At 42.9% G+C, this 288,358-nt stretch overlaps 1 protein-coding gene across 1 annotated transcript; it reads right to left on the bottom strand.

Moving 5' to 3' along the window:
- Positions 1-64,289: 64,289 nt before the first annotated feature.
- Positions 64,290-257,440, bottom strand: LOC146867929 (protein Wnt-4). The gene is made up of 5 exons (XM_085608653.1): positions 257,223-257,440; positions 151,866-152,101; positions 125,313-125,444; positions 94,498-94,640; positions 64,290-69,110 (listed from the first exon to the last, which is right to left on the bottom strand). The coding sequence occupies exons 1-5, from the start codon at positions 257,297-257,299 to the stop codon at positions 68,643-68,645; spliced, it is 1,056 nt and encodes a 351-aa protein (XP_085464779.1). The 5' UTR covers positions 257,300-257,440; the 3' UTR covers positions 64,290-68,642.
- Between the last annotated feature and the right edge of the window lie 30,918 nt (positions 257,441-288,358).

Here is a 288,358-nt window from a genome sequence, read left to right as displayed (position 1 = left end):
CGTGTAGAGCACCGAAATCATCCATGAACCGCCTTTGAAAAAGAAGCTCATCTGCTTTGAAACGCGTCAGGCACTAAGAATTTTCGGAATGCAACTGCCGGATTTTGGAAATAAAAGGTTCTGAGAACCATCTGTTGTGGAGTGCGCTCTTGCAGCCGAGCACCTTGATGAAAAACATTATCACGACGGCATCGGTCGTGAAGAACTGCACCACCCTTTCACTACTGTATGGGGACGGAGGAGTTGGGAACTTCACAATACCTCATCGGCACAACAGAGTCCTGTAAGAAAAACCGGAGTGCTGGCTGAACCTCACTTAGGGTTTAATAAATGCAAAAATTGAAAGTATTTTCGGACTTACTGGAAAGACGCACCACAATAACCATAATGCATTATGCTAATCTAATTACTGTGAGGACTACTAAAGCAAATCAGTGACGTAGTGCGTCTAGAGCACCAAAATCTTCCATGCACCGCCTTTGAAAAAGAAGCTCATCTGCTTTGAAACGCGTCAGGCACTAAGAATTTTCAAAATGTAACTGCCGGTTTTTGGAAATAAAAGGTCCTGAGAACCATCTGTTGTGGAGTGCGTTCCTGCAGCAGAGCACCTTGATGAAAAACATTATCACGACGGCATCAGTCGTGAAGAACTGCACCACCCTTTCACTACCTGTATGGGGCCGGAGGAGTTGGGAACTTCACAATACCTCATCGGCACAAATGATTCCTGTCAGAACAACCGGAGTGCTGTTTGAACCCCATTTAGGGTTTAATAAATGCAAAATTTGTAAGTATTTTCGGACTTACTGGAAAGACGCACCACAATAACCATAATGCATTATGCTAATCTAATTACTGTGAGGACTACTAAAGCCTATCAGTGACGTAGTGCGTCTAGAGCACCGAAATCTTCCATGCATGGCCTTTGAAAAAGAGGCTCATCGGGTTTGAAACGCGTCAGGCACTAACATTTATCGGAATGCAACTGTCGGTTTTTGGAAATAAAAGGTCCTGAGAACCATCTGCTGTGGAGTGCGTTCTTGCACCAGAGCACCTTGATGAAAAACATTATCACGACGGCATCGGTCGTGAAGAACTGCACCACCCTTTCACTACGGTATGGGGCCGGAGGAGTTGGGAACTTCACAATACCTCATCGGCACAACAGATTCCTGTAAGAACAACCGGAGTGCTGCCTGAACCCCACTTAGGGTTTAATAAATGCAAAATTTGAAAGTATTTTCGGACTTACTGGAAAGATGCACCACAATAACCATAATGCATTATGCTAATCTAATTACTTTGAAGACTACTAAAGCCAATCAGTGACGTAGTGCGTCTAGAGCACCGAAATCTTCCATGTACCGCCTTTGAAAAAGAAGCTTGTCTGCTTTGAAACAGGTTAGGCACTAAGAATTTTCGGAATGCAACTGCCGGTTCTTGGAAATAAAAGGTCCTAAGAACCATCTGTTGTGGAGTGCGTTCTTGCAGCAGAGCACCTTGATGAAAAACATTATCACGACGGCATCGGTCGTGAAGAACTGCAGCATCCTTTCACTACGGTATGGGGCCGGAGGAGTTGGGAACTTCACAATACCTCATCAGCACAACAGATTCCTGTAAGAACAACCGGAGTGCTGCCTGATCCCCACTTAGGGTTTAATAAATGCAAAATTTGAAAGTATTTTCAGACTTACTGGAAAGACGCACCACAATAACCATAATGCATTATGCTAATCTAATTACTGTGAGGACTACTACAGCCAATCAATGACGTCGTGCGTCTAGAGCACCGAAATCTTCCATGCACCGCCTTTGAAAAAGAAGCTCATCTGCATTGAAACACGTCAGGCACTAAGAATTTTCGGAATGCAACTGCTGGTTTTTGGAAATAAAAGCTCCTGAGAACCATCTGCTGTGGAGTGCGTTCTTGCAGCAGAGCACCTTGATGAAAACCATCATCATGACGGCATCGGTCCTGAAGAACTGCACCACCCTTTCACTACGGTATGGGGCTGGAGGAGTTGGGAACTTCACAATACCTCATCGGCACAACAGATTCCTGTAAGAACAACCGGAGTGCTGCCTGAACCCCACTTAGGGTTTAATAAATGCTAAATTTGAAAGTATTTTCGGACTTACTGGAAAGATGCACCACAATAACCATAATGCATTATGCTAATCTAATTACTTTGAGGACTGCTAAAGCCAATCAGTGACGTAGTGCGTCTAGAGCACCGAAATCTTCCATGCACCGCCTTTGAAAAAGAAGCTCATCTGCTTTGAAACACGTTAGGCACTAAAAATTTTGGGAATGCAACTGCCAGTTCTTGGAAATAAAAGGTCCTAAGAACCATCTGTTGTGGAGTGCGTTCTTGCAGCAGAGCACCTTGATGAAAAACATTATCACAACGGCATCGGTGGTGAAGAACTGCACCATCCTTTCACTACGGTATTGGGCCGGAGGAGTTGGGAACTTCACAATACCTCAGCGGCACAACAGATTCCTGTAAGAACAACCGGAGTGCTGCCTGATCCCCACTTAGGGTTTACTAAATGCAAAATTTGAAAGTATTTTCAGACTTACTGGAAAGACGCACCACAATAACCATAATGCATTATGGTAATCTAATTACTGTGAGGACTACTAAAGCCAATCAATGACGTAGTGCGTCTAGAGCACCGAAATCTTCCATGCACCGCCTTTGAAAAAGAAGCTCATCTGCTTTGAAACGCGTCAGGCCCTAAGAATTTTCGGAATGCAACTGCCGGTTTTTGGAAATAAAAGGTCCTGGAGAACCATCTGTTGTGGAGTGCGATCTTGCAGTAGAGCACCTTGATGAAAAACATTATCACAACGGCATCGGTCGTGAAGAACTGCACCACCCTTTCACTACGGGATGGGGCCGGAGGAGTTGGGAACTTCACAATACCTCATCGCCACAATTGGTTCCTGTAAGAACAACAGGAGTGCTGCCTGAACCCCAGTTAGGGTTTAATAGATGCAAAATTTGAATGTATTTTTGGACTTACTGGAAAGACTCACCACAATACCATAATGCATTATGCTAATCTAAGTACTGTGAGGACTACTAAAGCCAATCAATGACGTAGTGCGTCTAGAGCACCGAAATCTTCCATGCACCGCCTTTGAAAAAGAAGCTCATCTGCTTTGAAAGGCGTTAGGCACTAAGAATTTTCAGAATTCAGCTGCTGGAAATAAAAGGTCCTGAGAACCATCTGTTGTGGAGTGCGTTCTTGCAGCAGAGCACCTTGATGAAAACCATTATCACGACCCCCAAACATAGAATAATTGGGGGTCATTATGATGGCGGACGGACTTCAGTCCGTCTGCCACCGTATCATATTTAGGACCGCCGGCCTACAAGGCGGCAGTCCCAAAGGGCAAATTACGATGTGACTTCCACCGTGGTGGTCTCATTGCCCATGTTTTTAATTGCAGCGGGTGCTGCGCTCTGCAGCACCCGCTGCAAGACAAAACAGACACCCCACACATATCCCTGCACTACGTGGCAGGCACCATGCGGTGCCTACCACATGGTGTAATGATATGTAGGGAGACACCATAGTGCCCCCCAGTGCCTATATCCCTGGCCCACGAGGTTAAGGGGGCCCGCCTTGGGCCCTTAAATCAGTTTGCGCTTGCCGGTTTGCGGTGGGTTGACCGACGTAGAACGACCAGCAGAAAGGGATATTGTAATCCCTTCAGCAGGGCCTGTCAGACACCACCGCCATTCTAGGACTACAGGGAGGTCCCACAGGCTTAAGTTTCTCTCTAATACTCTAATGGTAATGGCCTGTGCTCCATTGTGATTGACCTGAACGTGTGACTTTCCCCCTGTTTAGCAAGACGAGATGACCACTTTTGGTGCTTTGTGCTTTTAGGCACTATAGCTACCTAAAAGTTTAAAATTGAATATCTCCCATTCAAACTGATTTCGTTTGTTGTGAGCTGCGAAAATACTTTACACAGTGCCTCTAAGTTAAGCCTGCCTGCTTTGTGCTAAGCAACCAGAGGGTTAAGCACAGGTTAATTTAGTGACTTTTGTGGTTCACCATAACAAGGATTGTGGTTATTGTTTGAGTGGGGCTTCTACCACCTTAACCAATTACCCAATTTCCTACATAGAGAATATATATGAATTAAATTATACCCCATTGATTAAAAAAGTTAAAAGTCTATTAACGCTTTGGTATTGTCTTCCCATATTGTGCACAGTAGCATTAATACAAATGCTGGTGTTACCTCTTTTTAACTTTTTGTTTTATGTAGCCTCATTAATATGAAACAATCTTTAAGACAATATAACATGTCTTCTCTTTTATTTGGGAGAATCAGGCACCAAGATTGGCTCTCAGTACTTTATATTTACCCACTTGCAGGGGTGGTCACATGTGTCCTAATTTGAGAACATATTATTTTGAGACCTTTGCACGTTTTCGCTCTTGATTTAAAAATTGCACCTTATTCATAAATGTTTTGATAATTGTTTGATCATTGATATGCTTAGAAAGTCTGATGTTGGTAATATTCTAAAGTTAACCAACTCCACTAAAAACTTTGTTACAAAACCATATGGTGCTTTTTAAGAAAAAGGAACAATCTTTTTAATAGGTTCTCCATTGCACATATCAATTTGGCTACAGCTTTAGAGGATTTGAGAATGAAAGACCAGTACCTCTTAACAAACAATGAAATTGCAAGGTGCCACAACTGTGGATTTGTTAAATTAACTACTTTTTAATTAAAAATGATTAGAAACCCTTAAACTTAATATTAAAGGTCATACAAAATGGAACGAATGGTCTTAATATTCCGTTTAGCATTTTCACTCTGTGTGCATCTCACAAATGTAATGAATTCTGAAGATCTGGCATTCGAGGTAATGGAAAATAAAGGTATAAGATCTGTGGCTCAGTGGAAAAATATTATTGCTAAGATAAAGAGTAGAGAATAAGGGCTGTAGCTCCAAGCACGGAAATGTAAATCACTTTACTCCCTTTACTAGAGAGATCCACAGATTCAGAAATATATCTCAATAATTCTATCATGGGATCTCTCTGGAGAAATATATTTAGATTATTTTCATAGTGCTAAAATATCCTTCCAAAAGATGGCTAATAGATTACATGTTCCCATTTTCACAAAAGTGCATCTAAACATTGTGGACTAATACTCTCATATATTTGAAGTAGGAAGACAGAAGATCTGCATGTCAACTATAAGGCACAGAATTGCATCCCACTATAATTTGTCTCATGCTATATAGAGAAAATCATCTAATGTATCTTTTTCAAAATATCCTTTGATATTTTAGTATTTAATACATTTTTCCATTTTTGTGCAACCTTAGAAAAGACATTTTGCACAATTGAAAATCACATCTGCCACTCAAATTGGATTGACTAAAAGATGTAATAGGTTATTGCAGTAATGTGAACGTCATAATTAAGGCTCCCTGTTTTCCGTTTTTACTGATTTTTACAGATAAATACAGACAGAAAACATACATTTTTTTTGCCTGTATTTATTTTTAAATGTGGAAAAAACCGGAAATTGGGTAGCTTTTTGAGTAATTCCAAATACTGTCTGCCATGACTGCCAAGCCAATAGATGTGTGGATTGATAGGTAAGGGGATTAAAAAAGAAAGGAAGTTTAGTAAAGAGGCTTTAACAGCAGTAGATATGCACAAGGTTGATACTAACATTTGCATATTTTCATATAAGTACATTGATTTATCTTCTGCGGGTGTTCACGGCACTGAAACCTGGCAGACATTCAAGTACGAGTGCATATTTATCGGTTAAATAAATGTGGAAATATTCTAATTTCAGCTTGAATATTCCACTAAGCCCAAAATAAATATGGATAAATACAGATGGAAATGGCAAAATAATAAATGCCATAAAATCGGGAGCCCTAGTTATAATAGATAGTTTTAAAGGTTATTTATTGTATTTTTCATGGCAACCTATGGATGTTTAACGATTTTTTCCACGCAAAAAGAAGAATGGATGTTTATACTATGCCTGTCAATCAAAATAAATACAATTTAAAACCAAAACTGTCAATTATTCCCTCAGCCTATGAATCCTCTGGAAGCTGTGAAGAAAGGACAATTTCTCTCCTCTTGACTCTTGCCAGCTTCAGCTTCCCTACCTACGAACCCTTCATAAGAAAACAATTAAGAAAGCAGTCTCCATCCAGGTAAAAGAGTTCAGCATCATATTAACAAGAGCAATCTTCTGTGGGGCTATAATCTGTCTTCAAACCATACTGCATCATGGAATCAGCTACCCTCCAAGCAGTACCCTTAATGTATTTGATGATGCTCAACTTAACAATGAGAGAAACTGCTGCTCCTTTCCACCGACTTTCAACAGTTGACTAGGAAGCACTAATTCACACTGTGGAAACACGCAAGAGTTTCTCCTACACAGACCTGCAAGGATTTATCTCCTAGCTCTTCACTCGCCAACGGATTATGGCGATAGGAACAACAAGTTCCCAGAATCTCCCCATCTCCTGCAGATTACTCAAGTAATCCATTCACTTTCCTGTAACCTTCATCAAGGAACCTCTAATGATAACAACCTCAAGATCCTCAAATAGATTACGGCAAACAATTCTACTTTAAAATCTTGTCAACCACTGACATTCAACAATGACTCAAAATCTACCCCACGTGCATCCCGCAATGGGCGACAAGAACATGCCTAAAGTTCAACACATCAAAGGAAGAGTTTCTTTTGTTCACCATTTGCTCAAAACAACCTGTAGTAATCCACTCCAATGATGAGATTAAATTGATTTATTTCAGAGTAGCTACATCTACAGCCACCTTCAGCTTGCACTTCCAATACTGGTTAAGTGTAGAATTCTACCACAGCTTTGGTTCCATTACATCACAGAATTCTACACTTTACCACATATCTTCCCCCTTATACAAATTAACAAACATTTGAAAGCATTTGAAAACATTTCAACATTGAAAACCATTTACGCACTAAAATAAGGATCTAAAACTAATATACAAATTATACATGGATTATTCATACACTACCATAACATCCATTACAAAGATTTTTGTAACATTTATAAATGAGATACCTTACACAGATCTCCAACACTCCATTTCTTCCCATTATCCAACAAAGACACAGATCCATTTACAGATATCACCTTGTGAGGTTGAGAAAATTTGCTCTCTCCTTTCTTCACGAACCCAAACCTTCTTATCACGACCCAATCACCTTTCTGAAACATTATCTCCTTAACAGCTTTCCTTTGATCAAACCCTAACTTACTACGCAACTGACATTCCTGCGCTCTTAATTTCATACCCTCTCTATCCACCCAGACCTGTTATTTTTCTTTCAACCACATCGGAGACTCCTTAGTACCCGGTTCTCTTCCCTTCAAGGCGATAAAAGGTGAAATCCCCGTCACAGAATGAGGTGTAATTCTATGACCCCACATCATTCTTCTCAACTCATCCCTTCATGACAATCCATTTGCCAACGAAAGTTGGATACATTCCATCACAATACGGTTCACCCTTTCCACAAGTCCATTGGCCTGTGGATGGAATAAGGCAACCCTAGTATGAGATATCCCAAAACTACTAAAAAAACTACTCATTTCTGATGATACCAATTGAACACCATTGTCTGTCACTAATGTTTTAGGCACTCCCTCTTCTACAAAAACTTCCTTCAAAAATTTGATTACACTAGTAGTGGTGACTTCACCCATAGACTTACAAATAAACCACTTGCTATGGTAATCTACCAATACTACCAAATAGCGATTATTGCTCCCTAATTTCTCAATTGGACCCGATATGTCCAATGCTAATTTTTCCCATGGTCTTTCCGGCAATTCCACACACTTCAAAGGAGGTTTTCTTGTAATCCTTGTTTTGTCACTATTGCGACATGCATGACATTCTTTCACTAATTCTTCCACATCCTTATCCATTTCTGGCCACCAAAAAGATTCCCTTAGTCTCCGCTTTGTCAAACTTCTACCAAGATGTCCTTCATGCACAATTCCTAACAGTCTCGATCTCAACAAAGCCGGTGGAACAATTCTATTTCTTCTCAACACCTTATCTCCTTGTAAGCTTAGCTCTTCCTTCACTGACAAATATTGTTTATGTAACACCGTCTCATCTGAATCGTTCCCACTATTAATAATAAATTCTTTCAACCTCTTGTACTCATTGTCTGTCTCCATCGCCTCTTTCCATTCTCCTTGACTAATGGCAAACTCAGCCTCCACATCAACAACTAAATCATCAAAAATGTCCATACACAAATCATCCTCAATCGGCATCCTGGATAGACAATCAGCGATAACATTTCTGTTCCCACGCACATACTCAACAACAAAATTGTAGTCCAAAACAGATAATAACCACCTTGTAATTCGAGGAGTCACACTGCCATCTAAACCTCGACCACCCTTGAATATGTGAACTAAAGGCTTATGGTCAGTCTTCACAACAAAAGGTATTCCCCACAAGTAAAACCTAAAATGCGCCATCCCCCAACAACACGCAAGTGCCTCCTTTTCTATAGTCGAATAAAACCTCTCTGCTCCTTGCAACCTACGAGAAGCAAAACCAATAATCCTTTCACTCCCCTCTGATACCTGCAACAAAACAGCTCCAATTCCAACATTGCTTGCATCACTGACCAAAATTGACTTTTTCTTAGGATCAAAATGTCCTAACGATGGTGCACTTGAAAGACGAGCCTTCACATCGTCAAACGCCTTCTCACATTCTAAATTCCATTCAAACACAACACCCTTCTTCAACAAAAGTCTCATAGGTTCCATCAAATCTGTGAACTTTGGAATGAATTTTGAGCAGCATTCCGCAAGCCCAGAAAAGATTTCAACTGCTCCTTATTAGTGGGACAAGGAGCTTCCCTAACAGCCCTCACAATGCTACTTTTCAGTTTTATTCCTTCAGCGGAAATTTCATGACCAAGATAATTGACTACACCTAACCTTATTTGGCATTTTTCTTTCTTTATTGTTAACCCCCACTTGGAGATCCTTCGTAAAACTTCTTCCATAAGTTCGTCATGTTCACCAAATGACCTTCCAACAATCATTATGTCATCTTGAAAACAGAGTACCCTTTCCATACCCTTGAATATGTTTTGCATTATACGCTGAAAAACAGCAGACGCTGATGCCAGCCCAAATGGCATCCTACAATAACGAAACGCTCCTAAAGGTGTAACAAACGAAGTTAACGGTCGAGACTCAGGATGTAAATTCACTTGATGATAGGCTGAGGACATATCTAACACACTAAAGACATGCCCCCCACCCATCATGCTTAACATTTCCCCAATGTTTGGTAGAGGTTGTCTATCTACCCAAATATTCCTATTTAGGTCTCTCAAGTCAATGCATAACCGAATCTTGTTACCATCCTTCGGTGCGACGACTATTGGAGACAACCACTCAGATGATTCAATCGGTTCAATCACCCTGGCCTCTAACAGCTTGTCTAATTCTTTCTGAAGTGGTTCCTTCATCATATGAGGTATCGTTCTCACTTTGTGTACAATCGGTCTCGCATTACTCTTCAAAATAATGCGATGTGTGAACCTTTTCAACATTCCTAATTTATCAGAAAACACATGACAATATTTCTTCATCAACATTTCTCCCCATTCATTGCTCATATCAACCTTGGAAGGTACATTTCCTACATTAGATTCAATGGCCATTACAGGTTCCACTGCGTTCGGATCAAGTTTAATGTTTAAGTCTCTTTGATGTCTCCATCCCAACAAATTCGATCCTTCATCAGTGACGTAGACCCTTCCATAAACACCATTTTTCTTGAAGATGATACTCATCCATTTCATTCCTAAAATATTGATCTTTGAACCTCCATACCCTACGGCCTTTACGTCAGAAGACAAGAGTTCATTCATCTTCCCATTCAATTTCTCTTGGAAAGCTTCCTTTGAAATGAGAGTGAAAAGACTACCAGAGTCAGCCAATAGTCTTACTGTTCCACTTCCTAAAGAGATCTCGCAATGTGGTTTTTCCAAACTTTCAGTACTTTCTTTTCTTAAATTCAAATAATTATTATCAATGTTTGAAATGACATCTAGTCCATTCTTATCTCTTCGTTCTACGTTTTGGAGTTTACCCAACTCTACTCCATCTATGGCAGAAATAATTCTTCATTTTCATCTTCCTTCCTTTCAACTTCCTTTACACTTGTCATCCGCACACCACTGTTTGACCTGCAAGCTTTTGCCAAATGCCCCCTTTTACCGCATACCCTGCATGTAGCATTCCTTGCACCACATGCTAGGCTGGAGCTTACATGCCCTGGGCATCCACATCTATAACAAATTATGGGCCTCCTTTCTCCAGTTTTAACTGCACAAAGTCCCATAACCCTTGTTAATTGTTTTTTGGAATTCTTTCTTAACATCTTTTACTTCTTCTGCTGTATCCTTCTCACTCACCAATACTGTATTTTCAGTTATATTATTTCCTTTATCAATTTCCTTTATCCAGTGGTCAGTATCCTCCATACTCCTAGCGATTTGGATTGCTTGCTCCAAAGTTGGGTTCTTTGACAATAATTTTTCTTTCACCCTTTTGTTGTTCGTACATCTGACTATCTGGTCTCTTATCAAAGAATCGCAAAGAGCTTAGAACTCACATGTCACAGCTAAACCTCTCAAAGATGCCACATACGACACAATACTTTCATCAGCTTTTTTCATTCTACAAAAGAATTTGTGTCTTTCAAAAACAACATTAATTTTCGGTGTAAAATGTTTTTCTAACATTTGAAGTGACATCTCATATATGTTTACCGGTTGACCATCTCCCATACCTAAGGAAATCATATATTCTTCTACCTTCCTCACCTAGATGATGTAAAAGTATTGCTTGTCTTCTTACAGGCCCGTATTTATCTCCCCCAATCGCTAATAAATACGTTAAAAAAATATTTTTCCATCTTTTCCACGGTATGGTAGGATCTCCCGGAACTGGCAAAAACTTTGGAGGTGCGGACATGGATTCATCTGACATTCTTGTAGCCTAAATTAATTAAAGGTCAATCAATAACTTAAATAATTAACTAAAATAATCAATTAAAACAATTGACCAAAATAATTAACCAAAATAATCAATTAAAACAATTGACTAAAATAATTAACTAAAATAATCAATTAAAACAATTGACTAAAATAATCAACTAAAATAATTGAGTTAAATAATTAATACATATCATCCTCAATGAAGTAGTTGAAACTCTCTGTTAATTAGTTTTTTCCTTTCTGCTCACAAGGTCTTGTAGTAGTCCCTTTTTTCTTTTGCTTAAGGTTTAGGATAGTCCTTCCTTTCTGCTCACAAGATTTTGTAGTAGTCCCTCCTTACTTTTACTTAAGGTCTAGGATAGTCCTTCCTTTATTTTGAGCCTCATTCACTGAGACCCCTCCAGAAGCTTCAGCCCTCCGTTACAAACTCTTTTCCACATGTACATTTCATAAGAACTGCAATCCGCTTTCTTTTTCTTTTTCCTAAATAAACGCGTGCTTGTTTATTTAAGGTGATAATTGCGAAGTGAACGCGAGATTGTTTACTTTGACAATCGTTCTCATCCGATTACACGTACAGTGATCCACGCGCTAGTCAACCACGCGCTGTTGTTTATTTTTGGTAATTCTATGCATCCAGCTACACGCGCAGCTTCTACGCTCTAGTCAGCACGAGCATGGTTCGATGTTGTAACTCGCATGTTTATTTATGAAAATTCAGGCATATCGCAAGGCAGTTACGCGAGCAATGATTGTAATCTTAAAATAGGTTCCTCAGTTTTGTTTAATTTTGACATACACTCCGTTCGTCCTGCGCTTCACCGAATGCCCCAAAGTTTGTTCACAACACCAAACAAGCACTTCCTGATGTAAATGAATACGCCTTGCTTTCAGTCAAAAACTATTGCAGTAGCAACACGTATCTGCATTAGATGATCAAAAACTATCGCAGTAGCAACACGTATTTGCATTAGATGATTAAAAAGAAATCAGATGTTCTTCTTTTACTTTTTCTTTAGATCAAAACTCCAATATTGTCTCTTCAATCTGCTCAATTGAATATAAATATATAATTTAAGTTAAATTATTTAAGAGCTTTGAAAATTGTAAGTTCATTTAGTTGGCTTCTTCTTTCTGGGGTTATTTTAGAAATCCTTAATGACAAAAGAGGTTGACTTACAGTTGGATGAGGATGGAAAAGAATCCTTCAATAGCACTAATTTCAATTAGTGGCGTTCCAGAGGTGAAGGTTAGGCCAGTTGTCCTCTGCACAAGATCACTCGTCGCCAAACTTGTAGTAATCCACTCCAATGATGAGATTAAATTGATTTATTTCAGAGTAGATACATATACAGCCACCTTCAGCTTGCACTTCCAATACTGGTTAAGTGTAGAATTCTACCACAGCTTTGGTTCCATTACATCACAGAATTCTACACTTTACCACACAACCACAGATCCATACTTGTCTATCTAGATTGCTTCACCCTCTTGTTGACAGACAAAGTGAAATCACTTGGATTAACCCTCAGCACAGACGTAATCAACATAGAACACATCACCAGGAAACCCACAACAACATGGTACTTCTGCGTCCTTCTTTAAAAAGTGAAAATATTCCTTCAAAAACACATTTCAGAACAACATTCCAAGCTTGTCTCCTCACACATAAAGGGAGGAAGCTCTTTTGCCAATGGTCCAGCCAACACCACTCTGACTTTATTGAAGCATGTGTCATCAAAGCCTAGAAGAAAATCAGTTGAACCACCCAAAATGTTGAATAAACTACAGTAGCTCTCCCTCCATACCCCCATCACATCAAAACCAACTGCATCACCTACTAGGCCATCAGAAGAAATCCCTCGACTTACCTGGCCAAGACTCTAGCCACCTAACCTGAACACTGTCTGAGGAACCAGGACTTTTAAACCAGAGAGGAAAATGTGCATGAAAGAGAAAACAGTAGACAGGCTTTTTGTTCTGCACTCCCAAAATGTAGAATAGCATCCAATTCCCATTGTTCAGGGCTCCAAAGGAGATTTCCTTGGTCTGCGCTGCTCAAATACCCATAAATACAAATATGCTTTTATACATGTATACATACATACATGTTTCAATGCGATTTTGTTTGTATCAAGATGCCGAAAGACTTACGTTTGATAGAATGTAAATTTCGGGGAGGCTAATATTAATAATAATAACAATATTAATAATAATGATAATTGTTTAATAGTGGTTGGCTTTCCTTGTCACTCTCATTTGCCTGCTTCTTATTCATGTCCCAGCTTGTCAATCTTGTGTTTGTCCCTACCATGGAGGCATGGAACTTTACAATGTCTTTGATTCACTGCTCCCAGTGCTTGCTTTTCAAGCAAAGTTTTTAACTTTTTTGTGAAGCACTCCATTAGTGTGCATGTGTTTTCGAGCCATCTCACACATATACGTCTCTGCCCCTGCACTCCATATTGCTCTCTGTTCCCCGACTGCTTCTCCCTCGCCACCTGCCTCCTGCACCCACCTAAGTGCTTTTCCCCTATTCTTTCCCCATTCGTTCCCACCATGTTACTTCCCAAGAACCCCTGAGTTGCTTCCGTTGCCGGCCTCCCTCTCTGTTGCATTTGTATCCCACCTGTTGCTTTCAAGTCCCCTGCAGTTTTGCATTGGAGTTCCACCTCTATCCTCCCCATGTTGCTTTGCCATTCACACCTCACCCTCCTGCGGTTTTGCTTCACATTTCCCTCAACCCTCCCGAGTAGCTCTCCCTGCCCAGCTGTTTTATTTAATTGGGAAACAGCCTTCACAATGAGGTTTTTACCACGTTGTACCTTTACCACCCATTTTTTTTACTATGCTTGTTGTTAGAACACATATGCTTTTACAACATATGCCTTTACCACGCATTTATGGTAAGTTCGGGTGTGTGGGGGTCTCCCCCCACAAATACATTGTTTATATATATAATTCTATATAGAAACAATGCATTGTAAAGGCATACATTTAAAAGCATTTGTGTGCTAAAAAAATGCGGGTAAGAATTGCGTGGTAAAGGCATGCAGAGTATTTCCCTGTATTGTTCTGTCATACAACAATTTATTTTCGGGTACAAATCCAACTCAGATCGGTAACCAGAAAGAAAACAAAAGTAGCGATGCCATTTTGTAGGAGCGCATGCGTGGTGTGCTCGCCTACAAAATGACATGACGGCGTGTCAAATGCTTTTGCTTTTTTTTAAAAAGAAACATTTGTGATGCTGCACACAATACTGTGAAGCGTAGCTAAAATACACTGGCAAAGTTGATAGATCACAAAGGAGCTTTGCCAATAATTGTTTTCTGTTGTGTCATGACCCTAGAGAACTCTGCTTTAACAAAAACGTGTGTGTTTTTAAAACCCACATTGTAAATACACATAGATCTGAAACCTAAGCTTAATCTTTTGCTTAGATGCATGCCTTCTTTCTTTATGGCATTAAATGGGGCATAGCCAACAACAAATCTGCTTGCGACTGGTGACTGACTGGCTGCTGCTGGTGTGTCAATGGGGGCTGCTTGAGAGCACAACTCTACACCATCTTTCGACCATTCGCCCCTCTTTAGTCACCACTTGTCAGCATGGGGCTTTGGAAAAGTACTATTTTAACACTGTGCACTGGAAAAATACGTGGCATGAGCCATTTTTTACTCTTTGACAGACATGTTGGTCTGGCAACTTCTAAGCATAAGCCACAACACAGGTCCAGTGACGGCAGAAATTCAGACAGCGAATATCATAACTCTTTGAGATCTAAAGACAAGGGTTTTACAAAGTTGATCAACCAAAGAATCTTACAAAAAGCGCGATAAGGAACAACGAGTGTTTTTGGTTGTTTTACAAGGTACATAAGGTAACTTCCGGTTTTACATACAAGCTGATGACATCTGCTTAACCGAGGATGATGGGAAATGTGTTGTGGAGATGCTTATCGCCTCAGCGTTCCAACTTGTGTGGCTTTGTGAAGTAACAATATATCCCCACACCTCCTTGTTCTATTTGTTGGCTCGCTGAGAAAGGCCTGAAGCTGTCCTAACTGAAAGTCAATCATCGCGAGATCTAAATAAATGGGAAATGCATATTATTTATTGTTTTTATGATGGTCTACTCCCTGAATAAGTGAAAGCAGTGGGGGGCTCCAAACAGCGTTTAAAAAATGTTAATACCACTGAAGTAATTCAGCTTTTCTATTTTTCGACTTTAAGAAAGCAAAATATAACAGCGTTTTATTTTTTTTAATCTTACTGAAGTAATTCAGTTAAACCTATTTTTCGACTTTAAGAAAGCAAAATATTCTACATGCGTGCAGACTGTGCGTTATACAGATACAAATCTAAAAGGTACTAGTAACCATTTAAAAATATGAAGTGTTAACATGTTAAACATAAATAAAGCATTTGTTGACGTTAATGAGCCTAAACCAGAAAAAAAAATGTAATGTTGTTTAGAGTTCTTAGTTATGGAAATGTGGGAAGCCAATGGACAACTTAACATGCAAATTTCTTTTTTCTTATGTTATAGGAGACAATACTTTCTGTATAATTGGGCTCGGGGACCCACAATCTAATTTCCTGTAGTTTTTAATTGAAAATGGGAGGGAGATTTGATGGTGGGTTTAACGCATCATGAGGCAAAGTGGAATGAAATAACTTTCAGCAGTTTTCTAATGAAAAATAAATGTGGCACTGAGGGGTGATGAGTTGAAAGAAAATCAGTAAAAGTAGCCTATGTATTGATCTATGCTCATATGTATGTGAACATGCTTAGCACGAGCCAAGGTATATATCTACAGAGTGGTGTACAAAGAACAGGACGTCACAATGGGTCAGAATGGATAGAAGAGGTTGGTTCGTTATCCGAATGACAGTTAAAGGAAGTAGGGATGGTGAGGGAGATACAGGGATGCTGGGGCTGCAGCTTGGCTAACAGCGATGGTGGGAAGCGGTATGTCAAATAGAAGGGAGCGGAATGAATGACAGGTGTGATTTCTTTCATGGGTTGACTCTTCGGATGTGTCTTGTAGCCAGCAGTACACACTGCCTGGTACAGAAGCATCCTGATTTTTTTTAACACATGAGGGATTGTGCCTGTTGGATTGTAACAGTTAGAGTGTTTCATATTCTTGCAGCATAGCAAGAGAAGACCTGGCTTGTGGTCTTTTACTTCCTGAATGTTCTCGAGATCAGTCTGGTAATGCTGCTGCCCTTCTTGAAAGCCCATCAGACTTTGTTTCTTCATAGACAATGCAGAAACCTAGAAGGTGGTGCAGGCAGATGGTGCCAGTAGATTTTTTCTGAGGGTCAAAGTTATCCTGTTAGATTTCTGAATACCATTGATTATGCAGGCTTCTGCAAGGCAGATATTGTTCAAGGTTGTCAAATGGGCACCGGAGATGCTGGCCCGCAGAGCATTGCCAGCATTGAGACAAGCTATAACCTGTGCCTGAATAGTTGTTCTGAAATCATCTTATGGTAGAAATAGCTTCACTCTGTAGTGCAAGATAACTTAAATTCAGGTTCAGCGTAGGCCCCCAAGGATTGTCAGTATTGATGAGTTGTAGTGTGAAGACTTCAAAATTATTTTCATCCAACAAGTTCCATACTTGCTGTTTACCTGTTAACAGGTGGTGACTATGAGAACAATATCCATGGGGTAGGGTTCAGTTAGAGATAGTCACTAAACATTCAGTCTTGAATGGTTGCAAGGCTGCTGTTTAGCAGGACGAGTTTGTGCCCAGGTGAGATCGTAGAGCAATGGCTTATTTGTGTTCGGGTGCATGCTGATTTCATTGTCAGCCAATAGGTCCCAAGTTGGAAATCGCTGGAAAGAGGATGGCGCTTTGCAATATTTCACATGTTATGGGGAGGGCCTCTGATTTGGAGGATACGATGATTTTGATCAGTTGAGGTTGATTATTCATATAAAACACAAATCCCTGCACAACAATGCCATGCAAGGCCATTAACAATGTGAGGGTTTTTAGAAGATGGCATGGTAGTCAACAGTATTGGAGGTGCAGAGTTATCAAGCAGAACATAAAGGCAAGGGTTTATTTATGTGTTCTTAAAAGGAATGTCCTCAACCACTCAGATGGTCACGGTCTTCATGCTGCAACATGATATAAATCCAGACAGGTAGTGCTGACGGAGAGCACTGCCCTTGATATTGGACCTAGTTTATGACAGCATTCTTAATGACTGTGCCCAAAATTAGCAGGTGTGAAACTGGATGGTATTTTTCAGGATCATGGGGATACAGGTAGGGCTTCTTAAGAAGAGACATTATTTGGGGACATGCCTTACTGGTGCCTGTGCTTCTCCAGGTATGACTGATTATATCAGAATGAATGAATGATCGGTCTGTGAGGGACCGGACTAGGCTCACTAGGTGTTCTGTGGTAGAGATATGGAAGGTTGGCCATTTGGGAGCACGGCATGGCAGAATTGTCATGAGGCACGTTGTGAATGAGTGTACTGTCTCTATGTGACCACTCTTGACTGTCCTGAGTTGTTGACTGAAAATAATTCATTGAAATAGGTAGTCGACATTTATGCATGCATGCAGAACCTACATTGGACAGAAGTGTTTTCTCTCGATGATACACCACTGCGAGCAGGATGCTGGTGATGTGGGAACCGCTGATATTTAGACAAGAGATGAATGGACCTGTAAATCTTTTTCTGGGACATCTGCTATGGAAACACAATGCTTCCTCAACAAACCCTTAACGCTATCTTGTTAGTCCACCAATCCACACACACATTAATTTCAAGCAAAAATGAAAAACTTGAGGAAATCACAATATTGTCAAAAATTTAAAACATCAATGTGCCAAAGTATATTCCCAATCTTGGCTCAGAGGATTAGGATTGATGGAGTTTTACTCAAGCAAGTGACATTTGTGAATGTGGAAATTCTACCAGAATGACAACGTTTCTGCAATGCAAATATAGGGTTAGGGTGTGTTTTGGTTTCCTTTGAAGCACCTACCAGAAAAGGTAGATAATCATCCATAAACCTGAAGGTGTGTGATTATTGTATACCGCCTGCAGGTAGCGTCCAACCAAGCCAACGGAAATGTGCTCCCCAGGAGCAAAGCTAAAAGTGTTTTCAGGGTGTGAATGTGAAGGGAACACCCATATATTTAAAGAGTGTTTAGGGGAGTGGGTTTCTTGGTGGGAACCTTGTTTTGTCCAAGGAAAAACAAATAAAACGGTTTAATATGCAAGTTCCCATTTGCCTCACATTTTTGTAAGCAGAATTTTTCACTTGGTTTAAAATTCAGATGTTAAGTTCATATTTGCAGTTCACTAGTACTCGTTACTTATTTACAAATCCCTTAAAAATCAGAATTGTGGTCCAAATTTAGGAATAACTCATTGAGATCAAAACTACTATTTTAAAGGTTTGTTTGTTTGTTGAAGAATTAACTCGACCCTTCCATCAGAAGTGCCTTACATGAGTCTGATACATTGTCTTAGATGCATAATACAGTTAGGTGGATACATAGTCTTCGGTTGATGTGCTTTTTATTTTTTCATCTAACGTATTGTACTTGTCATGTAGCATATATATGATGTCCTTAGTGGCTCGTGTCTAAGGTGTATGAGCAATCTACATTTGAAGATTCAGATGGAAGAGTCAAATTGAATATTGATGCCATTTGTATGGCACATTTTTTTTCCTCTGAGTTTTATATAGCGCGAACTTGACCCAAAGGTATCAGACCACTTTAGATGAGCACCAGTTGCATTACACAGGGACACATTCATTTTTCTAGGCACGGGGAGATTACGTGATTTGCCCAGAATCACAGGAATGTGGAATGTCACTGCTGAGACTCTTACCCGCTTTCCCAGATTTGAGATCGACCATTTTCCAGTGCAAATGCACAGCGTGTAGTGCTTGACACCTTCATATGAAAAATAAACATTATTTCAATATTGGTAGATCTTCAATAAAAATTGTGCAAGCAGATAAACACCTGAAAATAATGCTGAAATATTCCTCTGATTCAATTGAGTCCAATTCAGACAACTTTGCATTTAAGAAGCCACATACGTTTCATGCTTCCTAATGGTATAGAGGACGTTCTATGATGCATGAAGATTTCTCACTGTACAGAATGATTAACCCCTTCCCTGCTCATGACGGAACCGTTCCGTCATGAGCCACGGTTGCCGTGTGCTCATGACGGAACGGTTCCGTCATGACAATCCTGTCGGCGGCCGCTCCGCCTGCGCGGCGCTGTTTCCCCGCCTGTGCGGGGCGACAACGCAAATGGGCGGAGTCATGACGGAACCGTTCCGTCATGAGCACAGCTCAACTGTGGCTCATGACGGAGCGGCTCCGTCATGAGCACAGGCCCGCCGCGCTGCCCCCCTGCCCCCCCCAGCGCTGCAGCGGAATGTCCGCAGCAGCGAAGGGGTTAACACTGAACAGAAAAAAACATGGGTTCACTAAAATGGTCGATATTTGTTCAGAAATAGGACTTATAGTTAATGCAGATTCTACTGATAAAGGTACATCCAGTTACTCACTTCTCAAGATGGACTTTAATGTTCCAATTTACCTCTGTAAGTAGATGTATGTGTCTTTCAACGATACATTTCTCTAAAATCGCATCCTCTATACCAGTGCTTTGGTGTAGAGGTACCTGATAAGGTGTCTGACGTTGACACAATGTGGTCCGAACTAGAGAAAAAACACAAATAAATAAATATATAGAGATCTTAGCTTGAATCATGAACGTCGAGTCACCAAAAAGCCACAGGCAGAGGAAGTGACATCAAACACCCTTTGACCCCTGAAGACAACCCAGTGTTGACCACTTGTCTCACCATTGCCACCCTCCCTCAAGAGCCCCTGTTTGCTGCTGAAGGGTTTGGGAATGGATGGCCAAGGATTAGAAACTACATAAAGTCAACAGGGGTCTTAGATTGTTGTTTTCTTCTAACCCTGTCGCTTTCTTCATGATCCCAAAGATTCTGCGAACCGCATGCGAGTAAAAGCCTGGGGTAGGAGGTGGTACCCGTGGCGAACCGTAATTATCGTCCTTGGCATGTGGATATTTTACTCGACGATCCAGAATAAAAACATTGTTGCATCCTCGTGATCTGGCCCAGGAGGTCAAAGGTGAGGGAAGGAAGGCTGAATATCTTTCCTTAACTCAGAAGGGCAGTGCCAATACACAAAATGACAACTCACACTATTAATATTTTCAGAAGCCAAATCCATAAGTCGTGATTGGTTTTGCTGGACAGCAATATTAAAAAGAGATTAGTGCGAATTTTGGAATCCAGTGACTAAACAAGTCAGTCCAATGTCGCCCTTGTACAATCCAGTCCAGTCCAAACAAGCTTTATTCGACATATAGTCATAAAAGCACAAAAATAATTATTTGATTATTACAATAAAAATGTCGAACATAATTTATGAAATGAACCTGCTTGGAAGTGTAAGATTACATGCTACTTATGTGTCAACATTAAAAACTAATACATTTCTCAAGAAAACGATCTCTTTTTTAACAAATAACCAAACCTAACATAAAACTCTCAGTCAAAGGAACACAGTAGATACAAATTCATATTGGCTAGCTGAGCCCAGAACTATAGAGAGCACTCGATCGGTTTGGATGAATATAAGTATTTAAATCACTGAACCGGGGAACTATATTGTCACAGTTTGCATGCACATTTCAAACAGATATAAATTTTGACCTAATTACCCACACCCACCCAAGATATTTTGCAACTGCTATAAAAATGGGGGATGAAGTATTAGTATGTATAATTCTTTCTGTTTCCAGGCTTCTTCTAGTGCCTAATAATTTACATATAGGCCTCAACCACACCCGTCGAGCGGGCTGGGCAGGCAAATAGTATGTGCGCAACTGATTCAATGCAAGCTGTGCAAGTGGGACACTTACTATCACATGTTTTAGTCCACCTTGACGTAAAAGACATTAGGGGCAACAAACCTGCCCTCAACTGAAAATACAGTTTCCTATCAAGTGGTTTGGTTACAGTGTCCCAATATGGTTCTATGCTCGGAATGTGTTTGGATTCCAAGAAAATTCCTGCCAATGAGGATGATTTGCTAGATCTTAAAGCATTGTGTGCAACCATATCCCAATACTTTTCTTTTATAACCTTTTTTGAGGGAAAACAAGCTGTGGTAGGGTCCTCCCATAGCATTGTCATGCCAATATCTGCTAACACATCTCTAATAACGCGTAACCAACTAATTTTGTGGAAGGTGTCAGATTTTATTACGTCCATAAAACCCACGGCATATGGCGCCAATTCTTGTGTTGTCCACAACCTGCGCCAATATAACACTGGGCGTAGTTTTGCAATGTCTAGTAAGGGTTTTCTCCCAAGATCATAAAATTTAGGTCGCAATGGTGTACTTCATGGGAGATTGGTGATCCCACGAAGGAACTTGTTTTCTGATGCACTAAGTTTAGATGTTCTCAAACCCCCATAGTTCTACACCATATAGGGCTGAGCTTACCACTTTTATATCATATACTTGGAGCACCGGTCTAATTGGTTTCGTAAGGGACTTTTTGTGCTCCAGGCATAACGCTCCCCTTGTACAATAAATTTGCGACTAACAACACCAAAGACGCATGGATGTGATTGGCTGTTTTAACAAATGCCGGTAACCAATCCAGCCATGCCTTCCACAAGACTGTCATCTATGAATGTACTCTGTATCTGGAGCATTGAAAACAGGAGATATTCGTCTAAAAATGGAAAAGCTTGAGTATAAAGAAAACAGTAAGTGAGAAAATTAAATACCCCTCATCTTGAAAATGTTCATAGCTTTGAAATGCACACACAGAAAAATGGGAAGGGTTACACGTATGTCATACAGTGTTTGTATAGCGCCACATTCACTAATTACTATGCCTCTTGCTACTATTGGGGGTCTCAGTTGCGGACGCTGAGTGTTGGAGGTGCATTGATATATTAACTTATTGCATTTATGTAGTGCTTCCACACCTTAAGGTTTTAATGTGATTTAGTGAGCAAAAAAAATGAGTTGAGAGAATGACAATAACAAACCGTTGAACAGTAAAATGAAGATTGCATGGATTAGACCCTATAGTCCGTGGGAAGCGTGGTCATTCAGACACATCTGGAAGTGATGAGTTTTACCTCATTTCCTGAATGACAGAAGCGTAAATTCAATTCTTATGTCTGCTGGGAGGGAGTTCAAGAAGATGGAGGCAGCCCCAGAGGAATACTGGCTCCATGCTTAAGAGGTCCTAAATATCATTGTTTCCACATTTACAGAAAGCTTGCACCCAAAACATTTTGGCCACGTGAGATTTTGAGAATATCCTCCAGATAAGGGGTTGCCTTAGATGGATGGCTTTATAAAAAAGGTAGCATTTATTTTATTTAATTTTCACTAGGTAGATAGCGTAGTGGTTTTAGTATTGGGTTCAGTCTTTATAGTACATAACTGATATCTTACCATTGAATGGATGGCTGCCTTTATGGGGGAGAGTGAGAATTGAGAAACCCCCAGCAGAGATGGGATTTATGAAGTGTACCTACCCATTGGAGTGGAGTTCAGAGGCATTCATTCTCTTAGTCATTGTCTTCCTAGCATCTGTCTGGTCCACGTCGCAGTGTCTCTAGTTCCAAGTGGCAGGGGCTGCACAAAGGGAATGGGGCAAGGTAATAGGGAATGGTGCAAGATATTCTACCTGATAATATATTCACAAGACTGTTCTGGGGCAAGAAGACCTGTCCATTTTTTCAAAGGTCAGTCTTCAAGAGATGAGAATGGAAGTCCACAGATCACCGTGTTTTCTTCTTTTTCCTCAGTTTCTGCATTCAATTGCACCCTCAGGACTGCAGCCAAAGATATTGCAGCAAAATTCTAATTTACAGCATGTAAATGCTTATTTAAACTATTTGGAAACGTTTTAAAATTGTCTAGGATTTGAGTTAGAACAGAAAATTAAAATACTTGACTATTTTGAAGAAAGTCCCGATATCCTAGGACTGGTGTAAAAACAAAAAGTAAACTAGCCTTTCCCAGAGTCTGTCGACCTGAAGGCAAAGCTAAAGGTAAATAACACTTATTTCTGGGCCCCAATCCTGACTTCTGTCTGACCACAGGGACATCCCTCTGAAGAGTCTCTTCAAACCTGGCCATCTCATGAACAAAGCTCTTCTGAGGGTCTTGCAGGTTAGGTATAGGACACAAAGGCATGCTGAAGATGGCTGGGAGTTACTAGAGTGTGGTGCAAGTCTAAAGTGGTAGTCGCATGCATCCAAGGCTGGAACAGTCCAACTATTGATGACCTAACCAGTCCAGAAAACTGTATTGGTCTGGGCACGTAACACTAGAAGCCTACTTCCAACCTACATAATTATATGATAGAGATGACGCTAAAAAATGGTTGGTATGCGTGAGTGTGTCTATTTCCACCCTCTCTCCAATATCCCATGCTGATACAGAGTGACGAATGCAGCACCATGTTTAAAGTACATCTTTGAACCTCACATACTTCACTGATTAATCCCCACATGTAGACCAACCTAGGTCCAAACCATGCACATCAAAAGGGTGTACAAGAACGCTACGTGAAATCAAACAGAGTTGTGGCCTAGTCACCGGTATGAAGCGCTATATAACTTCTTAAACGCAAATAAAAGCATTTTGTTTAAAGTTTCCTAGTTCATTTATTCCTCTAGGCATCAGCTGAAGTGTTCAAGGCTCTCATAAGTTCTGGGATGGTAGGATGAAACATCTGGATATATTTAAATATAGAAGGGCAGTGCATCAAAGTAACAAGTGCTAAAGAGACGAGACCCAGAGAGAAAAAGAAATGCACATCTGGTCCTGGTAGGTGGGGGGGGGGAGATCTCTGAAACTGCTGCTCCAGTTTAGAGAGAGACTCTCGTAAAAAAGAGTTGAGAGCTTCCCAGAGGCAGTGTGTAATGGGCTACATCTGAAGAGGGTTGACGTTAAGGCTAAGTGAATGCTGCAACGAAAGGCCTACCAGGTTGGGGAGATCACGCTTTTTTGCCAGCCTCTAAAAGGTGGTAAACACTCAGATGAAAGCAATTTTAACCACAGAAAAACCATATTAAAGGCGCAAAGAGGATGTTATATTTTTTTTATTTAAACAGAAACAATGTGTTTAAAGAAAAACATATATTTCGAATCAGTCTGTGTGCAGGCCATTAAAATGCGCTTGGTATCCATGCACTTCATTGAAGGTTGGTCCTCTGAGGCGGCTGGTGTCCCGCGCACGTGGCCGCGCGACCCCCGACAGGTCCACGAGCAAAGCGCGCAGGTGCAGGCTCTGGAAGATTCCTCGTTTGCTTGAATAAAGCATACATCTTATTAGAGGGAACGAGGTTAGCTTTACCAAGAGCAATTGTTATTGGGCTGGCTTAAGGTAAACAAACAAACATGCGCTTTGGATGGCGCTGAAATGATGAAGGCAACCAGACAGCGCGCAGCCTTTTGATGTCTGGATAGCAATAACTCGGATCAGCTTTCCGCCACATTTTTCAAAACATTTTCAACAGAAACTGGCGGCGCTTTCATCTGGATCGTTTTATGCAGCGTTGGCCCTCATCCTAGTTTGACAATAGACAGGAAACGTAGCCTAGGGCAGTGCCCCCAAAAAATGAACTGGTGAGGATGAAGGCGCTTGCATGCCCTTGAAAGAATTTGTGTTTGATTCCACGAAATGAAGTCTTAGAAGTTGAAATTCAGCAGAGGTTTTAGAGAAGCAAACCTTTATTTGAACACGAGACTGAGGTCAGGATATACCTTTTTCAGGTCTCAGAACATTTTCTGTATTTTCACAGGGACTAGTTGTGGCCTGAGAGTATTTTTGCGTTGTGATAGAGCTGCTTACCCGTCACAGTGTGAAAATGATAACTTTGTAGGGTTCCCAGAAACCTGTACCCAGAAATAATAATGAGGTGAGATTCTGATTGCAAATCTTAGTGACCGGGCTAGGGATAGAGAAATGAGAGGGACAGATAACCTCTGTCTACTGCATGGTGTGCCGTCATGTCCCCTTCCAACCTGTGATCTTGTTTTTTTGATTTTTGGTCATGCCACACACTAATCCCGTGTTCGTGCCAGGGCCGGATTGGGAACGGAAATCGGCCCTGGCAAACTGCTCGGCTGGCCCCCCTGGGGGGCGGAGGATGCGGCCGAGCTGTTTGCTAGGGCCGTTTCAGCCGATTTAGTTACAGGGGGGCGATCTTGCCGACCCCCTGTCACAAAAACGGCTCCCTAGGGGCCCAAAACCGGCCCCTGGTGGCCCACTGGGCTGGAGGAAACGCCCGGTGCCCGCTAGGGCCAGTCCGGCCCTGGTTGGTGCATTGACCTACATTCGTTCTTTTGACGATGATAGGTTGAGGAACAAGTTCTGAACTGGAAAAGCGCACCAAGCGCACCCTTATAGTGACAGGGAACTACAGACCCTGCTGCGGGTTTCTTGATCAAGTGCGGTGGTGGCACCATAAGGCTTTTATCTGTGAGATATGAATGCACGCTTACAGGCTCATTCATATAAGGTTACACTGCTCACGTTGAACAGTGGCGGTTCCTCCACTAAGGCAAAGGAGCGTAGCAGAAAAATAAAATGATAATAATGTAACATCATTATCATTTTATTTTTCCCATTGCGAGCAGTAGCAAGGCTGGCCAGAGCAGAGGGAGGAGTCATTTGCACCTTTTGGGCCGGCCAAACAGTCATGCGCACTTTGCATGTTCCCCACCAGGCTGCATTACACAGCCTGGTGAGGAACATGCACAGGCTCCCTGTTCCCGTCCGAGGGAGGAACCACTGCGCTCAGACCAATCACAATACTGCACTGCAGCGTTGTGATTGTTTCTAGGGGAGCCTGTGTGCCCAGGTGGTTCCTGCTGCCGGCTGAGACTGGAGACAGGAAGAGTACGGGGACGGATGAGAGGCGGCAGCCGGCCCTTCCAGCTAAGATTTTTCCTTTTTTTTTTTTTCATTCTTCCATCCCACCCCTGTGCTGCACTACTATCCCCATCCGGTAGCAGCCGCCACTGACACTGAACCCAGAATCCTGAACGCGACATCCCATGCGTCATATGTGTGCATGTGTGCTAGATGTAATAGTGTGCCATGCACAAGTGATAATGGTCTGTGTGTTCCATTTTGAAAGCATACAGCCTGGACCTAGGTACAACATGGAAGAAAGGCTGCTTTCTCCAGAGAGTACATGTGTATTGCTGGCATCTCTTGGCTGGAATGGAGGAGCCCAGTCGCTTTGGTGAAGAAAGAGGAGAACGGCTTTCCTTAGAAGTTCCAGGGCCCTTCCTGAAACACTGGCTGTAAATGACTCTGACTGCATTTGTCATTACTAGATGGCAGGTTGTACAGGGCGAGGCCTGCATTCTGTGGTATTATGGAAATGAACCCATTGAAGGGACACCGATTCATGTTTCTCTTCCTGATATCTGTGAGGAGGGGTCATAAACAGCTATGTGCAGCCTGCTCTCGCCTCTTTGTACTTCTGTCATGGGCACTCCACCGCGAGGCTGTCCTGCTCAGCAGAAGCTATTAAACTTTCCATCAAAAAGAAGGGGATAGCCCGAAAAACCCTATGCGACCCTGGGCATAAGCAAAACAGAACATTATAAGGGGTTCTCAATAGGGAACTTTTCAATGTACCGCTAATGGAATTCCACAATAGTGACACTGCTCGCTATTGGAATAATCATTGTTTGTTTGTGCAACTCAATTAGCATTTATTTTGCAGATCGTAATATCATACCATTTCAAATCATTTATCACAATTCGTTGAGTCTATTTACATAAACAAAAATAGAAAAAGCCATACACAGCATTTTTCTGTGCAAACAATATCAGTCTCATGTATTAATAGTCCTTGTTGGTTACTTTAGTTTGTAGGTGTCTCCTGGTTAGTTATAGAAAAGGAGTCCACCTTGCGGAAATTCCATCAAGGCATTAATCTCTACCCATGCGGTAGATGTAACTAAATCCCAAAGGCTTGTGGTTAAAGGTATTCTTTGCTTTGTTCTTATGAAAAAATTGTGGAACTGTATGTAATATATGGTCGAGGTGTTTTGGCCCCTGTATTTTGGGCCTCCTCAAGACATGGAACAAGGCCATAGGACATTACAAAGTTTCCAATAAGACACAAGGGTTGTGAAATGCCTTAGCCTGTACACAGTTACCAGCATAAATCCGAGCCATTGCTTATTGGCAAAAGGCTTGGCCAGTTCATTGTTTATGTTCTATCTTTTTTATGTAAAGAGACTTGTGACAAATGATCTGAAACCATTGAGATTTCTGTGGACTAGAAAGGTTTTCAGCGGAAAAGATTTGGATTACACTTTAATCCTGTATCCATACTTAGAAGTTAGGTAGGGTTCGCTCCTGGAGAAAATTGTAAAAACCCTTGAGCCATAATACGCTGCATATGAACCAAGGATGACCAGACCTAACCCCTAAATCACTCTTAAATAACCTGATTCATTCATTCTTATTTCCTCACCTTACTTTCCCTTTTTGTGCCCCCCTTTAAGGTTCACCTGTCTTTAGTCATTTCTTTGTTTCTAATATCATGGGTGCATTCTACACTAAATTCCAACATAGGCCCACATCTTTAATCCCTCAGTAATCCCAATTCGGATGAATGTACTAAATTGCACCTGAACTGGGATTACAAGCAGTGCACACATTTGGATTTTTTACCCTGTACCAATTTCGCCAGTTAATAGCTCATTGAATTTTAATTTCCAAATCCTTTCTTTCTTTAGTGACAATAGAATAGAAAGCCTTGTGAAGAGGGATGGCATCTGAAACCATCAGCAGACTATTAGTTTACAAAATCCTCAGGTTCAGATGCATCAAAGCCCAATCAACCCCTCTTATGAGCTGGGTCGGACTGAGAACCCAGAGCTGCCTTGGCAATTTTGTCCGACCAGCCCAGAGGGGGTGTGCAAGTGTGCACTGCTCCTTTCATTACTGGAGGCCGATATTGCAGCACCACTGCAAAACCGGCCTCCAGTAACAATATCGGACCTCACTGCTGAAAAACCAGCCCCAACCCTTCCAGCCTCCCAGTGAAACATCCAATGCCTGCTACAGCCAGGCTGGCCCTGGGTGTGAGCACTCATGTCCTTCAATTGAGAGACCTGAACGTATTTTCCTTTAAGTAAAGGGCTCATTTTGTTCTCCGAGTCCCGGTGTTTCAGCAGTGCATAGCAAGGGGGGTTGGGGTGGTCCGTCCCGGGCGGCACAAGCTGTTGGGGAGGTGGCCTCAGCCCTCTCCCCTGCGCATCAGTCGCCAGCACCCCCGCTCTTATATGTAGCTGCAGCAAACACAAGGACTGCGAGTGGGCACTAGGTATAGTTACTCCACTGTGTTCCAATCTGCCTCTTTTCATGGAAACCAGAGCAGAAATGAGTATTGGACAGTGTGACGAGTGAATACTCAGATTCTGACTCCCACTCCATATTGTGACAGTTCTCTGTTGTCCTTTCAAAGTGACATTGTGTACTGCATCAAGAATCAACAACCAGCCAGCTGACATTGCTGGACAAAAAACAGGTGCCACCTTGTTCTCATGTGAATGTCCACTATGATTAGGCTAGGATGAGCGTTAGACCTGGCATCATTGTCATGGGTTTCCCCTGCATTTTGTGCCTTGACCTCCTGTGTTTTTGCTGTGTGTTGTACTCCGTTTTGCTGGTCTAGATGCTTTGGGCACTTTGCCATTGTTGTTCAGTGCGAAAGTGCAAGTGCTCCCTTTGTAAATTATTATTATGGATTGGTGTTTCCATGATTGGCACATTTGATTTACTAGTCAGTCCCTAGTACAGCGCAGTGTGTGTGCCCAGGGCCTGCACACCAAATGCTGCTGGTGGGCCTGCAGCTCCCATTGTGCCACCCACATAAGCAACTTGTAAATGTGACTCAGATCTGCCATTGCAGAGCCTGTGGGCAGTCTAGAGCTGCCATGTCGACTTAGCAAGTGCACTCACTTGCCAGGCCCTAACCTTCCCTTTTCTTACATGTTAGTCACCCCTATGGTAGGTCCAAGGTACCCCTGTGGGCAGGGTGCAGTGTATGTGAATGGTAGGACATGCCCTGATGTGTGTGGCATGTCCGGATAGTGAAATACTGCCAATTTTGTTTTTCACTATTGTAAGACTATCTGTTCCCATAGGATTGAATGGGGAGTTTGCTGATAACATCTTATAAGCCTAACTACCCCTGAGAACAAGGTAGGAAAATAGAGTTTAGTATGCCTGAACTCAGAATTTTAAACTGCATCTTTGAGTGAGGGTGACTTTTACGTTCTGTGTTTGAAAATACCACTTGTAAAAAGTAGGTATTTTTTTGCTTAGCCATCCAGTCTGCCTCTGCTGGGATGTGGATTGACTGTCTGGGTTTGGAGTGTCAGTGGCTGTGGCTGGGGATGTGCAGTGGCTCCAGGGAGTCTGATTAGTCAGAGCTGGGCTGAATAGATCTTGGCTGCATTTAAAATAGGGGATGAGATTTCCTTTCACCTGAATGGGCCTGGTCTGCCTTCCACAATGCGGTCTCCACCTCCTGCCAGGAAGCTGCACCAGAGAGGACAGAACTGGTTTTGACTGAGCACAGGGCTTCTCTGTCACCAGAGAACAAAGGAGTTTGTAGTATAAATATTGGGGCCCAGACCCCAAACTTTAGATCACTTCCGGGAATCAAGAGGAACCTTTGCCAAGGAGAAGAGCCGGAGAATCTGAGGAGGAATACTGCCGCTGTGCTGTTTTGCTGTCTGTGGTTGGCCTACAGTGGCTACTTGCTGCCAAGGAAAGAAGGATTTTGCTGTTTGCTTTGTCCCCTGCTTGAGGAAGATCTCCAAGGGCTTGAAATAGAGCTTACCCCCTGTTCTGAAGTCTCAGGGACACAAAAACATAATTTCTTCTGTCTTTCTGCATCTGGAACTGATGTTTTAGCTGCCACAGAAGGAAATTGCCACACCGACCCTGGCGAGCGATGCCGTAACCTGCAACGAAGCCTTGGGCACCGCTCGTGAAGAGCATGACGCACCTCCCCAACTTACACCGTAGGCCCGACACCTGCTGACGCCATGCCACGTCGACTCTGAAGCCACCACCAAGGCCGCTGCCTGCACTGGAGGACACCGCTCTTGACATCTGTGACGCATCGTCCCGACTCGCACCGCAGTCCCAACTTCACCAATGCCGGTGCTTCATCAACACAGAGCTGATACTCGACGTGGGTGACTCCTGAATCCATTGACACCGCACAGTCATAAGGAACCGCCGCCACCGTGACCTCACCTCCCCGACACAGTAAGGAACCAATGTCTCACCTCCCCTGCATCGCAGTAAGCAACCAAGGCTTCACCTCTCCTGGGGTCGTAAGGACAGACACCGCCCGAAGCATCACCTCCCTGACCGCCATGCACCGTCTTTGCTTTCATCGTTTCCAAGGTTCTGTTCTTTAGGGGTCTGCTTGACTGCGCCTGAAGCTGCGCACTTTGCGGTCAGCACCGTACTTTGGGATTTTCATCTGTCACGACGTCATAATAACCCCTGGTGGAGTTATTTGTTGCTACAAACTTTATTTGAGTGAATAACCTATTTCTAAGAATATCTGAATAGCTATATTGTGGATTTTTGTCGTTTGGTCTTCTTCTGGTTTAGATAAAGATTACTTACTTTTCTAAACTGGTGCGGTGTCCATTTGTAGTGTTTTCACTGTATTACTGTATGTGTTCACAAATGCTTTACACACTGCCTCTGAGATAAGCCTGTCTGTTCATGCCAAGCTACCAAGGGAGTGATCAGGGGTTATTTTCAAAGTGTATCTCCCTTACCCTGACTAGGAAGAAAGGCCCCTACTTGGACAAAGGTACCTACCTCTGCCAACTATATACCCCCATTTCTAACAATGAGGCTACCCAACCTACTCAGATCTGCCCTCCCAAATGCTGACCCCCAGATGAGAACATATCCAGATGCGCATGAATTAGCAAATACAGCTTCATTATCAAATCTGCTCAAATAAGCCCTTTGGGTTGCAAAAAGTAGGAAAACAAATGACTGATTGAGCAGGACACCCACCGGCCTGCCCCAGCCCAGCAAACGTTCACTCTTTCAGAATCTTAGCTGCAGAGCAAAAAGAAAGTAAATGAAAAAACCTCTTTCTCAGTCAACGACAGACAACAATATTAGAGTACCAAAGAAAATATGGAAGGTACATTGGACCTTCAACACTGTACCCCTTTTAGTTTGGCCAATTACCTCTAACCTGAGAAGTACAGGATAAAACAGGAAGGGATGTTGCCTGGAGTAAGATGAAATGGACGTATAAGGGCTAAAGTTTAATATAAAAATGGACAAAACGAAAATGAAAAAAATAATAATAATTAGAAAAAACAAAAGTTAGAAAAACCAAAGGTTGGAAAACAATGATTGGCAATACCAATAGGTCTTGCTATTTTTAAGAAGTAATAGTTTTCAGATTTGCATGCCCTTCAAAAGCAGCCATCACCACACTTCCGATGCTGGCTGCATTACCTTGGCTGTTATCAGAGGTACCACGAGTCAAACAAAAGTCTTTGCTGTAGTAGGTTACAGTACCTCCTTAGGTAGGTATGGTACTTTAGGTATGGTAGGCTAGGTGGAGTAGCTTAGCTATAGGTGGTATCTAAGTAGTTAATATATGGCAGGGATTATTTTGTAGGTATGGTAGGAAGCTAAGGTATTGTAGAATCTAGTAGGTAGATAAAATAGGTATAGTGGGCTTAAGGTAGGTAGGAATGGCTGGTGTGGAGGATATGTATGGTAGCTAACTAGGTATGGTAGACAGGTATCTTTGGTTAAGTACATTAGGTAAGTTAAGGTATGGTAGAATGTCATGGTAAGGAGCTAGGTTAGGTTAATTCCAGTACGTACGTAGGTAGATATTGCAGGTGGTTTGGTAGGCTATGATAGGTAGGCATGTATGGTACATTATGTATAAAACTCCCTGTTTTCTGTTTGTATGGATTTTTACGGATATATACAGACAGAAAACATTGAGTTTTCTGTCTGCATTTATTTTTAAAAGTGGCTAAATACAGAAAATGGTGCTTCTTTCAAGCGACTCTCCGTGCTATCTTTCATGAATTGTAGCCCAACAGATGAGCAGATGTACAGCATGGGAAATTAAAAACGCAGGATGACATTTCTTTAAATAATGGCATGTCATCAAACATTTGTGGTATAATGCTAATATTTAGTGGATGTATAGTTATGTAATATTTTGTCAGCCTAAATAGCTAAATCACGACAGAGACCAAGTATGAGTACGCGTCTATCAGCTAAATAAATATGGAAATGTACAGTTTTACAACTTCATTTACACACAAAACACAAAATAAATAGGGATAAATACAGATAAAATGGCCAAAAACTAAATATGGATAAATAGAGACAGAAATTTTAAATAAATAAATAAATACCATAAACCAGGAGCCCTAATTATGTATGTTAGATTAGGTGTCTTGTTTATCTGTTTCATTATTTAACAGTTTCATACAGTGTTTAGGCACCGGCACAATATACATGCGCTTTACATTTTAACGAGTACAGCATAGCTAAGAAGCAAAAATACATTGTCCAATGTAGAAACTTAATGGAAGTAGTGGAAAATGAATGTGTGTTATAGAACAAGTAGTCAGCACAATTGTCAAAAATAGGCTTCGAAAAGGCAGGTCATTCGAGGTCGACAGCAGGAAACAATGATAAACTGGTTCTTAAGTATTCTGGTAGCAAGTTCAATTTGTAGGTGACTATTCTGGAGAAGGACTGACGCTGTTTATGTGTCAATTTGAAAAGCAGACATTTCAAATAAAGGATGACTTGCTTCTGAGACATATTTGTACACACAATAAGTTTAGGAGACTGGAGAGAAGAGGAAGTGTGTTAAAGTGCAGGGTTTTGTAGGCGAGACAACTTAGTTTAAATTTTATACTAGCCTCGATGAGTAGCCAATGCAACAACAGTAGTCTAATGGGCGAATGTAGGTTAGCTTGAAGAGTGTTGAGTGAGGAGTTTGACAAGTCAGCAAAATTGACATTGCTAAAGTCTAAGGGCCAGATTTACTAATAAGTGGCACACCATAGCACAGCAAGCAAAGTTGCTGCTCTGTGTTGCATCACCTGGAGAGAGCAGCACTGTGTCCTATCTTCAAAGAACAGATGCAGTTCTGCTCACTCCATGCACTTGTGCACTTAGTGCTGCCTATCTCCAAAGGCATAATTGTCTCATAGTGCAAGGCTGTCTGCATTGTGATCAGTATAGTTTTGGTGCAGGAAAGGTTTCACTTCAGGCAGGTTCCAGGTGCAGGGTTCAAGTTGGAACTTTGTGTGTCCCTGTAGCTCAGAAAAGGGGGCCAGCCAACTAGCCCTAGGAGTCACTCTGGTAGTCCTGGGATCAAGAAGAAAGGTAGGCCTCAAGCATCAGTGTAGTCCTTTAACAGTACAATGCAGGTTTCAAGCAGCAGGGTTGTTCTCTGAGGTGCAAAGCAGGCCTCAAGCAGGGCAGCACTCAGAAGTACAAGACAGTCCTTCTGGGGTCCTAGTCAGGTCCTGAAGTGAACTGAAGATTTGTTCTGAGGGTCCAACATTTATACTTGGTTCCATTCTTTGAAGTGGAAGACATGTCTAGACTTCCCCCACATCTGGTTCTGGAACATTCCTTCCTCTCCTGCTTAGGCTCCAAAACGTTTAGGGTGACAATAGACTGGTGTCAAGTTAATTGTGAGTGTGCTGAGGAAGTCCATTTGAAATGTAATTTGGGCAGGGAACAGCTCCTTCCCTCCCATCCTAACGGGATGGCCCATCCTGCCAACATCTAGTCCCCCTTTGTCTCACTGTCTGAGAGCAATAAACAAAGGCTAGCTGCCAACTATTTACAGTCATGTATCTCAGGACACAGGCTGCAGGTAGGAAAGGGTTAGGACAAGAACAATAAAAAACAATTCTACCCTTGGTAAAATGACTCAAACATGCATACCTCCATTTTTTCATTCACAGATACATACCACATTGACATAAATTATGCACAGACCTTTTTTTCAATTAAATCAAAGGTAACATGCAGCAATCCATTTGCAAATTACTCTTGTCAATAAACTTTTCATAAATTAAAAATATGCAATATTAAAAATGGAGGCTCTAAAATTACAGATATTAATTAAACATAGAGCAACTCCTAACCCCACAATACGGTGCAATAATTAATTTGACAATATAAAATCCTTTACAGCAATATATTTCAAAATGTGAGAAAACACACAATACAGTACACCTAATTCAATTCCAGCCTTGTTGGCCTGCTATAGACTCAAACAAGTAATATGTTGTGTTTATCACTACAAATCATCTACCACATATTACGAGTGGCGGATACTGCATAGTATAAAAATACGTTGATGCGTTTCGGTGGTTCTTGCAAATTTCCACCTTTTTGAGGACAGAACAAATATATACAAACTCCCACAAAGATTCACAGCTAGATGAGTAAAAACCTGCCTGAAAGAGTGCTAACAATTACTCCACTATACATTTCCAACAATTCAAAAGTCACAGTGCAGACAGTGACTCAGTGGTACTCAAAACTTAACCATACATGTCCAACTTTATTAATATACTGCAGCCTGAGAGGGAGAAGAACAAGAGATGAAAGAAGTAGAGTGAGAGAATGGATGGATGGAAAAAGTGAGTTTGCGTAAGGAGATGAAGCTTGCAGGGCTGGTTTCAGCATTTTTGCTAGGAATTCTTTTGGTTCCACAGTCCAGCCGTGCTTCAGACCCCAGTGTTCTTAGCTTGTTAAACTTCAAACTCAGTGAGAGTGGCCTGGTAATTAGTGTGATATTTATTGCACCTGACACAATCTGACTCTGCTGAGCAAGAATTTATCAGGTGTGATAAATACCACCTAGTCACGAGTTTTGAGGGAATAAAATTCAGAATTTGGGGCTCACTGCAACAAAATCCTCATATTCTGAAAAATACAAGGCATAAATATTGGCAAGGTTGACCTGAACCAGAACTCATAGGTCCCAATTGGGGTTGGCTCACTTAATTGTGTTATGAATGGTAGACCTTTTTACAGCACGTATTGCCATTGTAATATGCCTCACACGCCACACATAAAATTAAGCATGTAAAACCTGCTGAAATTACAAGGGAAAAAAAGCCTGAGAAAAAAATGAATGTGCAGATTTTGATGCAGTAAGCACCAAAATCTGCATGTTATGTCTCATTTCTCGGGCACTAATCATGATTGGGATTTATTTACGTAGTAGTAGTATAAGTGAAGCGAGCACTGTGAGTGATGTGAATGAAATGAGTGATGCAAGCTGTGTGAATTGTATGAGTGATTGGAGTCATGTGAATGCCATAAGTGATGTCAGTGATTTGAGTGATGTGGATGATATGATTTATGCCAGTGGCATTGCTGGAGCAGGGTTTTCTATTTAAACTCAAACTTCAGTTTATATTTTATATGTCATAATTAAAATTACTAAGAATTAATTATTAAGTATTAATTTTTGTCGAGTGTTCTAATTAATCAACCTTACTAATGAAAGAATTACACGTGGGAATGCAATTACATGGCTTAATTAATAAGTGAACTAAGTTGGTGAGCAAATTAATTAAATAAGTGTGGCTAATGCGCTATTTGTTATGTGTTTGCGCTTTAAAATAATATGCTTTAATGTTTTTTTTATGTCGCAAATGGCTAGATAAATACATACACATAAGGGTATTAGTGGGAATTAACACTGTATAATTAGTACGATGTAGTAACGTTGTTTTGTGTTTCTTTTTAATTAAGTTGTCCATTCTGGCGTGTTGAGAAATGGCCGACATCTACAGCCTGCATTTGAGTAGATGAAATATGAAGAGAGGCCTCGCTGAATAAGGTTGAAAACATGACATCGGCCTCTGTCTGAGCTAAAAGTTACGAAAGGACAGCAGCTCTGGGCTGGTCGCCAGATATCCTTGGAGGAGAACAATTGCCACAAATGAACATTTTGATAAACTTGCGGTGGCTTCACTATAATTCCGAAGAAGAGCATCCATGGATGTTGCATATTTAGTTTGACTTCCTTTTTCCGTGTTTTTATTTTTGAGATATCCGAGAGCGAAGATTTTTCTAATGTTGCGAGTTAACATCCTTTTCTGCTCGCTCTGCTCAACGGACGCTTAGAGCTTGTTTGTAACTTTTAATGTGTAAGTTTTGGTATAAATATTGTTAGACTAGAGAGGGTCTAAGGCCACTTCTTCCTGAACTTATGCTCAAGAGGATCGATGCTGATTGAGAGGACGGCGACTCGAGAGACTTTGATTCTTTACTGAGAGACCTGTCCTGACCTAAAATACGACATTTAGCTAGAATAGGTAACTATGAGAATAATGATTTTGCTATTGAATGACTTTTCATTTGAACTAATTTAGATAAAATAACCTTTGTTTGAATTTTAGTGTCAGGTGGTTATTTCTTTGTCATTTATTGAGATCTCAAATGTGTTCTTAATGTTTAAATCATGACTCGAGACAATTCAATTAGGTTGCATTGACCTCAAATTAGATGCAGATTGATTTAGGAGTTCTCTTGTATATTCAGTGTGGATAGAGTAATAGAATGAATGTTGGTGTGATGGGCGGTGGGAGGTGAGTGTATGTGCGTATGACTGTGAAATTACTCGTGGTAGTAGGGGGAATTTATAAGCTCTGATCTGCAGCAGTTTCCTGGTAGCAGTATGATGGTTTTGATTATTGTCTTGATCTGATGAATTGCTTGTACATAGGCTTTGGATTTATTGATTTATTAATTGATGTTGATACATGTACTAACACTAAATGTTGAAGTTGTCGTATTGAGTTATATGTAGTGTGTACAGCTTCTGGGACGTAGGGAGTCGGTGATGGTTCCGTAGTAGGGCAGAGGGAAGTGAGTGCTGCTCTCGGGAAAGACGGGATTGTTGGCCCTGTACGAATGCAGGGAAAAGCGTGTGACAATTGAAGTTGCACGTCGCATTGTTTGGGTTCGATTCGGTGACATCGTCGTGTGTTACTATTAGAGACATATTTTCTGTATAAGAGAGGTGTGTATGGTAGCAAAGGTTATCTGTGAAACTCTGGTCTTAAGTCCCAGGGATCCGTAAGGTTCGCCGTTAAAGCTTACCGCTGGAGAAGTAATAGGTATTCTCTGAGCTTGTTTGAAGGACTGAGCAGAGGTAAGCGCTGCTTGGTTAACGTGTGCTATAATTCTGTAGCAGGACAGATTGTTCGCTGTTCTCGGGAAAGGCAGGATTCTGTGTAAATGTGCTACATTTTCTGGTGTGAAAGTGCGTGAATGTATGGGCATTTAGTTAATTGTGAGGCTCTTTGGAACATTCCGGGAGGAAACAGTTAATGAATGCATGTTAGAAGGGCAGAGTAGAGGGATGTGCTACTGTGTCAACGAAAGTAATAATTCCGTAGTGGAGCAGAGGTAAGCGCTGTTCTAGAGAGAAGCGGGATTCTCGTGGGAAAGGTCTTTACTATTCTGTGGTTAGCGAAGCAGACAATGGAGATGTTTATATGTTGTAACTAATAGATTTGTAGAATCTGAAACAGAGTCTACCAAGAAGGCTTTGTAAAGGAGGGGTAGACGAGTGACAGGAGACAGGAGTAGAAGCGACTGCAGCGACTACTGACGTCAGAAAGACCGCGCTGTGATTGGACAGTGGGTTAGAACAGCGAAAGCGCTGTGATTGGTGCGTTGGTGTGAGCCGTGCAGGGATTGGAAGAAGTACAGGGTGACGTAGACGCTCCGGGATTGGTGCGTTAGTGTGAGTCGCGCTGTTATTGGACAAAAGATCGTACAGTTGCGGAAAGGACTAGAGGATTGTGGTAAACGCAAAAATGTATTACCAAACGGAGGAAAAGAAAAAGAAATCCTTGTTCAGTAAAATTAAAAGGTGGTTTGACAAGGATAAGGACATAATAACTAGAGAAGGTGAATTACTACCTCCGACAAGAACCCCTGCATCCTTCATGGTTGCGAAATATGGGTATCATACCTGTATTTGGTTAGACAATTGGGCAAAGTACACTAAAGAAGATGGTGTTTTAGCGTTCCCGGAACATGGTTCATTTAATCTGGCCGTGTTGAGAAACTTACGGGAAAAAATGATGTGTCTAGAGCCTAGACCAAGGCCGACACAGTTCGAGGCATTGGTAGAATGGGAAGATGAGGTGCATGAGCGAGAAAAGCAGAGGAGTGGAGGTAACTATAGGTACATTTTTGGGAGGAAATATGATCGTGAGACTCATCATGATCGAATGAGGAGATGGCGAGATGCTAGTATGTCAGAGGGATTATATCCAATGAGAACTGTTGAGGAAACAGAAGGGAGGAAAGGTATGGAAAAGGTACATGATGCAGAATTGAGAAGGTATGGGGCTAATGAATATGAGGATGAAGTCTTGGATGACATGATTTACAAAAGACCACCTCCATATAGACCAGAACCAGAAGTGAGAACACCAGTTGCTACTCCAATAAGAGATACTTTGAAAATCATTAAAACAGAAGTTGTGACCCCTGATCTGAAAAGTGGTAGCTCTTTCGCTGAAAGGGAAAAAGAGAGAGAGCGAGAGAGAGAGAGAGAGAATGCGATCGGAGATGAAAAAACAAGAGAATTAGCAAGAACCACATCCGAGTTGACAGAGAAAATTAGGGAATTGACAAAGAATCTAGAAGCTGTTACAGTGCCTGTAACCATAGGTCCTGTTATGCCTATTTTTGATAAGCAAAGAATGGGTGAAAATGGTTTGACAGTTCCATATGTAGGAAACGGACTAGTTGGTTCTTCGGGAGAGTCAGGAATAAGGACGGGAGAAAATCATTTGAGGCAGTTGAGATATGATACATGTGATGAAGAGTCAAATGTACAGCCTAATTCAGGATTGAATACTGGTTGTGTGGGAGGATCAATTTTGGAACCACAGAGGATGGCAGAGCAAGTGAGTACAGGGAAAAAGTCTACAGAAATAACGGCTGAGGATTTGAGTGATTGGTTGAAAGTTCTCCAAAAGAAGGATAAAGATTCTCAGGCAATTGATGTAGCCAGGTTGCGCATAGAACTGGAGGAGCTTATAGCGGGAACAATTCCTACAGAAATGCTAAAAAATCATCATGATGGAGAGTTGTTATTCATGTGCAAGAGTATCACCTGGAGGGCTAAGAGTACACATGATAGGTTAAAAGGAATAGCGAGTGAAATGGGAGTTGACATGGACAAGGTGAAAGCTATGCAGAAGCCTTACCGAGTGGATTTTTCTGACAAGGATATTGAGAATCTAAATAATGTTGGCAGAACAGGGCAGATTAAGGAAATGATTTCTTTATTGCGAAAATGGGGTGATGTGGAAAAGTGGAAGGATAGGTGGTACAAGAAAAGAGAAGATTCAGTGGACAGGACTTACTCAGCATTTCCCATGAGAGAAAAGGAAAAAACAGTGGATGCTTATCCTATGAGAGAGATTCCTGGAGGAAGATATGTACATGTCCCATGGACTAGACAGGATATTTTGTAATTTACGAATGATTTCCCTCGACTGAGAGAAAAGCCCGTCGAGTGGTATAGGCAGGTAGACAGGTTTGTGAAATTGTCAAAAGTGCTGTGGATTGACCTGAATAGTCTGTTTGATATAATTGTTCCAGCAGACTTGTGGGCAGAGTGTAAAATAGTTGTAGATTGGCCTGCTAAAGAATACCCGAGAGATCAGAGAACAGGAGCTCCAGACCCGGAGGTAATGAAGAAGTATGAGCAGGTTATTGTGTTCCTGAAGAATAAGGTACCCCCTAAAGAGACAGATTGGGTTAAGATAGATCGAACACATCAGGAAGCAAAAGAATCAGTTCATGCTTTTTATGAAAGGTTGATACTGGCTTTTGAACAGTTCAGTGGAGATGAACACCTGGGTGATAAGGATTTGAGTCACTTTGTATACAGATTTGTATATGGCTTGAGACCTGAAATCAGTGAAATGATTCGTGAGCACACAGTTGATTGGCAGAGTAAGAAGATTGATGAGATCTTGAGACATGCGAAGTACTTCAGTGATGAAATTGAGGCGAAACAAAGAAAGCTGAAAGAAAAAGCAATGTGGGCACAGGTGAAAGTTGCAGAAAGACAAGAAGCACAGCTGGTCGAACAAGCAAATAATCCAGGAAATAGGCCCAGATATGGTACAGGAAAAGGAAAGGGGAACATAGAAGAGGCGAAGAAAACATTTCCGTGCCACAACTGCGGACAATTGGGGCACTGGAGATCTGAGTGTACGAATCCACCATTAGTGAGTAATGAGAATAAATCCTTGAATCAACAGGTGCAGAACGACGGGTGTAATCATCAGCAGCAACAGCAGAAGGTTGTCAAGCAGCAGAATCAAGAGCCAAAACCGCCCTTGCCGCAGAATAGAGGGTCCCAGAAATATGATAAGGACTCAGGATTCTACAATGATGAACAGGTAAACAAATCGAGACGTACAAACCCGGTACAACAGTACTGGTTAAACAATGAGGGGAGTGAGTCTGAAGGGGACTACTGACGGTGCCGAAGAGAGGAGGAAGAGTGAATACTTGGAGCAACTCTAGAAATAGACCAGGCAGGACCATTTGTAGATGGGAAAATAAATGGGGAAAGTGTTACTTTTTTAGTAGACACAGGAGCGACGAGATCAACTGTCAGGTCAGCAGATATAAGAAATCTTCCTCTCTCGGACGAAGCAATCCAAGTGGTTGGTGTGTCTAATACACAGATTAAGACTCGTCTTACTGAACCAGTAAGGGTAAGGATAGGGAAATTTTCAGATATGCACAGATTTGTGGTGTGCGATACTAGTCCAGTGAATTTGTTAGGTAGGGACTTATTGTGTAAAATGAATTGCACAATTTTTTGTACTCCGGATGGAATAGCCTTTGAGACACCGGATGAGGATGTCTTATACAGGATGACTCTGGATAATAGAGAAAGTGAGATTGTTGAAACATATGCTGTATTTAATCCAGATGACTTGCCTCAAGAGTTGAGAAACACAGTAAAAGCAGCAGTTTGGGATTTTACTGGAGAGGATGTGGGATTGATGAATAATGTAGATCCAGTAAAGATTACAGTGAAAGAGGGAATCACTTACCCTAATATCCCACAATACAGATTGACACCAGAGATAATTGAAGGAATAACACCTATAATTGATAAAATGATTCAGCAAGGTGTTTTGAGAGAGTTACTGAGTAGCCCATGTAATTCACCAATAATGGGGCTGAAGAAACCTAATGAGAAGGTCAGGATTGTACAAGATTTGAGAAAAGTTAACAAAATTGTGGTATCATGCTGTCCCATTGTGCCAAATCCATCAGTGATTTTGTATCAGATTCCTCATGATGCTGAATGGTACACAGTAATTGATTTGTGCCATGCTTTCTTTTCAATTCCATTGCATCATGACAGCCAGCCGATTTTTGCATTTCGGTTTGGACAGCGTATTTTGGCATGGTGCCGAATCCCACAGGGGTATACAGAGAGTCCTTCAATATTCAATCAGTTGCTGAAGAAGTCTTTGGAGAGTTTGACAATGCCTGAAAGTTCAGTATTAGTACAGTATATTGATGACCTACTTGCGGCATCAAAGACACGTGAAGCTTGTGAAGTAGATACCATAGCTTTACTGAATCATCTGGCAGATGGAGGGTTAAAGGTATCTCCAGCCAAATTGCTATTTTGCAAGAAAGAAGTGCATTATCTTGGTCACAATATTGAAAAAGGTCTGAGAAAAGTGACCATTGACGGGATTAAAATTATCAGAGGAATGAGAGCCCCAATGACCCAGAGAGAAGTGAGAATGTTTCTGGGAATGGTGGGTTATTGTCGTCAGTGGATAAGTAATTTTTCCCTGATAGCAAAGCCACTGATTAAATTGACTAAAAGTGAAGTGAAAGATCCATTGGAATTGAATGCAGAACAAATGGCAGCATTTGAAGAATTAAAGAACAGATTATGTGATGCTCCTGCTCTAGGAATGCCAGACTATGAGAAGGAGTTTGAACTGTACTGTAGTGAGAGGAATGGATGTGCACTTTCAGTGTTAATCCAGAAACATGGACGTCTGAGGAGGCTAATTGCGTACTTTTCATCAACACTTGACCCAGTAGCTGTGGGTTTGCCAGGTTGCCTGAAAGCAGTAGCTGCCACATGCAGAAGCTTGGAACAGAGTGAGGGTATAATAATGGGATATCCTGTAAGGGTGTTCGTACCTCATGATGTGGCAATTCTTTTGACAGGAAGCAGGACTCAATACATGTCACATAGTCGGCTGACTAAATATGAGAAAATCATTCTGGGAGCATCAAATGTGACTCTTGAAAGATGTGTGAATGTGAATCCAGCGACACTGTTGCCAGATGCTGAAAATGTGAGTGTGAGAGATGATGTTGATCATGATTGCTTGGATGTGCTTGATTACTGTACAAAACTGAGACCAGACATAAGAGATCTACCACTACCTGAGAGTGATCATGTGTTGTTTGTGGATGGATCATGTCTGAGAACAGAAGAAGGTGTGCTGAATGCAGCATATGCGGTGTGTAAAGTTTCAGAAGTTATGGAAGCTTCACCTTTGAAAGGAATTAAGTCTGCTCAAGTAGCAGAATTGGTGGCACTGACAAAAGCTTGCAAGATTGGGAAAAATGTGAGAGTGACTGTAATGACTGATAGTCAGTACGGATGTGGAGTGGTTCATGATTTTGGCCAGCTTTGGCTACAAAGAGGTTTCTTGACTTCGAGTGGAACTCCTATAAAGAATGCTGAAGTGATTGGGAAATTGCTTGAGGCGATACAGCTGCCTAAAGAACTAGCAGTTGTAAAATGTGCTGCTCATGGACAGGGAAATGATTTTGTTACTCTTGGTAATCGGTTTGCAAATGACATAGCACAGTATTGTGCAAAGAACAATCATTCCATTAACCGGGGAAAGGAGAAGGAGATGTCTTTTTGTTCTGTGATGTTTACTAATGTACTGGAAACATGGGATGAGGTGAGGCAGTTGCAGGATGAAGCAGGAGATGAGGAAATGAGAGATTGGATTAAAGCAGGTTGTGCACCAAGAGAAAAAGATCATGTTTGGATCTATAGAGATGGAAGACCAGTCATGCCAAATTCTATGTTGTCAACAATGGCAAGAATGTATCATGGCCAGGGACACCTGGGGAGGGATGCTATGATTAGGTCCTTTAAACAGACCTGGTACAATGCAAATTTCAGACTGATTGCAGAGAGCATCTGTCAAAGATGTTTGATTTGTCAGCAATTCAATACTGGAAAAAAGACAGTGGTGAGCCTAGGAACAATAGGCAGAGAAGGAGGTCCTTTTACCAGAATGCAAATTGATTTCATTGAAATGCCCCAAGTCAATAGATTGAGGTATGTTCTAGTGGTAGTCTGTTTGTTTTCAAGGTGGGTGGAAGCATATCCGACTAGGAGAAATGATGGAATAACAGTGGCCAAGTTGCTGTTAAGAGAGTTGATTCCTAGGTACGGGTTCCCAGTGACAATTGAGTCAGACAGAGGGGGACACTTCTACAATGAGCTCATGAGTTTAATTTGTGAAGCATTGAGCATACAGCAGAAGCTACATTGTGCATACAGGCCAGAGGCTTCTGGCGTTGTAGAGCAGATGAATGGCACAATCAAAAACAGAATTGGCAAGATGTGCTTAGCCACTGGAATGAAATGGCCTGATGTCTTGCCTCTAGTGCTAATGACTATTAGATCTACTCCAGACAGAACTACGGGGTTGAGTTCACATGAAAGAGAGTCAGAAAGAGAGTCAGGTGATTCTTTTTTCTTACCAAGAGAGGCTTCAAGAGGAACATTGCGGACCTCAGAAGAGAGTGCAGATTCTGGAAAAGTGCCTGAAGTTCTAACGAGCAGTGAAAAAGAAAAAGAGAAAGAAAGAAAAGAAAAGAGCAATTCCACAGAGACTACACCTGAGTCAGATGAAGAGATTGAGAGAAATCCACCTGAGATTACTTCTGAAGAAGTAGGGTCAGAAGAAGATAGAGAGGGACAGATTGTGGAAGACCCCCGAGGAGGTGTAGGGAACATTCCTGATAAGCTAGGTGAAGGGACAAGTAGACAGCAAGAAGATTGCGTGTCGGAGACCCGAGGAGGGACAGTAGTAGGGAAATCTCAATCGGTGGAGAAGAAGACTGTGGGAGAAGAGAAAATTGTTGATGAACAAGAGGCAAATGAGACAGAATCGGATGAGAGTGAGAATGAGATACCAGAGGGTCGAGTTCTGAGAAAGAGAACTTGGATTGGAGAAAGAAACAACAGAGAAGTGAAACAGAAAAGAAGTGTAAAAGGAGATCTTTGGCCTAACAAGATAAAGAGGCTGAGATATCGACTGACACGAGTGAATCCATCGAAAGCTGAACAGGTGAACGAGGTGTCAAGTCAAAATCAAGCAAAAGAAGAAGAACGGAAAGAACCAAAAGAACCAGAGGAGATCAAGAGAATCAGAAAACCCAACCAGAAGTATAGGTCACCGGAATGGACGTATGTGGCACTGTCTGAAGAAGAAGAAGAGGCAGAAAGTCAAGGAAATCCAGAGGGGACCTTACGGAGAGTGGTTGAGGAGGAGAAAACTGTTGGAATCCTGAAAGTTATCTTGACTGACATTGGAGAAGAGACAGATGTTCAGGATATTCAGGATCTGATACAATTTGATGTTGCTGAAGAAGAAGTGAAAAGTGATGAAAATCCAAATTGAGTGAACTAAAGGAGTCACTTGGAGAAGAGTGAAGAAGAAGAAATGTAAAAATTAATAGATTAAAACGATCTAGTGTTCTAGAGATTTAGTAGTGGAGTAGTAGAGGCTAAGTCAAAAGACACAGTCAAAGTAGTAAAATGGCTAACACAGAAAATAATCAAAGTAGATGTACCTTCTTGAAAAGATGGTGTAGAATGTGCTGCTGCTGTACAGGACTATTAATGCTACTATGGAGTGTACTTGCTTTATTAGTTACTTTTAGAGTTACAATAGACACTTTGGGAATGCATACTGAGAATATGTCTAACATAGAGAAGAGTTCACAAAAAGTAGTACCAACTAGAATTAGTAATATATATATACACAAGGATAGATCAATTAATGATTTTTCTAGCAATGTTTTTTCAAAATTATTGTATGAATACGTAAAGACAATGGAGGTAAGGGATTGCTACGTCTGTATGCAATTGCCTGTATCCGTTTCAGAGGGAGTTACTTATCATCATCTTCCAGCTACGTATGGGATTTCATGTAGTGTGTTGAGTAGTATTTTTTATTTGTTAGGGAAAATAGATTATGATATGTCTAATAAGGATAACATTTTTGGGCAATTGCCTATGAATAAAAAACTGAACCCTGCTAAAGAAGCTAACATTTTTGGTGAGATTTTTATTGAAACAGAAGAATTAACATTAGATTACATTTTTAGAAACAACTTAACTTGTAGTTTGAAGGAAGAAGAAAAAGCTTTCCTAAACATGGCAGAGAAAAGGAGAATGAGCATGCATGAAAAGGCAGGAGGATATCAAATGAGTGAGACAGTGTGGGACATTGAGATGGGAAAGGAGTTGAAGAATGGGGCCAGTCCAACTTTGGCTTTAGATGCACCACAGAAGGGTAAACTATGCATTACCAGAAGGAAATCCCAATATGATAATCATTTTGTTGGGACTAGTGAGTGTTATGATACATACTTTATTGCAACAGGATGGGGATTCAAGGGAGGAGAAGATCCGGTTTTCCCGGGAGTGTATTATATTTGTGGGAATAAGGCTTATTATAGGTTGCCTGACCATTGGTATGGCACATGTTATGTTGGCCTGGTCTTTCCAAAGATTTTTCATATGGATAGAATAGAAGTTGCAGAACCAATTAATCTACTAACACGCTTTAAAAGAGAAACTTGGTCAGAAATTGTAGGAGATATTTTTGGAGCTTTGATTCCAGCAGTGGGAATTTCATTAAATGCATATGGAATTCGGAAGCTGTCAACAGTGGTGGATCGCTTATCGACAAGCACCGCTGGAGGGTTTCTATTGGTGAATACAGAGATGGTTGCCTTACGTGCCATGTCTATGCAAAATCGACTTGCCCTTGATATTTTATTGGCAAAGGAGGGTGGAGTCTGTGGCATGCTGAAAGTTCAACATTGTTGCACTTACATTCCTGACGAAAGCAAAGATCTGAAGGTTTATATCAAAAATATTACTGATTTGCATGAAGAATTAGTACCACTGGAAGCTGAAAGTATCTGGACTAAAATGGCTAATAAGATGATTGCTGTTAAGAATTTTATTGCTAAGATAGGTAGTACCATTTTCGGTAAGATATTATTTCCATTGACATGTGTGATTGTTGCCTTATTGATTCTTAGATTAGGGTGTTTATGTTGTAGATATAGGAGGAGTAAAAAGAAAATTGTAAAAGAAAATGCTGAAAAGAGACAAAAGAGGTCAAAAAGAGACCCACAAGAAATAGAATTGGAAGAATTTAGAGAGAGCATGTACTTAGAAACGAAAAGAGATGATGAAAGAGAAACTGGGGTTTAATGTAAATGCAAAAAGACATTTGAATTTCTCCTCAGAAAAGGGAACTACATTTTTGGGTTGGATTTTTGTGGTGATGATATATCACCAAAGGGGGGATTGCTGGAGCAGGGTTTTCTATTTAAACTCAAACTTCAGTTTATATTTTATATGTCATAATTAAAATTACTAAGAATTAATTATTAAGTATTAATTTTTGTCGAGTGTTCTAATTAATCAACCTTACTAATGAAAGAATTACACGTGGGAATGCAATTGCATGGCTTAATTAATAAGTGAACTAAGTTGGTGAGCAAATTAATTAAATAAGTGTGGCTAATGCGCTATTTGTTATGTGTTTGCGCTTTAAAATAATATGCTTTAATGTTTTTTTTATGTCGCAAATGGCTAGATAAATACATACACATAAGGGTATTAGTGGGAATTAACACTGTATAATTAGTACGATGTAGTAACGTTGTTTTGTGTTTCTTTTTAATTAAGTTGTCCATTCTGGCCTGTTGAGAAATGGCCGACATCTACAGCCTGCATTTGAGTAGATGAAATATGAAGAGAGGTCTCGCTGAATATGGTTGAAAACATGACCTCGGCCTCTGTCTGAGCTAAAAGTTACGAAAGGACAGCAGCTCTGGGCTGGTCGCCAGATATCCTTGGAGGAGAACAATTGTCACAAATGAACATTTTGATAAACTTGCGGTGGCTTCACTATAATTCCGGAGAAGAGCATCCATGGATGTTGCATATTTAGTTTGACTTCCTTTTTCCGTGTTTTTATTTTTGAGATATCCGAGAGCGAAGATTTTTCTAATGTTGCGAGTTAACATCCTTTTCTGCTTGCTCTGCTCAACGGACGCTTAGAGCTTGTTTGTAACTTTTAATGTGTAAGTTTTGGTATAAATATTGTTAGACTAGAGAGGGTCTAAGGCCACTTCTTCCTGAACTTATGCTCAAGAGGATCGATGCTGATTGAGAGGACGACGACTCGAGAGACTCTGATTCTTTACTGAGAGACCTGTCCTGACCTAAAATACGACATTTAGCTAGAATAGGTAACTATGAGAATAATGATTTTGCTATTGAATGACTTTTCATTTGAACTAATTTAGATAAAATAACTTTTGTTTGAATTTTAGTGTCGGGTGGTTATTTCTTTGTCATTTATTGAGATCTCAAATGTGTTCTTAATGTTTAAATCATGACTCGAGACAATTCAATTAGGTTGCATTGACCTCAAATTAGATGCAGATTGATTTAGAAGTTCTCTCGTATATTTAGTGTGGATAGAGTAATAGAATGAATGTTGGTGTGATGGGCCCTAGCGTATGGTGAGTGTATGTGCGTATGACTGTGAAATTACTCTGTCCGTGGTAGTAGGGGGAATTTATAAGCTCTGATCTGCAGCAGTATCAGTGATGTTAATGGTATTAGTGATGTGAATGGTATGACTGAAGCGAGTGATGTGAATGGAATGAGTGATTTGAGGGATGTGAGTGATGTGAATGGTATGAGTGGCATGAGTTATGTGAATGCATGAGTGATATGAATGATATTAGTGATGGGAGTTGAAATTTAAGTTTTAGTTTATTATAAATTTAAGAACTTGTAGGAGGTCCACTTAACATAATACACACAATTGATGCAATTCAATACAAATTCATAAAACCCTTAAAAAATATATATTTTAAAACAATTAAATGAATTTACTGGAAAGAGAAATAGTTGTCATGCTTCGTCTACTGAATGAGCATTAAAAGGTCTAAAACTATGCTTTAAAAACGACGATGGTTCAAATCTTGGCTACCATTCTTGTGTAGCTCACACATTTTTTCTTCAGTAGGAAGTTTTTCCCAAGCGTGAGTTACACATTTCAAGGGTAAAATATTTATTCTTATTAAGAGAATGAATCAACAAATTTTATATTCAAGATTCTAAGCCACAAAAGGGTTGGGGTCTTTTCAAAGTACAGGAAGAAACAATTAAATTATATTTTTCCTCTTTTTGAGCAGGCAACAATGTCAAGGCTTGCACTAATAGTGCACTTGTGTTCTTTTAGGAGACTTTTTAACTGGAACATTGACATCTCTTCTAATGTATCCTTCTAATGAGTGATAGGAGTGATGTGAATGGTATAAAGGATGCTAATGGCGCGAGTGATGTGAATGGTATTAGTAATGCGAGTTGTGTGAATGATATGAACAGCATGAGTGGACGTGATGTGAATGGTATGAGTGAAGCAAATCATGTGAATGGCATGAATGATGCAAGCGGTTTGAGTGATGCGAATGGTATGAGTGATGCGAGTGGTGTTAGTGATGTGAATGATATGAGATTTGGGAGCAAGGTGTATTTTATGAGTGATGCCAGTGAATGTTTTGAGTGATACCCAGTGGTGTGAGTGATATAAATGATGTGAATGATGGCAGTGAAATGAATGCTATGAGTGATGCGAGTGATGTGAGCGTGAATGGTATGAATGATGAGTGATGTGAACGTGAATGGTATGAATGATGCAAGCAGTATGAGTGTCATGTATGAGTGATGCAAGCGTTTGAAAGTGATGTGAAGGGAATGGTATAATTAAAGCAAGCAGTGTAACTGTAAATGGCATGAGTGACACAAGCAAAGTGAGTGACATGAATGGTATGAGTGAAGAACGCAGTGTGAGTGACGTGAATGGTATTAGTGATGATTGGCACGAGTGATGCAACTGCTGTGAGCAATAAATAGTATGAGTGATGTAAGTGCTGTACATCATGTGTGTGGTGTGAGTGGTCAATGATGTGAGTGATATGAGTGATGTGATTTATGTACATGTGAGGGATGAGAATGACATGAGTAGTGTTAAAGAGGTAATTGGTGTGAACAATGTCAATAGTATGTGCAATGTGAATGATGTAAGTGTTGTGAGAGATATGCCTGGTGTCAGATGTGAATGGTTGAAGTTGTGTGCCTGTGAGGAGTAGTCAGTGATATGCTTGATGTGGGGCATGATAGTAAATGATGTGACTGGTGCGAGTTACATGAATGGTGTGGCTGATGTAAATGGTGGGCAATAGTGTGAGTTCTATGTGTTGTCAGTGGTGTTAACTGCGTGAGTTGTATGCACAATGTAAAGAGAATAGGTATTACAAATTGCTGACCTGTATGAGCCAGCTGGTTCTCCTCGGCCCTCCAAGAGTCCATGCGCACCTGCAGACAGCTTAAGAAAAAAAGGAGGAGCAGCAAGATATTGGCACACCACACTGCCTTCAGAACCACTGCCACCGCACACCACCACGTCTTCAGAAAAACAAAGAAAACAGCCGTACAGGAACGCATCAACGACAACGCACACAACAGCAAATAACTCTTCACCGTGGTAAAAGAATACGCCAAACCCAGCACGGAGACAGCAGACATTCCCCCCTCTCAAGCCCTCTGCGACAACCTCGACATCTTCTTCCACCGGTAGATGAAGGAAAACTGCGACACCTTCGCAACCCAAGACCCACTTACCCCACCCACAACCAAAGCACCCAATGGCTCTAGACCACAGCAGACCCTGCTCAACTGGATCACCCTCACATCTGACCACACTTGCCCTCACCACATCTTCAACAGAGCCTGCACCTCCATCGCACCTGAACTCTGCCGCACCATACACCGCTCCATCAAGTCTGCCACCTTCCCTGAAGACTGGAAACACACAGAGATCAACCCCCTGCTGATGAAACCTTCTCCCTACTCGATGAACCTCAAAAACTACAGATCCATCTCTCTGCTCCCTTCCCCAGCCAAAGTCCTCGAGAATTCCATCAATGACCAACTCTTCGAGTTCATCTCCAACGCCCAACTCTCTGAGTTCATCGAAACTAACAAAATCCTGGACCTCTCCCAATTTGGATTCAGAAGCAGCCACAGCACAGAGTACGCTTTCATCATAGCTTCAGACAACCTCTGCACCCTACTCGACTGAGGCAAAACTGCAGCCCTCATTCTCCTGGACCTCTCGGCCGCCTTCAACACCGCCACCTACTCAACCCTCTGAGCAATACTCCATGAGGCTGGCAAATTATATAATGGGATGAAGGCAGTTGGCACCTGGATAAGGGACAGCTGCCTCAAGCTTAACTCAGACAAGACCAATCTCCTCATCCTGGACTCCTCCCCCTCTGCTTGGATGACTCCTAGTGGTCTGCAGCGCTCGGAACCCCCCTTCACATCCTTGGACCATGCACAAAATCTTGGCATCATCCTGGACTCCTCGCTCTCAATGAACCACCAGATCAATGCCATTTCATCCTCCTGCTTCCACACACTTCCACATTGAATCTGATTCGGAGCCTCTGTTTCCGACCAACTCATTCCCAGTTCCGAACTACCAAGTACGATGCCTGGAAATCGTTAGGGCTGACCGAATCAGTTTGGAAATGCATTCGGACAGGTCGAGCTTTTCCGGAGCCGATTGGTACAGCTCTATGGGCTTGGTTTCCGAATGAGTGAGTACGATGACTGATTCAGACAGCATTTACGAATCGGTTTGCCCAGAACTAAACGGCTACCGGAATCGGACTTTGGGGGCCCGTAGCAGGTCCCCTTCACCCAGGGCTCTCCGAATCGAGCATGTGGGGGTACACATGGGTCCCCTCTTTCCAACAATGCACAGTGTGGCAGGCACCATGGGGTGCCCGCCACAGAGTGCAAGGTTTTCCCCACCCACTCCTTTCTGCAATGGGAGCCTGTGTTAACGTTCGTAACATAGACTCCCTTTGAAGTCAATGGGAGTCCGACCGAATCGTATCCGGATACATACGGATGCATCATACTCATTCGGTTGGACTCCCCCAATCCAAGTCGTACGGAAAGCATTGCTGAACCGATTCCGTTTGGTATGCTTTCCGAATGATATCGGAATCGGGCCTAGAGTATTTTTGCAATAGATAATGTTTCTTTCTCCTTAGCGTAGTTCATTGTGTACGCAGTGAAACAATTATTTTAGAAGGCCAACTTGTGATTGATGCCTATGGGAACTGAGGCTTATGTTTCCAGAACTTAATCATGTTAGTAGTTATCTTGTGATAAGGCTTTACAATCCACATGTATTTGTGTGGGAAAAGAAGAAAGGAACTTGCTCACAGAGGAAAGCTGCCTTTTGATTGTTCCAGAGAGGAAGAAACTTGATACAATATCTGCATCATTTATTCATGTCTTTTATATTAGTGCATGCCCTTTTTCCATGATTATCCTGATGCCTTTCTCCATCCCTTACCTGCCTTCTTGTCCTAGACTGACGGTTGTGGCTGCTGCTACTTCTGTTCTTCCTATTTCATTTTTGAGGCTATATTTCTACAGATTGCTACTGCATCTGCAGGGTCACTTACCCGATTACTGAGATTCGGCTGAGTTTCATGAACAACTCTTTATGGGGAGTTCTGCTGCCTAAAGTTGGCTTTGAGCTTTATGCTCCTTTTATCTTACTCTTTTCCTTTGAACTCTAACTCTTCATGGGTTCTACTAATTCGGAAATTCTGGTCTAAACTTAGGAATAGGGTTTATTCCTTTATGGAACATGCTTGATGCATTATTTTGTCTATTTGATTCTAAACAAACCTTTATATGAGATTTCTGTAAACTTACTAAAGATTTCTTAACCAATAAGAATAAAGAAAAAGAATAAAAAGACAAATACTAATCACCTAATGAGAAAAAAGTTTTAAAAACGTATTCAAACGCTCCTCATTGACAGAACTCTGAATTGTATTTGGAATTTGCTTGTGATGCCGAAATAGCTCTCTGAATCATGATACAGTGGCCAAGATCCGTCCGCCAGAGGAGAAGAGACCAACGCTGGAACGGGCCTCAACCCTGTAAGTGACAGTAATTAAAACAGTGAACCATATTATTTAATTTTGGTCCCAATCCGCGCTATCACTGGTAGGCATCCTTCAAATCCAGAGGTACCATGAAATGATTATTTTGACTGAAAGGAATGATCCTTTCCTATTCCATCTTGAACTTTACATACTTATTCAGGTTCTTTAATTCAATGACTATTCTATAGCAACCATTCAGCTTGGGAGCAAGGAACATGATTGAATAAACTTCCTTCCCTTTCTGGTCGACTGGAACAGGGACAATTACTTTCTTCATCAGCAGTGCTTGTATTGCCTCCTTCAAGACCACTTTTTTCTCTCTATTCCTTAGGTAGGGTGTAGGAAGCATCCCAGTATCTATTGGGAGAGAGGTGAACTATACCTTATATTCTATCATGACCATGTTCATGACCCATTAATCTGTGGTGGACCTACTCCAAACTTCCAGGGAGTGAGTGTTCCTTCCTCCGGTTTGAAAATTCTGGCCAGCTACTTCCTGGAGAGTAGCATAGACAAGATTGCTGTTCTCTGTTGCCACTATCCAGCCTTTTATTTCCTCTTGGACTTATGAGGAAAAGAATTGGGTTGCCTCGAAAAACCTTCAATGTTCTGTTTTCTAGGCAGCTGTCTGAAAGAGCCCTCATGTTTAAACGAGAAACCTGAAGACTTGGATTACTGTTACTAAAAGAAAGAGAATGCTTTCTATCTTTAAAAATCCTGTGTAAATTGTCCTCCAGGTCTGTGGTGAAAAGTCTTGTTCTCGGAAATTGCATTCTTAGAGCAGTTGACCTTTGTGCTGAATCTGTATTCCAGCCCTTTAGGAAGAGATTTTGAAAAGCAACAATTAAAGCACTACAAGCCAGGGCAGATGCTCTTACACTGTCAAAGAATATATCAGAAAGAAATTCCGCATAACATTCAACACCTCCCTGCGCAGTCTTGACTTTCTTGAACAGCTGTAAATAGGTTTATAAAGTCAGCTAGCAATGATTGGGATCTGTAGGCTCCATATACCCATTCACACAAAGCCAAACAGGATCAACAATAAACTTTCTTAAGTATCGCACCAACCTTCTTCTCAACAGGATCTTTCTAAAGGTTTTCCTCTACCAACAAGGCCCGAAACCACAGAATTGACGTGTGGAGTCAGGCTATTCCTCATTCATTTTATCCAAAGGATACAATTTGGACGTAAATCTGCAGAGGTTAATTTTATCCAGGCCCATACACACATAAAATCACCTCCATAAAATAGACATGCACTGGCATTCCAATACTAGGCAACCTTTTAAATTGTCTCAAAATAATGTTAGTTGAAGAACCAGGATTTTTCACAATAGGAAATCCCAGATTATCTTTAATATAATTTAACGTCTCTGGCAGTAAATATTCTGAAATGTATCTCATGAACTGTTCAGGTGGGAGAGAGGAACCATCAGAGTCTTCTGACACAGATAAATCCGAAATAAAAACTGCCCTCCATCACTTCTTTCCAAACTTTCTTTTTATGTTTTAGGAAAGCAAGGGTATCCAAAATAACCCCCTTGATTTCACCTTTATAATTGGCAACACTTTTACTCCTTTTGGGACAGGGCGGTAAAGAGCTGTGGAGCTAGATGATGATTAGGTAGAATGTGGAGACACATGGCCCCACTTGAAGTATGTTTGCCCTATACACAATTCCTGCCAAGAGCCTTGCCAATCTGCCACACAGCCAAAATCCAAATTGTCGACCAATATCACATTAAACCCCTTTGGTGAAAATAGCACAACACTGTAAGCTTAACCTAGAAATACCAACCTGGCCAACTAATGTAAGCTAGAAATCAGTTCACAAAATGATTCCCTTGCTAATCCCATGTAGGAATCAAGCACCACAAGCCCTGCAGGGAGGAATGCTTGACTCATTGAAGGAGATTCCAGCTAAGCTAGAACATCAGCTCTCCCTCGTCCTTGTTCTCAAGACAGGATACAACACAGGAAGTGCTGGGGAGTACTTAGTGTATTTATAGCTTCCAGCTGAGGATGGGTGAGCTTAATTAAGAGCATTCCTGTTTTGTTTCATGTTTTAAAAATTGAGTCAGACCTCATGAAGTAATTACTGGGAAGCGGCTATGGGATGAAGAGGTATTGAAGTTGTCTTGCCGGGCTTCTTCAATTAAAGATGGTTTTGAATAGAAACCAGTGATGTCCCTGCCTGTTCAGATAGATGATAGGAAATGCAGTGCTGCCACTTGCAGTGCCAATAGATGATGGGGGAATGAAGTCCTATTGCCTCACTTCTTTTTTGGAGATGCTTTTCATGGGAAACTAGTGATATCATTTCTTGTGCAGAAGGATGATGGGAAGTGCAGTGGTGTCACTTCCTGAGCAAATGGGTGATTGGAAATGAAGTGATGTCATGGATGATCATGGATGATGGCAAATGAAGTCCTCTTGTGTGGCTCCATCTTTTCGTTGAGGTATTGGGGTCCGGTGTTGTGGAGGGATTTGTAGGCCTGGGTGAGTAGTTGAATGTTACTCTCTTCTCGATGGGCAGCCAGTGGAGGTCTCGTAAGTGCTGGGTGATGTGTTCATGTAGTGGGACGCAGTGGACGAGTCTGGCAGAGGTGTTCTGGATGGTCTGGAGTTTTCGGAGCAGAGATTTGTTGATTCTGGCATAGATGGCGATTCCGTAGTCCATTCTGCTTGTTATAAGTGTGTGGGGGATGGTCTTTCTGGATTTGGGGGATCCACTAAAAGGTCTTGCTTAGGATGTTGAAACACGTGGAGGAGACGGTGTTGATCTGTCGGGTCATGGTGAGGGAGGAGTTGAGTATGATGCTGAGGTTCCGGGCATGGTCCGTGGGAGTGACGGGGGTTGCCGAGGGAGGTGGGCCACCAGGTGTTGTCCCATGCTGAGGGGGTGGGTCCGAGGACGAGTACTTTTGCCTTCTCCGAGTTCAGCTTCAGGCAGCTGCTGCTCGCTCAAGATGCAACGTCTTTCAAAATAGACTTCAAGTATATAAGACCGATGTGTGGACTGTATGACACTGTGGACGTAAATGCTGCCAAATATTACAGGAGCTTATGGAAATGTGCAACCGATACATCGGAACCACCGCATTGCCGCCGCTGCAGGGGAGTCGATCAACGCATCACCTCAACTGCATTGAGAAACCCGGCGCATCACACTTGGAACCAATGCATCTGGGAACCGATGCTTCGTCTTCGGAACCAGTGCATCACCATAGTAACATGGAGAAAATCGACAAATCACCTCGACTGCGGGATCTACACCGACACATCGCTTGGCTGCACCCCACATCTTGCTGTTGCGACCAGGATCATGGTACTTTTGTTTAGCATGCTTAGCTTGGCTCCTGTCCTTGGCCTGCGCTCCATCACGGTCGGCCTGAACTCTTGACGTTGCCCCGGTCTAGCATGACTAGATAACCCCCAAAGGCACTTATTGTTCTAAGCACAATTTTAATTTCAATCTTTAAATATTCGACTTCCACTTATTGGATTTTTGTTGATTCAGCTTTGTTTTATTTTTAACATCATGATCAATTTTTCTAAACTGGTGTGGAGTCTTTTTGTAATGTTTTCATTGTGTTACTGTTTGCAGTGTTTCACAAATACTTTACACATTGCCTCTTAAGTTAAACCTGCCTGCTCTGTGCCAAACTACCACAGGGTGAGCACAGGTTAATTTATGTTGTGTATCTGACGGATTGTGGTTCCTGCTCGGACAGGATGCATACCTCTGCCAACCAGAAACCCAGGGGCATATTTACTAGAAAATGACGCAGTAGTGCAAGCCATCTAGCGCACAATTGGCTGCCTAGTGCCAAGGCAGAGTAATGCATGAAAGGGGTCCATATTTACAATGCCATGCACAGCCACGCAGGGTAGCGTAAAAAAAAAGTGACTCTCCAGTGGTGCAGTGGCCTTGTAAATATGCCCCTTAATTTCTAATACTGGTGATCAGCGGTGAGGATATTGATGAGAACCTTGCGTCACGTTTGCAACCACACAAATTATACATGCGTGATGCAAGGACTTTGAGTCAGATTTATGAAGCTAAGCAAAGCCACCTTGCTTGACTTTGAGAGGCCTTTTTAATCTCGAGTAAGGCAACGCAGAGCAAATCACTGGGTCGCCTTACTCTCGCAAAAGAGTCGTCCCATGGGCATTGGGCTGGGTGTTCCCACACAACTCCCATGTTTTTTAGCACATTCCCAGGTTTACAAAGACTTGTACACCTGGAAATGCGTGAAAATCATACGCCTCCTGAGGTGAGGCGTAAGAAGGAGAAATACCTCTATTTCTCTTCGTTTTTTCCTCTTTCTATGTTTGCTACACCACTCAGAATTGTTTTTGTGCAGGACGGTGTGCCTTCTTGCAGAAAAACAATTCTGCATGCAACACAGACACCCTTGCACCTGGTTGGCACTAAGCTGCTGAAATGACACCAATGCAGGGGGAAAGGACAGGAATGAACCGTATTAGATAAATATGGTGCATTCCTACCCTTTCACTTTGGTGTAGGGAAGCACAGCAAGGTGACTTGCTGCACTGAGCTATGCCAAATCCCAATAAATGAGGGCCTTCTGTACACTACTACTCCATATCTAGACACATTTGAATCAATTCTCCCTGATTGACATTTTTAGAATTTTCCAAAGTTTTCCCAATTCTCATTTTTACTGTTGTGTATGTGACCTCATCTGACAAGATGGAGTTTGAGCTGGCCAACTAGGAGAGCTACACTGTGGCCCAGCTCAATGGATTCTACCAAAAAAGGTTATTTACCAAAGGCACTGCTAAGAAAGAAGAGCTCCAAACAGCTGTAAGAGCATGTGCCCCCCGAGACCCACACAATGAGGAGTAAGGTCAGGATCTGAGGAAGAGTTGGAAGCAGACCTGCTATCATATCTTGACATGTGACCTGTTGGTGAGGGAGGTAACATCCTCCCAGGACTAGAAATCCATCTAAGTGCTGGGAGCAGTGTGTCATCTAGGAACCTGTGCCCAGAGGAGCTGGAGGACGGGAGGGAGGAGAGAAAGTTGAAACAAGAGCATAACAAATTAAAAATTGAGAAAGATCAAGCTCTGGAAGAAAAGAGACATGGAGTAGAAGAGAATGGCCCATGAGCTATGCCTTAGAGACCTGGACATTAGAGCCATATAAGTGGAGTCCAGTAGTAGAGGTGGCATTGTATCTGCAGTGTCCGCTGGAGAAGGGAGCGTTCACATCCCAAAGGATTTGGTACCCAGTTTTGTTGTGGGGGATGACACCTTCGAAGGCACCCAGAGGGTTCTCTGACTCTGGGGCCACGGACGAGCTGATCACTTGCCCCTACTTGGAGTCACTGTTCGCTTCTCTGCGTGAGGACCTTTACTCTTTCAGGAAGACTCCTCAACTGAGAAAAATCCTAACTTTAAGACTTTCGGTATTCACAGAAGGCATTTAGAAGTCCTAAAGTTAGGAGTCCTAACTTTACTACTCCTAAACTGAGAAAAACCCTAACTTTAAGACTTACTGTATTCACAGAAGGCATTTAGGAGTCCTAAAGTTAGGAGTCCTAACTTTACTACTCCTAAACTGAGAAAAATCCTGACTTTAAGACTTTCGGTACTCACAGAAGGCATTTAGGAGTCCTAAAGTTAGGAGCCCTAACTTTACTTCTCCTAAACTGAGAAAAATCCTAACTTTAAGACTTTCAATATTCACAGAAGGCATTTAGGAGTCCTAAAGTTTGGAGTCCTAAACTTACTACTCCTAAACGGAGAAAAATCCTAACTTTAAGACTTTCGGTATTCACAGAAGGTATTTAGGAGTCCTAAAGTTAGGACTCCTAACTTCTGTGAATACCAAAATGAGTAAGTGCCTTCTGTAAATACCAAAATGAATAAGTGCCTTCTGTGAATACCAAAATGTTAGTAAGTTTCGGATTTTGTCTTAAGTTAGTTCTGTGAATCAGGCCCTAAGAAGGGCAGTCAAATAATGCGCGTGCTGAAAAGAATGCGTCTTATGCAGATCATAGAACTGTATTTATGTGGCTAGCTCAGTGGGTTACTGCTTTTGTCACAGAGACTTTTTTTGTTACTTGCAGTTCATGTCTTACATTCCTAATACAGACCAATGATCTATGAACTGTCATCAAGAAGCTGCATACAAACTGCACGGTATAGGTACAATGTTATGTTTGTTCCGCAGTTTTTCATTATCATAATCAGTAGTGGCCAATCCCCAGCCAAAGTGATGAGGCGGGCTGGAAGAGGGAGGTAAGGAGGGGTGGAGGGTTTGGAGGATGAAAAAAAATAAAAAATTAATTTAAAAAAATCTTACCTGAACACTGCTGTCACCAGCTGCATTGTGCTCCTCCAGGCTTCTTTTCTTCTTTTTCTGGGCACAGTCTCCCAGACTGCACTGGGGCCAATCAAGACGCTGCATGAAAGCAGCATTGGGATTGGCCTAAGCGTTGGCAACATGCCCTCCCAGGCAGACTGGGAGCCTGTGCCTGCTCACTCCAGCCCCAGAAACACAGTTGGGGCTGGAGAGAGATTCACTGCTCATGAGGGTTTGGCCGGCCTGAGACAGCCGGCCAAACCCTCATGAGCAGTGAAAGGATTGCCCATCACTCCCCCACCAGCAGTGTCATCCTCTGGACCCACCCCCTACAATCATCAGAGTCCTGGGGTGAGTCCAGGGTATTAAAATAAAACAATAATAAACCAGGTTTAGGACCTGTTTTATGAATGTTTTATTTGCAGGTGGTGGCGGGGGGTGCTCTCCGCTCTAATGGAGCAGCCGCCACTCATCATAATGTTGCTGAAAAGGGTTCGTTTGTAAGAAATTGGCTGAGGAGAGATGAGGAGCACTGTTGGAGGGTGGTAGAGATGGAATCCCTGGCGAAGGAGGTCATTGGCACAATGCCGAAAACGTTAATCGCAATGGACATCACCAGCGCTAAAGTCAGCCGAGTGTTCTTTAGAGTCCAGTGTACAGAATCACCACAGATGTTTATGCATTTCCACTTTGAGATTCACTGAGGCATGGTAGGTAGAGTGCACCTGTGCAGGGATTGTGTACAACAAGATATTCTGCTGCTAATATACGCTTAGAAAGTCAAAAGGATTGGTCAGGTTATTGTGGGTACATAGATTAACTGCTTTATGTTATGCATTTATTCCCCAAGATCTTTTTAATGTAGTAATTTTTTCACAGGATTCAGCCTTATCATTCCATCTCAACCTGTATCAATATGGATAATGATGATAGCTTTTGGAGTTGTTTCACTATCATATTAAATATTTTATGCAACTATTGTCAGCTGGAAGAGCAACACATATGCTGGGTGACTTTCAAATTAAAAAAAATAATGAAATAACAAATAAAGTAGGATGTGTTTGGGAAGGAGGAGCAACACGCAGAGAGAAATGAGCAATGGTGGAGGAGTAGAGCGATACAGAGCGTACAGGGGGACATTTTTGTGATGAAGAAGCACATAAGGGTGGCAGTAAGAAAATACCTGCACATCCCCACACTACAAAAAGAACAGTAAAAAGTAGCTACCTTAATCAAAGGATACAAGTCATTCAATCAAAACGATGGTAAATAATCAATGCTTGTGGGGAGGGACTCACACACGAAGAGAATGGAACATTGAATATGAAGCAAGCAAATGAGATTGACAAGAAAGCAAACAAATGGTAAGAAATGCACGTACGTATTCATTTCGACCACAATTAAAGCTTAACTCTGTCTGTAGGGGAGACCTAAGAATGGCCAGAGAAGGCCAGTATATATGCTTACTGTTATTTTATTAAATCAATCACTGTTAAAAAAGTTTTATTTCAAATGCACTTTTGATTCACTTGTTCAAAGGTGCTCTAGGAATGGCGTACATAGGTGAATATCGATCCTCATGAAGTTGTAGCTAGCAGCTGTAAGAGTAGTATCTCTCTTTAGACCCATGCACTAGATCAGCAGTGTTGAGCTTAACTCCTGGAGGGCTGAATCCGGGTTTTTAGATAACCAAGTAAAATAAATTGACACCAATTGAATTTGAAGTTACAAATGATAGATTTGAATTAAACTCATTTACATAGTCAGTGGCTAACCTGAGAACCTGAAATGTGACACCCTTGCATTACAACCTTCTCAACTCCCAGGTGCACATTTGTCTGTCACTCATTCTGGAACCAACAAGTAAATTACCATAAAAGACCACACACCACGACATGACACCTTACCAAGTACAAAAAAATACAGTAAAAGAAATACTCCGAATGGTAGATGACATTTTAGTAGTTGTTTACATTTTAATATAAAAGCTTTTAGTACAATAAATTATCATTTTTTCACTGCATTTGGAGGGTATTTTTTCAAAGCTCTAGTGGGTGAACAACCTTGCTCTTGGGATATAAATTATAGTGGTGCTGAAAGAAATAACAACAGGTGCAAGAAGGAGTGTGCGTAGTACATATGGAGTATTGTCTTACAGGTATTTACAGTGGTATCTGCCAATATTTACCACAATCCCTTTAGGATGATTCTATAAACACTGCTTCTATAAAAGCTTGGGGCAGTGGAATCAATTGTATCCAACCCTTATGTTACTCTGATTACAACATTTAGCTGAAACATAGTGGTGGCAGTAGCGAAGTCGTTCCTTTGAGACAACTGTTGCTTGGTGTAGATGAATACAAAAAAACAGAGTACCATGGATGGCAAATACAACCTCACTCTTTATCCTCACCACAGTACTTCTGAAAAATAGATTTTGGCAATTGACACCCTCTAGGGTGCTCTATGAGTATGAAAGACAGGCACATGCCTTGTAATATATATAGTGTCTCTATACCTTCCCATAGACAGAGCCCCCAGATACCTGTATCTTCCCCAAGTACGTTTGTACCCTATTTTGCTTTCTTCCAGTGGCTTTGCCATGGCATGGTATTTTGGGATGCTTTTGACCTAAGTTATTCTGTCTTCCAGTAGGGTAGATGTCTTTGAGGATTGGGATACGGACTGATAAAGCTTATGGGGACATGACGATTTAAAGGCTGTCTTGCAACTCTATGTTCAGCCTAGACACTACTGTGAGAATTAGAGCTACCCTAATTGGGCAATTCTGGCAGCTTGCTGGTGCAAGGTCTCTAGGAGGGTGGTGGGGATACTAAATTATTGGACTAGAGCTACGTCTGGAGTTTTTTTATTGCTCTACAAAAAATGTAGAGCCTTATTTTGTACAAAATGATGCAGCGCAGCTCCCCAAGCCATTTTCCTGTTCCGAACAGCATCCTTTTAAAAGCACAGGGATGCGTCATATTAACAACAATACCACGCATCCATGTGCTTTCCCCTGCACTGCTGCACAATTGGCAGCCAGGCGCCACTGCAGGCAGCCTTCCGTCATGTTGCAAGTGTATGTGCTTACCATAACTGTATGGTGGTAGTCAATACTGTTTAGTTAATATATATGCAGGCCAATATTATGGACCTCAGTATTGTGGCACTCACCTGTCAAAGCTGGGAAGCACTATTGTTGAAGAAAAGTGTGCATCTTAGCCATTTAGACAGATGTCCACAAGGATGCAAATCTAAAAATTTTGGGATGATCTACTCAGCTTAAAAGTATACAGACTGTATTTCTAGGATTTTTGAGGTCATCAAGCCCTCTCTGCCATTTTGTTAAGTTTCAGCTTATGTTATCTGGTGCATGTCCATGTGCTGTCTGCTCTCTTTCATTGTATGCTTTATAGTAATGAGCTGTACTGAACAACGTAAACGTACTTTGAGGATGTCTACAGTGAGTGGTTTATTCAGTTTCTGCTAGCATTCTGGGATTACAGCAACCAATTCCTATCTGCAGTTTGTGGAATCCTGATCCTAGGTCTTTGTTAGATAATGTGTCTCTTCTTGTCTTCATGCTGCTTTGATGGGAATAACATGAGATAGCAATCATGTGTGTAGACCAGGAAGGTCTCTCATTGCTATTCACAGATAATAGATTATGTTGTAACCTATCTCTGTGATACTCATTTTATCAGCCTCAAGAGGATGAAAACTTGAATGAATCCACGGGGATTCACATCTGTGACCAAGGGGGTCAAACACAGGTTCCTTGTGTGGATGCATCAGTTTACTGAGCTACCAGACCCGGCATAACGATATATGTTTGTAAGTGGGTTGTCAGTTCTGTGCCTTTTTGTCTACTTTTTATGATGTATTTGTATGTTTTGTAATCTAGGGCAGTCGTGGGGCCTCCTATTAGTGGTTGAACTAACTGCAGCAGTCTGTGTGGGCAAGAACTCCTTTATGTAGTTTGCTGCAGTTTTTCTCCCTATGCCTAGACACATTTCAGAAGGCTCTCATGCACTGGATGTGCTCTGTGCATCAGTACACATGCAATCCGTGTTTTTTTTTTGAGAAATGAAAATATTTCTCCTTGTTTGTACCTGCTTCAAGGAGGCATTTGCTTCTGACGCAAAGCCTTGTCAGGCTTAACTAGGAAATTGGGCTTTTTGCCAAAGAACATTGGGTGTTTGCACTGATGCATCCATATAACAACCCCAATAACACCCCCATGACACAAATCAATGTAAAGGGGTATTTGCATTGAAAAAAGGGCACCTTTCCATTGCAAAATAACTTTTGGACTGGAAAGTAAATATCATAGCACTGCTTTGCTTTGGATCACTTTGCATTGGTGCAAAGCTGTAGTAAATCAGGACCATTGAATCATCAAATGTGTTTGGTGATAAAGAAAGATGGGTCTTGTCTTGGGAGGGATAGGACTGTACTGGTGATGCCAGAATAAATGTTGGCTTTTTTCTTTATTTTTCCAGCTTAATAGATGAGCTGCTCTTTATGTGACACTGTCCCAAGTTCAGGGCCACATCATTGTGGAAGTAGCCATGCTTTGAATTAGTGCATGCAGACAACTGCTACCTAATTGTGTTTTGCTCAGTATGGTTCCAAAAGGCAAGCTTGATTTGATACCTGAGAGGACATAGGTTCCCAATGTCCTTTTCCAAGCATCAATTCCCATCCAGCAGCTACTTAGCACACAGCTGGTTCTATGTTGCTTCCCTTAGAGAAGGAATCACTGGGTTTTTCTATCTTTGATTACATGTTGAGTTTTCGACTTGCTATGGACCACAACTATCCGGCTGCAGTATTTGTTTATTTATTTTTTCGTTTTATAAAGCACTGCATGTCCCTTTTGGTTACTTCAGAGTGCTGAAAGGTATCATAAATATTGCTGAGGTCACAAAGGCATGGACTGTCCCTGTGTCCTGCCAGGTACCATCAAAGAAGTTAAATTTGGATGGATAAATATTGAATGATTTCAAACAAGAAGCTTATTGGGGGCTTGACGCCATCACTGAAAACCCAAGTATGCACGTGATGCATAGTATCTAGGTTCATCTTGGGTTTCTTGCTGCATTCATCATTTACTCTGTGTCTGGCTACATCTAGTCTTACAGCGTTTGCCATATTACTGTAATTTTCTTATGTCTCACTTTTGCTAGACAGGGGTTCTTAACATTTTAACCTCTGCGGACCCACACTGTTTCATTGTTGGGAGAGTGGGACCCCAGCCCATGAAATGTCTACGATTTAAATCTTAAATAAATACAAAAAACTATAGAGACAAGTATACATCGAACAAATACACAGGTTATGAACTATTTTCTTTAATTCCATAAAACAATTACAAAAATCAAAATTTTACATTTAATGGGAAGGTTGGAGATTTTAGATTCTTTTTTATTTCTAAAGGACAATGCCATATGCTAGACTTTAACTTATTACTTTATCTTTTTTTGGGGGCTAATGCATCCTCTCTTTTTGTGGGTGAATACTAGTATTTTAGTTAGGGCCATCAATCATCATTGTTTGCTGTATGTGTGGCGCCCCGACAAATCAAACTAAGGATGCAAACTTAACTTGTAGTCCCCAATTTCAAATTCCTTCACATCTAGAGGGTAGTTTAAATTTTAAAATTTTATCTTTTGCTTTTTAGGTTTAAATATTTACGTATTCTGATAATATTTCAAATTTCTATAGAATCACAGACCCCGAGATGGCATTGTGAACCCCCGTTGGTCTGCAGATCACAGGATAAGAGCTATGTTGCTAGAGTATTTATTTCTTTTCTCTTGCAATACCTGTGCAATAACCTATAGAATGTATAGAAAGTGTTCAACAGTATTGTCAGGGAATTGGTCTAACTACTTGAGTTTTGGTTCAATTTCTACCCCAATTATGGTAAATTCTCTGGTTAACTCAGTGAATATGGCATGGAGTCTGTTGAGTACTGGTGGCGTGTGCCGAGAGGTTCATGACTCTTTTGTAGTTTTGGACTTCTACTTGGCACTGGGATTAATGGTTTCTCTGTGGCTTCCCTTCTTGGGATCATGCGTTCAACTAGCCTGGAGCCACTGGATATGTTAATTGAATTGGGGTCTCCTGGTTTGTTGGGAGTTTAAGTTGTTTTCATGGCTTTTCTATATTTGCAGCAGGTAAGGATTTTTTTTCATTAATTTGGCGTCATTTTAGTCTTTTGGCTTCTTTGTCTTCTGATAGTTATTCTTCCATGGTAACTTGATGAAACTTTGATTATTTTCTAATGATAAATCTTTGACTGGCTCCTGCTTCATTCATTTTCTATATGAATGGTGCTTCTCTACTGAGTATGTAAGAACATGGTAGTAATGACTCAGTTATCAATTAAGTCCATTATGCTGAGTCTGACTATTTATTGTCACTGTATTTATTGTCCTTACTCCTCTAGGTAGGTCTTCCTTCAAAATCCAGCATAAGTCAGTCTTTCTAGAGTTGGCTATATTGTTGTTTATAAAGTGTAGATTGTCACTGGTCACATCAATATGGCGACTGGGTTTGAGGGGCAAGTTAAAAAGGAAATCTGAGTTAACGTAAGAAAGGTGCCCGTTTAAACAATGCTTGACACCTCACTGAATAAGATTAGTAGAACTCAGCAACAAAAAGATGAATGGTAAGAAAGCAAGTTATTTCCAGCCAGTCAGATCATAAATCACCAACATTTAAGGTCGTTTTTCAGATCATATCCTTGCTGAACAGGATGCCATTTTAATGAAGCTTCTGGTAGTTTTATGGCTACCACTATGGAGTATGCTACAGTTCTTACAAGTTTGTGATACAGAGTTAAATGCTTGGATTTAACTGAAAGCCGTACGAAGTAATCCCCACCTTCTGAATTAGTTTATTTTCCTTCAGAGAGAAAGTTCACCTAGTCCTTCCAAATAGTGATCAGATTACCTATACTTTGAGGCCCATTCACAAAGGCACTGATGTGTGGCAGTACTGCTGGAATACTTTTTTAGATGCCATTTTTTAATCCACCCTTAAACAACCAAATGGGAATTAGTAAAAACGCAAATTTGTACTAAAATGAATGTTCCCCAAATTTTCCAATTTCAGATGTTAGGGGCCAATTGGAAAAGGCATGTAAGAGTAAGTAAAAGAGAAGTGCTCTAGTATTACTTTATGTACTCCTAAATGCTTTTACGTCCCTGACCCCATATGTGCAAAAGAAAGGACTCAATGAATTACTCCTGAAATAATGTCTAAACTTTGAACAGTCTAAATCAGTTGTGTCAAATATTAGCAGATCAAATCTATGTCAGATTTGTATGCTATCTATCTGGGGAAAATGAGCATTTAACACATATAAATATTCATATAGATATACATAGTCAGGGACCATATTGAAAATAGGGCAGGGATTCAGCCCTCCTGGACTAACATTGGCACCTTTGGTCTAAATCCACGGGGTTTTCTTTGTATTGATTTGAGCTGCTATAGAAGCACATTTTATCGAGACATGATTTCAATGTATGAGCCTTAGGTATAAGCAAACGTCAGGGTCTTAGACTGCTAAGATGTAGCATTAACACACTGCTGGGCCTAGTATAAACATGGTGTTATAAGTACAGTTTATTTTGTTCAGTGACTGACACAGAGGTGCACCTCTCCTATAATTTAATAGTCTTAGGTAAAATGATGGCAGATGTTCAGGTTGCTCCTAGCTACCTAAATTATGTGTGTCCACTTGAACTCCAGGGATAGTGCAGAATGAACTGGGTATATCATGACGGGCTTTGCTGACTCTGTACACAGCTAAAGATGGGAATAGGTCTGCAGCACTGCCATGAAATAAATCAACTACAAAGTGATACATAGTGCTTGGGAAGGGAGGCAACTCAAATAGAAACAAATTTATCCGAGAAGTACCAAAATACACATAGAACTTGTTTTCAAAATACAGCACAACTAACTTCACGTGTGAATTGGGTCTACGATAACACACCTGAACATGTTGTAAAACACTCCTCAACTCTACCAAACATTGGGAAAGAGCCCGTTTGGGATCCACATGTTAACTACCACCCATTTTAGGCCACATCTCAACTGAAGAGCAATGCCAGCTTTTTCTGTACATGCTTCCCTGAAAACCTTTTCTGCTGAAGGAACATAAAAATACATTCTAAATCTCAGAAGAAAGCAATAACAATCTGGAAGTGGTGGAGTGGTGTTTACACAGAATACCGGAACCAAAAATATTGCGGGAAAAATATTGTGTCAAAAACATCACAGACAAAAATATTGTGAAGGGAAGTTTCTACAGGCAAGTAAAGTTTTACTATATATAACACTACATATATGTACCTTGACGATGTAGCTCTTCAAAGTACGTAGATGTGGAGTAAAGAATAGTAAATCTATAATTACCTATTTGCACTTAACTCATCGATATTTTGGTCATCGTTATTTTTGACACAATATTCTGCCCACATGATATTTGTGGCTCAAATAATCTGTCAGTGATCCGGTGGAGTTGAGCCCAGTTCACATACTCCCAGCCTCTCCAAACAGAATAGAAAAAAACCAGAGTAGAGGAGGGAGAAAGACTGATCTGGAGCTGTTCATGGGCATTATTTCTCTGCCTCTACTGCGGAAAACCCTTTCTCTATTTAAATTCTGTAACCTTTTGGTCTATTGGACCATTGGGCCTCTATCAGACAGAGGCATATAGAAAAAACAAAAAAGTACAAAGGAGGAAATGTGAAAAACAAAAAAACTGTATCTGACTCGTTGACATGTTTTGCTTCACAGCAAAGACTTTTGTTTTGGAAATGCCATACTAATTATTTTGTGAAATGCCTGCAGCATCGGGCAGGCAAGCTCCTGGAGTACTGGATGTGGCTTTTTGCATTGCTGGAGTAGGGGTGAAAGTGTCTATCTTCAATCAAGCACAGCACAGGGTCTCCTAAAGCAAGGAATGAACAGATAATAGACCAACATTTCTAACCCCTAGACTTGGCCTATACAATTTTCTTCCCTCCTGATGGATTTATGATATACAATAACAATATAAAACAATGCCTATGCTATCTTTTTTCCAGTAAAAAATATATCAAGATTTACACAGTCTCTTTTGGTCAACCTGTGGGTGCTAAGCCTCACTGAAAGGGCACGGTGGATAGTGGGTTTGCATTTCTCGGTCAGTCATGTCCCTTTTCAGTGTTCTGCAAGTTCCATAACTCCAGGATTTCTGAGGCCCTCACCTCTCTTTCTGTCCCCAGAGAAGCAGCAGCAGCAACACCACGAGTGAGTTTCCACCACTCACAGCTCCACCGAACTGTTCCTCACATAATTGTTCCTTAGCAATAAATAATGACGCAGACAAGAAAAATACAACAATGATCTCTTGAGACTTAAATATTTTCTTCTCTTTCAAAGTGTTTTTCCTCCACTTTCCCTTCTTGTTGTTTCCTCTTACAGTCTCTGACCTCATCTGGTCCTCGGGGCAGGCACTGGGAGCCAACAGGAGGAACTGTTGTACTGTCCACGAGAGTCAATGACTCCTGGGGATCCAGAATCCCTAATCACCGGCAAGTGTGCATTTCTACTACTTTGTGGCATTGTTTACATTTGACGTAGCAGCACCAGTGGAATTTGCAACTGCACCTTTCCACTATTTCCACTTCTTCTGTGTGAAACCCCCTTCCGCAGCACATCAACTCACAACCATCAATGGCCTTTGAAGTCTTGTTGCACTGTCGGCCCGCTGTACCCAGCACCCCATTCTTTAAGTCGTGGTCACAGAAATCTGGGCTTGAATCCAGATAGACAAGGTCCTCGTCTGTATGTGGCTTGAACTGTGAATTTTTTGGTACAAGAACTTTTGCAGAGCCAATCTTCTTCTGCTCTACCTCAGTGGCCCCATCAAATTTCTCTTTTAGCACATTGCCAACTTTGCGAAATGGTGGCATTGCTTTCCAGCAAGTCTTCACCTCACAGGATCCCGACACACCGTGGCACTTGCACTCAACTCTCATGTGGCTTAGGATTGCCTGAAAAGAATACAGAAAAACATGTGAAATTATGTTTTCCCAATAGTTTACCTATCATGAAATGAGAAAAAACTTGAAACTCAAGCGTACTATAAATATAGGAACAATCATAAAAGAAACAAATATAAAATCCCAAAAGAAATATCTTTGCTCCACTTGGTCCTCCTACGTAATATAAATTATCAAAAATCATGCAAATCAAACAAATATGGGAATAAGGACCTACACGGTAAGCTTTTACATTTCACAGTAAAGATAACATTTGGACAAACAATACCTTGCGATTACAATCACACCTCAAAAGAAAATGAATATAGCTTTTCACTCCTTAAGCATATTTATGGAGTGGCCCATTCCACACTACACACCTCATCGAGGTCTTCTGAAATCATTTCGATGCTACCGAGAATATAAAGCCAATGATTGATTGACAACGTTCTATGTCCCAAATAATGTATTGGGGCTTCTGTAGAAATGGTGGCAGAATCACAACACTGCAACCACTGCCCATCCGCACAGCCCCAGCTCATCCTTTAGAAACACAATAAAGAGTACCTTAATTTTTTAATTTCATTGTCTAAGTTGAATTGTGTTATTGTAAACATATACTAAAATTTCTGAAAATGGTTCAGAACGCCAAGCATCACTTGGGCTAAAAAAGGGTCTGTAAATATAATGGCAGGTCTTAGACACATAAAAACGGTTTTATTGAGGTGAAGGTCAAACCCTTGGGGTTCAGGGTGGTTTCAAATTGCCATGGCCATGTCTCAGTAGCTACATCTTAAAAAAAACAGAACAAAGTTCTATTTTTGTTGTGGACAATTTTCTCTGGAAATGGCATCACCATGTTATTCTTTGAAATAAATCCCCAATTTGGAGGTCTATTTCAGGAATAACTATTGTCTCTCATCTGCCTGGTGTTGTCTAACAGCAAAAGGAACAAATGATTAACGGAATGCTGAAACGTTTCAACCACTCACCCCCAGCCAAGAGATCTGGGTATATCCATCATTCTTTTGCTCACTATGTCACTGTGCATATGGCTGGGTCCAAACTGGGGTGGCATTGTGAGAAAAAAGAACAATGGATTAAACCCCGATATCTTGACTGGGAGTGAGAAGTTGAAAAGTGTCAGCACTCTGTCTATCATCTTGTTGTGTGTGCTATGTTCGCTCTAAGTGGCCAAGAGTATGTCCAGACATTGGTCCCTTGCTCTCTGTGCCACTGGATTCAAGCTAGCCTGGCTGATGAGGGGTGATACCCCAAAACTGGTTCCAGGATGTTTGTTTCTGGTCCAGGTAGACCCTGGCCTGGCAGGTCGGGCTGGACTGTTAACATGAGGAGCAGAGTCAAGGCTGATTTGCACATGGAGGGGTCCAAACTGGGGTGGCATAGTGAGCAAAAGAACAATGGATTAAACCCAGATTTCTTGACAGGGGGTGAGTGGTTGAAAAGTTTCAGCATTCTGTCCATCATCTTGTTGTGTTTGGAGCTGTCTAACAGAGTGTTGGGACATTTAGACTTTTTCTTTATAAGATATCTTTAAATGGCAGCTTCACGCACGCTGATGACAGAGATGATGACATCACTGCCAGTCGTAGCAGTGATTTTTCTGCGCTCATAAGTCCACAGCTCTTGTGAACAAGTGATCCCACAACCTATTTACTCTCAGGGTGGCATCAAGAACAATCTTAATTTGGGCAGTTTGGCGGTAGTTGGTGTTGTGGCTGTCCTGCTTTCTCTGCAACAGATGTCTGGAGATTAGGCCATTTATTTTAAAAAGCATACCCTTTATAGATCTTATCGCTCATTACCAAAAACTCTAGGTCTACTGAGTGAACTCAGTTTTCTCTCCACTCATTGTTACATTGCCTCAAAAATCATTGCAAGTACTGACAGTTTTTCTTTAAATTCCTTGTCTTAGGCGTTGTTCACACTCCTATCAGAACATTGATTTTGAAGAAAAGTTCATTAAGTTGTTGTGCAACCTTAATTTACATTTTATTACCTGTGCATTTTATGTATATTTTGCCAAACCAACAAACAAGTGATTAAATCAAGCATCTACAACAGCTATGCTGTTTATATGTGTTTAGATCAATATAATGTGCATGTTTACACAGCGGGGGATTGACTACGAATGCCTAAAGAGAGTGGAGACAACATTCAGCGAAAGAGCAGTACGTTTATATAATTGTGTGCCTTTTGTGGTGATATGAGGAGAGTAAACGACTACAAACACCAACTTTAAGACAGATAAACTGTTTCATCAGTTTGAGTAAAAGATTATTGAATGCTCTAAATCTTACTGGGCACATGGAAATGATAAAGAAATGAGTTACTAAACACAAGTTCAAGCACATTTGGGTAAAGGAATTTATGAATTAAAGAGACCTTAAAGCATTAGTTTAAGATATATGTCGGTCTCATAGAAGGAGGATGCATTGAAGAACAATATCACTACATAAACACTAGATCATCTTAAAGGAGACAATAATCCTGCGATTGAGGGATATGCTGCCTCCATATATGTTCTTATCCATACCAAGAGCACAATTAATGTTACTAAGCTATTTGTCTACAAAGTTACTTGGGATCAAACAGGTTGGTTCAGATCCATAAATTAATTAAAATCTGTAATTTTTCTTGAGATATAAGAAAAACATTGGAGCGTGTGATAAAAGTTGGCCCAATGCACAGACATCTAAAACACGTTCTAATAATTAGAAAGGGCTTAAAAGGAAAGTCAAAATCACATGTATATTCTTTCTTAATATTTGTGAAGAATATAAAGCATGCAATGCTACTAAGCTTTGAACATATATATATACACGAGGCAGTTTTGCATTACTGATTCCCTAGCTAACAGCACACTCCAGATGCTGTCTTTGAGGACACTTTGGGAGGCCTTTAACATAAGGATTTGCGATCCAATCCACAGATGTTCAGTAAAAGATGGCAGCTCTGAATTTACTTGAAAATTTGGGGGAGATTAGGCATGCAAAGCACAATTTTAGGAAGGGGCTAACATTTGGTTTTCTATTCAACATTCCATAGGAGAGACTAATGACTCTATCAAATTTGGGTAATGGTCAGAGTTTTTGTCCTTTAGCTATTTGATCAGACACCATCTAAAGTAACTCATCAGTTAAAAAGTGATAGATTGCTTTGAAGCAATACTTCGGATGTTTTAAATTGCTCAACCCTACCTCATCCTCTAAAGATATCAACTTCAGATTCACTAGTTCTGAATAATTTTAGGCCCACTGCAGGTGGGCTGCTCTGACTACCTAACGTAATGGAAAAAGTGGTGGCAGTGAGACAAAATGCTTGACAATGGTTCCTTTTTTGCTGATTCGTTTAGGCTTTTCAGCAGCCTTCCACAGTGAGGACTACATTCAGTTGCTGCCCACCTGTAATCATTTTTTTTTTGTTGCTATTTTTTATATTGCAAACCTAGCTCCGAGTCATTGGAGTGCCTTTCAGCAGAAATCGACTATGCTGCACATTTTGTTTAGGCACAGGGAGATTAAGGGGTATATTCATAAGAACGTGTGATAACTACCGCAAGAGTAGCTTAACGCAACTCTCAACATCGTAGCCTATCACGGGAAAATTACGCCGTGCCAACCAAGTATTCACAACGCGGCGGTAGCATGCAATAGTCACCAGATAATGCGTCAAATGGCCGTGCAAAAATCAACGCCATGCCGCAAAAATGCGAAACGTGAATGCAAAAAATCATGCGATGAGGCCAATCGCGGTACAAAAAGTAGCGAAAACCAGCCATAGGCTTGCATATACCACGCGTCGGGCGGGAAAATGTACCATATAAACCACAGAAACAACACACCAGAAACAAGCCAAAGCACGTAGCAACATTGATGCACCCTGACCCAGCGCAGAGGCCAACCCCACAACCCCCACAGACTGCCAGCAAGGAACAACAGGGACGGGGACGGCCGAGGAGAAGAGGGAGAGGAAGACGGGGTGCAATCCGCAGCAAAACCAGATCAGCATCACGGAGGTGACAGAACACTACCAGCAACTGACCCACAAGTAGACCACCTGGAATGCAGTCGGAGTGCCGAGGAGGCCAATCGAGGAGGCCAAGAGGCGCTGGTATGATGTGACAACCTAAACCAGGCACAAACCCGCTGCCAACAGGAATACTGCAACGGCGACAGGAGGTGGCAGTCCTGCGCCAATGGAGGAGCTGGAGGAAACCGAGGCCACAGTCATCAGTGTGGAGACGGTGCAAGGAGTAGGGAGTACGGACACAGCCTGAGAGGACCTGACACAACATCAACAGGGTGAGCAACGACCAGGGACTGGGGGACGGGGGGAGATGGGCACAATGGCACACATTCACAATGAGGTGTAGCACACTACACACCCACAATCACCCAGGATCATGTCCCTGATCCCCTTGGCACACTGCAGCACACACACATAGCAAGAACAACACACCCACATTGACGTGGTACAAACAGAGGACACAACCGGCTCCGCACATGAACAGAAACATGTGTACTACATCTGACTACATCTGACAGAGCTGGAAACTGCGAAATGGAAATGTACGCGTACGACCTCACGTCCGTCATGTAGTCCAAATGTACACTGTCCCACAGAAGAATCCAGCACCTCCCAAACAGTCACAATGGTCATTGTCATACAGTCTGCATGTAAACCAGTACAATGCGCCAACATACATGTCAACACAATGTCAACATGCATCTCCCCTTCACATTGCCGAGGGGCACACAACACCTCCACCAGAGCACAGAAGACAACACATCTGTGATGCCGGAGAGGACCACCACACCTTCAACACCGACGCCCTACAACAGCCCATGGATATCCCACGCAACCCACCACCAGGACCCGGGCAGCCAAGCTACTTAAAGGAGAACACAGAGCCTGCAACAGACCACACAGAAGGAAGCACCCGCAAGCACAGCTGGCTCACAACACTTAACCCACCCACAACATGGCACCCCAAAGCCTTGTGTCAGCACGCTAAAAGGAGGTGGCCCAACAGGTGTGGGTGGGCTCCGAACCCATGGAAGGTGAACTAGACCACATACTTTGGTGTCTCTTACCCTTCAGGGACCACCCACACCCCACAAAGGAGAGCCACACTGCCATAGAGACACATGCAGATCCACATTCACAGTACACAACCACGCCCAGGGGCCCGCACATATCAGTCACACACCCACGTTGGGTCTGCGTACTACGGCCCAGGCCACTCCACTTATGAATTGAGTGGGTGACGACAAAGCTACATGTCCAAGCTCAAACCCGATGCCTGCAGTGACATGCCTGCATCCGCTGTACACAGCACAAGGTAATGTCGTAGGGCCCTGGGCCTCCATGCATATAACAAGACCATAGGGACACACGCAGACAGGATGTTGAACTGGCTACTGGCACGTGTGCCCGGCCCCTTTATTGGCAGGGCCAAATGTACAGTGATGCCTGTGCTGGATGTCTGTGGAGTGGGTGCAAGCCAACCCTCAGGGAGTTGTTGGTGCTGGCAACAAATACAACAGTTAACACAAAGAATACGTAAACAGACAACACCAGCATCACAGGGACAACTGCAGAGCATCATGGAGGTAGCCTGAGAAAGTCCAGAGGGCACACAATGAGCAAACAGCAGTGTCCTTGAGTTGCAGCGCACTGAGGTCTGGGCACTAAAGCTGAGCGTGCCCACGTGAAGAAAAAGTCTCGGATTGTGTCCCTTCGAGATATTCCTGATGCAGATGCAGTGGGGTGTGTTACACCTGCATCATCTACCTCATCAACGTCCCAGGTCTCCCACACTTCTTGAGGTGACATCGCTGCGCAACCTCTCCACAGCACAAAACTCAATCAGTAACGGACGATGGCTTGCGGTGCACTGAGTCAGTGGCACCTGGAGTGCCTAGCAGGGTATCAGTCTGATGATGGCATCCACGACAGGTGTGAGCAACTCCTCAAGTCTGTCAGGACCACCGTTTCGACTCTGGCAGATGGCGGTTGGAGGTGGTTCTGGCGGTGGTGGTTTGTGTGCCTCCTGCGGTGATGTGACGTCCGGGCCGGTCAAGACTCAATTTGGTGTGTGGGCCCTGGTGGCCCGCAGTTGAGGCCAGAGGCAGTGGACAGCGCAGGGCCACAGGCACCTGGCATCGATGACCCTAAGGCCATCCAATATCTCAGACGAAGGAGTCCCGGACCTGACCAGCACAGAGTTAGTGGCCCCGGATGCACTGAGGTGCACTGAGGTAGGTCCACGCGCAGTGAGCGGATCCTCATCGATGACGAGGGTGAATGTGGTGGAGCCTTCCGGGGGACAGAGGAAGGAGTCCTCCAGAGAATAATGCGGAAGGTCTGATGTTATCCAGAAGCAGCAAATGGTGGAGTGGAAAGGGACTGCCTCGTTTTCACCTCCAATTCGGTATCAGCTACATGAGGATGAAAACTAGCACCTAGTCCATAGACTCAGATGCCACAAATGTACAAACAGAGTGTCCATGAATGTAGGAGAACAGACTTAGTGGCACCGGTGCTGAGAGGGGATGCAGTCTGCAATGATGCCAGTACACTGATATGAATTCTGCCATCGCTAAATCAAGACTCTGTGACCTACTGGACCACAGCGTAGGCCGGAGGCAGTGGTCAGCAGTGGCCCACACCCACCTGTCGTTGGCTCGCGATGCACAGAGTTAGTGACCTCAGGGCAGTTGTCAGTAGTGTTCGATCACCTCCATAACGATGATCCAATTCCCTCTGGACTGCAACGTGTCATCCTCTTATGCCTCGCCTTGCGTGCGATGATATGTATTCTGCCTTTGAATAATTGATGTTCAGTTCCAATTCTGTGACCTACTCTTGTGCAGCGTTGGCCAAGAGCAGTAGTCCGCGTAGGCCCACAGACATGTGTGGTTGTAATGCTATGCACAGACTTGGTGGCACCACATCGAAGGGAGTATAGTGAAATGAACTCTACCATAAATAATGTTCACTGCCATGGTGAAATCAAGACTCAGTTCCAAATGTTTGACCTACTTGACCGTGGTGTAGTCCGGAGTCGGCAGTAGAGTACATCAACGAGAAAGGAGTAAAGCGGGCCTGTGTCGTGGAGGCCGTGATGGTCTGAGAGGCTGTCAAGGTCGCAGGCCTCGGGCTTGGAGCTTGCGCCGGCACGTGGTGGGCCCTCCTTGACACATGCCAGTGTCGGAAGGTGATCAGTGTGGCCTGGCTGCGCAGGGGCAGGCCTGTTGTGTTCGGGGTCCAGCGGCGCACAGGATCACAGGCAACTCCGCTCAGGAGGACGTCGTCTGCCTCGTGGCATGGTGAGAGGCGCCGCACTAGCAGAGATGTCGGGCTTTCCGGAAGAGGACCACGCCCAGGGCTACATGCTTTTTATTCACAGCCCTACGCTGGCCTGGCATATGACGGGCCATCCCACTCCGCTAACGCTTATGGGGGGGACATAATAGGCAACTTTTCCACGAACTCCCCCACTGGCTGGGGTGACAAGGGTGCGTCCACTGTCCACTACACTCCATACACCAGAGGTGTATGTCGCCATGGATATGGGTGTGTTCGGCATACTTTGGTCTGTCCAGCACAACTCCGCCACTCTTGCCATTGTGTACTTTCCCAATCATAGTTCTCCTGCATCCTTCACACTTGCCTGGTTGCCACCTCTCCCCCACATTGGGCTAGTGTGTGGCTGAGGTGCCATGCCATTGATGGCTCATGTTCACGGCTTGCCCAGGTTGCCATTGTGAGTTGTTCTGTCGTGTCTGGTGGGAGGGCATGTTGTTTTGCATGTTGGTTGTGATTTTGTGACATGTGCATTGCCAAGGTTGTGAGTTGCATGGTTGTGGAGTTGAGGTGAGTGGGGTGTTCATTTGGAACTTGCCAAGGGGCTGTGCATTTCCCTTGGTGCCATCCTGGAAACGCTGGTTGCTGCTGGACTGTCGGAGGATGAAGGGGCTATGCACAGTGGCAGGGTATTTGGAGGCGACATTGGTGGAGGTTCCATGGTGTTTGATGTTGCCTAGCCATTGATGTGAGACGTGTGCTTTCTGTTGCGGTGATTGTGTGCTGTGTCACCAGGGGGCACAGGTATGACATGTGTGCTGTGGATTGCCCCCAACACGTGCATGCATCCAGCTATGGCATATGGTCCATGCTTGGTCTCCAGCGGATCATATGCATTGTGTTGGGCATATAGGGACTGGGGTACCAGGCTTCACACTTGCCTGGTTGACACTTCTCCCCCACATTGGGCTAGTGTGTGGCTGAGGTGCCATGCCATTGATGGCTCATGTTTACGGCTTGCCCAGGTTGTCATTGTGAGTTGTTCTGTCATGTCTGGTGGGTGGGCATGTTGTTTTGCATGTTGGTTGTGATTTTGTGACGTGTGCATTGCCAAGGTTGTGAGTTGCATGGTTGTGGAGTTGAGGTGAGTGGGGTGTTCATTTGGAACTTGCCAAGGGGCTGTGCATTTCCTGATTGTGTGCTGTGTCACCAGGGGGCACAGGTATGACATGTGTGCTGTGGATTGCCCCCAACACGTGCATGCATCCAGCTATGGCATATGGTCCATGCTTGGTCTCCAGCGGATCATGTGCATTGTGTTGGACGTATAGGGACTGGGGTACCAGGCTGATGGTGATGTTCAGGACAGGTGTGAGGGACTTCGATGTGGCTGGCTGTGAGACTCCTCCGACTCTGGTGAGTGTTGGTTGGGGGGTACCAGGGCCAACAGGTCCAGCATAGCCAGCAGCTTTGTATGGGGTGGGTTGTTGGTTGTCTGCTGTGTTGTTGCCGTCGGCCTGTTGGGCGTTGTTGGTCGGGATGCGTAGGATGGTTGTCCTTTTGAACCTTTAGTGGGCAATGACATTGTCAGGTTTTAGGTCTTTGAGGCTGGTGCGTTTCCTGGGGGTCCACTGTCTTTGTTTATGCAGCCTCTGTGGTGGTCCGGGGGGGGGGGTTCGGTTGGGTGTTGGGGTCCTGGGGTGGTGGCGGTGGGTGTTGTGGCCCTCTTGGGTGTCTGGGCTGCATGTCCAGTGGCTCCGTGGCATCTGTTGCCCTTCCGATGTGGCTGTGGGCTCCCTTTTGTGGTGCAGGCTGTGGTCCGACTTTGCACCAGGTCAGAGCAGGTGTTATTTCCCTGCTGCTAACGTGCCTTATCGCCTGTTTTTTTGTTCTTATCGCAGTTCTGGCTTGTCGTTGTGAAAGTTGTGGAGTGGTGTTGACGCGGCTTTTTGCACGGGAACGCCTACTCTGCATCTCATTAGCGATCGCGGGTAAACTGGTGCTGTGGGCTGTTAACACCAGCATGTGATTGGGGCGATAAGTTTATCGCAACTTTGGCTGCGATAAAGTGCCGTTAACTCGGCAATAGATCCTTGTGAATATCCCCCTAAGTATGTTGCAAATAATCACAGGATCTTGAGCCAAGATCAGGATTAGAGCCTGCGTCCTCATGCCCCAAAGTATTTAGCTGTAGCAAGCAGGCCAGATCTCCTACCCGGTCATCATGAGACCCATTTGAGGGGTTATGATGCACCTGCTTTTTAAAAGGCAGCTAGCAGCATTTACCAATGTGGGACATCGTTATGAGTTCCTTGTTGATTGATTGTGGTGTCCCTCAAGGATCATCTTGATCCTTGCCGTCCTTTATCATCTATTTTAAACCCCCTGTGAGTCACCTTTAAGGCAGGGAACTGACTTTCCACTGTTATGCAGATGGCAAGCAGATATATATGCATGGAAGTCGGCCTCAGCAGAGTTTCACCATGGTATTAGTGAGTTTAGAGCAGCTGAATGACTTTGCTCTGGTGGTCATGCACCTACTACTGTTCAAACAAACATTTTACTCTTGAATCCTCTCTTAATAAGCATTGGCAAAGCTGCTAGGTCTTGCCTGTGACACCTATTGGCTTTGACAGTACTTCTTTATTTTCTCCAGAAAGCCATTGTGCACGCACAAGGAGGTTCGGTGGCCATCTTGGAATAATTTTTCTCAAAGCAAAAAAAAAAAGATTTCAAGATGCCCACCGTGTGTGCATATATGTGTTTGTTAGTGTTCCATGTAAAAAGTGGTGAATAACATGCACCTTTTTTTAAATAAATTCTCTTTATTCAGCTCAATATAACATAGAAACACCACAATAGTGTCCCTGTTACATAGTAAGATTGTATTCGAAAGAGCATGTGTAGCCATATATCACTCACTCTAGATCCAAGCACCAAACCCTTCAAGTTGGAGAAAGACACAGTCGGGTATGGGGTCGGGCCTGTTATCTAATGTACACAAACCACCACGATAGTCATTCCATTTGCCCCATAGTTCTTCCCAATTTTTTGGACACACCCTATTCTTGTAAACTGTTTTTTTCAGCTATCATATTCGTGTCCATATCTTTTTCCAAATCCCTCAGGCTTGGCACTATTTCCGCTCACCAGCATTGGGCTATATTGCTCTTGGCCACTGCAAGGACTAGAATCATCCAGGTCAGTCCCATTTGATTGATATATGAGTCCCAGATGTTAAGTAGGCACCACTTGAGAGTAAGAGGGATTGTCATGTCCCATAAGGCATTCATATAGTTAACAATTGCCTCCCAATAAGACTGTATGGTGGGACAAATAATATGAAAGAAGGTACCTTTCTGAGCACAGTTTCTACAGCAGGTATCATTCGGCACCGACCCATTTTTACCAGCGTGGTACAAGCGAAGTAGGCTCTATGTAGTATCTTAAGTTATAACAAGCAAAAGCCTGCGCTGATTACTATTTCCCTTGGCGAGGCCAGAGCCTCTGGCCACTCGTCATCCTTAATACCCCAAGTTCACAGCCCACTTCTCAAGCAGACATAGAACAGTGTTGGGGATGCTGTTGATGAGTTTCCGGTATGCGAGTGAAATCACTTTACGTTCCATGTGCTTTTCTAATAAGCGATCTTCCAGAGGAGAGGAGTCTGGCAGTTCCTCCCCCATGGGTATTGCTGATTGGATCACATGTCTAACCTGTAGGTATTGGAATATCTCGGCGTTGGCCAGGTTGTAGTCCCTCGGGAGGTCAGCAAAAGGGATAACTGCTCCCTGCATCCAAAGTTCTCCTATTTTAGACAAGCCTATTAGGTGCCGCTCGTCAAAGCCCAGCAATGCCCCCAGCATGCTCAAAGCTGCAGAGTCCCACAATAGCGTGGAGCACGTAAATCCTTTTTCCTCCCCAAAGCATCATGGGCTGCATGCCAGAGGCCGATCGTCACAGCCATCGGGCTCTGTTGCGGTGGCCGCCATGGTGCAGAGTACAGGCTGATAGGTGCATCCATTGATTAATCATATCTTAATGTGCCGTTCAGTAGTCCTTTTGCACATTTGGTAGGGCAATGCCACCATCATACCACCTCCTTGTAAGCCTTATAAAGTGTGATTCTTGCTGATCCCCGGTTCCATAAAAGTATACGCAGTGTAGTTTATTGCTTTAAAAAATGTCATTGGGAAGGGTATAGCTTATTATGGAGGGCATATAAAAAATGGGGCAGTGCCATCATCCTAACGAGTGCCGCTTTCCAGAGGAGGGACAAGGCCGAGGACCTCCAGTTCTGTACATCTTTCTTCAGCATAGCCAATGGGGGAAGGAGGCTTTCCTCATAGAAGAGAGCAGGATCCACTGTTGCAAATATCCCCAAGTATCTCACAGACCCCAGGAAGGGCAGGCGGTTGGCTGTGTAGAATATATTTAATTGATTTCACCCAATTTATCCTGTAGCCCGAATAACGGACAGATATAGCAAGTACATTCATTATTCTGGCAAGGGAACTCTTGGGGTCAGCCATATATAGCAGGACGACATCAGCATATAATGATATTCTGTCTTCCCACTGATCTGACCTAAAGAGACCCCACCCCAGAGCAGGGGGCCCATATAGATCAATTTTTTTATTTTTTTTTAAAGTTTTTTATTGTTTTGACTTGCAATCATCATCATTACATCTGGGCCATATAGATCCATGCAGCCAGGAGTTCCAACATCATGCGAAAAGGAGAGAGGACAGTGGGCATCCCTGATGGGTGGTACGTTGTAGAAGGAAAATGCACAATATTTCTCCGTTGGTCACTACCTGGGCCAGTGGTTCAGTGTAAAGGAGTCGCATCCAGATCAGGAATCTAGGCCCGAAGACAAAGAGATAAGGCTATTCAATGGTATCAAACCCACGCTGGTGTTGAGTGATAAGATAACCGCATCCTCTTGAAAGTATTCTGCCCTACCCAGCACACAATGCAGCCTTCTCAGGTTGAGTGCAGTACTTCTCCCCTGCATAATATTTTAACTTCGGCATTGAGGAGAGAGATAGGCCTATAGGAGGCACAGTGGTTTCCTTTTCTTATGTAAGGTGATGATCGCTGCTATTCTTTGGTCCCTAGGGAGTATCCCTTACTCCCGGCACTCTTCAAACAGCCGTAATAAATGCGGGGCAATTTTCGGTGCTGTGAGTTAGTAGAGCTGTATAGGTATCTCATTGGAGCCCAGTGCTTTGCCTACATTTAAATTGCAAATTGCCTGTACTATTTCCTCTTGGGTTAAGTCTCCTTCGAGGAGGCTCCTACCATCAGCAGAGAGAGTGGGGAGTGGCATGTCAGTCAGGAATTTGCGACATTCCTTAGCAGTTTAAGAGCTAGATGGGGGAGTAGAGGTGTGAGTACTAGGAAGCAAAATTCTCCTCAATGGCCCGCTTATCAGTAATCCACCCTCCCCTTTCGGATTGGAGCCTGAGTACCCATCCTCTCGCCCTCTCCTTTTTGTCCAACCAGGCCAGGAGTTTACCAGCCTTAACATCAGCCTCATAGACACAGTGTAAGGTTGCCCTGTGTTTAGTTTTGGTATTTTCAGTTACCAATTCCCAATATTCTTGTTGCTTGAGCACTAGTTTATGTGGGATGTCGGCCTGGTTCCGGTGTGTCAACTGCGCCTCTAGTCGTGCTAAGTCCCCTTCTATCTCTTCAAAGCCAACCCTTTCATCCCTCCTATGGCCCACAATCAAGGCGAGACCATGCCCCTTAATGACCCATCTTGTACTCCTCCCACAATGTTAGGGCAGAGTCTACCCCCATCTCATTATCGGTAAAGTATTGCTCAGTGGCTATTGTAAGGCCCTCCTGTATCCTAGGGAACTTCCGGTACCAGGGGTTCAGTTTCATCGTTCAGTGGATCCCTGGGTCTACAAGGTCATATACAGCCCATATTGGTGAATGATCGGATATACCTCTGGGCAGATGGGTCAAAGCCAGCACATAGTCAATTCTAGAGAAAGGGTCGTGTGCTCCAGAGTCGAAAGTGAGTGTTGCATTGTGGGGTTGTGGACTCTCAACACATCTACTAGACCTATGGCATTTAAAAAGTCTGCCAGTGGGTCACAGCCCGGAGGCACCTGTCTAGGGGGCCAACAATCAGTGGAGTCATTAAGTGTAAGGGTAAAGTCACCACCCATGAATAGTTCTCCGTCTGGGAGGTTGAGAAGTAGTGCACTCAGGTTGGCTAGCGTGGTCTCATGGCATCTTAGAGGGTTGTAAACACTTACAATATTAATGGGGGTTCCTTCCCAGGTACCCGCGACTGTCACATATCTACTGTCTTTTTCCACCCAGGAGTTGTGTATTTGTATTGCTAACGTCTTTTTGACCATTATGCCTACTTCTCTAGACCCAGATGTATAACCTTCCTGGGCCAGCATTTTGTAGCCTCATCTGTCTAGAGCTCTATACTTGGTGCTAGTCAGATGTGTCTCCTGGAGGAGAACGACATTGGGCGAATGTCTTTTAATAAATTGCAGGACAACTCCTATTTTGACCTTATTGACCATGCCATTGACGTTCCATGACATGAGGAGGCTTATCTATGGGTAGCGTTGTGCCAGGCATCTGGGTATGCATCTAAAACTGGATCCCCCCATTCCATCCAAGCAGTCTGCGCTGTAACCTCTTCTGGGTTGTGTTGTGCCGTATGTGCTGCAGATGTTTCAGTATGAATTCCTCTACAAAGAGATATGTGGCCAGGCCCTCCACCCACTCGGGAAGCCCCAGTATACAGATATTGTTTCATCTTGAGTGACCTTCTCAGTCTTCAAGTTGGGCCTACAGATTGGTCCCGATCATTTTTAAGTCAGTCAGTTGAGTTTTAAGGGAGGATGTTTCTGTTTCCAGGGCTGTCGTCGCACCACGAGCCCAGGAGGCCAGGCGCAGGAAGTCCCAGACCAGTCCCTCTATCTCTGCCTTCTCTGCCCACCCAGGTACTCTGCAGCGGAAATGGGGCAGGTCCGACACCTCCGCACCACACTCTCTCCCAGCAGACGGCTCCTGAGCTCTGCGCCATTCTCCACCACGGCCCCAAGCAGGAGTCAGCAACGCGGTCCAATCGAGTCCTCACAGTTACCTGGGCCGGGCTGTCACCGTAGGGCCGCCACACTCCGTTGGGTCCCTATGCTGCCCCGGCGATGTGGATCGGGGTTGCTGCTTGAGGCATTGCAGCTCTGTCGATCTCCACTGCCCGCAAGTGTCCGGCTTGCCTCTCTTCCAATGTGGTCTAGGCCAGATTGAGTGTTAGGCCCGGACAAAACACTCTGGTTGCTCCACCGAAGAGATCCAGGCCTCAGTCTCAAAATGGCTGAATTGGCGGAGTTCCGCCCCTTGAGGCAACTACGACCGAAGTTCACTAGAACCACACTGTTGCACACTATGTTAGCCTGTGGTTAGGGACAGATTTTTTAACAGATGTTAGGGGATGGAACAGTCAGGGCTCAGAGCATAGGAAGAGGTGTGGTGCAGCGGCCAGGATGGCTGACTCCGGAACACGGGGGCTCATGGTTCGATCCCCGGCGCTGGCGGCAGGTTAGCCCAGCACCTTGTGACTCTGGGCAATAGCTCCCTTAATCTTCCCGATGGCCCACAGCACTGGGACACCTCTCCGGAGGTAGCTGTGCACTTTACAAACACTGACAAATGCTGAGCGCGCGGCCATTTTGCTCAGCGAACGTCCATGCCCCCCAACAAACACATTTTATGCATCCATTCTACAGTGTTTAGCACATTTTTTGTAGTACTTAATTTTACATTTTGATGAAAGCAAATGAAAAACCAACCACAAAACCAGATGGAGCACAATCAGCTCTCTAGTTATAATCAGCATAATACTAAATGTCGGACTCATTTTAATACTGAAATGTCCTTCAACTGTGGCTGTAAGCATAGTTCATGTTGTCCATTATACCTACTTAACCCATACTCTAAAATAGTAACAAAAGTCTTGGCTTTTAGATTTGCAAAGTTACTCTCTGGGTTGGTAGAGCAAAATTAACAAGGAATTGCGGTACTAAAAATCAGATAACTCAAGACACAAATTGGTACTAGCTGGACAAGTTACTTACCTTTGGTAATGCCTTATCTGGTAGAGGCATTATCTAGCCACAGATTCCTTACCTTTGAACTTCCAGGCGTCAGGATTTTACTTAGCAATACCTTTGCGCGCCAGTAGGTGGCGTCGGGTGACTGCGTGACATCGGCACCGTCGTGACATCCGCATCATCAATATAACCGCCACTCCGATGAGCTGACGTCAGTACTTTTCACGACTTTCCACTCCAGAAGCGTGTAGCCATGAAGTGACTGACCACGGTGTGTTAAAAAAGAGACTAGGGCCCTGAAGGGAAACAGCCCTAACACTAAAAAACAATTCCGCAGTGCAGGGAGGATGAGTGGGTCGGTAAGGAATCTGCAGCTAGAAAATGTCCCTACTAGATAAGGCATTACTGAAAGTAAGTAAATTGTCCATCTGATAGAGATATGTAGCCGCAGATTCCTTACCTTTAAACAGATACACAAGCAATACCTTCCCCGGAGGTGGGACCGCGGAAAAGCTTTCAACCAGGAAATGCTGTAAGACAGAGCAGCCAAACAGGCTCTCCCTGCGAACCTGAGAATCCAGGCAATAATGTCTGGCAATCATGTGCAGAGAGGCCCAAGTGGCCGCTTGGCAGATTTCATAAATAAGAACACCACGCTGAAGGGAGGTGGTGGCTGCTTTCGCCCTGCTGGAATGGGTCCTAAGGCCTTAAGGAGGCTGCTTCTTTGCCAAGGCATAACATATTTTGATGCAGAGGATAATCCACCATGATATGGTCCTCTTTTGGACAACACACCCTTTCTTTGCTCTCACATATCCTATAAAGAGTTGGTCATCCACCTTGAACTCTTTTGTGCAATCAAAGTAGAATGATAACGCTCTTTTTGAGTCCAGACGGTTGAGACACTCCTCTTCCTTTGAAGGATGAGTAGGTGCATGGAAAGTGGACAGAGTAACGGACTGTCCCAGTTGAAAGGGAGTTACAACCTTGGGCAAAAAGGATGTCCTAGTTCTCAGTACCATTTAGTCTAGGAAAACTGTCAGGTAAGGAGGCTGTGATGATAGTGCCTTTAGATCGCACACACTCCTGGCAGAGGAAATTGCCACCAAAAAAGCTGTTTTGATAGTGAGCAACCTTAGATGACAGTTGTGCATTGGCTCGAACGGTTCGCACATCAAGAAAGTAAGGACCAAATTAAGGTCCCATTGTGGTATAAGCAAAGAAGAAGGGGGAAACAAGTGGGTTAAACCCTTCAAAAATCTCTGCACCATAGGGGACCTAAAAAGTGAAGGCTGATCTGGCAGCCGCAGAAAAGCTGAGAAGGCCAAAACATAGCCCTTCAAAGTGCCCAAAGCAGAGTCCTGCTGGGCCAGGGAAAGGATAAACGGGAGGATATCTGCCATGGAGGCAGATAAGGGGTCAATGGAACGTTCTGTATAATATTTACAAAATGTATTCCATCGGCAGGCGTATAACTATTTTCTGGAGGGATGCCTGGCTACCAGAATAACCTCGAAGACTTCGGGAGGAAGGTCAAAAGCTGTCAACTGTCACCACTCAATCTCCATGCAAGGAGGGGGCGAGGGGACAGGTTCAGGTGGAGGACTCTCCCCTGCTGCTGCAACTGAAGATCCTCCCGAAGGGGCAGCCTGATCAGAGGATCGATGCTCATATCCAGAAGCTCAGGATACCAAACTCTCCATGTCCAATCCAGAGTCACAAGAATAACATGTGCCCAGTCGCTCCTCATCATCTTGAGCATTCTGGGCAGGAGTGGTATGGGTTGAAAGGCATACAGGAGGCCTGAGCTTCACTCGCGACAAAAAGCTTTGCCGAGTAAAAGCTGCCTTGGAAACTCCAACGTGCACAACTGATGACATTGTGTGTTCTCTTTGGAGGCGAACAGATCTAACCGAGGCTTTCCCCACCGCTAAAAGTGACTTTAAGCCACCATTGGATGGAGATGCCACTCGTGATCCACAAGGCACCTTAGGCTGAACTTGTCTGCTCTGGTGTTCAGAGAACTAACCAGATGTTGAACCACCAGGGAAATGCCCTGTTGTTCCAGCCAGGTCCAGAGGTGCAGAGCCTATTGACAAAGAGTCCACGACCCCAATCCGCCTTGTTTGTTGCAGTACCACATGGCGGTAGTGTTGTCCGTAAACACCTGAACTAGCCTTCCCTTGATGGGTGGTAAAAAGGCTTTCAGTGCCAATCGGATTGCCTGAAGCTCCAACAGGTTGATATGGAGCCTGGCTTCCTCTGGATACCAGAGTCCTCTTATCTACACCTCCCTTAGATGGCCACCCTTCCCAGAAGAGAACCATCCATCACTACAGTGAGATCTGTGTGGGGAAGGGTGAGGGTCCGCCTCAGACCCAATCGTGGTTTGTTAGCCACCACTGCAGGTCTTTCGCAGTACCCTCCAAGATCTGAACCGGGTCGGTGCTCTGCCCATTGGAGCTTCAGGTCCCACTGCGGAGCCCGCATGCGCCACCGTGCATGGTCCACCAGCAGGATGCCATGAGGCCCAACAGTCTCAGAGTCATTCTTACCGAAATCCAGGATGGAGGCTAAACATCAGTATCATAGCCTGATTATACTGGACGCGCCGTTGGGGAGGATAGGCCCGAAATTTCACCGTGCCCAGAACCGCCCCAATAAAAGGGAGCATCTGAGAGGCAGTCAAGTGTGACTTTGGCACGTTCATAGCAAACCCCAGGGAATGCAGGAGGTTCGCTGTAGTCATGAGGAGGGACTGATCTCGTCTTCAACAACCAGTCTACGAGGTAGGGGAAGATTTATACCCCTGATCTCCACAGAAGGGCTGCGACCACCACCGTCACCTTTGTGAACACCCTAGGGGCACTGGTGAAGCTGAAGGGGGAGCACCGCAAATTGAAAGTGCTCATTGCCCACTGTAAACTGCAGGTAGCGGTGATGGGCAGGCTGCACGGTGATAAGAAAATGGGGATCCTCCTTGTCCAGTGCTACCATCCAGTCTCCCGGGTCCAGGGCAGACAGGATCTGAACTAGGGTGAGCATCCTGAACTTCTCCTTTTTGAGGAACGAGTTGAGGACTCTGAGGTCGAGGATAGGACGAAGGCCTCCGTCCTTCTTTGGGACCAGAAAATAGAGGGTGTAACAACCACAGCCTACATCTGGCCTGGGAACCCACTCTATAGCTCCCTTTGGCCATGAGAGTTTTGACTTCCTCGCGGAGAAGAGCAAGGTTATCCTCTGTCAGCCGGTCATACACTGGAAGCATAAATGGAGGGGTAGTCTCGAAGGGGCGGGAGTAGCCCCTTTGGACTATTTGAAACACCCACCTGGCAGAGGTGATGTTTCACAAGTGGAGGAAATGATGGCGTACTCTGCCACCGACTGATCGTGAATGATCCTAGGAGATTGGACTAGAAACGCTTGCGGTGGAGGAGGGGATCATGGCTTGGCTTGACTTCTGATGAACCGCATCCACGGCCCCACAGAGGCTGTTGAACTTGCTGGCCCCTCTGGCAGGAATAGGGTTAGCGCGGTTGGTAGCCCCTTCCATAGCCTTGGAAGGCATGTCCATAAGGTTAGCTTGGACATCCCCTGAAAAACCAGATGCTCTCAGCCAGGCGTGGCGACGTACGGCCACCGTCGTGGAAATCGCTCTGCCCAGCGAGTCTGTTGTTTCCAAGCCACATCAGATGGGAAAATTTGCTACATCTCTCCCATCTGAAATGGCTTGGGAGAGTAGGATCAGGTCCTCCTTAAAGACCCTGGACAGCACCTGCACAACTGTGTCCCATATCGAATGGGAATAATGGCCCAAAAGGCATGCGTGTTCACCGACCACAATTCCAGACTGGCGGAAGATAAAAAAATATTTCCAAAGCTTTCCAGTCTCTTGGATTCCCTGTCCGGAGGTGCGGAAGGGAACACGCCACAGGAAGTGGAAGCTTGAACCACCAAGCTTTGTGGGGTGGGGTGGGGTGGGCGGTGAGGATAACTGGGTCACCCGGTGCAGGGCAATGGGGCGGGCAATCGTCCTATTCACAGGAGCCCCTGTGCTAGGCTTAGACCAGGTGCCCAGAAGGAAGTCCGTTAAGGCCACATTGTAAGGCAGCAGGGGTTCCCAGCTGGAGACACCAGGCTGCGGGATCTCTGTCAAGACGTTAGTCTTGACTGCCACAGTAGGAAGCTGCAGGCCTAAGATCTCTGCAGCCCTACGTACCTCCATAGCAAATGATGCCCCCTCCTCCATAGCCAGGTTTGATGGAGACAGCATGCCAGAATCTGGGGAGGTGTCCAGACCACTGGCATCACCCAGTTCCTCATACCAGCCCATGTCTTGTGGTTGCAGGTTTTCTAAGGGATCCGGCTCCCCCTCTCAACCCTCCTCATCCATTCCTAAACCCTCAGGATAGGGCAGGTAGAGCGACATGGATCCGTATGGCTCTGTCGGCGCCAGTCTCGGTGTCGGAGAATGCCCAACCAGTTCCGTGTCATCGGGAATGAGGATTGGGGAGGCGCTGACGGTAGGCGCCAGTGACGCCAAGGACCTCGGTGGTAGATGCCGCACCGGGGAAGGTCGCTGTGGAGGTGTGGTCTGGACCCAAAAGCGCAAAACCAATGGGGACTTCTCCATCATCTGAGTCGGCGGGGCTCAAAGATGCACTGGCAGAGTCAGGCCACCCACATTTGATGCACATGGCATCAGAAAACTCCTTAAGCTGGGCGGGGGTCGCTCCTGGACCCAGGAAGGCAGGGAAATGCGGAGCTGCCCCAGGCACCCGCTCCGTGGATTGGGGCCTTTAACGCTGAGGGTCCTCCACCTCGTCGTGAGATGGGCAGGGTGCAGTCGAAGCACACTTCAACTTCTTGTGTTTTTTGTGGTGCCTCTTACCTGCCTTCGACTACTTCGATGAAGAGGACTTCGATTCAACTGAGTGGGGCTCAAGACTTCCTTGGCCAAACACCTGGACCGCGATCGAGATTGACGAGGCGACCTCCATGGTGCCACACGCCGGGACACGATCAGCTTTAGGGACCGCTACCTCAATGCCTTTTGCACCATGGCCTTGGAATCGGAGCACGACTTTGTGGTTGTGGTCGCACTCCAGACACCAGAGACACACTAAGTGAGGGTCCCTGACTAACATGGCACGGTGACAGGCGCAGCACAGTTTGAACCCCAAGGTCTTCTTACTAGACATCTTACAAACCAAAAGGAGTTGACAAAAAGTCGAGAAAAGTCTGTCAAAAAATGATAGGGCGTCGCTCGCTTGGACAGATCTGCACTGGCTGGCACGGAAAGAAAAGAACTGATGTCTGCATGTCGGAGTGACGGTTATATTGACGACGCGGACGTCACGACGACGAACACGAAGCCGACAACGTCACGTGGAGTCGACCAATGCCACCTACCAGCGCACAGGGGTACTGCTAAGAACAATCTTCTGGATCCAGGCTGAGGTTTGGAAGTTCAAAGGTAAGAAATCTGTGGCTAGATGTCTCTATCAGATGTTAATAATGATACAGATGAAGTACCGGACCTTGTGGTAAGGAGTGTCACTTGCAAAATGGCAGTCGACATGTTCATGTGGAAATTGTTGAGCGTTTGAATTATTTAAGACAGACTTTTCACTACTTTTTCAAGTTATTGAAGGTCGCAATTCAAATCCCAAGCGTGTAGTGGTAGTTAAATGAAGTCCGTCAGGGAGGAGTTCTATATGTATAGAGGTACAGGGCAATGATGCCTCCTGTTCTTTTCTACTATCGTCTGTGTTTAACCCATAGTGGTTATGCTGACAGAAAATAATCTTGAGGTCCTCTATTCTCTGACAATTTGGTATGCCTTCCTCAAAATGATGGGTGAAAACCTGTTTTTTAAGTAGCTGTAGGATCTTCACTAAGCAGCATAAAAATGGATATGATCAATTAGTAGAAAGTATGGGGGAGGAAGGACTGAAACAATATCCTCATTATATCGTCACTAAAAATGACAAAATTGTATTTGCCCACTTTAAGCGAAATGAAGGCACTTGGGTTAAATTCAGTCATGCTACACTTAAATGTACCCAGCTTTTGAATATTATGTTTTTTCTCCAAGATTATTCTTATTTTTTATAATGTCTACTTTTTTGTGCAGATTGTACCTGAAAATTAAATAGAATTGGTATTCTATAGTTAAGTTACAAAGCCAGTACATACGTTTAATTGATGAAATAACATTATAACAAGAGTTGACCTCACCAATTTGCGGTTGGCAAAAAAATTATGTTGCAAGTTTACTAACCAAAGTATTGGTCTAACTTTTAGGTGATGTAAGGATAGGATTAATTTAAATATGCCAATCACAGGGAGTGCTTTGTTGGTTACGGGTTATGATTGCCTCTGTGGGTCTCAACTTCACCCCAGAAGGGGGTAAGTCACTGAGAAGTGTGCCTTTCATGAACTCCCCTCTGCCCAAGTTAAAGGGAGAAGAGTAATTCCGCACGTGAAAACAGCACTACAATGCCACCTACCAGCATGTCAATCTGCGTGCAATGTGGTCAGCTTCAGTCTTTGAGAAACATACTTCTGTGCCCAGGCATAAGCATACGTTTTCAAACTTAAATATTTGTCTCTCCCTGATATATTTGATTATTACTCACCTGTGCTACTAAAACCATTGTTACAGTTTACCCAGTCTGGGAACATTTTGGGGGTCATGGACGTTTATTTTACTCAGGATCCTTTGCATGATTATATAAAAGTTGCAATTCTGATAATTTGAAATTAATTTGAAGATAGTTGAGTATCATGTTCTAAATTGAAGGCTATTTTTTTCAAAGTCATATTGCTTAGGGTAACATAACATAATTCCAGATATTGCTAATTACTTTTGATCTTTTTTGGGCCGGTCACTTTGGATTAAGATGAAGCTTTAAACAAAAATTGTAACTTTTATAGAAATTCTAGTGGAAGAAAAATTGTTGCATGTCACTGGAAGCTTCAGAGTAAGCACGCTTTACATCTTAATACTTTTTGTAAATTATTTTGCCTCCTAGGTTTGGCACTGGGGGGGGATTAACCTTGTTGATAAATGTAATAGAAAACGAACTACTTTAGATGATTTTTTTAAAAGAAACATGAAGCAGATTTATAAAGATTGGCCTGATAGAATGAGCAGCAGTGATTAATGAAGTAGGTGTTATCAACTAGGCATTTGAGATTGAAGGCTTTAACAATGACATTTTAAAATTAATATTTTAGTGAGTTATTTCCAACTAATGTGATACAGACAGTATTTCCATTTTATTTCAATGATTTTACTGTCTCAGTAAGTTACCTACAATTAGTTTATCATCATCTCAGAAATGCAATAGCAGTAATCAAGATAATTATTTTTTTCACATAATGATGTTGTGCCGTAAGATTCAATAATTTTCAAATACTTGTTGGTTTATTTCACAGATCGTATACTGTGTAATGGTTCAATACAAATCTTTTTCATTGTTTGGTATGACAGGTAAAGCCATTATAAATTATGCATTTGCTTCTTTGCTTTAAGAAAAGCATAATAGACTAGTTCAATTGTATGATGAGCTAGCCCTTGGTTGTATGGTGTAACTTTTACATTTTATATTTCACAATAAAATTCTATACGTGAGTATAGGAATGAATTCAGGCAACAATTTTGAGATATACTGGGGTGGAGTTCATACTTGTAGGACTGTTAAATTATTATGTGATACGCATCCCCTTCTTTTCCTTTCTTTTTTTGGGCGTTCACCATAGTGAAAATGTTTTAATTTGGATTTCATGAGTTTTCTTTATAATTTTGTATAATATACATTTTGTCATGTTTTTCTTGTTAACATTTTAGTAAAAGGAAGATGAAAAATACACCCTTTCATAATAAATTGTTGATAACACTGTTGATGAAAATTGTTATTGGGAGTCCTGGTTTCAGGATGATATCTAAAGTGTGGAATAAATGTACTACACTTATTGAATTATCAACAAATAATAATCTAAAACAGTGAAACAAGTGGACTTTTCCGAAATTGCAAACAGTGATTATCTATTTGTATAATCATTTGGCAATTTGCTTCCTCAGAATTCATATCTTTTTTCTTTCTTTAACACATTTGAAATGAACAGAGTTTATTATAATAATACCAACAGAGAATTCTCCTTCGTTGATAAATATGTGAAAGATTGTAATGTTATTGTGAATTAAACCATACCATTGCTAAACATAAATCATAAGATGTATAGCAGGAGTTACACTGACACGGCATCTTGGCTCCAGCAGTATTACCTGGCTACAAGTTTACTGTTTTTCATCCCAGAAAGCTCCAGTGTAAATTATTAGACTCCACCATATGTTGGAAATGAAATGAATCAGGAAAAATATGCTTGAACTGGACACTTCAATTTCCAAGAAATATACTTAAAGCAAAAGACTAGAGCAATCTTATTCAGCGGTTTGTGAGCAAGTGAGATAACCAACAATTTAAAAAAAACATATGGGTCCAGAAAACTTGAAACATTGAGACGAAAATATTCATGGGTCCTTGAAATGAGCATAAGAAAATACAGTGGAAGAATAGATGAAAGATGTGTACTAAACGGATGTTTCACAATAAAACAACAAATTTGAATTTGAAAGTATTTGAGACAGATACCAGGCCTATTGAGCTGAAAGAATCAGAGATTGAGCTTTATGTAGGAGTTCTTACATTAATCAGCTCATAGAATGTGGATATGGTAAGTGCCTAGCTCTTCTTTGTAGGGAGAAGGGACACAAAGACAATACAGACAGTCATTTCTGCACTGCTTTATATTAGGTGTTTGATTTGATGCATAATTCTAATATGCTATTTTCATCATACAATGACAGGGGAGAGGATATAGCCTTATGGCTAGAGCGGTCAACCTCGAAGCTGGGGAACCGGGTTCGAGTCTCGGCAGGGACACACAACATCCTGTGATTATGGGCAAATCACTTAATTTCCCCGTGCCCTACAAAAATGAATGTGTCCATCTGTAACAAAACTGGTGCTCATGTAAAGCGCTCTGATACCCAAAGTCTTGGGTCTTGTTTGCGCTATATAAAACTGTAAAACAAAAATTACACTGCCATTTACTTATAAAGTACTAACAAATCAAAATGAACAATAAACAAGCTTTTCTCTTTGTGCTGCAAGCATCTCATTGCCATTGAGCCTAAGAAAGTTTTATTGTCGCTCCTAACAGTAAATGCTACCTCGTGCCTCGTGTATTTCTGCATGCAACATGTTTCTCAGGTGTAATGCAGTAGTGTTCATTTTGCTACTCAATAAGGCAAAAATAAATACATCTGTATTGATACTTGAAAAAAATATTGTTGTTGTGGTGCTTTTTGGTGTTTGTGGTACCTGTGAGTGTGCATTCAATAGTGTATGTATGCTGTTTGTGTGGCATGCAATATACACCAAAAAGGGGCATAATTACCTACATATACATAATGACACATTCACAACATATATGTGTAGTAAGATTATGATGCGTAGCACTTACCTGTCTTCACACCACCATGGCCTCACTCCGTCAGGAGACCACCACCAGGACACCATCAACACAATGGGAAGGTCTAAATCTGCTCAGTGCAAACCCGCCAGCATGACAGCGATGGAGTACTGTTAGCCAGCAGAGAAGACCGCAGAGGTCTCCTGTCGATTTCTACAACATCTAAATATGGCAGGCAGACCGCTGTCAGCTTGATGAAGTACTTGGGACCGCCACAGGATGGCGGTAGCACCACCAAGATCTTAATCAGACCCTTAGTTATTTCTTCATGTATTGCATATGTATAGATTCCCTGCCTTTTGTGTTGTAATTTCAAATGCAACGTTTTTCTTTTTACAATGTCAGATCCGATCCTGAGGTTGCTCCCATGCTGCCCACTTAGCCACAAGCTACAGTCAAACCCAGAAAAAGAATGCTTGCGGGTCCATTACCTTTCGCCCAGCTTCATTGTTGTGAAGATTCATGAGTGCCCGGCTAGATGCTGCTCCTTTGCTTCTCTCTCGCACATCAACGAAGGACTGTGAGAAGGCCACACCATAGGCAATATTATCTGAGCAACCAGACCACTGGAAACCTAAAGCACATTGGAAAAATACAAATGGATGTCAATAGAAATTGATAATATCACCTTGCTAAGCCGCTGAGGATTCTGTCTGGAATGCATGAATCCCTTACACATAGATACAAGTCACATTCCTCCAAGACTTGGCTGAACCCAGTAAAGCATAGAGCATAAGAAAGCAATTTTGGCTCAAAGTCTCAGTTGGAGCATGCTTTTGGGCTTTACCCTGTGAAAGTTGTACGAACATGACTAAAAGTATAGCACCTTGATTGCTGAGTTACTCTGCTCATGCAACTTCCTGTGACCTTTTTAGTTTTTAATTTACCTGTAGCAATGGTTTAGTTAGGTCATTTACCCTTTTTTATATCATTATTCATTCATGAAAGGTGCAACGACACAATAACTTACCTTATTTAACAGTACCAATTCAAACAATAATATAAAAATTAAATTTAGGTAAAGTATGAAATAGTCACCCAAAATATGCACACAAATATGCACAATTAAGGTACTAAAAAAAACTTTCCCCACAATTCGCTAAAATATCACCGAGCATCTTTTTTCATTTGAGAGAGTTGAATAAAGTAACCTGTCACAATTTAGGACATCTTATGGTTGAGTGAGTTGTATATATTAATATCATTGGTACAAATATCGTCTGATATAAAAAAAAGTGTGTTCGAAATATCATTTACTAAAATATTATTTCCATTTGGTGTAGATTTTCTAATATTAACTCCCATAGTGTGATATTTTTGTAAATGATATTCATGGACACAATATAAAGGCATGCTTTCATATATTTGTGGGTGTGCTGCTGCCATTTGTGCCAGAAGGAGGAGGAGCAATGCTTGGGGCCTGAGGTTGTTACATCATCAGCCAGTTTGGGTACCAGGTGTGCATGACACTACTCGATTAATTTGTAGAAGGTATTGCTACCACCAGTAGTGCCACTGACTGCTAATCATCACTGGTGATATACTGGGCTTCTACCAGACCTGTAGTATATTCTCCCATCATTTATGTAATGTTAAGTTACATTATTTAAATCTTGTCATGGTATACTATTCTATTTTGTAGTTATGTTATGTTATGCTATGGAAAAGGTTTTTAAAAAGCCACACTGACACCATTGCAGGTCAATAATCGTACTCTATCAGCTCACCACCTATTCTCAAACAATTTAAACCCTCATTATAAGCTGGTGCAAAAGGATGGGGTATTTACCAAATATGATAAAAACCATTACCCCAGTGTGAGGTATTTAGCATGTAAGGTACATACCTCTATTCTGAGTTTTCAAAGTTTAAATGATGCATAACACAACATAAATGTTGCATAACATAAGGAATCAGTATTCCATAAAGCAAATTCTGCATGTTTTGCCTTTTTTACGGGCCTTCCCGCCTGATAAATGTCAGCGTTTGTACCTGCAAGAATTTCTCAGGAGACAGCTAATGTGATGATTACGGCACTACTCGTATTTCCAGTCCTTGTGCAAAGTTTTGTTTGCACAGGGATTGGAATTTAGCCCTTCACTTCTCATGATGGCTTTAGTCATGACTGAAATGTGGGCCACTTCTATTCATGAAGACATTCATTCAGCCGTGGCCCGTGCAGGTAAGAGCGGTGGGGCAGTGGGAGGGATTTCGACAGACAACGTGGGAAAATTATTTATTTATTTAATTTTCCATCTTGGTCATCTCTCGAATCCCCACCCGACCACGCCCCACGGCTCTTACCTGCACAGGCCGCTCCAGCATTCATTCATGTTCTCATGCCCACTGATTTAAGCAGTCATCACATGTCATATCTTAGTGTGGCGTATAATATATGAAACTGATATTTTGAGTTCGATATTAGGAAAGACCATGTTCAGTCGGTGATTATATATAGAGTTATAGGATCTTACAAACGATGGGCCTGGTTTAAACTCTCGCGGGCGGCCGGGCATCCGTCAGGGTGGCACAGGTCGTTCCCACTGCTATCCTGGCCGAACAACTGCATGCCTGCGGCGATCTCTGTATCTTCACTGGAGCCGCAGCAATGGCAGATCCTCTAAAGGCGCTATAAGTTGGGTGTGCAGCCACCGTCTGTTAAGTGGCAGCACATTAAACTTTTTTTTTTTCATAAACAAACTCCTAAAAAACGAATTGCCCCAACACCCTGGGAGTTTACTCCCAGGATGTGAGGGTCATCATTTTACTTTTCTGTCTGTAAATGATAATAAAACAAGCATTTGCAATGCAATAGGTCTCGCATTTACGCGAGTTTAAGCTATTGGCATTGTAAATGACAATGCCTTTTGTTTATGTTTTAAAAAACTAAATATAAATAAAAGGCATTGTCATTTACATTGCCAATAGCTCGAACTCGCGTAAATTCGAGACCTATTTCATTGCAAATGCTTGTGCCCTAAGCAGGCTGGTAATGCAGAGAGACATGCCCTGCAGGTCCAAGCAAATGCAAGACCTTTTGCATTGCAAATGCTTGTTTTGGAATGTTCTCGTTTTTTTTGCTTTCTCTGTAAACTGATGCCGTGACTTGGTACTCTTTACTTTTGGCCCTTATTTCAACCCTGCACAGGTAGTGGCATGGGCCCTCTTACACCTGTGTCAGGGAGAGAGAGAGCACGAAGTACCCTACTACTGCGGAGTCTGTCACACAGGGTAGTAACTGCAGAGAAGCAGTGCAAAGGAAAGTAACAGGGTGAGACAGTGAGGGAGATATGATGGAGGAATAGAAGGAGATGAAGACAGAGAGGGGGAGAGGTGCGCCAGGTGGTAATGGGAAATGATGGGTGGGATAAAGGAGAGAGTGGGCATAACAAAATGCAGGGTTTGCAAGACAGGAAGGATGAGGACAAAGAGAAGGGCTGAGTGAGACGTGGGTGCAACAGTAAGAGATATGGGAGGGGGATACACATCTGGGAGGGAGGGAAGATGAGGGGCAGGAATGTTAAGAGATTAAAGAAACGTTGATGGAGAAACAGGAGAAGAGCGAGAACGGTAGAAAGGGAGGGGTCGAGGGAGACAGAAGGACCATAGAGAGGGGAGATGAGGGAGACGTGAGTCATTCAACGTGACAGGGTTTTCGGTCATGAATATGTTTTACTTTGTCAGTTAATTGGCTCAGGCAAAACATATGAAAACGTCACCAGGGAAGGAAAAATAGACAGAGAGAATTACTTATTAATATAATTCTCTGTGCCTATTTTTCCTTTCCTGGTGACGTTTTCATATTTTTCCTCCTGAACCAATTAACTAAGTAGGTAAAATACATCAAATAACAGATGAATGACTGTAGAACGGGGAAGTTACTGGTAGATTAATGCTCTTGACATGCTTTGCAAAGTTTTTATGTTGGGAGCAATTGTCTCCTAAAAGCCCCGACGGCCCCTTTGAAAAGAATCCTCTGAAGCCATCTGCTTAGTGTCATGAAAGCGCACTTCGTCAGTGAACTACCCGATGACTCTGCATGCATGGGGCAGGGAGCAAATGAAAACAAGCATTGGCCGTGAAAGTGACACGACCGCGCGAATAACAAGCCGAGGTGACAAGGGCTGGGCGAGAAGGGAGGGGGGAATGCCAGCATCAAAGGAGCCTGAAGCTGACGAAAAGGGAGGGGGAGAAGGGAGGAGGGAGTGCGAGCAGCAGCTGTGCACGTGCAAGCCATCGTGCACTCAAGCTTTAGGCCTGCCAAATCATGTGGGTAGCACTTTTGAAAGCCCACTTACAAAATGTCTCAAAGAGACAGCTTGCGCTGTCTCAGCGAGACCTAAAAATGACATCAGATCATCCGCTCTAAATAAGGCACGTGGTCTGGTGCCATTACTCTGTGGCCCCTACTCCATTGGAGTAAGTTTTCTTATGGCAGTTCCAGTGGGGGCACTGCCCTCAGAAAACTGATGGTCTGCCTAACTGAAAATAGAGCTGGTGGACTGAGGGTTTAGAGGACAGTATACTCTGCCATGTTTGGGACAGGCTCAGTCCCCTCTCTGCCAAACTCGAAGTGCCAGATTTACTGAACTTTGACATAACGCAAAGCAGCAAGGGAAGTTGGTACGCTGCTTTGCATCAAAGAGAAAGAGCAGAAACGTGCAATATCTACTAAGATATTGCACAGTTCTGCTCTCTCTGAGCATTGGCATACTTCAGGAAGCCTACTGCCAACCAGGCACTCAAGTGCCATGATGCCAGTGTTGTGCTCAGAAATAGATTTTTGCGGAGGAAGGGATGCCTTTCTGCACAAAAACTTTTCTTAGAGGCTTTGTATGTGTGCTGCAGAATATAACAAATTAAGCTATTTCCTTTTGTTACACCAGCCTCAGCTGTTTGGGATAAAACCCCATGCAATAAAGCCAAGCAAATCTTGATCTGCATGGCTTGATAAGTCTCAGCATGGACTTTGCTCCAGGCTGTGTCACAAAAGTGGTGCAACCCTGATGCAAAATCTTAGTAAATATGTACCTAAATCAGGCCCCATGCCCTCTTTGACATTTATACAAGCTATTTCAGTTAAAATTGTAATAACAGGAGGTTCTCTATTCTTAATGCATTTGCTGCAGTTTTCAGAGGATTGGGAGATGCAAGGCTGTGAATCAATTAACCCCATTCTCTCATTAGACGGATTTGCTAGAGTTGCAGAACAATTTAGTGAGGTTATAAGGCAAAATCTATTTAATAGTGCAAAGCATTACAAGCTGACCTAGCACAAAAGATTTCAAAAACCAGTTGCGGCTCCACCGCTAAGGCGGAGGAGTGTTGCCCTTCTGCGCAAAAAGGAAAGATAAAATGACAATAACTAGTGTTATTGTCATTTTATATTTCCTATTGCATGCAGTCAGTGGCCTGTTTGGGGCGGGGCTGGCCAGAGCAAGGAAGGAGTGCTTGAATTCCAAAAGTGCGCATGAACTGTTTGGCCGGACCTCTTGGGCCGACCAAACAGTGCATGCGTACTTTGCATGTTCCTAGCAGGCTGCATTACACAGCCTGGTCAGGAACATGCACAGGCTCCCTGTCCCAGTCTGAGCGCCGATTCACAGCGCTCAGACCAATCACAACGATGCATTGCAGCATTGTGATTGGCTCAGGGGAGCCTGTGCGTCGGCTGCTTCCTGTTGCTGCCAGACTGCAGAAAGGAAGAGGAGGCAGGGTAGGCAGCGGCCGTCTGGCTGTTCTTAGGTAAGTGTGCTTTTTTACTATTACTTAACCCTCCGCACCCCCGCCCCATCACCCCTGTCCAGTAGCAGCCGCTACTGTCAAAAACCCACACTTCATTCTGATTTATGGAAAAGTACCACTAAAGTAGTGCTTGTTTGTGCCTTAAAATATCTTCATTTCTTCTGCTCAAGATAAACCATCTCCATTAATATTGTGTACAAAAATAACCTCCCCGAACGAGTGAAGGGACCAGAAGCTACATTAAGACTGTTCCCACCCTGACAACTTCCATTACTGAGATGTACTTTCATCCTGTTACCCAGGCTGTCCACATCCATTCATGTGATTAATAAATGTACAGAAAAGCACTCACGGGGCGAGTCCAACGTTTTTATTTCACGGACTCACAACAACTCACTGGTCACTTCACAATTATTACCAACACAAAACGGAGTAGGACTGAGGCAGAAAATAGACCAGCTCACCGAAATAAATAGAAATACCCCCATTAGTGAATCAGATACCTACAAAAGTCGTCCCTGACAAAAAGCCATTTTTATGTGATGGGGTATATGACACCTTAATAAAAGTGAAAATCGATACCATTGAGGGTGTATGATGTCATATTTTATGGTAGGAGTGATGGCACATGTAAAACATCTAAGGAAAAAGCAGATGAGCTCTCTAATGGAGCTGTGTTTGTTCACCTAAGAGCTGAGAATCACATTTACTAATCTTTTCTCACAAAAGGCCTGACTATTTAAGAAAAATAATATATTCATGTTGGCTTACACCTAAGCGTTAAACACATTTCAGAGCTGTTTAGCATTCATATCGCATTCCAGGAGTACTCGGACTCCTGGGAAGTAGTTGGTCTTCCTTTGAATAGACATGGAACTTTGTGTGAATTCCAAGTTACTCCCTTACAAAAGTATTTTTGCTTGCACAAATGTTTGTTTATATTTGGGAAAGTATCAATGTGTCGCCTAAGTGTATCTGTGCTTGCCTACTTTATTATTTTTGGCTTCACTATGGCAAAAGTGTTTTTCCTTAGGGAGAACCCTCATTTTCTCAACTCCCACTAATTATGGAAGTGCCCACCCCTCCTCCCCAACTTCCATTCTGGATGAAGTTGACTTTTGCTTTTCTCAGTAGTAAATCTCTTGCCATATTTGGGGTGGGACTGTATCTTCCAAAGATTTGTGAATACCCGCAAACTAGCAGTTTGCGCTTGTTCACCAAATTAGGCCTGTGCGAATCCATGCCCGGAAACACTGACAACGTGCCCCCGAGAACAGATTTGCTCACACCTAATATTACAATATACCGGTGCATTTTTAATGTGAGTTAATACATTTAGAAGTGTGAAATCATGTTTTGTGAATATCAAACTTTACACTTGTAAATATAGGTGTTTATGTACTTAATTTGAATTTAAGATTCTAAACACCTTTGTGAATCGGCTCTTTCTATTCAAATGTATCATCGTTAATTGGCAGTAAAATACTTCTTTCATTTCAACATAGGATGCAGGAAATGTGACTACAAGTGTAAAGAGTATTATTTTTAGAAGCATACATGCCTGTCTGAGAATATGTTCCATGTTTTTGAAATGTGCGGAATTAATCGAGCTGGGGTTCCTCAAAGCCTCCTAAATTAACATTTCCACAGAGTGAGATCTGTATGATCCGCAGCAATGCATTATAATCAGTTTATTAAAAAAATACTGCAGCTTTAAGCAAACAAGCCTTTTATCCGTGGGGGCGATAAGGTGATTGTTATCCCTGGTGTGGCCAGGAGGGGGAGTATTTTTAGCCATGATTAACGTACTCTCTGAAACAATGTCAGTCAGATGGAATGGGAGTCCTGTAATCACGGGGCAGACGCAGTCTAGTTACTTGATGACAGAAGGCCATTTGTCAGCTGTCCAACCCTGTGCGCTTAATAAAGTCCAAAATAGCCTAAAATGATACTAGATTATAAAATGCAAATGTCGGGCCTTCGGAAGAGGCCTAACCGCCACAGCTGCTGCCTGTGGACTTGGGAAAGAAGGTTTGAGTCTCGATGTCGGCTCGACATCCTGTGCTTCTGTGCGAATCACTTAATATTAAACTTCACGTGCCTTAACATAATCTTACCGTGTGTAATGCAATCTGCTACTCAAGTGAAGCGCTCTAATGACCTTGGACTAAATTCGCGCTATATATAGACGGCAAAAAACGTATATGAGCACAAAACATTCCAACGTCTGAGCTAAGTAAGGCAGGTAACTTTTGTATCTTATCTTAAGTAGGTGAATCACACGTGCCATTTGTGTGTCATTTTCACAAGTATATATTTGGTCGTGGGTTTACAGTGTAATGTAGACACTTGCAGGTTTTTTTTTTTGCGTATGTAGTTTTTCGATTGGTCATGTGATGATTCGCACACTTCTTTGTGACTTGGTGGATTTTATGAACTGGCAAAGTGATAGATGGTGTGCAGCTGTTGAGTAAAAGTTATCTTTTTTATTTTTTTTATTTTTTATTTTAAAGACATTTAATGATAATTCTTTATCTTTGTTTTTTTTACAGAGTAACACCTTCTGATACATACAATCAAGTTTCTCTTCTCACTTATATCACACGGTCTCACTTTTGCAAAGTGTACAGTGCTATGGATGAGTTTGTTATTTTTCTGCCCCGCCTCCCCTTGCACTGATCAAGCCACAGATGCAGCATCTTGGTAAACCTAACACATTTCACAAGAAATCCTCCTTTCTGAACATGCCAGGGTGCTTGGAAAAGGTCTTTTATTTTTTTATTTTTTATTGAGCAGAGCAGAGCAACGACATAGCATCCATATACAGAATACAATTTATATTGAAAAGGTGTTACAATTACAAAAACACAGTTATTGAAATCTCTAAAAAATATTAAATAGCCTTCCCATCTATGTTCCTTCCTTCCTTCCTTTATGTTACTAAAAGTAATAATCAGAGATCTCAACCATGTTTAAGAAGGGACATAATATACTAAACAACAGCAGTAAAGTGCTATAGGGAAAGATATAATATCTGTAATAGTGTGCAGCCATTACATAAAGAAAAGTGCTAGTGCTTCTCAAGTATAGTCATTTAGAAAAAAGTGCTAGTGCATCCATTTACGAAATATTAAATAGCCTTCCCATCTATGTTCCTTCCTTCCATCCTTTGTGTTACTAAAAGTAATAATCAAAGATCTCAACCATGTTTAAGAAGGGGCATAATATACTAAACAACAGCAGTAAAGTGCTATAGGAAAAGATATAATATCTGAAATAGTGAGCAGCAATTACATAAAGGAAAGTGCTAGTGCTTCTCAAGTATAGTAATTTAGAAAAAAGTGCTAGTACATCCATTTTACAAAGACTACTATAATTTACAACGAGATATAATTCAATTTCCTATGCTTTACCCTAAAAATGCCACAGCAATATTGATAAATTCTGTTGAAAATGTGCAAAAATCGCAAAAAACCCCCAAAAAAACACTTGATTGTAAAAGCTACTACAATTTTAACAACTTAACCAAGACATTGTTCAATTTCCTTTATCTTTTTCCAGATCTCTAAAATACTTCCAGTTTTTCTCAAATTTCTTAATGGCACCCACCCGGCTTGCATATGCTTTTTCAAAATTACAGGTTCTTCTTATTTTCATCCACCACTTCAAGTGAGAGGGAGCATCGGTGGACTTCCAATTCTGTAGGATTAAGGAACGGGCAACCATACAAGAAATAAATACAAAGGTCTCTTCAGCCCTGCTGGATATCGTTCTATTTTTAGAGATGCCAAACAAAGCCAATTCGGCCTCGGGCTGTATATTCTTGCCAATTGCCCTTCCCAAATCCACAAAAATTGTATTCCAGAATAATTCTAGTTTCGGGCAAGAGAAGACAATATGGTGCCAGCCACCCTGACCATTAGCAAGACATCTAAAACACTTATTTTCAACTTCCGGGTATCTTTTCCCCAGGGCCTCCGGAGTCAGATAGGCTAACCAACGTGATAGAAAGGCCATCCTTTTAAAGTTAGCCGCTCGCAAAGTTATCCAGGGGTGGCTCCTCCGCTCCTCCCACTGATGTTTGAGCAGGAAAAATAAAATGATAATGACGTAGTTATTATAATTTCTTTTTCGCAGGTTTGGGGCTAAGTTAGGGCGGGGTAGGGCTGGCAGCATAGGGGCAGTTGTTGTTTGCACACTCCAAGTGAGTATGATTGCTTGGCCGGCCATCCTGGCCTGGCCAAACAGTCATGAGCACTTTGCATGTTCTCAGGCCCCCAGTCCACATCTGAACGCTGATCCACGGCGCTCAGACGAATCACAATGCTGAATTGCAGCATTGTGATTGGGTACGGGGAGTCTGGGTGCTTCCTGGTTCCGGAAAAGTGGAGGAGAGACGTGGCCGGCGGATGAGATATGTGGTATTTAAAAAAAATGTTATTGTTTTGTACCCCCCGCCTAACCAACCCTCATTCCCTGCCAGCCGTTACTGGTATGGAGATTATAACTGGCAGAATGATTCTGATTGGCCCAGGTGTCGGACTTGACTGACACGAATTGCGCCCCCTGTCAGAAATGTTAGTCTGAGATGAGTATCAAATTAGATGCAGCAGCCGACTAAGGGATCTCTTACAATATGAATGCACAATTACTAAACTCAGTAGAACTGGAAGATGGAGACACTGCAATGACAACCTCAAGCCAACCCAGTATGACTGTTTTTTCCTTCCCTTGACTCGTATTTATTTGTTTAAAAATGTTGATGGCTCAAAAGTAAGTGAGGGCGGTTGGGAGGTTAAGACCCTGTCAGATAGTGTAGACAATGTCAAACATTTTTCAACTGCAGTTCCTTTCCAAAATGAGTTAATTTGTATGCAACTTTAAATTACTCTTTGTAAGTAGTTGACACTGACAATGCCCTTGTAGAAATGCATTAGAAAGCAAATAAAATAAAGTTTGGCCTCTTATATCATTAATAAACAGGCCTTCTTCCGGATATGTATAACTCAGCACATTTTTATTTTAAATGCCTCATTGACTCTCTCCGCAAATGTGGGAGAGTTGTCCTGGCTGATAAACTAGGAATGTGTGTTGGTTGAGTCTATATACAGTGCAACACGGTCATGGTCATCACAATGGCAATAACGTATTACAACTTGTTGGACCTGGCCCTTGGTGCAGGGTTATCCCCAAACTTTTTGCCTTCTTCCTGCTATTTTTGCTTACCTGTTTTTGTTGGGTTTAGGACTCTGGGCACGTTACCACTGATAACCAGTGCTTAAGTGAATATGATCTCTGTCTAAAAGGTATTGGTGATTTTTTATCCATGATTGACATATTTGAATTACTAGTAAGTCCCCAATAAAGTCAGGTATAGACAGGCCAGTATATCAAATACTACTAGTGGGCCTGCAGCACTGAGTGTGCCACCCACACGAGTAGTCCTACAAAAGGCTCTGACCGGCCACTTCAGTGTCTGTGTGAAGTTTTAAACTGCCATTTCGAACTGACAAGTGCACCCACTTGCCAGGCTTACACCTTCTCTTTTACTACATGCGAGTCACCCCTAAGGTAGGCCCAAGGCAGCCCATGGGTTAGGTGCAGTGTATTTAAAATGTAGGACATGTACTGGTGTGTTTTACATATCATAATAGTAAAATACTGCTACTTTCATTTTTCACTATTGCAAGGCCTATCTCTCCCATACGGTAACATGGGATTGCCTTGAAATATCTTTTAAGGGTAGTTTCCCATTGGGAGAAGATGGACATTTGGAGTTCAGGATCTTTGAACTCACAATTTAAAAATACAACTTTTGGTGAGGCTGGTTTTTAAATTGCATGTTTGACAATGTCACTTTTAGAAAGTGGGCATTTTCTTGCTTAACCATTCTGTGCCTCTGCGTGTCTGTGGAATAAAATGTCAGGGTTGGCTGAAAGTTGGGCTCTTGTGCATTCACTCTTGACAGTCACACAATGGCAGCTGGGGTGTGCCTTGCTTATCCTGATGAGCCATTTCCAGGCTGATGGGCCTTCCTCAGCTAGAGTATTGGGAGGAGTTGACTGACACCTGAATAGGGCTGTGCCTGTCCTTACACAAAGATGTATCGACCCCCCTGTAGTGTGTCTGGAGCCAAGTCAGGGAAAGGCAGGGTTTTGTGCACTACGAAGACTCCTTTGAAGTTTGCCAACTTCAAAGGCAGAAAGGGGTATAAGTATTGGACCTCTGATATCCCAAAATCAGAACACTTCTGGACTGAGGGCATTCTGCCAGAAAGAAGAGCTGGATACTGTAGGAAGGACTGCCACTCTGCCTGTTGCTTTGTTGTGCTGGCCTGCTGCTTCTGCCCTGGGAGTGAAAGGATTGGACTTTGCTTTATGTATGCTGCTTCCAAGGTTGTCCAATGGCTTGTGTGTGCTTGCCTCCTGTTAAGAAGTCTCAGGGCCATCAAAGTCTTCACCTTTCACTACCTGGGTCATTCTGCTTTGAGTTCTGACTTGGCAAGTGGTCCCAAATCCAGTTTCTGGGCCCTTGGAAGTTTAACCTGATGATCTTAAGGAGAAAATCCACGCATCGACTCCCAGTACCTGTTTTCCCAACGCGCCACTGCAAAAGATCGACGCATCGCCACTGCCTGCACCGAAGCATGGCTCCCTCTCAACGCACCGAATGTGGCCTTCACTGCAGGCGCCAGCGTGCTCTGGCTACTTGTCAGAAAAATCACTGTAGCGTGAGCACCATGTTGTCGACGTCCGTGGCACCCTCTCCGAAGCAGCACTTGCTTCATGGCTGTGGAATTGACACAGCGCCTGCTTCGCTACTGTTGCCTCGATACAGCGCATCTGGATTTTCGATGCATAGTCTCTCAATGCTGATTTTTCATCGACACCACACCTCAGTAAGGAACCGAGGCTGCTGTCTGGACACCTACACATTAACTCCCCCGCCATTAAGGAACTGATACATCGCCTCCCCGGCCTAGCAGTACAGAACAGACGCGTCACCTACCCTACCTAGCAGTAAGGAACCAAAGCATCACCTCCCCAGTGTAGTAAGGAACTGGCGCATCGCTTTGCTTTTCCAACACCTCATCTCCCCTGCGCCTTGCACTGTCTTTGTTTTTTGACGCATCTAAGGTACTTTGTGCTAAAACAAATCCATCCAATGATTTCGATGGACTAAACTTGGTTAACCTTTTAAAAATAATATTTTGACTTTTGTAGGTTTAGTATTTTGTCATTTTAGTCTTGTTTTATGCTAATATGTTTCTAAACTGGTGTGAACTACTTTTGCAGTGTATTCACTGTGTTAATGTGTGGGTGTACACATACTTTACACATTGCCTCTGAGATAAACCTGACTGGTCTTGCCAAGCTGCAAGGGGGCGAGCAGGGGTTATCTTCACTGTATGACTCTCTTACCCTGACTAAAGTCAGGGTCCTACTTGGACAGGGTGCAAACCACTGCCAACTAGAGACCCCATTTTTAACACCACTACTTTAACACAAGTTAACCCCTCACAAGCCTCACCTGAGCTCATACTGCTGTGCTCATGAAGCCTTTGTTACACACACAATTATATGTCTTACCATTTTAAACAGGTTACGGATCTAATAATTATAAGAATGCATATAGCACTGCCACTAAGAAGTTAGAGGATTCCCTAGCTCCACATCACCCTTAAACTAGGCTGACATATGTTTTTTCTGTATTTGCCTCAATAATGTCAACACATAATTTTCTAGGGTCCGGAGTTGGATGGTGTAAGTCTGACACCCTATATATATATCAAAAGGCTTCCCTGTTATTTCCATACATATTGACATGTACCTGATTTTCAAATAGAGCTATTTTGGGTTGCATTTTGTGATTTCATCTGTACCAGGTGGAATCCACCCATTTCCCAGTTCTGAATCTTTGATTACTCCCACTTCAGTTGAGGTCCAAAGGAGCTGTGCCATGACTCCTCACTGAGGATAAGCAGGCAGAAGTGAATAATAAAGATTGATTGAACGAAGACAATTTCATCATATGCATTAATTATACGCTGAGTGCTGCTGCACTATGGATATCACTGTCATGTATGGAAAGAAAACCAATGTAGAATCACAAATGTCACTGTGATACAGTTAGAAAATGTGAGTGCTGAACCATTCATAATCATTTGGTTGGAGATTGCTCTCCATTTGATGTATAGAGGTTCTCTGCACCATTGAAAATATACTCTGCTCAATACTGTTGTTGGCTAGTGTGGTTGTTTCATTGCCTCAACCCCTCGTTTTTCTCTTTGCTTTAGAAGTGAACATGTAATCAACTTACATATGAAAAGCATGCACTGCAAGTACTAAATACACGTTAGTGCAAGACAACTCAAGTCAAGTCAAGTCAGGGACATTTGAATAGCACAACACATCACTCAAAAGAGTCTCAGATCAGAGACTGAAGAAGCGAAATGGCTTTACTATTAGTAGTCAATAGAATATACAATGAATAAGGCACAACCACCAGTAAAGGAATGTTGTGCTTCTGGTGTAAGAAGAAGACTTAGGGCCTGATTTAGAGTTTGGTGGATGGTATGCTCTGTTACAAACGTGACGGATATCCAGTCTACCGTATTGCAGGTGCATGATATCCTAGGGCACTTGTAAACAGCAGACTGATTGACTTTACGTTCACTGGCGTAACAAAACTTGAGGGGGCCTCCCTGCAAGGCACGTGGAGGGGCTCAATCAGGAGCTCTGCAGCCAGAGTGCTGTGCTGAGGGGGCCCCCTGAAACCTGGGGCCCCCCACACCGCGGGGGCTGCGGGGGCCTGTGTCACGCCCCTGTTTCTGTCCCTTTGTGAAGAGTATCCCACCAGCAAACTCTAAATTGGCCCTTAGTTGATGTCAAGAAGGACCATCAGATTGTTTTGTTTGGTGTGCCAGAGAGCCATCTGGTGTTGCTCTACTGATCCCCTCTTACCACTTCACCTACTGCCATTAGACACAATATAACAATTGAAATATCAATATACAGACATATCATGACCATAATGTTGAATACCAAAACATTGTCAAGGTAGGTATTGATTTATTAACTTCACTGTGAAAATATTTGGAGTCAATATACTTTTTAATGTGTGGACAAGGAATAGGCTCATCATTGTTTTCCTCCACAAAATGATACACTTTTGTTGTTTGTTGCTGAACCTAATGGCACAAAGGAAGTATCTGAGGAATAGTCAAGGTAGTAGGCACTGAAAGATGCTCCTTGTAACACAGGAGACTCTTATTTCAGACACACTCATGGCCAAAAACTAACATTTCAACTTTTGAAAAAACCAATTTAGGATTCCAAGTTCAATCACTAAATGGTGAGATGATCCACAACATGTCATACAATGTAAGCTTCATTCTGCAAAATGCAAATGTTCTGCTGATGCAGAATTATTAACGAAATAGAGCATTGGGACCTATCAATTTATTTAATTTTCCCATGGTTCATAAACTGCCTTCCCAGCTATTCCTGGTCTTTGCCACTGCTACCCATATTTTGTATGAAACAACAGTGGTCACTAGGTAGAAAAGGTAACACAAAATGCCAAACAACATATGCAAATCCAAACAATGTTTTTATTATATAAAAATCCATCTATGAATAAAATTCCAAAACCAAGTACTACAGTCTGCTGTGAGCTAAGTGTCATGAATAGAGTGAGGGAAGTGCTCAGGAAAAGGTGTAAAATGTGTGAAAAATAACTACACTGTTTGTGTCATAATTGCATTTTCAGAGATACAGCCCATAAGATATATGCTAAATCAATACATGCTGGGTCTGTATATAGTGTCAATGGCATTTCAATCCTTATCCGAATAATATGATTATCACCAGGACAGGTAAAATGTAGGCCCAAGTAATTGCAACACTAAATGGGTTCAAAGGAGGAGTGGAATCATCAAAATCTTAATTAGGAGCTGGAGATATCAGGAATTTATAATCCTGACTGCGGAATCTCCGATCCATGTTAGGCATCAAAAGTAAGGGTTCAGTTTACAAAATAAGTGAGGGTTTCCGCTGTGATGTGGAATTGCTGAGGATCATGATAATTCCAATAGTACTGAGTCTCGGGTAAAAAGCAGAACACACGCTTCCAAGGATAGTGGTGTTGGCATCCTTTATCAGGGTAGGGAGGGCCCTGGGAGTTGAAACCATTGAAATGGCTGTCTATAAAGCACATAGTAGTTCCCAAAACAGGATTTACTTGCACTTTTCCTATTATCAGTCCCGGGATTGCTGTCTGCACCTGTGTGAGGTGGTGGTTATTTACGCTCTCAATATGCATTGTAGACCGCATATGTTGCTGTAGATTGCTACTAGTTAACTTTTCACATACTTAGTCCCTTTTAGAGCTTGCCATTTTACTCCAACTTTAGCTTTGGAAATTTATTTGGGGGGGGCTTTAAATTAATTTTGCATTGAAGTGATAATGCTTTGCATGAAAGACACATTTCTTGGGCTTCGTCTAATTAGCAGTGATTTGGGAAAACAGGTATCCATACCTCTGTGTGAGGCAAGCCTCACTCATTTGTAAATAACACATTTTATGGCTTTCTTCTCCAAATCAACACTTAAATATTTTCTCAATATGTTTCATAACCCAAATAATCAATCAAAAGCGCTGTATGGCCTGTATTGCTATATCACCCAAATTTCTTTATCTGCCTATGACCAGAAAGAGCGCCTGGGAACCATGTCTCCTGTAAACGTGGGTTATATAAGCTCTACACACAATTGAAACAACAAAAATAACCAATGAAAATGCATAACAATAAATGCCAGTTCAGTACGTGCCATCCGGCCATCAAACACATTTTTCAACTTCTCCATGGCTGCTCACTGAATTATCTTGAAAAACTTTTCTCCCCATTGTTAAGCAACAAGAGGTGCCCCACTGAGTGACTACTGTTGACCGGACTGTTTAGGTACAAGAGAAAAAGAGTTGATCTCTCAACATCCCAACGAAACTGGAAAATTGAGAAGATCCTTAAGACTCATCTCTTCACCTTTTTTGGCCAATCATATCCGCTTCATGATTGCCCTCTCGGGTTGCATTTTAAGTTCTGCCCAGTAACTTGCCACCTTAACCAGGGTTTCAGGATACTTGATATTTCACGGCTTTGTCATCATGATTGAGACATATTCAGTGGTGGGTTGTCTCCAGGTACTGCCCATCACTGCTGAGTGATCAACTGGTTCTCCTCCACTGACTCTGGCAAATGTACTATAATGCAACTTTCCACTCCTTCTTACATGCACCCATACCACAATGTACTCAGAAGCCACCAGATGATTGGTAGCACTTTACAAAAATTCTAATAGAATAAACTTCAATTTATCAGTGCTGGAAGAGTTAATGATACTCCACCGGCACAACATGAATTGGACTGGTGGATGTAGATTTACTATCAACTAAAGAATGTCATCTTAAATTCCACATCATTTGAACTAATTAGGTTTGGTCTACAATTAAACTATTCACTTACAGTACATTTACAAATCCTACGCAGCTCCCTTGGGTCAAGCCTTAACTTCGAAAATGAATTCACACACCTACAAACCACAATGAACATGACCTTTAGCAAGAGCAGCTTTGTAGTTGACTTTAACTCATACTGGTAAATATAATCCTCTAAATAAAGCTATCAAAAGCCTTATGCAAATTGTACAACATTAATTCAAATTGCAGAGCACCAGTACACTTTAAAGGAAATTTACTTGATTCCATGCAGGCCTGCGAAAACTCACACAACAGCTGATAATTTCAAATTGGAAATCGCAGTTGACATTATTGTATCGGTTAGACGTGTTTGCATCAAATGTTTGTCATTTAAAAAAACATGCTTGAAAATGAAATTATTCTTTCTAAATCCCATTTTCTGGGATGATAACATGTTTTCAGATACTGAATGAAGGAGCAAAGAATGGTATGCAGACTACATAAATAAAAGCAAAAGGTTATTAAGACATATATAAAGAGAATAAGGCATTCTCAGAAGAACACAAAAACTATTAACACAAATAAAAATATGGAAAATTAAGGATGGAATCAAAACCCATCTGCTGCAAAAAACAATTAAAATATGTGCAAACATCACATGGACCATCCATTTACGGCTGAGAACAGCACAGAAAATATGAGTGTCATTAGTTGCCGCCATCTGATGGTGGGGGTGTTAGGCTACCTTATCATTAATAAAAAGGATTGCTTTAAAATCTACAATTTAATTTTGTAGGAGGAGCTTGGAGCCCAGAAATAGAGCGGGACCTGGGGTGTAATCAGGGGCGGCTCCTCCACTAGGGCAGAGGAGCATCGCTCCACTGCTTTCACGCAGTGCGAGACAGCCAAAACATAAAATGTTAATAACTTTTTGTTATTAGCAATTTATGTTTGCTTTGCGCATTGCAGGTGGGTGGGTGGGTGGGGCTGCTCTGCTCTTTGAGCAGGGGAGGAATGGCTTGCTCACTCCTGAGTGTGCAAAGACTGTTTGGTTGGTCCTCTCAGGCCGCCCAAACCAGTCATGGCATTCTGTCCTTCTCCATGCAGGCTGCATTGTAGTGAAGTACACTTCTACCTTGAGTCTCGACTGTACTGTTTGCATTGGTCTTGAAGTGTGACATTACACATGAATTTTGAAAGCATTAAAGCCGCTTTTTGAACATTCCGTTCAGGTCACAAAACAACTTCTCTTTAGAAATGGTACTAGTTCAAGTAGAATAGTATCTGACAATGGTGTAAAAACATTAGTTAACTTCCAAAAGAAATATACTCACCCTAATAAAAGAATTGCAGTAAAAATTATTAGCAAAACAATATTTTGTCTCTTGTACCAGAAAATATTAATAGAGTGCACTAATTATTGTTGTTACCTTCCTAAAGAAACCCGCTTTTGTAGTGTTGGGATTGAAAGTTCAAAGAAGCCTATATTTTCGCACATAATCTGGTATTTTTTCACATACTTCACATTTGGTGTTTGAGTCTTTTGCAGGGGCGGCTCCTCCGCTAAGGCGGAGGAGTGTTGTCCCCAATGTCCCGAAAAGAGGTGAAAGGAAAAATAAAATGATAATAACGCTGTAATTATCATTTTATTTTTACTACAGGGCTAAGTTAGGGCGGGCGGGATTGGGGTCACACAGGGAGGAGTTGTTTGCACTCCTTAAGTGTGCATGACTGTTTGGCTGGCCCTCTTGGGGGGCCAAACAGTCATGAGCAATTTGCATGTTCCCCACCAGGCTGCATTACACAGCCTGGTGAGGAACATGCCCAGGCTCCCAGTCTGCAACTGAGCGCAGATCCACAGCACTCAAACAATCACAACGCTGCATTGCCGCATTGTGAGTGGCTTAGTGGAGGGAGCCTGTGTGCTTTCTGCTTCCATCTTAGCTGAGTATAAGGCAGTGTAAGGCAGTGTGGGAAGTGGAGGAGAGACGGCGACAGGTAAAAGGAAAGTTATTTTGTCCATCTGTGTGCCCCCTCCCCCCGTTCCCTGCCAGCTGCCACTGGTCTTTTGCTGGTCATATGAAATCCCATTACTTAAGGTCTTGAGCTAGATATAATCCCTTTTTTCAGCTGATTAAAAAACAAACAGAAACATACAGCGAGTATACTATATGTGTCATAAAATCACTATATAGCTTGACCTTCGACCCATTTTATAATGATGCACAATAGACACCAGTACAAACAGCCTCCACTGCACATAGTTTGTTGTATTTCAAAACAATCCGCCCATAGAGCAACGCCCCGTACAATAAAAACTCAATCCCTGGAACAATCTATAGTATGCAAAAATATGCAAAACTTCTCCAGAAACACAGAATCCCCCCATCAAATAGTTAAGGTCGGTTCCAGATAGTTTCTCACCCAACCCACCTTCTCAAGACCCTGATTCAAAAAGCTGCATCATCTTTGTAGGTAAATCAGGAGTTTTTGCTAATAGACCAGTACATCTAAAAGATGGGGAAGAAACAGGTAAAGACAAGCCACATAGACACGGCCTGTGTTTGGGCCTACACTAACCTTTCGGGTTCACCAATATGTCAAGCTATCTCCAGCCTATGCAGGAGATTCATTACCTAATATAAAATGAGCCACTCTAGTAACAAAAAACAAGTCTCTCACTAAATATGGAGCTGCAGACTAGCCTACTGGTTCAGTTGCTGGCTTTACAACAGGGCTGGGCTCCTAAAAGAGTGGAACGTCCGGCCAGGGACGTTTCTTGCCATGCTCCTTTGCTTGAGCTGTGATTGGTCTTGCCCAAGCCCTACCAGCCCTTCAGGGTTCATTGGATGGTTTGGACAACATGCAGATTACAGTGTATTTGTCTAGAAATCCATCTCTCTAAATTAATACCCACCATAAAAACAAGCATAATTCCCTTCTGTACCCAGCCACCCGTCAACAAAACTAGAGGTTAAGTAGGAAAAAGACAAATCTTGAGTTGCACCCACAAGGGCATTCTCTTTGGAAAGCCTACAGGGCTGGGGAAAGTTATATCATTTAAAGTAAAGTCAAGGTAAGTTCTTTCTGGTATATATCTGTAGTAATCCTAACAAGCTTGATCCCCCTGACCCGATGTTCTGCCTAAGCTCAGGTCACTGCATTAGTTGGGTGATTGTGAGAGGAAAAAGATCTCCACTGAAGAGCCCCAGTTCTTGGGAGCACGTTGGGTATTGCAGCGCCCAACCAGCAAGTAACTAGCCCAATGATGAAGCATGCCACCTAGGTGGGTGAGAGCTTTTGCATCCTTCAGCTAAGGATTGCCCATGATATAGAGACATCATTGAACCAGAAGTGAGGTTGACCTCATGGTGGAGCAGCAAAAAAGCACACTGTTTTTGCTTATAGACTATTAGTTTGGTAAGGGTGCTTGCTGGACCATGGTAAATATTTCTGCTCCTTCCCCCTTATTGTGCTACAAACAATTCAGCACAGCGGTGCAGCAGTGGGGACTTACCAAAGGACCTTGCTACTGAGTAACTCTCCATCAGTATATGACTATCAGGTTAGTCGAGATGCAAGGCTGAAGTTATGATGATGAAATAGTTGCAACAATTCTCCAGGCACCATCCCTACTGGGAGGGACTAACAGCATACCATTGTGAGCGCACAGGATGAATGGTTTCTCTCTCTACTCTCAGGCAAAAATCGCTCTACATGGGGCCATCTCCATTGAGTACCTGCATGCTAACTCAGCGCCAATGGTATTAATAGTGAGAAATTAGCCCAGGGTCTTTCTGGAGGATGCCATTTTTGGAAAGAATGTGCACAGGTTGTTTGGAAATGAACACGGGATCTCTGAATACTAATTAAAATACATCAAAAAGATTATCTGAGGCATTGATATCAAAATACAGGTGGCAGAAAGCTCATTAAAAGTCATAGTTCACCCATCCTTTTGTTTTTTTTAATAGTTTTAGAAAATTCACATAGAAAAACATGAAAATAAGGAGTACCTGCCACAACAAAAAATCAACAATCTCCAAAAAGATATCAAATCAGCATTAAGACAATATATCCATTTACAAGGGAAGACTTTGACTTATACCAACGACCACAAAACCATCAAGAATTGATCAAAAGAAGAAACCCCATGGTTCCTTGTGGACATAAAGTTCTGATGAATATAGCAGCGAGGAAGAATCCAAAAAGCCACAACACCACTAAGGATTCTGCCAAGAACCAATGTTTTATCCACCAACACCTTTTATTTGCACCGTCTGATGGAAGCCTACTCCCCCGTTCATGAACTTTCATGATAATATGCCTTTTTTTAGGGTACAGCAATAACAGTGAAAGAGGAAGGAAGAGAAGAAGAAGATCCTAACCACAGGTCCATTGGCTGGGGGAAAACCACATCCAAAACGAAGTAAGAGAAGGAACAACACGATGACAACAATTTAGTAGTTAATCTAATCGAATATTGACAACGTGTGAAGAACAGGTTGTTAACCTAGGGTTGGGATTTGTTCCAACCCCTAAATTTGACAGTTTCCAATTACATTGTCAACTCACAGCCTTTTTCAAGAAAGTAAGACATATAGCTCTCTTTATGAAGAATACAACTGGATCACTGGAAAGTAACAAAGGTATACATACCTCATCCGTATTTAACCCACTGGCCACAGCGATACCAGTTGGAGAACAAACCTTTAAAAAAGCAGTCCTTAAAAAAGTCTCAAATTTAAAAGAGGGAAGGACTTTCCAGAATACAACAAAAGAAGAAATTATTGTTATTAACACCACCTCAAGAGACTGTTCAATTATTATCAAACCAGCGGATATAGGAGGTGCTATTGTTGTCATGAACACAGAAGACTACAGGAGGGAATGTCTCAGGCTCCTACCATATACAACCAACTATAAAAAATATCAAAACAGATCCAACACCAGCTTAGAGCAAAGCATTTACAACCATAGTGTACAAAACTCAAACATTAGGTTGGATCACACTTAAAGAGGCTCAATTCCTTCATAAGCAAAATCACAGCATTCCTTACTTTTATATTCTTCCTACAATTCATACGCCATTATCTGACCTCTAGAGAGACCTACTGTTTCCTGTTTTGATTTGGTATGCAAACCTTTATCAATATTTTGTGACTATTATTTGTGATAAATGGTTCAAGAAATGCCCTTCTTTATAAAGGATACCAAAGAAGTTCTAAACCTATTGAAGGACTTGGCTCTTGATGGAACAACCACCACCCTTATCTACGAGATGTGAAAGCCTTATATACCAGTATCCCCCAAGAAGCCACTCTTCTGGCATTGGAGGACCTCCTTAGGATGAGAACATAGACCTTTATAACACCAATACATTTCATCATGGATGCTGCCTCAGTAGCACTAACGGAAAATGACTTCCAACTTGAAGATGTATTATACCTACAACACCAAGGTATGTTGATAGAAAGTACATTCGCACCAAGCCTGGCACACTTGTACATGCACAATTTTGAGACAGCCCACATCTACAGCAATGTAAATCCCTACAGAGGTGAGATCATGCTATGTAAAAGTTACATAGGTGACATCCTTATAACCTGGAAAGGGGCCATTCCACACAGAGAGGAATTTTTTATATGGATCAATAGGTTAGATCCTTTCTTAAAATTTACACACACAATGTCTCAAGAAGAAACTTCCTTTCTAGATCTCATTATAAACATCAAAGAGAACTCCATTACTACAAAAACTTTCCATTATAAGAAAGTTAGGAATAGCCTTCCGCAGTTCAACACCTAAGCTCTACGCCTGAATCAACCCTTTGGACATTTCATAATACTACGCAGGAACTGCAATAGACTCTGTGATTTTGAATATCGAGCTGACCTACTCTCAAAGAAGCTTCAAACAAAGAGATACTATTCATAAACTATAGAGACACACATAAACGGGCTAGGAACAATAACAGGGAAGACATGTTGGAAACAAAACAAAGGGAAAAGGTGACATGCATTATATCTTACACCCTTCTATCAAATGATGTGATAAGTATTATAATAAATAAATGCCACATTCTCAATGCTGGCAAGATGCAATTGAAAAAAAGCTGTTTGCCTTTAACAGATCTACAACTGATATGACAATAAAGCTGACTCTCCCCTTATTAACACAATTTGGAATCTCCTGAATGTGACGGGTCACTCCCCTTGTTTTGGTTGCAATGTCTGTCAACTAATGACCAAACAGACAGATATTGACCTTGGACTTCCTAAAAATGGTAACTGAAAGACAATACCAATTGTAATACTAAAAATTGCATATATCTGAATCAATGTAAGTGTTATTTACAACAATACTTTGGTATGACAGCATGCCCAATAAAAGTGAAAATCAACAAACAGAGAAGCACAATCAAGTGTCAACATACAGCAACACGATTGACAAATCATTACATGGATTATGGACACTCACCAAATGACATGAATTGGTGTTTTTTTAAATTCTTTTTTATTGCAAATAAAGCAAACATAAGAGCAATGACTTTAAACATTACACATTGTGGCATCAAGACATATGTGTACAGTAACCATCCCTTGTCCGTACCCAGGAACCCGCAGTCTCCCCCCTTCCACCTCCCATCAATTCAAGGGGCTACAGCAAAATCTGAGCACCCCTGATGTAAAACATCATGACTGGTACCTACAATTGGAGAACATATGTCACCCCAATATTAATTCCATTTCCCCCAGATTTTGGTCCATTTATTCGGACAGCCCTACTTTCAAAGACCACTCTCTCCGCCAGCATGAACCAATTCCTCTTCCAATTATTCAGGTGTGGTGCTAACTCCACTCTCTAAATACATGCTATATTGGGTTTGGCCACCATCAACCCCAGTGTCATCCAGAGCTGGTCCGTACGAGTAAGGTCAGCTACATTACAAACATTTAGGAGGCATCACTTTGCGGGTACACCCATATCGCCCCCACAGATATTATTTAAACAGGCAACCACTGATTCACAATCCTGCTGAAGCATTGGGCAACTCAAGATCATGTGAAAAACGTCTCCTCCTGGCCACATTTCTTAAGACGCATTGAGGTCTCTGCCCTGTCCATCTTCGTCATAGTAGTGCATGCATAGTAGCATCTATTTGTATTTGTATTTGTTTATGTAAAGCGCAACATTCATCCTGACGGATATCACGGCGCTGTTTAGTGGAACAAAGGTAGGTTATGACGGGGGACTTCAGCTACTTGTCTTTAAGGCTTTGGAAAAAGGTGTGATTTTAGCTGCTTCCTGAACGATATATAATTTTCGGAAAGGCGTAAGTACAGAGGAAGTTCATTCCAATGTTTGGCTGCCAGGTACGAGAAAGACCGACCACCGGCTCTGACTCTTCTTATACGCTTAGGTCTGGCTAATGCTTGGTGTCTTGATCTAAGGCATCTAGTGGGGACATAGAATTCGATTTTGTTCTGAAGGATTTTAGGTCCGACGTTGTGCAATGCCCTGTGCGCATGGCTCAACAGTTTAAACCGTGCTCTTTGGCGCATGGGTAGCCAGTGGAGTTCTTTCATGCATGCGGACGCAGAGCTGAGTTTACCTTTATTACAGACAAGCTTGGCAGCCGCATTTTGCAGCACCTGTAGGCGTGAGAAGAGGTAGTCTGCCATGCCCACATATAGGGCATTGCCGTAGTCCAATCTGCTGGTAAGCAATGCCTGTGTGACCGTCATTCTGCATTCTAGCGGGATCCAAGGAAACAGCCTTCTTAGAAGTTTTAAAATAGCAAAACCTTTTCCGCACAGGGCCCGCACATGGTCCTGCATGGATAGAGTGTTGTCGATGGTTATGCCTAAGTTTTTAACGCACTGTTTGGGCGCTGGGGCCGCTCCCAGGGATTGTGGCCACCAGGTTGGGTCCCAGATTAGATGTGCTCCACCGACTAGTAGTATCTCTGATTTCCTGCATTTAATTTGAGACAGTGCTTGGTCATCCAATTTGCCATCTCTGAGAGGCAGTTGTTTAACTTGACCTTGTCTGTCATCTATAGTAATCATCAGCTGTGTATCTATGTAGGATTATCAGTTCCACCAGGCAGAACCGTGATCTTTTGACCACCTCCCTAGGGGACGCAAATGCATCGGGCAAATCATCGTCCTCCAACCCCTCAAGATATCGCTCCCACTGCTCCCGCAAAGGAGTCAAGGTATCCAGGGAGTTATTAAGGAGATTGCCTTCCTGTGCATGTGCTCATCCTAATAATCTATCTTCGATGGGGGATGATGACATGAGCTGGTGTTTGGACAAAATAGCAAGTAAAAAATATTGGAAGACACAAATATCAGAAATTAAATATTGTGGCACAAATATCGTGATGCACAAATATCGCTGACAGGAATATCACTTTTTGAGGTAAGAAATCGCGTTTTAAATAATAATGATGTTTTTTAATATCATGTTCACTAATATAGTAATTACAAATATCATTTTAATATTTTAATGTGCTTCATTGTATGTGTTTCTATTGTTGATAGAAATGTTATTAATTGTTTTTAAACTATAGCTTGCAATTTTAAGTGATTTACAATCTTTTATTCAATTTTTAATAATTTATAGTGATGTAGCGGGTTGTTGGGGTTGTAGGGAGATTTTTATGATGTAAATTATATAATACTGATTTCCATTAGCTATGTTATTTGTGGGGTGCTGGATTTGTAAGGCTATAGGGAAAAAATGTAATTAAGTAATAATTTACAATTATTAGCTGTTAATTAATTATATAAGTGATTTTTAATTATGTACTTTATGGAATACTTATTATTTTAGTTTTAGTTACAGGCTGCTAGGATATTATCTAATAGGCTGGAGGCAAATCTTATTAGCTAATAGCTATTCTGTGAGAACCGTGAACACTTGAATTCAAAGACTTACTTTTAAAATGGGCCACCTGAGATTCTGCTATGTTAGGGTGTAGCTTGCCTTTGATCAAGCTTGTTATTTGGCCAATGTTTACTTTCTGTTCAGAAGGCAGCACTCAAAGCCACACAAACCCCAGTACTTTAGGGGAGTTCCTATCTGTTGATGGATTTAGGGGGAGGTAGTGAATGTCTACTCTTTTATGGGGCTGGCTGTTTGCAATGCCAGGGAGTGGAAGGATGGATCTGGGTTTCGAGAGTTTTTTCTAAGTCGTCCTTTTAGGGTGTTGATGGTAAAATGCAATGGCACTGAAGGGGAAGAGCTGATTTATTCTTCAGCCTAATTCCTGCAGTCCCACTTTATGTGTAACCTTAGGTTGTTGTCATATATCTGTCTTTAGGTTTCTGTTTTGTACCTTAAGTGATCTAAGTTGAAAACTAACATAGTGAAGATAGTTTAACAAAACTGCTGAAAAGAACTGTGGAAAATACAGAAGTAAACTAACGAAAGATATGACTTTATTGCGCCAAAGCTCAATGTGCGGCGCCTTATGGCACAGAGATTTGGGGCTTTGTTGACACTCACTTGCTAACCATAGCTGTAAACAATTTTATTAGGAAGCTGCTTTCCGTTCCATCTAGCTCACCCCTTGCCCCAATATACCTTGATGTGGGTTTGAAAAGAATTGCTGACCAGGCTGTTTTAAAAATATTACTGTACTGTATTCGCCTCTGGTCTACACTAGAGTAAGGCTAAATAAAGATTCATTTATAGACTTACTAAAAGTCAGAGGAGCCAGGACTCTCCCTTGGGTTAATTTGTTTGTGCTTGGTTGGGGAAATTGGGGATACAAAGAAATTGGGACGAGCAAACTGCAATTTGCAAAGCAGACCTTAGCATTCTGAAGGCTCGCTATTGGTTTCATATACATGATGGCTACATATCAACTAGCTCTAATGGTTCCTTGGCCATCTTATTTTTAGATGTTAAGCCTTTTCCGGGTATTGAGCAATTTTTAGGCTTAATATCGTCTCCTCTAGGTAGGAACTTGTATATACGATTTCGCCATGGGACCCTCCCTTTAAGATTTTTCAGTCACAAATCGCGCATGGAACAAGACTCTACTATTTGCCCAGAGTGTGGCTTGAGTGATGAGACTGAAATACAAATAATGTTTTTATGTCCTCAGTATTATAATTCCTGTCGCAAATGGATTTGTTCACCGTGACATGGGAACATATAGACATTTGATAGCTTTTAGAATTTTAAAAAGTGGCACTACACCAAAAATAGTATTTGCAGTAAGTATGTTCTTACAGGCAATCTGGTACAAGAGGAGCTAAATTTTAAAGGCAGTAATTCAGTGCTTGTGCCCATTGTACAAGTATATTTTCCTTTATAAATTCTCTTTTCCAATTTTTAAAAGTTACTTAGGATTTTTATATTAATTGATATATTTTATATTGAGAGACCTTACAGGGAAACTGTAATTGACAATCCATTGCTCTTTTGCACACAATTACAAATCGCTATTTGCACTGTCTCCTGTGGGAAGCTTTTTGCACTGATTTACCTTGTTCTCCCTCTGCGGAAATGTTGTTTTAAGAGTTGCTATGATGCTGATGTGGGTGTATTTTTACTTCATGAAATGAAATCAAAGATGTGCCTGCATTGATTTTACTATAACAACACAACAGAATATTTACTATTTCATATACATTTTCTTTTTAAAATTGGTTGAAGTTTTGTATATTTAATGTATATGTTTTATTCTCTCTGTGTTTTTTGTTTGTGCACCCTTTGATGGGTAATCAAAACGAATAAAGTATTATTAATGTTATAATTTTTATATGACTTCAAACATAGGAGCGTCGGATATGGAGAAAAGTTTGTTTTTCTCACTTAACGGAAGTACAGTTAAAGACGATAGAAAAGAATGGTGGAGACAGCTGCACATAGTGTATTAGGGTGTATTTTGTCACATAAGAATTGGAATGCAATCTGTGTTTTTTCACATCAGTAACAAACTAGCTCTCTAAGTAGTTGTTATAAACAATACCCCAACTGATTTTCAAATTAGGTTAATTTGTAACCAGCATTCTGCCCCATTACTCACATATGCTCATTGTAGCCCTTCTATTACTAGCCTTTAATTATTTGCTTAGTATTTCCCAATTATCTAACACCAATTGGCTTGACATGTCTAAAACCCTTATAGGTAGTACAGTTTATATAAAATAAAGGTAGAGTAGAAAATTAAAAACGAAAAAAACAAAACTTAAACTATTCTTAAACTATTCTTAAAAGGGCCATCCAGCTAATCATGTTACATTACATCTCAAAGCCCAGCTGACATCATCAAACATAGCTTTCACTGAAACCCTGCCCCGACTAAGTTTCAGAAGGCTGAAACGTCATCGACACACAAAAAGATGTTTTTAAACATGACTTTTAAAATAGAGTCCAATGCACTTTCCTTACAATGAACTTTACTAATGATGCTGCTCTCTGCAGTTTCTAATTTGTGTATGTTGTCTACTGCTGATCTTTACTTTGATCACACTTTGAAGGTGTTACTTGCAATCTTTAGCACCGTGTGTTCACACTTCACTGAGCACAAATAGTTCTTATGTTGATTTGTTCTATGTCTGACTGCATCTCATACTTTAACTATACGCAAAGAAATTTCCCCTTGGTTATTTCTTTCTACATGGCTGTCATTGTATGTCTTATGTTTTCTAATTTAATGTACATCGTAACATATAAGTATATCACAATGATTACTTTTATCTTTGGTTAAATGATATCAGGTTGATCAGTTGCTTCAGATATCATCAACCAAATCAACATCCTTGAATGCTTACTGCTGAAGATTTTTAGAAACAAAGTACTTTTTCTGTCTGTTTCTTTCCTCTTCCCGCTGTTTCCCTCCTCCCGTCATTTTACCCCTCCTGCCCCTCAGCGCCCCGTCCTCTGGACCTACTTAATGGAGGCCGCAGTGCAACCCGATTGAGCAGGTCCTCATGCCAGTTCCCCCTGCAATAGTTCTCCTGTGCAGCTTGCCCACAGTTCGTTACCCTCTGCTGCCTGTTCACCTGCTTCTCTCTGTTTGTGCCTCCTCTGCTTGTTTCTTTCTCTGTTTGCCTTTTCTACTTGTTTTGTCTGTCCTGTTTTACCTTTTCTTCTGGTTTTTCAGCCCCCTGTTTTGCCTTTTCTGCTTGTTCATTTTTTAACCCACTATGTTTGACTTTTTCTGTTCGTTTCTTCCCTCTCCCTTCCTTTTTCTCACAACCTGGCTTTTCGACGGAGACCTCGCACCCCAGTGCCCTGATAGCCTCAGGGGTGATAATCTACCACTCTACAAATGCTGATTGGTTGACTGATTGATTGATCATATTATGTAAAATGCAGACCCTGTGCAAAACACACTCACTGCCTCTCATGGTGAAGGGTCCACATCAGTAGTACATAATGGAAAGTAATGCCCCGGTAATATTGAATGCATGGGGGTTGTTCAAGAGATCTCCTGCTCTGAATAGATTTTTCCAAGCACATCTGTGAACCTACTCATCTAAAGAGTTTTATATAGCGCTGGCAAGACCCGGGAGTATCAGAGCGCTTTACAGACATGATCGAAACAGTGTTAAGGAAACATGATTTGCGAAATCACTTGTTAAGCGTTGGGTTCCGGAGTGGAGCAAGCCTACATACTCCAGGCTGACACACCACAACCTAGGCAAGTTTGAAAAATGCATTTTAATAATGCTCGATTACATTAAATATTCAACACGCAAGATTGTTGAATACATAATGAGATTTGATAATGCCTAATTTATTTATTTAAAAATACAATGTACATGATCTTGTTACTTTTGGGCATTTTGCTAGGCCTTACATGCTACGCTCTCTGAAAGATTCTGCTCACCTCAAGGTGCTGCACTCGAGGCATTACATATAAAGCCCTTGATTTGAAAGTCAGAAATATGGGCCTGTCTGTAGGACTGCTTACATGTTTGGAGGACATCTCCAACGTTCATGGCATTCAGAAAGAGTCCCTGGAGTACTCATGGTAATATATGCTAGTCGTAGAATTGCTTACATGTGTAAAATATTTGCCTGCAGAATTTCAAAGTCGAAAAAATGCATGTTTAAATGTAATAAACTTTTTCATAATTATCTTTATTTTGTTTCCTCGCCTATAAAATATCTTATCCTTAGGTAAACCCTTTCTCCTACACCCACATTTATTATGAGGGGCGCCTCTATCCTCTAAAACACGCTTACTCTGTTTCTTATTAGGGCAATACTTGCAAGAGGTACGAGAACACCCATAAACCTAAAACTGTGTGGATTGTAATCTACATTTGCAGGTAGACAGAGGTCTATTGTGACCTCACAATAGTACCCAAAAATCCTCTAACTGGGTTTGATTTCCAAAAACCAAAGATGCTTCACCACGGTTACAACAAAAACACAAGTAGTGAAAATAAATGCAACGGAATAACAGGTTCTTAACAAAGAAATGAACATTATGGCATGTCAAGTCAAACAACGTATGTTAAACTGCAAACGAAAAAAGGAAAAATAATTATAAAATGACCACAAAGAAAGTGAAAAATTTACCAGTGAAGGCTGCAAAACATTCTGATACACCATGCATTTTTTTGGATACATTGTTCTATCCATTTTAACTTAGCACATAAAGTACTTTCTTGTTGGTAATAACCCTGTAAGGGACCCACAGATATTTTGTAGCTCCATATCAATCAACAGGGGGATGTTTACTACCTCAAGAATTCGAGCGACGTCATAGACAGCCTTTGCCTTGCTCTTATTGTCCATGATGTCACTTTGACCCCCTGCTTGAAAAACATCCACCTTATTAACAGCCGCCTATTAACAATCCTCTATATTTCGAACACCATACTTAATAAATGCCCTTTCTGACTCTGAGATTTACCTCATGACCAGACAGTACCGATTGTTCAAGTGCAGTATAGCAAATGCCGGTCCACAGTCTGCAATGTTGGTCTCCTATAAGCCTCATTCACTTTCCAAATACTGCTGTGTTTAAACTCACAGTTGTACTTACCCTGTGGACTGACGCCATGAACTGTCCTGTCACATCCACACTTATCCAGCTCGCCACTGCTGCAGGCACGAGTCACAGCAAAGGCGACACCAGCGGAAGAGATGGCGTACACAAAACCAGCCTCCCGGGTGCCTGAAATGACAGGAAATAGAGTTTGTGTCATTCGCTATCTCTATGGTTTGTTACTCAGATCTACTATATACCCAGCTTGTTGGCACCGTCTTCCCATTGGAGAGCCACTGCTCTGTGTTGAATCATGAAACAAAGGTTACGTTATTACAGTAAAGAAAATCCACAAGAAATGCGGAATACAGAGAGCCTCCATTCTGGGGTTTAAGGGCAAGATGTACTAAAATTATGAACAGCAATTTCCTGATTTTGATTATCTCGTAACCACTATTTCTAATGTATGTAACTTAAAAAAAAAATTAGCAATCCTTAGTGGATCGCAAATTGACCTTCCTCATGAATATTAACAAGATAGGTAGCAATTTGCTACCAATTAAGAATGACAGCCATCCCAGGGATTGTGTCCTGCTGGGTTCAGTAGACCACCATGACTTTGATTGATTTTTAATAAAACCATCTTTTTTTTTAATGGGCCTAAAAAACGGGATTTATTAAAAACAAGAAAATGAAACGTTTACATTTTATTTCTTAAGAGTAGACAATGGTCCATGGAACCACTGCCTGATCTTAACAAATATATTTTTTTACATTTTCAAAGGTGAAGAGGTCTTACATGGACCTGTTCCCATTTACGAATGGGCTACCACCACTTTTGAATTTGTGGCAAAGTATTAATTTTTTTCGACCTGATTGTGGTTGCAAAACATTAATACATACTACAGCAAATTGGTATATGGAAGGTTTGCCCTCAAATCACCCCTTCCAAATACCGAATTGCTATTGCAAATTGTGAGTAGGTAACAAGTTTTCTAGCATTGCAAGGTCAAAACACCTTTGTACATTTGGCCCTTAGTTACATTCATGCAGAGAAATCCCTGCAAATATTATATGGGGTAAAATACTGCTACTGTACATAATAAGGATATTTTCAAGGAGAAAGTCTGCGGTCAGAGTTCTATTTTAAAGAGACATGACAGTGAAAAGTCTTGTAATGCTCTTTTTTCACATATGGGGTATACTTTGGTTAGATTTACTTACAAAATAGAGCAACACAGCAAAGCAACCAAAGTTGCTGTGCTGTGTTGGACTAAAGCAAAAAGCAGCAAAGGCCATATACACTAAGTATGATCTGCTGCTGTTGTCTTCTCATGCGGTACATTGAGAAAGTGGTCTCAGTACACGTTTATTTAACCAGAAAAAACAATAGCTAAACAAATTTAGGAAAACATAAACAGAGACAGTCAATCGATACGGTGCACTGTTATTTAATCACAATGAACCCGTAAAATATAGTTTACATATACATTACATTACTTATTAGAATATCGTTTGTGCCCCAACAAGTGAGGGGGAAGGGATTGGGAAGGAGGAAGGATAATGGTGAGTTATTGTGCAGGATAGATGGGTATTGGGAAAAGGGTAGAGTGCTGGTCTCGTGATCCTCTTCAAAATAGAGCCGAAAGGAAGCTAACAATAATTATTTCCTTCTGGCCACTGACTAAATGGCTGAATGGTTTGTCACAGGCTAGGGAGCCTTTCACCTCAAGGTCATCAGTTCAAATCAAGCACAAACCGGTAGTTTTCAAAAGCTCCAGCCATCTGATGCCAATTTCGTGTCTCGTGACGCGAGGGAGTGATATGAATCGCTTTCCGAGGTGGGAACCGTGCAGTGTTTGAGCACGAACTACCGGCACCTTATGGGAATTTCACCGGGTGTAGGGCAGACTTCTGTCAAACATTATTTGAAAACATTGATCAAGAAGTAACGGCAAATAAAACAAGCATTGACCGCGTGGCCGTGAAAGTGACACGGCCGCGCGGCCCGCAAAAGCGAAAGTGATCGCGATCAAAGACAGATGGCGGCTGCGCGCGTGCACGCTCGAGTGAACGCAAGCGCTAGGCCACCAAAAGCCTGTGGCAGCACTTTGAAAACACACACACTAAATTTCTCGCAGAGCAGCGAATGCGTTGGCTCAGCGAGACCTAAAAACTATGACTACTATACTATAGTATACAGTCATAGTATACTACTACAGATTTACTAAGATTGTGCGCCGTTTTGCGCCACAAAAGTGATGCACATCGGCGCAAAATATTTTTTTCCCAATTTAACTTACCAGCGCTAAACTTGTTTAGCGCTGGAAATAACGTAAGTAATGCGAAGCAGGGCATAGCGCTGCTTTGTATTACTTTGCACCATGGGGACGTACCAAGGGTGGTGCAGGGGCGTTCCCATGCAACCACCCAAGGTTTCTCTTGCTAAACCTAATTTACTAAATAAAGTAGATTGGGTTTAGTGTGAGAAAACTGCGACCTTTTTAAGCAGGCGCAAGGAAGGAGAAATGCTTTCATTTCTCCTTCCTTTTCCGACTTTGCATGTATGCTGCTCTTTAAAGCACACATACAAAGTAGGAAAATGGTTAAAGTGAGTCTGTGCATAGTATTTAGTACAAAACCAATGCTATACTTACTGAGACACCCTTGCACCATGGCGCAAAGGTGTCTCCGTGGCGCACGGCAGCTGATTTCAGTGCTGGCGCAAGTTAGAGGGGAGGCCTTATTTTAGTAAATAGGGTGCTCCTCTCCTCTCTCCTTTTCACGTAGCGCAGCATTTGTGGCTGCTACAGTGCACTGTGTGAAACAAGAAAAGAAGGTAAGCCTTGCACTGATATTCTTTGGTATCTTAAAAGGTGAAGGCTCTAAAAAAAACTTGGGAACTCACAGTCACAATTGTTTTTCATATTAATAATAGTTGCAAGGAGAGAAATATGCTTGCAATGTTGTTTCCAATGCCCCACCGAATGGGTCAAATATGCTGAGCGATTTGCTAAATTGGATTGTATAAATGGGTCAAATAAATGGGTTAAGATATGGGAGCCGTTCGTGACAAGATGTAAGCACTAGTTTAGAAGTTCAAGGATTAAAGACAGAAACCAACATGGGAGGAGGACTGAAATGGTTCGGGGAACTCCCAGGACATGTTGAATGAAGTCCTGTTCAAGAGTAAGTGATCTTTGCTAGATGGGCCACGTCACAAAGTGTATATATATGAGGACTATAAAACAAAAAAAAACAAAAAAATCAGCAATATGGTTAAAGAAGAAATGAGCTCCTCTAGTAGACCATATTAAGAATTGTGTCACTCTGAATGTTGTGACTAATATTCAGTCTTCTATGGGGTTAATATATATTTACAAGCTTCAGCAGGATTTTGGTATTACAGAGTAGGAAGTATTTGTTATCCAGCTTGACTACTCCTTCTAAAACTGTCCATTCCTCCATCTTCTGTATCAGGATCCTCTTAGAGTCTCATGTTCTAATAGTTTAGCTTATTTACCACTCTTCAACCCCAAAATGTCTAAATCTCTTCTTTATAAAACATGCACAGGGAATTTTTTTAATTTCCTGTTTGCCTACTAATATCTTCAGTTATCTTGGTATTCATGTTTAGAACAAAGCATTCCAGATGTTTCAGACAGAAGATGGGTTTGAATTCCACCTCTTTATCTAAACATTGTAGTCCTACCTCCACATTCTCCACATTCACTTTTTCAACTGCTGTACTTTAGACTACATCAAAGGATTTGCTCAGATATTTGTTCCCAATATGTGGTACCTCATTCCCTAAAACTTCCACCTCCTACAAGGAAACTGCCTGAGAATATGCTTTATGAGCTGTGTCTCACAATGCTCCATTATCCTTTTAAATATTAACAGAGCACCAATTGTTGGTCCGATGCCTTTTCATAACAGATGGTACGACTGAGCCACGATAAATATGGGACGGGTGTTCGACCGAATCAAATGTTCTTACAAACAAAACTGGAAACATTTCTAAAGAAAACAAATTTCCTCTGGGATACTTTATGGGACCCATCATGAGAGTCCTTGATTTAGGTATCTTAGCACAACATGCAGGGTCATCACAACATGACTCCTAAGCTACCATCAAATATTGTGAATGATTTTTTTTCATCTCCAAAAAGTAAAATAGTACTCATCAGGTCATGCCCAGGTCTTTCACAGTGTTTGAATTTTGCAGAGCTACCGAGGATTCCCAAGTGGTTTGACTGAACCACATGCTAAGTGCTGTTGATCTGAGGTTGAGGTGTAAGGAAATGACAATGATTATATGGTTTTCAGAAAGGTGAGTTATGAGAGTTCAGGGTGGTTGGGACTGAAAGTATATGTAGGTTTAAATTCCCAAGAAATATTCTATGGCTGGATTCTGGACCCTTGGTTGTTATCAAGTCTGTATATTATTTGCTAAGTATTGCCTCATTTCCTAGAGAATGACAGATTAGGTTGGTATAGGGAAGTATTTGCACTAAAGCTTAGTTATTTAACTAATGACACAAATACTGCATAATTTGTTTTGTCTGTTGAGGTGTGAAGTCCAAGGTTTGTTGTAAGAAGTGTATGTGCCGCAAGCTCATTATACTTGCAGCTGAGGAGTAAGGAGGGCAAGATTGTTGATCTTTTGTGGAATGTGGGTACTGTTAGTGTTGTTTGGTTATGTTGTTTGAATGGTTTCTTTTTACAGTTTTTAGGTACAATATTTTGTGGTCTAAGATGGACATTAAACTTGTATTGTTCTACAGGGTGAGGTATGATAATGACCTCATGGATCTATTAACTTACTGGACAGGAAAGATATTGAAAAATAAGCTGAGATTGCATTACATCTATCTCATTTGGTGGACGTTAATTTGGTTGTGGTATGCAGAACAGATTTGGGGCAAGTAGTGATGGATTGGCAACTGTTAGCTGCTGAGGTGTTCATTTTGGGTGCAGTTCAGGAGGGGAGTGAGAACTGAGTACGGTGGTACAGAGAAGGAGTAAGATCAGTTGCTGTACTTTGGTCAGAATGATGTATTGTTGCAATATGCTAAGATAATTTACTATACAGTGATCACTGTGGCTTGCATGACATAATGTTGACTGGCAGAGGCAGCTGTAAAATTGATTGTATGTCACTATATCATGAGCAACAATATACCTACTACATCGCCTAACACTACATTGTCCGAGTAAGTATATATTTACTATTCTTAATTCCACAGCTACTTACCTTGAAAGCATAAATTTACTGTTCCTCACTCCACATCTACTTACTTTGAAAGCATATATTTACTTTTCTTCACTAAACATTACCTCAACAAGTAAGATTTGGCATGAAGGAATGGGGAATTACATGCTAGCAGGGCACATTATTCCCCCTACCCTTCCACGATTTGATCCAGGGTTAACTATCGCAACTCACAGGAGCAATCACCTGCGATTTGTGCCCACAGTGTAATCCTGTTAAGGGAGCAAACAAGAGTCATCACATGTGATTACCAGCCTCATCATAATCAGCAAAAAGAACTATTGATGGACAGAATGCAGAACAATGTCATACATTCACCCCAGTACAGAGATCTGGGCCTAAATCCATCGTTTTTTTGCTCACCATGCCATCCCAGTTTGGACCCAGCCATATGCAAATCAGTCTTGACCCTATGCCCAATGGGAACAGTCCAGCCCGAACTGCCAGGCCAGGTCCTCCCTGGACTGGAAACAAGCATCCTAGGACCGGTTTCGGGGTTTCACCCCTCTTCAGCCAGGATAGCTTGATTCCAGTGGCATGGAGAGCACGGGGCTCACGTCTGAGCATACCCGTCCCACTCGAGGTGACAAATGCAAAAAGAACTATTGATGGACAGAATGCAGAACAATGTCATACATTCACCCCAGTACAGAGATCTGGGCCTAAATCCATCGTTTTTTTGCTCACCATGCCATTCCAGTTTGGACTCAGCCATATGCAAATCAGTCTTGACCCTGTGCCCAATGGGAACAGTCCAGCCCAAACTGCCAGGCCAGGTCCTCCCTGGACTGGAAACAAGCATCCTAGGACCGGTTTCGGGGTTTCACCCCTCTTCAGCCAGGATAGCTTGATTCCAGTGGCATGGAGAGCACGAGGCTCACGCCTGAGCATACCTGTACCACTCGGGGTGACAAATGCAAAAAGAACTATTGATGGACAGAATGCAGAACAATGTCATACATTCACCCCAGTACAGAGATCTGGGCCTAAATCCATCGTTTTTTTGCTCACCATGCCATTCCAGTCTGGACCCAGCCATATGCAAATCAGTCTTGACCCTGTGCCCACTACGCCACTGGAGTCAAGCTATCCTGGCTGAAGAGGGGTGAAACCCCGAAACCGGTCCTAGGTCCAGGGAAGACATGGCTTGGCAGTTCGGGCTAGACTGTCCCCATGAGGCACAGGGTCAAGACTGATTTGCATATGGCCATGTCTGAACTGGGGTGGCGTGGTGAACAAAATAACAATGGATTAAACCCAGATATGTGACTGGGGGTGAATGTTTTGCCAATGTGCAACATTCCATCCATCATCCTGTGTGCTTTGCTGTTCGCCCTATATGGGAAGGGTATGCCCAGACGTGGGTCCCGTGCTCACTCTGCCACTGGAGTCAAGCTATCCTGGCTGGAGAGGGTGAAACCCCGAAACCGGTCCTAGGATGCTTGAATCCGGTCCAGGGAAGACATGGCTTGGCAGTTCGGGCTGGACTGTTCCCATGAGGCACAGGGTCAAGACTGATTTGCATATGGCCATGTCTGAACTGGGGTGGCGTGGTGAGCAAAATACCGATGGATTAAACCCAGATCTGTGACTGGGGGTGAATGTTTTGCCAATGTGTAACATTCCGTCCATCATCTTGTGTGTTTTGCTCATCATAATCGGGGCCTTTGCATTTGCAAAGTCACCACAACTCAGTTATTGAATTCAAGAATGCACAAAAGTGCATTAAAATTCATAATAGGCATTAAGAAGTGCAATGCCAGTAATGCAATCCCTTGCAAATGGAAAAGGGGAAGCCAGCGGGTGTCCTCACCAGTTGTGATTTGCTAAAATATGCACACATGCTTGGTAATTGATTTTTGGTTGCAAGCATGGAATGGTTATTGCCTGTGGTGAGCAGGAGTTAACTATGTGTACAGTGTAAGTATCCACAATTTGAAATCCTACATTGTGTTTGTGCAGGTTGGTGGCATCGGGAGGTGCTCACTTGGGTCCCACACACCACTTCATGCACTCCTTGATGTTGCATTCATATAATGCCACTGTTTGTGGCATTTAGACCATTTAAGGCACAGGTGTGGCACTGCCAACACATTGTGAATTCAAATGCTGGGAATGGGTCTGCTGCCAGCACGTCTTTATTCCTGCATTCACAACTCTTCACAAACAGTTGCTACGCAAACACAATCTTCAATTCAATTCAAGAGTTCGGCGGTTTGCAACTTTTTTTTAAAGACTTTTTGTTGTGCAAGGGTTTTTAGCATCTCTTGCAGAGCAAAGGGAGATGCTGGTCACAGTACAAAACACAAATTGTGCAGCATTCCTTGCACAGCAAAGGGAGATGCTGGTCACAGAGCAAAACAAAAAACTGTGTGCCATTCCTTGCACAGCAAAGGGAGATGCTGGTCACAGTGAAAAACAAAAATTGTGCTGCATTCCTTGCACAGCAAAGGGAGATGCTGGTCACAGTGCAAAACAAAAATTGTGCAGCATTCCTTGCACAGCAAAGGGAGATGCTGGTCACAGGGCAAAACAAAAAAGTGCAGCATTCCTTGCACAGCAAAGGGAGATGCTGGTTACAGTGCAAACAAAAATTGTACAGCATTTCTTGCACAGCAAAGGGGAGATGCTGGTCACAGTGCAAAACAAAAACTGTGCAGCATTCCTTGCACAGCAAAGGGAGATGCTGGTCGCAGTGCAAAACACAAATTGTGCAGCATTTCTTACACAGCAAAGGGAGATGCTGGTAACAGTGCAAACAATAATTGAACCACATTCCTTGCATAGCAAAGGTAGATGCTGGTCACAGTGCAAAACACAAATTGTGCAGCATCCCTTGCACAGCAAAGGGAGATGCTGGTCACAGTGCAAAACACAAATTGTGCAGCATCCCTTGCACAGCAAAGGGAGATGCTGTTCGCAGTGCAAAACAAAAAATTGTGCAGCATTCCTTGCACAGCAAAGGGAGATGCTAGTCACAGTTGAAAACAAATATTGTGCAGCATTCTATGCACAGCAAAGGGAGATGCTGGTCACAGCGCAAAACACAAATTGTGAGCATTACTTGCACAGCAAAGGGAGATGCTGGTCACAGTGCAAAACAAAACTTGTGCAATAGCCAACCCCCTTTGTGTCCCTGGTTGGAATAGTACATGCAGGGAATTCCAAAATATTTGCAGAAGAGAACGTGGTCACAGTATTTACATATCGCTCAATTCAGCTCTGCCTACGTTCTGAGCTGTTCACCTGGGATGTCGGGTTTGGAAATTCATCTCAAATAAGATTCCTCTTACAGAACTGTCCACTGCCGAAGGGATTCCTCTGCAGCGCTATACATGCACAGAGAGGGCCCAGTCTGCCTGCCAGTCACTCGTACCTTGTTTACACGAGATGGGTTAACCAAGCTTGTGTCATACAGTCAACCAAAAATACAGCACACCGCTCTGAGAGAGAACGTTCATTAATGTCGATAGTGTCTGTTTGCTCGTCGGGCTTTGTGCGGTTTCTGAATGAGAGCTGCATGTTTATTTTTAAAGCCAGTTGGGGTTGTACAGTCCCACATTTGTGCCAAGCAAGGAAAATCCTCCATGTTCATCACACCATCAGTGAGCTCATTATCAGGGCGCGCATTGAGTTCGCACTGTGAGGGTTTCGCGCTGGGGCCATGCAAAACCCCTACTAACCACAGACCATCAAACCGACCAATAGTGGAACAGGTCTGGTTGGCAGGAGGGGATTGCTTTGTTTACAGTCTAGGAAAAACCATGTCCTCCATTGTGCTCCTTATGAAAATGATGACTGGTTTCCAGGGATATTAGAAAAAGCTATGGGCTCCGTAGAAATGTATACAGGCTTCCAACACCACAGGCACATCTGTGTTTCTTATTTGAGTCTGGCCTAAAGACAGCTTTAGCTGACTCAGTGCTAAGCTATGGAAAGAGGCGCATGAAGGACAGGCAAGTATGCACTTGCACAGGCAGTAGGCTGAGATGGCCTTGGGTCGTCACGGGTCATTTACAACTGCATAGTCAGTAAGATACGATGCATACTGGTAAGTAGTGGGGTAAATCAAACAGCAGGCATGTTGCAAGTCGGAAGGAACTCATGCTATATTACAGGTAAGATACAGTACAGACTGCTTCTATTTGGTAGAGAATATATGCACAGGCAGAACCAAGTGAGGTAAATCTGGTGCGTGCATTGGGAAGAAAGAGATATTGTAGTAAATGCTGGGCAAGAAAAACAATTAACGAATAAAGAAAAGAGAATGAATAGTCCTAACAAGATACACTGATAATTTTAATTTGGAACACCATATGTGATAAGCAGATAGAAACAGTAACTTTTCCAAATTGAGATAAAGAGCCCTGAGAAAGCGGTTTTACACCTTGCGAAACATATGTTGGCTGTTGTCTTAAATGTCAATAACTTGTTCGATGTGATGTTAAATAAAACTATGGTCGCAACTTCTGTGAGGATAAACAGTTGTCGAACAGAATTAAAATTAAGAAGAAAAATTAATTGCATAGTACGAATTGGACATTTTTGATCACCAATATTCTGATTGCATGTGTTAGAAAGTATACATCTCATTTTCTGTTTGCATTTTAATAAATATACTGGGGGTGGCATCTAGTGTCTCACTGAGGAGCACTGGTTAGCACAAGACCACTATCTCCCTAGCATACTGCAAGTTTAGTTCAGAGATAATAGGATGTTCTTTGGCAGAACTGAATTCAGGCAGAACGTGCAGATGTTTGGGGCATGCAGTATTAAAAAAAACATGCTGGGGAGGACAGGGGTATATGGCAAGTCAGAAGCGTGTCAGGCAATCAGCAGACAAAGATGTTTCGGAAGACTAATGTGGGGATGTTCTTTGGCAGATTGCAGAGTTTTGTATGCTATACTCGAATAACCAGCAACGGCCAGTGCGCTAGAGGTGCGAGGGCGGGAAAGGGGGGGTGAATGGGCCCATGGGGTTGGGGGGATAAAATAAATAAAGAAATAAAAAAAACTTACCTGCAGCTGTCCCCTTGCGCACTTCTGCTCCCCTCACTGCTTCCGGAAGGCACAGGCTCCCAGAATGCCATGTGGTCAATCCTGAAGCTGCTCTCCCGCATGAGAGCAGCTTCAGGATTGGCCTGAGCGCCCTCGATTTGTGCTCCAGAACAGACTGAGAGTATGTGCCTGCTCTGTCCAACCCAGCAGCGTTGCTGGGCTGGAGAGACCTTTCACTGCACATGATGGTTTGGCCGGCCAAACCATCATGCGCAGTGATTGTAGTGCACTACCACTCCCCTCAGTGCCTGTCACCACCAGGCCCGCCCACCAAGACTCAGCAGGAAATGAAAAAAAAACGAGCCTTGTTTTATTTTTCCGTTCCTGACATTTTTGGGAGGGCGACGCTCCTCTGCCATAGTGGAGGAGCTGCTGATGCAAATAACATATATTTTTAGCATGCACACTCAACCCCCTAGGCATCCTCCCACTGAATAACAAATGTTCATTTTCACCCAAGTCAATGGTATGCAAAAGAATATAAAACTAAGTGAACCCACTGGGATTGGAACCTGTGACCGTGAGATCAAATACAGAATCGTGGCATGGAAGCATTAGACCACTGAGCCAATAGACCTGGCCCAAATGGCAAGTTAAAGGAAGCCTGATTGGAAAGAGAGTAGGAAGGTTTTATTCCAGAATAGAGAAGTTGAAAATATAGACTTGCAAGAATATTGACAGGTGAATATAGGCTATTGCTATATCTTTAACCCCTTCAGTGCCCGCCCCTTTCCCCGCCCTGTGCCGGCCGTTTCATTAGCGGGCGGGGTTTGTGACGAGCTGGTCTCGTCATGGGCACAGCGCAACCGCGGCCCATGACGAGACCAGCTCGTCACGGGCATTGAAGAGGTTAAGGCATAGTATGTATAGGTAAGTGTAGATTTACTATTCTTAACTCCATGTCTACTTACCTTGATGATGTATAAGTTGACAAGTTAAGCAGACATGCAGTTAAGAAAAATACATTTGTATTTACCTACATACAGTTACACTGAAGTTGTAGTGGGAGTCAAGATTCTGAAGTCAACATTGTGATGGAGCAAAATATTCAGTGACTGATAACAAGCTCGGGAGGTCGGTGACAGGTAGTGAGCCTGGGCATTCTGTAGCAGGCAGGAGGCAGGAATCTTTGCTGGCAGGCATTAAAATGGGATGTCCCGGGCAGTGAGCAAACCAGGATGTTTGGCAAACAGCCTTGATATTCCGTGGCTGGCAGCAAGTCAGAATGTTCTCTAGATGTCAGTGGGCAGACAAATTAAAAATACTTGGCAGCAGGAAATTATTTTTTCAGTGAGGCACCAGTTTGAGATATCTGTAGCAGTTAAACCAGATGTTTCACTAATATGTCATACCACTCTGTCATTATCCACACAACTATGACTGCCACCAATAAGATGGACAAACTTGCATACAATAGGGGATATGTGTACAGTAACCAGAGGCCATAAATGTGCTCCAATTCGTAGCACAGTTTAAATGACAAATGTCATTAATATTAAGTTAGTGTGAATTGCGTAGATAGCTGTTACTATTTATCTACCGGATACTTAGTGTAGGGTACCAACATCACACCATAAATCCATAAGAACATGCATACACCGCCTTTGAAAAAAGATGAAAATGGATTCTGACAGCTATAAGGCTTGTGAACAGTTCATACACAAATTTGGTAAAGTGAGATTAAAGTAAGGTAAACAGGTGTGAAAGGTCATATTAAAGTAAGCAGTGAAAACCCCCCTACTTTGTGGAGTGACAGATCTTCATTTGGGTGTGTGTATATACAATATTACATATATATATATATATATATATAATATATATATATATATATTTATATTTATATATATTTATATGTAAAAATATATATACATATAGTGCCAATGTGAACAAGGCAGGTATGCCGAAACGCGTCACAGCGAGAGAAACATCGAAATAAATGAAAGGATGAAATAGCGATGCTACTACCCCGTGTCGGTGTCTGATCTGTATAGAGTTCAGAATCGGTGTGAATATATATATATATCTCACCTCCACTCGCCTCACTCTTCCCTTCGTTGGAAAACAAACGAGCGCAGACCCAATCTTATTCGTGCAGTTTATTTAATAGCCATTCTCCGCCATTACGCGTTTCGGGCGATCCCGCCCTTGATCACATGACCCTATATATATATCTATCTATCTATTTATCTATCTATTATATATATATATATATATATATAGTATCCACAACACATCTTGACCTATAGAAACAAACAGTTTGGGGGCAGGGACTTATTTCCATCATCAGACTTTGACCCAGAGAAAGAGAAAGGCAGAAAATAGATAAAGTAGGGAAGAGAGAGAGATAGGAAACGTGACAAATAGAGAAAACAGATGAAGAAGAGCCTTAAGAATGAGTTAAAGAGCCACAACGTGTAAGATATGGAAAAACATAGCCATGAGGTGGAAACAAGACTTACCGGCCTTGATATTCAGCAGCACGTTGGCAGGCTCTCAGGAAAAACTGTGAGGCCCAGCACTTCTTTTTCTCATAAAAACAATTCTCAAATTTGGGACTGGAACTTCAGGACTTATTTTTCAACATCTAGTCCCATAGCCCACCTGAGATCGCGCTACATTACCCTTGCCTCAAGTGAACTGCAAAGATTGTTATTATCTGTTTTGCCCTGTCCTGTTCGGCTGTGATTGTGACTATTGCTCCCTTATTACGAAAGCCAAAAGGTTCTGCTGAAAGAGTCATTGGTGAGACCTTCAGTCTCACCCTAGGGTTTGCTCTCTTACTCTTCCCTCCTTTTGAAATGTGTAACTGTCATGACCGATGTGGTCCTTTTCTGGTCCTTTCTGTGCTACTGTCATTTATTTCTTGTACCCTTGTAACCCTCTGTAAAGCGCTCTGATACCCACTGTCTGGTCCGTGCTACATAAAACTCTTTAAATAAATAAAAAAAATAAAAAAATCCTACATTAACCACAGAGAAAGGGATAAACAGGGAGAAAGAATGAGAACGCTAGGAAAACAGTGACATACAGAGAAAGCTGGGGTGAAAATTTGCATGAATCAGGTAAAAAGTTAGGAGGTGAAGGGTGGCGGTGGAAAAAGGCATGGGGTGGCATCAAGTCTGGGTAATTTGGTATTCAGCAACCACACCCTTGGGCAGCACCAGCAGCAGTTTCCGAAGAAACCATTTTTTTCTGCACTTTTTTCCTTTTCAAATTAAGCATTACCCATCACTAATGTTATTTGCAAAACAGTGTGTTTGCACCTATTTTTATTTAATTGGTCTAACTGACCCCACGATAGAATGCGCTGGAAGAAGCTGAGGAATGTACCTAAAAGAACTAAGAAGATGTAAAGTAAAGAACTATGAGGCTTCAACTGAATGTACTGTAAGGGTGCACAACTAAAAAGGTGCATGTGAAAACATATGTGGAGGTGCCAGAAAAATGTACAAAGACACATTTGAAAAAACAGCGGGGAGGAGCTTAGGGAAACAGGAGCTTGTTTCCTGAAAGCCTAATCGCGCCTCTACGAGAACCATGGGCATAAGTCTAACAAGAACTACGAAAGAACAGGACATAAGTATGAGGGTCACATTGAATCAGTAAGAGGAGAAATCTAAAGACACTCAAAGAATGCATCTTTCAGACATCTAAACTATGATAAATAACTTAAAGAGTAACAATGGTGCATCCTAAAGAACTATGAGTGTATATCTAAAAGAACTATAAGACTACATATGAATGAACTTTGTTGCTGCACCTGAGAAAACTCTGAGGGACTCATTCTGAGAAACCTTTTAATACAATGGGAAAAGTTAGAATTTACCAGCTCTTTCATATGTAAGGAATCCACGGTATGTCCGAGGATGTTATGTTTTTTACACGGTGAATCCACATTGCCAAAAGCAGGTTACGCATGTGGGTGAAATACCAGGAAGAAATGAATAATAACAAAGGGGATTGGAATCTGAAATCCACATTCCCTGGTAATTCTCATTTCTAAGGGAAGCCTCATGGTTTCACAGATAGTTCCTGGCAACTCTGCCCGCCCCTTGGAGTTATTAATATCCATGGGGAGGTGGAGTTACTGGGAAACTCTGGATCTCTCGAAATGAAGCCTAAAAATACAAGACTGAAAATAAAATAACAACAAGGATGGTGCTTAAAGAGCCATGAGTGCGGTTTTCAAAGAACTGTGTGTGCTTCTGAAAGTACCATGAGGGTGTCATGATTACATGTCCAACACTCATATCATGTACATTTAGAGGAGCGTCTTTAAGTTACTTGCCATACCTACAAGTGTAAGTTGAGATACAGCTGCTTTTACATTTCATATAATTCGTAGAAACGTTCCTCTAAATAAAGGTGGCTAAACATTTATGAGTTTCTGCACTGGGCATACAACATACCGCTATACAGACAACATCAAAGCACACAAATGCTGCTGCCTATAGTTTAAGTATTATTGTTCCTATTGATAACTAGGCATGATCTGAAAAGAGCTTTGAAGGCTGAAATCAGGAACTCTCACATGCCTCCAGAAGTAGAACATTTGGTACAGGGTACTGGGCGTTTAATAGTGCTTGTGAATTAGAGATTTGAGGCACCCATTGTGTTCAGAGGGGCTAGTTCATTTCTGATGGATGGCATGATCCATGGCAGCTTTCAGCTGACCAGCAGATATCAAAGTCAGGATTGGGGTAGGAGCGTACTTTTAAAAGTGCCAACCCGCTAGGCAAATATTGGGAATATAAGTGTTGTTTTATGAAAGACATTACACTGTGGCTGCCTAATCTCTACTTAATTAATAAAAGGACGATATGATTGAGATACACAATCAGAATATGAATGCTTCAATAGCGCACCCTCTCAGTAAATATAATTGAGTCCGTACATAGCGTGTTAATTTAGAAAAGTAGGTTTGGTAATCTTGGGAGTAATGATTACCACACTAGCCTTGATGAATTCTATCTTGTCTTTGAAGCACAACTCATCAGGCATTCTGTAAATAGGTAGTATTCCATGTCCAGTTGGCTCATTAGCTAAGTGAGTGCTGGACACCCTCTAAGTCTTGCAGTGCTATAACATATGCAGAACGAAATGGACCACAATTCTGTTAGAACGAATTGTGCAAATTCATAAAATAATACTTATGAGGAAAACTGTGCTAGTGAGCAAGTCTTAGATGTCTCAGGGCTACTTTCAAACCATTCTTTCATTGCATGTCCCAGATCCGTAACTGAGAGCCCTGTCTCAACAATATTGTAAACAATCAAGTACATATGTTTTTCAAAGATGATGCAATGGCATAAGCAGCTAAACAAGTGAATCCTCATATCCACAAAGGTTTCCTCTTTTCACGAAATGTCTACACATGGCATGGAAGTTTATAGAAACTACTCTCACTGTTGACCTGATGTACTAATACCCATTTTCAAACCAGGATGTGTAACTTGCATGTAAACTGGTTTGCATATCGGTGTGCAAATTGCGATACAACAAATGTACTAATAGGTCACACTGTAAATTGTCTTTCGTCTAGGGCTCACAAAACCACATACCTAATGAATATTAATAAGGCGGTCACAATTTACAAACCCCTGTGATTGGGTGTGAATGCAGGGATGGAGGCGCACAAGAGGCAGCAGACTCCCCTCCATGCAATGGCATTTCTAAATGGATTTTTAAAAAAGCTCATGACCTTTAAAGAAGAAGGTGCCACTTTAAAAGAATATGTTTCCCACCTGGAAAAATACTGGGGGATCTTACAGAGGGGAGTGATCCTCTGGACCTCTAAGACCATCTGTTTGACTCCTGAACCAGTTTCCACCCTAGCTCGGAGACTGGTACTTGATCAATGGTTTGTAAGCACAGCTTTGGTCACAAACCATTGATACTCACATTTGCAACTCATAAAACGGTGGGGCTATCCCTTTCATGCCTTCTTATCTATGAAAGGTGGCAACAGGCCTGTTAAGTGTCATAAAGACTTTTCCTACTCATAAAATGATTTTTGTACATTTAAAAAGCTTTCTTCTGGGGTAATTAATTCTTTGATTTTGTGAATTATATGGTTTGCGACTGCAAAAGAGCTTTGCACACTGGGCCTCAGGGTGAGAAGAACTGAAAAGACTATGATCAATGAGAAAACTACAACAAGAATATTGGAGTGGTACTGAAAACGATGAGGTTTGTAAGGGAGCTATTGAAATATCAGCAAGGGCATCTACCAAGCTACAGTCTGCCTCTGTAGGAAGAGCGACGGAGTACCTGTAAGAAGTATTGGTGGGCCCTGCAAGGGCTTCTCAAGTGCTTCTAATGAACTATTCTGCTGCTTGTAAAAAAACATTAAAGTTGTATTTAAAAGACTTTTTTTCAGAATAGTTGAAAATAATTATCAGTGGGTATGTGAAAAATCACAAACAGTGTTTTAGGCGTAAGAACAATGAAGGCTTATCTGAAAGAATATACAAATTTATCAAATACCACTAAGTACACTAGCACCTCTGTTACTGCTATAAATGTGTATCCATAGAAATAAGGAGCAGCAATAAAGGGGTGTTCTTGAGGGGAATAGCAAACAGTTAGTAAGAAGAATACATGATGGTTACTACACAGTGTATGATTGTATCAACCCTAGCCAAGGTGGGAGGAGTCACTACTAGGTCACATCAAGGATGCATATATTTTTCTTGCCATGAAAAAGGAATACAAAACAACATTATAGAAATAAAGAGACATAAAATATGGAATTGACTGCTGAATGTATTTGTATGATATTTCACCATACCGATGATAATACAAAAAAACCTGTAATGCGTTACAGGTAGTTTCAACCATTCTAACCATTTGGGGCAAAAGTGCTAACTGGGCAGCAGGAACTAAAGTGTAAATATGCTCCTCATCCTAGTAGAACATGTTGGAATGTTAAATAAAAGTGAAACAATTTTTGCAAGGAGTAATTTAAATGACCAAAGAAAATAAACTAAATACATCACCCGCTACAGTATCTTTTTTGCAAAGTGCTTATTGTCCCTAAAACTCGAGGCAAATAATTTATATCTGAAAGTATCATTACTACACTTCACATGCTGGAAAAAGTTGAAATATCACTATATGTATTGGTGAGTGGCGTAAAGCAATATTTGTCACTTCCGTCAGAAGTCTTTAAAGTATTTAAAGAACTATTTTCTTCAAAATAAGCATCTGCCTCATCTACCTCTTATCATCGCCTCCCTTGCTCAGTTAGAGTGCCTCTCACAACATCATATGCTACTTTGCTTAACTGAGCAGATGTACAACTCTGTGTCATTCATGCAGCCATTTTTCTATACAGCAATCAGCACAGATGTGCTTTTGCTAATGTACTACACAGTTTAAATTGTAAACCTACTACTGTTTCTATATTCCAGCTCCTTACTTTAGATAGTTTATTGATGCATGTATTCAATGTTCACATTCTGCCTTTTACAAATCAGGTTCAAAAACCTCTACAATCATTCTCAAATGTGTCGAAAAAATGAATGGAAATCATGTTAGTAGTACTGAACTCTTTCCAAGACTTTTTGCATGGTAGTAACTAGCATTGTGCACTTATGGGAATCAATGTTTGAAGTGAACTATTTAAGACGGAGGCTGCAGAACTTTTCCTGACACTTTGCTTTATCATTGCAGAGACCATCTTAGTGTGCCGGAGTATGTTTGCTGTTCTTAGCGTGCTCCTGGGCACCATTTTAGTGTGAATAGGCTAGTGTGTCGTACACATGCTATAAATTCATCACTGAATTAGATTTTGACATATAGATAAATATGATGAATTGAAAACTACTGCAGGATTCTGTTATTACTTTTCCTCAGGCTTAAAAACATTTTGGGTTACCATCTGGTTTTCGACACAGATTCATGCTTTTACAGGATTCGATTTCTCAGGTGTATACTCACTTCAAGTCACTTTCCTCTCCTAATGATACATCGCCTAAACCTCTGGCTGATCTTTTACATGCTCACCCTAAGGCTTCCAATATATACAATCACTTATTTAGTATATCCAATGTCAGACCTAAGTCTAGTACTGAATTAGCATGGGAAAAAGATCTTGGTATCACTCTGCTTATATCTACTTGGAAACAGATTTGGATTAAAATCAAAAAGTCCCCTTGTGCAGCCAACGCTACACAATCAGTTTTCTACTTATACAATAGACTTTTCATGACACCGAAATTCCTTTATAAAATTAACCCAGCTCTCCAGGACACTTGTTGGACGTGTTCAGCACAGTCAGCTTATTTGATACTTTTATTATTCATTTTTCCCTCTGTTGCTGCTTTTCAGTCACAAGTCTGGTGACAAATTAATTTCATTTTTCACTCCATTGCCCCATATTCTGTGTTAAACATGTTTTTGGGCAGTGTCTGTGATGTTTGGACAAGTGCTTCTTTTAATATAAGAAAATTGGACCTCTTATTGACAATTGCTTTACAGCAAACCACTCGTAATTGAAGAATTGTATACAATTATCAGTCAAAGCGTGGTGGTATGCAGTTTATCACAACCACCGTTTAGACTCTGCGTATGTGCAACCCTTATTTCTTGCTTCAATGCGTGAGGACTTATGGTCACCTGTTACACAATTCCTTGACGACTCTTCAAAAGCGCCTTTTGCTCCTTTACCTGACATTCAAGAAGTGCAACCTCCTTGACTTCGTATTGCATTATTTAATCTATTATTTAGTATCCTTTATAATTTATTTCTAGGTTTATTTTGTCCTTTTCTTCACACATAATTTTTTACTTGTGTCCCCTTTCCTTTTTTTCTTCCTCTATCTGTATTTGATTAGTTGTGTTGTAATACTGCTTTTATCTTAATGAACGTACCATTAAAACTTGAATTGAAAACTACTATACTTACAATTTCAAACTGCAAGACTTTGAAAATATAACATTTTTTTTTTTTTTGTCCTCATATTACGTGCTTAGCTCCAATCTATCAAAACCAAAGGACCGCCACAGAGCAAAGGAAAGAGTGGTCGAGTGCAGTGCTGTCTCAGCTTATAGCTGGTAGGAGAAAGTTCATTCGGGAGGGAAGAAGACCGGTTCCCCACAGCAACAATCGCAACAGCCAAACATGATTTTGCTTAGGGAAGTGCCTCCGGAGATAGTGCCCAAGTTATCGAGACCCCCATAGCTCCAAGACTGTTGGTCATGGCAGCGAGGATAAGCAATGTACGTGTTAATCATAGGACCTGGGAAAAAAAAAAAAAAAAAAAAAAAAAACAGGTTTATCGCTGCTATCCGAGCATTGCCCAAAAAGCTCTCCTATTGGGGTTTCCTGCTCTGGCGAGATCGAGTTTGGAAATTTGAAGAAGTGAAACTCGCCATTCATGCTCTGTAGGTGGTTGAGCATCTTTCCAATGCCTACATATCTCCCTACGCGCCGCTAAAATGGAGTAGAATGTTAGATTGGTTGCGGCATTGCGGATTTTACTCTTGAGACCAAATATAACAAGAGCTAGGTCTATGGAGATACGTTCACCCAGAAATTGTGAAAGCTTATTACTAATGGCTTCCCAAAAAGCGGATAAATTTGGACAATCATAAAACATATGAGTGTCTGATGCTGCAGTTAACCCGCATCTTGGGCATAAGACTGGGCCTGTTAAAGAAAACTTAGTCAACCTCTGAGGGGAATAGTATGCCCTATGTATAGTGAATAAGTGGTTTCTACGAAGCCATGCCGGTTTAACTAGGTCCCAAAGCATTGAGCAAGAGGCTATCCAAAGTTCTTCAACATCTACGCCTGGCATTAGTTCAGCCCATAGTGACGTCGGTAGATGAAAGTTAGCATCTATTTCATCGATTATTTTGTTATACCAACATGAAATTTCTTTCTTTGCGGCGGGGCTTTCCATGAGGCAAGTTACCAAGTCACTATTGCCACCTATAGGCAGCTTACTAATCCGTGCTGGCTGCTCTTTATATGACTGTGACCAGCTGGAGATCTGAATATATTTAAATCTCGAGAAACTTGTGCCTACTTTGTTTGTTAAATAGTCCCATGGAAGTAATGTCCCATCCATAAACAGGTCATCCCACCTATTTATACCTGCCTCTATTAGCGGGTTAGTCAGGGCATCTGTTGTCCATGCGGGAGGGACGGGTAGATCCCATATGGGAGCCCTCCCAGAATAGTATCCAACATTTATCGCATGCCTCACTTTATACCAAGTAGATGCAATCCCTTGTAAAACTTTCAATTTTATTTTCTTGAAGAATTTGGGGTCACCAAATTTAAACAAGAATGCAGATTGGTCTACTCCTTCACATTCAAGTAATGTAGAAAAAAGAAGGCCCAGCCCTGTTAAAGTAGGGGTTTTAAGTAGCATACGTGTGTGCGTGAGCTGAAAAGCCCATGCATAAATTTGGAGATCTGGGCCAGCCAACCCTCCCTTCTCCCTCCGTCGCCTGATTTTTTTCCACGAAATTCTTGGGCTCTTACTATTCCAGATAAAGCTGGTTATCGCGCTCTGTAGCTTTACAATCAATTTTGAGTCAAAAAAAAGTGGAATAGAGTTAAACAAAAAAGAGACTTTAGGTAAGATACTCATCTTCACTAAGTTAACCTTTCCCAAAACAGTGAGAGGAAGATGTGACCAGTCTCTCATATGTTTCCGGCACTCTGCAGCTATTTTGTTGAAGTTAAGTGAAGCAATCAAATTAATGTCTTTAACTATATTGATCCCCAGATATCGAAGTTGGGTTTTAGATGTGCCATTGTTGCCAATTGAGTTACTATTCCAGGACATTGACTCTGTCTTTTGGGCATTAATCTCATACCCAGAAACTTTACCGAATTTTAGAGCCTGGTCAATTATCTCTGGGTATGCTTCATCATAATTCGTTGTAAAAATCATAATATCATCTGCATAAAGTGCCACCTTTTTATCCCAACCACCAAAAATAAAAGGTTTAATCAGTATACTGTCTCTTAAGATTTGGGCAAAGGGTTCTATATAGACATCGAAAAGAAGGGGTGACAGGGGACAGCCCTGCCTAGTTCCCCTCGTGACCCTGAAGGTCTCAGTCAAACCCCCGTTTATCAAAAGTGAGGCAGATGGGCACCTATATAACAAATTCAACGTTCTCAAAAATCTGTCCCCCACATTGAACTTCCTCAAGGCCTCCGACAGGTACAACCAGTTCACCCTGTCGAAGGCCTTTGTTGCATCCAACGTGAGGACATCCAGAGGGATAGCCTCCTTTATGGCGATGTCTATAGAGCCTAGTAATTCATACGTGAGCTCACAAAGCTGTCTCCCCTTAATAAACCCTTTTTGGTTATGTGCTATAATGTCTGGCGCCACCCGACCCAACCGTTTGGCCAGTATGGTGGCAAAGATTTTATAGTCGGCATTTAATATAGAAATAGGCCGATATGAGCCGCAGTCTGTGGGGGGTTTGCCGGGCTTCAAAATAAGGGTTATAGAGGCATTGTCCCATGATTCAGGTGGTATTTCGCCATGTCTTAGTATTTGGTTAAAAAGAATCACTAAGATTGGAGAGACCTGAGTGATAAGCTTTTTATATATTTCACTTGGCAAACCGTCAGTGCCTGTAGCCTTTCCTCCCTTTGCTCTCCTTATTGCCTCTTCTACCTCTATAATAGTTATCTCCTCGTCCAAAGAGTGGTTCTGTTCTGGTGTTAGAGATGGTAGAGAGATACCTTCTAGCCAACTCAAGATGTCATTCTGGGTAACGTGTAAGTCATCTTTATAGATGGATTGAAAGAAATTTCTAAAAACTACTCTAATTTCATCATCCCTTGAAAAGGTGCCCTCCGTGGATGTAACAGACGATATGTTGTTTCGAACCCGGTCTGATTTAATTTTCCAGGCAAGCAATTTCCCTGCTCCCTCCCCGTATTGGAAATGCGAAAGCTTACTTGCCTCCCATCTCTGAAGGACACGTTTCTCTAGAACTGCGGATAATGAGTGCTTCAGCCTGTCCAACTCAGCGTGTTTTCCGGCGAGGTCGTTGTCATTGTCAATTACTCCTGTATTATCTATATCGGCCTGTACTAATAAGATATTGTTTTCAATAAGGGTTACTTCCTCTGCATATTGTCTTCTTCTATAGGCCACTTTGTTTTTAATAAGACCTCTCAATGTACATTTAAATGCATCCCATAAAATTCCTATTGGGGTTGTACCGATATTGGTGTTAAAAAAGTGGCGGGTTTCTGACTGTAGAAATTCGATATCCTCTGTTGTTCTGAGTAAAGACCTATCAAAGGACCACATTCTTATTAGAGGTGGCGTGTCCAACTTTAATTCTAACACTATTGCAGAGTGGTCAGAAAGATGCATTGGATTATAGTATATTGAAGTAATATTATCAGCCAGAACTCTACTAGTGAGAATAAAATCTATTCTTGATTTGTGTCTATACTTCGAGTTCCTGAATGAAAAATCCTGCCTTAGACCCTCCCTAAACCGCCAAATGTCGATAAAATCGTACTGGTTCATTAAGCCTACTAAGCAAGATCTAGATTTAGAGGTGGTTTTTTGTCTGCTGTTAGGGGATTTGTCAAGAAGAGGATTTAAAGTGATGTTAAAATCCCCAGCTATAATCACCGGGTCTGGGAAATTTAGCAAATGATTGAAAAGGGTTTTCAATACAGAGGGGTCATCGATATTTGGACCATAATAGCCCACTAATGTTACCTTTGCTTCTCCCAACTCTACTGCTGCAATGACCCAACGCCCTCCAGGATCCACTTTCTGTTGTTTTATCTTAAACCTTACTGATTTTTTGAAGAAGATTGAGACCCCCCGTATGTTAGACCCTTGTGTTGTGGAAATAGAAGATTCTATCCATCTATTCCTTTGGACCAACTCGTGTATCTCACTTTCTGTTAGGTGTGTCTCCTGGAGGATAATGATCCCCGCATCCGTATCACGGAGATATTGCATAATTTTATTCGCTCGGGGCTTGGTGCGGAGACCATTAACATTCCAGGATAGTAAATTAAGTCTACTCATTGTGTTGTAGCTTTAGGTTACTCGGTAAGACTAACTGTAGACCTAATGAAGTATATGGCTGTCTGTATAGATTCATGTTATCTGAGATAAGATGAGTATAAAAACTTATAACTACAAACTTAATTAAACGCAAAGATTGGAGCTCTTTTATGAAAGTGTGCTTATGCCCCACCACCCCCCCACGCCCAACCCTCCCCCCCTGGGAAAACCCTGTGCTCACCACCCGGAAGAGTTTCCGGAAGTAAGTGCCCCTAGCTCTTCCCCGTCTCGACCCTGTGTGCCTCTACTATATTTAGTGTGAACTCGCCATTAAATATTCACACATATTATAGGCAAGTACTATTCTTATGTGTGTTTATTTATTTTGTGTGTTTTCCCCCCCCCTTTTTTTATTTTTTTATTCTTATTCTTTTTATATCCTTCATTCCTTTTTTTTTTTTTTTTTTTTATTCCCTTATCCTTTATGTTTTTTTTTTTTTTTTTTTATATTTTACCATTTTTTTTTTTCCTCTTTCCTTTTCTTTTTCTCTTTCTTTTTCCTTTCCCGTTTTTTCCTAATAGTTCAATATTTAGTAGCGTTCAGGTTTTTTAACAAGACTTTTTTTTTTTTTTGCGCACAGGCATTAGGAACTTAACTGATGGTGCTAAAATTATACGGTTTCAACTCCATTAACTTAATGTAAGTAATGTAAGTGTATTTATGTAGTTATGTAGTTATGTGATCCTTTTTTTTTCCCCTTTATATTTTGGGGGGGGATTTCTCCATATATGAAGATTATGACCTCAATGCATAATGTCACACTCTTTGTTTCTTATTGCCAAGAGACATTAGGAGATCATCTGCAGCTTGCACTGATCTGATGTTGTGCATTTTGTTGTCTATCATGATTTTAAGAGAAGCAGGAAAGCCCATCTGTACTGTTGCGCCTAACTTGCGGAAAGCGTCCATCCTTCGCCCTAGCTCCCATTGTTTATCCAAGGTGAAGCGGGACAGATCAGAGCGGATCTGGAAGTTATATCCCTTGTATGTCTGTGACTTGAGCTTAAGTCCCTGGTTCAAAATTTGTTCTTTTAAAGAATAGGTATGGAAATTAATGAGAATTTTCCTGGGCTTGGCCCGCTGCATGTTACGTCTGAAGGGGTCTCTATGTATACGCTGAATATCCGCTGCTAACTCCTCAGTAGATTGAGAAATATTTAGTGTTTCTTTTAGAAAGGTAGTTATATAACTCTTGATATCAGCACCTTCGCTCCCCTCAGGAATATTCAAAATGCGTACATTACTCCGCCTTGCGTTGTTTTCCAAAGTCTCCATTCTTTCGGAGAGGGCTTGTTCTTCTTTTCTAAGCTTTACAATATCTTCCGTGGTGCCTTCAGCTCTCATTGATATTTGGCCCACTGTCTCTTCTAAAGCTTGAGTTCTTAGCGTCAGGTTGCCTAGTCTCTCATCAAGAGATTCACAAAAAGTTCTTATCTCTCTCTGGTTAGAGGCTGACTCAGCAAATCCTTGTTTAATCTCTGCAGATAAGGCTGCAAACATTGCTTGTACCGAGGCTACAGAAATAGTCTCTGTGCCTGTAACAACCACTTCACTTAATTCTTGGGACACGCCCAAAGAAGTTTCATCAAATAATCTAGCCTCGTAGTTGTCTTCAATGTGATTGATAGAGCTCTCAGCTAAGTCATTTCTACCAACTACTGAGGAGTTCGGTAATAATACTCCATCTACTGCCATCGCATTTTCATTTTCTGTTGCGCCTTGTTCCGCTATATTTTTCAGATCTGAGCTCTCTGCCACAAACTCCACCAAAGGAGTCTCTTCTACTTGTGTAGTATGGGATGGATCCGCGCAGGGAACTTGATTTTCAACTAAAGTGGTTAATGTCTTAGGTAACACATCCAACTCTTTGTTTTCCATAGTCTTGAATCCTGATTTAGAAGTATTACTACTGGACTGGGTTTGCTCTCTCCCAAGGCTCAAGATCTGAGGAATCACTTTAAAATATGAGCGCAGAGAGGGGGTCACTCTGGGGATGGTAGCGGTTAAGGGTTTAGCTTTGGCGCGTTTTCTCCCCCTTTTTGCTTTAACCTCCACTGAGAGATAAGAGGATGTTTCTTCGTTCAATTGATCTAATTTTGAACTTTCCCCTGTTTCAGAAACCTCCTTATCCACCTCCTCGGCAACAACTTGCAATGTACTCTTTCCTCTCTTTCTGCGAGGTGCTGCTGCTCCCACTAAGTCCTTTGATGCCCCCTTCCCTCTGAGTTTCCTAACGGGCTCCACAGGCTCAACAGCACTCATGTATGCCTGATTTTGGCAGTGGAAAGCGTAATAAACCTTGCTACCAGACCATTCATTCACTCGTACTTTACTTACTTCAACCGATCTGGAGACTTTAAAAAAGGTAGAATCCTCATGTAGTTTGAAATCAGGTGTGGCATGGGGAACGGTATTCAGATTGCAGAGAGCTCCGTTAGAGGAATCAACACCGAGGAGACTTTGGAAGCGTCCCCCTTTATGCAGCTGGGCAGCGAGCTGCCTCCCCGGATACAATGCAGGCGGAGATTCGTTGAGCTTATTCAAGTAGCGCTGAGCTCCGTTAGAGAAGCCGACGCCGTAGAGACTTTGGAAGCGTCTCCCTCTACGCAGCTCGGCAGCGGCTAGCCTCCACGGATACAATGCAAGTGAGAAAACACTGAGAGTAGGGCGTTCCCTTCCTTGCTCGCTGCTGAGGTTACTGAGGCAGCCGCGCCCTGCTTCCAGACCGCAGCTCCGGATCACAGCAAACCGGCACATCAAGTGGCACATCAAGTGGCAAATTAAACGAAAAAGACACGATCCTGAATTACACGATTGAGAGGCCAAAACCCGTAAGATTAGACTGCTGGCGAGTCAGATTCCTCCGGTTAATGACAAGGCATCTACGGGGTTAGACGGAGCGGAGCACTGCCGCAGTCAGCCGACTGCCGCCATGTTTTCCCCCAACAAAACCGAAAATATAACATTATAAGCCATCAATACATAATCATAAGAACACTGGAGAAGAAATTGAACAGTTGGCAAATGTACTGTTTTAGGTTAACATCTATGTTTCAGATAGATAATCAGATTTTCAAAGGCCAGGATACTATAAGAGGTTTACGAGATTATCTTCAGGCAGAAACATATTAAACAGACTAAGGAAAACATGGATTTTCTTGTATATGCTGTCATTGTCCCATCAGAATGCTTTTACCTACCTTGTGTTACCACCTTGCCAAAGACCGGAAGAGTATCTAATGTGGAGCAGTTCCATCGCCGGTTCCTGAACTGGTACTGACACTCCTCAATCGATAACTGCGCTCCTCGCCGCACTGAGTCCATTACCTCTAGGTTTCTTTTACACATCTGCACTTGCCGCTGTATTAACCCCTTAAGCTTCTCACAGGTTTCTTCTTCGGAAATACTGCCCACAGATGACAGCTTTGCTAGGTATCTGCCAGAAAGAAAATTGTGATGGGTTACTTTAATTTATCCACTTTGAGGCCTATACTGAATGACACTGAAAGATTGTCCTGATTGATATCTGCCGTTTTAATATTACCACCACTACAGAACTATGATGCAGGTCTGATAAACCAGTTAGAAATAATTTGGTAATTCCTTCAAGGTTACAGAAATTAAAGAAGGTCCAGTTTAATATTTTATCAATATAATTTTTGCACTGTGCTATGGGAACGCAAAACAAAAATAGTGAATACAACACCTCAGATAAGGCTTGCCATCATGATCCTCCTTACTCAATACACAGATGCAAAGGTGTTCTGGACCGAACCCTGAGAATCCAGAGAAATTACCAGGAGAATCTGTAATTCTCGATCCAATCCTCCAGGTATTTCCTTATTGTCCCCAACCAATTCTCCTAGAGTTTGAAATTGAAATTTATGGTTTAAATATGAGATATCCACTGTAGTTGTCAGCTGCAACATGCATTGTCATAGGCTGCTATGGTAGAGAAGCTAGAAGATGTACCGTGATTTAGAAGAATATATGTTTTCTTTCTCATGTAAAACAAACTTATAAACCGAAAACTCTAAATTTTAAAATAGCAGAACTCTTTAGTCCCCTTACCCTCCTAGCAGCGATCACTCATAGAAGCCTCATACTGCCTGGCCATAAATATAGCCTATTGGACAAACAGAGTTAGAGTATCTAGTACTTGAGTACATCCTGACATTCTACTGATCTGAGAAAGATGTGCATCTCTATACGTAATGAAGTCATAGATCCTAGTGCTCAGGCTCTGAAGACAACTGGCAGGAGATAGACACCCAAAGTTAAAATTCAAGAGCTTCACTGTCACAGGTCCATTAAGGTGGTTGAACACAAATTATAAGGGTGAGCACTATTAAAACGTTCCACTAAAATTAGAGTGGAATGTCCTGATAAAACCAGGAGATGAAATACAGTATCTAAGCTACGGGCAACTTCCCAATCCTCATGATGCCCCTACGATTATCAAAACCCACAGTCCGAGTTGGACAGTTAAAGGTCCACTATAACTATCAGTTAACTTACTGAAGCTTGGGGCAGTAGGAGCAGAGAGAAGTGCACTTTGGAATGTGTATTTATTAATTTAGTGCTTGTGTAGTATAGCTCTACATGTTACATTTCAGTAGTGGTTCGTTTGTAAAAAATAAAAAGTGCAGGGTCCCAAAATATATCTTAGGAGCCTGTAGCCACTGCTGCCGAATGTGGGGGCTACTGAATACTAAGGCTGCCTAGTCTTGATTCCAGACCATGCTTTCTTCTTTCACCATCTTGCACTTCCATCCACTTAAGCACCCTCTTATTGGTTATATTTCATCCCTGCTATCTCCCCTTTATCAATCTTTTCCTTCTTTTTCCCTTTTCCTACTGTCAAGCTCTTGTTCTGGGTCAAAGTCTCCTAATGAAACATAAGTCCCACTCAACAAAAATGAGCATACGTGCCCACCGCCTGCAGGTGCTGTCACACATGGAGAATTGCCTTTCGATTACTTCTGACCTCTACTAAATGCCCTAATAAATGCCACATATTTGGAACTTCAGTCTTTTTTCAGAAGCTCAAGGTTCTCACAAAATGGGCGTTGAACCGTAATGGGTTCAGATGTTTAAGTCACATGCTGTTCACACAGTACTCATTGACATATGTTCAATATGCAACCTTTACTTCTGAATTATCAGCATTTATAGTATTTATTATAACATGATCTCTCAATGTCACAAAACAGCCTACATTATTATAAAGATTCTAGCCCAAGGATGTTCACAGACAAAACAAGAGGCATCAGTAAACACTACTCACTTCTCCAGTCTCAGTCCATGTCATTCCATTCATGGTTCACTTTGTCTGCCTCTCAGAAATGTATAGTAAAAGCTCAATTCATTTTTCAAAATGCAAGTTAATTTGCAAACTCAGACCTACATTCGAGGTTTAAGCTTATATGTACCATGTTACCCTTTTTACCACTGTAAATTAACAACAATCTACAAAACATAGGTAAGAAATTGAGTAATTACTTAGTCAACCATTATGGAAGTCCTTTAGGCCTCACAAAAGGTATGGAAAGCTCTTTGCAAATACCAATACGCCACCACATGCTTTGGAGTGCCATCCCAAGGCACGCAGTAATGATGCATATTATTGCTCCTACATCTCCAGTTAATAGGATCAGTATGAAAAAAGTGATACATACTGGCTGGGTGTTAATGTTTGATGGGTGTCTTAATTTTAAAAATATGTCAGCCAACCTTTATAGAGCTATTTAATGTAATGTTACTGACTTATTACAGTTAAACTAAAAACTGAATGGTTACTACATGTGGAACACAGCTCTAAAGAAGCAATACATAGGTCACAACTAAGTTGATACGAACAGGTGAGTCTGAAGAATTAATATCATGATCTTCCCATGGTAAGATGAGGCAAGACCTAGAAACATCCATCTTTTTAGTCTATACACCTGGAGAGTGGGGTTGCCTAGTCTCAAAGGGTTTGCACAGCCTTTTCATCTGCTGGAGGCTTAGGGAGTATTTTGAGTGGAGGTATCGAGTGATAGTACCAGTCAGATATGGGTTTGTCAGCCATATATCCTTGAAATGTATATGGGCCACAAAAGGTAACCAGTGAGGTATCTGCAAGAAGGGGGTGGGAGGGTTGCCTTAGTTTACGGTGGTAATTAGGAGCATTTTTAATTATATGCAAGTGGTGTACTTGTGATCTACATGGTTTTCCAGAAGGCTGCAGTGCAGGGTTTTGGCATGGTCTAGTTTGGATGTATTCGTGTGCGCATCACACCATTGCAAAGGTTGAAGTTGGGGTCTGGGACTATTCTGTAGTATTGTTCAAACGTCTGTTACTAATTCCACATGAAAGTTTGTGTTTCGATCATAGAAAAAGTTTATATCGAGGTGGTCTTAAATCAGTTAGACCATTGGCACTTGATGGTTAGGAAAGAGGAGGGTATGAGAATGTAATATCGTTATACCTTCATATGGTAACCAAAATATTGAGGACAAAAAAATCAAGAGGTAAGTATGTATAGATTTTTTCATACTTGACTCCACTTATATGTGCCTTGACGGTAAACATATCTTCAAGGGATGTAGATGTGGTGTTAAGAATAGTAAATCGTACTTCCCTATAAGCACTTACCTTTCAATATTTTGGTCCTCAATATTTTGGCTATGATATGAAAGTTTTACGATATTTCCTCCTCTATGTTCCAGACTACAATCGAAAGAAGAGAGTAGGAATGAAGAGAGGAGTATCAGAATGTCTCAAAGGCCAGGGAGATGGACTTGAGGCTAGCTTAAAGTATACTTATGTTCCCATTGTCTAACACTGTCATTGACGCCTGACTCTGCTGTTATCTCTTTCTTGGGTCCACTTACCTAAGAATATGTCTCTTTACACCGTGAGCAAATACCACACGGTAGGTTACAACACGGATGTTACATCGTCCGCGTTGTTACCACGCATGGCTTTATATCGCAAGTCGTTTCTACAACTTGCACTAGATGGTGCGCTTGATTTAGGAATAGTATAAATTACTATTCCTACTCCAGTTAGCGCAACTGCAGGGAATGTGTTGGATTCCCTGGTATTGCGTACCATCTAGCGCAAGTCGTTGAAACGGCTTGCGATGTAATGCCATGCGTGGTAACAACGCGGACGATGTAACGTCCGCGTTGTAACCTACCCGCGTGTTATTACCCACGTTGAAACCACTGTTTCCCCTTACCTAAGGATAAATTCAGCATGTTAATGCTATAGGTTAAAATATGAAATATTCCAGTCAGACTTTAGTGTTATTTCCTCCCAAATACACATGTGCCTTTTAATGAGCAAGAAAAACATGGGTAGATGTTGGAGTGCCAGACTTGTATTAACCGTGGCATTAGGACCTTTCCGACGACTAAAATAGTTATCTGTGATCGTCTGTTTTTTATTAAGTTTACTCCAGGATGCACACTTGTCTACCCAGAGAGGATAACTCATAAGCTCCTAGATGCTTTAGTTGAAGTTGTTTCTACAACTGAATATTCTTTCAGTATATTCTCTAGCTGAATACCGAAATGCAGGATTTACTATTCCGTCTCTTTGACAAACCTGCAGCAGTAACATCATATATTGGTTCAAAGTATAGTAAACTTCATATAAAGCTGGAAGCAACTTACTCTATACTATACTACCCAGTGTCGTTGTTTCAAGATATGGACATACTCAACTCAATAACACCGCACACGAACCAAAATTTCCATTTTACCTATTCACATTTACAACATGTGCATGGCAGCTAGTGTACATTTCACGGCATTACTATAGCATATGATAATCCACTTGAATACTATGCCACAGTTACAGGCTTATCAATCCAATCAACAGAATTCCTTATAATAAAAATTCACAACCTATCGGGGCCTAGCTACACACTGCCTTTTGTAGTATGTGAAGTAGCGCTACAACAGTACTACTCATGTACTACAAAATGCTAATCATATCCCTATGGTGAAGCAAATTATAATTAGCAATAACAAACACACACAAAAAACTCTAGTGCTCTGCAACACACACACACACAAATGTAGTGCTCTGCATAGGCCATCAACAGCACCTATTTCTTGTGAATGAGACCAGACGGTTTGTGATTTCCCACCCTGTAAAGCCTGACTAAAGTCTTATGCTGACTAAACATAGTAGGTGTTTATTGATCAACATAAAATGATAAGAATTGGTTTTAGGCAACTTAATACTGATTTTATTCAAGTTGAGTCATATACCATTGTGCAATGTTTCCTTAGGAAAGCAGTTGAAATCTGCATCAATCAAAACATTGTCTAATTGCATTGTCCTTCCCAATATAAGGTAAACTTTGAAAACAATAGAAAATGCATGAGCAAGATTGCTAGATCTAGTATTGAATTCTGGACAAAGTTCATGTCTAAGGTAAGGTAAAGTATGGAATATAATAACTAAGCGTTAGTTTAATTAAAAAATACATTAGGTCTCTGTTGCTTACCTATTTATTATTAGCAGCAAGCCACAAATAATACAAAGGCCAGAGGCATAAACATCTTCGAAAAAGTCAGAAGTGTACCCTTGGGTGGACTCTCACGCATTTGCCATATTTTGTCAATCTTTATTAAATTCAGAGAGAACACCATTGTGTGCTCCTGGGGAAGGACCCAGCTTTAATAAATGGTAATTTCCTAGTATGCAAAGGAAGTGCATCACTTGGAAATGACTTAGTGAAGTGGCTTTACTTTGAACCGCATTCTGCTATCACGCCATGCCAGCATAAAGACAGACCACTGCCTTCATAAAGTAATTTGAACGAAACACGTCAGCTACTCCATCCTGTATCAACTGTTGTTACTGTACCAATGACATTTATGAGGATTATAAAAACAGAGAGTGCTCTTCAAGACAACTTGCTTATGTTGTTTATGGATTATTATTTTAAGTTGTATTATTAACACATTGGGTTTAAGGTGCTGCCCAAATTTGACATACAATGTATACCTCTTGATTTAACTAATTTGTAAGGTGGCCGAGGGGGCATTACGGGAAACCCTAAAGCAGTGGGTTCCATAAGGGTTTCAGCACAAGTTACATTATGTCAATGTAGGTCCCCATTTTTGAGGGTCTGGGTCTTTTGATAACATCACACTGTTAGGCTAGAATCTTCATTCCACACTGTTATTCACCCACAGCATGTGGATGGTGAACAATGGAGATAGGTAAATAATCTACAGTTGTGATTTCATGAGAAAATACAGTCTCTCTAACTACAACCTACATGAGGCGGCATCCTCAAAAATCTTTCTACACGTTATAAGATACCATACAACATACTATTTTTCTTTCTGGTCTGTCCCCTTTAAAGTGGGATTAGTCCTTATAAATACATTTTAGAACAGGTTGTCCCTGAATAGATTCATAGTAGATATAAAGATGTGTTTACTATAGTTTTTTACTGTGTAGCAACTGAGATCAGAAGAACAGTCTGTCCCCCAACAATTCCTATCTAATAATATCAATGATGATGATGATAATGCGTTATAGCCTTTAGTCAATGTTCTAACAGATTAAACTATGTGTACAAACTTCAAAATCATCAAATACAGCAATCAACAAAAGATAATAGGTTAGGAGAATGTGGAGAATGTCAGGCTTAGATCAACATATAAAGAAGCACGCTCTGTACACCAACATTTTGAAAATGGCCTACTGGACTAATTGTGGTCTTAATTGTGTTAAAGCTTTGAAAAACGGCAAAGTATCTGAGCAACAAAGAGGCTTTACGAAACTAAGGCACACTACATAACTAAAGAAACACATTTATTGGTAAACAAATAAGAAACTACTTGGCCAAATTGGCAAATGCACTTGGACAATACTGACTAATGTAAATACTGTTTACCATGACAAACCAACTATATACTTATTTTCTATTTAAATGTTCTTTTCTCTTCTATTTCACCGTGACATATTTAATTTTAATTGTTCATTTTATCTTGCTATCCATTGATTATATTACATATAATGTAATTGAAAAACATTGAAAAACAAAGGACTTTACTGAGGGACCATACTGTTTCAGGGATCAAAGGGACAATTCAGTTGTATCCACAACTATAGAGCAATAATTACCCAGGTTTTCCAGATATGCGTTTGTACATTTTTATGAAATTAGTCCCAGTGGGTATCATTTATATAGTTAAGTGAGTCTGTATCTGCTTTTCACATATAAGGCCAGAGTTGTACATCCCTTATTTATTGTGTCACTCAGTTAAATTTGGTAACTCTGTTTCGGAAAAAAGCGTGCTCAAGAGTAATCGTAATTACAGGCAACCTCAAGAATTCTCATTGTCCAGATTTTATTCACTATTTACTTTGAATCCTAGCTTGAAAATCTTCTTATAAGAGAGGTACATTTCCATACATATTCCTTTGATATAAGTGGTAATTAACATTCCAGAATCACAGTAAACAGTTCTATAAACCTTAAATTAGTCAATATGTTTAGACAATTTACCGCTGGTTAGATGTAAAGAAGTAGACAATGGTTTGCACTGGAACATTATTTTGATTTAATTTCAGATTGGAACAATTATACAACCTACTCATGATCAGAGACAAGATACTTGTAATTCTGTACTGTAAAGGCAAAACTCTAAGGGTCCATTTTGATTCTGCAGTAAGTATCAAGCCACATATCAGGATAGTTCATGCAAGTCTACTTAAATCATAGATTTTTGTGAGATCAATCTGCTAAAGAGGGCACAATGTGTATAGCAGGAAACTCCTCACCTGTTGAAAATTTACAAATGTATTCCTACTTGCCCTAAGACTGTACCTGAGGAATTAATCTGCAAACATTGTCATCAGAAATTTGAATTTATCAGATTTTCTATTACTTTCTTCACATGGAGACATTTTTTCGACATGAAGAAATTCCTTCCCATACACTTCCTTAATAAGGTTTGTTGGGACACTTTTGCACATTTATAAACAACTTACATATAGTTATGTTGTATAAGTGTACAAGTGTTTTACGCAATACTGTAGGCACTGGGGAGGTCATATAATTAGTACTGAGAACTCCCAGGATTCTCTCACAAGAAAACCAATTTACCCACACCTCGGGTACACTTCTGACTGCAGATATAGCCACACGTCTTGAGGACTTCCTAATCTTGTAAGTGCTATGGTCACATGGAAATTTCTGCAGATCTATGTTTTATGAGTAGAGATTCTATTTTTTTATTCTATTAGGTGAGCAGCCTAACTACTTAGCATGAAACTTAACTTAAACATAATTAGAGAAGGAGGTGCTGCTTAGGAGAAGGTGAATCGCCAATGTTACCACTGGCAAACCTCTGAGGACTGTTGGGCCTGATTTGGATCTTGGCAGACGGGCTACTCCGTCACAAAAGTGACGGATATCCTGTCCGCCGAAATATAAATCCCATTATATCCTATAGGATTTATATTTCTGCAGGCGGGATATCCGTCACCGTTGTGTTGGAGTAACCAGTCCATCAAGTTCTAAATCAGGCACTTTGGTGCCGATTACGATTCGGTAAAAACCGGGTACGAACCGTCGGTCGGAGCGTTTTCTCTGTCCGACTCGTACCCGGTTGTAAAACTTTACAAACATGGAATTACGAATCGCACGGAAACACCATTTCCGTACGAATCGTAAAAAACACCGACCGACGAAAATATACATACGAATGTGATCCGGGAACGTGACGTCGGGACGCTTTCAGGCAGCGTTTCACGACCCAGGAAGTACGAATCGAACCGACAGCAGTCCGGACGGCAATATTTTCACGGCACCCAAAAAGTGCCGGAAAAGCGAAGTACGGCGCGAAACGACCAGAGTAGGTGGCCCGGTACGCGCCGTACCCCCCCCCAGCTCCCGTACATACGCGCCGACCCCCCCCAGCCCCCGTACGTACGCGCCAACCCCCCCAGCCCCCGTACATACGCGCCGACCCTCCCCCCAGCCCCCGTACGTTCGAGTCGTACCCCCCGTGTATGTACACCCGTGTACGTGTCGTACCCCCGTGTATGTACACCCGTGTACGTGTCGTACCCCCGTGTATGTACACCCGTGTACGTGTCGTACCCCCCGTGTATGTACACCCGTGTACGTGTCGTACCCCCATGTATGTACACCCGTGTACGTGTCGTACCCCCCCGTGTATGTACGGTGCGTACCCCCAGCGCATAGCGCTGGGGGTACGCACCATACATGCACGGGTTGGGGTACGACTCGAACGTACACGGGTGTACATACACGGGGGGGTACGACACATACACGGGTGTACATACACGGGGGGTACGACACGTACACGGGTGTACATACACGGGGGTACGACACATACACGGGTGTACATACACGGGGGTACGACACGTACACGGGTGTACATGCACGGGTGGGGGTACGACTCGAACGTACACGGGTGTACATACACGGGGGGTACGACACGTAAACGGGTGTACATACATGGGGGGTACGACTCGAACGTACGGGGGCTGGGGGGGGTCGGCGCGTACATACGGGGGCCGGGAGGGGGGATTCGACTCGTACATAGGAGGGCTGGGGGGAGTGTTGGGCGCGTATGCGGGCACATGTCTCCATGGTTGCTATGGGAGTTCGGTGCGGACGGTGATTTTTTCCATACGGTTGTAACATCGGACGCACGGGATGGATCGTAATTACGCGGTTGGACTTCACTTTTCACATTTGTACGGTAAATCGTCTGTGGACGTGTCGGACACATTTTCCGACCCGAGGACGTGTGGGGAATAATTCCCAATGCGATTCGTATGGACTTTTTCCCATGCGAATCGTAATTGGCAGTTTGTACGGCACTTGTACGATTCGTACGGTAAAAAGACCGGATACGAGTCGTACGGGGAATTTTTTTACCGGATCGTAATCGGCACCTTTGTTGGAACCCCTATTATAATACAATCCAGACCACTGATTTTTTAATAGAAATATTCATTTACCGTTTACCGGTATTTTTCATCAGTAACCTTTTTTCAATAAACGGCAACCTTGAGTTTCAACAATAAGGCCATCTTTATGATTTCTTGGTTAATTGTGATATATGCACAGTTTTTCCCTGATATATTTTCAATATTTACCTAGGCATTCGGATTTTGGTGCATTAAGCAACAAAATCCAAATTACTATTACTAGTCACTATTAAAAAGGATAAAAACAATGCTTATCGACTATATTGGTCATTTGGTATCAATTTGTATGATGCTATCAGGATTGTCAATGGGGAAGTTATTTATATTTCTTATACCATTGTATTTTTATATAAATACCGCTGATTGAAGTAGAATCTAAGTTTTTCATAGAAATGCATTAAATTACTGTACTGTTTGCAATGTATATTTTGTTCGTTTTTTTCTTAGAAAATCTCGTATGGTGATGTTTGCATACTTGTCATACCTGTGTAATAAATTTTATTTTTGCGTTTTTCATTATGCCTCAACAATAGTACAAAATGAAGATCTTCTGCACGATTTTATATAATCTGTTCCAAATACTAAACCTAGGGGCAATGTCAGAATTTTGACTTAAAAAGCAGATTTTGCTGCCCTATTAACCAGTATAATCTTGGTACGGTAAAGAGGTGGGCGATCCAACATATTACAAGGCGTGCACAAACTGAGCCCTGAAAACACTTGCCAAGTAAATCATATACAACAAACATCATGTAAAATATGGTAAAGTCTCTAAAAAAAAAATAATAATTTAACACGTGGAAGCTTTTACATTAATAAGTCACATTATAGCACTGTATTGAGGAGTATTTATTAAAAGAAATAGTTTTTAACCATGAACTTAGAACCATTCTTGACCCGCCCCCACTTTGGCGACAGTGCCATTTGTGAACTAAGAGGAAACACAGCTGTCATGTGCACCCTCTATGTGGCACAGACAATAGGTTTTTGTGCAGTCAGAATTCTGAACTCACATTATTTGAAGGTGCTTTCATATGCGATAGTGAAGAAAAAGGAGGATTTGTAGAATAATACATTTGCCTAAGATCATTCAACTTCGTTAAGTGGGGAAGCCATTATTAATTCAGGTTTTCTGGTTTCACTTTGTTCATATCAGCCACTAATTGGGTATCTGGTTGTCTGTCTGCACTTAATTGTCAACTCCGGCGCTTGTAACAGTTTGCGACAAAGTGGCGCTGCCTGGCTCATTTAGAGATGACCACAACAACAGTCATTATTAATTCAATATACATCAGAAATGACTATTACCTGCCGCCCAAGCCATTCTTATAGCTTTGGGGGCCTGGAATTTTCATAATTTTTACACTTGTAGGAGTGTGATGGTTAGTGGTCGTGTTGTTACTATCATTGGCAGCATGGCAGGGGAAATGTGTGGTACAAGCTGCATTGGCCTCCTGATGAGAGACCTGGCACTTATGTTTTTTTTTACAAATTATGCACAGTTACTGCCATAGGCAGATATCCACATTGGACCGCTTGCATGGAATGGGTGGATAACCAGGCCTTTTTCATAAAACTGCTGGGGTGTTTAGCTCTACAACAAAGCACGAGACAGTCTAAAACAAGCATTTGCAATGCAATAGGTCTCGCATTTACGTAAGTTTGAGCTATTGGCACTGTAAATGACAATGCCTTTTTTTATGATTTGCTTTTTAAAACATAAATAAAAGGCATTGCCATTTCCGATGCCAATAGCTTAAACTTGCATAAATGCAACACCTATTGCATTGCAAAGGCTTGTTTGCTAAGCTGCTGGAATTTCCTTCTTCTCCTTCCCTATCAACGCCCCCTTACGCCCTCGTGAAGCAGGCGCCTCTGGGAAACACTACCTCAGGGATCGCACAGGCATTTTCCTTTTCCAAAGTTACAAACGACGAACATGCAGAGTTGGACATTTTTGCATTTAGGTCAGCTACAATTATTACCTTAGGGGAATCCTCCGAATTACTAATGTCACGGATAAACATGAAGATTGAGCTTACTAGATAATCATACATTTTGCCCGGTGGGATATAGATTGTTGTACACACAAGCACGGCATGCTGTTGTCGTGCTCGTGTTTGATGTAGTCTTGAGTGTAAACCTTGCTTCAGGCTCGTGTCCATTTTCATAGAATGTCGTCATCCGCCACATAATGCATTGGAGGTTGGTGTTAACGGTGGGGCACGTGGAGCTTCATTTGTATTGGGGGGTAAGATATATATATATGGTGGTAATGACAGCTGTTGTTATTACTGTCTTGGACTTACCGCTGTCAACACGTCGCGCTGGAAATAAACGTTTGAATGTTTACAATTAACGGACTCTTCCTTATTAGTGACAACCTAGATCCTACATAGAGGTTATCTATCAGAAAACAAGTATTAACATTTTCCACAAGGGAGCAGCAGTCTCTAGTCATTAAATCAGTGTCCGTTCTGTTGGAAACCTCTGTACTATTTGGAAAGATGTTCCCGCACTACTGAATACGCTAAAATGCCAAAGGACATGAGATTGTCATTTTATATAAACCACAAATAATAAATCAAGCAGTGCAATTTGACAATGCACTACGTTAATGCGTGAATTAAAGACTTAATATAAAAATAAAAACAAATACAGTATAATGTGTTCTCAGAGTGTGTAATATATTTAGGAGTCCATAGTTGTGTGTTCGTTTTGTACTTCAAACATTATTAAATCAAATTATAAAGGGTTTTTGTTTAGCTTCACATCCAACCACTTTGTGGCGATATGGTGCTGTGAATTCCAAGTGTGAACCAAAATTAAAGCGTGTGAGAGACAGCAAGAGAAGGAAAAATATAGGAAAACACAAAGTCAAAGAGGGACATGGAGCGATGGTGAGAGACAGCGAGTGAGATAGACAGCAAGAGAAGGAAAAATACAGGAAGAGATAGACAAAGTCAGAACAAGAACAAGCGGCGCGAAACTGAAAGTGATCGCAATCGCGATAAAACATCAAAGCGGCCGAGCGGACGCGAAAGTGAAAGACTACGAGTGCTTTCAGGCTGCCAAATGGTGCGCGCGCCCGGCACACATGCACAGTAGTTGGCGGCCTGAAAGCACTCGTTTGCATTTCCAAAAGTGCTTACTATAAGTCTCGCCAGAGCAGCGCTAAAGCACTGTCTCAGGCGAGACCTAAAAATGCACGTGGGTGTTGTGTGCCTTCTGTCACCAAACAAGTTTGAAGCTGACGCCACAAAAAGAAGTCTGTGCGTAGGCAGGCACACACCCTCTTAGTTCTAACAACTGTGACAGGTTTCCTAATTTAGAAAGGTATTTCAAGTAATAGTTAAAAAATAGTTAAAATGTGCACACCAGAGGGTAGGAATTGTGAACGTCGAAGGAAAGAACAGTAAAAAAAGAGGCGCTCAAAGTTTCTTAAAGTTTACAAATGTTTACAGGTGGCTACAATTAACTTAAATAGGTTTGGGATGCTCGTTAATGTTTTAATCAGGACCATGCAGTGGTCAATATGTTTTTATGAGACTTTGTGCTTGCAACCGCCATACTTAGGATTATGTAATTATGAGACATCATGTACAGTCCGCAGGAGGTACTGGCTGAGCTTGTCAGAAGGCTTTGTGTGTTCTGGACCACAAACCATGTGGGGCCCGACAAAAATTATCTTCAAACAGAAACAATGTGAGGAGAAACATGTGGTGGTCACTCCATTAAGCTGGCACCCTCTAGCGGCCACTGCCATTAACTGCCTTATTGGAATATATCACAAAAGCAGGCAAAGTCTAATTTTTGCTGTACAAATATATTTACAGTGGGGAGCCCTGAAAAGAATGGGGCCTCAGACAAACAGCCCCGGCTCCACTCCGCTTGTGGCCGCCCTGATTCTGGCATGTGGCCTTTGAACAGAACAGGACAAACCAGTTCCCCAGGCTGGCTAATGCTGAGAAGCATATCATCAAAGGCATGACAAATACCAACGTTTTACTAACTGTGATTTGTTTGCGTCTTTACAACCTTCCACTTCCAGGCCCAAAAATGTTTTGGTATCTTCTGAAAGATTACCTCCTGCGAACATGATCTTCCCCCTCAACAACGCAGCCTGCGGGTATTGTTCCCACTGCTGTGGGTTCATGTTTAAAGATGTGTATTGTACCAGACTGCTTAGGTTTTTTAACATGCAGAAACTATGTAAACTATGTTATCTGGCAGGTTCCAACGTGGGGTTGTTAAGTCTCAGAAGGTGTAAGAAGATTGCATCTATTCTTGTGATTGGTGTGTAGACCAGGTATGGATTATTTTTCCACAAATACTGTTGTAATAACTCTGTCATGGTGCTTTGAAATGGCCTTTCTTTTTTGTGCGCTTAATAACAAAAAAGGTAAATAAAGTTTAAAAAAATTAATAATACAATTTATAAACAGTTTTTTGCCTTTGCGAGGCCTCTACTCTGCAAAGTTGAATTCTTTGTGAGTGTCAATCAAAATAGCACTGTGAGTAGGTCTATATGAAATTTAAATTATGCTGGAGTTATCAGAGTAATTTTGTGTTACTCTTATAATGCAAAATTCTTATAATGCAAAATTACAGAAAACTGCTTGATTATGGCTATTTGTGTAATTATGAGTATTTTAACACAAAAACCCTATTGAGCACATGAGCAACAAACTTAGTGAACGCAAATGGCTGCTGGCTGCTGCTGTTCATGTTCCGTTGCATTTATGCTATTTTCTTAGAGGAAAATCCATCCTTGGATCCACTATGGACGCAAGAGTGTATCCTGCGCTAAGAAAAAAGCAATAAATGCTAGGTTATGCTCCTGACGCAATTCTGCGTAATTTAGTGCAATTACGCTATAGCAATTTACACAAGCAATGCCCACCCCCAACTGCAAGTATGAGATGTGTTTGTGGCTCATTATGCCAACACTGCAATACATTGTAAATTGAGAGTAAAGGGTGAAGTAAAGAGGTATTTCCCTCACTAAAGTTTTGCAAAGAAATGATCAAGGGTTTGCAATTGTTCATGGGGTCGCAAAGAACCACATAGCTACTAGCTGCCTTCACTTTGCCACTGGATTCAAGGTAGCCTGGCTGAATAGGAGTGAAACCCAAAACCGGTCCCAGGATGCTTGTTTCTGGTCCAGCGAAGACCTGGCTTGGCAGTTTGGGCTGGACTGTTCCCATGAGGAACAGGGTCAAGACTGATTTGCATATGGCTGGGTCTGAACTGCAGTGGCGAAGTGAGCTAAAGAACGATGATGGATCAAAGCCAGATCTGTGACTGGGGGTGAGTGTCTGAAAAGTTTCTTCGCTCCGTCCATCATCTCCGTGTGTTTGTGCTGCCCTCGTATGATCGGCTCAATGTTCCCTTTGAATTTTTTTTCACAAAATTGATCAGCACTTACTATTTATTCCTTTACAAAAATTATTATGTAGCTAGATTGGCAGTAGTGGTGGATAATATGTGAAAAAAGAACAACATTAATAAAGTATTACGAAGAAAGATTTTAAACAATTTTGAATGGAGTCAGTGCATTTCTTGACTCAGGTTATCTGGAATGTACAATTATTTTTGTAAAGGAATATATGGTGAGTGCTGATTACTTTTGTTACAATAATTTGGGGATTTACATCCCTGTATGGTGGCTTAGGAGGCTGATACTCCAGATCTGAGTACCACCTGTCGATACTGTACCCACGTGACAGGTGCGGTGGAAAAGTCTCAGCCTCAATTTGTAAATCACTCTCCATTTTGAAATGTGTCGGTTATATTTGCCATTGCAAACACTTTCAATTTAAGGGATGGGGGTTCAAAACTTTTCATATGGGAAAGGAGCAACCAAAGTCTATTGCCCCTTAGAGGCCTGCGCTCCTCTGTTTGCAGCTTGCTGCAAACATTCACAGAAGGAACCCTGCTTCTTGAGAGTAGATTTCAGTGAATGCTCGTGACCAGGCTTTTTTCGCTTTGCCAGACTGATAGCTCTACAACAGTGCTAACAAAAATCCTGGTTCCTTGAAGGATGTAGCACCAAAACAGTGATGCAATGTGACAGAGTCACTGATATTTTTTGTGAATATTCCCTTGAAAGTTCAAGCATGTGAATTACAGCAACACAAACAGAGGTATAATTTTGCTGAGGCTTTATAGTAAACGAGAATGTTATCTTCAATTACATTTGTTTCTGTTTCTATTGACTTAATAAAATGTAAACCCCCAAGGTATCAAGGCACTTTGGTAATAGCAAGCGATTAAGGTGAGAGTGTTGTTTGCTGTTACCTGGTTTCATTATTTGTGTTCTGCATGAGTTGCCTGGAAGCTGATGACTTTTTTTTATCTTCACGGAACAAAGACAGTTTTGGGCTATTGTGTGGTAAATATCACACATCACTTATTCTGGCACTCTGAAAATAGGGAATTATATGTAAACATAGGTGCTTCCTGCGCCTATTTCTTAATAAACTGGTGTTTTCTCACGTTTTCCCTGGTAAGCAGAATTGTGTAGTTTATGGTGTAAAACGTGGCAGCCTGATCCATTAACACAAAAATTCCCTTGTATCATTTGTACACTATGAATAGTAAATCACCTTTCACACGAGGAGCATGTCCTTGGCTCTGTACCTCATGTGAAACCACAATTGCTTGCTTCCTAGAGACTAGCTAGCTCATCCCGAGTCCTGCTCAAACTCACATTCAGATAAAAACTGGAGTTTATTCCCTCATCCGAATTACAATTTGATGCATATCGGGTTATTTCCCCCATTCCCATTTTACTTGCAAAAATCTAGAGGAACGGGGATAGGGACACTGCTCCGAAAGAAAGAAAACATGAGAATCAGGGCGTGAAACTCTGATTCCTGGGCAAAAAAAACTTGAAACACTGCTTTGATACTTAACCCCATAAATACCAGACCTGCTGTATCAATATTTACAGGGTTCGGCACTATTGCACCAAAAATCACAGGCCTGAAGCTGGTTTTGTTTATCTAGGACTTTTTTTTATCATATTCATTTTTACTGGTATTACTATTAAAAATTGCACACAGGGGCACCCATGGCTCCTCTCACTGGGCCTTCCATCCATTCCATGGCCTCTCTGCCCTCCATTAGTATTAAGCAGTACACACTTGCCTGGGCACCGTTATGGCAATCTCAAACGATGGCGCTCCAGATATATGCTTCTGCTTGATCTACCAGTAGTTGACTTTAATCCAGCGTAGGCCCACCAGAGAAAAGAGGGGGCGTGCAGACTATGCATCTTCTAGCATGCATCAAGGTTGCATCTTCTGTGCTGCTGCCCCACCCTTGATGCTCTCAAGAGGTCCGTGCTAAAACCAATTTATTTGACGAAGGGGGTTTGCACGTGCCAGGAGGTCTCCTCGCAATGCTTCTCCCGATCCGATGTAAGAACCCTATCGAGGTACAGTAAATTCCAGTGCTTAATTTGTAAAATCAGGAGGCCACTGCAGCTTGCACCACCCATTGGCCCTGCCAGCATTGCCAATGACATACCTACATAACTACTAACCATCACAGTACTACAAGTCTGACAATTCAGACTCTTTGAGGCCCCCAAAGCTATAAGAACGGCTTGGGAGGCAGGTATTAGTTGTGTTCAATGTATAATGAATTAATAGACAACTGCTGTTCTGCTAATCTTTAAATTACACAAACAACGCAACCATGTGGCAGCTGTCATAAGTGCCGCTGTTGACAATTAAGTGCCGGTGCTGAGCATCGGAAACCACCGGCTCAAGTTAAGCACTAGTAAAAAAGAACTCAAGAGCTCAACTTCGACACTGAACCACTGACCCCCAACATTTAACCTTTGCTCAAAAGCATATAATGGACTACTGCACCCAGAAACCCTGAAACAGGGATCCGAATGGCAAGTGGCTCACAGTTCACCCATTGCACATGGCACTTTTTGACTGTTGTTTCCGCCCAAAAAACTATTAATGATCCACTCCTTGCAGAAACAAGAAATGGGACCATGAAACAGCTTACTTACAGCACAGAGCACTTTTTGACTGGCATGCATGGAGAAAAAGAACTTCGGAGTGGCAAATGGCTCTCTGTTCGTGAACTGTATTAAGCACACTGACCCCCATCTCCAGGGGGTTGGGGGGGAAACGGGAATATGACTGTTGGGATTAAGAAGCCTGTTATCCTTAATTGCTGCTCTCATCAGTTTTCCCTGGGTGATGCTTCAGATAGACTTAATCCACTCATCGCCTCAAGCTCAGTAGACCTGGGGCTCAGACTAAGCATATTGAAAAATAACATTGGGCGGACAGGAGCGGACCAAGTCTGCTCATGCTCCCCAATGATTGACAAACTAAGCTTTCTGCTCAAAATACTATGGACACTCGTGCACAGTGTGAAGATCAAGGCCTGCTGCCCAGGAACAAACATAAACATACCAGCTTCGAACAGACTCACCCAAGCCACAACCAACTGACACCAACTGCAATTTGTCTCCAGTCATGGCAAAATCGTCTCCCTGGAAATTGAAAGCGGGCCTCATCCTCCAATCAACCAACCCCCTCACATCCCTTGTACCACAAGGGACACGTCCTCCCCAAGTCTGCCCAAATACAAAAATCATTAATACCAGCAGCCTCCTTAAAAAACTCTAACCTCTTGAGAAGGGCGAAAAAGAAAGTGAAAAATAAAAATAAAAACAGTGCCTTGACAAAAAGAGATCTTTGACTGGAGGGGCTTCTCTTACTCCTCAGGTGCACCAAGTTCAGGGTCCACTAAGCCCTTTTCTATTTTCAATTTAACACCTAAGTCAACCATGGAGAACGTGGAAGAGACATGCACACTGAGCTGTTCGCAAGAAACCCCACCCCTCTTGATATAGTGCTGGCAGGACCAACAAAAAACAGAAGCAGCGTCTAGCTCTACAAACTGTCCTAAAAAAAGTGTCTACCCAAGGGACTAGCGCAATAGTTAGTATTCACACATCTGGGGTCATCCTAATGCCCACACCTGCCACAAAACTGTCTAATGCAAACAAGGAGACCCTGGAAGGTACTTGTGCGCTAAGCCGTGCACCAAAAACAATGGGTAATTACACCCCCCAGACACAATGCAGATGGGACCATGTAAAAAGTTCGCACTTACGAGCTCAATCTTTGAATCAAACAAAAATACAGCAGCAACACATGGGACAAACAGGGCTCAGCCATCAAAGCCCAGCATACAGGAGCCCAGGGATTCCACATCTGCCCCTAGAACAGAAACAGAGGAGACAAGTAGCAACAAAACCCCTTCTTGTCCTGACTTAACCAACAGGTCACCCTTCACTAAAGGCCCTCCTGGTCTGGCATGCAGCAGCCAAAACACTCTTTGGCCCCTAGCCTCTTTGCCCAGCAATTTGGAACAGGGGAGCATAAAGAACAGCTCAAACAACAACCTGCAACAATTCCAACTAATCAGTGGGTCCACTCCATACCCGGCGACAGCAGTGATCATGACAACCAGCTACAAACACCATCAAGGCCAACTGCCTAATGGCTGGAGGCAGAACGACTCCACAAGCAACCACTCACTTGACCACACAAGCCTCCCTCAAGGTGAACTCAGGCCCCCACCCTTCCTACCTCTATGTGCCCCAGAGCCTCAAACTACAAGACGGAGGGAAAATACACACGAAAGCGCCATGGAACAACTCAAACTGGTGTTCATCCCACACTATGCTCCCAAGGTCTCTCATGACATACTAAATAGACGTCATCTATTACGCCTATTCCAATGCATCCCAACACTGATCTCGCCTGACCTAAAATCTGTAAAATTAGCTCGGATCCCAGAAAAAGGAAACTCGGATGTCACTATTACCACATGACAGAGAGATGGCCTCAGAGACATTATTTTTAGCGAATCAAGGATCTTTGAGGAATGAGGCATTGAGCTGTGAAAGATACATTTAGTGAAATATCCCCACGTGCTACTGGTGCAGGAGCCACCAAGGCTGCACAGGAGCAACCTGAGAGGCACGTGGGGCACTATCCGTAACTGGCTCCCAGGTGCATCAAAAGCTGTGAACGCCCATAACCAAAGAAAGGTAAGACAAATGACAAGAAGCAACAACACAATGGCTGGAGTCAGGGGGTAACTTCCAATATGGCAGCAGAGAGAATTATTCCAAGCTGACATCTCTCAGGCAGCGTACAATTTCAGAAACCCATGATGGAACCTAAGTTTACAGTCACATTGTGGAACGTGGCGGGCCCCAGGTCAACTTTGACAACCAAATCTGCACTGGCATACCTGCATAGAAGCTATATTCTCTGTCAAAAGGAGCTCTGGGTGCTCATCCTTACAGTTCTACACAGCTTCTATGAGCTTTTTTAAGCCAGTAAAACGCACCAACTTATTCGACTGCCATCAGGAGGTCTCTCAATCTCTGCTAAGCACACCGACAAGATTGACACTGTGCCCCTCAACCAAAATTCTCTGGCCTTGCAAGATCAGGGATAACAATATGTGACAAAAACCTCCCCTGCTCCCGATAAATTGTTATCGTAATGCGCCCAAAGCACTAAAACTGTCTGCAACTGATAACCTTTTACGACTGCTTAGAGACCCTCCTTCTGGAATTCGCCTCACACAAAGTTCTGCTTGCAGGGGACTTCAATATCAGGGAGCTGGGGAGTGCCAGCTAGCCTGCCTGCAAAGTCAAAGAACAGGCAAAAATGAACAATCTCCTCAGTACCTGTAAACTAATCTCTGCTGAACAAGCATTCGAGGCTCAAGCCCCCAACCACCAATTACCTTTCACCTTTAAAGGAATTTCAACAATTGACTACATCTTCCTGTCTGAATCCTTAGGGAGTCGTCTCATCAACTTGGAGATCCCCAACAGGTCTAAAAGTGATCACAACCCCCTGACTTTAACTGTCAATTTAAAGACTCCCATGGCAGTCAATTGGTGAGCAGTGGGTTTTCCACGCACACGGAATCAATAAAGCTAGTCAGGAGGATCAAATGGAGGGTGACAGACACATGAATGGTTTTAAGTGGCTCGACAAGGTGACAAATACCACCCCGAGAAACAAGCACCACAAGTGGGACAGATTGACCAAGGAGTTAATGGACTTTCTACTAGCAACTGGTGGCCATAAGCAACATTCAAGGCCACAAAAGGGAAGGGGCCGTTTAATCAGCAGAACAACAAGGCAATTGTCACAGCATGGAGAGCACTAAGAAGGTCCTTGTGCACCCACAAGCTCAACCCCAGAGCTAACACTGCAATGAACATCTTCAACCTGCGCAAAGAACACATAAAAGTAACATGGGAATCATAGAAAGCCTTAGAAGAAAAGGAATGACTAAAGATATATCAAATGCCCCAGGAAACAAACCTAGCCTGCTTTTGGAATCACATCAACAAAACAAAGTCCCCAAGTTTAACCAGGGAAAATAGTGTCACGGAAAGATCCCTGGTGAGTCATGTAATAGCGATATACTCCGGCCAGTCAGCCGCACCAGATCACACTGATAAATGGGGGCCTGTAGATCAGTCCTTAGGATCTAACCATGCCAGCCCAGGTCTGCAAAGTTATTTAGACAATGGAAAACAATAGAGCACCAGGACCCAATGGTGTTCTGGTTGGAATCTTCAAATATGCCATGGAGGACTAGGCAGATGTGGTAACCCCCCTCTTCAATCAAGTTTTCCTCTCTGTCCAAGTTCCAGATGCGTGGAGGGGCTCCATTTTGTGCCCCATATTCAAGAAAAAGGGCCCGACAAAACCCATCTAATTACTGTTTGATAGCCCTACTAGATCTAAAGGCTAAACCTTTTACTCCATCACTACTTAAACAGCTAGAGGTCTTGGTCATAGACAACAATGCTCTCCCATTCTTTCAAACAGGGTTTCGAGCAGCAGTGTTAACAACAGACAACATCACCACACTCGCTGTCCTGAGCCATCAAGCACCTAAAAAAAACAAAACGGCTGCATTCCTCTGTTGCTTCATCGACTACATCACCACCTTCAACAAGGTATACAGGCCCATGCTATGGTGAAAACTAAACACCTGGGGCGTTTCCTCCATTTTATGTGGGGCTATTACCTCTCTGAACTCCTACACATGGGTACGAGTGAGAACTGGGCCACACACCGTCACCTCCAAAATCACCGCCCAAGGGGGCCTGAAGCAGGGGGGCATCCTTGAACCCCTTCTCTTCAATTTATACACAGCAGACTTGGGCAAAGCCCTGGTGAACAGCTGTCTGGCACTCCCACTTCTAGGCCATTTGAACCTACACATCCTACAACATGCAGATGACATCGTAGTAATGGACCACACCAAAGTTGGCATACATCGAGCGCTGAGCAGTCTTCATGCATACAACAAAGAAAACTATCTCACGATCAATCAAGACAAGACCAAAGTCCTAATTTTTGTCCGCCACAAGAAAAATAAACTTTTAACATGGCACATGGGGACCATGACTATTAAAACAGCAATGAAATACAACTATTTGGTGGTTTGGTTTACAGAGACCTTCAAACCCATGGCCCACATAGCCTCCTTGAAAAAGGAAGCTACAGCCATCGTAGACAGTCTCGCCCACTTAACAAGAAATTAAAAAGTGCCTCTGCCACACCGATTCTCAAGGTCATGAAGACGACTTTCCTCCAGCACTACACTACGGGCATCAGGCTTTTACTGGGGGCCTGTACCATCAATCTACATCATGCACAGTGTTCAGGCTACAAGAAAGTATTCCAATTGCCCAGACACTTTCGGAGGTCCAGCCTCAGTCTGGAATTTGGCCTGTCAAGTCAAACGCTAACCTCTGAGTATGACACTATGAAATATTATATAAATATACTGAAAACCCTGGGAACTCACTCAAGCCCTGCCTGAAAGACGCATTCAAGAGCCCAGGGAACCTGTGGCACTGGCAACTACAAAAAGCAAATACATCTTTCCAAATTGAAGCACCAGCGTTAAACCTAAACACCATCTCCTTTTTGACCTGGAAAAGGGTAATCACCAGGCAGCTGTGACTAACTTCATTTCAGCAAGATTTTGCTTCCTTAAAGACCTTAGGCATTTTACTCTCGCTAAACACTTCTTATCGCTCAGGGAAACCTCAACCATACCTTTCAGAGGCCATCAACAGACGAGTGTGTAGAGACATTCTTTATATGCATCTGCTTGGCCTACCAGTAGCCGACTTTAATCTGGCATTGGCCCACCAAGGAAAGGAGGGGGAGTGAAGACTATGCATCTTCAAGCATGAATCATGGTTGCATCTTCTGTGCTGTTGCCCCACCCTTGGCGCTGTCAGGAGGTCACTGCTGAAACCAATTTATTTGATGAAGGATTTTTGACACTGAAACACTGAGTGCAATCGGTTCCCTTTGCTCAAAAGCTCATAATGGACTACTGCACTCAGAAACAGGAAATCAACATGGCAAGTGGCTCACAGCTCACTCATTGCACATGGAACTTTGTGACTGAGTTTTTGCCCAAAAAACTATTAATGGTCCACTCCTTGCAGAAACATGAAATGGGATCTCTGAGTGGCTTACTTACTGCTATATGCACTTTTCGACTGTCATGCATGGAGAAACCTGAAACAGGACTTTGAAGGGGCAAGGAACTCTCCATTTGCGAACTGTATAAAGTACATTGCCCCCATGACTGTTGGATTTTTTAAATCTGTAATCCTTAACTGTTACCCTCATCAGTTAGCCCTGGGAGAAGTCACCACACTTACACAACAAGCACAATCCTCTCTTGCCCTGACCCCACCCAAGCACTTTTGGCCAAGGTGCCCTTTTCGATATGGGCATGGGGGAGCAATGCCATCACCAAAGCCAACCAAAACCCAACCTAGTACTCTTCTCTGTAAACTACCTTAACATCCTGCACTACACTCTTTAACCACTCAGCACCTGGATCTTACCCTCTTCTCTCATCACAGTTTTTAGCAAATCAAAAGGATCTAACAAAACCAACCTTACTTCCTACAGGTCGCGGCATGGACTCTTAGGGGCAGATTTACAAGCCACTTGCAACACATTTACGCCGCCGTTGCGTCACTTCTGTGATGCAGCAACAGCGTAAACCATGCGCCATGTTGCGCCTTATTTACAACGTGACGCATCTAGGGAGATGCGTCACGTTGTAAAGCCCTGCGCCACATTAAACCTGCATCAGGTTTAATGTATGCAGGGTGGGCGTTCTGTCGGATAAAGCGTCGGAAAAGTGACGCCGTGAAATCTACAAGATTTCACTGAGTCACTTTTCCGACGCCGCTGCGTCAAAACCCTGCGCCTGCTTGCAGCAGGCGTAAGGCGTGACGCAGCATGTTAGATATGGGCAGCCCCTGAGCATTGCTGGAGTTGCGTCGCTCTTGTGACACGACTCCAGCAATGCGCCACCCTTACACCATCAGATGCGTTACGCATCTGTTTATCCTTGCGCCACGATGCGCTGCATTGTAAATGCGGCGTATCTGTGGTGGCGCAAGGGTAAACTTGCGTGACGCATCTCACCTGGCGCATCCCTGCTGATATGCAGGGATGCGCCACTCCTTGTAAATCTGCCCCTTAGTTTTTAAAACAATTTTAACAACAGAGTAAATATGTATTCCGTTTATAACAGTTGTATTTGAATGGGTGTCGCTATTTATACTAATCTGCACACAAATTGTTATGGTTCTAATGAACTAAATAACATTTACATTACTTCTAAAAACCGTGAAAAAAGCAACATTGTTAGGGTTCCGTTTGACTCTGTAGTTATTGTCAAGCAATATATTGGCAAAGTTTATGTTCGGTGAGAGCAGCTATAATTTTTTTTTGTAATTCTTTATTTCTCAAGTTTTTACAAAACATACAAGAAGCAAATCGCGACATCCTGATCACTGTAAGGCACGCACATGGAGTACAACTGAATACAATCAGATACAATGCAGTCAGATCAATTATAATTCGACAGAACACTATGAATAAGTACCATGTAGCATACTAGTATCCGTGGTGTCATCGCATATAGCCATTCCAGAGCAGGACATTAGGGACTTTTATGTAGGGGTAGCCTCGGCACAGCAGTCATTGTGCCCGACTGACATAGCCACCAGTGGGATCAGTCAGCATGTGGTGAGCGGGTGTGGGGTGGCGCATCGTCATTAGTCTCAGACTGTTCGGAACCTTCGGTAGATATATACGTCGTGTATAGTCCCCAGAAGTTTTTGGGGCGGCTCCTGGGAGGTAGTAGTTCACTGAAATTCTCTGTCTGTGTGCAACAGTAAAGCATGTCGTGTGACCACTGTGCCATAGTGGGAGTGGGGCCACAAAGCCAAGTGATCGCTACTCTACGTTTCGCCAAGAGGAGACCCATGTCTACCAGTCTGCGCCTCCTTCATGGGATTTTTTTGGAATATCCCAGTAGGGCCAGGGCCAGGTCCAGGGGGAGATCCGAGTCCGTTATCTTCGCCAGCTCCCCAAAAAACAATTCCCAAAATGTGTGTACCCTTGGGCAAAACCAGGCCAAGTGCATAAAATCGGCGGTTGGTGTCGCGCATCTTTCACAAGTGGGAGTTTCCCTCAACCTGTGTCTGTGTAATCTCTCCGGGGTGTAATACGCCCTATTAAGATACTTAAAATGGATTAGTCTGTGCCTACCATTTAGTGAAATACGGCGTGTACTGGTACAACAATATGTCCACATGGCATCATCGATCGGTTGCAGTAGGTCGCGTTGCCAGTCTAACCGTGCCTTGGAGTACTGGTTTACCCTATGGGACATCGCTCTCTTATATACATTGGAGACAATCTTGCGGGCGTTTGGGCTTTAATGACATAGGTTAATTCTGTGACCTCAGGTGGCTCCAAGGGTAATCTACCATTACTTCGCGGCCACTATTACGACTTACCATTACTACGCATTTTTTACTTAGCAGAATCTTTTACTTCGCATGCTTTAAGTTTGCATGCTTCTACTTTGCATATACCGTTACTTAGCAAAGTCAATTAATTTGCTGACTATTCACAGCGTTGTTTGGAAAAGGAGGCGCTTCCGTTTCCAAACAACGACGTGCAGCTCTGGCAACGCCTGAAGCAGGAGAAGAGAGAAAGCAAGGTGAAGCGAGGGACCACGAGGAGAGAGAGGTAAGTGGGGCAGTGTAGTTTTTGGGGTCGTGCAGGGGGTTGTCTTTTAGGTTTGAGGGTTGTGTTTATGTAGTGTAGAGTAGTGTATTTGGGTTTAGGGTAGTGGTCATGCAGGGGGTTGTCATTTAGGTTTGAGGGTTGTGTTTATGTAGTGTAGAGTAGTGTATTTGGGTTTAGGGTAGTGGTCGTGCAGGGGGTTGTCTTTTAGGTTGTAGGGTTGTGTTTATGTAGTGTAGAGTAGTGTATTTGGGTTTAGGGTAGTGGTCATGCAGGGGGTTGTCTTTTAGGTTTTAGGGTTGTGTTTATGTAGTGTAGAGTAGTGTATTTGGGTTTAGGGTAGTGGTCATGCAGGGGGTTGTCTTTTAGGTGTTAGGGTTTTGTTTATGTAGTGTAGAGTAGTGTATTTGGGTTTAGGGTAGTGGTCATGCAGTGGGTTGTCTTTTAGGTTGTAGGGTTGTTTATGTAGTGTAGAGTAGTGTATTTGGGTTTAGGGTAGTGTTGTGGTGTTTGTGTAGGGTAGTGTTTTAGGGTAGTGTAGTGGTGTTTAGGTACTGTAGGGTAATGTAGTGTATGAGGGTAAGGGTAAAAGAGTCAAAAATGCATAGAAGTTGTATACTTAGTAATATACTGCGAAGTAAATGCATATTTAGTACTTTTAAATGTATTTGCGAACTAAAAGCATGCACAGTTAAATCTTGCGTAGTAATGGTATTTGCGAGGTAAAAACATCGTAGTAAAAACGTGCGAAGTAATGGTCTGCTAAGTAAATCATATATTCGGCTCCAAGAGATCCTCCCCCAACATACCACGTAGAGCATGCCTTGTCCTATGAAATTGATAATGCTGCAGCAGGGTGTGAGGGAGGTCCCGCTGCCCCAGGTCCTCCCATCGTTTAACCACACCGTTATGAAAGAGGTCACCAGCCGTCTTAAGGTTCAAAGAGTTCAGGGCCCGTATTACCCCTCGATCTCTGCAGGGATGCAACCAATGAACCCAATCCAGTGGCATGACTGCATAATATAACAGGGCTCCCGCCTGGAGCTGTAGTAGAAAATGCCAGGCATGGCGAGTAGCATTGATAGAATCAAGTATACCCATCCTGCGATCTACATCTTCAAATATTAAGGCTGGGAGCGGTAGTGGCTCTGCAACTAACGACTCAAGATGGAGGTGGGGGTGCATCCGGAGGGCGTGTATCCAATAGTATGTGTGGGCACACTGCGCAGATCAATAATATAAATTTAAGTCCGAGCTCCCAAGCCCCCCATTTGATATGGCAAGGTTAGTGTCTGCCACCTAACTCTAGCATGTCTGCCCGCCCAGGATAATTTTATCAGTAATGTCATGACCCGGTTAAAAAAAGAAGTGGGCAATACCATGGGGATATTTATGAATGAGAACAAAAAATGTGGAAGCACCACCATCTTCATGATGGCGATTCTGCCTAGCAGGGACAGTGGCAACCTGATCCAACCTACTGACGGCCACACCATAGTTTTCCCTGAAGATAACCTCAGGGTGCACCCGGATACCCAAGTACCTGATCGAGTCCGTGGACCACTGCAAGGGCTACTCCAGGTCGTGCTGTTCAGTAGCGGGTGTGAGCGGGACAAGGACCGATTTGGGCCAGTTAACTCGCAGCCCCGAAAGGGTGCCAAAATGCACCACCTCACGCAGGACCGAGGAGAGATTGTTTTCCGGATCGCGGACGTACAATAATGTATCATCGGCGTAGGATGAGACTATTAGCTCAAGTTTCGACAATCTGACACCCTTGTGACTGTGGTATTCTCGCAGTGCACAGGCCAGCGGTTAAGCCACCAAGGCGTAAAGCAGTGGGGACAGCGGGCATCCTTGCCTCATCTCACGAGTAATGTTAAAGGGATCCGTCACCAGGTTACCAACCCTGACTCTAGCGGAGGGATGATTATACAGCACCCCGATCAGCTGTAGGAAAACCGGACCTAAACCCATCCTAGTCAAGACTTGGCGCATGAAGGGCCACTCGACGGAGTCAAAGGCCTTCTCCATATCCAGAAAGACAGCAACTGCCTTGGTGTCCTGCCGTGTATGCTGTAGGACCCCAAAAACCGTACGTAAATTGCAAGTGAGGTTCCTATCTAGAATGAATCCCGCTTGTTCGGGGGCAACTAGAATCTGCACGAGGGGAGCTATCCGATTAGCAAGGATCTTAGCAAAAATGTTTGTGTCAATGTTTAACAAGGATAGCGGACGGTATGAGCCGCAGTCCTCAGGCGGCTTCCCTGGTTTAAGTATGGCAACTATTACTGCCTCCCTCATTGTGGGCAGCATCGTGCCAGTTTGGCACATGTCATCAAAGAGCGTAGACAGATGCGGCAGGAGTAGATCAAGAAATGCCCTGCAACTGCTCCAGGACCGTGCACGGTCTTTCCCCCTCCCCGTACGCACGAGCCGTGACATATTTACCTTAGTGTTTAAGCTCAGTGTCCGTTGCGTCCTGATATTCTTTCAATAGAGTCTTAATGAGTGTAACTATAATTACTGCAGCAGGTTCATTGGCAACTGGGCCATGGAGATAAGATGTCCTCTGCACCCCAATTGCAGCTGCATTTTTAGTACCCAATGCGAGGGTCAGGGCCCAGTTTCCTTGCTTAAAGTAGGGCCCATTGCAGCTTTCAACACTTCTCTGATTGTGGGGGTCTGCAGTGCTGAGAGGAAATCCACTGAACAATGGGTGAGTTCACGGTTATGATTGTTTTCTAATTTCACTGTGAGAGCGGTTGTGCTACGGTGCTGCATTGGGTGGACGAGAATCCGAGATTGGAGGACTAAAAAAAGGGGGAAATTTTGGAGGAAAGAGAATCTACTTTGATGGTACTAATAACAATAGTAACAAGAAAGGAAATATAATTCGTTCTGAAATTACATAGAAATAGAGCGATAAGTGTGTACCTGGGAAATCAATACCTCAAAATAGTAAATTGTTATATGCAGGAGATTTCCGGACTCTTTAGGTTTGGAGCATATCCAGAAAGCATTTCACGTGTAAGTTACTTGTTTGAGATCTACTTAGTTCTGTCGCGGACAAACGCCTTTGCGATGTGGTGGTGGCACATGAATGATGTAACTTTAATCTAGTGGTCTGTGGACAACTATAAATACCAACCCTCCCATCCTAGTCCGGTGTAAATGGCCATGTCTAGTTGGTAGTCTCATCTTAGAGACCAAAGGGTTAATGATTTACCTTTCTCAGCTTGTCATCCAAAATAAGCAGTGTAAAGGCATTGTGGTAGCATAGTGTAACAATTCCACACAGCTACCAAGTATGTTGTCTGTAGTCAGCGAATTTAATTCATCCAAATAGTTGCTCTTATATTTGAGTTCAACATTAGCAAACGAGTAAACACAAAGTAAGACAGCAAGCAGAAACCAAGAGAAGCTGTCAAATCATGATCCCTTCAACAACCAGCATCCACACCTGCATACACAACATACATTCGATAGTAATAAACTTGGCTTTCGAAGTAATGGGTATATTTGTAGGGTGTCCTTTGGGAAACGTGAGAAAACTGCTGAGGTATCCATGTCTGATGGTCCAGTTGAATTACCCATATTTGTATTGTTCGATGTTTGTTCTTGTAATAAAATAACCAGTAATCAGCCAAACAGACGTAAGAAAAGCTTCTGACCCACAGTATTTGATCAAAAGGGATTTCCCCTAAATATTTAAGTCTTCCCAAGGCAAGGATATTAAAGAGGGCTGGAAGGCACAGCTTGAATAAAACACACAATGGAAGACTGTGCTATCTCTCTTTTCACATGAACTTAGACCAGGTGCACATTAAAATATAGCATTTGATAAAGAAGTTGATTCATTCTTCGAACTTCCCATAAAAATGAAATCATGTTATGATACTCTTGACTTGTTCTGTGACCTCCAGTTCCAATTAGAACTCTGCTAATCCTGCAAATGCATAGGTATCTGGGAGCACTCACATATGCAACATCCAAACAAGTGGAATCATAAGCAGGCATACAATTTCACATGCAGAAACAGTACACAAATGTGTATTTGCACAACAGTTTTCATGATATTGCGAGAAAAATTTGTACCCAAGGAGCATCCTTTTCATGTCCATTCTGGGAATATTTACTCTCTATTTTCATTCCAGAAACATACGTACTCCTACTCTTCAGATCAGTTCTTTTGCACGTGTTTTTATGCTAGAAAACTGCAAGCAATTGTTGATGAATAAGAGGAAACGTATCAGTCTGTGGCTGTTCACAGGCTTAATAGATATGAGTCCAGCTTTCAGCTTATTTACTATTGTTATTGAATTTCATTTCATGACTATCCTCTTCTTGTTAGATTGTTCTTACATCCTTTGCAATGAAAACAACTACATGTCAAGGTAAACAAATATAATGAACTGTTTTCTTAAAGTGTTACAAAGTCTACTCAAAGGAGAAAAAAATCCGACTTTAGAAAGCACCTCCCTATTCTCGGGTAATCAATATTTGACCATGTGCCCCCCCTCCAAGGATATCCATTTCAACCCTCTTCTTCACGAGTCCTCCCATCCAGCCAGAGGCCACTGAAGAGATGTTCTATATTCTGAACGTGTAAAGTGTGTATCTTGTCAGGAAGTCTTATTACTGCATCCAAGACCCACAAGGAAACGCCAGAGGTCCTTAGTGTCAGCCAAAGTAAGCAGAAAGCAGCTCTGGGCGCCAGCTCCCAGCTGCCTTCATGTTCACGCTGTGTACAGCATGTTAAGCTCAGAAACAACTGCTCCTGCAAACCACTTCCTTAAGCTGCCTTGTTATTCTCCCTGACGGTGGCCTCCTCTCAGTTCATCTTTGAATGATGCTCACAGGGGCTGATCTGAGGCACTGCCAGACAGCGAGCCAGCTGCAAATCAACGGTGTCTTGAAATCCCATGCATAGAGACAGCAAAAAATGCTTTGGGGTAGCTCACCTGTGTCTGACCTTTTCTGCAAGTACAGTTTTTATAGAAAGTTTTTCCACTTTGACAAAAAGCTGCCTTGACACTTAGTTATAAGCATCAACACGCTGTTGTCGACAATGCAGCCAATACGACCCTGAACATCAACAGACTGTAATCACTGATTCCCACTCTCGTAGTGAGCTTCAAGACATTGCCCAGAGAAATACCCATAAGGTAACAAACACAACAAACATCACAGTTAAAGCAAACAATAAGTAAAATCCTATCAAATTGAAGCAAAAATTATGAGGGGATGAAAAGTTATTAAGTAAGGAGCAATTACTCCGGTGAAAGCAGCAGGAAAAATACGAGCACATTTTAGTACAAAGGAAAATAAAGAAAGCTGAGAAATTGTCAAAGTGCCCTCACCTACTTCTTAGTAGGAACTAGGGACCAAGCACATGATCAGAGTCAAAGGGGTGGGAAAGCCGAATCCAAGCTTTTATGCTCAGAGTTAGAAACATTTCCAAAGCAGAAATGGTTCGAGTGGATGAAGTTGAAGGCCATGTTTGACTAATATAAGATATGAGGCAAAACCCCATTGTGAACCTCAGACATCCACCAACCAAACCTTAGTGCTTAGAGCCGAGAGGTAAAGTAGTGTAGGATGAGCACGCCCTTCATTGTCTACTTCATTATCTATGCTATGGCCGGTACAGGTAAGAGCGGGTGGAGTCGACATAGAACTCGGCGATGCGGCGAGTGCAAGGTAAGTGGTTTTATTTATTTATTTATTTAATTATTTATGCTATCCTGTCCTATGTCTACCCTCCTTCCCCGCCCTACCACTCTTACCTGTACCGGCCGCGCCTGCTATTAACACTCCAAGAACTTTCTTCGCCCATTGTTGAGACTGCAGAATTGTTGAGGACGCCGTGTTTGTCTCGAAATGTGTGTCTGTGTTTCGTAGCTGTACCCCAACGTTTTGTAGACAAAGCTGTAACTAGTCACTGTTCGGAAATTTACTTGTGTGCTTTGGGCGAAGGAATTTTTCTGAAGCAGTTTTATTCATTAGCCTTCAAGTCTGGGGACTGATTAAAAGGGGACATTTAGGAGTTATGTTATTGGAGATGTCAGTGGCATAGGCTTGACTCTGGGTGTTCGGGGGCTACAATGAGTTTTTTGGCTTCTTGTTTAGCAAATATGAGAGTGAATTCTTGTATGTGGCATGGAATGTGCAGTAACGGATCTCGGGATTTGTTCCACCTCTTCTCTCTCCATCTTTTGCTGTATAATGTTCAATGCTGAAGTTTTGGATATGTACATCACTGACTAAATGTATATGTTTTGATAGGAATTCATAATAGTTGACACCTATTAAATTTAAACTACAATTTGGAGTCCTCAGTTAGATTCAATTCAGACAGATATCCATATAATTAAAAATACCAATATCAAAATGAGTAACGAGCCCCAGAAAGGCTGAAAGGCTATCTGTCTGCCCTCAAAGTCACAAAGGCGGTGCATTAGTCAGAGCTGGTCTTTCACTCATTTGAGGTGCCTGTTCGGTAGAAGTGGGGAGCCACGCCAGGGGGAGTGAGTGTGGTGTAGCTCAGCTCCTACCCATTCAGAACAGGATTCCCAACAGAGGTCTGGCCTGGTGGGGCTGTACAACCGACATCATTCAGACGCTCAGACATTTTTTTTTTTTTAAAGCTAAAAAAAAAAAGATATGTGGTTAAAATGTGTGCACTGCAACTGGCACAGCTATATATAGCAACTGGCAGAGTTTCAGTGGATCGAGATTTTTTTTTGCCAAGATCAACTCTGGCTCTAATGGCAATGACAAGTCAGTTTCTAGCACATTAATAAATCATGAAACCTGAAGATTTCGGTTTTTACATTTCCATGTATTTTTAATACACACTGCCTATCCAGTCAACGCACAACATGAAGGGTCTTGCGTGCAACACGTTGGAGGGGGGGGGGGGGGGGGGGGGTAAAGATCTTTGCACGCACACATGCCATTCATTACACTTTTTTCCGCTTCTATTCCCCATCCTTCTTTTTTTTAATATGACGACTGTCAATTCAGAAGTCGACACTTACCCATCGTGAAAACACTATTTTATTATGCATGCATATGCGCCATATTAAAAATCTGCAGTTACCAGTTTAGTAGCATCGTATAGCCCTGGTCGCAGTAATGCTCACGAATGAAAAAGTACTATGAAAAAAAAAGTGAAACTAATTTAAAAAAAAGAGTTGATGCAGTAATGTTGTGAATACAATCTATTCATAATAATGAATAAGTGCGAGTAGACGTGCACATAATCTTAACCTCATCCACAACATACGGTTGAATACATAATAAATAACACCACGCATCACACATGGCATCTGCTATTGCCTCGTTGATGTCAATACGTTTTAAGACCTTTTTAAACATGCTCATGTTCTGATACATCACTGTGTTTCACTTTAGAGTGTTCTTTGGAAATGTACACATCGAAATCCAGTAACTTGAAGACTTTGGAACAGAAAATCTACCGAAGAGCCCTGTAGTGGTTACATTGTAATTACAACATCCTTAATTTATTATTAAATACAATTAATTCATGTCGTCGTTTTAGGTAAAAACCTAATTTAACATGGAGTCACTATCTCCAGTGAAAAAAGTAGGTAGTGACATCTCCACTCTACCACAACAGACGTGGTAACATATAGCTCGTGACCGTTTAATTGCCTAAAAAATGCTACGGAACAGATTTCGATGTGGTCGGAAACAGCTTCGACCAATCGGTTGGAGCCATTCTGACCTCATCGAAATATCCCAGTCGGATTCCTTTCCGACTGACCCATTATGATGGGGTAGGTCGGAAGGGAATCCGAATGGGCTTTCCGAATGGCTTCCGAAGGGCTTGGCAAGCCCATCTGCCATTCGGAAAAGGGCCAGTGATCCCATGGGCGTCTCTTTCCGACTGAGGGATTACAATGACGGATTCCCACAGCCTTTATGTGTTGGCCTTTCCGACACAGAAAGGCTGTTGGAATCGGTCTTTGGGGGCCCCCATCAGGGCCCTCATGGGTGCAAGGCATCTGGATGGCGGCCGAGGGTGCACCTACGGTGCCCCTCTGTTGATCCCTACACCCGGTGGAAGGCACCTTTAGGTGCCTGCCACGGGGAGCAGGGATGAACTGCACCTCAGTTCTTTACAATGAGAGTATGCATTCCGGTCAGAAAGCATGCTCTCATTGTAAAGAATAGGATTGCGACTGAACAGTGTTCGGTCGCATCTTAATTGCAGGTTTGGGACCACCAACAGGAGGTCGGTCGGTCCCAGTTCCAGATCAATGTCGGACGGACTAAGGTCCGTTGGACATCAAAATCGGCCAATAAGTATAATTGTTGGCCCTGCGGTAATCGAGTAAACAGAGAACATCAAAAGGACAGCAGTGCTTTCATCATGCTGCTGCAAGACTCCTCAATCTGAGCAAGTAAGAGGACACGGCCTAATTGCAAGGTCCCAGAATATTGGCCCGTTGACTCCACCCTCGGAGTTACTGATATTGGGGGCACCGATAATTCTGAGGGCCAGAGTTAACAAAGATTATCGAATTACAGAGGGAATAGGCATTTTTGCATATGATTCTCCAGTAATTCCTCATTCTCCTCCCAGTGTTTCACTCAAAGATTTCAGATACATTCAGCAGCTGGAGTCCCTTTGGGACACTCACCAGCTCTGCAAATTTCCCACAGATGTTGTAATTCTGATGGGGGCAAATGAGAGCCATTACTGCTAATTAATTGCAGTTAAGGTTTTATCGCTTGCCTGAGCATGTTGTGCAAGCTACATTTGAAGACAAACCTTTTGTTAGAATATATGTATAGTTCAATGCGTTTTCCAATTAACTTAATATAGAAATGCAATAAATTCCTGTAGGAGTGACTGAAGAAAGATTGTGCAGGTCAGAACATACTTCTGGTACATCTAAGTAGGTTGTATGATAGAGGCACGATTGGATAAACTACGCGTGCCTCTACCACACAGCCTAAACCACGAACGCACCTTAACCATGCATGCCTTTACCATGTAATTTCGTTGTAAAGGCATGAATGGTAAAGGGGTATGTGTTGCTAAGATCGTGACCCCCCCGTCTCCGCCCGAAGCTACAAACTCCCCTCCTGCCCCATCCACGCCCTGAGGACCAAATACCCCTCCCCCAACCCCCACACTGTCCCTAACCCTTGAAAACTACCTTGACCCCCTTCCACCCCCTTGCGCTGTCCCCACAACTACCCCAACCCCTTCCACTGCGTTTAGGCAAACCCCTGTTTTAAAAAACTACCCGACCCCCAGTCCAAATTATACCCGCCCTCCCCTAAACTCAAAAAACGAACTCGACTACCCATTCTCCTCCATCTGCCCTGAGGTCTAAAACCCTGTCCCTTAACCTGACCCAGCCCAGCCCTGACACAGCCCTAAAAACTAACCCGCCCTCCCCTAAGCATTAAAAACTTCCCCAACTACACATTCCCCTCCCCCTGCCATGAGGCCTAGTACCCTAACCCCTAATTTAAAAAACTACCCGAACCTCCCCAAGCCCCAAAAACTACTCCGACACCCCAGCCCTGAAAACTATCATTGACCTCCAGCCCTGAATATTACCCCCACCCCTGAAAACTAGCACCAAACCCCCAGCCCTGAAAACTACACCAACCCCCCCAGCCGTGAAAACTAGTCCCGAACCCACCCAGCCAAGAAAACTAGCCCGACCCACCCCCAGTCCAGAAAACTACCCCTGACTCACCTCCCTGCCCAGAAAACTACCCCGACCCACTCCCAGCCCAGAAAACTACCCCGATCCACCCCAGCCCACAAAATTACCCCGACCCCCAGCCTACAAAACTACCCCAACACCCCCAGCCCACAAAACTACCCTGACACACTCCCCTTCTAAGTACGGTACATCTCAGTACGATTCCACCAGTAACTCCTCATTCTCCCCGGTGCTTCACCCAGAGATTTCAGATGCATTCATCAGCCAGCATCCCAGGGAAAAAGTAACCGGATCTGTAATTTTACCAAGGACTTTGTAATTGTGTAGGGCTGAAAACTGCTGATACTGGCCCCATCAGACTAAAAACAGTATGGGTGGCTCATCTATAAGGGGCTGCAGGGCTTCAACCCATACTCTTGCTTTGTCACTAATTGCACAGCATTTTACAAATGATTGTTCGCATGTAAAAGCTGTAATATCACTTTGGCACGGAAGGCTCCTCTGGATGTACTGCATATGTGTCAGGCAGTGGCAGTTACAGCCCAGCCATTCAGTCTTCATACATATCTGACATGTTGCACTAGTGTCAGGCAGTGCAACATGTTGGATAATGGATCTTCGGGGCATGTCAATCATGCACCCTCATGCAATATCAGAAGTTGGAACAGAGAAAGAAAAGGTCTACCTCGGAATCATCAACCATATTCCGGCTTCAGATTGGATAAAAGCTTGTGGACTTGGCTCTGGTTTGCTATTCTCTGGAGTTAGGTGACGGAGGACATAGGCCTGTCTTGTAGACACAGAGTGTGCACGCTCATCTTGAAGAGGATATATAAGTTTTGTGTTTATCAGCCTCTGTGTGCTGGGGAATGCATGTGTATGTCTGTGAATCTTTGTATGCGAGAGCATAAGTTTAAATGTATGTGTGCATGTCAGGGACGGACTGGGAACCTAAAGCATCCCTGGTATTTTTGTAGGACCAGCCGCCCCCTTACTGGGGGAGGGGGGCAGGTGGGGGTGAAAGAGTGAAGGACTGCTGCTTTTGTTACTGAGGGCCGATCTTGAAGCAATGCTACAAAACCGGCCCCCAATAACAAAAAAAGGAACCCACTTCTGCAAAACTGGCCCCCACCCTTCCAGTCTCCCGGGAAAATTCCCGATGTCTGCTATGGCTAGTCCGGCCCTGGTGCGTGTGCAATTTGAAAGCCTGCGAGGTGGGAGGCATTGGTCCAACAGTAAGTTATGTAATCCAACAGTCAGCGACGTCCTATCTGCTTCCCATAGGTTGATATCAATCACTGTAAATGAACAATACTTTTTGGACAATTAGCAAAGAAAAAAAGAAAAAAAGCAAACGTGCTGCTGCAGAAGCATTACTGTGTTTAGCAGATTTTGGACTGCAACTTAGAATATTGGTTCACTTGGAGTGAGGTCCGCTTTCTTTCTTGTTTCTCTCCTATGACTATGTTATTCTTCATGCTCCGTTCCATATCTCCTACTGGATATCTTTTCTTTCATCACTGTTTTTTCCCTGTGTCCTTTTCCATCCTCTCTTACATGTCTCATCTGTCTCTTTATTTCTTTTTGTCTTCATATCAGTGTCTCTCCTTTCTATTTCTTTCACTCTTGGACGGATGCCTATTATCTGGCTGTTCTTCCACTTCACTGGATTGATTTTAGTTTTCTTCATATTGTGTTGTCTGTGCTCTCTCTGCCTTTCTCCACACATTTCATGCCTCTCCTTCGGTTCCTTCTACACACACTGCCTCTTTATACTGTGGCACTCTGCCCCCTTCTTTGTCCATGTGCCTGTTGCGTATGGTTTTACCTTTGGCAACTGTATGAGTGCCTGTTACATCTGTTATGTTTGTCTGCCTGTTTTTAGGTCTCGCCTAGAGTTGCAGCGCATGCGCTGCTCTCTCGGCGAGACCTATAGTGAGAGAGTAGATTTGAGACGGGGACTTGAAGCCCTGCTCCTCATTTTCATTGGCTGGCGTCACCGTTTATGCTAAACGGTGGTCTGCCATTGGAAATAAGGTTTTTTTGTTGACGCCCTTTCGCCTTTTCGTCCGGCCGATCCGTACAGTGTCGTCTGCTTTGCTGCTGTCGCAAAGCAATTTCTTATCTTTATGGGGGCCATCTGTTTTCACTCAGCCCCGTGTTTATTTTTGCATTGCGCTTTCACTTAAAGTGAAAGTGAAAGCGTGATGCAAATATAAACACGCGGCTGAGTGAAAACAGATGTCCTCCTGCCTTCCCGCAATGACTAGCGCTTGTCCTCTTCTTCCCTCCTTCCTTCTTTGTCTACCTGTCCTTGCTCCTCCTCTGGACCAGAGTTTGATGATGAAAAATAAGTCCCCACAAGCTCCGCTCTGCTTCCTTGGTTCATGTGTCTGTCTGTCTAAAGTATGTCACTCTAAACTTTGTCTCAACACTTCAGTTTTCTACATGCTGCTAAAGACAAGATATCAGAGTGGCCATGCCCTTAAACTTCAGAAAAATACTTCGGGCTGCCTCCCTAAGCGTTCATTCTTGCTTTTGTAGAGTTAACATTCATGGCCACTAAGGTGCATTTGTTTACCAATTACCTCAGAACTGAGAAGTTATTTGGTTTGCGTCTGAGAAGTTATTTTGGTTTGCATCTGGGTTGTGTTAGAAACATAATCCTCTGTGTTTCTGTGAGATACGTGATTCCCAATATAAATAATGCGTGTCATTAATAGGCGTAGAGCTTTGTACAGACAGCGGCTCGTCCCGCCCAATTTGCACTATTTTCGATCCTAGCAAAAAGAAGGAACTCTATAGCGCGAGCAGTGAAGCGGTTACTGTAAACACTTGAGGCTTCTCGGAGCTGAGGAGGAGAGGGGCTATCCGACGGACCGCGCACCTTCGGCGCCTACCTCCCAGGCAGTATGCATACCAGAGCAGGGGGCAGAGGACTGGTGCCAGTACCCGAGGGAGAGGAGGCTCTCACGGACCGATCCAGCAGAGCATGGCCTCCTGACAGGGCATGCCTCGGCCGCCTTTACCACACAGAACATTCCAGAATCCTCCGGTGCCCTCGCGCCTGATGGGGGAGGGACCCTAGCAGTCTAGACGGTTTTGTTCATCAAATGTGCAAGGGGTACTCGGGTAAAGCGTCTCTTCAGGCTAGTATGTTGACTCCATGTTATTAATAAATAATACAAAAAGGCACCACACTGAGAAATGCATGCACTGTTTATAAGTATTTTGCAAAGTTACGTGACAAAATAAACTAGAGAAGCAAAATCAATTAGAAAAAAAGTAAGACAAACAAGCATTTGCAATGCAATAGGTCTTGCATTTACGCGGGTTTGAGCTACTGACATTGCACATAACAATGCCTTTTATTTTTGTTTTTGTTTTAAAATAAAAGGCATTGTCATTTACAATGCCAATAGCTTAAACTCGTGTAAATGCGAGACCTATTGCATTGCAAATGCTTGTTTACCCTGCCACCTCTTCCACAATTCTCTGTAGGAAGCACTCCTCTATACTGCTGTAAGGCTTCTGAGAAGGGATCCTGCACTGCGATGTATGAATTTGTGGCTCACCATTTTCAAACTTCACAGGCTGCCACTGGAAACGGACCACATAATTGATATCTATGGTTTATTTCTTATGCGGCGTCATGAAGTAATCTGCATAGCTGAATAATTACTCAATGCATCTCGCGCTCTTTATTACAGAAACCAACAAGGGTGTCATTCTTCTAGTGGCAATATTTTTACATGCTTTATGGGAAGGACCCGTAGTGATACCAAATATTTCTTGCTTATCTAAGTAAGGGGCTCATGTGTGAGACCACCACAGACATCCATGTGGCCCCATATAGAATTATGGGCATTCAAGGTCTCTCTCAGCAGAGGACAGTCAAAACATCTCTCCTTAGGCACAGCGTATGTCATGTGTACGTCATAGTGTCAGTCATGTGTGAAGTTGAAAGTATGTGTAGTGGCTATGTGCCATTTTGCCTCTCTTAGGGGGATATTTACAATATAATGTTACACCAAAATTTGTAAAACCATGCTCTGACATTTTTTAAGCGCAGGGATGTGCAGTATTTTCAAAAATATGGTGCACCCCTGCACTTCCCCTTGCGCTGGAACAAAAAAAGCTGCCTAGTGCCTGCACCCTTGTGAAATGTTGCAAGGGTGCCTGCACGAAAGAGGCGATTGTTTATGTGCAGGAAGGGACACCTTCCTGCATATAAACAATCTTGAGGGGCTATTTGTTGTTTCTATGTTTGCGAATAAAAATTAATGATTTCTCCTCGAATCGCCATCCTAATACCAGGTTTTACCTGGCCTTAGTTTTTGCTGCTGACCCATCCTTGTAAATATGGGGCAGAGTCAAAAAGCAATGGGTGTTGCGGCAGAATGCTCACTGCATCTCCCACTGCACACCCCTTTCATTATAAGTCAAGCACGAAAAGGGGCCGTATTTACAAGGCAGTGTTAAGCCACATTAAGTGCCCTAACGCCGCTTTGTAAATATGGAGAAGGGGATATCGCCACCAGAATGTCACTAAAAGTGACGTTCTGGTGGTAATAGTAATATCCCCTTATAAATATGTCCCTATGTGTTCTAAATCATGTCCTCTTCCTTGGGTTGCATGACACTGTACTGAGGCCTTTACCAATAATACCAATCTCTAAAAATATTGCATTCACCATTTAATCTACCACTACATCATCAAAGTGCACATATATTTACAAATCTTAACTCCACATCTCCTTACCTAGACCTATCTTGCATGTAGTGGGTAGGTCGATGTAGTGGATACAGTAATTGTGTCAAGCAGTATCACATACGCAATATGGAGGTGCTATACCCTCCCAAGTGGTGATATAGGCATTAAGAGAGGGAGATACTATCACATATAGTTTGGCTCAATAACTTGTCTTCATTTGGAGGAAATGTAACACGCATTTCACTGATTGGTGTGAATATGCTTTATTTGTACTGCATTTTAATCGCACAAATGTGTTTTTCTCGGGATAGGTAAATGCAAAATTGGCTGGAATGGTGAAAATGTAAATAATGCACCTCCATAATTAGAACATGAGGTTTTTGGCATCTAGCTTTCCCAGTTTAAGGGATCATGCACCTACTGCCCTTGCATTTGGACCTCACAATCCGGGATTCTGTTGTATTCTCCTCCATGATGTATTCATTGCTCTGTCCACGCCCACTTCCATTTAAATGCCTTTGATACAGATAATAACCAGGGTGACTAATGGTAAAAATCTGCTACAACATTATTAACTGTTAAGTAAAGTGAGTGAGTGCAGAAAGGTTCAAGTGCTTGCAACAGTGGAAGGTAGAAAGTGTGATAACTCGCCTAAGGATCTTGTGCAAACTATGACTGAAGAAAAAACTGTCTACTGCCAGGAACGCGTGGGTGAAGCTCTCGGAGTTTGCATGAGTGAATGGCTGAACCTCTGAATAATGACAGGAATGTGTGGCTGAAGCTCTAGACTACTGGCAGTTGTGGATGGCTGATGCTCTGGCTACTGCACAAGTGTATGGCAGAAGCTCTAGATGCCAGATGGAGTTGAAGGATGAGGTTGAGGCTGATGGAACCACTGGATGGCTAAAGCTCTGGATGATGGTAGGTGTGGATTACGGAAGCAAAGACTTAGATGCTGGCAAGAGAGGATGACTAAACCCCAGGCATGATGACAAGATTGTATGACTGGAGCTCTGGCCCCGTGGCAGTGGGCGGCTCCTTCTCTGGCTCTGAGACAGAGTGGATGGCAAAAACCCAGACTGAAGCAGGAGGGAATGGACCTAGTCCTACCGCATGGCAGGAGTTAATGAATGAGGATCTCGCTGCCGGAAGGAGAGAATTGTTGAATTTTAGACAGCTTCCAGTAGTGGGTGGTGCAGACTGTCTACTTTATGAGGGATTGATGGTATTTGCAGCTTCTGGCATGAGGGGCTGCTGTCTGCGTAGGGACACCAAAGTCAATCACTGAGAAAACACCAGCATGCTACCAGAGTGTACTGCGCAAGGCTGTATTCTTTGAAAGTAGTTGGTGCAAACGCCATCAAATGGTAGTTGTTGGTGCTACTCCTGGTTGCCATGATGAGTGAATTTAAAATGTTCCAACTGCTCACTAAAGGGGTGTGTGCAGGGTCTCTCTGCTAGTACAAATGGTTTGAAACCTGATAAAGGCCTGGATATTGAATTAAAATGCTATTGCATGCTCTGACTGGTACATTAGTGGCTGGTGTGCCCTCTGGCAGGAGCAACTTGAGAAATGTTTATTAGATGGTGAAAAAGTGATTGTGGGATATGTTGGTTGTTATTAGGAAACATTATTTGTTGCAATACCTTTATTGACCATTTGCTATTATGAGTTAGTATCCCAGATTTGGTTATTGGTATCAACAGAAAAACTCTCAGGCACATGCATCAAGCTAGGATTTTGCGAGTCCTTAATTGCGAATATTAAGGATTCGCAATTAAGGACTCGCAAAATCCTATGCATGTAGGAATCGCTATAATAATAGCGATTCCTACACATTCCTTATTTGCGACTCGCAAATTGCGACTCGCAAATAAGGAAAAGCTTCCCATTCATTCCTATGGGCCAAAGGAATGAATGGGAAATTGCAAGCGCAAATTGCGAGTACCAATAGGTCCTTGCAAATTGCCCATGCAATTTCAGGGTGCAAGGGTGTCAAAAGGACACCCTGTTGCACCCCTGAAATTGATCTGTGCACATATGTTGCGCACACACATGCCCTAAGGGCATGTGTGTGCACAACATGAAACTTTGAATAATTCACATAAGTGCATTTAAAAGGATTTGCAAATTACCATGAAGTTCAACTTCACGGTAATTTGCGCCCCCTATTAGCGAAATCGCTAATTTTTTTACTTTAATGCATTGCATTTAAGGAATCTCAATTTGAGATTCCTTAAATGCAATCACAATTTAAGTAATCGCAATTTAGAGATTACTTAAATTGCGATTTTTGCATTTGGGATGATGCATCCCAAATGCAAAAATACAGGTCGCAAAGGGGCAGATTCTGAGAATCTGCCCGTTTGCAACCGGTTTCTCTTTTGATGCATATGCCTGATAATTATTTCCTTCTCTTGTGGGAAGAGTGAAGAGAAATATAATGGCAAATAATATTTGAAAGAAAGTGTATTATAAAATGACATACAAATGAAACATAAGATAGATACATCTATCTTCTATGCGCTGTAATCTAAAGGAGGGACAATCTTGGCAAGAGACTGTGACAAATAAAGTGATGCCAAAAGATGGGACTCCACCGTATACTCTGAGCAGGGTCGGCTCCTCCATGTGGGCGGAGGAGCGTTGCCCCACTGATTCTCACAGTGCGAAAAGCAGTAACATAAAATGGTATAAAGAAGGGTTTGGTTGGGGGCGAGTGGGCGGATGGTCTGTCCTGCAACAGGGCAGGGGAGGAGTGGCTAGGCCAATGTTGCGGGCCCTGAATGTTTAGTCGACCCTCTGGGGCTGACCAAACCAGTCATGCGCACTCTGGCATTTTCTCATGGAGAAAATGGCCTCCCCATAGGCGCCTGGCCGGGCGCCGTACCCACCAATCACAACACTGCCATTGCAGTGTTGTGATTGCCTTAAGGGAGGGGAGGGAGGCTGCCTGCTTCCTGCGAGGAGCAAAGCAGCAGAGCAGCAGAGAAGATGCGGGTCCGGAACGGGCCGACTAAGGTAAGTTAATTCATTTTTTAAAATTAAAATTACACCCCCTCCCTGCCTGGCGTGAACCCCTCCCCACGCGACCCCCCCTCCCGAATCCGAGAGCCTAGCCGGCCGCGACTGGCTCTGAGTGATGAAGTAGATCTGCTTAAAACCGCGGTGCAGATACTGTTGGTAGGTGTAGGATCCTGCTAACCAACATTAGGTCAGTGCCACACAGCTCAAGGTAAATCTGCACTTTTAACTTTTCCATACGTATTTAAATTCCAACTTTCGTCCTTTACAAGAGTAAATGTTCATATAAAATCATGATGTACTTCAATCCAAACCAACACGTTTCAAGTTCTACTAAGGGCCTTCCTTTATGGCATTAATGAAGTAGACAGCCAGTCTTATAATAAGTATCTATTACCATAAAAAATATTACAATACAATAATAGGAGGCAGTCACATCAACTAGTTCAGCAAAACATCACACAGTTGTATTGTAATTGTTGAAGAGGATGCTTTCTATTACTACAAACGAATATTTGTGCTGCTAAGTCAACACCACCGTATCATTCTTCTTTTTCACTCCTGTAAATTCCCCTCATTTGATCTCATCCACTGGAAATAAAACAAAATACAAACAATAGTTCATCAGGAAAAACATGAAGCAGCAATCTTGTCAATAATAAAATCAAAAAAATAAATAGAACAAGGCAAAAGAGTCCAACAAAAATAAACAAAAAATAAAGCACACAGCAGAGATTAAAATGTTAGGAAATTATTCTAAAACACAATTAGAATTGTGCCAAAAGTAATACAATCTCAGAAAAACAGACAAACTGAATAATCCAGTCCAAAACCTTCTAGAATAAAACTAATAAAAAGTTAAACAAAACACGAATTCAGGTTCAAAGCTGGCTCCCATATTTCATACTATCTGAAATTCTGAAATTAGTGGTGGATTCGATGAGTCCGAATTAGGGCTGTTTGAATTTCTTGACTGAGCTTTTAGTTGAGCCAACAATTTGCATCTTAAATCAAGATAAATGAAGTGTGGGATTTAAATTTTTTTTTTTTACGTTTTGAAGTGCCAGGTACAATTTAGGGAAAAGGCTGGTAAAAAGATTGTCAACCCAGGCGTGCAGCAGGTTTATGTGATGGATGGCAGCAGATAAAGAGCACAGTCAAATCACAGGTACCATGGGCACTCTGAATGACTAACGTAATGTGTAGCGTGGTCTCCCCCTTCATAGGGGGCGCTTACATTTCTGCATTTGAGGTTGAAGAGGAACTTATTTAAGGGCCCCGCCCCCACGTGCCAGGTACCTTCATTGTAATGCTTGTGCCTAGAGTGAAGGTAGCCATTATATCTGAATTGGGATCAAACTGAAACCATGCAACATCACTGGGTCTTAAATACTATCAATGCAAGGCCACATGCAGGATTCCTCTGCAGCTTTGTAGAAGGAGAAAATACCAACAACAACCGCAGTAAATCTGCACAGTATGATAGACTCATGCGATGTATATGTTGTATCTGTTTTAAATACAAAAGACCACCTCTCTATGGTATTCATTGCACTGGATATGCTCCGATCCTCTAATGCCCACCTTACCCAAATACCCAGGATTAAGAAAGCACGCTACGGAGGCCGGCGCTTTTCCTATCAGGCGTCCATGTTGTGGAATGCCCTTCCACTGGACCTCCGTGCCCAACCTAACCTTCTGCCCTTTCAAAAGTCTTTAAAGACTTGGCTGTTCCCTTAACCACCTTCACGCTTCCGCCTGATCTATCCAGATTTTCTGTCAGCGCTGGGACGCTCTCGGGCAGCCATGCGCTTTAAAAATCTCATTCCATTCCATTCCTTCCATTCCATTCCATTCCATTGGCATCAATAAAGTATGTTAAAAAAAAAAAACAACCGCAGTAAATCTGTAAATGAAAAATAATACCAGCAATTTAAGTGAAGCTTTGAAGCCGGCCACTATGCTGAAAAAAGAGTGAGTTGTAATTTCGTATATCTATAAGCAGCAGATGTATGGCCTTGCTGCTGAGGTCTACCATGTTTTTCGTAGGGATGTTTTCCATTCATTCCATTCTGTGATGACCTATTGCTAGGAAAGTTGCCTGTGAGATTTCGATAATTTTCAAATATTCTAGTGTGCAAAAAGGATTTCTACCAGATGGCAATCAAGTAGTCTTTTCAGTTTACTCAACACTGATTTGAAGATTTATTACACTGTTTTTGCTGACACATAAGCAAGTGTCACACCTGGCATTTTGATTGTTGAACAAGTTTACATGTAGTCTCTGCTCACTATTATAAACATAGATACACACTGAGACTAATTAGTGTTTTACCCAGGTTCTATGGGACTTTTTATGAAAGATTGTTTAGCACAGCTAAAGCTTCGGAAGGTTTTTATAGTTACAGTTAAAGAGCTATACAATCAGGCAATGGGATGAGTCTCAGTAAATGTGAGTATCAAACATGGACAAATAGTACATGGTTTTGCAAAATATGCCATTCGAAAGAAAATCCTGCTCTTGCAAGATAATGTGTTTTTTAAACCCAAGATTTTGAGAAAAAAACTTTAATTTGATTTTTCCAAAACATATTAATTTTAGATAAAATGTTGATCAAGAAATCTATATTAATAGAATACTGAACGAGTGGTAAGGTTGGTGCATTTCTTTACCGGTGAAGATTTGGTGAATTGCGATAAGCTACAGCCTAAATTAATAGGTAGGGTGGGACTTGCTAGGCTGTAGTCATCGCGGTGATCATGCTTCTATTTCAGATCTTCCCATACCGAGATCCATCTAGGTGTTTTTTAAGTCTTCATTCTTGTCCTTGTTGGACTACAAATATAATTTGTGATTTTGGAAGAAACTAGCTAGGAAGAGGGTAAAAGAGAGGTATTAGAAATTTACAATACACATGCACCTTACTAGACTAAAAAATGTACAACGGGCTAGCCTTGGGTTAGGACCATTACAAACTATTTTAGTTTCTCTTTTGGGACTTGGGGGATGTAAATACGAAGATGTGAGATACTTTAAAAGGAGACGATTTAGCCTATTTCAATACCATGCCGGTGGATGGTCCTATGCTCTAAATCATTCCTAAGTCCTTTTGGGGGCCCTAATTCTTTCTTTTAGATTTACTCAATGCTGTCAGATGAACTTACCACAATGTCTTCACGGACAAAATTATGGACTTAGATGTTGTTAGTGATTTATTTGCTATCAGTAAGGGGGTGATAATGAGAAATTCTGTACTCACATGCTTACCACTAAAGTACAGTTTTTCATTATATGAATGTAAGAGATGTCTGAAAAGCCTATATAAAAAGTTCATCAATCCTTATCATAAGGCAAATTTCCACATGACATGATTCTTTTGGTTAAAGTATAAACATGACCTATCTTAAAAGTTGCACGTGGGCTGGCATCAATTATATACTATTTTGCTTATGGCTGCTCCTCTGATATATAGTAAGTAGAAATGATTGACTAGTATTCTTGTATTCTTTGTATCGATTTTCATCAAAGCTCTATATCATCTAATCCTAGCTTTGACTAAAACAAGGCAGGCTATTGGATAGACATATTAGCAGTGTATTGTTTTGAAAAATAGTCAAGCAAGGGCAATTGTCAGGCCATACATTTGTGTCATTGTTTTCTTTGAACTCAGTGCATTCACCTGTGACCCTGCCCCTGTGTTTTAATATTCCTGTGTTCCTGATTTTTGTGTTTGACACAATGAATACATGTGATTGCACAAAGACTGGGCTCATAGTTGCTACTTAAAAGTAGTATTATCTTACACAATACCAGATTGGGTTTACTCCCTATATATTTCTACAGATTTTTTTGCATTGTTCTATAAAGAAATTAAGGAGGTACTTGAGCTCAAACATTACATTTTCAGGCTAACTACTTGTCACAGTGTTACATGTTATAGAATGTAATGCATCTGGGACAACTGTCCTCGCCCATCTTTTGCATAACAAATTTCATATGGCTGAATTATACCAAGTTCTGATAAAACATAGTCATTGCTTCTGCCAGTTACGTGTAGTACAAAAACATGAATCTATCCTTACTTACTCCAGTATGCTTTAAACGACAACAGAATACCTAGAGTAGCAACAATGCCATTCTTATGCGAATTAAGTATTTCTATCTAAAAAACATAAAGGCACATTCTGTGGTGACACTGCCACATAACCGTGTTCCTTTACCTTGAACCATTTCATTAACCAATAATTTGAACCACTTTCTATACCACTTCATTATACAATAGATGCAGGGCATCAATTTTTCTGCTAGAATAGTTTGCTAATTCATATGAGTGATGTGACCATTCAGCTTACCCAGAACACACCGCAGTATGTTTTTATTACATAACACATTGCTTTGTTACACAACGGTCTTATTATTGCATTATACCGTTGCAAGACAGAATATAGAGAACATCAATATAATGACACCAGAATAGTGTGCCAAAAATATAATGTACAAAACTATTGGATTAACATAATTTGTAAGTAAACTACCAAAATATAAATTCAAAACTTGACAAAACAAAGAAACTAAGGTAAGTATATTGGAATGTTCATATATATGCCATTACACATCATTTATATGTATATGTTTATATGGTCCATCTGCGACCACCCCAATACACAAAGCTTTTGAAGCTTAGTTGCTCAAAAGCTACTGAACGAATTTACATTGAGTCATACAATGCACTCTTTCTGGACCAAGATCTAGATTTCTGCCAAATTTGGTGTAAATCTATTCAGCCATTTGAACTGTAACTGTGTCTGAAGTTCCAATGGAAAAATGAATGGAGAAAATGCATATTGGGACCCCCTGACCCCTCTTTTTCTTTGCCCCTGCTTGATGGATCAACTCAAACTTTTCCATGCACAATCTAGGCAAAAAGTAGCTCTTTTTTTGACAGTTTATCGAATATTCATGTAAAAAAAAACATTTCCTATGGAGACACGATCTTAACTACAGCTTCCTAGTGGTGCACGCCAATGAGTAATACATACATTCACTGAAAAAAACAAAGGGTACAAGGGCGTTATAGTTAGGTTCAGATTTCACTCGTACAAAACCAGTGAAATTCAGCAGTTATAATTACCTGAGCTAATTATAACTTACGCCCCGCAATACACTGTTTATGACCTTACATAATACATCACTCATGAGATTATCAGTGACATCAATGATAGCATCTCAAATTACATTACTGATGACATCATCCTTTGACTGTGTTTTGTAAACATTTCTGAGACTTAAAGATACATACTAAGCTGCAGCATAGGTTTACATTACTCATATTCTTTCTGTACTAGTAATTAGTCATACTATTTCTAACATACCTCATCTCAGTGGCTGTCTAACTGTCTGTATCAGTGTGTGAGTGAATGTCTGAGTGGCAATATAACATAACATAACATGTGTATTTGTAAAGCGCATGTTTACCCATAGGTCTCTTGGTACTGAATAACAGATGTATATTGCTACCCAACTCAATGGTACTCATTTTATCGACCTCAGATGGATGAAAGGCTGAGTGGACCCGCCGGGATTCAAACCTGTGACCATGAGGTTGAGCACAGGCCCCTGCAGTGGATGCATTGGGTCCACTGAGCCATCAGACCCGGCTTGAGGTGTGAGTGGCTATATGGGTTTGTTAGTGGGTGTGTGCGTAGCTGCATGGGTGAGTGTCTGTGTGAGTGGCCTTTTTGGAGAGTAAGTGGGTGTGTAAGTGGCTGGATGGGTGAGTTAGTGGCTATGTGAAAGGCTGAATAGGTCTGTGGGTGGCTGTATGGGTGACTGAGTAGATGTGTGAGTGGCTGTATGGGTGAGAGAGTGGGTATGTGAGTGGCTGTATGGGTGAGTGAGCAGCTGTTTGAGTGAGTGTGTATAGGTGAGTTGGTGCCAGTGGCTGCTTTGGAGAGTGAATGTCTGTGTGAGTGAGTGGGTGTAAATGGTTGTATAGAAATGTGAATATGTATGCAAGAGGTACTGTGGGTGTGTGAGTGGTTGTAAGGGTGAGTGAGTGGCTATGTCAGTGGCTGTATCGTTACGTGAGTGCGTGTGTGAGTAGTAGTATTGGTGAGTGAGTGGGTGCATTAGTGGTGTATGGATGAGTTAGTGGGTGTGTGAGTAGTAGTATTGGTGAGTGAGTGGGTGCATTAGTGGTGTATGGATGAGTTAGTGGGTGTGTGAGTGGCAGTATGAGTGATTGGTTGTGTGAGTGGCTATATGGTTGAGTGATTGGTTGTGTGAGTACTGGTATGGGCCTGTGAATGGATATGTGAGGGGTTATGTGAGAGTGGGAATGAGTGTATGAGAGGTTCTATGGTAGTGGGAGTCATTCTGTGTATGATGTCATTTGAGATGTCATGAGTAATGTCATGAGCTATGTTCCTTGTAGGCTGCGTGCACGTGAACAGCCTTCCTTCAGCCAGTGCACAGTGTCTCTCCTGAAGCACTCACGCACGCTATGCTGCACCAATTGAGAAATATCTAATCAGCCACTGCTTTAAAAACAATAGCAGCTTTTCAATAGTTTGTTATTTTTATCTCAGAGTGCAGCCTGCAGAGCCTAAATGAAGACTATTATCACCCATGATTCCATACTAAAACACAAACTTTGACCTAAAAGAAGTTATCCCAGAAACTTCACAAAAATTTCTTTAGCTAAAGCTTTATATGAAGCAGTCCCTGTTTGCATTTCACTTCATCTTGCGTTCCTTGAAGATATTTTTTTCTGATGGTGCATTTCTGTGTTTTTTCATTCATCATGCCGCATAGTGACTTAATCTTGGGCAACTCTACAGCATATGTATTAATTCCACTTCCAATGAGTGACAGCGTGGACAGCTATCCACTGTGTCCGGAAAACATGAAATTCAATCTGTGCGGGGTCAAATAGGCCCTATGTAAGATCATGAGCTGGAAAAATTTAAATTTAGGGTTCCTGGATATTTTCTTTGGATATTCCAACAGAATGTCCCACTCCTTGTCAGAGAATGCACGGCCTATGTCTCCTTCCCATCTGTTACGGAGGGACTGGAGCGACACTGCGGCTACCGTGCAGATCCCACTATGAAGCCATTTCGTCAGCTACTTTCCATTTCCCATCAAGTACTGCATAGTAAGTAATGCGTGTGGTGCTGGTTCTATTCCTTCCAGTGCCCAAGTGGTGCGAATATATCGAGAGATGTTAGCATGCAGGAGAAACAATGTATTTGGTACCCCATGTTCTCAGACAAAGACATCATGTGGCATCAAGGCACCTTCTGAAAAGAACGTGCCCACCGTGTTTACTCCCGAATCCCCCCAGACTAATATTCTCCTACTTGTAACAGGTCCCATCTGCGAGGGGATTCCTAAGAGAGGGGTAATAGGGGCGTATGGAGCTACTGCCTTAGTGTATCGCAAAGCATTCCTCCAGTACAGCAATGCAACTCGCAATAGATGGGGCGCCATCTGAGGAATCTTGCTATTGGGTAATAAGAGTGTATGTATGTACCCTCTTTCCCATGACTGACGAGGCATATAAATCTCCCGTAGGTTCTCACTAGCCACCCAGTATGCCAGCCACTGTAGTTGGCTCGCATATTCTACATTGGCAGATGATGCAAAGTTTCATAGTGATTAGTTAAGGGGGTACAAATCAAAAAACGGGTCCCAAAACACATTTTTCTACCAATACATATTCCAAAGACTTAACAACAAAATGGCAGAACGGATTTTCATGAGATTTGGCAGGAATGTAGATTATGGTGTGGAAAGGTTCTTTTTTGTTATTTGATCTGAATTTGTTCAGTAGATTTAAGTTTTACAGCTCAAAAACGTAGTGATATATTGGACCACGTTATACCGCAGTTCCTTTGTGGTATACCACGGAATAAAGCCAATGACGAAGCACAATATTATTGGTTAATCAAATCCCCTACAAAATGAAAAGGCAGCCATCTTCTTTAGACCACTCATCCTATATGTTCTGTGTTTTGCATAAAATATAGCTCAGTGCTGTTTGTGTAATGCATAGGAAGAAATTAGGCAGTTTAGGAAAGTCTGTAGAGGTAGGGAAAAGTTTTTAATTGATTTATATATTTTTAAAAAAGTTTATAGAGTACTGCAGTACTTTCTCAAAATTACCTAGGAAGTACTGCAGTACTTCTAAAATGGTAAAAAAAGAATTCATATATTAGAAGAGAAACTCTACGACACGTTACTCCAATCCAGTCTACGTCATGCTATCTACTCTGACACACCACGCAACTCTATGATGTGCCACTTCACTCTATGCCACTCCATTCTACGCCCCTCCACTGTAAGTCCCTCTATGACATGCCGCTCTATGAAACACCACTCCACGCTACTACGACAGGCCAGTCCACTCTATACCACTCAACTCTACAACAGTCTACTCCACTCTATGCCTTCCACTCGACACCACTCTACTCCACTATATGACATGGTACTCCACTCCACTCCACAAAACGCCACTCCACTCCAGTCTACAATACTCAATGACACTCCACTGTATGACATGCGACTCCTCTGTATGACACGCCACTCCACTGTATGACATTCCACTACACTCTATGCCCTCCACTCTAAGCATGGCGGGCTAACTATCCCCATTGTATTAAAAGGTTACTCAGAATGAGTCCCTTCGAGTTTTCTCAGGTGCAGCAACAAAGTTTATTCATATGTAGTCTCATAGTTCTTTTAGCTATACACTCATAGGGGCCTATTATCATGGCGGGCGGATCGCCACCTCCCCGACCGGCGGTGGCGATCCGCCTGCCAAAACACACCGCCGGACGGCCTTTTACCCCCTGCCACATTAGCATGGCGGGGGTGTACCGTGGCGGATGGAAAGACCGTCCGCAGCTTTTCCGCCGGTAGGCAATCGTCGCAATTCCACCATGGAAAGGCATGCGGGAATCGCTTTGGGGGCCTGTTGTGGGCCCCCAGGGAATGGGGGGCTGCACTTGCATTGGCATACACAAGGTGGAAGGCACCGCGCGGTGCCTGTCACGTTGTGCATGCCAATTCACAACATGCATTTTCTACATTGTGGCTGGTGCTGCTCACAGCACCGCCTGCCACAATGTTGAATATGCGGGATGCGACCGCCACGGTGGCAGTCGCATCCTAATTGGCGGTGCGGGACCGCTGCACCACTGGCGGCCGGTCCCAGCACTGCTAGGGTGGTGGGCGGACTGAAGTCCGCCCGCAATCTTATTGGACCCCTAAGACACTTTACTACTCAATCCTCTATGATACACCACTCCACTCTACTCTTTGATGGCGTGTCACTCCACTCTACGACACTCAATGCCAGTCCACTCCACACTACGCCTGTTCGCTCCACTCTACGCCAGTACACTCCACGCCACTCCACTCTATGATATGCTGCTCCACTCTATGACATGGCACTCCATTCTATGACATGCCAATCCACTGTATGTCACTCCACTCTACACCCCTCTACTCTAAGGCACTCTAGGACACACCATGTGGAGAAGTGTGGCTCAATGATTAGAGCGGCAGACCCTGATGCAGAGGTCTAGCCCGGGACCAGGGTTCAATTCCCCGCCTCAGCGGGTCTTGGGCTCAAGAATTCCACGGACCTGATAATTCTCGCCTTGGTGCCTATTCCAGTCATGGAGTCCCACTCTGCAACTCTGGGCAATAGCTTGCTTAATCTCCACAACAGCCCCCACAACGCTAAGGATGCCTGGCCTCCACCTTGGGGGTGCCCAGGAGTGGACGCCTCACAGGGAAAGCCAGGATGGGTCCCACAGCGGTATTCGTACAAGCGCCTTGAGACCCTTGCGGGTGAGTAGTGCGCTATACAAGTATCAAATTTACATTTACACCATACTATGACACACCGCTCCACTCTACGCCACATCACTCCACTCTACAACACTCTACTCCACTCTATTCCCCTCCACTCAAGGCTACTCCAACCCAATCTACAATACACCACTGAACTCTACAACACACCGCTCCACTCTACACCATGACACACTGCGCCACAGCACTCTATGCCTGGACACTGTCTGAGACAATACTCTACGCCACTCCACTCTATGCCACTGCATTCTACTCTACTCTACGCCCCTCCATTCTACTCCACTGTATACCACTCCACTTTACAACACTCCACTCCACTCTACGCCACTCCACTATAGGCCACTGGCCACTCAACTATACACCACAACACTCCTCATAATGAACTTTGACCTTTCTCGAAAGTACAGCGGTACTAAAAAAAATGTAAAACTATTAATACAGTTTTAAACAACATTATATAATTTCAAACACATTTTGATTTTAAAAAAAAGAAATTCAATTAAAAAAACTAAGGTTGAAGATGTTAGAGTTAGGAAAATTTAAAGAATTATTTGTATAGAAAACCAACTAATACTACACAAACCTTACAAATTCTCAAGTTATAGGTATGACTTAAAGTTATAGCTATAACAAAGTTATAATTTGCACCCTCCTGTTGGACTTGGCCCTTTTTGGCAGGTTCACCCCTGAACTTTTTGCCTTAAACTCTGACATGGTGGTAGTGGTTTTAGGCCTCTGGGCACTTTAGCACTGTGGCTTAGTGTAAAGTGCGTGCGCGCTCTGAGTGCGAGTGGTGAGATTGGCCTGCCCTCCCATAGGAATGCATGGGGGATATGTGTGTCCATGGTAATTCCTGGTATGAGAGGAGTGCAGGGGCGAGTTTAGTATGTATGAACTTGTGAGGATAAATGCTGCGCCATGGTGTGCGCAGATTTATGGTGACTGGTGGGGAAATGCCACTTTTAGAAGATGGCATTTCTGTGTACTGCATGTCTGCCTGCCTGATGTGAATTGCATGTCTGGTTTGTGATTGACAGGAGCTGAGAGGTGTGGGTGGCTCCAGGAGACAGGGGGAGTCTGCCAAGCGGAATAGAGAGATCTGCGTGCAGATGGGAGGGAGGAGTTGCACCTGGGACCTGAATAGGACTGTGCCTTCCCTCCACAATGCTGGCTCGACCCCCTGTGGTGCGTCTAATCACTGAGCCCCCACCTGACAAAGGAGAAAGGAGCTGAGCACAACAAAGTGCTCCAAAGCTCCCCTAAACCAGTTCTGACTGGTATCCCCAAGCCCGGTGCTGTGACACAAAGGAAAAGGGCAAATAAATATAGGGGCTGTGACCCCAAGAAAATGTTCCTGTTCTGTTCCTGATCCTGACGGAGGAGGGGGCTTGCTGCTGCTGGGGCCCAGGAGGGACCGCCATGGGGGCTGCCTCCCCTGCTGGAGGGCCCTGTGTGCTGGCACCTGGGCCCAGCTCTGCCCTTGAAACCTCTCCTGGACTTTTCCTAAAGGAGCTGAGGCTCATAGCGCCTGATGAGCGCTTTATTTCTTTTGCCTGCTTCTAGCGCCTCGTGAAGTGCTACACTTTAATTGTGCCTACCCCGCTTTCGGGATGTCTTATATGCGGGTGCCCACCCTGCTTTTTGCTTATTGTTTGTTGGCGGGTGCCCACCCCGCTTATTTTTATAATTAAGACCGGAGCGGGAGCACACCCCGCCGGTCTGTGACCACCCTGCGTGAGGCCGCCGCCAACAAAGAACACTGAGGGCCGCCGCGCTGCCGGCGGCGACCCGGAAGTCAGGCAGTCAAAGCCTGGTTGCGGGCGGGGCTTCGCGGCGTCTTTTCCGCTTCTCCTGCACTGCCCAAGATTGAGGCGAGACACGAGGGGAAGCCAGCGGAAGCCTTCTGGAGCCTTGTGGGCTCCATATCCAAGCCCCGGGTCCCTGGAGGCGGCCCGGGTGAAGAGAGGAGAAGTGAGGGTTGTTGCGGCTGGTCGGCGGGGCTCCCATGATCTGAGGGAGCCCCATGGTGTCAGGAGAAGTGCTGCCGGTTCCAGTGAAGCTAAGTGGAGACCGGAGCAGCACGGCGGGAGAGTCCGAAGTCCTGGGTCCCAGGAAGGGGCCCGGGCGAAGTCCAAAGAGGCCCGGAGCAGTGCCAGTGAGCCGGTGAGTGTAGCTCGAGTTATGTAGTGCCTGGGAGAGGCACACAGTCAGAGGGGCCCCGTCTGTCAGCGGGTCGCTCCAACGCTTGGGAGCCAATTCTTTGTGGGGCATATTTGTTTTCAAGAGCCAGTTCGATCCAAAGTGAGGGCACAGAGCTGCCCAGGCCACATAGCCACATTCCTCCCAGCTGCCCCGCTCACAGAGGGCAGCTGCACCAAGAGGGGCATATTTGTCTTGAGAGGGGCCCTTGCTGTTCCCCGTGGTGGCCATATGTTTCTACAGCTGCCCCACTTGCTAGTGGGTAGCTGCCACGTTTTGGGGACATGTTTGTTAAGAAAGCCCCAGTGGGGGCCTGGAAGGCGCAGTGATGCCTGGAAGGCGCAGTGATGCCTGGCCCCTGTGCTTTGGTTATTTACAGCTGCACCCCACCAGCGCGGGCAGCTGCACCGTTTTGCGCATATTTGTCAGAGGGCACATTGCGTGCTCAGGCCCCCATTCAGATTTACAGCTGTGCAGCAATTTGTGCCAGCTGCAACGTTTAGGCCCTCATTTGATATTCCCAGCTGCCCAGCAAGTAGTGGGCAGCTGCTACGTTTAGGTTTGCGCAGTGGCGCACCCTTGACTTTTGCTGCATAGGTGGCAGCCCTGACTTTGGGACATAGAGCATCTAAGCCCCTGAGAGATGGCCAGTTGGCCAGGGGGACTGTTAGGATTGTAGGGCTCCAGGCCCTAATGTGATTATGTGGTGCTAGGAAATGTAATGTATGTATTATGTTTTATGCACCCTGTGTTATACCTCTAAATGTGGTTTTTATGATTATGAGGTTGATTTGCATACTATGGTTTATGCTAGTGAGATTATGTTCCACTGAGATTATGCCCCTAATGTGAGTTATGCTTAGGAAGTTAGGGTCTAATGTGTTTAGACTTATGAGAGGATTGCATAATGTGTTTATGCTGGTGAGGTTGGCGCAGAATGTAATTTGTCCCTGATGTGATACTGTGCATAATGTAGTTTATGTTACAGACTGATGCTAAGTACAGTGGTTACTGGTTCAACGTTTATGATCTGTTTTACTTTTACTAAGTTCACTCTGTGATAGTTATGACAGTGGTCCAGTGGGCCCTGTCAATTGTATATAATCCCTTGTAGATATGACCCAGTGCCATGTGGCACCATGTATATTATGCATTTACTATTCTAATGTGTTATGAGAATACAAAGGCTATTTTTGATATAACCTTGTGTGGAGTTCCTTTTGTAGTGTGCCTGGAATGTTGTTGCTGTGTGCATGCGCACATTCTTTACACATGGCCTCCAGGATAAGCCTGACTGCTCGTGCCAAGCTACCAAGGGGGTGAGCAGGGGTTATCTTTGGCGTGTAACTCCCTTGCCCTGACTAGAGTGGTGGTCTCTGCGTGGCTTTGGCACAAGCCTTAGCCAACCAGAGATTCCATTTGTAACACCTCCCAAAACTTACTATGATCATGTACCTCTGTGCAAAACTCTCTAGCGACACTACATTAACTATAACTCGCCCCTCTACCATACACAGTGTTCTCATAAATTATGTCATTTGAGATGTGAGGAGTCTTGTTATGAATGCTTTCATTTAAGATGTTAGAAGTGATGTAATATGAAAGGGTGCAAGCAGTGCCTGGGGAAGGCATGAGTTATTCTTCTACAAACCCAACAATCCACTACTAAATTATACATTAAATGTAAAAATTATAGTTATACCTTTAAACTTACAAACTATACAAAAAAAATATTATTATAATACTAATATGTAAAGATTATATAAAAACAAATATGTATTACATTAATTAAAATCGATATTTAATACAACTATCAAGTAAACGATATTATATGTAACAAGTTTTAAAAAACATTATATAATAAAAACAATTATTTAAAAAACCATTGTATACATAAAAACTATTTCTTACCTTTTATACTCTGCTCCTGGAATTTTGAATTCACTGCATTGTTGTACCAAAGCATTTTTAAAACAATAATTTGGTCATTCATTTTATAAACATTTCTAATAGTGGATTTACCAGTATTTTATTATATGGAATTCTGCCTTCATTTTCAATTCATCTGCTTTAAAAGTTTGCATTACAAAGGCATTGTAATACACACAAATTGCACAAATCTCTAGCTTATAAAATAAAATCAGAGTTATATAAGACATAAAATGTAAGGCAACTCTTTCACATTAAACAATATTTTAACATGTTTTTAAAAGGTTTTCTGTTCTAAAATGAAATAAAGATGAAATGTAAAAGCCTCCAGTTTATAAGGTGTGATTGGCCTTACAGATAATATCATCACCAGAAGCCACTACCTCTGTATTTACATGTCGACCTTGTACGGTGGGTAATAACTGTCTGAAATGTTGTTTCCATTCGTAATTAACACTCTTGAAGCATCGTCTGAAATTATAGGCAGATGTGTGGCATTACCAGGTGAACTCTCTGTATACTGCTGGATGTCCTGGCAATTGAAGAGGTGTATAATTGTGTGGAGCTGAAAATATGTTCAGTAAGCAAATTTCCCACTCCTTAAGCATACCACACAGATCTTCGTTCGACTGCTAAAAAGATTATCATCTGTTGGTGGCTCCTTACCTGCCGGCTCTGGACTGTAGCCATTCACACTTCAAATAGGGATAAAAAGCGCAAAAATGTTTTGTTAAAACACGGTGTGAATGCCCTCTCTTCCAGTTGGCTGGATGTGATTTCAGGATCTGCCTCTAATCACCTTGAGCTGTTAATCCAGATGTGAAGTCATCACCAGCGCTTGGAATGTTCTAATGCCTCAACAGCATGATCAAACACACCTGACAAGCTGCATTTGTTAATGTATGTGTGATGGGCTATTTAGATATCTTCTCATCCAGGTATTTAAAAATCTTGCTTGCCCCTGGGAGAAGATTAAAAACTGAGAACAATTACTGTACTTCAGCTTGAATTTATAATGAGCTGTTAATACCACCTGGAGTGACTCTCGATTCAGCTGCAAAGTGCGGCATTGCCTTTGACGTTAAGGCATACGATTACAGCATCCAACAATAATATAAGATAATCTGACGAGAACAATTGGATAACCTTAAATCCACTTTAAGATGTGTATTTTTATTCCTGTCTGCTAACTTTTTCAACAGGTATGACTTAATGCGAATTTGCAAACTAATAAATTGCCTCTAGTGAATCATATCTGGGACTGTGCCTCAGTGGGGAGACAAAGGGCGATATTCAGGCATTTGTTTTTTACTATCCTCACCTCTACTGTTTCTGTTAATAAAATATGTATATGTACTAAATCACAGAAGCAAAAGGTGTTTAGATCAAATGTGCTGCTTTGTGCAAATCGTGGGCTTGTAGCTTAATTTAAAAAAGCCGGGCTCTTGAGTAGGGCCTTGTTGTATATTGATTCTTCATGTAATATGGCTGACAGTGGTCATTAGCCCTTCCTTAGTGTTCTTACCTCCTTAGCCTCCCAGAATACTGGGGGCAAAAAGCTTAAGATCAGCTTGGAGACACCAAAACCAGATGCAGATGGGGGCAAAGACTGGTCCCAGAACCATGAGGGGACAAAGGTCCTTCCAAAACTAAGAATGGACAATGGTCGAGCAGAAGGGACAAAGTTCCTCCCGGAAGAAGGAGTAGAATGATTGTCCCAGTACCAAGATGGAGAGCCTGGACAGAAAGTTCAAAAACGGGGACAAAGATCCCAGTGCTAACACCATGGGCGGACAAATGTCCCAGAATCAGAACAGAGAGAGCCTGGACAGAAAGTTTTAAAAAAACGGGGACAAAGGTCCCAGTGCTAACACCAAGGATGGACAAATGTTCCAGAACTAGAACTAAGTGGGGGCTCACAACCGTGGCAATGGTCCCAGAACTAGACAAAGACAAAGCTAGTCACAACTAAGACTATGTGTCCATCTTTTGAAGAGCGAAAACTTCAAGCTAAAATTAAATCTCATAACACCACATGCGATACTGCACTTAGAAATCTTGAAGAGTACCTAAGCCTGGAGTTCTCGAAGAGTATCTAAGACTGTAGTATCTGTAAAGCACGGAGGTGTATGTTGAGCTGTTCATCTTCAACTTAGAGCGGAAAGTGTTGGTGGACGGAAACAGATTTGAGAGAGTGGACTGTCTTCTCCTGATTTTGTCAGTCTAAAGGGATTAGGTAGTGGTGATGCCTTTTAGTTGTTTTGAGTGTTGTGTCTCACTTCACACTTCACTTTTACACTCTTTGCCCCAAAATACTCTTTTACCTTCGAACTAAAAATAGTTCAAGACGTCGTAGACCTCCTATCTGTCTTAATGATTATTGTTGTTGTCTCATACTTTAAGCTTCATTTTTATGATGTGTTTATTTATTTCTTTTTTCTGTAAAGGAGGAAGATATGTTGTATATTGATTCTTCATGTAATATGGCTGACAGTGGTCATTAGCCCTTCCTTAGTGTTCTTACCTCCTTAGCCTCCCAGAATACCTCTGAGTGTTCTAACTTGTACCAGAGTGTTCTACCCTTGTCAGGTGATGGTCTGGTCAGCTGGCGAGGTGTGTTGCTCTGCTGTAACTTAATAAACCTAACTTGTAACGACCAAGAAGTGTCCTGCTGCCTACTTAACTACTTACAACAGGCCTCTGCAAAATATGTTTTGCTTATTGTGCAGTAGACACGGAAGAAAAAACAGACCCGCCAACTGAGAACTAAGCAGTTTGGGCAGTTCATGTAGTTCTCTTTATTTCAGAGAGACCACACAAATCACATATACTTCAGTGGCGGTCGGCATGGTTCGCGAGTGGCGGATGGGTGTGGGCGCACAGGGTGGTGTGAGGGGAGGAAACAGTGCACAGTTAAAAAATATATAAATAATAAAAAACACTTACCTTGCCGCGCCCAGTTTGCGTCTCTGCTCTCCTCGTCAGACAGGCATGGGAAGTACAACCAGGCTCCCCTGCAGCGTTGTGATTGGTTTTGAACATCCTGGTTCAACGCTCAACCAGGGAATGGGGGCCTGCAGTTGTTCTCCGCGCAGGCAGCCTCAGTGGAGAACCGGGAAAGTGTGCATGACTGGTTCGGGCGACCAAACATTCATTGCGCACTTAGGAGTGGGCAAACCACTCCACCCCTGCCCTGCTCGGGAGCAGAGCTGCCCCGCCCAACAGCAAAGAGGCAGGAAACATAAAATGCTAAAAACTCTATGCTATTATCATTTTATGTTTCTTCTTCCTCGCACTGCGCAAAAGCAGTAGGTCAACGTTCTTCCGCCACTGATATACTTCCTATGTGGCAAACAGTTCATTATGTCCCCATGAGCCTCATTATACAAAGGAGAATCATGCAAAGGGTATGATGTGTGAGGAACATTTCTCAGGTTTGGTTGAAGAGAGAAAAGGGTGTTTTTTGAAGCCCATTTTGCTCCTCAGATGAATTTTAAAAAGGGGCAAATTTCATCAATTTCACAAATATTTTTTGCTTACTTCTAACCTTGGGTGAGACAATGAGTGCAAAGCTCACAGATCTTTGCACATCCTCCGTTCAGATAGGTATGTGCAACAATATGTATTCACCCCTCAGCTCCCTTCCCCTTTGCGAGTCCTGTCCTGGTGTAGGACACGGGTAGGAGAAGACGAAGCTCCCCTTTCTGTTTAATGGAAATGTCGGTTTAAGGGAAGCTCCAGAAACCCGCAGCACAAACATTGGTTTTGCCTTTACTTTTCATTTGCAAGAATGATATTTTGACCAAAAAGATGATGGCCGGCAGTGAAAGTGACAGATTTTTGTGTGGAGAAAATCCTCTGCTGGAAATTGCACTTCTGTAGGAAATTTTATTAGCACCTCTTTCTGAAGGAATTTATGTTCCCATCCATTTATACATCTGTTTTAAAGACTCTTTTGAAATCATTTAAATATTAGTGCGATATAACCTATCCACTGTTTGATCATGCCAGTGACATGCCAGCCATGTGGCAACCAGAAACCATAATATTTATGTGTTGTGAATATACTCGTCTGAACACAACCCTGATTAAAATGTGGGTGCATGAGGTGCACTAATTAGCAGGTGAACAATTTGCACCCGATTTCTCTTTTAAAACCTCAGAATGAGAAATTACAATGACATTGCACATGAATTCACCCATTACCAGGGTCTTGAACCTACATTGTGCAGGATTTGCTCCTGCAACTTGCAGAGGTTTTACCTGGCTCAAATCACAGGAGCAAACATCTGTGTTAGGTGAAATGAGCTCTTGCAAAATTCCATTGGTGTGGGAATCATTGCTTTTTTTGCTTTTCAGAAACAACCTCTGTATGGAATTGGGGTATAAGTTGAGGGGGGTGAGAACCCCCCTCAAAAAATAATCACAATCCTTGTCAAGGTGAAGCACTAAAGTCAGACAAAAAAATGAGCCTATCCATCTGGTAGCTTGGTACAAAGCAGTCAGGCTTAACTTATAGATATGAATTTTGAAACTTTGAATTAAAAGTAACGCCAAAAAACAGAAAGTTCCAACCACTGTTATATGGTCACTCTAGACAGGGCCAAAGTCAAAAGTTAAGGCCGATTGCGATGGAGTGTGGGTTGACTACAGGGACCAGGTTCCTCCAGGTGGAAAGTTTATCTTCTAACTTAGAAACTTTTATGGAGAAAATGTTTTCCTCAATGAGCCATTGGCAAGGCAAGCTGGAAGCTGGATCTGAATCAGGGGCCGACTAAGGCAGGTTGCTGAAGAGCAGGGTCCTGGTGCGGTTGTAGAACGAAGGCGGGTAAGCTCCAAGTGGGAGAAGTCTGAAGTCTGTGCCAAGGAAGTCTTTGACATCAGGGGGTTGCGGCTCAATATTGGTCCAAACGAAGCCCTCTATATTCAGACTTAAAAACATTTCTGGAAATCAGCACTCCTTCTACAAACCAGCAAGCTGAGGTTGACCAGCGATTCGATATCGACAGCTGTAGCTTAAATGGCGGTCCTGGTCTCACCGATCTTCAGCCAGAAAGTTGGAACAATGTTTCTAAGGACCAGCTTTTGCAGTGTGGACAGGAGGAATACACTCTAACATCAGCCAAGAACCCAGGCCCTGGGGACAGGGGCACCACTTGGGGCTAGGACTCACACCAGCAGAGGCCAGCAGCTGTGATTAGGACAGGTCCAATTAGTACTGCTCATCCAGGTAACTGCAGGGTAAGAGCTTCTGGAAGTTTGTTGTGTCCCTGCAGCTCAAATGGGAGGTCAGCCAAATGACCCTGGGAGTCACTTCTGTGATCTTGGGTTCAAGGCAAGCAATTGCCAGTGGTAAGACCTATTGCAAGCTTTCATCCCAGCACATTTTGTGTGTTTTATGTACTGCCCCAGGTCGCAAGGGTATAGCCAGATGTAGGGCAAGTGCTGACTGTGCCACTAGAACCAACCAGACTGAAGAACCTCAATCAGGGTGACACAGGTCTTCAGTTACTTGTGTTCCGGTTCAGGGAGGACCCAGCCTGGTAATTCATGCAGGACTGTTTCGACTGGAGCAGTGTCAAGACTGATTTGCAGATGGCTGGACCAAAAATTGAGATGGTTTAGTGGGCATAAGAACAATGGTTTTGTAATGCTACCCCAATCAATTGCATGTGTATAGACTTATTGCAAGCATTCCTCCCATCACCTTTCTTTCGTGGTTTGAAGAGGTTTGTTTTGTCAGGTCGAAATGGCAGTTCTAAAACTGCACACTCAGTCTGCAATGGCTGGCATGGAGACATGTTTTAAAGTGGTACTTTACTGGGTGGCAGAATGAGTAATGCTGAACACTAGTAACACTTAATTTACTGGTCCTGGGTACAGGTGGTATCATGTACTAGGGACTTATAAGTAAATTAAAGGTGCCAATCAGGTATGGATCAATTTTAACATGTTTGAGAGGGAGGGCACATACACGTTACCACTGGTTAGCAGGGGTAAAGGAAGCAAAGTCCTATGGCCAGCAAAAACAGGCTCAGGCAAAATCTTGGGTGATATTGCACAAAAGATGTTCATTTCCAACAACCTCCCACTTTAGGTGTTTGTTGCTTCTGAAGATAATAAAAAGATAAAAGTTTGGTTAACAGCCATTATAACCAACGTGGCTGTCCACTGCTGTACTGGCAGTTCCTTTAAAGGTACAGAGATAACTGCTGGGACAATGGTCACCTCTAAACTTGATGGATGGAGTACCCTTCAGTTTGGTGGGCATAATGCCCTTCGCAATTCTGACAGATGTTACTCAGTCCGTCAAAAATAAAATCAGGCCCATAATCATCATGCCCCAAACAGGAAAGTCTACTACTAACTTCAGTACTCTTATATATGGCAGAACAATATTTGCTTTTGTATCACTGAAACATATACAAGTCAGAGGTTCAGTCCTGTGATAGAAAGTGGCCTAAGACCGCACAAAAACATGCTAGAAAGTAATGACTTCAAGAAATCTGCAACTTCTTCAATGAACTCACTCATCTTGTAAAACAAATCTTCAAACCTCATTCACAAGCTGGTGAAGCTGACCGATTGCTCATGATTTTTAATGGTATTAAACAGTCAATAAACACATTTGGTCACCCCCACCACACACATTGTCAGCTTTGGTACCACCAAACTGTAATACTTTCTTAGGTGACAAAATCCATAAACACATTTCTCAATTGTTGCTAACAATGTATCCTTTTCAAATATACTCCACTAAGTGCAGAGTACCACCACCTAATCAGCAAACATCTCCTAACTATAAATAATCTGCACAACATCACAGGCTCCGTAAAACCCACCAGCCAAATACTTGACTTCAATCTAACACATTTCTGCCCAGTCGGCTCGCTGTTAAAACATTCCTCCTGAGATTACTGTTAAAGTCCAGATGATCTGAAACAAAACATTGATCCCACAAACCTTAGTTATATTCACAGCCTCCAAATCACCAACTCTATGCAAAGTTATTGAGAGGTTTTTATTCTAGTAACTGCAACCTCATATCCATAAAATACCACGTTGCTTTGTAATGTCTCAACGACTAGCCACCCTTTGAGTGGGAAGTCCTTGCATGACCACATCACCATATTGGGGCACTTATAACAGTTTACACTTGTGCTGTTCCTGGACAATAGTTTAGCTTATAAAGTTATGAAAAATTCCAAGTTTTTGTTTACAACAATATAATCCTAATTCCTTCTTTGTAAATAATAGTTTTTTAACATTTTATTAGCCTCCATTTTAGTTTATTTACAACCACTCAAACATGAGTTACAATAAGTTATACAATACTAGAAGCAAAAGTACATTAAGGAGTATTGATAGTCATTAAAATATTATCAAGGCAAAGATAAATGATTTCACAGTCACATTTACAATAATACAGAGTAGTTATTCATATCTTGCAGCCTTTTTCCACCAAAGACCATATCATTGAGTAGTCTGCAGCCCAATGATTCTAAATGTCATCTATTAAATCTCAAAAATCTTTTAGCAACTATCACTCGCGCCTAGATGCCCCAGGGTGAGTTGTGCGCTCTATAAGAAACCCCCCCTAACATAACTCGTACCCATGCACGAATTGTATAAAAAGAGGAGTTTGCCATTATAGAAGCCTTAAATACAATTTGATTGGAATAAGATGTTCAAATGTATTGTATTTGCATTTGTGGTATTTCTAGAGCCCATTAGACCAGAAGGTATCGAAGCGCTATGAGCATAGGAAAAAAAACAGAGTGAACAGTGATAAACCTAAGCAGACAAACCCACTATAAAGTATCCCCTAACTGAGCCTAATCCACAAAAGCAACATTTTAGTTTGCTTGCCGAACATCAGTTGCGAGCCCTGGTTCCTGATTTGTTCAGGAAAGGAGTTCCACAGCCTGGCAGCCGTCACTGTGAAAGGCCTTTCCCCCCCACCTGGCTTTCTTACATTGTAGAATCGCTACCTTATGGTGTCCCGCAGAACTCAGAAATCTCCTGGGGACATACCAATTCAGGTTTGTCCTAAGATATCGCGATTTCTGAGAGTGGAGGGCTTTATGCGTCAAGCAAAGTCCTTTTAAAGGCGCCAGTTTCTTTATTGGCTGTCAGTGAAGAGATCTCAAGCCTTCCCTGATCGAGAAGTGTTCGGGTACTCCAGAACTAAGCATGCGGCGGCATTCAGAATGACTTGGGGCGTGTTTATCGAAGGTTTGTTAATGTTTAAATACAGGGCATTGCAGTAGTCTCGGCGGGAGGTGATAAGGGCAATGACCACTGATGTCCTGAGCTCTTTCAGAAGCAGAGACAACATTTTCTTCAAGATCCTGATCATCCAAAAACAAGAAGTCACCCTTGTATTGACCTGGGTGTTGTATGTATCATACCTTAAATCTGTACGGCCATCACCCACAGCGAATGTATGATGTTACAATGCATACATTTATAACGCATGACTTTACAGCACAGTTTTTACATCGCAAAATCCTTTACAATGCATACATTTACATCGCATACCACTACAACGATTTTTTTCAAACTACACTTACAACGCATTCCATTACATCACATTATACCTTTACAACGCATACCATTGCAATGCATACCACACATTGCATTTAAGGTAAGTGTTGGATAGTGTAGGGGTCAAAATTACTATTCTAACTCCAGGGGGTGCAACAGTAGGGTAAGTGTTGGATAGCGTAGGGGTACTATGCGTTGTAATGGTATGTGTTGTAATGACATGCGATGTAATGCCTGCGTTGTAGTGACATGCGCTGTAGTGTCATGCGTTGTAGTGACATGCAATGTAATGGATGCGTTGTAGTGACATGCGTTGTAAAGGATGTTGTGATGTAATGACTGCGTTGTAAATGTAGTGCGATGTAATGGTTGCGTTGTAAAGGTTGTTTCCCCCCACAGCACATCGTACATAGTTAATATGATTTTAAACCACAGACACAAGCTAAGTTGCCTTATGTGACATCCCGTACTCTCTTTGATAGTCCTACTTTAAATAATGGTAATGTCATTATCAAATAGCCAAAGTCAGGTTTAAGTCTCACCTTTCAGCCCAATAGGTAGTGATCCACAATGGCTATCTCTCATCGAGAGATAACTTGTTATGTGAGGAGAAACTTTTCAGTGCTTTACAGTGTCAATAAGAATGGCTGCTCTTTCAAGTACATGTACCAAAAACACGAGGGAGTGAGAGGAAACGCTAGGTTCATCCTCCACGTTAAATTGTACTTCACAAAAAAGGAACCTAGCTAGGTTCAGAAAGTTGACCCTCCACTAGAGAAAATTAACAGTTTTCTTGTGAAACCCTCACCCACCAGGGTTACCCCTTGGTGGCATCCTTCATCATCGGTCCATCCCGTTCTGCTGTGGAACGAGGCGTAATGCAACCTACGGACTATGTGGGAGCACTTTGTGTATAACAATAAAGATGATATCTACAAAATAGGAGTGGGGGGTTAAGTGTAGGGTGAAGTCTAAAATACCTGACTAGTGGGTGTGACTAATTTAATCTAATCCACAAACAGTATGTTTAAAAAGGGGGAGGTAGAGAAGGAGAAATTATGAGTCTGCTTTCCTACAAGGTCAACATGTTTCTAGCCGTGCCCCTATTGGCTTTTCATCAGGACCTAGTGAAACTTACTCCCTGGGCCCATTCCTCCTCTTTATACTTTATGCACACAAACTACCATAGTGAGAAAAAATATATGAAATTACCACCTTGTTGGTGATTCACCCGATTGATAGTTGTTCAGTTCAATATAAGACGTCTTCGCACTGCCTCCTGGTTTCTTCGGGAGAGAGGGGAAATTGTAGTCATACTCATTCCAAAGTTCTACCTTTGTATGCCAACCTGATTCACTGCATCACCAGGAACCGCAAGTAGTCAACACCTACATGACCCCCCTGGCACACACCGTCAGATCACATGGACTCAACATCTTCTCCTACACTGACGACATGCAGCTTATCATCACACTAGCCGAAGATCCTTCCACCACCAGATCCAACTTCCAGACATGCATGCTGGACATCACCAACTGGATGAAAGACAACTGTCTGATACTCAACACAGACAAGAGGGAAGTTCTCATCTTTGGGAACAACACCTCGATCTAGAACGACTCATGGTGGCAGGCGAATCACGGACCACCACTGGCCCTAATAGACCATGCCCGCATCATCCTGGACAGCAAACTCTCGATGGAAAAACAAGTCAACAGTCTCATCCACCTGTTTCACACCCTTCACATGCTTTACAACTTCTTTAGGTGGCTCCCTGTCAACACCAGAAGGGCCGTCACTCAGGCCCTCGTCACCAGCAGGCTGCACTATGAAAACACACTTAAACAAAGGAATCCCAGCATGCCTCCTGAAGAGACTTCAGACAATACAGAATGCAGTGGCAAGACTCATCCTCACCCTGCCTAGAAGGACCCACATCACACTCCACCAGAGGAAAGTGCATTGAATCCCGATGAGATGCCAATTCAAGATGCCCATCCACTCTTACAAAGCCCTACACAACGAAGGATCACCATACGCCAACAAATGACTGACCTTCCACCAACCAACCAGACACCTGAGTACTGCCTCCCGCTTCCTCCTGGACTCCTCCCCGGATCCGCCCCACCTACAGCAGAGGACGTGCCTTATCACACATGGCAACCAAGACATGGAACTCCTTTCCCCTGCACCTAAGGACCGCCCAATAGCTCCAGCAATTCAGGAGAAAATTCAAGACCCAGATGTTCGAATGAGAACCCACCCTGCAGCAGCCACACCTGCACTGCTTCAAGACCTTTATGGGTGATGTGCTGTGTTCTATAAATGTTTGATTGGTTGATAGTCAACAGGAGCTATGTCAGACGTTCTACAAGCATAATGATTTTATTGCTGTTCAAGTTTGTACGTTCCATGTCTACACATGCACCTGTGAATGTCTGCAACTAGAAAACTTGTTCATGTTTAGACTGAGCATGGTGTGTGTGGCATAGCTATAGTTAGTGCAGACGGTGCAGTAGCACAGGGGCTAAGGAGTGTTAAGGGCCCATGTCATCCCAATGATAGCCGTCTTTTTCAACTAAAACATGGGGCTACTTTCCTTGCTTGCTTTAGAATTCACGACAACTATGATAATTCATCTGTCTGTGTGAGTGTATATGTGTAGTGTGTGATCTTTACATTTCTGTTGGTTAGTGACTATGCATGAAATTCCTTCTGAACTTTGCTCTTCAGAACCGCAGACAGACAATGAAGAGCAGAATATGTTTTTCAGAGTTCAGGACACGTGTCTGTTACAAATCAGAAAGCCCTCCATTTCAGTTCTCTCTTCTTTGGTGACTGCAGCGTTGTGTGTTGGCTTGCATTGTGCGCACCATCTGCAAAGTTCATGACATTTGTGAATTTATGGAAGACTTTCTCACTGATCGAGTGTGCAAAGGTTTCCACTAATTCACCTTCTGTTGGTAGGAGGTACTTTATTTGTTGTTAATGAGGTATTCATTAGTCTATTTTGGTATATTGTGTTTATCAGTTCTGAAGTGCATGGTATGTTTGCTTCCACAGATTTCAAAGATTCTTTAGCTGACAGTTCTATGATTTAGTGTTCAGCGCATTCTGTGTTATGTCTTGGTTTCCTATGTTCCACTGCCTGGGGAGTACTACATCCAACCCTTACTTAGTGGAACCCACTTCAACACTTAAGCCTGTTTTGGCAAGTTTTGCTTCTTGTGCTCTGGCTTTCATTTCACAATTAATATGTATCTTTTTCATTTTTGCAGCGTTTGTCACATAAAATGTTACCTCTTACAAAAATGTGTATAGAAATATGAATAGGAACATGTACACTTGTAAGTAGGAAAATGTGTAAGTAGGAAAGATGACAAAAGCTATCTCTGGGGGTGCATCAGCCATGTTCACTATAGGCCTACGTGACAAAATGAATTTGTAACTTTGCACCTGTTGGTTTCCTCCAATGTTTCACTGCCATTAAATTCACAAAGGATTCCACACATTTTCTTGGAAATCTGGACAAGTTATGTGTTTATCAGGAGAAGTTGTGTAAGTCTTTGATGAATTCCATATTATTAACTCTTCAAGACATCTTGCCCTTGAACCAAACACCCACCACTGTAGGTAGGTTTGTTGCTGTTGTTGTTGTTCATTACATCATACTGGTGTATTACTAGGTTTGAGTAAATCTATTTATAAGTGTTCAATTTACATGCGCTGAATACAAAGTGAAACACAGGTACACCAATGGCTTTATACATTGGGTCAAAGTGTGGATCTGACAAATGTTCTTTTGTGTAGAAAGGGATGTTGCTTTTGAAGAGATCCACTGCATACTTAATTTATGTAGGGATGTACGGATGTTCTGGCACCCTGCCCAGCTAGATAGGCTTCCACTGATCCTAAGTTGGACCTGGCGCACATTAAAGCATAAGGCATGGAGTGGAAAGAAGCAACATGAAGGCTACTGTACTAAATACTTTTGCAGTGCAAGGATATTGAAATTTATAAAATATAAATATCACTGGATTAAATGCTTCAGAAAAATGCTTGGTTGCTACAAACACTTAACTTGACAAATGTATTGCCATGCAGTGAGGTAACAAATTATGACAGTGTTCTCATTATATGACAGTTCTGATAATAGTGTCTGTGATTATGCCAGGGCTCATAATATGTTAGGGTTTGGATTCTAACAAAGATCTGAATATGCCACCTCTCTGATTATAAAAGACCCTGAACATAATAGTACTCTAGTTAGATCAAAAATCAGTTTTTAATGTAAATCAATTAAGATCTTCACATTTGCAATTAAATATTCAGAGTAAAACATTTGACAACATTCTAAAATCTCGGTTCTACCAGTAAAATATTATCCCCCAAAGGACTTTACCATGGCTTGATCTTTTAGTGATTTTAAAGTCAATGTACCCCAGATAGTTTAACCAAACGTCTGTCATTGATAATTGTATAGCATTTACATCACAACTGTGAATTGTCACAAGTATGGAGAGTCTCTTTGTATGTATGGGCTCTATATATATGCGACTTTAGGATGCATAATTGTTCCAATTGAACTATTTTTCTATTTCTTACTTCGGTTTTTGAGCAATTATCCAGTGAACTGCTCTAGAAAATTAATTTTAAGCAGTCACTCGATTATACTTGCAGTCCAGTGCCTGAACTGCCACTTGAGTATCAGCTAGCCTGTCCACAGTCTTATAATCTCTATTTGACCCCATTGTGTAATTCTTGGCATATCACTTTCACTTATTGTGCCCCAGTTCCCTTGCTTGCCAGGACTGTGGCAATGACTGGGTAGATTAACTCTGCAAAGTCTGGTCAGAATTAAAATGTGATGGGCCTGACTCTCAAAGCTATTGGCGTGTTTAAGTCTGGCTTACATATGGAAATGTTAGTTTGGCCCTAAAAAAATGATTTACTCACAAGCAGATTTTATTGTGAATCTATTCTGAGGGACTGAAAGTAGGAGTTAGGTGGAAAATACAGAACCAAAAACGTACATGCTTAAGGGTATTGGTCAACTCATTCCCAACCCCCTTTCACCCTGAAAAAAGTCAGACATTTACTCCTGACAAGGGAAATAATAAAACTTTTTCCAGGGTGTGAAGGGGATTCCCATCCCATAAACGTTAGAGGTGTAGCAAAAAGAGAAAAACAGAAAAGTAGTTTTAACAAGTAAATTTGCATTTCCACAGCAGATTTTCACATGAGCAAATATGCGAAGTATATATTTGCTCATGCTAATATGGAATTCCCAAATGTTTGCTAGGAGTATATCTGGAAATCTGCAACTGTTTGCTTTTCAGACACACTTCTGTAAACTCTAGTGAATTCCTGAAGGACCTCATTCAGCACCCATCCAAAGTCACCGACCTGAGGGTGCACTTTTATGACTTTCTTTATGACTTGAGTCTTTCATTTTTTTTTTACAATATGCCATAAAAGTTTTATAATAATTCTCCTCTATATATGCCATAGAGAAATAGCATGACAAATGTACTTAAAAATTGCTCAGTAGCTTTTATTCAAGTTGTAAATATTTTTTGAGGGTGCATTATATTTTGGAAGCAAACAAATTGCATGATAATTCAGCAAGACTGGACCAACTTTCAACCTTATTTTTTTAAGATGGCAAATATTTTGGAGTACACTTTATTTTTCAAACAAACACGAATATTCTTTTCTTTTTTCTGAATGCATTTGCATATGAACAAGAAAAACATAGAAGAAATATACTAGCATAACAAACAGACACACATTTTAAGGTTTGCAAACGTGTGTATGTTATTATTTTGGAACCATTGCCATTCATGGAAAATGGGTGCAGAACTTACTATATTTATCACGAGTGCTCGCCCTAACAGTAAATGCATTGCCATGATGAATCCTATATACAATTTTGGCATTCTATACTTAGAAATACTTGTCGTGCTTTAGAGCACATCTGTACTATAGCACCGCAAACTAGCAGTGAAAGGGGTTGTGCTTCACAGTGTTGAACACTGGTGTCCAGTGGACAAAATAAACATGGACACATGTTATACTTGACTCCAAACAATACGCTCTGTGCATCCGGCTATAAGAATTCCACACCCCTATGTTCCTAGATATTAATTCCAGGACAGGAGTGTTGTGAAAAGCGAAAAATACACAGGATGCAGGCCTTTTCCATCCATGGAACTATATTCCGGAACAACACCCCTGTATTCATCAGGACTGTCCAATACTCCTTGAATTAAAGAAAGAGGTGAAGATAGGACCAGACTGGGAACCAAAACCGGCCCTGGCAAAGTTCTCGGCTAGCCCCCCGGGGGGTTGGGAGTGCGGCCGAGCTGTGCCATGGCCTGTTTCAGCTGTATTCGTTACAGTGGCCGATATTGCAGCTATGCTTCAAAAACGGCCCTGTAACAAAATCGTACCCCAGGGGCCCAAAACTGGGCCCAACCCTGGCGGCCCACCGGGTAAATGCCCAGTGCCCGCTACAGCCCGTCCAGCCCTGGATGAAGACACACCTCATCAAAGAACACTAATTCTCAATTCTGTAAAAAAAAATCCCTATCCCCACTCAGTAATTCTGCAGTCTCCATAACTCCACCAGCCAACTGCTCATTGGTGGTATTCTTTGACTTAGGCACTGCACAGCGCATGACTGCATTGGCCTGGACTCGCACTACTTAAATACCACACACAAACATACATTTATCATGCAAGAAACTGATGCCTGTTATCTTCAGCAGAACCCAATCCCAAGCCCAATGTTTATGGCAAAATGTGTTTTGAAATGTTAGAGCCTATAGCATTCCTGATGCTTCAAAGGGTCATTTAAAGTTAGACAGCTCATCTACTTTATATATGTCACTCACTGACTGTTTCTTTGACCTCGTACAGCGCTCCACTGCCTTTCAGCTAGGTTCGAGCTGTACATATACCACTTGTCTGCATACTTACATAGTCTATCATGTCGATGGTGTTTCTTTCTCCAAATTGTCTCCACGAATGGAGAGCCTCTTCAGAGGAAAATAATTTAAGGGGAAATTCTCAGATTTCCGGAGCTAGGGGGGTAGATTGTGAAGAATCATGAAATTAACGTTCACCCATAAGCTGCACTTTGTCTCAGCGTACTTTTGGGACAATGGCAGTATGTCAATGTTTAGGAATGTCACGGTTATAAGGGTGGTCCGGGACATTATGGATGCTGCTGGAAAAATATGGGCGAGGACACCCTAATCTGGGCAGTCCCTCTACTGGGATTTTCATATCAGTTATGTCAAAAGGGTAGAATTAGCAGTGCCTCCACCACTGAAAACACTGCATTTCCCCGAATTATACATGAGGCAGCGGAAGAGAAAAGAGGGTGGATTAGGCATTTGCCTTTTTTGGTGTAAGACCTATTAGCACTCTCCTCTAAATGAAGCCCTAACATATTAATTGAGACCTTTCCCCTATGCCGAGCTGAGTTTTCACTCAAGATACTGGTGTGTACACAAATATGATAGCAGTTCATTTTCTATGAAGATTTTATGTCCACAACCTCCACTGGTATGGCCAATTATGTTCACTCTTGTAAAAAAAAGACGCCATTTTGTACCTGTATGCCACTCAATGAGTGACCTTGAGAAGAACCTCAAACACGTTCATGTGAAATCTGGATTTTACACCATGTTTGACATAAAAATAGAGAAAACATTTGATATGAAGCAATTTAATAAGGCATATCATTCCTTGAACTAAGGACAGATTGCTTGACATGTAATCACCATACTGAATGAGATTGATTAAATCAGCTTGGCATTGCAACTTCATTTATTGTAGAGATGTCTTCTGATCAATGTTTATTGTTAATGCTGCAGCATGATTGTTCCTGATTGACAACAGATATGCATCTATGTTATCTGATTTGTTAGAGGAGACAAAGCGAGAGATCATACTTAACATGATGGAAGATTAAGCGACACAAGAACAGATTGGAGTCAAGTGTATGAGGTCCTGTTCACATTTATTTCGTATTTTGTACAAAGCCACTCCAACACCAACTGGATTTTAACAAATGGTCAGTCTGACACTTAAATCCACTCAATACAGCTGGAAATGTATGGATTATAACTTTACCACAACTCAGGCAAGACATTATCCTGCATCGTTAAGACACTCATGTGCACAAGGCGCACAACAAACGCATGCTGGTCTTTTATTCAGCGGTGGGTGTCCGACTACCACCGAGAAGCAGCATGTGGAGTTAAGGTGTAGCAAACCGCACATGTTGGTTACTTTATCCTATCAGAAGATGTGCGGTGCCAAGCCCAATTTATAGGTAGCTTCATCTGTGTTTATCAGTCATATTTAGTCACTGACATGTCTCATTCTATAACATGGTCTTCCATACTTATCAGTGTTTGGCAAACACATATGAGCAAGACTTTGGATAATAAATTGTAAAAATATATTTTTTTATTCATATGCATTGGTGTCAAGCACATTTTAACTAGGAAAATGTTTAAATATTGTAATTTTTTGCTGAACAATTCTCCCATCGCAATTGAGAGTGGTGAAATGCATGGATACAATTCACCCATTCCACACCACATATTGAGCACAACGAGAAACAGAGGGCCATGTTTCTCGTCCCAATCTGTCCCTTTCTAATGTAGCTACATTACGGAGAGTCCAGAGCCAATCCACTTGGAGCTACATTGGACATTTTGAGTTCTTGCCAGGAACAAGTGCCATGAATTCCTGTTCATAAAAAATGTGTATGGCCCCAACCAGAGACATCTTAAGAAGTATGGGGGGCCCTGGACCAAACGTATTGGGAACAACTTTGAATTTATCATCCATTTTCAGCTTATTCACACCCTCATAGGCCAGTTCGCAGGCTGTGCCATCTGAAGGATTATTAGAGCCCTGGGCAAAAACGTATTTAGTGGGAGCTGTATTCGAACAATGTATAGTTAATAAGGGGCACAAATAACACATTTCCAAGATGGCATTCCCCATACTGATTCCTTGCTGAGCAAGGAGGTCATCTTACATGAACTACAATTACTGTTCACTAAACATAGAAGTGAGACTTAAACATGTGTGAACTTAAAAACAAGAAAGGTGTTAAGAATAACTTTTTTTAAATTACATTTGTTTAAGATATATGCAGGGTGTAATGCAGTATTTTCAAGCACATTTTACGCTAACTGTAAGTGTTTCCCAAACATCCCAATATTCTACACCTTTTTGAGGTATACCTAGTTGGGGTTAACAGAGATGTCACAGATTCAGAATTTAAGAGACTGGGCTTTGTTTAAATAACACACATCATATGCATTGTGGCTTTCGCAAGAAAAATAATGTCACCAGTTACTCAGATATTAGCTCAGGCTCAGGTTCCACACAGAAAAGCTACCCCTAAGCTAACATATTATTTACAGGCCTAGGTAACAACTCTTCAATCTGCAGAGATGTTCTCAACACATGAGTGGTCCGAGGGGACAAAAGATGAGAAGGTGAGAGACAATAGATGAGATAAGTAGAAATTACCTAGTAAAGAGAGTCCAAGGTGGATGTGGGCGATCCCGAGGTAATCAATATCTGCGAGGCGTCATGGAAGCGTGTAAATTCTGTCGGGGAAGGGACAGGGTAAGAAGGCTGTCGGCGTATTAGGTTAGCAGCAGGTAGTGAAAAAGGATTGGATCAGTGTGTGTATAAAATAATTACCCAGATGCTATAGTCCAAGAGCGTGGTCGGCAATATATGAGGGACAGGGGAAGAGACATCAAGCACTTCAATGGGGGTTAGAAGGCTGAGGGAGTTGGCATTCATACATCATAAGAGTTATCTGCCAAATGCTTCTTGGATGATGAACATTTAGAGAGTAGGTCTATACAAGAGACGCTGAGAGAAAACACGACCCTCACTGTACTGCAGTGGAACGCTGTGTAGTGACCTATAATATAATAATAAATAATAATCTGAAAGGATTGCTTAAAAAGTAGATTAAAACAAATACATTTGTTTTTTTACTTATCATGTAAACAAAAAAATACGAAATATGTTTGTGTAATGTTTGTCCTAGTGCAGATACTGTTTCCTCCCTCCTTGTTACACAAGCGGCAAAAATGGCCCAAACTGACCGCCCTTAATTTTCCGCTGGTTCTAAGTTTAGGCCCAAAGGCACCAGGGTACTTGGTAATCACTCCCAAAGTGATTTTGTGCAACAAGTAGGACTCTTGGAATAAGATCTTTTGGAATTCCCAACCAAGTCATTAGATGTACAATAAAGAGAGTGCCAATATTTTCCATTTGGAAAAATAGAAAATAAATAATTAAGCTGATGTAGTAGAGCAATTGACCATTGGATCTTTAAACTCTTCATATCTAAAATATGCTATTGTTTGCATTTCAGAAGGCATACAGGGCCAGATGTATCAATGGTTTTCCCGTTTGCAGACGGGCCGATTCTCAAAATCGGCCCGTTTGCGAATGGGAAAAAGCCTTTTGGGATGCATCATCCCAAAAGGCACTGGCAATATAGGGGATCGCAATATTTGCGATTCCCTATTTTGTGAAAGCAATTACGGATTTGCAAATTGCGATTCTTTAAATGCAATGCAGGAAGCACCCAAGTTGTGCGATTTTGCCCTACGAAATCGCAAATTACCATCAACTTCAAGTTGGTGGTAATTTGCGATTTCTTTGAAAAATGCACTTTTTGCATTTTTCAAAGTGCCATTTGGTGCACATACATGTCCTTAGGGCATGTATGTTCGCCACATATGCACACATACATATTTCAGGGGTGCAACAGGGTGTCCTTTTGACACCCTTGCACCCTTGAAATTGCATTCACAATTTGCGAGTACCTAATGGGTACTCACAAATTGTGAACTTCTTCCCATTCATTCCTATGCGCCTCTAGGCCCATAGGAATGAATGGGACGGTATTCCTTGATTGCCAGTCGTAATTTGCGATTCCCAATTAAGGAATATTAAGGAATCGCAATTATTATTGCGATTCCTACATACATTCCATTTTGCGAGTCCTTAATAGCTATTCACTAAAAATCTCTATTAAGGACTCGCAAAATCCAATATTGATACATCTGGCCCACAGATACTAAATTATTCCCTCAGCATGTGACACCAATTAAAGAGGCATATCTCACAACCAATAAAAATATTTTGTGATATTATATAACACACCGTAGTCAGAACTATCACATTGAACTCTAATGCACAGACAAAAATATGAGGAAAAAAGTGGAAGATTCAGTACATAAAGGGCAGAAAACACATTTTGCAATTTTAGAGCATGATCACGAGTGTGAAGTGATTCCTGATAGAGAATTTCAAGTTCTGTGCGAAAACCGCAACTCCTGAGTGTTTCGCAAGGACGTTTTGCCTGTTAAAACCAGGTAAAATGTGCGGTAGAAAAAAGGCCTCCTATTGGAGAAAAGCATGTGGGAATCCATCCATGATTTCCTATTTATTAATATGCAACTGGTAATTGTTGCCTATACCTGTGCTATCTTCTGGGTGCGTTAATACCAGTGCGGATTTAGGAGGACTGAATGGTAAAATAAATGGCCAGCCAGGACTACATTCTAAAACAGAAGTAAAGATATCGAAATTGACTACATCGGCACTAAACACAGACAGAATAAGCCAGCAGCAAGGGTTCCAAGATAGTATGCACTCCTCTAACACAACTTACTAAAGATGCGAATTGTAAATTGCGTATCTCCAATCAAGTTCTTGCTAGTCGCCAAGGTATTTAGGCCCCCTCTGTAAAGTCTATACATATAATTATTACTTTAGCCACTTTTTGCTATGTGTGCAATTCCATGTTTTTTTTAATTTTACAAGTCATTCCAATTTTTAGAATTCAAACTAGTTCCGTGCCTTAAGTCTTAAGCGTAACCAACATAGCAAACACTTAAAAACAATATTTTGGGTTAGGTGAAGGTAGAATCTTTTTGCTTAGTATTTTCAGTTCTAAGAGCAGCACTGAGGACAGAACAGACAAAAAAAAAAGGATTGTAAGATCTATGATTTCAGCAATTTGGTTCCAATTGGTGCCTGGGAGGGAAGAATTATTCGCCCGTTTTAGTATACTGCCAAGGTTCGAAATCGGTAACGTTTATGGGCTTCTGTAACTTCCTGGTTCATATAATTTGAAGTTTTTAGGCTTTTCCAGACCGTACAAAGGTCCAAAGGGGCTTGGCTAAAGCACTAGTGCTAGCTAGCTGGTAACCATTTACTTTTCTATATGTATATGCCTATTTAATACTGAAATTCACATCAGTTTTATACAGGAAATTCTTTGAACATACTTTCTATCACGGATAGGTGGAATCTTTTTCTAAAACATCCCTGAACGTTGAAATGCGGGCATAATATAAAAACACAAACACGAAATGACATAAAATAAAAACTTTTACAAATCTGGGTTACCCACTCGCTCTCCCATCTCACCCCACCATTCAAAAAAGCTCAGCCTAGCGTTCAAGTTGTAGACATTCCCTGCCACTGAATACCACGTGATTGGTTTACCACCTGCTAACAAATCCGAAATAGGAAGCTCTTTCCAGTCCGAAAATAATAATCAAGTTACAGTCTGCACCCAAACTAGATTATTCATAACGCTACAGTGTCAGTGTCTTAATGGAGCGCCTGTCAATTAACACTGAACTATGTGCAAAGTACTTCCTCCTTCCGCCCCTAAGTGGGTGAGCTTCAGGTCAGAGCATCCAGTGACAGCTAACATCGGCTTATCTTTCGCCCTATGTGTCTGCCTGGGATCAGGCATGTCTGCATCATATATTTAACATTAACAACCAACTGTCACCAAATGAGAGGTCTCTTCAGTGGCCAGGGTTAAAGCCTTTATGAACGGGCAATTTTAGAGATGTAGTTTTAACAAGATTTGTAAGATTTTGGCACTGGCGATACTGACGTGCTCTGGTTGTCATGTTAGGGAGCTAGCATAGATTTTAGTTTTGTGGTTGCCGAAACCGTTTGATTTATGTGTGTGTGTGTGTGTGTATATATATGTCAGTGTGAGTGTATGTACGTATGTGTGTATTCATATATTTTTCATTGAAGTTCAGAATTGTAATATGTTACTTTACTTTTAAAGAAAAATCCTTAGACATTCAATGAAAAAAAAACAAAGGTTAAAGGGACTTTATAGTTCGTTGAAAATATCAGATAAAACATCCTAGTGAACAAGACGGCCGAAATCTACCAGTTACAGTTATGTAAAGTAACTGTAACTCGTGTCTTGAAGTAACTAGTAGGGATGGGGTCCCCGGGGACAACTAAGGGACCAAGGGAGGGGGAGGGGGGCTCCCTTAAAAAACACAAGGGGCCGGGGATGGTGTTCCTGTGGCCTAATTGAGGCTCAGGGAGGGAAGGTATGTGCCCCCTCTCACTTTTAAATGAAGTGACCCCAGTGGGTATGGTCCCAGGGGCCTAAAAAAAACTAATAGATGGGGCACGTGCCACCCTCGCTAAAGAAAATAAAGTTGACAACCCCCCAGGGTCCTGCCTCACCCCGGGGATTACTGATTGAAAAATGGCAGGAGCCTCGTTTATTTTTTTTTAAGCTGCGCAAGTTATGTTTTTTTGTTTAGAGCTGCGGAAACACGGATCCTCTGCAAAGTCGCAGTGTTGATAAATACATATATTTTTTTGCCCCATGGTGGGCTCTGTGTGATGCCCCCACCAGGCCTAGAGGACAGGTTTCCACTAACCTGCCCCCCATATATTTTTAAGGACAGGGGACTGAATCCTCGAGTCCTAAAATGGCTACTGCCAAATCTTTATTGGTGTGGTGGCAGGCTATCAGATTATATATTTTGATCTCCTGGATCCGCATTTCCTCTGTAACTTGAAGTATACATACATTGTGACCCTTAATTTCTCAAAAATCACTGAATGAATTTAGACCAAATCACAAAAAGCATGCTTTTTGAACAAACTTCATGATTTCTGCCAAATGTAGTGTAATTACAACCAGCAGTTTTTTGCAGTATGGCTGTTCAGTTTTCCCATGGAAAATTGGATGGGGAAAACATGTTTTTAGGCCCACTTTTTTCTCGGCCCCCACTTAATGGATGACCCCAAAACATTCCAGGCAGAAGCTGATCTCGATAAGACGTTTTTAATGGAAAATTTTGAGAACATTTTTCAAACTGTGCCAAAGTTATTTGCCAACAAAAAATCTAAATGTGGTCCTAACTAGAACTACCCAGTATCCATAACTGACATAAGTAAAACTCACACCACTATGATGCACTGAGTATGACCTCGCATATTACATCACTTATGATGTCTGAAATCTACGGTGGCGCAAGTTATACTTACGCCAATTACATATAACCGGTGAATTTCATTGCTTTTTTTTGTTTTAAAACTGTAGTGTTTTTTTAAGTGAATTTCTGCTTTTTTTTTAACGTAAGTTAAAATCTTAGTACATTACTTACATATAACTTCACTTTAACCTTTGGTCTTTCTAGTGTTATAGGGGCTTTCAGCCACCTCTCTTCTTTCTTTGGTCTGTTGCTGTGTCAGTCACATTTGTCTTCCCCACTACAGAATACAAAGTGGGGCAATAGGTCAATTCACTTCAGTCACTGACTAACTTCATTGTGATTGATGGCATTCTGCCTTTCACTATGAGCACATCTGCACACAAAGTTGTTCCCTTCAGTGCTAGGGATCACTGTGAGAATGTGTTTATCTTGAGACCCAAAAATAGCTAGCTTTTTTCATTTTTTTTAATATCGGCAAGGTCTTGGCATCTCCCGCAACTATGATTTATAAAAACCATGGCAAAACTAGCATTGACAATGCCAAAGGGCTGACAGCCAATGTCAGACAAATTGGCTTTACAAATGCTTGTTTCTAATACTATGAAGCATAATAGTCTTTTAAATAAAGTGATACGAACCAAGTTAAAAAAAACTCTATTACAAGTGATCTGGAATGTGGTGACATTTTCACTGTGCCTGATAAATACCCAAATCCAGTAGTACGGTATGTACCAGATATGATACCTCATATTCTCTGTTTTTCTATAAAAACAAGGAATTTCATAACCAACTGGTGCTTTCCGCACTGACTTGCGCATATGTCAATAGCTCTGTATTTAAGGTTTTCACACAGTACACATACTCCAAAAAATTATTGCAATTAAATTAAACAAGTGATTGTTAAAGTTGTGAAACGTTCTGAGGACCCCCATTAATGTATGGCATTACAGTTGGGGGAGAAGGCTCTTTGTTCTTTGATTATTAAGATACATTTCCCACCTAACATTACTTTTGGAGTTAAAGACTTGAGGTTTTCATATCTGTGGAAAGTCTTATGCAAAATGCATAAGGACCTGATATTAATATATTGCTGTGCTGGCACATGAACTTTGATTCACTAAAATACCAGGCGCAGTGAAAGTAGCTTCATACACCCTTGCTCACATTTACCACTTGCTCTGTCCAGGTGGTAAAAGTGAGCAGGGTGCTGCTGCAGGCTCCCCCTTCGCCTTGGCTGAGGATTGGGAGGGGCAGGAAAACAGGTTCAGGCAGGAGTGCATCCTGTAGAACACAAGGGATGCGAGGCAACACATAAACAAAAAGAGCATTTAACATTAAATCAACTGACAGAGTTCTTTCAAAAAGTGTATGAAGTGTCCAATATTGCTTGACTGTTCTTTTTATTGCTTTTCTTTCAATCTGGATACTATAACAAGCAGACACAACCAACGCGTTTCATCCTAAACAAGGGCTTCTTCAGGGCAAAATACATTTTGTGCTGGTAACGATACAGTTGGTAAGCGGTAAAGTCCTACCAGAGTCCCAAATCCTTCCTTTCCCACTGATTAAGTTCGAACAAATGTTTCAGATGGTCTGCAGCACATAAAAGAACCTTGTGTATCACAGTTCACACATAAGAAAGCTCAATTCAGGAAACGAAAATCTCAGCGAAAAAGTACTTTGTTCGGTGACGCCGTGCAGCTCGCCGCATCTATGTTCGCATGAGTCAAAAGAGTGCAGCCTGTTACCAGAGCAAACATATTGGCCGAATTATCAGGCTAGCAAAATCGAGTCCATTGTTACCGCAACCAGTATATCTGGGTGCTGGAACAACGGCCCATTCATGGTTGAACAAAGTGGAATTCCATTCGGGATTTTGACTCCACTCTCTTCTTATTGCTGCTTTTATGACCCCCGAGACAAACGTTAGCATGGGCAATGCCAGAGGTGTCACAGGGCAAGTTTGGGATTGAAGGCACTGCACCTGGTGTCACCAATTAACAGCTACCTGCTTGCAACCAGTGAAGATAATAGAGTGTTGTTGCAATGTTGGTTCTATACTAAAGAGGAAGAAAATGGCTTGAATACTGATTGGCAACCTCTATTGCTCTGAGTCTTATTTTTCCTCGTCACAGTCCTTTATTTGAATGAGGTGTTCTTCACCTCTCAGAGAAGCAACCTCCACTGCCGTGTTCTCTTTTCCACCTTCAGTTTTGACAACAAGACAACAGGACACTCGACTGACTGATTCAATGCTAGGAGCATTTCTGAAATAGGTTCTCACTTACTAGAACCCACACTCAGCCAAAAACAGGCTGTAGCCTGAACACACTGTACAGAGGACTGTAAGAACTGTGACGAGAAAACGTAAAGTAATATTAATATGTTTTTGTAGGGAGATTCACACTACTGTTTTGGCCTCCACTGAACGCTGTAACAAAGGGTGCTATTATTATCTAATTCAATGGTATTCAATTTACTGACTTTAGAAGACCACCTGCCTATCACAGCAGATGTCAGCAGTCAGTGTTTGATTCACTGATCCATTTTTCAGTCATGATAATAAAGATCATGGCATTCTAATTTGGCCTTTAACCTCTTGTCCCTGCTTCTCTTCTCAGTCCTTCAGTTGTATGAGATTAAACCAAACCACCAATCCCTCTCTGAAAGAAACCACAGACAAGTTCATGCTGCTATATATATGATATGTAGTACAGAAAAACAACACATTCAGGTCAACACATAACCCATCAACCAAGTAAACTTGTCCTTGGAACAAAAAGAAACACACACATCTCACCGGATCTAAAATCATCAAGCTGGCTACCATATGAGGCAAGGATCCAGCTGAAAATTGCCTGCATGACGCATAAGGCGTTACACTTCAATATCCCTGGCTACCTGGCTCAAAAGCTAGAAAATTCAGGGGGCAGCAGAAACTCACGAAGCGCACTCACCCTGCTTCTGAAACCCCAACGTACTCACAAAAAGAAAACGGGTGCCAGAGCATTCTCAGGTATTGCACCCAAAACATGGAACTCTCTACCACCGGATGTTCGCCTAATATCCTCAACTTCCTCCTTCAAAAAAGAAGCCAAATCGTTTCTACTGAAGAAGTTCTTGCCTTAAGACAATATACCGGTCTCACTGATAATGTATAGACAGCAAACTCCTATGGGGATAAACTCCTCCTATTACTGTCTCTATTCTAGACAAATCTGTGTTATACTATTATACTTTACGATTTGTTTGATTCTCACGCATGTATTTCCTGTTTTTTTGTTTGTTTGTTTTTTAGTTTTGTCAGACCAAATGTTACACTAGTCCCTGTCATGTAAAGCGCTCTGATAACCACTAGGGTCACGTTCGTGCTATACAAAACTTGATAAAGAAATAAAATAAATAAATAAAATACTCTGATATCCAGTTGGAGAATAGTGATAACAGTGTGAAGTGACAACCATGTAGTTGCTCTACAGACATGTAATACTGTGTGATTCTGCCATGTAAGCTTTTTGTCACCTTGTGGCTTTTTCCTGAAAATTGGTTGGTGCTGAACCTAAGCCTTAGAATATAGGCCTCCACAACAACAGATATGATCCACCTGTTCAAGGTCAGAGACAAAGATGTAATCCCCTGTTGAGCCACTGCAAAAGTGACAAACAAGTCACTGGTCCTGCAGAAGGATTCTGCCTTTAGAAGGCACACCTTGAAAGCTCTCGTCATGTTTAAAAATGATGGTGCTTCTCCTCCGGAGAAGATTATCTGGGGACATTTTCTAATAACACAATTTTCCTAGTTTGAATGAAATGCAGAGGCACGCTTGGGAAACAAAGAAACCTAAATCAAGACCTAACCTTCAGTGAGCGTGGTGACAATGCTATAAGAGCCCTCAAATGCAAGTACTCCAGGAACAGACCTTAAATGAGAGGAAATACAGTACAACCCCCTTACATGGTTCAAATGACCTAGTGACCTTCGCGGCTTGTAGAACCAAATGGAGACCTAAAAAAATAAGTCCTGTTCATGAATAAGGACATACAATTGCAAAATTCTAAATCATATGATTCTCAGATGACTAGCTCACCACAAGATTCCCAGAAAAGTTCAGTTGCTGCTCAATGAGCTCATAGGATAGCAAAAGATAGGCACACAAGATAATGTTGGAAGAGGAGCTCATGGGTGGAATCACATTCCAAATGTAGTCGCCCCAATCCTGAAATGATTCTCCATCACTCATATATGGCCCTAGAAGGACACGTTACTTACTTTCGGTAACAGCTTATCTCGTAGGAGGCCTGACAAATGACCAGGACTTGAACACCACATTGCAACGCTGTTGTCGCAGCCTTAGCTCTGATGGAATGAGCTCTTAAGCCTTTAGGAGTCTGTTTCTTGGCGACAGCGTACCAAATTTTGATGCAGAGAACTACCCATTGTGAGATAGTCCTCTTTTGCACTGCACAACCATTCTTTGAGCCAAAGTACCCCATAAAGAGTTGGTCATCCGCCGGAACTCTTTAGTGCAGTCAAGGTAGAATGACAACGCTCTTTTTGGGTCCAGTCTGTGGAGTCGCTTCTGCTCTTTAGAGGGGTGCAGAGGAGCACAGAAAGTGGGCAAGGTGATGGATTGCCCCACATGTAATGGTGTTACTACTTTCGGTAATAAAGCTGCCTTAGTGCGAAGCACCAACTTATCAGGGAAGATGGTCAGGTAAGGAGACCTGAATGACAGAGCCTGTAATTTGCTCACCATCCTCGCGAACGTTATTGCCACGAAAAAGGCTGTTTTGATGGTAAGCAGCCAGAGGGGGCAGTTGTGCAGAGGTTCGATCAGAGCACACATGAGGAAGGTGAGAACCAAATTAAGGTTCCATTGAGGCATGATGAATGGGGCAGGTGGGAACATATGTACAAGCCACCTTAAGAAATCTATTTACAATAGGGGATTTAAATAAAGAGGGTTGGTCTGGCAGTCTCAAGAGGGCAGACAGGGCCAACAGATACCCTTTAAGAAATCATAGAGCAAAATCCTGCTGGGCAAGGGTGAAAAAAAAGAGAAGGACTTGAGAGAGGGGAGCAGAAAAAGGATGAATACACCTTTCTGTACAATATTTTACAAATTGTTGTCACCGGCAAGCGTACACAGTCTTGGGAGAGGGACGCATTGCTACCAAAATAACGTTGCAGAGTTCGGGAGGAAGGTTGAATGCTATCAACTGCCACCACTCAATCTCCACGCAAGAATTTGTAGAGTTGACAGGTTCGGGTGGAGGACCCTCCCCTGCTGCTGTGACAGAAGATCGTTCCAAATGGGCAGCCTGATCAGTTGGAGAAGCTCGGGATACCAAACTCTCCATGCCCAGTCCAGAGCCACAAGGATGACTTCGACCCAGTCGCTCCTGATCTTCTTGAGCACTCTGGACAGGAGTAGTATTGGCAGAAAGGCATACAGGAGGCCAGAGCTCCATTCGAGATGAAAAGCACCACCAAGTGAGTGCATCATTGGACACTTCAGCTTGCAAAACTGCTGCACATTCTCGGCGGAGATGAACAGATATAACCAAGGTTCTCCCCACTTCTGAAAGAGACCTTGTGCCACTTCCGGATGGAGACACCATTTGTGATCCGCTAGACATAGACAGCTCAGTTTGTTCGCCCTGGCGTTCAGGGAACCTGCCGGATATTGAACCATCACGCATAGGCCCTGTTGTTCCAGCCATGTCCAGAGACGCAGTGCCTCTTGACAAAGGGTTCATGACCCCACCCTGTTTGTTGCAGTACCACATGGTAGTGGTGTTGTCCGTGAACACCTGAAACAGCTTTCCCTTGATGGAAGAAAGAAAAGCTTTCAATGCCAAGCGAATCACTCAGAGATCCAGCAAATTGATGTGGTCTCCGCTGGAGACCAGAGTCCTCTGATCGCCTCCTCTCCCAGATGTCCGCCCCATCCCAGGAGTGAGGCATCTGTCACTACTGTGTGATCTGCTTGGGAAACGGAGAGGGATCTGCCTCTCATCCGACTGAGGTTGGTCAGCCACCACTGTGGATCCCTTGCAATTCTCTCCGAGGTCTAGACCATGTTGGAGAGATTCCCCTTATGCTGCACCCACTGGAACTTCAGGTCCCACTGCAAAGCCTGCATATGCCATTTGGCATGTGCCATTAGCAGGATGCAGGAGGCCATGAGGCCCAGCAGTCTCAGAGTCAGTCTTCCTGAAATCCAGGATAGAGGCTGAAATATCGGTATCATAGCCTGAATATCCTGGACTCGCTGCTTGGGAGGATAGGCTCGAAACAGCTCCAATGAATTAGAGAGCGTCTGAGAGGGAGCCACGTAGGACTTCAGCATGTTGATAGTGAACCCCAGCGATAGCAGGATGTTCACCATAGTCTGGAGGTGGGAGAGAATAGTCTGGGGCAAGCTCACCTTCAACAGCCAGTCGTTGGGATGGGGGAAGACTGGCACCCCTGATCTGCGACCAATGCCATCACCTTGGTGAAAACTCGAGGGACACTGGTAAGGCCAAAGGGGAGCACTGTGAACTGGAAGTGATCATGGTCTACCAGGAACCGCAGGTAGCGACGATAGGCAGTCAGGACGGGAATGTGAAAATAGGGGTTCTGCAAGTCCAACGCTACATCCAGTCTCCGGGCTCTAGGGCAAAAGAACCTGAGCCAGAGTGAGCATTTTGAACTTTTCCTTTTTGAGGAAGTTCTTGAGGGCTCACAGAACTTGAATAGGACGAAGGCCCTTGTCCTATTTTGGGACCAGAATGTAGCGGGAATAGCAACCCCAGCCAACTTTTGGCCCTGGAACCCTCTATATGGCCCCTTTAGCCAAGAGAATCCTGACTTCCTCCTGAAGCAAGTTCAGGTGGTCCTCGGTCAGCCGTAAGGTCATAAGTTGGAGGCATGGAGGTAGGGGTAGTGTGTAAGGGGAGGGAATAGCCCTTTCGGACTATCTGAAGAACTACGATGCAATATTTTGCCAGTGGTGAAGGTGATGGCTGATCCTGCCACCAACTGGTCACCCATGATCTTGAAAGGCTGGACTAAGAAGGTTTTGAAGCTGCAGGTAGAGGAGTGGACTGACTTGACCTCTGACCACCTGGCCCACGGGGTCGAAAGGAGCCAATCAGAGGTTGCTGAACTTGTGCAGTCTTGTGGCTGGGATATGGCTGGTGTGGCTGAAAGCCCCTTTTGTAGCCATGAAAGAGGCGAAAAACAGATGGGGGATGGGTGGTCACAGAGAGGCCCAAGGACTTGGCCGTAGCCTGCGAGTCCTTTAAGTGCTCCAGGTCCATGTCTGCCTGGTCTGACTGGTGCCACGAAAGGGCATGTCTATAATAGAAGCCTGGACATCCCCATAAAAGCCAGAGGTTCTCAGCCAGGCGTGGCGTCAAACAGTCACCGTCGATGACATTACTCTGTTCAGCGAGTCAGTGGTGTCAAGCCCACAATGAATAGTGAACTCTGTCGTATCTCTCCCGTCTGATACTGCTTCAGGGAGAATGGCCCGGGCCTCCTCCGGGACCTGAGGCAGCACTTGCGCAACCTTTTCCCTCAAATAGGGGGCATAACGGCCCAAAAGGCATGCAATGTTCACCGACCGCAATGCACGGCTGGCAGAAGAATTTTTTTTATTGCCCTAACTATCCAGCCTCTTATATTCCCTGTCCGGGGGTGCGGAAGGGAACGCACCTTGTGGGGTAGAGGCTTGGACCACCAAGTTTTTGGGTGCACGACCGGTGCCGATCAGGATCCCCCACTGGATTCATTGGGGGACATCAGAGCCGGAACCACAGGGAGGGCCAGGTCGCCCACATATGAGGCACATGGCGTCATAGAATTCATTAAGCTGGGCGGGGGTCGCTCCGGCTCCTGGAAAGGCAGGGAAGTGCAGAGCAGAAACAGACACAGGTTCCGCAGAACGAGGTCTAGAGTATCGAGACTCCTCCGTCACGTTGGCAGACAGACCAGGAGAACTTGAACCTCGCTTTGACTTCTTGGGTTTCTTATGCCTCTTACTTGACCGACCCGACGACTTCAAGTGGGAATATAAGCACTTAGAAGTGCTGTAGAGGTGCCCGGGCCTTTCTCTCGACCGGGACCGAGAATGAGACCTCCAGGGCAAACGGCATGGAGCCGAGCACCAAGCCGCCAGCAGCTTTAAGGACCACTCCCTCAAAGCCTTCGGAACCATGGACCGGCAGTAGGAGCATGACTTTGAGTTGTGGTCTCGCTCCAGGCACCAGAGACAAATTAAGTGTGGATCTGTCACCTACATGGCGTGATGGCAGGCACCACATGGTTCGAATCCAGAAGTCTTCTCTGACTTTGTGGAAAACCCACACACCAAAAATCATCGAAAAAACGTCGAAAAAAGCCTGTCGAACAGTGATAGAGGTTAGCTCTCTTCATGTATCTGCACTAGCTGGCGGGGAAAAAAGAACTGATGTCAGAGAGCTGAGGTGACGCCTATGTGAGCCGACAGATGCCACCTATCGGCGGGCAAAGGTATTGTCCGATCAAAAGTCTTCAGGACCTAGCCTGACGCCTGGGAAATTCTAAGGTAAGGAATCTGTGGCTAGATTTCTCTAACAGATTGAAATGGCAATGTGTCTGCGAGAATAACCCCTTTATGTCCTATCTTATCAAGTTATAGACTGATGAGCAAGGGTTGCACAGGTCATCAGCAGAACAAGGGGGCCCTAGTGGAGAAGAATATCGTGTGAGAAGCTCTACTAACTGACCTAATAGCAATTCACAAGAACAGCATAAGCCCCCTCCACTGTAAATGCAATTAATGCTCAGAGGATTGAAGAAACAGGTGGAAAAGCTTAAATTAGATCCTAAATTCATTGAAGAATTGTGTGTCAGAACTCCAAGCAATGGGATAAAAACCAGAGCATAATGCTGTAGCTTGGCATTCAGTGAGAAGAAGGTTGAATTAGTGGCGTAGCAATGGTGCCATAGACACTGGTGCAAGTAAGCAAAATTGTCCACCTTCTCTCCGGTCCACTAGATGGGTAGGTAGTAAAAAACACCTAAAATTGGGGTTTAATGACCCCTAAGTCTTTAGGGCTCCGGTGCCAGTGCACTTAGTACCCTATTCATAGCTGTGCCACTGAATCCAACAAGCGCCTGATAGAACATCTTCAAAGCTCCTGAACTGAAGTGCAAGCCAGTGAAAACTGATTGGGAGGAGAGAAAAATCTTGCTTTGTCTTTCAGTAGAACGTGAAGGGCAGTCAATTGTAGGACGCTGAATTCTACCACGCACTATTAAAAAAAACTCTAGAGCTACTTGGGACTGGGGTCCGATTCCCTAATTCCCAGACGAATCATAAAATTCATAGCTAACCTGCTGTTTGTTTTATCTGTGATCCAACCCAATAAATAAGTGAAACCTCTTGAATACTGCCAAGTCTTTCCAGTTTGAAGAGTGGGTTGTTTTGGACAATGACAAACCCCTCTGAGAGTACTTGGAATCAGCCACAGTTCATGCCCTTCAGACAGCTGGCATCTATTGTCAGAATGACTGGAGAGCTGGATTCACAAAATTACACTTCTGACAATTGTCTTGGTCATCCATCATTGCAGTATTGTCTTGTAAGAGAGAGTACCACAGGAATCCCCAGGTTGTAATGCTCCAGGCTGGGATTTGTTGCTTACATTCAAGGAAACGATTGACCTCACAGACACCTTTTTCCATGGAACCTTATACTGCATCTACTAATTTGTTGATGCTAATGAACTCTAGAACCGGAACTGTAGACTCTCTCTTCCAGAGGGCACACCAATCCGAACATGGTGCCAATGAACAGGATGTCCTAGACAAGAGACAGATTTGAATTTGCCCAGTTCAGGAGTAGGCATTGACGATGGAAGACATTTGCAACCTACTGCCTTGCCTCAATAATACTGGTTGAGCATATGTGCTTGCGTGCCTTTTGGCCACGTGTGGGTAGGGAGAGTCTTCTTTTGGGTGTAAAATGACCAAAAGCATTGCAAGGACTTTTGCAAATACCTTTCAACCATCCTGAAGCGAAAAGGTAGAATTGCGAACTGGTTAATTCCTCATCATCCCCCACCCTGCTTCAAGGAAAAATCTTCTGACGTGCTGGGTAGACAGAAGGTACACAGAAAGCCACCTTGAAGAATTAACAGATTTATCAGCAACTGGATCTTCATTTTGTAAGTAGTCCACCAGAAGCCCTTTGTTCTGACTCTTGCGATTTAACGTCAACGTTCGTCCTCATAAATTATTCAAGAGGAGAAATAAGAAGGAGTAAAATCCTCATCTGATTTTCTTCTGGAGGAACTGGAACAATTGCTCTTATCAACAAGAGTTGTTCAACCCCCTTGTTAAGAACCTTAATGTTCTCCATGTTCCCAGATGGAGGTGTGACTTACTCCAGGAGAGCTTGGGAACACTCTAGCAGATATGCTCACCTCACTAAACCCTGGGCCCTTGGCTGGAAATATAGTCATTCAGATCATGTAAAATGCTGACCATCACAATCCTATGGTAAGTAATTCAGAGGATTCTACTCTTTGGCTGGAGAGGGATGTTGCTTTGGTGATGCTACAACACTGCCAACGTAGGGCAACTACAGCAACACAAAAAGATGATTGACAGAATGCTGAACATTTCAAATTTCAGTCACAGACCTGGGTTAAACCCATCATTTTTTTGCGCACCATGCCATCCCAGTTTGGACCCAGCCTAATGCAAATCAGTCTTGAGCCTGTACCCCCCCCCACCCCCGTGGGAACAGTCTAGCCCGAACTGCCAGGCCAGTATCCCTGAACCAGAAAACGTACATCCCGGGACCAGTTTCAGGGTATCATCCATTATCAGCCAGGCTAGGTTGAATCCAGTGCCATAGCGAGCACGGGACCCACGTCTGGGCCCACCCTTCCCACTTAGGACAACTACAGCAACACAAAAAGATGATGGACGGAATGCTGAACATTGTCAAACACTCACCCCCAGTCACAGTTAAATCCATCGCTTTTTTGATCACCATGCCACCCCAGTTTGGACCCAGCCATATTCAAATCAGTCCAGACCCTGTTCCCCATGGGAACAGTCCAGCCCGAACTGCCAGGCCAGGTCATCCCCTCCTCACTAAGCCACTGGATTCAAGCTAGCCTGCATGATGAGGGGTGATACCACGAAACCGATCCCAGAATGCTTGTTTCCAGTCCAGGGAGTACCTAGCCTGCCAGTTCGGGCTGGACTGTTCCCATGTGGAGCAGGGTCAAGATTTATGGCTGAGTCCAAATTTGAATGGCATGGTGAGCAAAAAAAATGGATTTAAGCCCAAATCTCTGTATTGAGAGTTAGTGTTAGACAATGTTCTGCATTCCGTCCATCTTTTTGTTTTGCTTTTTGGCCCCGAGTGGGAAGGGAATGCCCAGACGCGGGTCCTGTCAAGCTAGCCTGGATGATGAGGGATGATACCCTGAAACCGGTCCCCGGATGCTTGTTTCCGGTCCCGGGAGGACCTGGCCGACCAGTTCAGGATGGACTGTTCTCATAGGGAGCCAGGCCAAGACTGATTTGCATATGGCTGGGTCAAAACTGGAATGGCATGGTGAGCAAAAAAACAATGGATTTATGCCCAGATCTCTGCACTGGGGATGAGTGTTTTGACAATGCTCAGCATTCCAATGATCATCTTTTTGTGTTGCTATAGTCTTTATGCTCACCTAAAAATCATTTGAAAGATAGCCTAGGAATCATATTAGGCTCATTAGAGAAACAAATGTCATATACGTCTTGACAAATAACTTCTTGACGCTGTGCCTCTCTTTCTACATTGACGCAGTTCTGATAAGGGACCACAGTGTTACAGGGAAGGCTAATATTTATTTCAAAGGAGGGAGGGATATGTACATAAACAAAATCGGGGCAACTGCAAAATAATTTCACGAACACTAAAAAAGATAAGGCCAATCACGGTATGGACCAGATAAGCACAGAGCCAGTTAAGCAATGTATACACAAGGTATCTTAGCCTGGAGGAAATTCGAGTTGAGCTCCTACAAATGGTTTCTGTTGAACAGCAATATGGCATATGGGTATTTTGAAAAACTGACTGTGTGCATCCAGTAGACAAACACAAGGGAAATTCTACTGCTTTTCTATGTTTGTGTCAGGGTTATGTGTAATTATTTAAATACACAAGAGCAATAATCACAACAAATAAATTTTAAAAAAATGCCAGCTGACAGCATAAGACACCAGTAATCAGTTCCCAGTTAGAAATGAAATCAGCTAACCTTTTTTTCCATGGTAGTTCTTTATATATCGAAAGGCAATTTGGCTTAAAAGGGATATGGTAGACACCGGGGACCTCCTATTTGAAGTTTGGAAGACAGCCCAAAACAACTTGTTTTAACTTTCGGACTCGTAAAAAGCCGTTTGTACATACTAAAAAAATATTTTGTTGTTGCCAAATGTGAATTTTGCAAACTGCATGCTTTGCAAGTGTAAAGTATCTTTGTGCATCAGGTCCTATATGTTGTTATGTTATTGAATATTTATGGTGCTTGACACGAGTGTTATTGTGGCATACCATGTGTTAAGGGTCAACTAAAATTGCTACCAGACTTCCCTCAGGTTGATGCTTTTGAACACATTGTGGTACAGCAGAAGGCAGGCAAAAGATTCAGTGCATAAGATGACTTGACTTGAAACTGACAGGTCAATCCAGGTAATAAAAAATCACTTCAGGGCGCTGAGGTTGCCGCTTTCTGAAAGGAAATGGAAGTAAACAAACTCATCTTGTGATGTTTTGCCGACTACAATGAGTGCCCCATCTTAATCAGCGCAGATATTTAAATGCTAATGAGAAAAGAGAAGTCTTTGGTAAACTACCACAAATATTTCCCCAGTGGACGGCCATCCATTTCAACTGTTTGTATTGTACACCCTCTTTTAAAGTTACACAAAGATTCTGCATAGTTGGATTATGTTTGTTATTTGTATAGCACCTTAAATCACTAAAAGGTTGCCTCAAAGCGCTTAGAGTGGACAAAAGATACATAGCATTCTGATAAGGAGCGGGGAAAGGAGGCAACAAGATAAAAGAAAGGCGTGATGAGCTTTATGGATGGAGTGGTCCTCCTTCAACCGCTCCTATACCCCTGGACGAACTGATACTGCATTGTGGGTGGCTGGCCTTAGGCATCTGGTCGGGGGGGGGGGGGGGGGGGGGGGCAGTGGGATTGGGTAAAGAAACAAGAAAATACATTTTTACTCAATCCACACTGCATCTTAAAAACAGTACTAACTTTTGCACAGAGCAAATCGGTTCGCCACCCAGCTATATAACTAGCTACAATGTTTACATGCCAGAGAGGAGTCATGTCTCCAGGGGCGGCTGGTGACATTTGAAAGTGGGGGGCGTGAAATGATTGCAAAGGAAGCAAACGAACGTGTGAGCAGTCGTGGGGGGGGTCACGCGCGGGGGGGTCGCGTGTTTATGTACGTGGTTAGCACGCGCATACGTCTTGCAGAATATATTTATGTAGTACTGTTGGGGCGCACGCACAGAACACGAATACTACAGCATAATAGCAGCCGAGATGTAGGAATCAAAAGTATGGCAGGTGCAGTGACACCAGTCGTGCGAGGGGCCTTTTAATTTCCGGTTATATTTTTCTTATACTCGGCCGCTCAAATTATGCGCCAGGGTAGCACCCAATTATGTGGCACATTAGGCAGGCGCGGTGCGTCCATTGGGGCGTTGGGGCGTTGCCCCCCCCGCCCCCGCGCACCCGCCCGCGCCCGCAGCTCCCTCGGTGTCTCTGAACTTAGTTTACTTAAGTTCAGAGACGCCGAGGGTGGGGAGAACTGACAATGCATGTCAGTGAGCATGACGTCGGACCGTGGGTCCCGCGTCATGTTGACTGACATGCATTGTCAGACCAGGCAGCACTGCAGCACAAGTGCGCATGAGTGGGCATGTTGAGCTAATTTTTAGCCCGTGCCCAGTCATGCGCACTTGTGTTTTTACGGACTTGCGCATGCTCATTAGGAGCCCCTCGGTCTCCTAATGGGCAGGCGGCGGGCGAGGAGTACGCTGTGCCCTCAGCCAATCCTGGCGCTGCAGCAGCGCCAGGATTGGCTGAGGGGTTGCCACTGCAGTGCTGACGTGCTGTTCCATCCAGTTTGAAGAGGGCAGAGAGGCGCCAACGCGGACCAGGAGCAGAGGCGGTCAGGTAAGTTTTCCTTTTAATTTTATTATAGTATTCTCCCATGCGACCCCCCCCGCGCGTGCAGTGACACCAGTCGTGCGAGGGGTCTTTTAATTTTCGGTTATATTTTTCTTATACTTGGCCGCTCAAATTATGCGCCAGGGTAGCACCCAATTATGTGGCACATTAGACTAGATTATTCAGCATTAAAACGCAAATTATGCAAATTATGCAGCATAAACGGCACATCTGCTGATAGCTTCACTTCATTATTGTGTCATTTTTACAATGGCAATACTGTCTGGGCACAGATTTCACCTTTTAGTTTCAGGTTAACAACCAAATACAGAAATAAGCACATGAAAGATGGGCAGTTTGCGAATGGCCTCCTACTGCGCACGAACTCTTAGGCACATTTTTAGTAACTTTTGATCTGTGTGAGCTAGAGACATTTTTTTTGCTCAAGCGCGGGGTGGTCGCACGGGAGAGTACTATAATAAAATTAATAGGAAAACTTACCTGACCGCCTCTGCTCCTGGTCCGCGTTGGCGCCACTCTGCCCTCTTCAAACTGGATGGAACAGCACGTCAGCACTGCAGTGGCAACCCCTCAGCCAATCCTGGCGCTGCGATTGGCTGAGGGCACAGCCTACTCCTCGCTCACCGCCTGCCCATTAGGAGACCGAGGGGCTCCTAATGGGCATGCGCAAGTCCGTGAAAACCCAAGTGCGCATGACTGGGCACGGGCTAAAAATTAGCTCACCATGCCCACTCATGCGCACTTGTGCTGCAGTGCTGCCTGGTCTGACAATGCATGTCAGTCAACATGACGCGGGACCGCCCACGGTCCGACGTCATGCTCACTGACATGCATTGTCAGTTCTCCCCACCCTCGGCGTCTCTGAACTTAAGTAAACTAAGTTCAGAGACACCGAGGGAGCTGCGGGCGCGGGCGGGTGCGCGTGGGCGGGGGGGGGGGGCAATGCCCCAACGCCCCAATGGACGCACCGCGCCTGCATGTCTCAGTGACTTTACTGTAGTTGCTGGAGCGTAGAGAAGGTTGAGAAAATTGGGACATCTTGAGTGGGATGGAAGTAGAGTTGGTATAGGGATGTGAAAAGGGAAGACGATTAGATCAAACAAAAAGATAAACATGCATTATGCGGATGTACAAGACACTCAGGGGCACATTTACTAAGTGGTGACACGACCTTTGTTGAACTTTGTTGTGCTGCACTGCATCAAAGGGAGAGAGAGCTGGACAGTGAGTTAATATTTTTCTGTCCGCCTGCACTGGTGCACTTTTAGCTGCCACTATATGTCAGGAGGTGGGCATTCTGACAAGCATAGAATTTGTACTGGAAAGGTAAACTTCATGCATAAAATCTAATTTCCCAATACTACACAATATATACATACAGACACATATATATACATACACACATACATATATACAGAACTATGCATATATATGTATACATATACGTATCTATACACACACATACACACATATATATATATATATATATATATATATATATATATATATATATATATATATATATATATATATATATATATATATATTGGAGAATGAGGGGCCTGTCGTCACATTCGGATTGGGAGGGGGGGGGGGGGCATTTTATGTTACGCCAGTGCCTGCCCCTTCAAAATATTCTAGCTGACGTGATTTGCTGCTTCCAGTACCAAAACCTAAACAAACTGGGTTTTTTTCTAAAAATAATTTGCTTTGTCAAGAAGAACACGTTTTGCAGAACTCCTTTGTTCCTGTGTTTAGCCATAGGAATGTGGCCCGCGCAACCCTGCACCGGAAGTGTCAGTTTTAACAATGGTCCTGAAAAAAAAAATGCAAACTGCAATCCGAGTCAGTGGGCTTTGAGAGGCAGAAACATGAATGTGGAACACTGCACACGCTGGCTGCTGCTGGCCGCCGCGCGCCTCTGCTGTAGACCTGCGGGGAGGCTTGTTTCGACAGGTCACGCAGCAAGGAGTCTTGGGAAAACTGCTGTCTTCGCAGAAGCTAAACTCTGCAGGCTAATCCGAGGGGATCTGGGGGGTACGAAAAAACAAAAATACTCTGCTATTGGGGCGACGCCGGCTGTGCACGTGCACACAGTCAGGTGCGCACCAACGGTACACACGTGAGGCTGCTTGCATTAAACCTAGCAAACACGAGGTGAAGGGTGACAATGTCAGATTGTATTTCAAGTGGTGGCGTCAGGGCCGAGACTGCCGCTGGTGCAGCAGGAGCAGTGGCACCGGGACAGAGGCCTGCGGGGCCCACCGGACGCTGATTATTGCTGTACTGCACAGTTCATACACAGGCCCTGGGGCCCATGTCATTCTTTGCACTAGGGCTCGTGCCACACAGGCAACGCCGCTCGGTGGCGCGAGGCCACGGCCTAATATAATGCCACCGTTTCCATTTTAAGAAACAGCATCCTTGACAATGACCAGTATTAATGAGGTCACGCTGGACCTAATTAGCCTTTCTGTTTTCCCTGTTTTAATAATACAGCCCGCGGAAAGCTTCACACCCAGACACGCATGCGTGACCCTCTATAAATTATCTACTGAACACGTGATGTTTTTTTCCAATGTAATTTTCAAACATTCCTTTGTCGTGGTGCACTGAAGTACAGTCTCTGGGTGAACACAGCCTGATGACTGCAAGTGTTACACGGGACTCACTCAGATCGTTACAGACCGAATCGAGGAGCCTGTAGACTTAAGCCCAGGATAAAACGTCGACGCACAAATTAACACACCAATGAACAACTGATCGACGACAGCACCCTCAACCCCCTTACCTGTCCAACCAGCCACCCACCAGGACCCAAAAATGCACATAAACTCAAAAGCTAAGAAAAATCGTGCTCACACATGCTTGCATGTGGTCTATTTGATCCAGATGAAGTACTGGGGGATTATGAACACTGGGCTATGTGTGTGTACCAAGCAAACAAACAAAACACACACACACAAGGGGAGCCACGCTAATCCAAAGAAAATAACTCATTAAAGCAACAGACTTCCAAAAGTCATCAATCTTTATTTTCAAAATGGCAGCACTGTAAATGCCCAAAAATCCCCATGCCAGAGCGGGATCCCACAAAAATCACACATAACTGGTAGTGCTTTAAATTGAAACATCAGAGTGCCTCAGTTGCACCGGTGCTCATCCATTGTAATGCATTGGAGCAGCACTGAGAAGTGCAGGTACTCTCCCCTTCGAATGAAAGAAGTGCAGGTGGTCAGAACCGGACAGTACCAGGTCCAGTCGATTAGCACCAGGGCAACACTCAGGGCGCAGGCCTGTGACTCTAATGTAGGGCACTTGTGTAGACTGGGATGCTGGACAAGTAGTGTTCAGCCTTGTGCTGTAACCACCCATCACAGGCGTCACGGGTCAGGTGCCCCTGCAAATAAAAGGGGCCGGGCGCACGTGTCCTGGGCCAGTTGCCCAGTACCCTACTACGGTGCCTGTGGGCATTATCTACAAGTATGTGTGCCAAGTGCCCACTCCTTTATAACTTGCAGTCTGCAATTCAGATTCCCACAAGATGTGATTAAGTGTTGAAACGTGCAAAGGGTGTATAAAAAGTCGCGTTAGGTTAAAAGGGGTGGGGGAGGGGGGGAGGCAAAAGAAGCACATACCAAAAAACTCATTGAGTGTCGTCACTTTTCCGTGAGATGTCTGCCACCAACATTTTACCTCAAGTGTCTATTTTCACTGGTGTAAAGCCAAATTAGAGCATCAGCGGGATAAGTGGTTTTTGTATTTATTATTTTCAAAAACACTCGATTTAATTTCCCAAGCTTCTATGGTCATAAAAACTCGATTTTTTGCCAATAAATATTTTAAAGAAGGAGCTATACCAATTCTAAGCGCTGTAATTTGCAAGCGTCTGGTTGACACGTTGGTAATGGTGCTCAGTGTGACGACTTGGAAAGATGAAAGGCTGGGGTGGCCCTTTTTGGAACTCTTGGCCGGCATGTGTCAGAAACAAACACTTAGATCATCTACCTCTTCGGTATTATCAAATATCTTACAAATAAGGTTAAGCCCTCAAGCCGTTCTAACCGCTTCCAATTTTGTCAGGAAGGGGATCCAGCGCGGTGGGATAAAAAGCGGTTTGCCAAGATCACACGGTGAGAACAGGACAGGTAGCGGGAGCCTGGATTAGAAGGTTACGTTTGGAGGGGGCGCGGCTTTTAACAACAGAATATAACGTTCTCTGCTTTCCTGTTGCCCTTCTAGACACACCATGTACCCATGAACGCACCCCTGCAGGAGGTTGACATTTCTCGATTGTGGGTGTTTTTTGCTCTAAAACGCAAAAAAAGATCTCCTGTTGTTGACCGTAAATGAAGGCAACGAAAAAATAGAGGGCAAAAATGCAAATGATGACATCCCCAAAACTGAGGTCTTCAGTTTCATTGCATCTATTTGTATAAATCATATCTGTGTTTTTTTACTTTATACTTAGACGATCGAACGTGCAGTAGGATGCAAAATGTCCCTCCCCGATTTGCGGTTGTTTGCACAAGGGCCAAACGTCCACTGAAATATATTGAATTTCGTGTAAATGTTCGTGTAAAACAGCCACCAGCCCGAGTGTTTTATCGCTTCAATGATTTCGGTTAAATATTGAATTCCGAGCTCACTAGTGCAGGGTAACTGGCCGATAATCTCTGGTGAGACGCATTTCTGTTTGCTCGTGGCCTCTTCAAACTGGAAAAAATGGGTGTAGTCGCCACACTTTGAAGATGTGTTAATATTATGTTTTGGGGGCTTTTTGGCAGACGTGAATTCAGAAGATTGGGGTTTTAGTCCAGGCATCTGCACTTTACCACAGAGCCTGGTAACTTGACCTCTCAGCGCCAATGATATTCACAATATGGGTGGGGGGGGGGGGGGGGGGGGGGGGGCTGGCACTTAAACAGTCGATGGAAGTATCTGGAAGTGTCCAGTCCCTGCGGAGTTACAGCGCCGTCCAATATCTCACTGTCTCTATAAAACCTTCGGGGTCAACAGTAGCCGCGTGAAAACAAACAATGTGGCACTTTTTGACAATATTCTTCTATGAGAGCAGAGTCCCCTCGGACTAGTGCGCGTGCTCTTTGGCACCACACATTAAAACAGCAGCGCGGGAAAGGAGGGGGCTGGGCCACTTGTGTGATCTTCTGCTCAGAACTGAGATCCGCCCGCACTTTAATCAGGACGTAGATTACATATAATACGGAACATGTGATCTACTACATGTGGGTATCCTGTTCCGATTGAGACCGCAACTCCTGCAGTTACTACCCGCGTTTGATCCCTTCAGAAACCGCATAACTAGCCAAAATATGCGGTTTCTGAAGGGATCAAAGGCAAGTAGTAACTGATAAGATAATATAGGGCCATCAACGTCTGCATGTTCTGTGGCAAAGAGGACGATTATGGATATATGTTGTATATATTTTAATAGGGTTTGCACCAAAGCGCCACTATTTCTGCTTGCTGGAAAGAATATAATGTACTTGTTTTATACTGCGCGTTATAGCGCTGGTCTGCCCTTACCAGGCGCTGTAAATAACTGGCGTTATTGTAGCGCTGGTCTGCCATTACCAAGCGCTGTAAATAACTGGCGTTATTGTAGCGCTGGTCTGCCATTACCAAGCGCTGTAAATAACTGGCGTTATTGTACTAACCAATTTAAAGGTCTTCCATCTCGACCTTTCAGCAGCCTCTGTTGGCATAAGGAGTTACCTGCCCAGGATCACAAAAAGCGGTCAAACATTGAATCAAGGTTTAGAACCGTCACAATAATTAAACATAACTTTGACCGCACACTGCGAAGATTGACTTTGAGACAACGAGCGCCGCATCCTAAATATTCAGCCAGTCAGGTAATGTTATACGTTTATTTAATTAAAAATAATCGCTGGCCTCACGAGTTTCGCTTGGAGCTCGACTGCCACATTCCTAAACTGTGAAAGAGCAAACCTGTCAGAACTGCGAAAACATGGGCTAAATTTACGTACTTGGTGAGCGTGCGTGCCTTCCATTTATCACAGCTGGGAAAATACGGTAAAAATGCAGTGTTGTCAATGATGGAAGGAAGGATATGTATTCTGCCTCGGGTGCACGACAACTGTCTAAGAACTGGGGCGGAAAAACAGACTAACAGCATTTTTTCATCGGGAATACACTAGCACGTCTCTGGCGAAGATATATCACTGTCCAAAACATTCGAGCTGATGTTACACGCTTTTACAGGGGCTGAGAGGGCCCCACTTCACGTCATGCAGAGACGAGCGCCATCCAAGGGTTACCGCGGCAGTGGGATTTGTAAAGGGGCACTGCCACCTAGGGGCGACAAAGAGACGCGCAGGCAATCGCATACTCATTCGTATCTGATATTTTGACCTTGGGTAGCATCTTCAAATTCTTCACATTACTAAAGAAACACAAGAGGCCGGCTAGTTTACATTGCGCACTTAATTCATATCAGGGCATTTGTTTACTACCCCAACTTTAACTCCACTTTTCTACAATAGCGTGGAAATGTTCAATCTCTCCGTCCCAGATCCATTTGCCCATTTGCTTCAGACAAAAAATGTACAGAAAAGAGTTTAGTAGAACGTGACCTCGAGGTGGCAAGTTAGAGCTGTCAACGTCATTCTATTATTCCGAGCACCTTCAAAAGTGAAATCAAAAGCCTAATAATAATAATAAAATCATAATAGTATCGGTTTTCATAAACTTCAAAATGCTTGGCCGTGCTTCAAAAAACGTATTAAAAAATGCAATAGACGATTTCGTAAATTGGACATCGACATCACAGATTTGAGTCCAGGTGCTCTAACTGGGTTTCTTAACACACAACAAACCTAGTACTAGCGACACAAAATGTGCATATCTTACAACAGATACCCTTCCGTGGAAAACGACAGTGAAATTCAAAGTTTGCTCCTCCGCTGATATGTAACACCTGAAACCCAGTGCACAATATATATCTATATGAACTCATGTATACATCCTGGGTACAGACCAGGTAACCAACCGTAAAGTGACAGGACTGTGGGGGCTGGCTAACAATGGTGCAGTAGGTGCAGTGACCCCCGACTCCCAGTTTCCCTGCGAACCTGGATCAGTACTGTATTTTACCGCCCACCGGTTGCCAGGAGGCCGTTTTCTTGCTCTGGCTGTGACCCACAGACCGGAAGGCTGTGTTTACTTCCAAAATGTCAAAAACAAGCTACATTTCAGCTACTTTTTAACACGCTGAGATGCTGGGCGTACAGAGGTCGGTGCCCAGTTACTTATTTGCCGAAAGGTCTGTGCTAATTTCACAAAACAGCGGGCACTGGAGGGGGCGGGGCGCTGCCTCTGGTCAACCATACTGTCGAGTCCCCACCGCAGTGTCAGAGTGCCTGGCATCCCCCGGGTGTGCAGCAGATGACACGGTTGAGCTGCGCAGACGGAGTCACGCCGGCTCGCTCTGAGTGAGCAACGTGTGTTTTCTTCAGCAGCGTGCAGGGGACAGGTCCCTGCTTGCCAGCATCCTTCACCGCACCTTAATATTCAAAGAGGAGCTCAGCGGGACTGCTCTCTCTTGGATTAACCTGCGTATTACGTCTGGCAGATATTAAGAGCGATTTGCTTCCAAAACAGAGCTGTCAAGACACTGGATGAGACACGGGAGGGCACTGCAGGGGAAGGAGGGGTGCAGCTGGAATGTGGGTGCGGGTCACACTCTGCACGAAGCACTGGCGTGGATGGAGGGGGAGAGACTGGGGGCGGGGGTGAGACGAAGGTTTGAACACTGCGTTTTATTTTTAGAATCGTAATTTTCTCGATGCCACTCACCTTCCACAAAACCCCTTGTATAAAAGTAGGAAGCTTCCCTTTCAGACACGCTTCTGACACTTGTCAACATATTATAATTTCTGCTCTCAAAAACAGTCAAATTTTGGTGTAAATTCTAGTTCATCTGTTACAAAAGGTCTCTACATGATCCAGCGGTATGGCAGCATGTGTGTTTTGGGGAAATTGTGCTCTAGACGTACAGATGAAAAAAAAGCCAATAAGAATTCTACTGATTAAATTAAAAACATATTTGGTGAAACATATTTGCAGCATTACACACCAAAAACAAGTTCAGAGACCGCTGTTTTTTTTCAGTAGAAGTTCATTGAACGTGGAAACCCGGTAATATAACAAATGAATTAAGTTAAAAAAAACATTTGCAATTAGGCTACTGAACCTTCCACCAGGTAACCCCGATAAAAAGTTTTTAAAAAAATGCATGCCACCCCATTTCTGCAGTGTCTTGGCATGTTGCTGTTTGGGTTTTTACCTCTCCAACGCCATCATGGCACCAAGAACGTATCAGAAACATGCACTCTTGCTCCAAAGTTCCATGACCTGTATTCAATTACTCCCTTTTTTGGTGCACATGTGCGCAGCACCCGCAGCCCCTAAGGCTAGGCTGGTGTATGTATTATTCCTTATTACACCTGTAATTTACACACCTTGTCCACCACATACCCCGCCCATCACACTGCCAAGCGCTGAGTACTGTAACACCGCCAACCGTTCAGTTCTGTAACACGATAAATGCACTTCGGTGGTCATCTTGCACAATATGAAAACACTTCCCACCCAGGCTCAAAATAAAAACCACAACCTTCTAATGATGCACCCTGAGCAGTGTAGCCTGCTATCCGTGTTGGTGTGTCTTGCCCCACACAGGGGTAGAACGTGCTATACAAATGCCACCATACAATACACAATGGAGACCAGTGGTTTAAAAAGGAAATAGATTAGTGTAAGTGTTCCTTATCCCAGAGTACGTTTGCTCCTGAGAAGTGCTGTTTCTCCCCTATTAAAAGCATTGGAGACGTGCTGAGAAGTGCCGGTACAATCCCTTCCAAATGAAAGAAGTGCAGGTACTGAGTGCTGGCGGCGGCAGACAACCCACTGAGACACAGGCACGCGCCTCAATGTAGGAGGAATCTCAACTCATTGACTCCAAGCAGAGTGTGCTGTGACATTAGGACGCATGATACTTTTGAAGACAGGGGGTTGGGCACACCCCCAGGATGTACAACTTGCAGATCACTTTGGCTTGGAGGACGTCATTGTTATTAAGATGAAACCTCCCGGCACACGCGAGAGATGTCACCACAGACGTATGAAAGACCAAGCGTCGTTTCCATTTTTGAAAACACTGTGTGATCCTGGGCAAAATAAATTTTTTTATATGCCAATATCTGCCAAAACCGGGAGTGAGAGATGATTTAACGCGCGATTGTTTGATTTACATAAAATACACGGTTTCTAGGGAGGTGGGCACATAATCTTCCCTGCAGTGTTTCACATCCCTCGAACTCAGGGCAATCGCCCGCTCTGCCAACCAATGTCACCCTCTTAGGAATGGTACATTCTACACACTTCCCAGCATTCAAACATATAGGAAGATCGCGCTTTACTCGCATGTGTATGTGCTGAAACGCAGTCGCAGCTCCGCGGGACATGCTATGCACGGCAACAAAAGCAGACCAAGAAAACACAATGAGTCTTGGAGGGCGTATTTAAGGGTAAAGGGACTAGTGCCGGGTGCGTGATTCGTGGAAACCTCCACTGTCTTTAATGGAACCAGCATCTTCAGAACAGTTCACCCCGTTCACTTCAATGTGATCACCCTTTCATCATATCTTCACCATTTAGCTTCCACTGGCTTCAAAGCCATCACTAAGCGCTTTGGCGTTTCGCCGGAGGTATAACGCGCTATATGAATGCAACAGCAAATTGCAAATCTCCAACGTAGCAGACCTTCATCCTTGCGGAATGGCTCACCTCGACTGACTGCAATGGTGTGGTATCACGCCACCTACCTTAAGACCGACCTGCACTGAATTCAATGGAACCTCCCCTTTAAATCGCTTTGCTCTGACACGAGAGACTGTGTGCTTTAGAGTGGCATGCAAAGAAACCTGGCTGTCGCTGTAGCAAGTTTAGGGGGTGACAGGAGAAATAAACACACCCCGAGCTCTAAACGTGCTCCGAAGCAGACCTGGATGGGCCCACACTGTTTTCCAAATCTTTAAATAGAAAGTTAACTTTGCGCCAAAAACACAAGCTGCGGGACTTGGAACATGAGAGCTAAGACAACACACATATCCTGCAGCGAAAATGAGGGGGCTGTTTGCAGGAAGACACCTGCTACTGGTGGCAGATATCTGCTGCAGGGGAAACATGCGCCGCGCATCCTGGCGTCTGGGAAGGTGACTAGGGGCTCAAGGTAAAAGTGTAACTTTCAGTTAATAAGTGAAAGGAAAAAAGCACGACTTCCCCCATCCGTTTCCCCTGGGTGCCATGGTGCGTGGTTAAAAGAAAAAGGCGGGATGGCTGACATTGGGAAATAAGGGTATGACCCCAACAGGCAATTCTAAGTGTCAAGTAGTGCTCCTGCGTGTCACGCATGTAGTGCTATCGAGGGATTCCACGGTCCATCCCGCAAGCAAGCAACATTCATCTGCCACCTGACCTAGTAGTAAAACTGCTTCATTTGCCTACAGAGGGCCCCTCAGACTCATGGGACCCGGGTGCCACTGTAACTGCTGCATCATTGATTACAACGCCAGTACTCTGCCCCAGCTCCACAACCACAGCAGTCTGACTGACAACCAACCGGTTCCCGAGCAGTCCGGTCAGGCTCTGTTAAAAGACAACATCTGATCTGCAGATATGAGTGACGTGAAGGGCAGCAGGTTGTGCAATCGGCGCTCAGCCGCGCTGCGCGGCTCTCGCGGGAGAAGGAAGCAAGGAAAAGGACTCACAGCCAGTTGCTGGCGTTGGCCGAGAAGACGGCGAGGATGAGCATGAGCAGGGAGCGCAGGCAGTACTCCGGGGTCATCCTGAGGCGCTCACAGCGGCCCGCCGCGGCTCCTCGGCGCCGGCTGCAGAGGTCTCTCCACGGGCTGCGCTGGGTTCCCCATAATATGCAGCAAATTCCCCGGCACTTCAGGCTTCACCGGAGCTCCTCCTGCAGAAGAGAGAGGCTCCTCCCTAGGGGCTGGCGGGCACGCCCCCGGGCGGACAGACCGCCCCCGGGCGGTGAAAGCCCTTCTTATGGGGATTGAGTTGTGGGCACTGTCCCTACGGCGCCCCGGACGCCCTGTAGTAACTCTGACAGCTCTCGTGTCCCCCGCGATGACCCCTCGCTCCCCTCGGCAGCCCCAGCTGCCCTGTGAGGTCGCTGCCTTCCTCTTCACCCTTGACTTTCCTTCCACGCACCCGGATCCGGATGTTCCTGTCCTTTAAATCCATGTCCACGGGCGTGCGACACTGCAGTTTGCCTTAACACCCCCATTGCTCGTAACCGCCCCTTGCGCTCACTTTTCTTTTTTTCTTTAACTTTCAGCAGCTCCCCAGTGGCAACCCTTTGCGTCAGAAAAATGTAGAATCCTATATGGCCTGAGATTTGAAATAGAAGTATGCATTCCTTAATGGGAGACCGGCGTATCGACTTTAGAAATATCGACGTTTCGGATTTCCCCTGGAAACAATCGAACAACTTAGTCAATTTTTGCATTTTTACAGCACATTTTTTCATTTAATGACTTGAAAGCATTACAATTTAAAGGCGCACTCACGTACAATGGAATTTACCTATGGGGAACTCTCAGTAAATGAGATGCAGGAGAAATTTGCTGCGTTAAGCAATACATTTGATGTATATTCCTCTTTAGGAGTGAACACTTTCAAGATGTGCCATGATTTTGCCAGCAGTGAGACTCATCACACCAGAAATGCCCACAATCTTCCAGTAGTTACCAGCTATGCCTCATGCTTGGAATGGCCTGCAGATGCCAGAAGGAGAGAGGCGAATACAGCAGTAACTGAGGCATCCAGGGCGTTTTAAGGGACGGGCAGAGTGAGCAGTGTGCCCAGGGCCCTCACCACACAAGGGGCTCCTGTGGAAAGTGAACCTTCTCCCTACTTGATCTGTGTCTTCTGTTTCTCTATCTAACCACCCTACCTCTTTGCCTACCTACCACTTTGTCTCTTTCTACTATTTTTCGTCTTAAGGATTTTTGCCAGGGTATGGTGAGACGTGGGTCCCTTGCCCACTTTGCCACTGGATTCAACAAGCTAGCCTGGCTAATGAAGGGTGTTAACCAGAAACCGGTCCCAGGATGCTTGTTTCTGGTTCAGGAAAGACCTGGCTTGGTAGTTCAGGCTGGACTGTTCCCATGAGGCACAGGGTCAAGACTGATTTGCATATAGCTGGGTCTGAAATGAGGTGGCAAAGTGAGCTAAAGAATGATGATTGATTCAACCCAGATCTGTGACTGGGGGTGAGTGTCTGAAAAGTTTTAGAGCTCCGTCCATCATCTCCTTGTGTTTTCTTTGTTCGCCCTAAGTTGGCGCCCTGGCTGATAAAGGGTGTTGCCCAGAAACCGGTCCCAGGATGCTTGTTTCCAGTTCAGGGAAGAAATGGGTTGGCAGTTCGGGCTGGACTGTTCCCATGAGGCACAGGGTCAAGACTGATTTGCATATAGCTGAGTCTGAAATGAGGTGGCAAAGTGAGCTAAAGATTGATGATGGATTCAACCCAGATCTGTGACTGCGGGTGAGTGTCTGAAAAGTTTCAGCGCTCCGTCCATCATCTCCTTGTGTTTGCTTTGTTTGCCGTAAGTTGGCAGGGTATGCCCAGATGTGGGTCCCTTGCTTACTTTGCCACTGAATTCAAGCTAGCCTTGCTGATAAAGGGTGTTACCCCAAAACTAGTCACAGGATGCTTGTTTCGGGGTCAGGGAATACCTGGCTTGACAGCTCGAGCTGGACTGTTCCCATGAGGCACAGGGTCAAGACTGATTTGCATATAGCTGGGTCTGAACTGAGGTGGCGAAGTGAGATAAAGAATGGTGAAGGATTCAACCCAGATCTGTGGCTGTAGGTGAATGTCTGAAAAGTTTTAGCACTCCTTCCATCATCTCCTTGTGTTAACTTTCAAGATTTGCCATGATTTTGCCAAAAGTGAGACTCATCACACCAGAAATGCCCACAATCTGCCAGTAGTTACCAGCATTGCTCCTGAGCTATGCCTCATGCGTGGAATGGCCTGCAAATGCCAGAAGGAGAGAGGTGAATACAACAGTAACTGAGGAATCCTGAGCGTTTTAAGGCATGGGCAGAGTGGACAGTGTGCCCAGGGTCCCCACCACCCAAGGGGCTCCCGGGGAAAGTGAACCTTCTCCCTACTTGATCTGTGTCTTCTGTTTCTCTATCTAACCACCCTATCTCTCTGGATACATCTGCCACTCTGTCTCTTTCTGCTTTTTTTCATTTTAAGGATTATTGGCAGGGTATGCCCAGATTCGCCACCGTCCCGCGCATCTGAAGAACAACCACCGGCAGGAGATCCTTCTCCCACCTCACCGCCAAGACATGGAACACCCTCCCACTGAGCCTACGACAGACTCAAGACCTGCTGACCTTCAGGAGGATGCTCAAGAACTGGCTGTTCGATCAGTAGCGCCCCCCCCAGCGCCTTGAGACCCTCGCGGGTATGTAGTGCGCTTTACAAATGATTGATTGATTGATTGAAGTTGGCAGGGCATGCCCAGATGTGGGTCCCTTGGTCTCTTTGCCACTGGATTCATGCTAGCTGGCTGATATGGGGTGTTACCCTGAAACCGGTCCCAGGATGCTTGTTTCCGGTTCTGGGAAGACCTGGCTTGGCAGTTCGGGCTGGACTGTTGCCATGAGGCACACGGTCAATACTGATTTGCATATAGCTGGGTCTGAAATGAGGTGGCGAAGTGAGCTAAAGAATGATGATGGATTCAACCCAGATCTGTGACTGGGGGTGAGTGTCTGAAAAGTTTTAGCGCTCCGTCCATCATCTCCTTGTGTTTTCTTTGTTCGCCCTAAGTTGGCGCCCTGGCTGATAAAGGGTGTTACCCAGAAACCGGTCCCAGGATGCTTGTTTCCGGTTCAGGGAAGAAATGGGTTGGCAGGTCGGGCTGGACTGTTCCCATGAGGCAAAGGGTCAAGACTGATTTGCATATAGCTGGGTCTGAACTGAGGTGGCGAAGTGAGCTAAAGAATGGTGATGGATTCAACTCAGATCTTTGACTGGGGGTGAGTGTCTGAAAAGTTTCAGCGCTCCTTCCATTATCTCCTTGTGTTAACTTTCAAGATTTGCCATGATTTTGCCAGTAGTGAGACTCATCACACCAGAAATGCCCACAATCTGCCAGTAGTTACCAGCATTGCTCTGGAGCTATGCCTCATGCTCGGAATGGCCTGCAGATGTTAGAAGGAGAGAGGCGAATACAACAGGAACTGAGGCATCCAGATGCATTTTTAAGCATGGCCACAGTGGGCAGTGTGCTCAGGGCCCCCACCACCCAAGGGGCTCCTGGGGAAAGTGAACCTTCTCCCTACTTGATCTGTGTCTTCTGTTTCTCTATCTAACCACTCTATCTCTCTGCCTACATATACCACTCTGTTTCTTTCTACTATTTTCATCTTAAGGATTTCTTCGGGGTCCTGACTCCTGGGCAAAACATATTTGAAATGTTTTTGTGTGACCCTGTTAAAGTTTTACATATAATTTGGCACTCTGTGCTTCAATTAGCAGGAAATGGGTGATGAAATGCAAATTTGTTCTATACAAGGGCCCTAGAAATGTGTCTGGGTAGCATAATACTTCAGATAACCCTGGATGCAATCATACACACATCCATCTACACATGCATACACACTTACTGTAAACAAAGGAACTGCTCAGATGGTGCCCTTGACCCTGTCTGCTGTTCCTCCAGTTCTCAGTACCATGCTTCCAGAGCACTAGCTGGTCCAGGGTCAGGTAGCAACAGCATAGTGGCATCCTGGCACCTCATGTTTTACTTGAGCTCATTGAAGAAGTGACCAGTCTATGCAGCTTCTAGTAAGCCACATGGTGAGTGCCCATATGTTGTGGGCTTCCCCCTGTCTATTGTACCACGGGACCTGCATTTGAAACATAAAACATGACTTGTCTGCGGCCTTCGACACGGTCCATCATGATTTGCTGATGGACCGATTGTGAGAATGTGGAGTCCAAGGCAAAGCATGGGAACTTTTGAAGTCTTTCCTTTCGTACAGAAAGCAAACCGTGTCTCTTGGCACATTCTGTTCCAAACTGTTTACTTTGCCCTGCGGGGTTCCGCAGGGCTCTTCTCTTAGTCCGACACTTTTCAATGTATATGTTTCCTCGCTTGCACCTCTGATCAGGTCATTTGGATTTGCTCTGACATCGTATGCAGATGACGCTCAGATCGTGGTGTCTCTGCTACCAGGGCATTAGAGGGGGACCAAACTACGATTTCATGATTGCATGGATGCAGTGGGTATATGGATATCCCAAAACTGTTTAAAACTTAACTCAGGTAAGACGAAGGTCATTTTGTTTGGCAACGCTCCCAAGTTTTGGACTCCAAGTTGGTGGCCAGCTTCGTTGGGCGTACTTCCAATCCCCTCCAGGAAAGTAAAAAACCTAGGAGTTGTGATTGACGATAGGCTTCAGTTTGAAGACCAAGTTAACTCAGTTGTTTCGGCTACCACATTTGCCCTGAGAACATGTAAGAAAATCTTACAGTATCTACCAAAGGAAAATAAACGCACAGTAGTAACCGCACTAACTATGACAAGGCTGGATTACTGCAACAGCCTCTACCTTAACATCCAGGAGCGACTGTTGCATAAACTCCAACTTCTACAGAACTCGGCCGCTAGACTGTTTACAGAGACATCTAAGTTCGCCTCTGTTTCTGGCGACATCAGAAGACTCCACTGGCTGCCTATTAAGAAACGGGTGCAGTTTAAATCACTCTGTACCGTCTTTAAAGCTCTTCACGAGACCGGTCCGGAGCATTTGAAGCAGCAGTTTCGGTGGTATGTTCCTAATAGACCACTACGTTCTCTAGGAGCTAAATTGGTAGCAGTTCCAATCTTTCGAAAAACCAGCTGGGGAGGCAGGAGTTTTCGGGTGGGGGCAGCCAAAGCTTGGAACGCCCTCCCATTTCAGCTTCGAAATAGTATGGATCTCCTGGCTTTCAGGAAAGCCTTAAAAACCTGGCTGTTTAATGGTTAATCTGTGGCCTTTTGGTGAGTTCTTTGGGAGGTTCTTTGTAGATAGCGCCAGGACACCTTCGGGTAACAGTTTGCGCTCTAGAAATATTATAACATAACATAACAACACAATGACTGGGAGGTCACATTTAAGACTGCTTTGACAGAGTTCTGACTGCTTGCTAATGCATTTAGCCCCCTGACGGTGAAGGACTGGGTTATTCTAAGACCCAGCGGTGCCAGGGGACAACACCTGAAACCTTCGTGGGTTACCTGTTCTGGCGTACAAAACACAGAGAAACGGGACACTTCCAGCGACGTCAGAGATCAGCGTTTATTTACTGCAGGGATACAGAGATCACAAGAAGTACACAATGTGTAGGTTCTCGGAGACTGCTTCAAATTGCAAAAGTGGATCGCTCCTTTTATACACGTTTTTGCCATTGCACAGTATGGCGAACAAAAGTTACAACTCAGTTCCCACAATAAACTTCGAAAGAGTCGTGTTCATGTTTCAGGAGGCCGGAACATTGCCGGTTCCCAACTGTAAAAACATATCTCCCCGTAATAAAACACATTCCATTCTGACCGTAAACACATTAGGAGAGAGGACAAGAACAGATGCCAAGAAAGGACAAGGATGCACAACACGTTAAAGAAGAGTGTCAGGAGTAATAAAGGAAACTTGATGACAGGATCAAAGACCTCGTGTCCAGTGCATGCATGACTGAAACAATAGGCTAGCACGGCAAGATGAGTCCCGAGCGGGGCCATCTGCCTTCGCCATGTCATTTCCCTTATCGTAAAAGTCACCCTCAAAGAAACACGTGTCCCTCATGTAAGCTTGGGAGTCCCAGGGTCACGAAGCGGGCAACGTCCGTTCGCTGGCTACTTGAGGGCAAGAAACAAAATGGATGTCGTATCTAAAATGGAACCCGAGGGTTCGGATGAACAAACCCAAGAATGAGACGAACCATACGTGGTGGCGTAGCGAAACTGCGTACACCCACTATACTCGTCATTTGCGGTTCGTAGACACCGAACTCATCCATATTCGTCACCACTCAAAAAATGTCGTTCCGTCTCACACGGAACCTCAGACGCTCCTTTTGCCCTCAGGTAGGCAAGCACTAGTCAAGATCGGAATCGATTTCAATATTCATCAGATCGTTCACCTGTTGCTGGAACATCATTCTACTCATCAATGTCTCCTTGGTAACAGATGGCGGCTTATACACGTTGTAGCACAAAGGCCACATAAGGCAGGACCACACTGTACACAAAGACAACACGTGAATAGAAACGTTACAACAACCCCTACGATCATCAGAATGTTCCAACCCCAAGTGGATATCAAACCCCAAAACCATCCTAGAAGTGTCCAATTACCTTCGTCCACGTGTATGGACTCGGAAATCTTGTGCAACTTTGAGATGGCTTGGTAGACAGTTGGAGCATTGTCAGGAATGAAAATGCAACAGCTCGAATGGATAACTTTACACACACCACCTCTATCTGCGAGAACGACGTCTAGAACCATCCGGTTCTGCAACGTCATGAGTCTATCCGCCTGAAGTTCAGCTGTTAAGTTACCAAGGGCACTCGCGGTAATATTAGCAGTCGACTCGACTACACGGGTCAACTGTCTTATGTTCCTACTATTAACCATAGGTCCCCAAAACGGCAGGAAACCCTTAAAGAAATCTCCTGCTTCTTGACCGGCAGTATCCTCTTTGCTAATAACGCCTCTCACAACTCTAGTCTTGTGATAGTCTGAGACCACTGTAAAAGTCGGTGGTAAAAGATTCGCAATATAACAGGTACCCGAAAAATCACGGGGTAGCCATGTATATGCACGTTCATAACATATGAAATAAGTGCCCTTAGCAGTCAGGAAAACAGGGGAAGAGAGCATCGGTAGGACACACGTGTCAGTACAAGCACTGTTCCCAAGTTGTGCTCTCGGATTTCGACCCAAACCTTTCAAGCAGAAATTACCGAGGTGTGGTACAATCCATATTGGGGACGAGCTCTTAAGCTGTCTATCACCCACTGAAACACTATACTCAGCCTCACTCAGATCCTTATAGGCTTGCACCTCTTCATCTGGGATAAGCGATGCATCAAAAACATCTCTATCTAAATCCGCTATCGCTATCGCCAAAGGCTTGTGGTACGGACCAGGACCAAAATTAACAGAGCGTGGCTCTCGACTGGGGTAGGAATCTAGTGCGCTACGAAACATAGTTTGGAATGCTCGAGCGGAACCCTGAGAGCTGTAAGGAAGGACCAAATACGGAATACCCCTATCCATGGTATGTGGCATTAACCCACACACCCAACAGTTGGTAGTATTCATCACCAACTGATGCTGATGTAGGAGTTGAACGAAGGAGTTATTCATAAATTCCGCACGTCTAACCTGTTCGTGTTGAGGCAAAGGATGAAAAGAATGTGGGGAAACAGTGGTGATGGAGCTTAGGTTAGGAGAAAAGGTAGGTGAAACAGAAGGCAATAACAACTGTATTCCAAAATACACTCCGCCCACCAATAGCATAGATACAGTCAGAAACAGTAGGAATACCTGAAACCGAAAACATTTTGTTCGTACAACCCTATATAACTCTGATCTCTGCGCCGACATCCTTTCTACTTCCAACAGCTTAGAGAATGCCATCCTCTACAAACCGTCCGTGACGTACTTGACGCACTTCGTTCTGAGTAGCGATTATCAATCCCCAGGAGTTCCCAGGAATCGACAAAAGTAACCAACCTAGCGTCAGAAACCTGCTAAACAGAAAGGAGTACCCGCACGGCCCTACGGTAACCCGGATGGTAGGTTTTCCTCAAAACGTTCAGTTTTAACACAAATCTCTTTAGCAGTGAAAAACACATAAAAAAACTCAAAAAGAAAGGATGTAATTGTCCATAATGCTCATCGCACCGAAAAAGGAGGGAAAAAAACAAATATACGACTTAATTTTTATTAGTCCTTGAACGAAGAAAGTATCGACTTCTTCCAGGTCGAGTTTGCTCTGTAAACAATTGTTCAGCTGGCGCAACAGTGTTCGATAAAGTGGACAACGAGTCGGACCTTGGGTTCTTTGCTACTGATGACTCCACCCGTGGGTTTGGCAGTGACATATCATCTCCTACAGGTTGAGCGTCACTAAACGGCACAAAGTTTAAAGGAGTCTCAGTTTCCGTTGCCGCAATCCCAGTTCTCACCCAACCGTCTGTTGGTGAGGGGATCGGTACCTTTTTCGTGTGGCCGGCGTGGACCCAGTTCTTCTGGCCCTCCAATCGAACCGCAGTCCTCGTTGTCAACAAGACTTGAAAAGGTCCTACGAATCTTGGCTCCAAGTTACGTTTCCGACCAAAATTTCGGGTAACGACCCAATCGCCTGGCCGGAGCTGATGTCCAGGACCTTCTGTCTGCGCCGGTAGAGCTTCAAAGACCTGTTGATGAATCAACCGTAGTTTAGTGGTCAAATCATGAAGGTAATCAATTAGCATTGGATACTCAAGACTATCAAAGGCCTTAGGTCTCGGGACTCCCCAAATGTTCGCAGGGCGGCCGAACACAATCTCATATGGGCTAAGCCCTACTCGAGAGTGTACAGTCGCCCTGGTTGATAAGAGAGCCAGAGGTAAGGCATCAGGCCATGATAGACCAGTGGAAGCTTGTATTTTTGCAAGTTTCAGTTTCAGGGTACCATTGTACCCTTCAACCAAACCCGCTACCTGAGGATGATTAGCGCTATGGAATTTTTGGCGGATTCCAAGGCCCTTACACACACTCTGCATCACACTTCCTACAAACTCACTTCCATTATCCGACCACACGATCCGTGGCATTCCATACCTGGGAAAGTATTCCTTCAGCAGGATTTTCGCTGTGGACAGGGCAGTGTTATCCTTAAGAGGATAGGCCTCAATCCATCTAGAAAACGCGCAAACCACAACCAAAACATACTTCAGGTTATTGCATCTCTCCATATGGATAAAGTCCAGTTGGATCACCTCAAAGGGACAAACAGGGGGAGCAAAATGACCAGGTGGAGTGGGTGTGCCCTTGCCAGGATTGTGCATCAAACACACCATGCAATTCTTAACCACTCTCTCAGCACACTTAGTAATACCCTCATTCTTCCATACAGGGGACAAGAACTTACATATCCCTTTTGCACTAATATGTGACAACCCATGAGCCATCGTTACGACAGCTAATACGTAAGCATCTGGTAACATCCACCTTTGACGTTCCGTCAAGTCAACCCAACATCCATGCATATCCAACCTTCCCGTACTTTCTTTCCACTTGATCTTTTCAGCTTCAGTTGCCTCGTTCTGAATTGCCTTCACACTCTCAACAGTGTCTTCACACATGCCAGTTTCCGTCGGCCATCTCGCTGAACTTGTCACATACATTCGAGTTGTAAGATTCCTAGCCGTTTCCTTAGCAATCTCATCCGCAAATGCATTACCACGACCAACATCATCCGTCACTTTCCGATGTGCGCTACATTTAACAATCGCCACTTGTTTAGGCAAGGTAAGCGCATCCAAAAGATCATTCACTAGCTGCCCGTGTTGGATCTTCGTCCCATGCGATGTCATAAATCCTCTTTCTCTCCAAAGTCTTCCAAAACTGTGCGCAATGCCGAATGCGTACTGACTGTCGGTAAACACATTCACTCGCTTTCCTTTAGACAAGACACATGCCCTTGTCAATGCAATCAACTCTGCTGCTTGTGCTGAATTCTGATTCAATCTCGCACTTTCCACAACCGTGCTCAACGTCACTACAGCATACGCAGTCGTCACATCGCCATTCGGCAATTTGAATCAAGAACCATCAACATACAAAGTACCATCAGGATCTGCCAAAGGAGTGTTTTTCAGGTCCACACGACCCTTTGTTTCTTCCTCAGTTCGTAAATAACAATCATGTGGTGGTACATCATCTGATTCCGTATTACTCGGCAATAATGTCGCCGGATTCAGTACATTACAACGCTTAATCTGTATATGACTTGCCAAAAGGGTCAGCTCGTACCCAGACAACCTAGCACTCGTCTGTGGTAAATTTAAATTACCTAGACTTAATTTATGCGGTAAAGTTCAATAAGAATAACTCAGTAAAAATAAGAGGCAGAATCCGTGGTATTTGAGGTTTTAAAAGGGGATTTATTCCTTACAAAGGAATTGGTTCGAACCAGGCAATCGGATTCCGTCACCACGAAGGTTCGGGAAGGGATAGGCAATACTTTATTGACAGGTTGTCATAAATATAGTCAATGCATTACAGCAAAGACAAATGCAGAAGGCGTGACAGCTGAGAAGAGAGATAAGAATACACATACGTAATGAAAAAAGGCGTTACAATAGGCGTGCATAAGGGCGTGTACTAGAAACGTCATTATGAGGATGTCACAGGTGGGTGGATCCATAAAAGAATCCTGCAAGGTCAGCAGAAATATATGGCAGAGATGCGCGTGCAGCAGCATGACGTGTGATTGACGTGTAACTGGAGGGTGAAGGGGACTTGACATTTAGCCCTACATGAGGAGACAGAAGTCTGGGATGTCAGAACAACCTAATCCCAAATCGTATCTAATATCTTGTGTTTAAGGAACTGTATTATCTGGAAGGAAATGTCTCTCAGGCAGAGGCTATCCTATACTGACTGCTAGTGCGTGTATAAGTGTCTACGTGTCTACATGAGATGCGAGGGGGCATGGGCCTACCATGGTAACAGGAGCTATGAATTACTTGCACGGAGACAGTAAGGCTGGGCCCTTTGCTCTGTAGCTGGAAGGATGTTTACCTAAACTACTAATAAGAACAACAAGAGAGCGAGGAAAAGGAAAACTTGTCCTCTTCCCCAGAACAATATGATCAAACAAAATGGACAAGTTTCATGACTCAAAGCAAACTTTTTTCGCTGTCATTGTTGAAAACAACGTGAAAGGAGGGAGAGCACAACTGCTGTGTAAGAAACCCCTCACCCACCTACCTAGTAGGTGGCATGCTTCATCATCGGGGCCCAACTGGATTGTCTAGCACAATCCAGTTGTGCTACAACGCCTGAGATACAGCGGAGCAGGGTTATGAGCAGTAAGTGGAGTGCTATGTGTGAAGTGATTAAGAGTTAAAAAAGTCTCTGGGAAATGCCCTATGAAAAAACTTTAATTATAAGGGTCCCAGGACTAATGTAAAAAGGGGTTTTTTTTTGCGGGATACGTAATTAGGAATGTTATTTTCCTTATATCCCTAGAAACTAAGGTCAACTAGTTTCAGCCTTCTTGATAGTTCTAGAGGCTTTCGTCAGGACCAGCCAAAATTAATGATAAAAATAATTTTGGTGAATGGCCGTAAAAATAATATACAGGCCAAGTGTAAATATCAGCACACACCCTAAAGTGTGCTGTGAGTGTGGTGATGAGGTACTCACAGTAACTCCGTTTGAGATTACCTGCAAATGAAGAATTAATTTAGAAATGGGGAACAGTTGTGAATCATGCATATATACTAAATGCATGCTCCTTTCGGCTAGAAGGCTAGTGGTCTCGAACTAAACTGATTTTGTGAGAGTGCATGGACACTATAGAGGCTTGCGTGGCTACAATGTGCCCCACGGGATCCGTGAGTGAGTAATAGATGTAGTATTGGGGCACATGGTGCGCATATTCGTTATCCATTATGTGCGTGCCTATAGCGCGGTCATACACATATTGTACGTATAGAGTTGTGACTGTGCGAGTATTGAAGACACTAGTAGCTGATGTGCTAAAGTAGCCAAGTGCACGTGCAGTATTGTAATGCGAAGATTACATGGTGGTATATATCAACATTATGTCTGCTGTGTGTGCCGTTCAGCAGACAGACATTCGTGCTTAAAATTGAAAGACAAACAACAACTAGATGACAGACAACATAAAATACAGTCTCACTTGAGTAGGGAGGTTGTTATTCCTCTCGAGTTAGAACGCCGTTTGGTTCTCCGCTTGCCCTTAATGGAGAAGGAATGGCGAGGAGAGTGTAAGAGCGTAAACGCACTTTACAGGAAAAAGGGGGGGGTTTGCAGCGTTAAAGCAGTGTGGTATTGAGGGTCTAGACCGGTCCATGGTAGACCCGTTTGTACTCACAGTTTGTAAGGGAGAACAGGTCCGAAATACCTAGGGCGGCGATCGGTTCCGCTTGTTCAGCGCCGATACACGGACGGGGAGTGGTTAAGAAGGCCGGCAAGCAGGAAGTTGCGTGCTGCCGCTGGGAAGACTAGAACGTCTTCATTGCGAATGGAAATAAAAGAAATACTCGGTATCCCGTGTGCGGAGCACTGAGTAGAGGTGACACGAAAAAGAGTGACACGAAAAAAGAGTAGTTGGATCTCTGGGCAGATAAACATTTTAAAATATTAAAAGGGAGGAAACAGAATTATGAAGTGGGACAGAGTGAAGAGCTCCTAAATATTAGGAGGTATCCTGCGAGGCCTGCTATGCCAATGTATTAGGAGGGAGGGTAAAAGGAAGGGTAACAGGCTACCGCTTAGGGCTGCGTGATGAGTAGCGGTACTTGCTATGCCTATGTATGAGAGGGCGGGTAAAAGGAAGGGTAACAGGCTACCGCTTAGGGCTGCGTGATGAGTTTTAAGAGTAGCGGTGTTTGGTGCAGATCAGCTAGTAGTGGCGGTGAAGGGCATAGGGGTCTGCACAGTACAAAAATTGACGTTTGCACAAGACTGGACAGGTCATATATTTATAGACTATAGAGCGATCGAAAGCAGTGATTAGATGTCATCAATGCCGATGTATGCTGTTCCAGGGTACATTATCGTTAAGTCCTGTAATGTGGGTTGAGAGTCTATAGACCCAGCGTTGTTCTTTTTCGAAAAGACGTTCCTGGATGTCGGTTGGGCTGGGGTCTAGTTGTTCAATAACTACCCATGACATGTCATTGGTGGTATGTCCCTTGGCTAGGTAGTGTTCAGTGAGTCTTGTGGTGCTGCGTTTGCAGCGGATGTTACTGCGATGCTCGCAGATTCTGGTTTTGACCTTTCTGGTGGTCATCCCAACATATCGCAAATTACATGGGCATGTGATGAGGTAGATGACGTTTGCCGAATTGCAGTTGGTATGTTTCTTGATTGTCCAGATTTTATCCTGTTCAAGATTGAGTGTTTTTGTGGCTTCGGTGAGATGGCAAATGCTACAGTTGCCACATGGGTAGTGGCCTGTCACTTCTGGAAGTCCCCATGCATTCAAAACTGTACTAGGCATGCTCAGTGTCTTTTTTGGCCTGGTCGGTACTAGGCTGTCTCTGAGATTATGGGACCTCTTGTACGAAAATAGGGGTTTTTTCCATTGTAGTTTGCCTGAGGTTACAATTTTCCAATTGTTTTGTATCAATTTTGCTACTTGATTGGAGATGGTGTTAAAGGTGGTTACACACGTGAGTGGTATGGTAGTTGACAGATTCATCTTGGGTTCCAATAGACCTTCACGGTTTTGGTTACGGGCTCTTTTTTGTGCTTTGTGGATAACTTTGTTTGGGTATCCACGGTTTTGAAGTTTTGTAGTTAGTTCTTCTGATTGGTTTTTGAAATCTTTAAGATCACTACAGTTACGGCGCAATCTGAGGTATTGGCCGAACGGCAGATTGTCCCTTAGAGGCCTAGGGTGGAAACTCTGGAAATGCAGAAGTGAATTTTTCGCTGTTGGTTTAAAGTGAGTTTTAGTCATCAGTATTCCATCTTTTGCTTCAATTTCCAGGTCTAGAAAGGTGATTTTGGTTTTGCTTGTGGTGTGAGTAAATCGTAGGTTTGGATCTAGTGTGTTAATCCAATTCAGGAATTCATTAAGTCTTTGGTTATTACTTGTCCAAATTAAGAGTACATCGTCGATGTATCTTTTGTAGAACGTGATGTCTTGATTGTAAATTGATTGAGGGTTGAGGATATATACTTCTTCAAAATTAGACACGTACAGCCCCGCTACACTAGGAGCGAAGGTGCTCCCCATAGAAGTTCCGTACTGTTGTAGGAAGAGGGTACCTTCATATTCGAAAAAATTATCTTTGAGGGCTATTTCCGCACATTCCATTATGAATGATTTTGGGGTGTTATACTCCCAGATTGTTTTATCAAGGGAGGTGCGGAGAACCTCTAGGGTGTCATCTTGGGGTAGGCTGGTATAGAGGCTCTCAATGTCTAGACTTACAAGGATGGATGTAGTAGGGTTGAATTCCAGGTTGTTAATTTGGCTCAGTAAGTCTTTAGTATCTTTTAAGTACGCAGGAGTCGACTGAACTATAGGTTGTAGATAGAAATCACAGAAGCGGGACAGGGGTTCAAGCAGTGAGCCTATTCCAGAGACGATGGGTCTACCCGGTGGTGGTGTTTTATTTTTATGTATTTTTGGGATGGTGTAGAAGTATGGAATGGTTTTACCACCTGAGGTAAGGAATAATGCCTCTTGTTTGCTAATGTAGCCATTAGATTCTGCTTCGTGAACCATGATGTCAATTTTGGTCTTGACTCTATTAGTGGGATCTTCGTTCAGTATTTTGTAGTTCTTTGGATCATCTAGGAGGCGAGTGCATTCTAGATGGTAGGCATTCCGATTTTGAATAACTATCCCTCCTCCTTTATCAGCTGGTTTGATGATAATGTCTCTGTTGTTTTTGAGACTCCGGATGGCATTGAACTGTTGAGTTGTAGTGTTGTTAAATCCTTTGTTCTCCTGAGTATTCTCTATGCCTTTGTATATCGCTTGTTCGAATGCGATGAGTTTGGCTGGTGTTGTATGAGGAGGAGGAATGAAAGTTGATTTCAATTTGAGGGTGGTGTCACCTTTTGCTTCTTGTTGTGATTCCTTATTCGGTGAGTTTTCAAAAAAAGCTTTAAGTTTAAGCTTACGAAAGAATTCTGATAATTCACAGTGTAATTTGAATTTATCCAGTTTCGCTGTGGGTGAAAATCCAAGGCCTCTATTGAGGACCTGTTCCTCCGCTGTTGTGAGAGTATGGTTTGAAAGATTGGTTATTAGGCTCTGCTTGTGCTCGGCTGGGGTTCCTTCGTTCTGCTGCGTGTGTTGGCACTTGGGTTCTGATTGTCTTCCCAGTGTACTTGGTTTCCTCGTTGGCGTCTTCCGCGTCCCCTCTGGCCTGATCCTAAAAAAGGAAACCGTTGGTTGGGGTTGCCAAATTGGGGGTGGGGTTGTTGAAATTGTGGGTTCCAGCCATAGAACATTGGTTGAGTCATGGGAGGGAAAGGAGCCGGGTAATTGGGTACCATTCCTGGGTGCATGTTAGGCCATGGTTGTTGCCAGTGTGTGTTTCTTCCTCTGCCTCTTCCCCGTTGTCTGTTTGTGTAGTAACTTTTCTCTGATCCTGAGCTCTCATTACTGCCACCACTATGTATTGAGGAACCTTCTTCTGAAGATATAGAGTGGCTAGATCTCGTAGGGGTTTTGTAGTCTGCGTCAGAATATGGGTATGTTTTGACATATGAGAATTTTTTTAAGTCTTTTTGAAATTGTTGGATCTTGGATTGTGTTAGCTCTTCTTTGTAATCTGCTATTTCTTTATTGACCTCCTCTAGTCTTTTCTTATATGATGTTAACGTGGTTTTGAAGTGTTGTTCAGTTGCCTGGATTTCTATAAGGATCGCATCTGAAAGTCTTTTTGCTGTTTGGATGATCAGAATGATCCAGTCTCTTGTGCAGTGCCATGCAATTTGTGCCCAGTCTCTACGGAATGCTGCATCGTCTAGGAAGATGCGTGGCGCGTTAGTTACTATTAGGCCTTTTGGGGCTGTATTGGAACGCAAATATTCAGTCAGTATTACCCCGTGTAATATTGTTCCTATTCATTTGATAAGCACAAACTATAACTTCTGACACACCATGGCAGAAAATGCAGGACTCACGTTTACTGACGAGGATGTCAACAACATCTTAGCAGCTACTCCTTTATTAGCTGACTTCAATGTGGCACAAACAATTTCTCACAGCGCAGATTGGGAGAATCTTTCTGAGAAAAAAAGAACACGCATAAGAACAATATTACACGGGGTAATACTGACTGAATATTTGCGTTCCAATACAGCCCCAAAAGGCCTAATAGTAACTAACGCGCCACGCATCTTCCTAGACGATGCAGCATTCCGTAGAGACTGGGCACAAATTGCATGGCACTGCACAAGAGACTGGATCATTCTGATCATCCAAACAGCAAAAAGACTTTCAGATGCGATCCTTATAGAAATCCAGGCAACTGAACAACACTTCAAAACCACGTTAACATCATATAAGAAAAGACTAGAGGAGGTCAATAAAGAAATAGCAGATTACAAAGAAGAGCTAACACAATCCAAGATCCAACAATTTCAAAAAGACTTAAAAAAATTCTCATATGTCAAAACATACCCATATTCTGACGCAGACTACAAAACCCCTACGAGATCTAGCCACTCTATATCTTCAGAAGAAGGTTCCTCAATACATAGTGGTGGCAGTAATGAGAGCTCAGGATCAGAGAAAAGTTACTACACAAACAGACAACGGGGAAGAGGCAGAGGAAGAAACACACACTGGCAACAACCATGGCCTAACATGCACCCAGGAATGGTACCCAATTACCCGGCTCCTTTCCCTCCCATGACTCAACCAATGTTCTATGGCTGGAACCCACAATTTCAACAACCCCACCCCCAATTTGGCAACCCCAACCAACGGTTTCCTTTTTTAGGATCAGGCCAGAGGGGACGCGGAAGACGCCAACGAGGAAACCAAGTACACTGGGAAGACAATCAGAACCCAAGTGCCAACACACGCAGCAGAACGAAGGAACCCCAGCCGAGCACAAGCAGAGCCTAATAACCAATCTTTCAAACCATACTCTCACAACAGCGGAGGAACAGGTCCTCAATAGAGGCCTTGGATTTTCACCCACAGCGAAACTGGATAAATTCAAATTACACTGTGAATTATCAGAATTCTTTCGTAAGCTTAAACTTAAAGCTTTTTTTGAAAACTCACCGAATAAGGAATCACAACAAGAAGCAAAAGGTGACACCACCCTCAAATTGAAATCAACTTTCATTCCTCCTCCTCATACAACACCAGCCGAACTCATCGCATTCGAACAAGCGATATACAAAGGCATAGAGAATACTCAGGAGAACAAAGGATTTAACAACACTACAACTCAACAGTTCAATGCCATCCGGAGTCTCAAAAACAACAGAGACATTATCATCAAACCAGCTGATAAAGGAGGAGGGATAGTTATTCAAAATCGGAATGCCTACCATCTAGAATGCACTCGCCTCCTAGATGATCCAAAGAACTACAAAATACTGAACGAAGATCCCACTAATAGAGTCAAGACCAAAATTGACATCATGGTTCACGAAGCAGAATCTAATGGCTACATTAGCAAACAAGAGGCATTATTCCTTACCTCAGGTGGTAAAACCATTCCATACTTCTACACCATCCCAAAAATACATAAAAATAAAACACCACCACCGGGTAGACCCATCGTCTCTGGAATAGGCTCACTGCTTGAACCCCTGTCCCGCTTCTGTGATTTCTATCTACAACCTATAGTTCAGTCGACTCCTGCGTACTTAAAAGATACTAAAGACTTACTGAGCCAAATTAACAACCTGGAATTCAACCCTACTACATCCATCCTTGTAAGTCTAGACATTGAGAGCCTCTATACCAGCCTACCCCAAGATGACACCCTAGAGGTTCTCCGCACCTCCCTTGATAAAACAATCTGGGAGTATAACACCCCAAAATCATTCATAATGGAATGTGCGGAAATAGCCCTCAAAGATAATTTTTTCGAATATGAAGGTACCCTCTTCCTACAACAGTACGGAACTTCTATGGGGAGCACCTTCGCTCCTAGTGTAGCGGGGCTGTACGTGTCTAATTTTGAAGAAGTATATATCCTCAACCCTCAATCAATTTACAATCAAGACATCACGTTCTACAAAAGATACATCGACGATGTACTCTTAATTTGGACAAGTAATAACCAAAGACTTAATGAATTCCTGAATTGGATTAACACACTAGATCCAAACCTACGATTTACTCACACCACAAGCAAAACCAAAATCACCTTTCTAGACCTGGAAATTGAAGCAAAAGATGGAATACTGATGACTAAAACTCACTTTAAACCAACAGCGAAAAATTCACTTCTGCATTTCCAGAGTTTCCACCCTAGGCCTCTAAGGGACAATCTGCCGTTCGGCCAATACCTCAGATTGCGCCGTAACTGTAGTGATCTTAAAGATTTCAAAAACCAATCAGAAGAACTAACTACAAAACTTCAAAACCGTGGATACCCAAACAAAGTTATCCACAAAGCACAAAAAAGAGCCCGTAACCAAAACCGTGAAGGTCTATTGGAACCCAAGATGAATCTGTCAACTACCATACCACTCACGTGTGTAACCACCTTTAACACCATCTCCAATCAAGTAGCAAAATTGATACAAAACAATTGGAAAATTGTAACCTCAGGCAAACTACAATGGAAAAAACCCCTATTTTCGTACAAGAGGTCCCATAATCTCAGAGACAGCCTAGTACCGACCAGGCCAAAAAAGACACTGAGCATGCCTAGTACAGTTTTGAATGCATGGGGACTTCCAGAAGTGACAGGCCACTACCCATGTGGCAACTGTAGCATTTGCCATCTCACCGAAGCCACAAAAACACTCAATCTTGAACAGGATAAAATCTGGACAATCAAGAAACATACCAACTGCAATTCGGCAAACGTCATCTACCTCATCACATGCCCATGTAATTTGCGATATGTTGGGATGACCACCAGAAAGGTCAAAACCAGAATCTGCGAGCATCGCAGTAACATCCGCTGCAAACGCAGCACCACAAGACTCACTGAACACTACCTAGCCAAGGGACATACCACCAATGACATGTCATGGGTAGTTATTGAACAACTAGACCCCAGCCCAACCGACATCCAGGAACGTCTTTTCAAAAAAGAACAACGCTGGGTCTATAGACTCTCAACCCACATTACAGGACTTAACGATAATGTACCCTGGAACAGCATACATCGGCATTGATGACATCTAATCACTGCTTTCGATCGCTCTATAGTCTATAAATATATGACCTGTCCAGTCTTGTGCAAACGTCAATTTTTGTACTGTGCAGACCCCTATGCCCTTCACCGCCACTACTAGCTGATCTGCACCAAACACCGCTACTCTTAAAACTCATCACGCAGCCCTAAGCGGTAGCCTGTTACCCTTCCTTTTACCTGCCCTCTCATACATAGGCATAGCAAGTACCGCTACTCATCACGCAGCCCTAAGCGGTAGCCTGTTACCCTTCCTTTTACCCTCCCTCCTAATACATTGGCATAGCAGGCCTCGCAGGATACCTCCTAATATTTAGGAGCTCTTCACTCTGTCCCACTTCATAATTCTGTTTCCTCCCTTTTAATATTTTAAAATGTTTATCTGCCCAGAGATCCAACTACTCTTTTTTCGTGTCACTCTTTTTCGTGTCACCTCTACTCAGTGCTCCGCACACGGGATACCGAGTATTTCTTTTATTTCCATTCGCAATGAAGACGTTCTAGTCTTCCCAGCGGCAGCACGCAACTTCCTGCTTGCCGGCCTTCTTAACCACTCCCCGTCCGTGTATCGGCGCTGAACAAGCGGAACCGATCGCCGCCCTAGGTATTTCGGACCTGTTCTCCCTTACAAACTGTGAGTACAAACGGGTCTACCATGGACCGGTCTAGACCCTCAATACCACACTGCTTTAACGCTGCAAACCCCCCCCTTTTTCCTGTAAAGTGCGTTTACGCTCTTACACTCTCCTCGCCATTCCTTCTCCATTAAGGGCAAGCGGAGAACCAAACGGCGTTCTAACTCGAGAGGAATAACAACCTCCCTACTCAAGTGAGACTGTATTTTATGTTGTCTGTCATCTAGTTGTTGTTTGTCTTTCAATTTTAAGCACGAATGTCTGTCTGCTGAACGGCACACACAGCAGACATAATGTTGATATATACCACCATGTAATCTTCGCATTACAATACTGCACGTGCACTTGGCTACTTTAGCACATCAGCTACTAGTGTCTTCAATACTCGCACAGTCACAACTCTATACGTACAATATGTGTATGACCGCGCTATAGGCACGCACATAATGGATAACGAATATGCGCACCATGTGCCCCAATACTACATCTATTACTCACTCACGGATCCCGTGGGGCACATTGTAGCCACGCAAGCCTCTATAGTGTCCATGCACTCTCACAAAATCAGTTTAGTTCGAGACCACTAGCCTTCTAGCCGAAAGGAGCATGCATTTAGTATATATGCATGATTCACAACTGTTCCCCATTTCTAAATTAATTCTTCATTTGCAGGTAATCTCAAACGGAGTTACTGTGAGTACCTCATCACCACACTCACAGCACACTTTAGGGTGTGTGCTGATATTTACACTTGGCCTGTATATTATTTTTACGGCCATTCACCAAAATTATTTTTATCATTAATTTTGGCTGGTCCTGACGAAAGCCTCTAGAACTATCAAGAAGGCTGAAACTAGTTGACCTTAGTTTCTAGGGATATAAGGAAAATAACATTCCTAATTACGTATCCCGCAAAAAAACCCCCCTTTTTACATTAGTCCTGGGACCCTTATAATTAAAGTTTTTTCATAGGGCATTTCCCAGAGACTTTTTTAACTCTTAATCACTTCACACATAGCACTCCACTTACTGCTCATAACCCTGCTCCGCTGTATCTCAGGCGTTGTAGCACAACTGGATTGTGCTAGACAATCCAGTTGGGCCCCGATGATGAAGCATGCCACCTACTAGGTAGGTGGGTGAGGGGTTTCTTACACAGCAGTTGTGCTCTCCCTCCTTTCACGTTGTTTTCAACAATGACAGCGAAAAAAGTTTGCTTTGAGTCATGAAACTTGTCCATTTTGTTTGATCATACCTAAACTACTAGACAGGAATGTATTTCTCGAGGAGCGGAGCAGATAACTTGAAGGCTAGATACAGTCTTGGCAGGCAACAGGCCGGGCCAGGCACCGTTAGCCACGCAGGGAGTAAGACAAAGGTCATGGATACAGATGCAGGTCCAGGCTGGAGCATTCAGAGGCAGAAGGCAGGAAAAGCTTGATGGCAGAATTCAGGGCCTAACTTGCCAGAGCTGAAAAACGTGAAAGGTACACCATATAAAGACGGTGGCAAGGCATACTTAGGAACGGAATATTCGACCCATTCATGGTGGATCTGAAAGAGGACATGTTAACGTTGGACGCATATGTATTTGCGTCTTCATAGCTGGAAGTGGAGGGAACATACATGTACTTGTAGCATGTACATGGAGCCGTTGGGGTCTAAGATAGGGGACACAATCGATCATAAAAATTCATATTTCCTCATTCCCTCCTTGTCCCCTACGGACCCTTCATGATATATCGATCCTCAGGAATCCATCAATCTGTTCATGTAACATCATTTGCTCTTCTTTCTTCTTACGGGATTTTGAATGAGAACTTGAGTGTGGAATACATGATGTGGCACACAGGCCGCAAATCGCTGGTCCACATTGTAGACACAGGCAGCAACTGAATACTATGAGAAGGGCAATACCTAGGAAGGATAGGACTTTCCATCCCCAGGCTGACAACACACTCCAGAACCAACCGGACCACGTCCAGGTGCCTGGATTCTGGTGTATCTGACTTGCAATCTTATGAAGACGAGTTATGGCTTTATATACTGATGGCGCGTTTTCTGGGATGAAAACACAGCAACTCGATCCGATGACTCTACAGGCTCCGCCCCTATCGGCCAGGATGACGTCAAGGACAAGACGATTTTGGAGAACAACAATCCGCATCGCAGACTGCTCCTCTGTTAAGTTGCCTAGGGCAGAGGTAGTTTCATTCACTACTGCTTCAAGGGTTCTGGTTAATCTGCGTATCAGTTTACTATTAGAGACAACACCTATGTAGGGAAAGAGACCTTTATTGAAGTCTGTGTATTGTTCCCATGCCGTTTCAGTGTAGTCGACAATCGGGAGATCTCTCTGGGGTCTATTGTGTACTAGATGGGTATTTCTATGATAATCAGGAGGGGCTAGGAAAACAGGTGGCAGAAGGAATGCAATGTAACAGGTACCATCCCAATCTAGAGGTAAACGTATATATGCGGTATGACCACAAATGAAGTAGGAATGACGGGAAGCTCTAAATGTAGACTTGCCTTGATCACTGAATTCTATCACAGTAGTACATTTACTATGACCCAGGTGTACTGAACCATTCTTTCTTACACATAATTCACCTTTGACTGGTAATACGGACATAGCAGGCAAGACTGGTGCAGCTTCGGATTCAACATTCAGAATCATGAGGTTAAGTGTAAAGTTACCTAATCCATATACTTCATTTTCTAGATCAGTTCCTGTCCTTTTGGGAAGTCCCTCTTTGTTAGGGTAGCAGGCTTTAAGCAAAACTAAGTTCAGGTTTCCCCATACCCAGTTGCTCTGGTAAACTACGGTATTTGAATCTAAAGAATTAATCAAACTAAACCATGCACCACAGGAACCATTGTGTGTGAATGGATACGGAAAGAGGGGCAGAACTCCCTTGTATTTCTGATAGGGAGGGAGTCGGCCACATATCCAACAATTTGTAGCGTTGTTGGCCTGATGGGAGTGATGTAACATACTAATGAATGTGTTGTTGCGCAGCGCAAGTCTGTAGGGCAACTCATGTGGAGGTAATTCGCTAAAAGAGTGTTCGGCAGTAACATTGAAAGCAGAATGTGCACGCTTGAAAATAAGATAGTATATGTGCAACAGTATACTTGCAGCAATAATCAGAAGATTTAGAAAAAACATACTCAATAATGTCACTATACAGTGACTACGAAGTGATTTACAATATGCACGTTTCTTGAGCTGTTTCTGTCTATCTCTCTCTCGATTTCGGTCTAGAGGATACATGTCAGAGACTAATTTAACCGATTCACCTAGGAGAGGACTTAAACAATTAAATTGTCTGACTTTAGTTTCAGTTTATATTCCTGGGAAGCAGTTTTCTCGACCAGGGGGAGTTTTGAGTCAGTCTGTGGAGGAGGGCAGGGCTGAGAGTTCAAATCAGAAGGCAGTCCATGAAATTTCTTGATGTGGCTTGAGTGTAGCCAACCCTTGCGACCCTCAATCTTCACTGCTGTCCTCGTGGTCAGAAGTACTAATTTCGGCGTTTGCCAGCGAGGCTCCAGCGGGCTCCTCCTGTCGAAATTTCTTATAAACACGTAGTCTCCGGGAACCACTTCATGGGGCTTCACCTCGGTGTTGTCGGGAAAGGCTGCAGCTACCTGTGAACGGCAAGATTGTAGTGCAGACATCAAGGAAGCAAGGTAATCTGTCAGCATATTACAATCAACATCAGTGATTTTACGAGGTATAGGCGTCCCCCACATATTTGGTGGCCTACCGAAGACCACCTCGTACGGGGATAGCCCTGTTCGAGAATGTGCTATCATTCTCATGTAAAAGAGCGCAACTGGTAAAGCTACTATCCGCTCCACGAGACCTGCTGCCTCGGGATGCCGGACACAGTGGAATTTCCATTGATAGCCTAACAGGAGTGAAATGTGTTTCATTAGCTCGGATGAGAACGGTTGGCCATTATCTGAGTACACGATACGGGGCAAACCATACCGTGGGAAGAATTCACGAATCAGCTGCTTGGCAGTGGTCGGGGCAGTGTAATCTGGGACTGGATATGCTTCTGTCCAACGGGAAAGTGCGCATACAACTACGAGGACATATTTGAATCCTCGACAACGTTCCATCTGGATATAATCCATCTGGAGGACTTCAAAAGGATGATCGGGAGGTTGAAATCCACCTTGCTCTACAGGAACGCCTTTACCTGGGTTGAACTGACAACAAATCATGCAAGTACGCACTTTCTGTTTGGCTGCTGCTCGTAAGTGTTTATTGAACCAAATGTTTTGAATACTGTCTAACATAGCTTTCTCTCCTAGATGCGCTGGACTATGTATTGTGTTACTGATAACTTGAACCATGGAGTCGGGGAGAAACCATGTAGATTTTCCCTTCGTCATCCATCCCTGGTCTGTTTGGATCCCTCCTAGTTCAGTCCATTTCTTGATTTCCTCTGGTGTAGCATGTGTCTGTATGTCAATTACATCAAGGGCGGGATCCCTAACTGTCATGCAGTGTGTCGATGTCGGAACTATTGTCTTTGTCAAGTCAGTTGCATGAGTCCGATTCTGTGCTGTTTGCTTAGCTGTTCGGTCTGCTAGGTCGTTACCCTGGGAAATGATATCGGTGACTTTTGTATGGGCCTTGCACTTCATGATAGATATCGAAGTAGGCAGATGTATTGCATCTAACAGAGCTTGAATGAGGGGACCGTGTTGAATGTTGGCACCGTGAGAAGTTAAATAACCTCTCTCTCGCCAGAGGACTCCGAAGTCGTGTACAACTCCGAATGCATAACGTGAATCTGTGTATATGTTAACTCTCTTATTTTTGGCTTGAATACAGGCTTGTGTCAGAGCGATGAGCTCTGCTGCTTGAGCTGACAAGGTGTCAATACAATTCGTTTCAATAACTTCCGTGTCTGTCGTGACTGCGTAAGCGGCCACTAACTCTCCTGTACTTGTTCTCATGCATGAACCATCCACATAAAGTGTCAGGTCTGGATCTGGTAATGGAATGTCTGTCAAGTCTTGTCTGGGTTTCGTCGTAATAGTAATGACTTCAATACAATCATGTGCCAATGGGTCTGTTCCACTTAATGGCAAAAGTGTGGCAGGATTTAATGTACTACAGCGTCTGATTTCTATGTGTGGCTGGAACAATGTTAATTCATAACCTGTCAGTCGTGCTATAGTCAAGTGCTGGGTCTGAGTTCGGTTTAAAAGAACTTCCACGGAATGTGGAACTTGCACTGTCAATTGATGTCCTAATACTATGGAATCGCTTTGTCTGATCGCTAAAGCTGTCGCTGCGACTGATTTCAGGCACGTAGGCAGAGCCTGGGCTACTGGATCTAATGTGCTAGAAAAATAAGCACACGGTTTGTGTGAACCTGCTTGTTCCTGAGTGAGTACTGACAAGGCAGTACCTTCGCGTTCTGTAACAAAAAGTGTAAAAGGCTTACTGTAACATGGTGTCGCTAAAACAGGTGCTTGACATAAGGCTTTCTTTAAGTCTTCAAAAGCTTGTGTATGTTCCTGAGTCCAAGGGAGGACAGTCGAAGTCGCTGCCTCCTGGGTTGTCAACTGAATGAGTGGCTTTACTAGAAATGCATATTGGGGAATCCATTGTCTACAGTACGAAGTGAGACCTATGAAGGCCCGCACCTCCTTTTGTGTCTTGGGTGGTGGCATGTTTACAATTAACTGGATGCGGTCAGGTGTGAGCTGTCTCCCCCCTTTGGACAGCAAGTGCCCAAGGTACACAACTTGCTGAACACAGAATTGCAGCTTCGAAGGGGACACCTTGTGCCCCTTGTCGGCCAGGAAATGTAAAACCGTCAGTGATGCTTTTTCACACTCGGGTTCGCTTCGGGCGGTGATCAGCAGATCATCGACATATTGAAGCAGGGTAGTGTTAACAGGCATGTGGATACTGTCAAGTTGTCTTTTCAGTGCTTGGCTGTAGATGCTGGGGCTTTCTGTGAATCCTTGAGGTGCGCGTGCAAATTTGAAGCTTCGTCCATTTAAACAGAATCCGAACAAATATTGGCTTTCCGGATCGATTGGGACGCTAAAGAAGGCGTTCTTGAGGTCAATTACAGTAAAGAACGTTGCTTCTGAATCAATAGCTGTCAATAATGAAGAGATATCTGGAACCACGGGATACTGTGGTACAATGCATTTATTCAATTCGCGCAGATCAATAATTAATCGATAAACTGGGGGTGCATTTGGATCAGTACGTTTAAGAATTGGAATAATAGGAGAATTACATACATTGGAGTCGGTTTCCACAACCACTCCTTGTGCAATGAGCTCGTCAATGATTTGCAGCAAAGCCACTACAGCATCTGGAGGTAACTTGTATTGTCGAATTCGTGGTAATACCACTCCTGCTTTGAGTGTGACTCGATATGGTGTAATGTGCATACAACCTACATCAGTGGGGCCTTGTGCCCATAAATGTGCAGGGACATTCTGTAACCGGTGATCCATGTCTCTAAATACATAGTGACCTTTAAAGTCACGCAAAAATAGTCGTACCCCTTCCGGGGAACAACATATTACGGCTCCTAGAGCTTTCAGTGTCTTTATACCTAACAAGTTTTCTGGGCATGATTTTGTAAGCAATAAATCTGTAGTCCGTGTCAATGGACCAACTGCAAGAGGAAGAGGTTGCGATACTTCGTTAACAATAGGCTTTCCTGAAAATCCAAGGGAAACATTCTGTGAGCCTGAGAGGGATGCCCCTGGAACCTCGTCGTGACTTATAGTTGTTCTGCTTGCCCCTGTATCAATTAAAAACTTTCTGTCTTTCCCTAATACTTGACTATGTACATAAGGACCCTCTTGATCTACAGGAACCTCAATAAGGGGCAAGCCAACCTCCCTCTCTAGGCTGTTTCATGTGTATCGCTGATAATCGAGATAGTCATTTTGTGCATACTGGTACATCTGGTGTGTCGTGTTTTGTGTTGCGGCACTAGGCTGTGGCTGCGGTACTGCTACGGTCTGTTGTGAAGCTTGCATAGGCTGTACATTCTGAGGTACTTGTGGTTGGATCTGATCCTGTCTAGGTGGACGCGGTCTCTCCTTGGTTTTACCCGTAGAGATATTGTGTTTCAGAACTGCACAATCGTTTATATAATGACCTGGCTGTTTACAATAGTTGCATGTCCCTTTAACGGGAACCGCTGAATTACTGGACTGTGTCGCACCCTTTTTATGACCGTCAGCTGGAACTGACTGGGCGACGAGCATTTTCATTTTCGTGTCTTTCATACGTCTTTGTTCGTGTTCTTGTTCTTCTCTAATTCTATTCTGGTGGTACTGTAACATTTGTAACATTTGTGACGGGGTATTAGCTTGCCAAGAGCTCTCAACTTTCAATACTCTGTTCTTAACCTGGGGCAGGGAATTCTCGACTAATTTTGTTACAAAAAGATGTGGATATGAATCGCTACTTGCTTTCAGACCGCTATTAATACCAAAACATTTTTCAAATCGGGAATAAAAATCACTAGTGTCTTCGTCGGGTTTCTGTTTGCAGGCTGAGATTGCACCCCAGTCTTCCTTTTTCGTAGTTAATAAACGTGGCAATACTTGTACTAATAATCCTGGTAATGCTTTAGTTTTGTCCCCAAGCCCTAGGCCTGCAGTTCGGGCATTTTCTTCGTTTTCTAATGCTGTCCAATCAATCTTTTGCTCTCCCACCTCCCATTCTTTTTCTTTGAGTTTCTCGTAAATACCGGCAGGTAATAATACTTTTAATATTTTCATAATGTCAGGATAGGTATAATCACCCATGAGTAACATGTCTTTTATTTCACGGTGAAAACCTGCTGGATCTCTGTCATGGCTAGGCACTAATTTTTTCATCTCCAATAGTTCTATTTTAGTTATAGGCGTGTACACAAACACGCGTCTAAAAGTATTATCATCATTTCTAACTGGGTGCACTTCGCGTAAGGGATTCTGTCTGTCTATGTAATACATTTTTCTTTCCATGGAGGGAGCTGGATCAAGCTCTGGACACAGAAAGGCACTGTATCTGTGCCGATGTTCTAGAATTACTTTAATTAGATCGGTACCTAGACCTCTCCATTTATTCATGAGTAGTTCTATCAGTATATCAGGTAGGGGACCAGGATCGGAATGTTGGCCTTTATACAATATAAGGAGGTGTTGTATCATGTACATACCAGCTAAACGCTGTTCGTCTGGTGAAAGATTCAAAAACGTATGTACTAGCGCGTCATCACTATATTTATCAGAACTGTCAGCCCATTGTACTGCTGACCTGGCTAATTCTTGTTCATCCATAGAATCGAGTACATGGTACCCCATTCGTTCTTGAAGTATTTTATCAGTAGCCTGAAATAAGTGTTCAGGGGTCTTTGGATTTGACATGGCTGCTTGAAAAATTCTCTTACTTTCTGGACGTATCGGACGTATTGAATTATTAAAGGATCTTCCCTTACCTACGTAAGCTATCATTTCTCTAGCTGGTAGTTGTAATGGTCCTGTTGTCGTTTCTAGTTGTTCCTCCTCCCCCGAGGATTCGGTCTTATCTGCATCTATTTCTCTTTCAGGCTGTTCTCTTTCATATATTTGTTCTACTGTTTTTCGGATCCTTCGGTACATATTTTCTATACTACTCTGTTTATCATGTTTTCCGTCTGCTATATTCTGACTCCATTTGTTAAGTGCTTTCATTTCTTCCGGGTCTACACCTGGCCTATCTCTGTGTCTTATCAGGCAGTTTATGAAGAAGCGTAACAACAGTTTTTGCGTGTCCACTTTCTGGTATGCCATGGCCTCGCCAATACTTTCGGGACCTTGCCCTGTTTGGACAAAGTGATATATTTTGTCTAGATGATCAATCATTCCTGGTAGTATCATTAAATAGTTCGCAACTCGTCGTAGACGTACTGATGATAGCATCATTCTGTCGTCTTTACCGGGTACTGGATCATATCTACAGTCTGTAAGAGGCTCTTTAAGTATGTCGTAATTCGCTGTTTGAGGTGTACGTTGGTGTGCTAAATCCCTATAAGTCAATCGACGTGCTGATGGCGGCGTATGAAAACTTCCTGTCGCACCTCCTGAGGTGCCAGGTCCAAAAGGATTCGTTGGGTGTAAGGTAGGGAGAATTGGTGCAGGAAGAAGTGGAGGAACGGGCGGAAGGTTTGGAACGGACGGAGGAGTATGTTGCTGCAGAAGTGGGGGCAGATTATCTCGGGGTCGAGCGCCGTTAGCAGGTGGTGTGCGTGGCGGCGGAGCATTAACATATTCGGGGGCTACATCGTCTAAATAGGAAGAAAGGAAAATGTCCTTTGCGGTCTTGGGGTGCAATTTAGTCGGAAGCAATGGAGATGGCAGATCTTTTGGTACTTCCAGGGTGGCCTTAGGTAAACCCTCGGCCAGAAGAGGATACATACCATTCATAAGAGTGTTTCGTTGTCTGTCTACTTGTTCTGCTTTTACTCGGATACCTTCCTCAATTAATACGTTTTCTCGGGCTTTGTCTGAATCCTCCCTACTTTTCTCTTCCTTTCTGAGCGCTTTCTCTGTGCGTCTATGCGATTCTTTACGCCATAATTCAATGGCATCTTTCTGTGACTGTCTAGCTTTCTTTTTCCATAATGCTTCTTCTACTCTCATGATGCAATCTGCATCCCATGTCCCAGCAGTGGGCCATCTCTGATTCTCTGCTAAATCCTTGGTATAGTCCACCCATAAATCGAGATATAATACGGCATCTAGGCCATGTTTATGGTACATAAAGTACCCTGGAGTGTCCCTAGGTGGAATGGGAACGGCTTCCTCGAGTATCCCTTTTCTAGTTTTTATCTGTCTTAATTTTGAGAATAACGGCATTTTAAACCTTGCTACTTGATTCTTACTCGGACTTGAACACAATTAATACAATAAACACAGTAATGAAGATCGAACAATCACTCATTCCACGACATTTAAAACATATTAAAACATTTTAAAACGAACAATGATAATTAGAATAAAACTAACTAGCTGCATAATACTGGATGTACTGCTAAACAGTACAGATACACTGCTAAAACAGTGCAGACCAGGTCTGTGTACCCAAACCCGTCTTGACCGGCACAAACCAATGCGCACGTCTAGATGCGTCCCCAGCAACGGTACTCACCGGGAAGCACGGAACGGAACAGAAGGCCTCGGAAACTCTGGACTGGACTAGACCAGACTGGACTCGACTCGACTCGTGACGTAGGTACTTCGGAACTTCGGAACCTGGTGGGCCTCTGTATACCTCGGATCTTGCTCTCTCAGCTAGGCTCTGGTCGGGATCCTCCGCACTCCTCACCGCCTCGTCTGGGTGTTGATCGCAGCCTCAGTCACCTCCGTTGGCCTGAGGGAGGTACAGGAAATCCTGCGGGTACGCGTAGTTGTCCGTCCGGCTGTGGCAGGAGACCGGGTCTGCAATGCACCTCCGGCGCGTGGGGTGGGGGAGGTGTCCCTATTCGGGCGCCAATTATGTGGTAAATTTAAATTACCTAGACTTAATTTATGCAGTAAAGTTCAATAAGAATAACTCAGTAAAAATAAGAGGCAGAATCCGTGGTATTTGAGGTTTTAAAAGGGGATTTATTCCTTACAAAGGAATTGGTTCGAACCAGGCAATCGGATTCCGTCACCACGAAGGTTCGGGAAGGGATAGGCAATACTTTATTGACAGGTTGTCATATATATAGTCAATGCATTACAGTAAAGACAAATGCAGAAGGCGTGACAGCTGAGAAGAGAGATAAGAATACACATACGTAATGAAAAAAGGCGTTACAATAGGCGTGCATAAGGGCGTGTACTAGAAACGTCATTATGAGGATGTCACAGGTGGGTGGATCCATAAAAGAATCCTGCAAGGTCAGCAGAAATATATGGCAGAGATGCGCGTGCAGCAGCATGACGTGTGATTGACGTGTAACTGGAGGGTGAAGGGGACTTGACATTTAGCCCTACATGAGGAGACAGAAGTCTGGGATGTCAGAACAACCTAATCCCAAATCGTATCTAATATCTTGTGT

Source organism: Triturus cristatus, chromosome 1_2, assembly GCF_964204655.1.
Source record: "Triturus cristatus chromosome 1_2, aTriCri1.1, whole genome shotgun sequence".
Lineage (NCBI taxonomy): Eukaryota > Metazoa > Chordata > Amphibia > Caudata > Salamandridae > Triturus > Triturus cristatus.
This window is presented reverse-complemented; position numbering and strand designations above follow the sequence as displayed.

What these genes read in the sequence shown, in the direction of transcription:
- LOC146867929 (XM_085608653.1), bottom strand. Translation starts at nt 257,299, where the DNA reads ATGACCCCGGAGTACTGCCTGCGCTCCCTGCTCATGCTCATCCTCGCC. An exon ending in GCCAACGCCAGCAACTGGCT is followed by an intron (nt 152,102 to 257,222) that starts GTGAGTCCTTTT and finishes TCTTTCTGGCAG; the next exon opens with ATACCTAGCAAAGCTGTCAT. An exon ending in TGGCAAGGTGGTAACACAAG is followed by an intron (nt 125,445 to 151,865) that starts GTAGGTAAAAGC and finishes CTGTCATTTCAG; the next exon opens with GCACCCGGGAGGCTGGTTTT.